The following is a 288,358-nucleotide window of genomic DNA, read 5'->3' as shown; positions in this document are numbered from 1 at the left end:
TTTGGTAGGAATAACAGCAAAAGGGATTATTATTTAAATGATAAAATATTAAAACATGCTGCTGTGCAGAGAGACCTGGGTGTGCTGGTGCATGAGTCGCAAAAAGTTGGTTTACAGGTGCAACAGGTGATTAAGAAGACGAATGGAATTTTGTCCTTCATTGCTAGAGGGATGGAGTTTAAGACTAGGGAGGTTATGCTGCAATTGTATAAGGTGATAGTGAGGCCACACCTGGAGTATTGTGTTCAGCTTTGGTTTCCTTACTTAAGAAAGGACGTACTGGCACTGGAGGGTGTGCAGAGGAGATTCACTAGGTTAATCCCAGAGCTGAAGGGGTTGGATTACGAGGAGAGGTTGAGTAGACTGGGACTGTACTCGTTGGAATTTAGAAGGATGAGGGGGGATCTTATAGAAACATATAAAATTATGAAGGGAATAGATAGGATAGATGCGGGCAGGTTGTTTCCACTGGTGGGTGAAAGCAGAACTAGGGGGCATAGCCTCAAAATAAGGGGAAGTAGATTTAGGACTGAGTTTAGGAGGAACTTCTTCACCCAAAGCGTTGTGAATCTATGGAATTCCTTGCCCAGTGAAGCAGTAGAGGCTCCTTCATTAAATGTTTTTAAGATAAAGTTAGATAGTCTTTTGAAGAATAAAGGGATTGAGCGTTATGGTGTCCGGGCCGGAAAGTAGAGCTGAGTCCACAAAAGATCAGCCATGATCTCATTGAATGGCAGAGCAGGCTCGAGGGGCCAGATGGCCTACTCCTGCTCCTAGTTCTTATGTTCTTATGTTTAAGGGGCATCTTGACAAATACATGAATAGGATGGGAATAGAGGGATACGGACCCTGGAAGTGTAGAAGATTTTAATTTAGACTGGCAGCATGGTCGGCGCAGGCTTGGAGGGCCGAAGGCCCTGTTCCTGTGCTGTACCTTTCTTTGTTATTTGTTGTTCTTTGCAACCGGCCTGCACCCGTAGGCAAAATCTGGATCTCGCCACAGCATGGCAAAAGACCAATTATCTCCACTTCAGCCCTATTTCCGTTCAATAAACGGGAGCCACCCCATATCCAACAGCCTCCCATCATTCATTGCCCTCCCCAGCAAGTGGTCACGCTGGTGCCAATTAGTACTCCTTTTGAAAAATGTGAACCTGACGGACGGGTTTCTGTGGGGAGCTGATGAGGTGAGTGGCCATTTTACCTCCCAGGCAAAGAAACCAGGGGTGCTGGGTTTGCCACCCTAGTACTCGGCAGGGGGTGGGAGACACTCCTTCGAGGTGAGACAAGGTGAGAGGGAGGCATTGGGGGGGGGAGGCAATCGGGGGGCAACCGCACATGGCACCACCATGCCAATCCCTGGATCATGTGTATCCGTTCAGGAGGAAACCGTTCTCCCTGCCCGCCTGCCCCACCAACTACCCATTGTAATGATATGTATAAAAGGAGTATAAAAGGTTAACAAGATGATGTGCATGTATCTCAACACTCAACAAAAGGCTGTGTCTCTAAGCATTCTGAGAGAAAGTTAAGGAGAAGGATAATGAGAGGTTGAGATAGAGTGTTAGTTGTATTAGAAAGACATTATAGATTACTGTAGCATAGATTATCATAGAATTTGCAGTGCAGAAGGAGGCCATTCGGCCCATCGAATCTGCACCGGCTCTTGGAAAGAGCACCCTACCCAAGGTCAACACCTCCACCCTATCCCCATAACCCAGTAACCCCACCCAACACTAAGGGCAATTTTGGACACTAAGGGCAATTTATCATGGCCAATCCACCTAACCTGCACATCTTTGGACTGTGGGAGGAAACCGGAGCACCCGGAGGAAACCCCCGCACACACGGGAAGGATGTGCAGACTCCGCACAGACAGTGACCCAAGCCGGAATTGAACCTGGGACCCTGGAGCTGTGAAGAAATTGTGCTATCCACAATGCTACCGTGCTGCCCACGATTTCATACTGTTGTTTTATTAGAACATAGAACATAGAACAGTACAGCACAGTACAGGCCCTTCAGCCCACGATGTTGTGCCGACCATTTATCCTAATCTAAAATCAACCTAACCTACACCCCTTCAATTTACTGCTGTCCATGTGCCTGTCTAAGAGTCGGTTAAATGTCCCTAATGACTCTGACTCCACCACCTCTGCTGGCAGTGCATTCCACACACCCACCACTCTCTGTGTAAAGAACCTACCTCTGACATCTCCCCTATACCTTCCTCCAATCATCTCAAAATTATGTCCCCTCGTGACAACCATTTCCACCCTGGGGAAAAGTCTCTGACTATCCACTCTATCCATGCCTCTCATCACCTTGTACACCTCTATCAAGTCACCTCTCTGCCTTCTTCGCTCCAGTGAGAAAAGCCCTAGCTTCCTCACCCTTTCTTCACGTGACATGCCCTCCAGTTCAGGCAGCAACCTGGTAAATCTCCTCTGTACCCTCTCCAAAGCATCCGCATCCTTCCTATAATGAGGTGACCAGAACTGGACACAATATTCCAAGTGTGGTCTAACTAGAGTTTGATAAAGCTGCAGCGAAACCTCGCGCCTCTTAAACTCAATCCCCCTGTTAATGAAAGCCAACACACCATACGCCTTCTTAACAACCCTATCAGCCTGGGTGGTAACTTTGAGGGATCTCTGTACGTGGACCCCAAGATCTCTCTGTTCCTCAACATTCCAAGAAACCTGCCTTTAACCCTGTATTCAGCATTCAAATTCGACCTTCCAAAATGAATCACTTCACATTTATCAAGGTTGAACTCCATCTGCCACTTCTCAGCCCAGATCTGCATCCTGTTAATGTCCTGTTGTAACCTGCAACAACCCTCAACACTGTCTACAAACATGCTAAACCACCCTTCCACTTCCTCATCCAAGTCATTTATAAAAACCACAAAGAGCAGAGGTCCCAGAACAGACCCTTGCAGGACACTACTGGTCACCGACCTCCAGCAGAATACTTTCCATCCACTACCACTCGCTGTCTTCTTTCGGCCAGCCAATTCTATATTCAGACAGCCAAATATCCCTGTATCCCATGCCCCCTAAGTTTCTGAATGAGCCTACCATGGGGAAACTTACCAAATGTCTTACTGAAATCCATATACACCACATCCACTGCCCGACCTTCATCAATGTTTCTTGTCACATCATCAAAAAATTCAATTAGGCTTATGAGGCATGACCTGCCCCTCACAAAGCCATGCTGACTATCTTTAATCAAACTATGTTTTTCTAAATAATCATAAATCCTATCTCTCAGAATCCTTTCCAATATTTTGCTCACCACAAATGTAAGACTGATGGGTCTGTAATTCCCAGAGATTTCCCTATTCCCTTTCTTGAACAGGGGAGCAACATTTGCCTCCCTCCATTCATCTGGTACTACTCCAGTGGAGAGTGAGGTGCAAAGATCATCACCAATGGTGCAGCAATCTCCTCCCTTGCTTCCCGTAGTAACCTTGGGTATATCCCATCAGGCCCAGGGGACTTATCTATCCTGATGCTTTTCAAAATTTCCAGCACATTCTCCTTCATAATAGCAACCTGTTTGAGTCTATTAACCTGGTTCACACTGTTCTCAAGAGCAAAAAGGTCCCTCTCTCATGAATACTGAAGCAAAGTATTAATTTAGGGCCTCCCCCATCTCTTCAGACTCTAGGCACAAGTTCCCTCCACTATCCCTGATCGTCCTCTTATTTCTCACATAAGTGAAGAACGCCTTGGGGTTTTCCCTAATCCTTCCCGCCAAGGCTTCTAGCTCTCCTCAGTCCATTTTTGAGTTCCTTCCTGGCTACCCTGTAACCCTCTAGAGCCGAGTCAGATCCTTGTTTCCTCAACATTAGGTAAGCTTCCTTCTTCCTCTTGACTAGAAGCTCTGCTTCTCTTGTCATCCAAGGCTCCTTCACCTTACCATTCCTTCCACGTCTCAGTGGGACAAAACAATTCAGCACTCACAGCAAGTGCTCCTTAAACAATCCCCACATTACTGTTGTGCATTTCACCAAGAACAATTGTTCCCACTTTATGCTCCTCAGTTCCTGTCTAATAGCAGTATAATTCCCCCTCCCCCAATTAAATACCTTCCCATACTGTGTGTTCCTAGCCCTCTCCATGACAATAGAAAAGGTCAAGGAGTTGTGGTCACTGTCACCGAAATGCTCTCCCACCGAGACATCTGACACCTGGCCTGGTTCGTTGCCGAGCACCAAGTCCAATGTGGCCTCCCCCCTAGTCAGCCTCTCTACATATGGGGCAGGAATCCTTCCTGTACACACCTGACAAAATCTGCTCCATCCAAACTATTTACACTAAGGAGGTTCCATCAATATTAGGGAAATTGAAGTCACCCATGACAACAACTCTGTTACTTCTGCACCTTTCCAAGATCTGCTGCCCAATCTGTTCCTCTATCTCTCTGCTGCTATTGGAGGTTCTATAGAAGACTCCCAATAAAGTGACTGCTCCATTCTTGTTTCTGACTTCCACCCACACTGACTCAGTAGACAAACCCTCCTCAACTACCTCCTTTTCTGCAGCTGTGGTGCACTCCCTAATTAACAGTGCTACTCCCCCTCCTTTTACCTCCCTCCCTATTCTTCTGAAAACATCTAAACCTCAGAACATCTAACAACCATTCCTGCCCCTGTGAAATCCATGTCTCTCTAATGGCCACAACATCGTAGTTCCAAGTACTGATCCATGCTCTAAGTTCACCTCACTTATTCCTGACACTCCTTGCATTGAAACAGACACACTTTAACCCATTCCACTGAGTGCAACTTTGCCCTATCAACTGTCTATCCTTCCTCACAGACTTGCTGCATACTATTTCTGCCTGTTCAACAGCTACCCTGTCCTCTGATCCATAGCTCTGGTTCCCATCCCCCTGTCAAACTAGTTTAAACCCTCCCGAAGAGCTTTAGCAAACCTCCCACCCAGGGTATTGGTGCCCCTCCAGTTTAGATGCAATCCGTCCTTCATGTACAGGTCGCACCTTCCCCAGAATATATCCCAATGATCCACATGTCTGAAGCCTTCCCTCATGCACCAGCCCTGTAGCCACGTGTTCAGCTGCACTCGCTCTCTGTTCCTTGCCTCACTTGCACGTGGCACCGGTAGCAATCCTGAGATCACTACTCTGAGTGTCCTGCTCTTTAGCTTCCAACCTAACTCCCTAAAATCACTTTTTAGATCCTCATTAGCTATTACTTAGTAGAGTGTGCGAACCATTTAAAGTAGTGCAAATAAAGTAGCTTTGTTTTAAATACATAGCTTGATGTTCTTTGTCAACACTATGACTTTTAGCTATCTTGGAGAACTATACAAGGAACATCACATGGTACCAGGGAATTACTGAAATAATTTAGCTAAAATTAGATAGAATCTAAGAAAACAAAAAAATAATACGTGCTCAGATTTCGACAGCAAGACTGCTTCCAGACCTGTTACATCAACGCACCCAGACAAGTCGAGACCTCATGGAGAAACTGCAGACTCTGAAACAGTTCTGGACTTCTGGTAATATAGATGTTAATTGGAAAATTTTCAAGCAGCAACTTCAACTTTACCTATCTGCCTCAGATGTAGACTCAGCTAGTGATTTCTGTAAAATTGCTTTATTTTTAACAATGGCTGGACCACAGGCAATTAAGTTATATAATTCCTTTCATTTCTCCACCGAAGATGATTAAAAGAAATTTAGTGTAGGGATTGAAAAATTTGACCTTCACTGCAAAGCTCAGATTAATAAAACATATGAGGGATTTGTCTTTAAAACAAGAGTGCAGAGAGATGGTGAACTGCTTCATTCCTGATTTGAGATTAAAGTCACAAACCTGCAACTTTTCAATCCTTTCAGTCTCAATGATAGGGATCAAATCATGTTTGGCATTAAAGATGAAAATTTAAGAGAATGTTTATTAAGGCAAAAAGATTTAAAATTGGAAGATGCAATTGAAATGTGTAGAGCGAATTAAATATCAAGAAATCAGTATTCCGATACACTGATTAAAGAAAAGGGCGTGAAAACGCACTTTGGGCTGACTGCGTTGGATTTGTGGCGCAGTTAAGAAATAGGCGCATTTCAAATGGCAACCGTATTGCGTATACGCATAGCCATTCTACAGGTGTGCACTTCAAAAAACTGCGTGATTTGGAAGAACACCGTTCTGCGCATGCGCGCAGCCAATATGCGCATGACAAAAGCAACCTCATGACATGTGGACATTGTGGACATGCTACAAAAACAATGCCCAGCACATGGAAAACGTTTGCTCCAAATGTGGCAAAATGAATCACTTTGCTATGCATTAAAAGGAACATTAAAAGGGACACACTTTGAAACATCAAATTCAATAAAGAAAAATATGAATGTTCAGAGTGTTCATACAAGAGCAGAAAGCTCAAGGATGGATAACCCTAATGTTAATATAGATGCTTATTGTCTTGAAGATCTTTTCTTTGTGGGTATTGTTGAGAAGTACCAGACAACTGTAAAGGACACTTCCTATCCACAGATACTGTATCCAATACAATCGATTAGCTCGGAAGCTGAATGGAGCACTCAATTACAAGTCAATGGTTCCGAGATTGTGTTCAAACTGGACATGGGAGCAGCTGCTAATTTAATCAATGCTTTTGATTTATCCCAACTATGTCATCGTCCTAAGATTCAAAAAACTGACTGCTAGTTACGTGACTACAATGGTAACATGATTACTTCTTTAGGGTCATGTTATCTTTTAGTGACAAAGACACTGAGATTTCTTTGCGATTCAAAATTGTTGAAGCTAGCTGTTCATCATTATTAGGTGTACAAGCCTGTCAAGACTTACACCTTGTGAGCCGAATCTACAGCACTGACAAAACTCTTCCAGCTGTGCAGGAAGACTTTGAGAGAATACCAACAAAGCTTCCTCATGTATTTGAAGGTATAGGTACACTTCCTTACCAATACAGAATTCAACTCAAAGCAAATGCTAAACCAGTGGTACACCCTCCAAGAAGAGTTCCTGCTCCATTACATGGCCGGCTCAAGCAAGAACTGGAACAAATGCAGCACCTTGGGATTATTTCCAAGGTCACAGAACCTACAGATTGGGTAAGCTCGATGGTGTGCATGAAGAAACCCAATGGTGACCTCAGAATTCGTATTGATCTGAAGGATCTGAACATGAACATCAGACGTGAACACTATCCAATTCCGAAACACGAGGAAATAACTAGTGAAATGGCTAATGCCAAGATATTGTCACAAACAACTGCCTTGCATCACCTCATAAGGCAGAACAGTTCCCGGGATTCTCGGACCCGGTGCCGGGTCAGAGAATCCCAGAGGGGGCGCGATTCCCGTGAGTGGGTGGGCCATGTAGTATGTGGGAGTCATTGCCTAGCATTCCAATCACACCTTGATGCCTGAACACTGCGGGAGGCAACACCACACATGCAGCAACCAACATCCGAACACCCAGGGTACGTGTCACATCACTCCAGGGTGCTGGGACTGTGTCGGCACTGTCAGCGGCTCACTGTCGAGGGAAGGGTGACTGATGATAACTCGCAGAGAGCCGAGCGCTGGTGCTCCTCAATCTATGCCATAGTCTGACTCATGCCTGTATGCTGAGTGTTTGCTCACACCCATCACCTGCATGCGGTGTGCCCGGGGGCGGAGGGGGAGATGTGTGGAGAAATGGGTCAGGGGTTCGGAGGTCGGCCCACATTGCGGAAAAAAGTGACAGAGGCGTGATACTGGGTGTTTAATGAGTTTTACAATTCCTCACTCTCCCAAAGGTGCCAAACCGCCCACCCCCCTCATCCTCTCACCCCTAACCTACCCCACCCTCTTTCCCCTGCCCCAGTGATCCTCAAAGTGCTTGGCCCTCCCTGTTCCACCGCAGCATCTAGGTGTGTCCACTGGATGCATATCAGAGATCCCGTCGCCCTCAGAGGGTGTCCTCTGGGGGCTCTGGTGCCAGAAGGCCCCAACGCACTTGTTGGCGGCACATGCACAGCGTGCCACCCTGTTCCATGTGCTGACTGTGGGACATGGCTTCACCAGAGGGGTGGAACTCGGGGGAGCTGGTAGCCACTGCCACTACCCCATGGGACGGGTCCGAGTTGGCACCCAGCGTCCCCTCGTCCTGATCGGTGCCCATTGGGCCCTGGGATTCACCTTAGGACAAAGTGGCAGCTGGTTCGAGCCCCAGCTGCCCCTGCAACATCTGGCTATGCCAGCACTGCCGGCTCCCCATAATCTGCACATTTGGGTCAATGCCCTCGGCAATGCTCCTCAGTGATTGGGCAATGCTCTGCAGTGCCTCTGCGATGCCCACTTGTGACTGGGACAAGCTCTGCAGCCCTCGACCATTCCCAGCTGAGAACGGGACATGTTCCGCAGCACCTCATCAAGGTCAGCCTGGTACTGGGTAACATCCCCCAGCGAGTCGGACATTCTGCCGAAACCCTCAGCCATGGCCATCACGACTGTGCGACACCTTGGACACTTGGACACCTTCACTCGTGGTGCCAACGTTGTGCACCAGGCTCTACACTGAGGTCATCACCATAGCAGCGTTGGCCTCGGTGCCACACATTGCCAGCGACATCCCCAGGCATGTAGCCTCTCGGCCTCCTCCAATTGGCTATGGACCTGCTGGAGTGTCGCTGACATCTCCCTTTGAATATCCTGACCACACCATAATGTCTCCATCAGCTCCGGGTAACCCTGGACCAGAGGCTCAGCATCAGGCTGGGACCCAGCTGGGCCCTGGGATCCAACAGACCTCTGACTGCTGTCTTGCCTGGGGGTTCCTGCCTCCACCTGATGTGCATCATCAGCAGTGTGGTGCTCACCAGATTGTGCCCCAGATGCCTGACCACTAACATTGCCCACTGAGGTGCGTGTATCTGCACTGGCAGAGGGTGGGGTGACAGCTGTGACACCTCGATCGTGTCTTCCTCACATCTCTCCTCCGAAGTGTTCTCCTGGGAGGCTGAAAAAGGACCACCCGGGATGGGCCCGTGCCGTCGTCTAGAGAATGGACATCTGGTCAGTGGGAGGGATGGGTCAGTCAGTAAGGCAATAACAACTCACGTTTGATATGTCCGCCATGTAGGTCCCGGTGGTTCCTCACCTCTGCATCCTCTGACAGCCTCCGTGTGGGTGACCGCCCTGTCCTTGCCACCCCCATCACCTCCAAGGCATGTTCCACGAAGGAGGTGAGGAATTCTTATGTCCGGCATGCCTCTGCCAGTCTTGGCCATCTCCCAATGATTGTGGGAGAGCTTTTCCTGCCGATGTTGTGCACCAGGTTCTCCATCATTAGCTACACGCGTGGTTCACAGTGGCAGGAGGGGTGTAGGTCGTTGACCTTTATCAGGCACTGGAGGCCAGTCCTGCAGCCGCCGCCACCTCATCCCAGACAGCACTGGCTGCCCTGTGGCTGACCCTCTGGGACCCTCGGAGGAACAGGACATCCGTCCTGGCCTCCACAGTGTTTAGGAGCCTCCCAAGTCGGTATCCCTGAATCTTGGGGCCAGTTTCCTCGGTGCCATCCTTCCGAGGTGACTGGGGTTGTCTGAGCAAGTGCAGCTTCAATGTTGCACGACCTTGATAGTGGGGGGCTGACGAGCGCGGTGCCGACGAATCGGCTGGTGATCCTTCATTTGCGGCAAGAAGCCTGTGGGGCCTCGTTAAGTGGACCAATTAACATTGAATTACGTTGCCGGCCTCGCTGGGCCGAGTGGCAGTTCCCCCTTGCTACCACACCTGGAAATCTTTCCGGAGAATCGCACTCTGCATATTTTCAAGTCTCTGGTCCTTCCTAGAAAACTCACTGAAAGCCTTTGTTTCAATGCAATTTCATGATCCAATACCTTTAACTAACCTTAGATTTACAGCTTAAAGGTTTTTAGACAGCCGGCAGGAGCTTTGTTTATTTTTCTTTCCCTTCACAGTTGAATGCATCTGAAGTACCTCTCATTGATTCTAACCACAAAGTTTAGAAACATCACTGATTAACACCTGCATGCAACTTCAAAGCAGCTGAGTGCTTTCAGTTCCTCTTTTCTAACTGCGCGAGGTTAAGAGAGGGCATTAGCTGCAGTGCTCAGGTCAAAAATTATGTCAAATTAATGTTACGCACTGACTAATGTGATGATACTCTAAATCTGCACATTTCCAGTGTTCACATCTACGGCCTATTCAAAAAGACACCTGTTTGGCCTGCAACAGAATTGTGCTGATTTCATTTGTGCAACCAAATGTACTTTCCATTGTCCTTTTTGCCACTGCTGTGTTCATATAAACACTTAAATATTTGTGGGAACAACTAACTGCTTTTATTTCTAACCATTCCAGAACGACATGGACAAGTTGTGCCGAATGGCCAGTTTTCATGCTGTAAACCTCTAATAGTCCTGACAAAGAATAAACAAAAGCAACAGACGTGTAATTGTTACTGTATGCTTACTCTGATCGGGTGATACCTAATGCCCACATAATATTAGACTGGAAAGATGGGAAGGTAAAAAAGGAAGAGGAATAGGAACCTTGGGCTGGATTCTCCGATTCTGCAGCATGTCCGCAGGATCCGTCTGGTCTTTCGACCAGAAATTCGGCGGTGCCCCCGCACCGATCCTCCACCTGGTGGGGGGATAGCAGCCATGCAGCGTAAAGCCCCTGACTTTACCTGCGGATACAACTACAGAATGGCCGGGTCCGTGGCTGTTCGCGGACCCGGCCTACAAAAACTGCCCCCCTGTAACCCTCCTCGCCACCCCCGGATCAACCCCCACCAATCCCTCCAGCCCCTGCTGAAGCCTCCCCTGCCAGTGGAACAGCTCCCCCCCCTCCCCATTCCCGACTGTGGCGGCGCTGGACGCAGTCCACAGGCACCACACGAGGTCCCCGAACATTGTGAGGAAATGCGCTCCTCGCCGTCGGGGACTTGGCCCATCAGGGGCGGAGCATCGGGAGAGGGCCTCAGGTAACATCCTGAGGCCGTCCATCTCCGGCCGATCAGCGAACGCGATTTCGGTGTCAGCGCTCGGAGAATCCCGCCCCTTTTTCTTGTCCCACAACAGCTCTATTGCCTTTGTGTGCTAATACGTACAAAATAAAACCGGTTCTAAAAAATGCAGTATAGTTGTAAGAAAGTAAGGCTGGGTCAAAATTATTTTCAGGAAAATTGAGCAAATCTACAAAATTGTATTTTTACAATTGTCAAATTTAAAAGTCAAGTGTTACTGCAATCTTGTTCGTGCATTCTTAGTTCTGAAAACAAACAGACATTCTCCAATGTTAATTTGAAAGATTAATCTCAAGCCAAGAGCTCTATATCTGGTTGTCATTTGCTGTTTGTTTGCTTCTGTGTGGCTCTATAACTCAAATAATTGCATACTCTCCAGAGTTCAGTGAAGTCCACCTGACTATGAGGACTTTCTTCTGTTCCTTCTAAGTGCTGGGTTGTACAGAGACATTGAAAAACTTTCTTTTTTAGACAATCTATCTTACCCCGGCTGTTGGAAACATCCCGAGAATATTTTTACAGTAAACTGGTCACGTCATCATATGGGCTGCGCATTGTTCCCACATAAGGTTCCACTTCGTATTTCTTTCAATGCACTCGTGTTATTCACAATGCAGCTGCTGTAGGTCATTAATAACGAAATCAGAAGCTCCCAATTGTGCGACTGCAACTTGTACTTTGCAAGGCAATTTAATTCATATTGAAAGAGCTGAGCAGTAAAATTCTGCCACCACTTGTGAAGAGATTAAAGTATTAATCGATTTCAATAAGCTGTGCAGTTTCTTGAATGATTTTACATTGAGACAGGATGTCAGAACTAAGGTTTTTGGGTTACATGTAGCCCAACAGCCCTGGCAATCCAACCCTACAAATTCATAGCCATAGTCTCATAATGGCACAGGAGGAAGCCATTTGGCCCATTGAGCACATGCCAGTTGTCTGTAGAGCAATCCAAATCAGTCCCGTTCCCCAGTTCTCTACCATTAGCTCTGCAATTTTATTTTTCTCAAGTACCCAAGCAAGTTTCTTTTGAAATCATTCATATCCACTTTCACCTTGAAAGCAATGAATTCTGGGTCATTACCACCCGCCACATGAAAGGGTTCCTCCTCACCTCCCTTCTACAGTTCTTACCCAAACTTTAAATTGGTGTCCCCTGTGGTGTGCTATCAGCTAATCCTTTTCCTTGTCCATCTTCTCCAAACTTGCCATAATCTTGCACACCTCCATAAAATCTTATCATACTTTCTCAGGGACAATTAACGACGAGACAACAAAGTGCGGCCTTACTCGTGATTCCCACATCCCTTGAAAGAATAAAGAAAAAAATCAACTTTACTATTCCAATACACTCCTGGCGGGTCTCTTAAGTTCTGCCTTCTATAAATGGGAGGTCAAGCAGACACTTGTCAGTGTATTGGCTCCAAGAAATTGCCGTTCTCCTATCAGCCACTGACCTACTCTACTCTACTTCTGTTCAACCAACAGTCTATGAATTCACCTCATCCAACCCTACACCCGCCAAAACAGCTGCTCTCCTCTAATTCTGACCTCCTGTGCATCCCCAATTTTAATTGCTCCACCATTGGTGGTTGCATCTTCAGCTACCTCGGGTCCAAGCTCTGGAATAACCTTTCTAAAACTCTCCATGTCTCTACCTCACTTTCTTCTTTTAAGACACTCCTTAAAATAAGTTTTGGTCATCAGATCAAATATCGCCTTTATGTGGCGTGGTGTCATACTTTATTTTATAATGCTCCTGTGAGGCACCTTGGGACATTTCATTATGTTAAAGGTGCTTTATTAATCTCAGTTGTTATTGTTGTATTGTTGCTAAATTGCCCCTGAGTGACCAAGGTTAGATGGGATTATGGGGATATGGTGGGAGGCGGTACTAGGTTGAATATCTTTCAGAGGGTTGGTGCAGATTCGATGGGCCGAAGGGCCTCCTTCTGCACTGTAGGAATTCTACATTGCATCTCCCTGGCTCATCTGCCAAAATATATCACCTCGATTTCTCTGTCCTAAATTCCAACTGCCATTTGTCTGCTATTATCCATGTCCTGCTGAAGTCAATTGGTATCATTCTCATTGTCTGCCACACCTCCAAGTACATACCATTGCCAATTTTTGAAATTTTACTCTGTATTCCAATATCCAAATCATTTCTGTATCAAAACAAACAGTGGTCCTGACACTATATCTCAGAGAACACCAATGTCTACTATCCTCCAATTTGAAAAATAATCTTTTATCTCTCTTGCTGTTTTCTGTCCTGAAGTCACTTTTTTTATCCAAGCTCACAGTCACCCTCCTATTCCATGAGACTCCATTTCGTTAACTAGCTTTTTTTATGGGGCACATAGTTAGGTAACACCACCTAACCTGCACATCTTTGGATACTAAGGGGTAATTTAGCATGGCCAATCCACCTAACCTGCACATCTTTGAACTGTGGGAGGAAACTAGAGCACCCAGAGGAAACTCACACAGACACGGGGAGAACTTGCAGACTCTGCACAGACAGTGACCCAAGGCCGGAATTGAACCCGGGTCTCTGACACTAAGGCAGCAGTGCTAAGCACTGTGCCACCATGTTGCTCAGCTTACATTCATGGTGCATACAAAAAAGGTCTCAGAGTTCTGCATTTGCTCGTGCTCAATATTAAGAGCTAAGGTTCACACATTTTTCTGGGTCAGGGCAGGTGGAATTCTTAGGCCAAGCAGGGAGAATGGGTTAGGGGCTCACTGAGCATTGTGATCGAGTATAGACTGATCATTGAATAGTTTCTGGGACCTGTGAAAATTTTAAAAATCTTAAAATATTGCGGGTATATTAAAATTACAGCTTACAATGTAGTCCGGTTGCATTTTCCTGATCAGGACAGACTTGCTAAAAGCACTCAAATCTTTGAACTGACCTTTAAAATGAATCACATAGCGACATTGGACCCACCCACATTTAAGGTTTATTTTCAGAGTTTCTCTGTGATTTCTCTCCTCTTCTTACTTCAGTGATTAAGCTATGCAATTGATTTATGTTAATATAGCACGAGTTAAGTATCTGTATTATCAATCCAATGTTCACCTCTGAAAAAGCAGAGAGGTGTTGGGAGATTGACTGACATGAAGAGAAGCTTATCTCCGCAGAATTTAAAGCAATGTTGGTCAAGAAGAAATGTAATAGGCTCCAACAGACGATAGACAGCTTGATTGAAGGGCAAGACTGCAAGCTCTGTTAAGTTGATATTCAGGTTTGCACATCACCTTTAATGTTAATGGTATTCGGATGCAGATTGAAAATGTTTACAGAATCACAGAACTGTTACAGCACAGAATGAGGCCATTTGGCTCAGCGTATCTGCACTGGCTCTCCAAATGAGCAATTCACTGACTATCATTCCCCCATCTTCTCCACAAACCCTGCACATTCATCCTTTTCAAATAACAAACTAATTCCCTTATGAATGCCTTTATTGAACATGCCTCCAGCACACTCTCAGTGCATTACAGACCCCAACCACACGCTGGTTGAAATGTTTTTCCTCATGCCGCCATTGCTTCATTTGTCAATTACTTTCACTCTGTGCCTTCTCATTCTCAATCGCTTCATGAGTTGAAACGGTTTCTCCCCTTCTACTCTGTCCTGGCCCCTCATGATTTTGAACATCTTGTTGAATTCGCCTCTCAGCCTTCCCTTCTCCAAGGAAGCCAGTCCCAACTTCTCCAATCCATCTTCATAATTGAAGTTCCTCATCCCTGGAATTATTCTGTTAATTGTTTTCTGCGCTCTTTCCAATGCCTTCACATCCTTCCAAAGTGTGGTGTCCAGGTCTGGACCCAATACTCCAGCTAAGGCCAAAGTAGTAGGTAGGGTGCTGCTGAGCAGGTGTCTTCGCAGATGATAAGGGAGGCAAAGGCTAGAGTGTCCGCCCCTCTCCCCATAAAGAGCTCTGGCTGCTCCGATACCCCGAAGACCACCACTAGTGGGCAAGATTCCACTCTCACCCCCACAACCTTGGACATGGCCTCGACAAAGGCTGTCCAGTGCCTGACGAGTGTGGGGCAAGACCAGAACATGTGGCCGGGCCTCATTGGCATCGTTTACATTTGTCCTCCACCTCCGGGAAGAACCCGTTCATTCGTGTTCTGGTTAAGTGTGCCTGGTGCATCACCTTTATCTGCGCTTGGCTCAGCCCTGCGCATGACGAGTTAGAATTTGGCTGTCCAGTGCTTTGATCCTGAGTCATCCCCCTATCCTTGTGTCTTGCTCTTCCTCCCACTTCTCCTGTGTAGCAAAGTGGTGTCTCAATTGGTCTCAATTGGTTCCACGTTCTCAGCACAGCCACTACCACGGGGCTTCTTGAGTATTTGGTTGGAAGAAATGGGAGTCGGACCGTGGCCAGTGCTCAGAGGGATGTCCCCGTGCAGGAACTCTCCTCCATTTTAACCCATTCTATTCCTGGCTCCTTGACCCACCCCTGTAGTCTTTCTGCCGTAGCTGCCCAGTGGTAGAATAGGAAGTTTGGAAGGGCGAGCCCCCACATGTTCCTCCTTTTTTGCAATACATTCTTTCTGATCCTTGGGTCCCCCCTTCCACCTCCCACACAAACGCCATGATTAATTTGTCCATCTTAGAGAAGAAGGCCTTGGTGATGAAGATAGGGAGGGATCTGAACAATAAGAGGAACCTAGGCAGCATGTTCATTTAGCTCATCTGCATTCTCCCCGTCAGGGAGAGCGGGAGCGAGTCCCATCTCCGCAGATACCTCTTTACCTCCTCCACTAGATTCGCCAGATTCCATTTGTGGATCCGTGTCCAGTCGTGGGCTATTTGGATCCCCAGGTATTGGAATTTGGCTTGGGCCAGCTTGAACGGCAACTTCCCAGCTCTGATTCCCCCCCCCCTGGGTTCACAGGGATGATTTCACTCTTGCTCAGGTTAAATTTGTAACCCAAGAAGGCTCCGAACTCCCTTTGGAGTTCTTTATTTCTTCCATGCTGGTTTTGGGGTTTGAGACGTTGACGAGCAGGTCACCTGCATCGAGTGAAATTCCGTGCTTCCTGTCTCCCCTGGATACCTCTCCACCCCTTCCCTGATTTGACAGCAATGACCAGTGATTCAATTGCTAGGGTAAATAACAGCCAGGACAAAAGGCATCTCTGCCTTGTGCCTCTGTGCACCTGAAAGTATTCAGAGCTGGTAGCATTCATCCGTATGCTCGCTATGGGAGACTTTACAGTCGTTTCACTCATCAGGTGAATCCCGGCCCAAACCTAAATCGTTCCAGAACCACCATGAGGTACCTCCATTCAATTCTGTTGAAGGCCTTCTCTACATCCAAGGAGATGATCACTTCTGATGTCTCCTCCCTGGATGGGATCCTATGCTTGGGTGGGAGGCAGAATACCCCTCAATAGTGAGTCATTGAACATCTTCCGCCAGTGCTGTCGCAAATGTTTTAGAGAAGTCCAGCCCCCGGTGCCTTCCCCGCGACAAGGGGTTCATACTCTCCATGACTTCCCCCAGTTCTAGTGGTACTTCCAGTCCCTGCTTCTTTCCTCCCCCATGACTGGTATGTCCAGCCCATCAAGGAACCATTTCATCTTTGAGTCCTCTTCCGGAGGTGTACAGCTCTCGGTCGTAAGTAACAAAGTCTTTGTTGTGGGCGGGACACAGATCGCAACGTAATGGCTGTCGGGAATCCTGGGTGAGGCCTTTCCCGGGATCTACCGGGCACATCACTCCCCAATTCCAGTGGGTCGCGACCAGTAGATCATGCCCTTCAATTTCAAAACTATACATTCACCGGATTTGTACCAATTTAGATCTCTGCAATTTATACAGTTTTAATCAATTTGGACTTTGGCTATCTTTAATTCTAGTTATTTTAATAGCTTGGAGCCAACTTAATTTTTTCTGTCATTGCTGAATCTTGCCAAATGTTTTTATAGTTAGCTCACCTTGGCAATGAAACTGCATAAAGATCTGTTCTCATTTTATGGGAAAGTCGACAGGAAATCTGAAACTCACTTTAGTGTTTTCAAAGCATATGTTCAGCATTTTTCATGATTTTTAAAAACAAAACGCACACACTCTTGTCATGAATCTTTCTGTTATAGTGCTATTGCGTCATTCCAAGGTTGCCGAATCTCAGCTCCTAAATTTTCGTATCATTCCAGCAGATTTTCAATGATGTCACTCATTGTGGATCAAAGGTTGTGAAGGAGGGAATTACTGGAGTGCGGAAATTTGGGAGGGGTACAGGAAAAAAAGAATGACTTGCATTTATTTGGCACCTTTCACAATCTCTGGATTTCCCAAAGTTCTTTACAGCCAATCACGTCCATGTGAAGTGTAATCACTATTGTAATCTAAGAAACACAGAGATCAATTTTCACACAGCAAGCTGCCACAAAGAGCAACGTGATAATGACCAGATAAACTGTTTTTCAGTGAGGTGGATTAAGGAACAAATATTGGATAGGACACTCGAGATAACTCCTCTAGACTCAGCTTCGGAATAGTGCCCTGGACTATTTTATACCCACATGAGAGAGTAGAGCAGGTCAACATTTCATTCACAAACCCACACTTTCAACAGCGCAACACAACACAGGTGTCAACACAGATATTTGAGTTCAAATGTCTGTGATGAGGTTTAAACGCAATCTTCTGACAGAGGTGAGAGTGCTCCCAACTGAACCATGGCTGATACTGTTGCTACCTAAACCCCAATGAAGTGGAAGAAAGGATGTCGCACAGATCAGCCACGAGCTCATGCAGGCCAGGGCTTTTTGACCCCAACTCCTCCCATCTTTCAACCCCACCTTGATTGAGGCACATCTCAAGTCAGATATGATCTGTGGGTAATCTAAAGATGCCCTGCTGCCCTGACTGTACTTCTGGTTAATTTACATGTGCGCAAAGGTCAGAAATGTGCTGCAGCAAGTATTAGGGTCCCACCAAAGTAGATGCAAAGCTGTCAGCTAATTCCATCTTTGGCTCCACCCTAACTCTCACCCCCACACCCAGGAAGAATGATGGTACTGCTGGGACAAGTGTACATTCCCAATCAGATCTCAGGTGCTGGTTGAATCATAATTTTTATATAAAGATTAAAATTGGCTTCCCTTCTTTGAAATGGTACCAATGGTAATCTTTTACTTCCAGCTGAGGGAGCAGACAAGGCCTTTGCTTAACATGTCATGAAAAACATGGTGGACTTTTACAGCCCCGTTGTGTGTGAGAGTATGTGTGGGGTTGGGGGGGGGCGGGGACAGGACAGGTAAATGCAGCAAGTTATCCAAAAGTCCTTAGACTTCGGCGGGCCCAGAAAATCCTGCAGGAGGGTCCGTAAAATTCCACCCATTAAGTGAAGGATGCCTCAGAGAGCACTTCTCAGGTGGAGAGTTATTTAACAGATGAGTTAGATGACCAATGTAGGAGCATGTAGGGGCCTTTCCTGATATTATTTTCTGTATTTCCGACATAACCTTTTATGCCAGTCATTGACTAATTACCTTTTGACCCAGACCTCTCTCTCAGGACAATTTATATGCAAATGGTTCGCGGCTGCTGTATTCTCCGGCGCCGGTTTGCGGGTGGGGTTTACGCCGCGCCGGTCAGGGGCCGTTGGCAGCGGCACCCCCGGCAATTCTCCAGGCCCTGATGGGCCAAGCAGCTGCCCGTTTTCGGCCAGTCCCGCCGGCGTGAAATGGATATGGTCCATCACGGCAGGACTTGGCTTGTCGGCCGTCTAGCGGGGTCCTTGGGGGAGGGGTGCTTGGGGGGTATCCTGCCTGGGGGGGGGGCCCACGGTGGCCTGGCCCGTGATCGGGGCCCACCGATCTGCGTGCAGGCCTGTGCCGCGGAGGCACTCTTTCCCTCCGCGCCGGCCTCTGTAGGGCTCTGCCATGGCCGGCGCGGAGAAGATCCCCTCTGCGCATGCGCCAGAACACGCCGGCGGTTCTGCGCATGCACGGGACAACGGCGGCTCTTTGGCGCCGGTTGGCGTAGCGCCAACCCCTCCGCCGCCGGCCTAGCCCCCGGAGGTGCGGAAGATTCCGCAACTTCCTGGTGGCCCAACGGTGGAGTGGTTTGCGCCGTTCTTGGCGCCGGTGTCAGGCCATCCCGCCGATTGCGGGAGAATCCCGACCATGGCTCTGAATTCTTACTCCTGCCCTTCCACTGTGGACACCACCCTTTCACCCTTGGTGCCACACATTGTCAACAACATCTCTTGAACCTGAAGGTGATTGGACTCCTCCAGTTGCAGTTGTCGGTGCTGGAGTGTTGCTGACATTCCCTCCAGTAAATTCTAGCTCTGAATTTGCATCTGGACCAGTGATGAGATGGGCTCCATGGCCCATTCTTCAAAGGGATGAGGGCACGTAGCTACGGCATGCTCCCGCCCGCCTTTTGACGCTCCCTTCGATTATGTCCTGCTTTATCCTTGGGGAAAGAAAAAGGAAATAGTGAGATGCCGGCAGGCCAGTTTTGGGGGGATTTCTAGCTGGTGGTATATGTGGGCAAGGTGCCTGGCCAAAGAGGGCAGTGCTTGTGTTGGTAATTCTTGGAGGGTGAGAGGGTCGATAAATCCCACTACAGTTTGCATAGGAATTACATTGTCAACACTGCACATATGGTCAATTTTCCTGCACATTGTAATAGCTAACAAAACACTTGGTAGGTAAGCGCTAAATCAGTTAATTTAAAATAGGATCGAGGCCTTCTGGGACGAGGGCCCTGGTGCACATTCCAGTGGGACTGACTGGAATTCTCATTTCTGTATCTGGAATTACTGTATGATCAATCTCTTCCTTGAGAGGAGTCTTCCTGGCTGTGTGCATAAATACAACTTACATAGATGTAACTAGAGCTCATTTTTTTGGTGGTATAAAGCAAGCTTGCCAATATAAACGGAGCACAGATGTGTTTCGTGAACATGAGCTTTTCCTTGGAAATGCCTGCACCTGTGTAAACAAAAAATGGATTTCCAAGCAGTACAACTCCAGCTGCAATGACAGGCACACAGAGCGTGGAGGAGAGAAATTCTTGAAGCTAAGCTGTTAGGAGTCACTGCGCTTCTCTTTTAAACTCTGGAAGATGATGAAAATAAATCAGAAAACATAGTCTGAGGCATTCACTGGGCTCGCTGATATGGGCGCATGCAGTTTTAAAATTAATCAGCCTCGACTAAAGCAGTACATTTGTGAACATTTTATTGACACATTTTCATCTGCATGTCTCGTCACAGGTGTCAGTGCCATTTAGCTCCAGTGCCCTGGAGGCTTCATTGCATAGAATCTTATTAGACTTCAATTAAAGTACACATATCTGCCAGAGAGATAGGAGAGCATTTATTTCTTGATGACTATTAAGTTATGCCACAGGCCCCTCATCAACAGAATCTTTTTCTCAGTTGGTTATTAAGATTCTCTGAACACTTTGCGAAATATTAAGAAAAATATTAAGAAAACATATAATGTTGTTTGTTTCAATGCCATCTTTATTTCCTTCAAATAATACTTTGATGGCAACATATCTGAACACACGTCTTCTATACCCGTAAAATGTATTAAACCTGCTGTATTATGAATCAATATGCCAACTGTATCCTCGACTGTAATTATAACAGCTTGAAGGTATGTGGCAAGTCCCTGAAGATTATCCTACACATGCAAACAATAATAATGAACTATCTGTGGCTCTTTGGTGCGTAAAGCCTGTTCTCAATTTTAATAAAAAATTCATGTCTCTGTTTCTACTATCTTTTTCTCTCTACGGTTTTCAAATCACTCTACTTTCACTCGTCTTGTCATCATACTACCTGAGAGAGAAATGCTTCCGTGCAGTAAAATGGTGTAATGGAGTTATGACTTTAGAAGGGAATGTCAGAATCAGTGCTTGGCATCCCACAGGAATCGACAGTACTGAAAACTGCCTGCCATGGAGATACACAGACTATTCTATTGTTACATGTTGTGCTGGCTGCTGTTTTACAAACAAAATAGATACTTATGTAATAATGGACAATCTCATTCATGCGTCTAAAGAATAAGGATGTCAACATTAGATTTTATACTCTAATCAGTTTTTAATATATTTTCCTGATACAAGGAGAGTCGATCATTACCATTTGAATACATTTTCTGCTACGCTTTGATCCTCTACTTTTGTTTTTCTTTTGCACATTTGCAGCTCTGAGAAAGCCCCAGGCGCAACAGTGGCTCAGAACTCAAAGTTAATGGTACAATGTGAAAGTGATGTGTTGAAACCCATCACCTGCTGAAGCATCTCATGAGGCTACTGTCAATCCCCTAAATTGAGTTGGAGCACAAAGTACTCAAAAGATCAGAAGGCTTTGCATTTAGATATGCACATACATTATCATGCCAAAGGCAGGATAGGCAGGTGAGTGAAGGATGTGACGCAGGATTGGATCCATTGCTCTTTTAATAGACCTTGGCTTTAGCAAGTGTTCAATCATAATTTTTAACATTGATATGCATCTATACTTCGGGACACTTAATTTTTGCATATGCTTAGCTTTAGACCACTCTTGATATAAGTGGACAATCCTTGCAGGTCAACAATGGGAAAATCACAAAGTCAGGGAATGTCTTAATCGTTATCTTTATTAGTGTCATAAATAGGCTTACATTAACACTGCAATGAAGTTACTATGAAAATCCCCGAGCCACCACACTAAGACGCCTGTTCGGGTGCACGGAGGGAGAATTCAAAATGTCCAATTCACCGAACAAGCACGTCTTTCGGGACTTGTGGGAGGAAACCGGAGCACCCGGAGAAAACCCACGTAGACCCAGGGAGAACGTGTAGGGTGTTGGACACTATTTGGTAATATTAAGTAATTGAAACATATGTATTTAGTAGCCTCAAGAACCACGCACATAAAAAAGGTTTTAAGCTAAGAGCTGTCTTCATGTTTGCTTGTGCACACAGGGCTATCCAACACAAGACTAGATGCAGGACATGTGTTCTCTTACATCATTGTGAGGGCGATATTGTGCTCAGTCCCATGTTAAACACAAAAGCGCCAGTTCCTTATACCACACCTCCGCCCGAGTCTTTATCCAATGTATTTCAAATTATTCTAGTTTATCTCATGTATTTACAGCATTACCCTATCTCCCCACTTCAAGTCTCTGGGTTCACAGGTTCAGGTAGTCTTCCATATCTCATTTGCATTACTGTCAGAGAAATGATTGCTCTGTTGCAGGTAAACTCTGTTGATTCAGAGGTAGTTCTGTCACCTGGGTATTTTTTCATCATCTTTTTCTACTGCTTGGTACTGATCATAGAATCACAGAATTATTCTGCCACATGCAGAAGGAAGCCAATTGTCCCACCATGTCTGCACCGGCTCTCCAAACGAGCATAGTTGCTTAGTGCCATTTCTTTGCCTTTCCCCGCAGCTCTGCATATTGTTTCTATTCAAGCAATCATCTAATGCTCTCTTAAATGCCTTGATTGAACCTGCCTCCACCACACTTCCAGGCAGTGCATCCCAGATCCGAAACAGCTGTTGTGTGAAAATGTCTTTTCCACACATCACATTTTTTTCTTTTGCGAATCACTTTAGATCTATGCACTCTCATTCTCCAAGCAGGAACAGTTGCTCCCTATCTACTCTGTCCAGCCCCATCATGATTTTGAATATCTCTATCAAATCTTTTCTTAGCCATCTTCCCGCCAAGGAGAACAGTCCCAACCTCTCCAGTCTATCCTCACAATTGAAGCTTCTAATCCCTGGAGCCATTCTTATAAACCTCTTCTGCACTCTCTCCATTGCGTTCACATGCTTCCTATTATGAACTGTACACAGTATTCGAGCTGAGGTCTAACTAGTGACTTGCATAAGTTCAGCATAACCTCCTTTGAACTGGTCTTTGTCAATTTGGCAATTGTAGCGATAGATAGTTGTTGCTTCGGACCGTCTCTTGTGGGTTGTCCTCATTTTTGTGCCATTTTTTCCTCTTCTTCTTTTGTCGTATGGATCATTGTGATGTCCTCTGTGAAGGAAGGTGACCTTTCCTGTTATGAGGATGTGATCTTTAGTAAGCTCACCTTTGCATTTGGCGATGTGGTATGCTGTCAGCAATGAACCATGGAGTCATTAGAGCATAGAACATACAGTGCAGAAGGAGGCCATTTGGTTCATCAAGTCTGCACCGACCCACTTAAGCACTTACTTCCACCCTATCCCCGTAACCCAATAACCCCACCCAACACAAAGGGAATCGAACCTGGGACCCTGGAGCTGTGAAGCAATTGTGCTATCCACAATGCTACCGTGCTGCCCCAAACTTCTTGGGTTAAAATAAGCACTGAATGATTTTAGGACTTAGTGCAGAGCAATGAATGTCGTCCGCCCTCGGGCTTATCAAGTAAAGCAGTGTGTTAACTTAGTGAGCTTCCATCATTTTATGCATACCTGAACAAATCATGTATCTCAGCAATCATTTGCTCCAAAGTCTCCAATTATACAATTGATCTGGGTTTTGGATAAGTCCAAATTGATCTGGAAGAGTGGATTTCTGATCCTTGGTTAAAAAGTGTTGTTTGAGCTTTAAGAAGTTGCTGAAATTCAAGATGGCGCTGGCGCCATTGTTTGTTTGATGACAAAAGGTGTACCTGTGCTTGCCAGTTTTGGCAGGCCCCTGCTGCAATGCACTCTGCCATTAAAATGTTTTAAACAATGGCTGCTTGGATCGACTAACTTCAGGGGCGGAATTCTCCGCAATCGACGTGATGTCCGCTGACCGGCGCCAAAAACGGCGCGAATCAGTCCGGCATCGCGCCGCCCCAAAGGTGCGGAATTCTCCACATCTTGAGGGGCCGAGCCCTTACCTTGAGGGGCTAGGCCCGCGCCGGACTGATTTCCTCCCCGCCAGCTGGCGGGAAAGGCCTTTGGTTCCCCGCCAGCCGGCGCGGAAATGACTTTGCCGGGCGGCGCATGCGCGGAAGCGTCAGCGGCCGCTCACGGCATCCCCGCGCATGCGCAGTGGAGGGGGTCTCTTAGTGAAGACCATGGCGAAGGCGGAAGGAAAAGTGTGCCCCCACGGCACAGGCCCGCCCGCGGATCGTTGGGCCCCGATTGCGGGCCAGGCCACCGTGGGGGCACTCCCCCGGGGCCAGATCGCCCCGCACCCCCCCAGGACCCTGGAGCCCGCCCGCGCCACCGTGTCCCGCCATCCCAAAGGTGGTTCAATCCACGCCGGCTGGCGTGGGTTGACAGCGGCGGGACTTCGGCCTTCGCGGACCGGAGAATCGCCGGGGGATTATTTCCACCCCCGCCGAATATTCGGTGGCGGAGAATTTGCGACACGGCAGGGGCGGGATTCACTCCGGCCCCGGCGATTCTCCGACCCGGTGGGGGGTCGGAGAATCGCGCCCCAGATTCTCCATTTCTGTGTTATGCTTTAGAGTCACAGAAGTGTCGAATCCTGGCCTTTGCTGGTTTTCAAAGCTGAGTTTTAGTCCAAATTTTATTCCAAATATAATCAGCTATGACCTGCCTCTGATTCTCACAGATCCATTAGCTGCAAACCATTCATAGCTTTCTAGTAGTGGTCTGTGATTGACAGCTCCTGCAAACCATCTGCAGCTTTGATTCATTCATCTCCCTTCATGGTTCAGTGGCCTAAGTGGTGAAACCCCAATGTTTACAAACATTGACCACATCAAAGCTAGGTAAGCACAGTGCAGTCACATGCTTGAGCGATTGGAATGCACTTAATGCTTGGAATGTTTGTAAACATTGGAGTTTCACCACTTCCCTGAACCTTGACATAAGAACATAAGAACATAAGAACTAGGAGCAGGAGTAGGCCATCTGGCCCCTCGAGCCTGCTCCGCCATTCAATGAGATTATGGCTGATCTTTTGTGGACTCAGCTCCACTTTCCGGCCCGAACACCATAACCCTTAATCCCTTTATTCTTCAAAAAACTATCTATCTTTATCTTAAAAACATTTAATGAAGGAGCCTCTACTGCTTCACTGGGTAAGGAATTCCATAGAGTCACAACCCTTTGGGTGAAAAGTTCCTCCTAAACTCAGTCCTAAATCTACTTCCCCTTATTTTGAGGCTATGCCCCCTAGTTCTGCTTTCACCCGCATCTATCCTATCTATTCCCTTCATAATTTTGTATGTTTCTATAAGATCTGTTGGCCAACTCCCGATTTAAAATGGCAAACGGCAAAGGCTGAAGGGAAATTCAGCCAACACAGGCAGAAACCAGCAGGTGCAGGTTTACTGTGTATTTAACTCTGCAAAGCCCAGACAGTATTGATACCAGCGACCATCAGCATAATAATGTAGCAGCCATCTACATACTAATGAGCAGTCCCCGGGTACAATAGCAACATTTGGGACACACAAAACTAAGCCAGACTCCCCGGCGCCAGCAGGAGCCAACACAAAAGAGGTTAACGAACACCTCAAGACCGTCCATCGATCAGGGAACCGCTCCAGTATTGGAGAAATCGAACCAAGCGATTGGAACGAAGCCCAATCACCTAGAATCAGGTACAGGGTCCGCCCCGAAAGGCGGGAAGCCCCTGGGGACTATAAAGTTAAGCCCCCAAGTCCAACTCGCTCTCTTCTTCCTGCCCGGGTCACCCAGCAACGCAAACCAACCTTGACCGTGACCGGTGCAGTGACCGCCGAAAGATAGTAAGTCTTAATTCAACGCTCGCTACGAGATAGGCGCTCCTAGCTACCAATCCGTACCAACTTCGAATCCCGCAGACTCAGAACCCGAATGAAAGGCCATTTGTTCCCCTGACCTGGTGGGCCAGTCCGAAGATAAGTATAGGCCTGTTAGTTGTAGAAGTAGCTTGGACATAGAATTTGTGCATGAGTAGCGATTACTGTGTATAATAAATGTGCTTTGATTTGAATCTTACTAATCGGTGTATTGAGTTATTGATCATTACTTGGACTTGAACCTTGTGGCGGTATCATAAAGATACCTGGCGACTCGAGAGCAAAGGTAATAAAACAGAGCAATTGAACCAACTGGAAAGTTAGCAACAGATCCCCCCTCATCCTTCTAAATTCCAACGAGTACAGTCCCAGTCTACTCAACCTCTCCTCGTAATCCAGCCCCTTCAGCTCTGGGATTAACCTAGTGAATCTCCTCTGCACACCATCCAGTGCCAGTACGTCCTTCCTCAAGTAAGGAGACGAAAACTGAACACACTACTCCAGGTGTGGCCTCACTAACACCTTATATAATTGCAGCATAACCGCCCTAGTCTTGACAGATAGTTTGTAGAAGCTGTCAATCACAAGTGACTACTGCAAAGCTATGAATTGCTTGTGGCTAAGGGATCTGTGGGAACCAGAGGCAGGTCACAGCTGTTCTCAAGGAGTGGATATCTGGAGCATCAAGATAAGTGTTACATCTGTAATTCCTCTCACTGCCCCTGTCTGATTGCTCTCTAGCTGAGTGTTGGGGGGGTGGGGGGGAGGTCTGGGTGGGGAGATATCCCTTTGGGCAGGGGGCCCTTGTGGAGGGATCCCTCTATTACAGGCATCCCTGGGGGGGGGGGGGGGGTCCCCCTATTACATGGGTCACCGGGGGGGTTCCCCTATTACAGGGCTCCCTGGGGGTCTCCATATTACAGGGGGTCCTGGAGGGGGGGTGCTTGGGGGAAGGAGGTCTGGTAGAGTGGGGTGAGCAGGCAGTGCATTGTGGGAAAGGGTGGCTCTTGTTTGGGCTCAGATGGTCTCCACCAGCATGGCCCTGGCATAGTGGACCTTGTGGCGGGCCAAGGGGGTAACTCCTTGGCGGATGGGGGGGTTACCCCCTTGGCCCACTGTGAGGTCCAACATGCCAGGGCCACGCTGCTAGAGACCACAAGTGATCCGCGCCCATGTGATTCCCGGCGCCGGGAACCTGAAACCCAGGGACAGCCGGAGCGTAGGGCGCGGGCCCGCTAAATGGATGCAAATGTGTCAGTAAGACCAATTTGCATTCATTTACATGCTCCCGCTGGCACGTAGGTTGGATCATCGTTGTCGGGTTGGCGCACGCCGTAGATCCCGATTTTGCTCCGACATCCGATTCTCCGTCTCCTCGGGGAACTCAAACTGGATGTCTGCGGACGGCGAATTGCGCCCCAAGGTTGCTTAGAGCTCATCCAGCTTTAAATGGAAGCAATATGACTCTTTTATTCACTTTCAGCATATTGGCAATAAAATCAATTGATTTCTCTGTAAGTGTTGGACAAAAACAAACATCTGTAAAAACTCAGTGCCAATGGCCATCTCTATTACAATGAAAAGAAATAAAAGTCTCAATTTACTTGGCAGTGTGTTTGCATGCTTAGTATCCCTCAGAGATATTGTAGTTTGCGCGAGTCCTCTTCCAGTAGTATCAGAACAGCCTTTACATAGAGGAGTCTCTGATTCATATTTGTAATTTGAACAAGCTAAGTACGGTCCCTCAGGTGGCTGTCTTTATTTAATAATAAAAATAATTATAATGTGACCACATTTAAGTCATTTGAATGGCTTTTAGACATTCACTGCTGAGATCAAGTTCATGTTTTTAATAGTACATATGAATAAGTTCAGTTAAACATATTACTTGCTAATAGTTTAAAATTCTTGCAGAGAATAAAATCATTAAGTGATTTGAAAGCTGCAATATATTTCTTGACAGCACAATATCTCATTCTGAATTATAAGTGCCTTGGAATTAGATGACCATTTTAAATTTTATCAATTTATTCCAATTGCTTGTTAATATGACCCTAGTGTTTGGGATGCAATTGAATGTAATTTGATTTTGTCTTCTGAATTTGCTGACATTAATGCCTGCCTCATTAATCACGGTATTCTCATTGAGCTTTCATAGCCTGCACTAAGTTCATTTCTACCAAAATGAAGTCTGTCAAGAAAAACAATGTGCACTTCACAAATGGTACATCTGGTTCCAGCTGGAAATCCCAGCCCTGGTTTGAAGAGCAAAGTGAAAACTGTTCATTACATTTATAATTGTCCCATAAGGTCAATTGTGTCAGAACCAACATAAAGCAACAAAATCGCCCTAACATGATACATGTGCTTGTAGGCACAAGTGGTTGCAGTTCTGTATCTGCACTGGAAAGTGGCATTCAAACTTTTTTTCTGTTACAAAACATCATCTGGAAACTTCTGGGCCTTTGTAGTGGAAAATCGGAGCCTGGAGTCAGAATACTAATATTTCAGGTTGTCCTTATCGAATGTAGCACTCTGCCAAGGGTTAGAGTGTTATTGCCAAGCATAGAAATACAATTGGCCAGCCAAATGAGCATATGGTTACACAGTGTCTCTATTTCTCATTCCATTCATGTCCGTTCACCATTTTAATGCCACTGGTTTTGATGGTGTATAAGGCTACCCCTCAGATTCTGACAGAACTTCAACAGTAAATACAAATTGGGGTCTTTGAGGTCCAAGGGATGCCAATGACATTCTGAAATGCTCCTGAGCAATGTATCCACTAGAGCTCCCTCACAAAATTTGCATTGTCAGGAAGCCAATAGGTCCCAATAAGATAAACTCAAAAATCTGCCTCAGTGAGTCCAGCAAGAGGAGTAATGCTTCTTCAGGTCCCACAAGGAAATTCCTGCTGCCTCATTCTCCTCTCCCACTCCCCAGCCATCTCCAATCCTAGACATAACCTCCTCCAGATGTTGGCAGTTAGTCTCTGCGCCACAGAAGTTTTATTCCCCCTCTGTCACTTTCTGAAGCAGAATGGCGGCATTCAGATCAACACCTAGGGCGCGATTCTCTGGAAATATTTCCAAGTATGGTAGCGAGCGGGAATTGCGGCGAGCTTCCCAACGCTCGGCCCAGTGAGGCCGGTCATGGAATTTAACGTTAATTGGTTCACTTAACGAGGCCTCACGGGCTTCTCGCCACAAATGAAGGCTCACTAGCTGATTCGCCGGGACTGCGCTCACCAGCCTTCCGCTAACAAGGCAGCACTTAAGCTGCACTTGCTCAGCCAACCCCAACAGATCGCAACAATGATGCCGAGGAAACCGGCCCCAAGATTCGGGGACACAAATCTGGGGAGGGTGGAGGCCAGCAAGGATGTTCTGTTACCCGGAGGGACCTAGAGGGTGGGCCATAAGGCAGCAAGTGCTGCCTGAGATGAGGTGGCGGCAGCTGTGAGCTCAGGGAGTGTGACCAGGACAACTCGCCTCCGGGCAGCAGGAGTGAGTAGACACTAACGCCTCCCACCCAGCCCCCTCCCACCCCCCAACCCCGCCCCCAAGGGAGCATCCATCTCCCCAACTCCCCAGGCGACACCCAACCCTCCCTCTTCCCCCCTCCCCTAACAACTGCCCCCCCAACCCTCCCTCCACATCTCCCTCCCACCACTGTGAATTACGGGTGTGGCTAATGATGACCTCTGTATGTCTCCTCAGGAAATGCTCTCCCACAATCGTCGGGAGAGGGCCCAGACTGGAAGAGGGGTGTCAGACTCATCTCCCTCGAGGAGCGTGCCCTGGAGGTGACTGGGGTGCCGAAGGCAGGGCAGTCACCCACATGGAGGCTGACGGATGACACAGAGGTGAGGAACCACTGGGCTCCACCTGGGGGACCTGTCAAATGTGAGTTTGTATTGCCTTACTGACTGACCCATCCCTCCCACTGACCACATGCCCGTTCTCCCACAGGTCCTCCAGCCGACGGCGCCGGCCCAACCCGGGCAACTTCCTTTCCTGCCTCCCACAAGACCACCTTGGAGGACAGCTCCGAGGATGCAACCATTATCGTCACGGCACAACCGTCATCCCCACCTCCACCAGCGCAGATACACGCACCTAAGTGGGACATGTTTCGGGGGCACAATCTGGTGAGCACCACACTGGTGATGATGCACATCATGTGGAGCCAGGAAACCCCAAGCGAGACAGCAGTCGGAGGGCTGCTGGATCCAAGGACCGAGCTGGGTCCCAGCCTGATGCTGAGCCTGTAGTACAGAGGTAGATGGACCCGATGGAGATGATAGGGAGTGGCTGGCACTTTCAGTGGTAGATGGCAGTGGCACTACAGCAGATCCATAGCCGCTTGGAGGAGTCCCAGAGGCTACGGGCACAGGAGATGTCACCGGCAATGTGTGGCACCGATGCCAACACTGCCAGGGTGGCAACCACAGTGAAGAGGCTGGTTCGTGATGTCGGCACCACTAGTGAATGTGTCAAAGGTATCGCGCAGTTGGTAACGGCCATGGCTGAGGGTCTCGGCAGATTGTCCAACTCGCTGGGGGATGTCACCCAGTACCTGGTTGACCTTGATGAGGTTACACGGGACATGTCTCGCTCTCAGATGGGCATGGCCGAGCTGCTGAAGAGCTTGTCCCAATCTCAGGTGGGCATTGCCGAGGCACTACAGAGCATGTCCTAGTCACTGAGGAGCATCGGCGAGGGCACTACACAATGGTGCGGACCAGGGGGAACTGCCAGGGATGATGTAGGGGCAGCCGGGGCTCAAACCAGCTGCCCCTCCATCCTAAGGTGAACCCCTGGGCCCTAAGACACCGACTGGGAGGAGAGGGCGCTGACTTCCAACACGGACCCATCCCATGGAGTGGCGACGATGGCCGCCAGCTCCCCCGAATTCCACCCCTTCCGATAAGTCCGCGTCTTGAATCAGCACATGGGACAGGGTAGCACGGCTGTGCATGTGCTGGCGACAAGCGAGCCGAGGTCCTCTGGCCTCAGAGCCCCAGAGAACGCCCGCCAGGGGCATCGAAGGTCACAGGACGAGTTAAGCAGCTGGCTGCCCCCATCTCTGACGTGCATCCTGGGGACACACGTAAACATAGTGGCAGAGCTAGGCTGGCAAAGCACATCGAGGATCACTGAGTGCACAAGGGGATGGGGGAACGCGGTGTGGTGGTGGTGGGGGGGGGGGGGCGCGCGGGGTAGTGTCATGGGAATATCCCTTTATGAAATGTGTATATTATCACATGGCTTGAGTGATGTCATTGTGTGGGTGGAGCTGGGCTGTGGTTCTGGGTTTTAGTTTCGTTTTTGAGCTGGAAGCTGTTGTGTGGTTCTGATTTTACTTTTGGTTTAGACTTTTGGCTGCTGTATTCAGACTACAAGGATCTTGAAGTCTTTCTCTCTCTCTGCATGTAAAAGGTGTCCAGATCACTTGATACTTTAAAAGTGATAACTTTTTTCTGGAAAGAACTCAAACCTACTGTTTTGGGTAAAAGGGGTTTTGTCTGTTTATGGATGTTGTTACTTGAGTGAAACAGTAAAGGGAAGTTATTAAGGGTTAAATTTAGAGTACTGTAGCTGTGTGGGGTATTTATGTTTGTAGTTGATAAAAATGTTTATTGTGGGTGTTTATAAAATGTTAACTGAGTTCGTAGAATAAACTTTGTTTTGTTTAAAAGTGTTTAAGATATCTGTTGAATAACACCTGAAAAGTAGGCCTTTGTGCTCCTCATAACCAAAATCTATAAACAGTTGTAGGTCAGGTGAACTCCATGATATACTCTGGTGTTTTCTAAACCCTGGCCCATAACAGTAGGTAGGGGGTGAGGGTGTGTGTGGAGGGTACGGGTTGGGACTGTGGGTGGGTGGCACCATCGGAAGAGTGGGGACTTGTATAAAACATTAAACACCATTGTGCACAACCAGTATGACGCCTCTGTCACTTTCCTATGCAATGCAGGCTGACCTCCGAACCCTTGGCCCATCTCTCCAGGCATCGACCCCCCCTCCCTGGGCAAACCACGTGAAGGTGATGGGTGAGAGCGAGCAATCAGCAGACACGCAGGAGTCAGACTATGGCATAAATTGAGGAGTTCCAGCGCTCAGCTCTCTGCAGGTTATCATCACCCCCCTGCCTTCAACAGTGACCTGATGACGGGACTGATACAGTTCCAGCACACTGGAGTGATGTGACACATACCCTGGAAGGATGGGAAAGTCTGGAGGGGGGTGGGGACGGGGTAATAGCGATGACGGACCAGGCCACATTCAATGTGGGGTGAGTATTAGGGCCTCCCTGGTCCTCCGGTCTTGCCGTATCATTGCCGCTGCTGCCTGTCCTGCAGTCTCAAGCTAGACCTCCAGTCCCTGCTGGTCCAGCGCCTCCTCATCAACCTCGTCCTCCTCCTCAGAGGTGTTCCACATCACCAACCTCGCTGCTGTGCGAGGTAGTGGAGGGCACAGGAGATTACCATAAAACGGGTGACCCTCTGGAGGGTGTGCTTCAGGGCACCAACGGAGCGGTTGAGGCATCGGAGCCACACCTTGAGCAGACCGATGCACCTCTCAATGACAGTCCGGGTGGCTCAATGGGCCTCATTGTACCGGGTCTCCACGTCGGTCTTCACCCTCCGTACTGGCATCATTAGCCAGGTCCTCAGCGGATATCCCTTATCCCCAAGAGACAGCCACCCATCCTGGGATGGTCCTTGAAGAGGGCGGGGATGGCTGTCCCAGGATGTAGCTGTCGTGTACACTCCCTAGGAAGCGTGCACACACGTGCTTTATCTTCATGAGGTGGTCGCACACGAGCTGTATGTTGAGGGAGTGCAACCCCTTTCTGTTAATGTAAGGCACTCCCAGATGGCCCGGTGAGCGAATGGCAACATACGTGGCATCTATGACCCGCTGGACCTGGGGCATCCCGGCGATGGTGGAGAAACTTGCTGCCCGGGCATCTGACTGGCTTGGTCCATGGCAAAGACTATGTAGATACCACACAGGGCCCCATTCCAGCCCTGGAATGATCCCGAGCTTAAATGTGCAAGGCTGCAGTGACCTTGACGGCCACTGAGAGCGGGTGTCCTCCTCCTCCATGTGCTGCCAAGTCAGGGAGGACATGGCACAGGTGTCGCACCATCTCCTTGTAGAGGCAGAGCCTCCTGCGGCACGCTCTGTCCGTCATCTGTTCGAATGACCATCGATGCCTGTACTCACTGGGCCATTGCGGGACTCCCCCTCTGGGTCCCTCCGTGGCCTGATGGGCAGTCGGATCCTCAGGTTGTGAGGTGGGGTCTCGCACATGGTACACCGCCTCGGGCATCTGCTGACGCTGCTGCTGCCGCCATCTCCGGCGTTTATCGCATCACCTAGCAGCACCATTAGGGCAACTTCTGCGTCCAATATACCTGCCATAGCATTCAATATCTGTAAGGAATTGGGAGAGCATGTCAAACTGACAGTGGTGGCTCCCATCCAGGAACCCTCCATTCCCCCATTGATCCCCCCCCCCAACCTGGAACACCCTGCCCACGCCCGCCCGGCCACAGCAGGTCAACCTCACCAGATGCCAAACCGTGTACCCCTGGTCACCTGGACCAGGCGCTGGTCCCCTCACCATGGCACTCATCCACCTTCCAGCCATGGACATGTCCCCGGAGCCATGTCCCATCCCCTGGGTGTTCGGATGGTGGCTGCTTTGTATGTGGTGTTGCCTCAGGCACAGTGTCCAGGCATCGCGGTCAATTGGGATGCTCGGTAATGACTCCCATATGCGATATAGCCCACCCACCCACCCATGAGAATCCACTTGGGTTGTGTGAAGTGCTCACTTTACCATGATTGCCAATTCCCTATCAGCAATAGCCTTCAGCTTCACTTGCAGAGGCCTCGGCAGTTGGTGGGGCTTATGGGTGGTCATTGGGGAAAATGGGCAGGGTCACAGTCCACCCCTGGAATGGGTACACGCAATCCAGGGATTGCCATGGCTGTGCCGTGAGTGGTTGCCACACTGTTGCCCGCCAGTGCCTCTCCCCCCACCCTCCCATGGCAGCCTGCCCCTGCGGCGGGTCCCCCATCCCCAGCCAAGGGTCCTTCACCCCCCACACCAAGCATAGGGAAGCAAGCCCCAAGTCCCTGGGCTCTTTGCCTATGAGAAAAGATGGCTACTCACATCCTCGGCTCCCAACAGAAGTCCTTCTGCCAGGTTCCCGTTTTTCAAAAGCAGTACTTATCGGCGCCAGCGTGAACACTTTCTGGGGAGGCCGCTAAATGAAAGGAGGCCTTTGGATATGGGGTGGATCGCTTTAATTGTATGGAAATAGGGCTTAAGTGATGATAATTGGTTTCTCACCTCGCGACGGCGGGATCCCGATTTTGCCGACTGGAGTGGGGTGATTGCATCGCAAACTATTCGGCATTTGCCGCGGTTCTCGTTTGTGGCATTGTTTCGCTTGAGCGAAAGCGTAATGAGGCCAGAAGATCGCGCCCTTGGTGTTCGTGCATTCAAAAATGTGCATTCTTTGATCAGAACTTGGTGTAGCACAGACAGAGAACACAAAAACTGAAAATATAAAAACAAGCACAAAGCCAATGATTCAAAATGAAACATTTGGAGGGCCCACCAGTGTGAGAAGGAGGAACATTGACCCGTAACTTCCTCAAGAGTGGCAATCTCCAGCAAATTGCCACTCTTGATGGACTTACCCACATTGCAATTGCAAAGTGCCTATCTCGTCAACCTTCCTCACTGAGGCTGGGTTAGGCCGGAGCAGAGAGGTGCACCCCCTGGCTGCATCAACATGGAGTAACTAAGATGCAGAGAGGAAAGACATGACCCTTTTTACAGCACCAGCTAGCGTAAAGGAGGTGTTCAAAGGGACAATTTAAAGGGAGAAGGTAAATTTCAAAGGTAAGTGATTCAGGCAACAGGGGTAGACCGGGTAGTGGGAAGGGAGGAGGCGTGGGGGGAGCATCGAACCCGAGAGAGGGGGTTGGCGGGTTGAACTGGAGAAGACTGGGGATGGGGGGTCAGTCTGCGAGGGCAGGGCTGGACTGGGACTGGGAATGTTGGGGGGGGGGTTCGGACTGGGAAGAGGTGTTTAAGGTGGGAGGGGGGAGTGGAGGATTGGAGGGGAGGGTGGGGGGGTGGGGGGGTCTGGAAGAGGATAGGTCAGACCAGGAAGGCAGGGGGCTTGGTTGGGTTTGATCAGATCGGGAGGGTGTGTCAGACCGGGGGAGGAGGAGCTTGGGTGGTGGCAGGGTGGAGTCAGACCCGGACAGGGTTTGGGATCGGGCAGGGAAGCGGGGGAACAGTTGGGCTGAAGCGCGGGGTGGGGGGGGGGGGGGGGGGGTTAGCGCCCTGCCGGGTCATTGTGGGGGATCCACAGGGGAGTTTTGTGTGTGCTGGGTGTCCCAGGTTTGGGCGTTTAAATAGCTACTCTAGAATGGGAACTGATTCTTTTCCTTCTAACTCTTTCAGAGTAACAATTAGTGTAAAACCATCCAAAGTTATTGATTTTAACTGTCGGATGGTTCCCATCCCAGGCCAACTGTCCAGAGGAATTCAGTGCTTCTGGACAATTTCTGGGTAAGCCCCTACGTGGAACCATTCTGGAGGGACTCCCCAGCGCATCAATGGGGTTCCCCCCAAATACAACACTCGGGAACCAGGAAGTTATGAGCCATTACATATAAAATATTGACCTATCTTTTGCTTTCAGATCATCAGCGATTTGCTGCACAATTCCAACATTTTCTGATTTTATTGAGTGGGAGGTGGTTGGGGGAGGGGGCGGCGGCGGGGAGGTGGCCGATGGTTACAGATGAGCATGAGTGAACTGGCGTTGACTGAGGCTACAATTATTTTCACTCTCCCTCTGGGAAAGCCATTTCTGGTCCATTTTTTGCCTTTTCTCAAATGGCATGTTAAAGTTTTAGATTTTACGTCCAGCAAAATGCCAGGTAGGGAGGACTTGTTGATGTTTTTAGTCAGTGTAGTGGAAATCTGAAATTCTGTCTCACAAAAGGCAATGCTTTCTGGGTCAATTGGAGGTTTCAAAACTGAGGTCAATAGCTTTTTAAGAGTATCGGCGGGATCGCGGTGGGGTTGCTGGGGAGGTGACGTCAAAGGACATGGAACGAATGCAGGCAAATTTAGTATAGGCCCAGGTAGTTCATGATCCATTTGAATGGTAGGGCAGGCTTGAGGGGCTGAATGGCCTGCTCCTGTTCCAATGTTTCTATGCCCCTACGGGATTCCTATCACTCCAAAGAGCTGTGTATTATTATGCCAAAGATTTTTATTATTCCATAGAGTTACTTTACATTGCAGCATTAATGTTGAAAAACATGTCTCTTATTGTGTAGTTGGATGTTGTTCCTTGATTATAGATATGATTCCCTGCAAAAGATCTGCTGAAAGTAATATTTTCTGTTGTACTTTGTCATCACTGCTAAAGTAAATCAGTGAAACTCCAGGATAGCGGATGTTGCTATTAGTGATGCATCAACCCATCACAAGTAATTTACAGTTTGTTTATACGTTAAAAACTGACTAAACAGCTCTACATGCATTTTACAGCAAGCCGGTAGCATATTACATCAATATATTATAACCAGATTACATCTATTAGTTACCGCTGTGCACCATGTATGCTGTGTATTAAAAATAAATCTGCAGAAAATCTATGGGAAATTGAAAATCATTTTAAACTTCAATAAGCTTAAATCAGAAGCAACTTACCCTTTATAATCCACGTACTGCCCCAAGGCACCAGTCTAACAGGATGTGATTACAAAAACTGAATACTATGAACTACTGTACATATATTCATCATTTCTAAATTGTGCATTTCCATTTTGTATTATCTCAATCCATATACGTTTAAGTATGTTGTATATTGTACATTATTTCTGATAAAAGCAATTTAGAAGTAAAAGTCTTTCAAATTTTGAGAAAGGAACTTCTCAAATTGATATAATCCACTAACATTTCAACTTGCGAGTTTCAAAAATTGACTCTTACTACAGATGATTCCTGGTAAAACCCCTGCTTCAGGTAATCATAATTTCACATGCAGTCCTTGAAGTAAAAAAAGTGAATTCTGTAGTTTCATGAAACACTCCGACAGTAACTCTGAATACTTCAGTGACTAAGATGTCATGTTCTTCCTTCTTTCCTTGTCAAAACTACTGACCAGCAGATAAAACAGTTCCTGCCCTACACATATTTACACATTTTTCAGAATGTTTCAGAACCCTACTTGTGTTTATGAAGTCTTTGTAATAGATATGGCCATATTTTCTGTCCTGTTCTCTTTCAATTATTTATTTATTTTTCTATTCGAAACAGAAAATCCAGATCGAGAACCATGCAAACTGGGATTAAAAATACAGTAGGTAAAATGACCAGATGCAAAACTAGGCGATCAAAATTCTTACTGTTGATAACTTTAGCAAAAAGAAACAGTGTGAGTAGTTGTTATGAATCAGAGAATACTTCCCTGCTGGCAATGTGTAGTGACATCAGCAGAATGTTTGTGCGGGTTTTGGAGTTCTCCATCTTAGATTGTATGAGCAACACCACTTCATAAACCTCTCATCGTGTTTGAAAGAATCCAGAGTGTGGGAATCTCCATACCTTTACTATTTGCGGCTCACAAAAGAATATAACAACAGAGAAAACTGACAATGAAGTCAAAGAAAGATTATTGAAGAATAAATTTGTCGACAAGAAATAGTGGAGACGGCGTCGGGAGCAATAGAAGATTCTCGAAACCAGACTCTCGCACACACACTCATCGGGCAAAGTGCGCCTGCCAATTCTGAAGGTTCAAAAAAAATGTCAACTACAATTGTGAGTGGAGAAGAACAATATTTGGGAAGCTTTCTTGTCATTGAAATGAGTAGAGTCTGGGCTACAAGGACCGCACATGTGGCGAAACCAAATGGGCCGTGGGTAACAGGAATTCAGGAGTCTTCATATTCTGTACAGGCTACTACTCTGGGAAAAGTGGAACCACAGTTCGGCTAGGGTCAAACCTCTAGTTGTTTGTGGTTAAGGGGATTGTTTGTGCAATACATTCAAAAGAATTGGAAGGGAGATGATTGAAGTTGATTGAAGTATAGGCCCTAGGAGCCGGAATCCAAAGTGACAGGGAAAATGGGTGCCATGGATGCATTTGATGAAGACTGTGAGATTTGGAACTCATACCAGGAAAGATTCCAATTACACCTCTGATGCACGATCAATGACCACTAAAGAGAGGTTGTAGTCCAACTGAAGGCTTTAATAAGCTAGATGTTTCCCCCAGCAGCTCAGGTACAGAATGAAGGCAGCTGGGGCAGCAGGGGTTCTTATACCCTGCCTAGCAGGGTGGGGCTATCATACATTCTAACCAATAGAAAGCATACAGTTTCCACCAATGGTGCTTTAGCCTATCAGGTACCGTAATACCTATAATACCACAACCTCATAACAAATCAAACACTGGAGGACCTAAAGGTCAGAACATTTCTCAGCTCAGTACGGTCTAAAGCGTTCATGCTGCTACAAAATTTAGTTCACGCAGCAAAACCGGGAGGAAAGATCTGCATCAAACTAATGAAAATTTGAAAGGAGAATTTCTCTCTCGACCGTTTTTTATTGCAGAAAGGTTTTGGTTCTACCACCAAATTCAGTAAGAAGGTGGAAGTATTTTATAATTCGCAGCAACTTTAAGAAGATTAGCAAAATATTATGAGATTGTTGCAACACTTGATGACACTCTTCATAATAGACTGGTTTGTGGAAACTATTCAGAGGAAGCTGCTTACTGTATGTGATTTAACTCTAAAAGCTACTGTGGAAGTTGCCACATTTGTGGAGCTAGCAACACAAGAAACTTCATAAATAGGAGTTGGAGCAAAGATCCACAAAATGGATATCACAAGGAACAAGGATGCAAAGGTGCAGCCATGTCACCGATGTGCACAGCCTGGACACTCAGCAGGGGAATGCTGGAGTAGAACAAATACATGTTGGACATGTTGGGCTCAGAAAACATCTGCAACACAAAAAATGTGCAAGAAAAAAACACAACTGAACAGACTAGCTGTGACTATAAATTAATAAACGAAGTTCAAGATCCCTCATAACAACCATAACCGAGCTACTGCAGGAGCTAAAGTTAGGTATTTTGTCAGTGCGGGTGATCAGCAAGGTTTTTGGGCATATACAAAACTCAAGAGGTCCTGAAAATAAAATGGAAGTGGATACGGGTGCAGCTATATCATTAATACCTGAGACAATTTATTATCAAAAGCTGAAGCATCTGCCTTTAAAATCGACAAATCTGATCCTAAGGATGTACACTGTAGAGGTCGTACCATTAAAAGGATATATTATGGTGAAAGTAGAAGACCTGCATTATGGCCCTGCACTCAACACTGGAACACCTAGATAACAAAGACACCTATGTCAGACTCCTTTTTATTGACTACAGCTCAGCCTTCAACACTATTACTCCAACGAAACTCATCTACAAACTCCGTGGCCTTGGTTCCTCCCTTTGTGACTGGATCCTGAACTTCCTAACCCACAGACCACAATCAGTAAGGATAGGCAACAACACTTCCTCCACAATCATCCTCAACACAAGTGCCCAACAAGGCTGTGTCCTCAGCCCCCTACTATACTCCTTATACACTTATGACTGTGTGGCTAAATTCCCCTCCAACTCGATTTTCAAATTTGCTGATGACACCACCGTAGTGGGTCGGATTTCAAACAATGACGAGACAGAGTGCAGGAATGAGATAGAGAATCTGGTGAACTGGTGCGACGATAATAATCTCTCCTTCAATGTCAGTAAAATGAAGGAGATTGTCATCGAGTTCAGGAAGCGTAGAGGAGAACATGCTGCTGTCTACATCAATGGGAACAAAGCAGAAAGGGTAGAGAGCTTCAAGTTTTTAGGTGTCCAGATTACCAACAATCTGTCCTGGTCCCCCCATGCCGACACTATAGTTATGAAAGTCCACCAACGACTCTATTTTCCCAGAAGACTAAGACAATTTGACATGTCAGCTACGACTCTCACCAACGTTTACAGATGCACCATAGAAAGCATTCTTTCTGGTCGTATCACAGCTTGGTATGGTTCCTGCTCTGCCCAAGACCGCAGGAAACTACAAAATGTTGTGAATGTAACCCACACGCAAACCAGCCTCCCGTCCATTGACTCTGTCTACAATTCCCGCTGCCTCGGAAAGGCAGCCAGCATAATTAAGGGCCCACGCATCCTTGACATACTCTCTTCCACCTTCTTCTGTCAGGAAAAAGATACAACATTTTGAGGTCAGGTACCAACCAACTCAAGAACAGCTTCTTCCCTAGTGCCATCAGACTTTTGAATGGACCTACCTCGTATTAAGTTGATATTTTCTCTACACCCTAGCTATGACTGTAACATTGCATTCTGCAGTCTCTCCTTCCTTCCCAATGTATGGTATGTGTTGTCTGTATAGCATGCTAGAAACAATACTTTTCACTGTATACTAATAATGTGACAATAATAAATCAAATCAAATCCTCATCCTCAATGATGGAGGAGCCCAGCACATATGTGCAAAAGACAAGGCTGAGGCATTCGCAACAACCTTCAGCCAGAAGTGCAGAGTGGATGACCCCGTGAATGTAGCCCAGTCCATCACGCAAACCAGCCTCCCATCCATCGACTCTGTCTACAATTCCCGCTGCCTCGGAAAGGCAACCAGCATAATTAAGGACCCCATGTACCCCGGATATACTCTCTTCCACCTTCTTCCGTCAGAAAATAGATACAAAAGTTTGAGGTCATGGACCAACCGACTCAAGAACAGCTTCTTCCCTGCTGCCATCAGACTTTTGAATGGACCTACCTTGTATTAAGTTGGCCTTTTCTCTACACCCTAACTATGACTGTAACATTATATTCTGTAGTCTCTCCTTCCTTCCCTATGTATGGTATGCGTTGTCTGTATAGCATGCAAGAAACAATCATTTTCACTGTATACTAATATAGGTGACAATAATAAATCAAATCAAATCAAATGGACAGATGGTGAAGTTGCCTCTTCACGTTATCCATGGAACCTTTCCTGGTTTATTTGGCAGAGCGTGGTCGGCAAAGATTAGACTCAATTGGGAAACTGTTAGTAGATTCAAAGAACAACTTGCAACAACTTCTGGTGAAGTAGATAGTGAAGATTCACTAGGCTTTATGACTGGAATTGAGGTGTACTTAAAAATCAAGCCAAACAGTACACCAAAATGTCTCAAAGCTCGAGTCATACCATATGCCATCAAGCCAAAACTTGAATAAGAACTAGGGTAACTAGTCCAAACAGGAGTCATTGAACAAGTTTCTACAAGTGATTGGGCAACACCCATAGTTCCTGTATTGAAATGTGATGGCTCAGTGAGAATATGTGGAGATTTTAAAATAACTATTAACCAGGTATTATACACAGATCATCATCCACTGCCATTGTTTGAAGACTTGTTTGCTGGACTTTCTGGAGGGCAGAAATTCAGTAAAATCTATCTTTCAGGAGAGGAACGACAGATAGCATTTGCTTCACAAGCACTTACTCATGCAGAAATGAATTATGCTCAGCTAGAAAAAGAGACTTTGAGCATCATTTTTGGGGTAAAAAGGTTCCACCACTACCTTTATAGACATAATTATAACCTTTTGATGCATCATCGATTCTTGACGATAATCCTTAGGCCATATAAAGCTATGATGTGGAGATGCCGGCATTGGGCTGGGGTGAGCACATTAAGAAGTCTTACAACACCAGGTTTGTTTCGAATCACTAGCTTTCGGAGCACAGCTCCTTCCTCAGGTGAATGAAGAGGTGGGTTCCAGAAACTTATATATAGACAAAGTTTGGACCTGGTAAAGGCTTAATTACCTGCAAGAGGCTCGCATTCAAAGTATCGTCTTACATGTTTGACTTTGTCTATATATATGTTTCTGGAAACCACCTCTTCATTCACCCGAGGAAGGAGCTATACGCCGAAAGCTAGTGATTTGAAAGAAACCCTGTTGGACTTTAACCTGGTGTTGTAAGACTTCTTACCATATAAAGCTATACCTAGACTGGGACTGTACTCATTGGAATTTAGAAGGATGAGGGGGGATCTTATAGAAACATCTAAGATTATGAAGGGGATAGATAGGATAGATGCGGGCAGGTTGTTTCCACTGGCGGGTGAAAGCAGAACTAGGGGGCATAGCCTCAAAATAAGGGGAAGTAGATTTAGGACTGAGTTTAGGAGGAACTTCTTCACCCAAAGGGTTGTGAATCTATGGAATTCCTTGCCCAGTGAAGCAGTAGAGGCTCCTTCATTAAATGTTTTAAAGATAAAGATAGATAGTTTTTTGAAGAATAAAGGGATTAAGGGTTATGGTGTTCGGGCCGGAAAGTGGAGCTGAGTCCACAAAAGATCAGCCATGATCTCATTGAATGGTGGAGCAGGCTCGAGGGGCCAGATGGCCTACTCCTGCTCCTAGTTCTTATGTTCTTATGTTCTTTGGCATCTAGTAGATTACAAAGATGGCCTTTGATATTGTCAGCACACACATACAACATCCAATGTTGTATGTCAGAGCAACATACAAATGATGATGCTTTGTCAAGATTGTCGTTTCAAGTCAAGCATGAATCTGAAGTGCATTTTGTCAATATTTCTTGCTCGTGGATAATGTACCTGTGACTTCACCTCATGTTCATAGATACATAAAAACTGGTCCAGTGATGGGGAAGGTAATGGACTTGGTCCAAAGAGGAATATTGTCAGACATTCATAGGAAAAATTCAGACCTCAAGTCTTACATCAGACGAAGACCTGAGTTGACAGTGTAAAATGGAGTTTTATAATGGGGAATTCATATGATTATTCCTCTGTGCTTGTGTAGTAGTGTCCTTGACCAACTACGTGAGGGACATCCTGGTGTGGTGAGAATGAAGGAACTGGCATGCAGTTATTCTTGACGGTTAGGATTAGAAGCTCAAATTGAAGAGAGAGTAGGGTAATGTCAATCCTGTGCAAAACTAAGGGACACACACCATTACAACCATTCCATCTGTGGGAATGGCCGACACAGCCAGAACAGAGAATACACAATGAGTATGCTGGTCCAGTGGAAGGTCACATGTTCTATGTTCTTGGTGATTGTGGGTGCACGCTCTAAATGGCCAGAAGTTGCGATCATGAATTCAACGATGACTAACCATAACATTGATAACTAGACAAAACATTTGCAAGATTTGGAATACCGGAGCAGATTGTCAGTGATAATGGTATTCAACTTCTACGGAATTAGAAGACTACTTGAAGGGAAATGGTATGCACTGTATCAAGTCAGCTCCGTATTATCTTGCAACAAATGGATTGGTCAAACATTTTGTTCAATCTTTGAAACATTCCATCGAAGTGTCGAAAAACCAGGGTCATTGGCAAGGACAGTGAACAAATTTGTAATATCTTACCAGAACACTGCACACACAACAACAGAGTTCACCAGCAATGCTGTTGTTCAAAAGGAATGTGTGAACACAGTTTGATTTGTTACCTCCACCTGATACTTTGGAGATTGTCAAATGAGAACAACAAGCACAAATTGCTAGGAGGGAGCAAAACTTTAAAAACCAAGGGCTGGATTCTCCGATTTGAAAACTAAGTGCTGACGTCGGCATGGGAACAGTGGCATTTTGTGCCTGAAGAAATGGCGCAAAAGCTGCACCAATCCTCCATCTGGTGGGGGGTTAGCAGGCACACACGCTGGAGAATTGCAGGGTCCATGGCGCCATCAATGAGAAATAGGTACCAGCTCTGATCCGAGAAAAGACAGGTCCAATATCATATAACATACAGACAAACAATGAAAGAGTTTGGCGATGTCATGCTGGTCAGCTACTGTGGTAGTATGTATTGGGGGTCATGTGGGACTGGAAGCCCTAATGTCATTGGCTGACAGATCCCGGGTCCTGGTTGGCCGTTGACCTCTAGCTCCGCCCTGAAGGCGGAGTATAAGAAGCTGGAGTCTTCCCCCGCAGGCCAGTTTACTATCGAGCTGCGGGGGAACAGACACGCTTAATAAAGCCTCATCGACTTCACTCTATTCGTCTCACGGAGTCTTTGTGCGCTACAATTTATTAAGCGTGCCTAAAAAGGACTATGGTGCTCAGGATCATTCCGGAATGCCTGAGGATCAGCCCCCACGCAGTGAACGCGGCAGCAGCCTTCAAGCACTGGCAGACTTGCTTCGAGGCCTACCTCACAACGACCACCGGCCGGGTCACAGAAGACCAAAAACTGCAGGTCCTGCACTCGAGGGTGAGCACGGAGATTTTCTCCCTCATCGAAGACGTGGAGGATTTCCAGACGGCGTTCGCAGCACTGAAAAGTCTCTATGTCCACCCAGTTAACCAAATCTACGCTCGCTACCAGCTCGCGACGAGAAGGCAAGCTCCCGGAGAATCGATGGACGAATTCTACGCCGCGCTGCTGATTTTGGGACGAGCCTGCAGCTGCCCGTCGGTGAACGCAAACAAACACACGGACATGTTAATGCACGATGCTTTTGTGGCAGGTATGCAATCCTCCCAAATCCGCCAAAGACTTCTAGAAAAAGAGTCGCTAGGACTCTCAGAGGCACGGGCCCTAGCAGCCTCCCTAGACGTGGCCGTGCGTAATACCCGCGCCTACGGCCCCGACCGCGCGGCAGCCCATTGGGCCCCATACGTACCCGTCCCGGCAAACCCCCTACCCCCACCCCCAGACACCCCACAGGCTTGCGCGGTCCAAATGCCGAGTCGCACCGGGGGCGCCCGCTGTTATTTCTGCGGCCAGGCGAAACACCCCCGACAGCGCTGCCCGGCCCGCGCAGCTATCTGCAAAAGCTGCGGGAAAAAGGGCCATTATGCGGTTATGTGCTGGTCCCGCGAGGTCGCCGCTGTCCCGGGAGAACAGGGAGCCTTGCAAGCCGTTTACGCGCCCCAACCCCCCCAGCACGCCATGTACGACCCGCAGGCGCAGCCGCTCTGGGTCCCGACCACCGCGGTCCCGGGAGAACAGGGAGCCCTGCACGCCGCTTACGCTCCCCAACCCCCCTCCCCGCAGCCCATGTATGACCCGCCGCCGGCGCTACCGCTTTGGGTCCCGGCCAACACTCTCCACGGAGAGGAGGGAGTTTTGCGCGTCCCTAACGCCCCCCTAACCCCCACCCCGCGCCCCACGCCTGACCCACCGGCGCCACCTACTTGGGCCCCGACCACCGCTGTCCCCGGTGAGGGAGCTCCGCGCGGTCCTAGCGTTCGCGGTCCTAGCGCTCCCCAGCCCCCCCAGCGCACCATGTGCGACCCGCAGACGCCGCCATTTTGGGTCCCGGCTACCACGAGGGGAGGAGGGGCGCCGCCATCTTGGACCGCCCCAGACCTGTACGACGTGTGGGGGCGGCCATTTTGTCCACCCCGCCGCCATCTTGTGACCCCCCAGCCACGTGCGATGTATGGGGGCAGCCATTTTGTCCATCCCCGATGCCATCTTGGATGCAACAACGGACCCCACTCCACTACTACAACACGTCTCACTTTAATTACGCTCGATCAAGCTCAGCCCCGGACACTCCAGACGACGACGACAACGGTGCTAATAAACGGCCACGAGACGCCATGCCTAGTTGACTCCGGGAGCACGGAGAGCTTTATACACCCCGACACGGTAAGACGCTGTTCCCTGACCACCTATCCCAGCGCACAAAAGATTTCCCTAGCTGCAGGATCCCACTCCGTACAGATCCAGGGATTCTGCATAGTTACCCTAACGGTGCAGGGGAGGGAGTTCAAAAACTACAAACTAAACGTCCTTCCCCAACTCTGTGCCCCCACCTTGCTGGGATTAGATTTCCAATGCAATCTACAGAGCCTTACGTTCAAATATGGCGGCCCAATACCCCCATTCACTATCTGCGGCCTCGCAACCCTCAAGGTGCAACCCCCGTCCTTGTTTGCGAACCTCACCCCGGATTGCAAACCCGTCGCCACTAGGAGCAAACGGTTCAGCGCCCAGGACCGGACCTTCATTCGTCCGAAGTCCAGCGGCTACTAAAGGAGGGCATAATCCAGGCCAGCAATAGTCCCTGGAGAGGGCAGGTGGTAGTAGTGAAGACAGGGGAGAAACAAAGGATGGTCATTGACTATAGCCAGACCATCAACAGGTACACACAACTAGACGCGTACCCTCTCCCCCGCATATCCGACATGGTCAACCGGATTGCCCAATATAAAGTCTTCTCCACCGTGGACCTCAAGTCCGCCTACCATCAGCTCCCCATCCGCCCAAGTGACCGCAAGTACACAGCCTTCGAGGTAGACGGGCGATTATACCATTTCCTACGGGTCCCTTTTGGCGTCACAAACGGGGTCTCGGTCTTCCAACGGGAGATGGACCGAATGGTTGATCAACATGGGTTGCGGGCCACGTTCCCGTATCTCGACAATGTAACCATCTGCGGCCACGATCAACAGGACCACGACGCCAACCTCCAAAAATTCCTCCAGACCGCCAAAGTCTTGAACCTCACGTACAACGAGGACAAGTGCGTTTTTAGCACCGATCGGCTAGCCATTCTGGGCTACGTAGTGCGCAATGGGATAATAGGCCCCGACCCCGAACGTATGCGCGCACTCATGGAATTTCCCCTCCGGCACTGCCCAAAAGCCCTGAAACGCTGCCTGGGGTTCTTTTCATACTACGCCCAGTGGGTCCCCCAGTACGCAGACAAGGCCCGCCCCCTAATACAGACCACGACCTTCCCTCTGTCGACAGAGGCTTGCCAGGCCTTCAGCCGCATCAAAGCGGATATCGCAAAGGCCACGATGCGCGCCATCGACGAGTCCCTCCCCTTCCAGGTCGAGAGCGACGCCTCCGACGTAGCTCTAGCGGCCACCCTTAACCAAGCGGGCAGACCCGTGGCCTTTTTCTACCGGACCCTCCACGCCTCAGAAATCCGCAACTCTTCAGTAGAAAAGGAAGCCCAAGCCATAGTGGAAGCTGTGCGACATTGGAGGCATTACCTGGCTGGCAGGAGATTCACTCTCCTCACGGACCAACGGTCGGTAGCCTTCATGTTCGATAATGCACAGCGGGGCAAAATCAAAAACGACAAGATCTTAAGGTGGAGGATCGAGCTCTCCACCTTCAACTATGAGATTTTGTATCGTCCCGGAAAGCTGAACGAGCCGTCCGATGCCCTATCCCGCGGCACATGTGCCAACGCACAAATTAACCACCTCCAAACCCTCCACGAGGACCTCTGCCACCCGGTGGTCACTCGGTTTTATCACTTCATCAAGTCCCGCAATCTCCCATACTCTTGAGAGGAGGTCCGTACAGTCACAAGGGACTGCCACATCTGCGCGGAATGCAAGCCGCATTTTTTCAGGCCGGATGGAGCGCACCTGATTAAGGCTTCCCGCCCCTTTGAACGCCTCAGTCTCAATTTCAAAGGGCCCCTCCCCTCCACCGACCGCAACGCATATTTTCTTAATGTGGTGGACGAATTCTCCCGCTTCCCTTTTGCCATTCCCTGTTCTGACATGACCGCGGCCACAGTCATTAAAGCCCTGAACAGCATCTTCACACTGTTCGGTTACCCCGCATACGTCCACAGCGACAGGGGGTCCTCTTTCATGAGTGACGAGCTGCGCCAGTTCCTGCTCAGCAAGGGCATAGCCTCAAGCAGGACGACCAGCTACAACCCCCGGGGGAACGGGTAAGTAGAGAGGGAGAACGGCACGGTCTGGAAGGCCGTCCTTCTGGCCCTACGGTCCAGGGACCTCCCAGTTTCACGGTGGCAGGAGGTCCTCCCGGACGCTCTCCACTCCATCCGGTCGTTATTATGTACGAGCACTAATCAGACGCCTCATGAGCGTCTCCTTGTTTTCCCTAGGAGGTCCTCCTCTGGAACGTCGCTGCCGACCTGGCTGGCGGCCCCAGGACCCATCCTGCTCCGAAAGCATGTGCGGGCACATAAGGCGGACCCGTTGGTCGAAAGGGTTCACCTCCTCCACGCGAACCCCCAGTACGCCTACGAGGAGTACCCCGACGGCCGACAGGACACGGTCTCCCTGCGGGATCTGGCGCCCGCCGGCAACATGCACACCCCCCCCGACACCATCAACCCAATCCCCCCCTTCCTGCCACCACCGCACCCCGCGACCGCCCCCTTCCCAGGAGGATCGGTTCCCCTCCCCTCAGCACCGACCAAGAATAAAGCCCAAGCGGAAACCATAAGGCTCCTGGAGGCGACAACGCCGGTACAAGCACCACCACCACCGGGGCCGAGGCGATCGACACGGACGACCAGACCACCCGACCGACTCGTGGCGTCGATCTAAAACTAAATATGGACTTTTCACAAGAACATTTTGCTTTTCTTCCCCATCCCTCTGTAAATAGTTGCAACAGGACAAAATTGTACAATACTGTATTGCCTTGTGAATGTTTTTTTCCTCCCAGGACCAGCCCTGTAAACCCTTACCACCATACGAAGCATCACCCCGCCGGGTTCATTTTTGACAAGGGGTGAATGTGGTAGTATGTATTGGGGGTCATGTGGGACTGGAAGCCCTAATGTCATTGGCTGACAGATCCCGGGTCCTGGTTGGCGATTGACCTCTAGCTCCGCCCTGAAGGCGGAGTATAAGAAGCCGGAGTCTTCCCCCGCAGGCCAGTTTACTATCGAGCTGCGGGGGAACAGACACGCTTAATAAAGCCTCATCGACTTCACTCTATTCGTCTCACGGAGTCTTTGTGCGCTACAGCTACCAACTTCACAAAGTGAAATTCCTGAGACGTCTCCAATATTCTAATGAAATGAAATGAAAATCACTTATTGTCACAAGTAGGCTTCAATGAAGTTACTGTGAAAAGCCCCTAGTCGCCACATTCCGGCGCCTGTTCGGGGAGGCTGGTACGGGAATTGAACCGTGCTGCTGGCCTGCCTTGGTCTGCTTTAAAAGCCAGCGATTTAGCCCAGTGAGCTAAACCAGCCAAATACCATAACTTTGTAAATTCTAGACAGCAATACTTTGGGGCAGAGACCAAACACAGAGACAAGTTCAGACTCCGTTTAGGACTTTCCAATATCTATAATGACAGACACAGGAGTAATTTCCCAGGAAGTACCACCTACTAAAGGAAATGTGGACACTTCCAAGGTCTCAAGTAGCCATGTTCCAGAACACCAAATTCTACCCAAATGGAATAGACGTCCACCTGAGAGACTGTCTTATTGAATTATATATATGTTAAAGATAATGCATAAGTGGATCTGTTGTACAAATGTTGATCATTGTCATTGACTTAATGAAGTAAAATGGGAGATGTATCAGAGAATACATCCCTGCTAGTAAAGCGTCATGTGATGGAATGTGTTTGCAGTTCTCCCTCTTACATTGGATGAGCAACACCTCTTAATAAAACCTCATCTTTGAAAGAATCTAGAGCATGAACACCTCTGTACCTTTTCTTTTTGTGGCTAATAAAGGGTATAACAGTAATTTTTAAAAAACATTATTCATCCATTCATTCATGGGTTGTGGGCATCACCAGAAATTGCCCTTTTGAGCTACCTTTTTGAATCAATAAGGTCTGTGTGCTGCTGATACTCTGACATGGTATGAAATGACATATCTTTTTTCTCCTGGTGCTGATATTTTGCTAAGGTTATTGGTTGAAGGGGCTTTAGCCCCAATGTCATTTGTTCTCAATTCCATGACAATTTAATTTTGTGACAATTACTTTTGATTTATATTAATTTCTACTTAAAAGTTATACACTCGTCCTTACAGCCAGTTGGAACAGAAGATTTTGATTTCAGTTTGGTCTGGATTTCAAAGAGGAAAGGCCAAAGGTCTGTTTTGCAACATTGCACAGCTTGTGCTATCATTTTAAGGAGTAGGCCCTGCTGTCGGTTCATTATGATAATAGTTATGTGTTCCTTGCATGAATTAGGTATCCTGTAGAGAATGTATTTGCTTCAGGGTGGGTTATCCAGCGGAGCATCAAATCTAAAGAGCTGCAACTCTGCCTTAAAGGGGAACTACCTGTTTTTCTTTTTCTAATTTAAAATGTAGATACCAATTAACAACACTGCAAAGTTAGAGAAGGCTGAAAGAAGTGGAAATGACCAAGGCAGAAAGAAGATCTCTCCCTTAAGTGAAAGTGATCTAGAAGTGATGCTGAACTGTCATATTTTCTGTTGCCATGAACAGAAAAAGAATTAGAGATGCCACACTTTTGTTTGTAAAAAGCAAATGGCAGAGTTTATTATGAGGTGTTGCTTCTACAGGGTAAGATGGTGGACTCCCCTAAAGCCCACTGATGTCACTGCATATCATGTGACATTCCACCAGCCAACAGTTGCTTGAATACACAACACCCCTCCCCCTTAACTCCTATAGTGCCAACGACTTGTCTTTTAAATGCTTAAGCAACAGATCCAACACAATATTCATTACATTACATCATCATATTATTTATACATATATACGTCAGTAAGACGGTCTCTTTGGTAGACATCTGTATCCTTTAGGTAATATCCGAAGTTCATGAATTTGGCTCTTTGAGATCAGGGAGATGTCTTTCAGTTCATTTGTTGGTGGTACTTCTTGTGAAACTAACTCCGTATCTGTCTCTGTTGGTACTGATGATTCTGTAGTGACAGATTGTCCTGTCATATCACTGTTCACACACTCCAATGTGATTTTAATTTTTTTTTATTGTTTTATAAATTTAGAGTAGCTAATTCATTTTTTTTTCCAATTTAAGGGGCAACTTAGCATGGTCAATCCACCTATCCTGCACATCTTTTGAGTTGTGGGGGCAAAACCCGCGCAAACACGGGGTGAATGTGCAAACTCCACATGGACAGTGACCCAGAGCCGGGATCGAACCTGGGATCTCGGCACCGTGAGGCAGCAGGGCTGACCACTGCGCCATTGTGCTGCCCCAATGTGAATATTTCTGATGAAGACTCTGTACATTAACTTTGCGAAGCTAATAACTGGTCAGCTTGCCGACAGAAAACCCGTTCATTGTCTGTTTGGAGATATTGGATCAGTCTTGGCTAGAATGATGGCTGATGGTGTCCATTTTTCACTAATGGTATCAGGTCAGCGCCCGGACATTGCCATCGACGCCCTCATCTATCACCCATTGCGACTGGGCCAAAGCCCTGAAGCGCTGCTGCAATGTCCAGGCAGCCCTGGTACATAGCTGCCTGTGGCAGGGCAGCCCTGTCCTGTGCCTCAATCACCACCCACACAGAGTGCCTCAGGCCTTGGACATCCTGACCCATGGCTGATAACTTTGCCCCCAAAGCCTCCACTGCAGAAGTCACCCGTGCGGAGTTGGTCTGGGTAGCAGGCAGGTGGCTGGTCTCCTCCAACTGGACCTGCAGGCACTGGATGGTTCCTGACAGCCCCTCATGCAGTCCCTGGCTCTGTGACTGCATCTCCATTGTCGATGGGGCTGCCATTTCCAGAAGCCCAAGACCCATTTGAACGGCAGCTAGTCCCTGGGGCCGTGCTACCTTACGACTCTCTGTCCCCTCGGGGGTTCCTACGACACCTGATGTACCGCTGCACATGTATGGTGTGCACCAGACAGTGCCCCAGGAGTCTCTTTACCAACATGCCCAACCGAGGTGAGTGTCTCTGGGATGGTGAAGGGTGTTGGAGACAGCTGTGACGAAAAGTTGGTGTCGTCCCCGGACTGGTTTTCTGGGGTGTCACGGGCTGACAATTGGGGCTCCTTTCACTATCCGTTGCTGCCTCATCTTTGGTATCTGCTTGGGTTTGGGGTTGGGGTGGGAGACACCAGAAGGGCCCACCTCGTTGCCAGATGATCCTGTAAGACACAAGACATGACGTATGATTGAATCGCCTTGGATTGGTGGGTGTGCGAGGGAGGTGGGTGTTGTGGGGGTAGTGCGGAAGAGATGGGGTGCTGTGGGGGAGGTGGGGTGGTGGCGTAGAGATAGTGTGGAGGTAGTGAAGCAGCGGTGAGAAGGTGGTGAGAGGGTGATGTGGGGATGGTGATGGGGTGGTGTGGGGGATGTGGGGTGGGAGCCGTGCCACATATGCCATGCCTCCCACCACCCCCTCATCCCCACATCCACCCCCGGCCGTTCCTGCTGCCACTCTTCTCACCGCACCCCTGGCCCTGTTGGTGCCCGGCATTGTGGGTCCTCTAGCCCAGGTGCCAGTCCCTGCTGCCAGGGGTACCGGTGACTGGTCCTATTCATGCCAACAGCAGAACCGGCAGCCTCTGCATGTTGTACCTCCTCTCTCTCCCTCGCCAGCCACGGTGCCTGTTTCCTGATTTTTGAAAGAACAAGTAACACTCACCATCGGGAAATCCTCCCGTGGAGGCAGAGCATTGTGGTGACCCCGGAGAATACCGGGCCAGGCCCGCTGATGATACAATAATAATAATCTATATTAGTGTTACAAGTAGGCTTACATTAACACTGCAATGAAGTGACTGTGAAAATACGCAAACGGCGTTTACTGTACATGCAGAGTAGAACACATTGACGTCGCTATCGAGGCACCAGAGCATTGAAAATTGGTGTGCACCCAGCACCCACCACAAATTTCACTTCTAGACCGATTCTCCGCCCAATCGCCTTTCCCAATTACATCATCGGTCCATGGTGAATCCCGTCTCATTTGTGTTGCTGCTGCATAGTAACAGTATGAAACAGCTAGTTTCACCCATTAGTACATTTTTTGAAAAAGCTTTTGAGGTAGATTGAGTACTTTTCAGGTCCAAGGGTGGTGGCTCTAGGCCCATTTGTGTCTATGAATTATACACAGTGTGCAAAATCTGTTCGGGTAGCCATCATCCCACAGGGTAGCTTTGATGATCTTATTTCACTGTAAAACTTGCTCGGTGAGCAAATGGCCTCTTTTTTCAGTATTTACTGCCTGTAATGTCTGCTTCAAATGATTGGGAAACTATGGGCACAATCTACCCACGCTTTGCGCCCGAAAGGCAGCGTGGCCAGTAGATGCCTGGAGATCCCTCTTCATTGACCTACCTGCTCACCACACCTCGCGAGATCCAACATGATCCCGTGAGACGTCACAATCTGAATCCCGCCCATCACAATCTGGCAAATCTGCGTATTACAGCAAGACAGCTAGTCTCATTCAAATATGCACTCACCGAATTTCCTGAGGCCCTAGGATCTAATTCCTTTTTCTCGGAGACCTTGGCGAGCGCCATTCAGTGCTGGTTCCCATAAACAGGGACCAAATGGAATGGCACTTGGGGGGTTCCCCCTCCCCAGGGGATTGGAGGCCCTCAGGTGGTTACACTCTGAGCAGGATGGCACCATGGCACTGCTGGTGCCACATGGGCACCTTGGCACTGCCAGCCTTGCCGTGCCAGGAATCAGGCCAGGAGGTGCCCTGTTTGTGTGAGTGTGGTGTGGGGGCGCTTGAGGACCCCCATTATAGTTGAGTTGGGCCTTTGGGGGGGGGGAGGTTGAGAGCAGGAGCGCCATTTTAAAATTGCGTCCCAATCTTTTCCTGCACTGAGGTGTTCTGGCAAGCGGAGTTCCTCAGTGTAGGAAACGGGACTAAATGCTGCCTCGGCAGGGCGTTCCCCGCTGAGGCCTCGAATTGCAACAAAATCCCGATAGATAGCGTGGTGTTTCTCAGCGCTGCGAGCGCTGCTATTTGTCTGTTGCAATTTGGTTAGATCATGACAGTTACATGACAGTAGCGGGTATCATTTATGCTGGCCATTCAATTAAATGTTTGAAATGTAAAGTAACTTCATAGACTGAAGATGGGCGCTTTTTTGGGGGTGATGTGGACATCACTGGCAAAGCCGGCATTGATTGGCCATCTATAGTTTCCCTTGAGAAGGTGGTGATCCGTCAGTTTTTAGAACTGTTGCACTCCATATGTTATAGGTACACCCACAGTGCTGTGCAGAAGGGAGTTCCAGGATTTTGATCCAGTGATGTGACTGTGGTGACTATGGGTGCACAGAAAGATGTCACAATGCTGTAGGTAAAGTAAATGTTAGCTAATGATGGAGGAAATACAAATAAGATATCAAGATTTATTTTCTACAGGCTGGAGATAAACTGCAGGTACAAAAGGTATTAAAGTTGGACAATTCTTCTTCTTCGAATTATAAAATGATACCAGCCTGAGCTTTTCTCTTCCGACCTCATAGCAGAAAATGTTTCTTTTTCTTTTGCATTTTCACTGTGTTTTTTCATTTTACACCTTTTATAAAGACTGGCGATTACTGCCAAGCCTCTATCATTTAATCTAATTTACTGTTCATGTGTGAGCTTGAATGGTGAATTCTGTCCGGGCTGTTCAGGAATGGGTGACAAGAACAAAACTATTCTCACCCAATGGTCAGAAACATGTTGGGTTGGGAACAGAAAAGGGAAAATGGACAATTTTCTCTCTTCTGGCAAGCATAATGTAATTAGTATAACCTGCTATTTTCACCTGCTAAAAGTTTGCTAACACCTCACTTTGTGAATAAAATGTTTTTGCATAAATCTTTAGCAAGTACAACCTTTTTCCCTCTCCATTTTTGTCATGTGCTTCTATTTTCTAGAATATTACCAACTTTCCTTTATAGTATTTTTTTAAAGGCCTGTAACTTCCTCTGTACTCCCTATTGTTCCTCACAACAGTGGGCACTGAGTTTGCATGCTCCGTGATCTTGTTAGCTGCTTGAGAAATGTTATAGAATAATTATGGCAGATGCAATTGGCTATTTTAATTTTATTATGGCTGTTAAAATTCCACGGTTTAAAATTGTCTGCTTTCACCAAAGATAAAGTACATTTATTTCATATTTGGAAATTTGAGGGCAGCACGTAGCACAGTGGTTAGAATTGCTGCCTCACAGCACCAAGGTCCCAGGTTCGATCTCGGCTCTGAGTCACTGTCCGTGTGGAGTTCGCACATTCTCCCCGTTTTTGCGTGGGTTTTGCCCCCACAACCCAAAGGTGTGCATGGTAGGTGGATTGGCCACGCTAAATTGCCCCTTAATTGGAAAAAATGAATTGGATACTCTAAATTTAAAAAAAATAATATTTGGAATTTTGGTCTCCTTACTGCAATAGTCAAATTCCTTGAAAATTTACTACATTCTCGTGTATTGTGTGGTCTGGACTAAACACAACTACAGAATGTGCGAAATGTAGCCCAGGTGTTATGCATGTTTCATATCACTTGCTGCTGTACAATTGTCCATAAACACTGCAGTATAAAATTTTATAAGGAGTTGTAAGATGGCAATAATGAACCAATTTATATATGTTGCTACAATAAACAGATTTAACAGTTACATAGAAACTGATTATGTCAAGTAATTATTTAGTTATTCATTCAAGCTCATTTTCTTCCTTCCCTCCTCAACTTTCAGCTGGTTACAGACCCATGTCTATTTGTCTTTCACTTCTATCCCATGCAAGTGTCCATTATTCATGTATGAACTTTGACAGCAAGCATTAGAGGCTGTTCAATTACAGAAGACTTCAGAGCCAAATCCGATTCTGTCATCACCTGATGTTCACACATGCAATTGCAGCAGGGGTCATCGAATAGTGCACAGGAGCAGCAAGCGTGCTCGATTATCCTCTTCCTCACCTCCAGTACAGAGGCTAATTATGGTGCCTTTACTGCTGCTTCAGCTGCAATTAGCAAACTCAGCACAGTTTAGCAATCAGCCTGCAAAATTCCTGATCTATACGGTTTAGCTATTCAATGTACACAATCATTGAGTCTCTGGAGAAACCAACTATATATTCAAGCAATAAATAAATGCAGGACCCGTGCTAGTGTCGTTTCGAGAGTTTCCTACTTAACGATATTATATAGAGAGCGGAAAATAAGTAACCAGTTCTCAGCGAAGCCACACTATTACCACGCATTCAATGGAATGGAAAGCATGCCCATAAATATCATCATTGGCACACTCTCAAGAATAGATTAAAATGTTTAATGGATCTACATGTATTTGGGACAATTCAATTATGCATAGCTTTCATAAGTAAATTGAAGTGAAAAAATTGAATGTTGTACAATGAATATTTGAAATGGCACAGTGTAAAGGAAATACTGAAATATTAGAAAGATAACCTTTTATAAAGCATCTGGACAGATGCAGTCCCTGACTAATGACAAAAAGAAAAGTTATTTTTCAAATAATTTCCTCTTTAAAAGAAAATCAATTTAAAACTTCCCTTTATGGGTAGTTTTTGAAAATCTGTACCACATCTATCAGAAGTGCCTCACAATGAATTACTTTAATATGTAATTACTGTTGTTATGTAAGGTAAATGATAGAAAGATACTAAGAAACTGGTACTAAAAGGATGTAGTAAACTGGGAAAAGAACTGATAGTAGCATTAGCATGCATCTGTAGCAACATCCCTAGTTTCCTGCATTGACTCTCTGACAATATTTCACCTCCTGATCTTCAGTAATGCCCAGAAAGTAATTGTTAATAGAACTAATACCGATTGGTGCCATTTTCTATTGGCTGCTATACTATTAATTCGACAGTCACAGCCACTAGCTCAACACGGATTGTGCAATTATCTTGAGGCTAGTAGAGAGTTGTGATCAGCCTATGGAGAATCATCATGTGTCAATGGGCTGCATTGAGACCAGGCTGAAAGGATGCTTCATTTGCAGCTCGCTAGAGGGATGAGGTAGCTACAGAGAACTCAGATGCGGACCTTAACACCGGAGAGCAGTGAAAATGCATCCACATTGAGATGTTGGGAGCATTGACAAGCCTGTCAGGTTGCATACTGACACTAACAAGGAGGATGCAGGAGTCTGACTCCAACTTGGCAGAATTTCCCCTCTCTTCATCTTTGGGGATGATTTTCAGCCTGTGTTCGCGGTCAGGGAGAACGGCGACACGGGCGGAAAATCCGTAGAGAATCGGAAAGGGCAATTCTCCCGGAAAGATTGGGTTTCCTGATTTTCCCCACCCCTCGTTGGCGACGTCACGAGGTTCACAACCAAAAAGAGAGGGAACCTAATTTAAATGGATTATAATTTAAATACATTTTAATATCATCAATGGGCCTCCTTGCCACATATCCAGGTAGTGTCCTGGTACTTCTCCCTTGCATACGTTGGCACTGCCAACCTGGAAGTACCAAGTTGGAAGTGCCACCTTGGCAGTGCCAACCTATGCTCGGAGGAAGTGCCAGGGGTGGAATGTCGTGGGAGCCCCGTGAGGTGGGGGGATTCATTTATGTGTTGGGGGCGAGAGCAGTCAGTGAGAGGGGAACCTGTAGGCACAGGGGTGGCGAGAACTGAAGGTGGGGGGGAGTGCCAGTGAGATTTCCATGGTGGTGGGGGGAGCCCCTGATGATTGTCAGGAGGAAGCAGACCTCGATGATTGACAGGGGGTGGGCAGGGAAGCCCTCAATACTTCCATGATGGGCAGGGAGGATGGGAGTTACACTTCACTTGCGATTGGGGTGCCCTTAAAAAATGTTGCTCCGGTCTCTGTGGAGCCAGGTGCCCCATCAGGCTCCGCCCTACCAGAGTGATGGTGTGAACTCCGCCAACTCAATTTTGTTTCTTTAAAGGGGCTTAAAGAACCTGGAGTGAATACTGGTCTCTTCCAATCGAATGCTACACAGCAGTTTTCAGTCTGAGTCAAGAACTTTGAAAACATATGGTAAGATTCCTCCGTTCAACTCAATCTCCCAGTTGTACTGCAGACCCAGAGGCAATGCCACTGCTGCACCCATAGCTGTTGCTAACTTTATGTGCACAGGTCTCCCACTCCCCTGCCATTCTTACGAAGAAAGGGGCTTTTCACAGTAACTTCATTTGAAGCCTACTTGTGACAATAAGCGATTTTCATTTTAAGTTGGATCATGAGGGGGGAGATTGAGGTCTCGGAGAGAGATTATGGAGAGAGGTCAAGCGGTCACCAGGGAAGGCGCCCCTAGTCACCAGTGGCTTCCCACTCAAGATCAAAATTTATGCAATTCTGGGTTCACCCTCCCGATCTATCATCCATCTGCCAGCCTAAAAATTAAGGCTAGAAAGGAAAAGGCCCTTAAGTGGCCTCCCTAAGATCCCAGAGGGAATCCCCATCCATTCAATTTTATGCTTCCCCACCTCAGAACCCACCAGGGGAGCGTAAATTTCTGACCATGGTTACAGGAGGAAAGGGTTCCTCTATCAGCCCAAACTTTCTATGGTTATACGCCTGATCCTTCTTGTCTTCCTGATTACAGTTAAGGGATAGGTTGAGTTCAAAGGAAATCTAATTTGCTTTTCAAGATTGAGGAGAATGTAAATTTGCCCTGAACAAGAGTTTGTGTACCTCCTGAAACTCTCAGCCTGGGATGCATGTATTTTAGAGCCACTTCTGAGTCAATTGTGGTCTCCAAAGCTTCAGCACCCATTTTCTGCTGCAAGTTGGCCCTGCTGCCTTTTGCCACTGTTGAATTATTTTCAACTGATGGGATAGGGAGCGAATGGGATAGACCAGCAAATAATTTGTCTGTGGCAGAATGATCAAGGTGCATACACTGCAGGCTGCAGATTTATGGTGGTAGTGGTGGAGCTGTGAGAGGTGGTGGGGAGAGGGAGGAAAGAAGGAGGTCAACAAAGGAAAATATCAACAGGATCCACTGTAGATTTTCTTCCAACTACTCCCAAGAATATGTCACAAATCAGTGGATAATGGAAAGAAAACTTACCTCTTCAATTTTATCAGTCTGACCTGGATTCAATTGATTCCAAAAGGCAATGCTCTGTCTATGCAACTGTGCTTCTCAATCTTTTCATATACAGTTTTATTGTACTCTTCCTGTTCCAACAAAAGACTACTCCAAGCAGAAGCTATCTCTGGACATCCTTCCAATTGCTCCACTTACCCACAGCACAATCCTTGAATAATTTTGTAGATAGGTTGTAAAGATGACATTAACACATTGCAATGTGCTAAAAATAAGTTTGATTTATGACCCACACCTTGATCCAGCTTCTTAAGAAAGAACGTTCCTCCGCTTTTCACAGCTTTAGGATGTCACAAAGTCTTCCACAGCCAATGAAGTGTAGACCCTGGCCTAATACTCAAAACCATGGCAGCCATTTTCTTCAATTTGTTAGATATTACTAATAAAGATATTCAAAAACATTCTTCATATAACTATTATTAATATTAATATTATTTCAAATAACTTTGTCAATGTTAATTTGTAAATTATATATTTTAGAAACTCAATTTTTGTCTTGCAATTGGAACCTAAATGTTCATAATAAAATACAACACATTCCATCTTAATTTAATAACTGAAGATCTGTGCGCTTTTTTATGAAGTTGGCTAATCTACAGAGATTTAGCCAATATTATTTTATGGCGATCCTCTGTCAGGGAACAAAATTATTTTAGTTTTCTATCAATAACTCAATAGATTTTCATGAACCTTGTATTTGTTGCAATCTTGCTTTTCTTCACGGTGTTTGTTCCCTTCTGGAATTTTCTGTTACAAAATAACAGTTATTTGTTATTCCTTTGATTTTATTATTATCTGCCAGTAGAATTTTGATTACTGCGAGTAAATGACAATTGTTTTTTTCAAATGTTGTAATAAAATATTAATCAGATTGTATCTTAAACAGTGCACATTTATTCTCCCTCTGCTTCATTAGGTAAGAGCTACATTTAACTCATATAATTTGCATCAGAATTAACAAATCAAAATGCCCTGATACAAACATTATATTGTATATGCTGACACTTGCTTGAAAAGATTGATCAACAAATGCTAGTTTATTTCCATTGTGCATTCATCGTTTCTACCCTGGGAATTGAATCAAACACCCTGGAAAGTAAAAGAGAGACCCTTACACAGAAGCTAAAATTTGAAAAGCCTAACATATATTAAAACTCATGAGATCAGTTTAAACCCCCACATCAGAATTTCCAGTGGAGCTTTTTAATGTGTTTTGAGTTTTTTCTTTTTACTTTGAGTAGAAAATTGCATCATTGTTCACGCTAGACTGAGGAGGTAACTCAGTGATTGTGGTTCAAGGTAGTGCTATGAATTTAGTTATTTTTCTGCTCTGTTCTGTATGAATAAAGATGTTTTTACGCCACCCAGAGCCAAGCCTGTTCTGCCAATTAATTGCTCTTCAACCATTCCTAAGATTTTCTATATTGCTTAATTCTGTGTCGGTAATCTGTCAAAACACAGCTTTGTGTACTGCTGTGTATTGTCTTTGAGCTCCAGGAGCATTCTAGCAATAATACATATTTCTCAAGATATCCAGGCACTTTGGACAAAATTAAACCTCAAAATTTACCATTTCCAATAATCATTATACACTAGTCATTTTCACGATTTCAAATGACTTCAAGCACAACAGTGGATTTAAATGTTCTTGGTACAGATTGTCCACAATGACCTTTGGTAGTTCACAATGGTTTTACCCAAGTGAGGTACTCTCCGAATCTTATTGAATTTTAAGTATTTAAAAAAAACTTTATGACACTTAAATAATTTACTATTTTGAGCATGCATTGTGACACTTTGTGTTATAATCTTGTAGTTTGAAAGTGCATTTTTAAAACGACCCAATGAAGCATGTAAACAATTAGTACCTGACACACAACATTATAATGGAACAATATTGAGTTTCTATCCTCTTGATAATAAACCAACTGGAATTCATGTCTGGAGCTGTCGATTGATTCTTTTTTTATTTATATTGTTCTCATGCTTGTCAAATGCCATTCATTAGGATTAATGATCACCAATTCTATTTTTATAAATGTGTCTTACATTTATGTATAAAGAAACACAACTTTAAATGTCCAAATGAGTTTTTAATCTGGGACAACGTTGTTGATCATAAACATTACAACTAACAGGTCCCTCATGTTTCTTTTGCTTTGTGAGTGCAATGTAGTGTAATTGCAGAACTGTAAATATTAAACAACAAGTAGAATTAGCATATCTTATTTAACATCAAAAAGCTTCAAGCTGCTTGAGAACAAAACTCACACTTATGCGAAAGGAGAGAGTGACCAAAAGAATGGTGAAAGAGATGGCTTTTAAAGGCATGTTTTAAAAGAAGTGAGAAGTAGAGGGATGGAGGTATTAATGGAGGGAATTCCAGAATGGGACTCAGGTGGCTGAAAGCAGGGCTGTCAATGTGGGATAAAGAGGAAGGAATGAACAAGAGGTTGAAATTAGAGGAAGAAAGAGTTTCGGAGGTAGGATTGCAAACCTTGGAGCAGTTACAAAAATTGGCTAAACATGGGCGGAATATTGGTGAGACTTGAAGACAAAAAGATAACGGGACGAATGTTCTGTTTGAGAGACTAAATGCTGACACCAGTACTGAATTGCGAGTGTTCTACATGGACGAAAGCAGTACCAGTCCCGGAGCAATTCTGTCCCGTCAATGGGCTAGCACTGGCGCCCCGTAGAACTCGTGCAGTTCTAATGCATGCCATCCCTCATCCCAGCCAAGATGATGGCACTAGTTGCGTTGGAGCACACCCATCCTGTTGATAGGACGGCTCGGGCCAGAGAGTACCTAGTGGGGTGGCCTGGGGGGTTTGGGGGGGGGGGGGGGGGGCACGCATATGATCCATGGTGCTAAGTTCCCAGTGGGCAGTCAGCAGCCGGATGTGGCAATGCTGGTCTGTGCCTGGCCGCCCTGACCCCACGGCCCACCTCCTGGCTGCCCCCGCTATCGCTCCCGGCCGACGGCACAACTGTCAGCACACTATAGGGATGTTGGACACTGTTTGTACCTCCTTCCACACCCTCAACAGCCACAGCTCCTGTTTCCCGATTTGAAAAACCACAAGTATTGTGGAGGTGGCAAGGTAGCACAGTGGTTAACACTGTTGGTTCACAGATCCAGAGTCCCAGGTTCAATTCTCGGCTTGGGTCACTGTCTGTGTGGAGTCTGCACGTACTCCCCATGTCCGTGTGGGTTTCCTCCGGGTGCTCCGGTTTCCTCCCAGAGTCCAAAGATGTGCAGGTAGGTGGATTGGCCATGCTAAATTGTTCCTAGTGTCCAAAAGGTTTAGGTGGGGTTACGGTGGTAGGGTGAGGGTGTGGGCTTGAATGGGACGCTCTTTCCGGGGGCCGGTGCAGACTCGATTTGCCGGGTGGCCTCCTTCTGCACTGTGGATTCTATGATTTCAAGTGAACCTTGCTGTTGGTAATGCCTCCTGGTGGAGGCGGCGCATCGTGGAAGGCTCAGGATATGCCAGGTCAAGCCCATTAATAATATACCAACGGCCTTTACTGTACAATTTGCATTCCCATGCCAGCGTATGGCATAGAACGCATTAACAACCCTGCTAAAGGACCGGAGCATGGCATTCTGTTTGACACACGGCGCCAAACATGATTTGAAATTAAATGAAATGAAAATCGCTTATTGTCACAAGTCGGTTTCAAATGAAGTTACTGTGAAAAGCCCCTAGTTGCCACATTCTGCCGTCTGTTCGGGGAGGCTGATACGGGAATTACGGCTGACGACGAATTCTCCGTCCAATCGTATTTCCCGTTTCCGGCGTCGGCCGACAGAGAATCGCGCCAAGCAATTTTCAATTTGAGACTGTGGGTGGTGAATTATGAACAACAAAGATAATGGGAAGAATTTTCCCATTTTTTGGCAGAGTGGTGCAGCAGCGGGAAAACAGTGTGGAAGCTGCGATTGCCAACGGCAGTTTTCTCCACCGTATCATTTGGGTCAAAGCCTAAAAAAAGTGAGGGGCCGGGTAGAACACCTGGCTAGGGCAGTGATAGTCAACGGTACCCCTGGCAGCAGGGATGGGCACCAGGGCCAGGGGCCCACGGGGTGCCAGGCAATGACGGGGCCAAGAGTGCGAGGATGTGGGGGGGGGGCGGGGAGATGCGGGGGCGGATCCTGCAGTGCCAACCGGGGCCACCATGTAGTCCGATGGACCTGGCCGGGCATGGGGTTATGCACCATGCTAACATGTCAGCCTTTCACCTCCTGAAAACAATGGAAATTGGAATACATCCAGCAATGGTGGCCTTCCTGCTCGTCACCGCAGCACTGGGGGTGTGGTGAATGTATTACTGCTACCATTCACCATTGTATTACATTACATTACACTGTATTATGTTGATGCCCTTGTGGGCTCCGCCTGTGGCCCAACATTGTATTACATTACATTACATTGTATTAAGTTGGTGCCCTTGTGGGCTCTGCCTATGGCTCCATCCCCTCGGGGGAGGTATATAGATCTGCAGCCAGTAGGCGGCACTCAGTACAGAGCAGTCGCAGGCAGGCACAGTTCTAGCTAATTAAAACCACTGTTCACGTCAACTCTCTGTCTCGTGTGAATTGATTGTCGCATCAATTTAATCAGCCACTGTATCGCTATGGAAGCAGCCCTCAAACCTGATCGACTGGAACTCGACCCTCAGGCAGCAGAAGCCAAAGGAATTTTTTCGCACTGGCTCTGCTGTTTTGAGGCCTACCTCGCCGCTTCCTCCTCGCCCACCGTCACCAAGGAACAGAAACTGAGTCTCCTCCACGCACGGGTGAGTCACAGAATCTCCATGCAGATCGAGGAAGTGACCATGTACGCAGACGCGGTTGCGATCCTGAAAAGGCAGTACGTGAGGCCGGTGAACGAAGTGTTCGTGTGACATCTCCTCACCACTCGTCGTCAACGCCCCGAGGAATCTCTGGAGGAATACCTACGCGACCTGAAGGTACTCACCCACAACTGCAATTATAAGGACATCACGGCCTCGCAGAGTATGGAACTCGCCATCCGGGACACCTATGTGGCTGGAGGCCGGTCCAACTATGTCAGACAGCGCTTGCTCGAAAAGGGCGCCCTCGACCTAGAAGAGACGGTAAAACTATCCACCTCCTTAGAAGTAGCGTTTCAGAGCCTCAATGCTTTCCCCTCCGACCATGCGATCCCCTCGTGGACACCCGACCAGAGGGTGCCCCAGACGTCGCCAACGGGGTCTCGGTCTTCCAAAGAACAATGGACCGAATGGTGGACCAGTACGGGCTGCGGGCCACATTTCCGTACTTGGACAATGTCACCATCTGTGGCCATGATCAGCAGGACCATGACGCCAACCTTCAGAAGTTTCTCCAAACCACCCAAGCCCTCAATCTCACCTACAACAAGGAGAAATGCGTTTTCCGCACAACCCGACTAGCCATCCTTGGCTATGTCGTGGAAAACGGAGTCCTAGGGCCTGACCCCGCCCGCATGCACCCCCTCCTGAAACTCCCCCACCCCACTGCCCCAAGGCCCTGAAAAGATGCCTCGGGTTCTTTTCGTATTATGCCCAGTGGGTCCCCAACTGAGGACAAAGCCCGCCCACTTAGCAAAGCCACCATCTTTCCCCTGACGACTGAGGCCCGCCTGGCCTTCAGCTGCATCAAGGCAGAATTTACCAAAGCCGCGATGCACGCGGTGGACGAGTCCATCCCCTTCCAGGTGGAGAGCAACGCGTCAGAAGTCGCCCTCGCCGCTACCCTTAACGAGGCAGGCAGGCCCGTAGCCGTTTTTTCCCGTACCCTCAACGCCTCCGAGATTCGACACTCCTCAGTCAAAAAAGAAGCTCAAGCCGTTGTGGAAGCTGTGCGGCATTGGAGGCACTACCTGGCTGGTAGGAGGTTCACCCTCGTCACCGACCAACCGTCGGTAGCCTTCATGTTCAACAATACACAGCGGGGCAAGATCAAGAATGATAAAATCTTGAGGTGCAGGATCGAACTCTCCACCTATAATTACGATATTTCATATCGTCCAGGGAAGCTCAACGAGCCCCCAGATACCCTGTCCCGCGGCACATACGCCAGCGCGCAAGATGACTGACTCCGGGCCATCCACAATGACCTCTGTCACCCGGGGGTCACCCGGCTTCTCCACTTCATCAAGGCCCGCAACCTGCCCTACTCCACCGAGGAGGTCAGGGCCATGACCAGGGACTGCCAAGTCTGCGCGGAGTGTAAGCCACACTTCTATCGACCAGATAAGGCCCATCTGGTGAAGGCATCCCGGCCCTTTGAGCACCTCAGGGTCGATTTCAAAGGGCCCCTCCCCTCCACTGACCGCAACGCATATTTTCTTAACGTCGTTAACGAGTACTCCTGTTTCCCCTTTGCAATCCCATGCCCCGACATGACCGCGACCACTGTCATTAAGGCCTTGCATAGTATCTTCACCCTGTTCGGTTTCCCCACTTACGTCCACAGTGGCCGGGGCTCCTCGTTTATGCATCAGTACCTGCTCGGTAAGGGCATCGTCTCGAGCAGGACTAACAGTTAAAACCGCCGGGGAAACGGACAGGTGGAGAGGGAGAAAACAACAGTATGGAAGGGCGTCCTCCTGGCCCTACGGTCTAGGAATCTCCTAGTTTCCCGCTGGCAGGAGGTCTTCCCCGACGCACTCCACTCCATTAGGTCACTCCTGTGCACAGCCACGAACGAGAACCCTCATGACCGTCTATTCGTCTTCCCCAGAAAATCCACCTCCGGGGTCTCACTTCCGTCCTGGCTGTCGACACCGGGGCCTGTCCTCCTCCGAAAGCACTTGAGGAGCTATAAGTCCGACCGCCTGGTCGAGAGGGTCCAGCTCCTTCACGCCAACCCCCAGTATGCCTACGTGGCGCACCGCGATGGCCGACAAGATACAGTCTCCCTCCAGGACCTGGCACCTGCCGGTTCCTCTGCGTCCATCACCTACCCCTCCCCCCCTACCCTACACCGAACACCGCCCCCGCCCCTACATGGCCTACACTCCCCCTCCCCCCATCGCCGATCTACAGGGATGAAGCTCCAGGAGACACGCTCCCGGAGTCAACACCCGTGCCCGCAGCGACGAGTTCAACACTCGTGCCCGCAGCAACGAGTTCAACACTCGTGCCCGCAGCGACGAGTTCAACACCTGTGCCCGCAGTGAAACCAGAGCTCAGGCGATCGCAGCGAATGATCAAGGCGCCGGACAGACTCAACCTGTGAGCCCACTTCACCCTCGCTGGACTTCAATTTTTAACAGAGGGTGAATGTGGTGAATGTATTACTGCTCCCATTGTATTACATTACATTACATTGTAATATGTTGATGCCCTTGTGGGCTCCGCCTGTGGCCCACAATTGTATTACAATACATTACATTGTATTATGTTGGTGCCCTTGTGGGCTCCGCCCCCTCAGGGGCGGTATGTAGATGTGCAGCCTGTCGGCGGCACTCAGTACAGAGCAGTCGCAGGTAGGCACAGTTCTAGCTGATTAAAACCACTGTTCACTTCAACTCTCCGTCTCGTGTGAATTGATGGTCGCATCAGGGGGATGTTCTGCAACTGTACGAGCTGGAGCTGCTCAGGAGGATGAGGAAGCTGCAGCAGCGGAGCGTTCAGCAGGGGAATGTGCCCCAGAGGAACAGGAGGCAGTCATCCAGGATGGAGAGCCAACCGCTCAACAGGCCGAGGAGGAGGAGGTGCCAAGGAGGCGCTGCATGAGGCCTCGTGTGTACCGGCACCGCCTGTCATTCGAGGACCTGCTGGACTGAGCAGGGAGACAGTGCGACATATCTGCTGGATGATGGAACAGCTGGCACCGCAGGGGAATGGGGGAGGCCCTGCCCTCTCAACATTGCTACTCGCCTGAGGTGTGGTAATCCTCAGGTTAAACCACCACCAGTCACCTCTCCCCCTCAAAGGGAAAACAGCCTATGGTCATCTGGGACTATGGCTACTTTATTTTACTGTGGTGAGGGGATTTAATTGGGAGGGGGAATTTAGTGCTATAGTGAAGGGCTATTGGAGGGAGTTAGTGCTGTGGTGGGGGCTGTTTGCAGGGTTTTAATGCTGGAACGGGGCTGGCTGAGATGGTTTCATATTCAGGGGAAGAATAATACGCTCCCAAATCAGGAACGTTCCCCACGTCGGGAGACGCATTTTCAGGCATGGTGATGTTGCATGCTGTTACTGACGTTATCATGCCAGTTTTGCACAATACATCAGGCGGGTGAGCTTGAAAGTCAGAACCCCACCCACGACGTGTGAATGTCAAGTAAGAAGGTTTTTAAAGTCACTAACAACCCAAATAATTGCTACAATACAGTGTGAACACAATAATATGCCTTTGAAGGCAGATTCATGCCCTTTGTGGTTCCCATTTTTTTAAGGGGAAGTTAGTAAGTACAGGTTTATGGGCAGTACGGTGGCACAGTGGTTAGCACTGCTGTCTCACAGCTCCAGGGTCCTGGGTTCAATTACGACCTTGGGTGACTGTCTGTCTGGAGTTTGTACATTCTCCCTGTGTCTGCGTGGGTTTCTTCCGGGTGGTCTGGTTTCCTCCCACAATCCAAAGATGTGCAGGTTAGGTGGATTGGCCATGCTAAATTGCCCTTTAGTATCCAAAAGGTTAGGCAGGGTTACTGGGTTACAGTGATAGGGTGGAGGCGTGGGTTTAGGTGGGGTGCTTTTTCCAAGGGCCAGTGCAGATTCGATGGGCCGAACGGCCTCCTTTTGCACGTTAATTCTATGATTCTATATGATTCTATCCTAGGTTTAAAAGCCATAGTTTAAAAGCCACAGTCGAGCTCTGAGTCTTAGCTTAGCAGTTAGTGGATCTGTAATTGCTGGCAGAGCTTATTTAAATGAGCAGAGTATCCATTTTTAAATCTTATGAGAGAAAGACTTTGGGCTGGATTCTCTGCGGCTAAGTCCGGAGGATCCGTGGCGTTTTACGTGGGAAAAATTGGCACAGCCCCAGAAACGATCCTCCGACCAATGAGGGGGCTAGCAGCCGCGGCACGCAACATGCACGGCTTTCCCGATATAAACACCTGGAGAATTGCCGGGTCCGTGGCCGCGCATGCGCACGGTGACGTCCTGCAGCGGTCGTGCCGTACAACATGGCGCCGGCCGTGCGCGGACCCGTCCCGCCAGATAGTGCCCCCCTCGCCACCCCCCACCAGTCCCCCCAGCCAACAACACGACTCCCGCCCGAATGTTGGCGCCGTTGAATGCAGTCCGCAGCCACCACGACGGGTTCCCGACCGCTGAGACCACATGTTCCCTCCGTGATCAGGAACACGGCCCATCGGGGGTGCAGCATCGGGGGAGGGGGCGCTGAGGCGCGAGCTCGGTGATGCCGTTTTGGAGTGGGCGGAGCATCTGAAAACAGGCAGCACCCCCGATTTCATCCAAAAAGGGATTCTCCGTCCAATCACCGATTCCAAAATCAGCTGCAGAATACTCTCCCAAGTACTATATTTTGTATTTGATCATCCCCCAGACCCATAAAGTATCCGAAAGAGATGGACAATGTGGTCCTGGTGAGAAACACAACTTTGATAGAGAAGGAGATGGAGACTACGAGGAAGAACAGTAGAACAGGAGGTTCAGGGTGTGCTGTTTAAAGGTGCCAGAGCTGGGCCACAGCCTGGGGGTCATGAGGGCATCAGACATCCTCAGCGGAGGTGCAGAAGGTCTTCTGCAGCCCCTCGAGTCTATAGGCAGTATCTGAGCTATCTGCAGATGTCAGATTCGCAATACCATAGAAGGCTCAGCTTTTCAACAGCCACAGTCACATCACTCTGTGACATGCTCACAGGGGAGATCTCGTATGTGGGGGCCAACAATTGCCTGTAGCTCAGAAGGTCACTGTCATACTTAGCACCTTCACGACAGGCTCCTTTCAGGCAGCCTGTGGACACCTATAACATTGCACACCACTGCATGAAGGTATTCAATGATGGTATGTTTCAAAGTGCAGGGAATCCTTCACACTGGACATCCAGTCAACTCAATCGAGCCAGAAGGTTTTGTGGTGATTTCTGGTTTCCCCCCGGGTACAGGGAACCATTGATTGTGCGCAATTCACCATAAAGGTTCCTGCTGGACAGCCCAGCGCCATTACCAACAGGAAGGGCCTCCACTCACTGAACATCCAGCTGGCCTGTGATCTTCATCGTTAGATCATGCAGATACCCGGCAGCAGCCACGACTCCTTCATTTTTCAAAACTCACAGGTGCTAGGCCTAATCAGCAGCCCTGAATGGCTGGCTTATAGGTGACGAAGGGTATATATTGAAGAGATGGCTAATGAGGTTGGATTGTGGCCCCAGAACTGAGGCAGAGAAGAGATACGATGAGTCAAATATTTGGCAAATAGAGTACAATGTGGGAAAATGTGAGATTATCCACTTTGATAGGTTGAATAGATAGGCAAAATATTATTTAAATGGATACTAAAGAAAGACTCACTGCAGAGGTATGTGGGTGTCTTGCACTAAACAGCTGGCTTGTAATGCAGAATAATGCAAGCCGCGCGGGTTCAATTCCCGTACCGGCCTCTCTGAACAGGCGGCGGAATGTGGCGACTAGGGGCTTTTCATAGTAACTTTATTGAAGCCTACTTGTGACAATAAGCGATTATTATTAAATGTTAGCATTCAGGTACAACAAGTAATTAGAAAGGGAAATGGAATGTTGGCTTTAGTGCATGAAGGTGGAATATAAAAGTAGGGAAGTCTTGCTACAACTGTACAGGACATTGGTGAAACCACACTTAGAGTACTGTGTAGTTTGCTCTCCTTATTTAGGGAGTACTTACACTTGCAGCAGTTCAGAGAAGATTCACTAGGTTTATCCAATGATGGATTATGAGGAATAGTTGAGCAGAGTGGGCCATAGTCATTGGAGTTTACAAGAATGAGAGGTGATCTTATTGAAACATATCACATTCTGAGGGGGTTTGGCAGGGTGGATGTCAAGAGGATTGACAACATTTAAATGAGTGTCCATCATCCACCACCAAACTCTGGTGACCCCTGCGGACCCAATCACCTGGAGTCCAGGAATAAGTTAGTCCCTAATTGACATCAGAAGCCCTGTTGCCAGGGCTCCCAGCTGTATGGGAGACAATTGATTGCTGGACTTTCCATGGCAGGGTGGAAATTTGCCCTCCAGAGCTGCCGGTCAATCACAGAGGTCAGCAGCTTTCTATTACCAGCAGTGGTAATGGCTACCACCAGTAATACACACAAGCCTTCACCAGTGTCATGTGAGAGTACCTTTAAGAAATGGGTGTTTATAAATCGGTGTATATAAATATCGGTAGTGAGAGTACATTTAAGAAATGGGTGTTTACTCCTGCAGTGATGTCAGAGAGTGGGTGGAGCTGGGCTGTCTGTCAGCTTTTTACTTTCATTTTTGAGCAGGCTGCAGGGTGTGTTTTAGTTTCGTTTTCAGTGTTGGAGCTGAAGCCAGACCAACAGGGGGACTGCTGTTCTCTCTGCCATCAAAAGACGATCTCTTGATCATTTGGTGAATTCAGAATTATAAAAGTTTTCAGTAGTGACTTTAACCTGATGTGCTTCTGATAAAGGTTTTGTTTTTAAGTCGTATGGATGTTAAAAAGGAAAGCTTAAAGGTTTACTTAATGTTGTAGTCTTTGGGGGTTATATTTGAATTAATGGTTGCTAAGATGTTCACTGCATGTTTTAAAAAGGTTAACTTGAGTTCATAGAATAAACATTGTTTTGCTTTAAAAAATAATTTTCCATTTCAGCTGCACCACACCAGTAGAGTGGGCCGTGTGCTCCCCATGACACAATCTAGTAAAAGTTGTGGGTCGGGTGAACTCCATGATGCACTTTGGAGTTCTCTAAACCCTGGCCCATAACTCCAGCGATCATCTTTGGACCCCCCTGGAGAAAGTGACAATGGGAAGGGTCTCAGGGGGAGTGTACGCTGGCTGCTAGAGGGAAGAGGAAAGGGCAGGTGCATTGCTTTCAACAGCCCCTGCCCTGCTTTCCTGAAACCGGATCCATTGATAAGGCAGAGTGCCTTTGATCAAGGGACTCCCCCCCCCCCCCCCCAGACTGCAAGCAAACCCTCTTGGTGTGTCGCCCTATCTGCTGCCGGTTCAGTCCCAGAAGGGTGGTACTTGGCATTCATGCTGGAAGGCAGCGGGGCTCCCCCCTCCCCCGAACTTACCTTTGGGACATTAAATTCTACCTGAAGTTTCCCCTCGAGACGGAACTTAGAAATAGAAGGTATGATTTCAGAATAGTCATCTATTTAAGATGGAGATAAGGAGGAATTTCTTCTCTGGGGGTTTGAAACTTTGAAATTGTCAACCTGAGCGAAGCGCTGTATTAAAAGCGGAGATAGATTTTTGAACAATAGGTGAGTGCCGGGTTATGGCGAATGGTGGAACATGCTAGAGGGGCCAAATAGCCTACTCCTACTTCTTATGTTCATGTCACTGAACCTACACCATAATCACGCTGGGGAGTTATCATTGGCTGGAGACTTAACAGGAATAATCATATAAATATGGAGGATGCACTGCAGAAATGTGTCATGCCTCGTCAATATGTGTCCTCTACCACCTAGAACAGCACTGGATGCCACCACCTATAAAATCTCCAAATCACGCACCATCCTGACTTGAAATATCTTCCCATTCCTTCCCAGTCACCAAGTCAAAATCCTGGAAACCCCTCCCTCACAGCACTAAAGCTGTGTACACCAGATGGGCTGAAGTGATTCCATTCTCAAGAGCAAATAAGGAATAGGTAACAAAATGCCAGCAGGGCTCACACCCCAAAAATAAATGAAGGATAAAGCATAGCTAAGAAGGTAATGGTACAACACGATTCGGGAATATGAGCAGTGGTTTTGAACTGTCTTTGAACGTGATGGTGAAAGTGTTTAAAGCGAGTTGCACAGAGAGCGGAGGCTGGTTGCGGGTGGACTTTGAAGAAGATGAAGCAATTGCCGTGCGCTCTCCCTTTGCGGAGCAGGATCGTTGCTGAGAGCGGAAGTGGGAGCGCGAGGCGGATCTGGGCCAAGGTTCTGGAGCGCGAGGCGAATCTGGGCCAAGGTTCGGTAGCGCGAGGCGGATCTGGGCCAAGGTTTGGTAGCGCGAGGCGGATCTGGGCCAAGGTTCCGAAGCGCGAGGCGGATCTGGGCCAAGGTTCCGGAGCGCGAGGCGGATCTGGAGGACGGAGCGGGCGCCCTGTCCAGCGGGTACTGTCTGCCTTCAGCTTCTTTATTCAGCAGCCAGCCCCTGTCAGCAGAAAGAATGAACACTTGTTCCTCACGGCCCACCATCCACCCCTCTCCCCGAAAGCAATGTTATCCTGAGGGGCGGGGAGTGGGTCAGTGAAACACCGAGCACTGTCCCTACCCCCTCCATGCTGTTTGCGGCTCATTGGACGGTGTGACCATCTTGATTGGTTGGTTCTAACGTCAATTTTGGCTGGTTGACTCGGAAGCAGCGTTGGCAATTTTTTTATGTTGTCTTTATGAGTGGAGCTCACCAAGTGTATTTATTACATTGGCACTGAGGTATTTAATTATTGTGTTTTCGACGGTGAGGGGGTGCAGTGTTAAAACGTGCAATGATTATTTCGCAAATCATTTGGTTTCAAATTGTGTCGGTACATTACATACTTCTAGTTCGAGCTACTGTATTCACAAAATCAGAACAGCGCAGAAGGAGGTCATTCGGTCCATCGGGTCTGCACCGACCCTCAGAGCACCCTACGTAGCTGGAAGTGCAACTTTGCTCGAAGTGCAACCACAAGTGAGGACATTCTATGTTTGACAGAAATTCAAATGTGAGCAGCGCTTCGAGTACCTTGTGGATAACCAGGAAGGGACTGGATAAGAATCCGGACCTTCAGATTTGAATTGATTTACAAACATGCTCTTCTCCTGGATTGTCAGCAACAGTGGTCAGGAGATCAGTAGCCCATCCGATGAGACTATAGAACAACAGACATGTCAACCTTATATCAAAAATCAAGACATTTGGTATAAATATCATGAGTTGCTATTTTTTTTTAAAGATAAACTGATATGGATTGAGAATTGGTTTGTAAACCTATTCATGCTTTATTAAATCTTTTAAAGACCACACCTTGCAAAAACTATATTACTGCATCTGAAATGCTTTACAAAAACGTTTAAAATATCTGACTTGTTATTCCCACACATTTAAAAAATAGACCCACCCTCCAACTGTCGTCACCATTGGCATTAATCTAACACCTATTGTAGCTTAATGCATTGATAATTCAAAATTCATTTATCTGTAAGGCAGTAACTATTATCACCACCAAATTTGAGTTAATCGAAATATGGTATTGGCAGTTGAGTTAAAACAAACTTATGAATAATATTTGGCAGGTGAAAACCATCTGGCCCATCCAGTATGCCCCACACAATTGTAATAAGTTGTTTATCACTATGTAGTTGTTCTCCAGTAGTAAAGTGTAAAGATTTTAAATTGTGTCAATTATCTGTTTTCATCATTTTGTACTTTTACAATATCTTGAAATAATTTAATGTAACATGATTGTGGAGAATAATAGGCACTTAGTGAACAGTAGAACGGCGTTGTTTTAAAACTAATAGGCAACAGTTTGTTGCTGTGGACCCCTTATGTGGGTTCACACATAAAAGCGCTTTACAGTGAAGTGTACAAAGCTGGGTGCTAAGCAGTAGGACAAGTTTCAAAATAGAGTAGACTGGGAAATGAAAGGCACAATAGAAGAAAATTGTTTCAGGGAAACTTCCCTTAAAAGCAAAGAGGTTGGCGAGGACTGGATAAAAAGGGCAAGACTAGTAACAAAATGAGAGGCCAGAATGGGTTGTGATGAATGGTCATCTACCTTCCCGAATGTAAATGCACATGACAGCAGCACTGTTTTGACTGGCTACATGCAATGTATAAATTATTTTTCCTACCTGACTCCTGGCTCAGATTATTGCTAAGCCTGTCTTTAAAATTTCAAGTCTCTGCCTCTTCACAGCAGTTCCGCTACCGACACCATAACTTCATTGGAAGAGGGTGGTGAATCTGTGGAACTCTTTGCTGCAGAAGGCTGTGGAGTCCAAGTCACTGAGTGTCTTTAAGACAGATAGTAGATTCTTGATTAATAAGGGGATTAAGGGTTATAGGAGAAGGCAAGAGAATGGGGATGGAGAAACATATCAGCCATGATTGGAAGGTGGAGCAGAGTCGATGGGCCGAATGACCTAATTCTGCTCCTATGTCTCATGGCCTTATGGAAGTGTGGCAAGCTGGCAGCAGGATGACTGACGGGGGCCAGTGAATGTAATGCTCATTGGCTGAAAGTAAAGGTAATGAGCCTTTATCCCTGGTCACCACAGCAGAGCCTTGGAGATCAGGCACTGATTCCTAGAGACCTGGGCAATCCAGCATGGTTGGCTACCTAGCAGGTGTTGTTGCCATGAAGAGGTACAGCAAATTGAAATGAATCTAAAATGAAAGCAAAATACTGCAGATCTGAAATAAAAACAAAAAATTCTGGAAATATTCAGCAGGCCTGGCAGCATCTGTGGAGAAGGAAACAGAGTTAATGGTTCGAGTTCATATCACTCTTCTTTAGAGCTAAAGTAGTTGAAACAAATTTTCAGAAAATACTTGAAAGAATCATGCAAACCCAGGGGATAGATTTACTATCCGAAGGTCAGGTTTATACTGTTCTTTTTTTAATTATAAATGTAAAAAGTAGAAGTTAATAATTTAAAAAAACAGACAGGAAATTGATGTGGGTGTAAGATTTTTCTATATTTTCTTCCCCTAGTCACCTTTTGTGGATAAACAGCAATACAATTAAAGCTGTCAGAAGTCATTACTCAACTTAGCTCTACCACTTCGACTTCACAAGAAACCAGAAAGGTAATGCCTGATTCTGACAGCTTCTAATGCTGCCTTTGTAATTTGATTGGTTCTGCTGGGCACACGTGCCACCCTTCAATTGCCTTTGTTCTGATTCTACTGTGAGGGACGGAGGACTGGAGTAATAAAGGTTGCCCATGTGCACAAACACGAAGCACCAGTAACCAAGTGAAGAGGCAATTCAGGTTGAGGGCAGGAGAGTGAGTGAGTGTGCTTAAAAGCAGCTTGAGTCTGAGCTTGAGCACTTGAGCGCAGTGGTGCATCACGGCGCTGAGGACCCGAGTTCGATCCCGGCCCCGGGTCACTGTGTGGAGTATGAAAATTCTCCTCATGTCTGCGTGGGTCTCACCCCAGAACCCAAAAATGTGCAGGGTAGGTGGATTGGCCACGCTGACTTGCCCCTTCATTGGTATTTTAAAAAAAAAAGCAACTTGAGTCTTAAGTGTAGAAAGGTTTGATATTGCATCAGAATACCGAAAGAAGTGCTGTTAGATGAATTGGACATCCTGAATTCTCCCTCCGTGCACCCGAACAGGTGCCGGAGTGTGGCGACTAGGGGATTTTCACAGTAACTTCATTGCAATGTTAATGTAAGTCTACTTGGGACAATAATATATACGATAAGGGAATAGTGTAGATGGGCTTTAGAGTGGTTTCACAGGTCGGCGCAACATCGAGGGCCGAAGGGCCTGTACTGCGCTGTAATGTTCTATGTTCTAATAATAAAGATTATTATTAGACTAAGCCTGGCTGTGGGAGAGCAAGTACCAAAAGAGAGCCCTGTATGCAACAAAGTTCCACAGCAGAGAACAAAGAGACAGAGAGAGAAAGGCCTGCAGTGAAAATAAGGAAGCTGACGTGAATAGCTTTTTCCATAACAGTTCGAAGGTGCAGAGAAAAATGTAATGGCTCACAGTGTCTTTCATGCCTTGTGTAATGAAATCTGTGTAATTGAAAGTTGCAAGTACAAAAGACGATCAGCCCTGGCCTAGAATCAAAGTTATAAGGTACAGAGTTACTGAGCTATGTATAACTTTGTAAAGTCTAAGGATATATGATGTGCTCTGAAAGAAAACTGCTGAATGCTCTACCTTAATTAAATTTAATGTTCAACTGGGTAATCAAGGCAAGCTTACAGGCAACCTTTAATATTGTTATATTTTTTTTATTTGTTCATGGGATGTGGGTGTTGCCCATCCCTAATTGTCCTTGAGTGGGAAGTTAAGAATCAGCCACGTTGCTGTGGGTCTGGAGTCACATGTAGGCCAGACCACGTAAGGCCGGCAGATTTCCTTCCCTGAAGAACATTAGAGAACCAGATGGGTTTTTACGACAATGGGTTCATAGTCGACATTAGACTTTTAATTCCAGATTTTATTGAACTCAAATTTCACCATCTGCAGTGGCGGGATTTCCCCAGAGCGTTACTCTGGGTCTCTGGGTCTCTGGTTAACTAGTCCATTGACAATACCATTATGCCACCGCCTCCCCTTAGGATGGCATGCTTCTCAACCCAGAGGTATGTAGAAATATTAATTGCCGCAATAATGTTTAAATATGAGTGTGTTCTTTACAGCACAACATTTTCCCTCTGCTTTGCAGCATTTAAATCCAAATGTGTGCAAAACCATTAGGGTGGATTGGTCTTGACGAATGTGATATAAAATAGTTACTTTAGAGATATTAGTTACTGTAATGTAGAGATAGGCCAGTCTCATTCTGGTGAGTTCACAGACAAAGGATTTCAGACCGCATGGCAAAGCAAGGAGGAGGTGTGTCCACCAAAGGAGGAGAAAAGGATGCTGGGTAATAGGGGCCAGAGGAAGGGATTGGAAGTGAGCCAATCAGAATGTCTGACTAGGTCAGGAGGGGTATAGGATGACCTATGGGAATCGTGTATGTGAAACATGATACCATTTGAATTGATTTGCAGAGATCCCTTTGTCTCTTTGTTCATTCGCTTTCCGGGGTGTAGGAGACTGGATGTGTCTTATGCCTCTGAAATGAATCAGGCTTGCAAACCAAATAAAATAACTAATGCTGTACCTGCAAATCCATCTCGACTTTTATTGAGGCCAGACTGACGGGTAAATAAATTTGTATTTTGTCAGTCTATGAGAAATACATATTCAGCTAGTTGAAGCTTAGGAACATTGAGGGTTGACCTCGCCATACCATTTCAAATGACTAAATTCTTCATCAGATATATTTTTCAAACAGTTGTTCAACACTTAATTTGTTCAACAAAATATTCAATGGCCCATCTGTGAATGTGAATTAGTTAACTTAATAGTAATTGTTGGATCAGAATCATGAATTGGCTTGGCACATAATGACTTGCGAGATTCAAAACAGAAATATAACTAGGTGCAACCTACCATGTGATCCATGATTGCAAACAATAGCCTTATCACACTCCTGTACAATGAATCTTTATCTGTTCCAGGACCTGCTTCCCAGCAACATCACTTGTGGGATTATCTTACATTTGTTAGTTATCAGGTTCTGCGAAATTTCAATCAACACAACAAATGACTAAATTAGCTTGTGATGAGGCCCATGTTGCCACCCATGTTGTCATTTAGGGGTTCATCGGACTGGTAAAAATGCCCCCAGGGGGTCGCCCACTTTGCGGTGGTCTGCTGTGCCCTCCACAACCTGGCACAGCAGCGGGACGATGTGCTACAGGTGGAGGAGGAGGAACCTGTGGCCTTATCTGAGGAGGAGGATGAGGAGCCGCACCAGGAGGGGCTGCAGGACGAGCTGTGGAGGACCCACGGGAGCAGCCGTAGGAAGGAGAGGAAGGAGGATAGGCAGTGGCGAGGGCCCGGCCTGCCCGGAGGGCTGGGGAGGCCCTCACCCACGCCCGCTTCTCATAGGACAAGGCTTTGTCTGTCAGCTCTCCGCCTCCCCCATTCCCCAACTACCCTTTTCCGCCCTCCCAGGGTTGGTGTAACATCACTCCAGGGTGATGGGCCGGTGTCGGCACTGTGACCGGGTCACTATGCAAGGCAGGAGAGTGATGATCACCGCTGTGAGGAAAGCCCTGGTGCTCCTCAGTTTCTGCGAAAGTCTGACTCCTGTCTTTCTGCTGACAGTGGGCTCACACCCATCACCTGCACGGGGTCTGCATCGGTGAGGAGCGGGGGAGCATGGGGTAGCTGGGGGTGGGGGTACTGGCAGGCCCACTGAGAAGAATAATGTGTCATTGCATTCGCATGTATCAGGCGTAACATGTTTTAATACTGTTTTAATAGTTAACATTCAAAACCTCCATTGTCCCTAGCTACAGATGGTGCCCCACCCCACATACCGCTGTGATCCTCAATCCCCTTCATCTTCTTTGTTCTGCTGCTACGTCTCGATGTATCCCTAGGATGCACATCAGAGATGGAGGCAGCCTGCTGCTTCTTATGCCATGGTCTTTGATACCCTTGGCGTGTGCCCTCTCTGGGACCTGGAGCCGGAGGGCCTCAGCCGACTTAGTGCGGTCACTGGCAATGCCATGCCACCCTGTTCTACCCGCTGACTTGAGACGTGCCGATGTCAGGAGGTGGTGGATTCGGGTGAAGTGGAGACCTCCGTCATCTCCCTGGTGGCAGGCACTGAGTCAGCCTCCGGTGCTCCCGCCTTCCGGATGGTGCCCATCGAGTACTGAGGGCCTCCATGGGATGGAGGGGCAGCTGGAATGAGCATCATGCTGCTCTCCGGGTCCTGGCACCTCCATTTATCTGCAGCATGGTGTTGGTGCCCTCGGCGATGCTCCTCAGTGACTGGAACATGCTCCGTAGAGCCTCTGCAATGTCCACCTGCGTCTGGGATACATCGCTCAGTGACTGGGACATGATGGCGAGGCCCTAAGCCATGGCCATCACAGGCCGATCCATGCCTTGGACACCACCACTCATGATGCTGACCTCGTGCTGCAGGCTTTCCACTGCGGTCGCCGCCCTAGCAGCGTTGGCCTTGGTGCCACTCATTGTCGGCACCAGTTCCTGCGTCTGTAGCCTTTGAACCTCCTCCAATTAACTATGCACTCGCCGGAGTGTCACTGTCACCGACATCCCCTCCTGAATCTCACGGCCCTGTCGCAGCATCTGCATCAGTTCCGGGATAACCTTGTCCAGAGCTCAGAATCTGACTAGGACAGCTGACTCACTTGCATGTTCCTGCCTCCACCTGATGTGCATCAGAAACTGTCTGGTGCTCACCTGTGCTGAGAAGCCTGTCCACTAATGTCACCCACTAAGGCGTGTGTCTCTGCGCTGTTGAGAGGGTGGGGATCACAGCTGTGAAGCCTCTGCTATGTACTCTTGGCTGGCGGGGAGGGCCCTCCGAGATGTTCTCTTGCATGGCGGGGCGTGGGAACAGCCTCGGCCTTGGATGCCCAACCCCATAAGGTGGAGTTCCTGCGAGAGAATGGACATGAGAGGGAAGGATCATTCTGACTGACATGAACAACTCACTTGAGAGAGGTCATCTGGGTGAAGGGGCAGTGGATCCTCACCTCTGTGGTGCAGGCTAATCTTACTGTCTGTGACCGCTCTCTCCTCAGCCAACCCTGTGATTTCCAGGACGTGTTCTTCATAGGGAGTGAGGAATCTGATATCGACTACCCCGCCGGCCTTTAGTGCCCTTTCCGGCCTGTTTGAGCCAACTTTGCTGCAGTGACATAGAGGGGGCATTGTGAGCCGCACGCTTGATGCATGGGGCGGGGGGTGGGATGGGTGGGGTGGAAGGGGGGGGGGGGGTGGAGGAGAGTCAATGGCTGTTGGCAGGTGTGGGCACTACTCCTGAGCGTGGGAGGTTGTGCTGGTAGGTGCCAGGGTGTGCTGGGCCCCCTCGGGGTGTCCCATCATGCCTCCACAGTGTTCAGCAATGTGGCCAGATCAGCATCCCCGAGGTCTGCATGGTGCCATGATCCTGTGTTGCCTGGGAGTGAGTTCTGAGGGAGCCTTTATGAGCAGTTCCTCCTTGTTAGCGGGGAGCTGCCGGGTGCGGTTCTTGCGAACCAGGTAGCGGGACAGGCAGTTCTGCTGTGAAGCTCATGGGGGATCATTTCCGGCATTAGTGCCGTTAAATTCGGGGCACGGTCTTGCCGGTTCGGCCGTCGGGAAACACCCGGGAAGTCGTGCCCGATGTGACACTAGAACTTTTCCCGGTAAATCATGCCAAACATTTATTGATCATGCCAAGCATTCCTTAAGAATGATGTGGAGATGCCGGCGTTGGACTGGGGGTGAGCACAGTACGAAGTCTTACAACACCTTCAGGTTCACCTGAGGAAGGAGCAGCGCTCCGAAAGCTAGTGACATCGAAACAAACCTGTTGGACTTTAACCTGGTGTTGTAAGATTCCTTAAGAAGGTGGTGGTGGACTCCCTTCTAGAATTTGTTTATGTGGTGAAGGATCTCATGATCCTTCCACAGTGCTGTTCGTTAACTAGGGAGCTTTTATATTTTAATCTGTCAACAATAAAGGAACAGAGAGATATAGAACAGGACGGCACAGTAGTTAGCACTGCTGTTTCACAGCACCATGGTCCCAGGTTCAATTCTGGCCTTGGGTGACTGTGTGTGGGGAGTTTGAACTTTCTCCCCGTGTCTGGTTGGGTTTCCTCTGGGTGCTCCGGTTCCCTCCCACAGTCCAAAGATGTGCAGGTTAGATGGATTGGCCATGCTAAATTTCCCCTTAGTGTCCAAAAGATTAGGTGGAGTGACTGGGATGGGGTGGAGGTGTGGGCAAAGGTAGGGTATTCTTTCAGAGGGTCGGTGCAGACTCGATGGGCCGAATGGCCTCCTAGGGGCTGGTTTAGCACACTGGGCTAAATCGCTGGCTTTTAAAGCAGACCAAGGCAGGCCAGCAGCATGGTTCAATTCCCGTACCAGCCTCCCCGAACAGGCGCCGTAATGTGGCGACTAGGGGCTTTTCACAGTACCTTCATTTGAAGCCTACTTGTGACAATAAGCGATTTTCATTTCATTTTTCATTCTGCACTGTAGGGATTCTATGATACTATGATCATGTTGAGATGTGTTACTTGCATCATCAGAGGCTTACTCTGGTGCAATTGTGAACACTTTTAAATCTCATGGAATGGTCAATGTGTGTTTTAATCTGCTGCTGCTACCCCTAAGGATAGAACATGGCTGCAAATAGCTATTCTTCTAACAGCTTTGTGAGAGTCACATAAATGTGAGAATTCTTCCTCTGTGGCAGGTAGAAAACGTGTGTAGCACTGAGTGGAAAAGTCCCATTGTGAACAAGGGCGGAAAGAATTCATTAAGAAGATGAAAATGCTGGCGGGAACTATGGAAAGATAGGAGAATGCCAGCAAGATCAGTGGGAGCCAGTGCAAATAAATGGTAGGGACAGAGGATTGCTTGTGTGAATTGAGGGGTCGGGGAGGGGGGCGACAGAGGCGGACTTTCAATAAAACATACAGGGCTGCAGGGCAGGGCTCCGGCCAATGGGGCCACATGCGGAAAGGTGACCGTTGTGGTGGGAACACCAATCAGAGCCCTGGTAGCACCAAATTTGCTGATAGGTTCATTCCTAGCAGCAGGCGATACAGAACAACATTGGGCTCTGATCGGTGGACTGCCTTTTGGAACAGGAACACCGGAGAGAGAACCGAGAAGTGAGCAGAACATTGGTTGGGATGTGCAAAGAAGGCCAGGCGAGCGCTGCCGCTGTGTCTTGAGGAATCGGGGGCCAGCGGCCACACGCCTTGACTGGAGCTAGAGGCCAGCCAGGCAGAACAGAGAGTGACAGGGCTGGGTTGGGCAGCGACCGAACCAGGCAGTGAGGGGAGAGAGCAGAGGCCACGGTAGATAGCCTGCAGCCAGCAAGGAGCACATGCGGTCATCGAGGCTCGAGACCCAGCCACCAGAGCGAGAGCCAAGAGGTGAACAGAGCAACAATTGGAAGGTGCGAAGAAGGCCAGGCAAGCACCGGCATCTTATCTCGGGGAATCGGGAAGCAGCGGCCAGCAGGAGCGAGGAAACTCGATCAGAGCCAGGGGTCAGCCAGGCAGGGCTGAGAGTGAGAGGGCTCGGCACCCACCAACATTTTCTTGATGTGGAGATGCCGGCGTTGGACTGGGGTGAGCACGGTAAGAAGTCTTACAACATCAGGTTAAAGTCCAACCTGTTGGACTTTAACCTGGTGTTGTAAGACTTCTTACTGTTCTTTCTTCTTTTTGCATGTTGAAGTTACTCCTTTTTCTGGTGTGAGTCATTTCTCTCTCTGACCGATTGCAATGTCCTTTACAGTACCCAGCTTGCCTTGACCATCCATTGTCATCACAGCCTTCCCAAAACTTATTGCCAGCAGCCAGTTATTCTGGTAGGATTTTGGTTATGAACTCTGGTTCATCCTTACACCAATTCTTTTCACAATTTCTGAAGACAATCCCCCTACCGACTGATAAGCTTTGTTTAATTCATCACTGCTTTTGAGTAGTCTAGACAATCGGCTGTTTTTGCTTCAGAAGGATTCACTCAACTGAATATTCTGAAGACTTATTTGTGAATCATTGAAATCCAGACAGCTCATCATCAGCCAATATAAAGAGACACAATGAATCTGGCAGTCAAAATCACAGGGAGTGGAAGGCGGGGCAGGAGGGTGAAGCTAAGCAAAATGACAGTTTGGAACTTTATTTTAAAAGGTTTGAAGTATTGAGCAGTGCCCAAACTGCTCCTTCATCCTCAACGACAACACCCTCAAAATGTTTTGATGATTTGTCTGCTGACGTCTACTTGCCAATTTCCAGAGACAACACATCTGAAAAACCTGAATAAGATGTGACTCTGAAATGAGAATGGAACTACAAGATACTGCTCAAGCTCATTGTTCTTCTGCTGCTGAAGTGAGGGAAGAAACCAACTTTGAAGACATTGCCTCACAGCCAAAATCTGACCCACTGGGTATGATTGAACATTATGTAATAAATAGATCAGAGAACATAGGTAACATGGAAAATTTGAGAAAAGAGTGGGGTTCAAGACTGAAAGTAGGTTAGAAGTCTTCATGAGACTTTGGGCAGCACGGTAGCATAGTGGTTAGCACAGTTGCTTCACAGCTCCAGGGTCCCAGGTACGATTCCCGGCTGGGTCACTGTCTGTGCGGAGTCTGCACGTTCTCCCCGTGTCTGCGTGGGTTTCCTCCGGGTGCTCCGGTTTCCTCCCACAGTCCAAAGATGTGCGGGTTAGGTGGATTGGCCATGCTAAATTGCCCTTAGTGTCCAAAAAAATAAAATGTTAAGTGGGGGTTACTGGGTTACGGGGACAGGGTAGATACGTGGGTTTCTGCAGGGTGCTCTTTGTAAGGGCCGGTACAGACTTGATGGGTTGAATGGCCTTCTATCTCATACATGAAGACTCATGAAGACTTCTAACCTACTTTCAGTCTTGAACCCCACTCTTTTCTCAAATTTTCCATGTTACCTATGTTCTCTGATCTATTTATTACAAATGAGTCTCATTTTCTGAGGGTGAAGATAAATGGCATGACGGAAAGGGGAAATTGTTTGATTTTTTTTTTCCGGAAACCTCGAAGGCACTCTACTGCTATGTTTGCAAGTAAGCCCCTGACCCCAGTAAAGGGAAACATCAATTTGTCGATGGGTACTCGAACTGGAGAAAGAGATATTGCCGATTATGAAACTTCCAAAAGTTATATTAAGGCTATGTGTGCATTTGTTCAAATATGTAAATTCTCTGGAAGAATTGATTCTGCGTTATCAGCTGAGTTTGAAAAGGAGCGTTCTTACTGGAGGAAAGTGCTGAGTTGCGTTGCTGCCACAGTCAAACTGCTATCTTCCTTGGGACTCCCTCGAAGAGGACATGATGAGTCATCAGTGTCACCTCGAAGAGGTAATTTATTAGCATTTGAAAAGTTATCAATATTGTGGCTCAGGGAAGACCAACCTTTTAACACACAGAACCTACGATGACTTCATCGTTATAATGACAGAGCGGCTCAGAAACCAATTCTCTTATGAAATCAAAGATGCCAAATAGTATTTCATAATAGTTGATTCAAACAAGATGTGCGTCATGTTAACCAATTAACATTAATTTTAAGATGTATGACCAGGAATGGTAAAGTTGAAGAGCGATAGCTCCGTTTTGTCCAGCTACAGGCCCACACATCTGAATACCAGGAGACAACATTTTTGGAAATAATTTTGAATTTAGGCTTGGTTATCAAAAATAGTTGTGGCAGATCCGCAAATGTGGCCGGAAAATATTCAGGTCCACGAGCAAGACTGAAAAATGCAAGCTCCTGTGCATTATTCATCCCATGTTCTAGTCACTCTTTGAATTTAATCTGCAACACAGCAGTTGAATCATGTGAGGCATTCGTACATTTTTTTACTCTGTTCAAATCTTGTATGCCTTCTTTTCGGTTTCCGTGCATCGGTGGACTATGCTGCGGTCACACTTGGAACAGACACTTGGAAAACATTTGAAAGTCAAGAGAGTTTGTGACACCAGATGGTTTGCTCTGCTGATGCTGTTCTGGCTCTGAGACTGAACTTTGTCGATATAAAAGAATGCTTATCAGACATAGCCGCATCAAATTCGGAGAAGCCACGTGTGAAAGCTGAAGCAAAATCCTTGAAAAGTATGAAATTGCAATTTTTATTGTTTTGTGGAACCGTTTACTTCAAAGAATTAATGCTGTCAGCAAATCGCTGCAAACAATTGATACAACATTATTGAATGCTGCACAATTGTTAGCCTCAGTGAGAAGTTTTGTTATGGAAGTTTGAAATGACTGTACCTCAGTGGAAACAGAGGCACTAACATTAACAAAGGATACAGGTCCCTCTGATGATGAGAAATGTACAAGACACAGGAAGTTACTTTTTGATGTAACTAGAGACAATGAACTCACTTTAAAATGGAAATAGAAGTTCATTGTTGAGATTGTCAATGATATTCATTATACAATAATGGTGTAGTTGCAGAGTAAAAATCAATCTCTGAAGAAGATTGAAAACAGCGCGAGTGGAGAGTGAGCCGGGACATTGAAAACAGCGCGAGTGGAGAGAGAGCGGGAGATTTAAAAAGCGCGTGAGGAGAGAGAGCCGGGACATTGAAAACAGCGCGAGTGGAGAGAAAGCCGGGAGATTGAAAACAGCGCGTGTGGAGAGAGAGCCGGAGATTTAAAAAGCGCGGGAGGAGAGAAAGCCGGGACATTGAAAACAGCGCGAGTGGAGAGAAAGCCAGGACATTGAAAACAGCGCGAGTGGAGAGAGAGCCGGAGATTTAAAAAGCGCGGGAGGAGAGAAAGCCGGGACATTGAAAACAGCGCGAGTGGAGAGTGAGCCGGGACATTGAAAACAGCGCGAGAGGAGAAAGGGCCGGGACAGTGAAAACAGCGCGAGAGGAGAGAAAGCCGGGACATTGAAAACAGCGCGAGTGGAGAGTGAGCCGGGACATTGAAAACAGCGCGAGAGGAGAGAAAGCCGGGACATTGAAAACAGCGCGAGAGGAGAGAAAGCCGGGACATTGAAAACAGCGCGAGTGGAGAGTGAGCCGGGACATTGAAAACAGCGCGAGAGGAGAGAAAGCCGGGACATTGAAAACAGCGCGAGAGGAGAGAAAGCCGGGACATTGAAAACAGTGCGAGTGGAGAGAGAGCGGGCGATTTAAAAAGCGTGAGAGGAGAGAAAGCCAGGACATTGAAAACAGCGCGAGAGGAGAGAGAGCCGGGACAGTGAAAACAGCGCGAGAGGAGAGAGAGCCGGGACAGTGAAAACAGCGCGAGAGGAGAGAGAGCCGGGAGATTGAAAACAGCGCGGGAGGAGAGAGAGCCGGGACATTGAAAACAGCGCGAGAGGAGAGAAAGCCGGGACATTGAAAACAGCGCGAGTGGAGAGAGAGCGGGACATTGAAAACAGCGCGAGAGGAGAGAAAGCCGGGACATTGAAAACAGCGCGAGTGGAGAGTGAGCCGGGACATTGAAAACAGCGCGAGAGGAGAGAAAGCCGGGACATTGAAAACAGCGCGGGAGGAGAGAGAGCTGGGACATTGAAAACAGCGTGAGTGGAGAGAGAGCGGGAGATTTAAAAAGCGCGAGAGGAGAGAAAGCCAGGACATTGAAAACAGCGCGAGAGGAGAGAGAGCTGGGACATTGAAAACAGCGCGAGAGGAGAGAAAGCCGGGACATTGAAAACAGCGCGAGTGGAGAGAGAGCGGGAGATTTAAAAAGCGCGGGAGGAGAGAGAGCCGGGACATTGAAAACAGCGCGAGAGGAGAGAAAGCCGGGAGATTGAAAACAGCGCGAGTGGAGAGAAAGCCGGGACATTGAAAACAGCGCGAGAGGAGAGAAAGCCGGGAGATGTAAAAAGCGCGGGAGGAGAGAGAGCCGGGAGATTTAAAAAGCGCGGGAGATTTAAAAAGCACGGGAGGAAAGAGAGCCGGGACATTGAAAACACTGCGAGAGAAGAGGTAGCCGGGAGATTTAAAAAGCGCGGGAGATTTAAAAAGCGCAGGAGCTGCGAGTCACAGCAGAGATTTTAAAAGATCGCGGCCTAGTTTCGGAGCCGTTCGGAGGAGGAGGAGCAGTCTCTGTCAGGGAGAGAACCTGAGAACATCTAAGACACTCAGAAGGTAAGAAGGTAAGTAAGTGATTTTTACTCATTTTTACTTTTATACCTTTTTCAAATTGTGTGTGTCGGGGGGTGGGGGGGGGAAACTGAAGTGACATCACAGAAAAGCTGTGACCTGAGTGGCTGGTTGGGAATCTACACTAAATTAAAAAAATTAAGCATTGGTAACTAATTAAACATAATTACTGAATTATAATTTAGAGGGGTATCTAAGCCAGAGATCGGAGAGTACTATATTTAGCTTTCGCATTTATATTAGAAATCTAGTGCTAGGAAACAGATAGTTAACAGTAATTTAAAAAAAATAAAAAAAATATATAAATTTTTAAAAAAGACTTTTAATTTTAATTAATTGACGCAATGTCAGTTAGAGGGGTGCAGTGCTCTGACTGTGAGATGTGGCAGGTCCGGGAGCCTTCCAGCGTCCCGGAAGGCTTCATCTGCAGAAAGTGCACCCAACTGGTGCTCCTCACAGACCGCATGGTTCGGTTGGAGCAGCAATTGGATGCACTTAGGCGTCATAGATCGCAGTTATATAAATGTGGTCACACCCAAGGTGCAGGCAGAGAAATGGGTGACCACCAGAAAGGGCAGGCAGTCAGTGCAGGAATCCCCTGTGGTTGTCCCCCTCTCGAACAGGTATACCCCTTTGGATACTGTCGGGGGGGCTAGCCTATCAGGGGAAAACAACAGCAGCAGCCAGAGCAGTGGCACCACGGCTGGCTCTGATGTTCAGAAGGGAGGGTCAAAGCGCAGAAGGGCAATAGTAATAGGGGACTCTATAGTCAGGGGCACAGAGAGGCGCTTCTGTGGACGTGAAAGAGACTCCAGGATGGTATGTTGCCTCCCTGGTGCCAGGGTCCAGGATGTCTCCGAACGGGTAGAGGGCATCCTGAAGGGGGAGGGCAAACGGGCAGAGGACATTGTACATATTGGTACTAACGACATAGGCAGGAAGGGGCATGAGGTCCTGCAGCAGGAGTTCAGGGAGCTAGGCAGAAAGTTAAAAGACAGGACCTCTAGGGTTGAAATCTCGGGATTACTCCCTGTGCCACGTGCCAGTGAGGCTAGAAATAGGAAGATAGAGCAGCTAAACACGTGGCTAAACAGCTGGTGTAGGAGGGAGGGTTTCCGTTATCTGGACCATCCAGGGCAGGTGTGACCTATATAAGAAGGATGGGTTGCATCTAAACTGGAGAGGCATAAATATCCTGGCCGCGAGGTTTGCTAGTGTCACACGGGAGGGTTTAAACTAGTATGGCAGGGGGGTGGGCACGGGAGCAATAGGTCAGAAGGTGAGAGCATTGAGGGAGAACTAGGGAATTGGGACAGTGGGGCTCTGAGGCAGAGCAGACAGGGAGAAGTTGCTGAACACAGCGGATCTGGTGGCCTGAAGTGCATATGTTTTAATGCAAGAAGTATTACGGGTAAGGCAGATGAACTTAGAGCTTGGATTAGTACTTGGAACTATGATGGTGTTGCCATTATAGAGACCTGGTTGTGGGAAGGGCAGGATTGGCAGCTAAACGTTCCAGGATTTAGATGTTTCAGGCGGGATAGAGGGGGATGTAAAAGGGGTGGCGGAGTTGCGCTACTGGTTAGGGAGAATATCACAGCTGTACTGCGGGAGGACACCTCAGAGGGCAGTGAGGCTATATTGGTAGAGATCAGGAATAAGAAGGGTGCAGTCACAATGTTGGGGGTTTACTACAGGCCTCTCAACAGCCAGCGGGAGATAGAGGAGCAGATAGGTAGACAGATTTTGGAAAAGAGTAAAAACAACAGGGTTGTGGTGATGGGAGACTTCAACTTCCCCAATATTGACTGGGACTCACTTAGTGCCAGGGGCTTAGACGGGGCGGAGTTTGTAAGGAGCATCCAGGAGGGCTTCTTAAAACAATATGTAGACAGTCCAACTAGGGAAGGGGCGGTACTGGACCTGGTATTGGGGAATGAGCCCGGCCAGGTGGTAGATGTTTCAGTGGGGGAGCATTTCGGGAACAGTGACCACAATTCAGTAAGTTTTAAAGTGCTGGTGGACAAGGATAAGAGTGGTCCTAGGATGAATGTGCTAAATTGGGGGAAGGTTAATTATAACAATATTAGGCGGGAACTGAAGAACATAGATTGGGGGCGGATGTTTGAGGGCAAATCAACATCTGATATGTGGGAGGCTTTCAAGTGTCAGTTGAAAGGAATTCAGGACCGGCATGTTCCTGTGAGGAAGAAGGATAAATACGGCAATTTTCGGGAACCTTGGATAACGAGAGATATTGTAGGCCTCGTCAAAAAGAAAAAGGAGGCATTTGTCAGGGCTAAAAGGCTGGGAACAGACGAAGCCTGTGTGGAATATAAGGAAAGTAGGAAGGAACTTAAGCAAGGAGTCAGGAGGGCTAGAAGGGGTCACAAAAAGTAATTGGCAAATAGGGTTAAGGAAAATCCCAAGGCTTTTTACACGTACATAAAAAGCAAGAGGGTAGCCAGGGAAAGGGTTTGCCCACTGAAGGATAGGCAAGGGAATCTATGTGTGGAGCCAGAGGAAATGGGCGAGGTACTAAATGAATACTTTGCATCAGTATTCACCAACGAGAAGAAATTGGTAGATGTTGAGTCTGGAGAAGGGTGTGTAGATAGCCTGGGTCACATTGAGATCCAAAAAGACGAGGTGTTGGGTGTCTTAAAAAATATTAAGGTAGATAAGTCCCCAGGGCCTGATGGGATCTACCCCAGAATACTGAATGAGGCTGGAGAGGAAATTGCTGAGGCCTTGACAGAAATCTTTGGATCCTCACTGTCTTCAGGTGATGTCCCGGAGGATTGGAGAATAGCCAATGTTGTTCCTCTTTTTAAGAAGGGTAGCAAGGATAATCCAGGGAACTACAGGCCGGTGAGCCTTACTTCAGTGGTAGGGAAATTACTGGAGAGAATTCTTCGAGACAGGATCTACTCCCATTTGGAAGCAAATGGACGTATTAGTGAGAGGCAGCATGGTTTTGTGAAGGGGAGGTCGTGTCTCACTAACTTGATAGAGTTTTTCGAGGAGGTCACTAAGATGATTGATGCAGGTAGGGCAGTGGATGTTGTCTATATGGACTTCAGTAAGGCCTTTGACAAGGTCCCTCATGGTAGACTGGTACAAAAGGTGAAGTCACACGGGATCAGGGGTGAGCTGGCAAGGTGGATACAGAACTGGCTAGGTCATAGAAGGCAGAGAGTAGCAATGGAAGGATGCTTTCCTAATTGGAGGGCTGTGACCAGTGGTGTTGCACAGGGATCAGTGCTGGGACCTTTGCTGTTTGTAGTATATATAAATGATTTGGAGGAAAATGTAACTGGTCTGATTAGTAAGTTTGCAGACGACACAAAGGTTGGTGGAATTGCGGATAGCGATGAGGACTGTCAGAGGATACAGCAGGATTTAGATTGTTTGGAGACTTGGGCGGAGAGATGGCAGATGGAGTTTAATCCGGACAAATGTGAGGTAATGCATTTTGGAAGGTCTAATGCAGGTAGGGAATATACAGTGAATGGTAGAACCCTCAAGAGTATTGAAAGTCAAAGAGGAGTACAGGTCCACAGGTCACTGAAAGGGGCAACACAGGTGGAGAAGGTAGTCAAGAAGGCATATGGCATGCTTGTCTTCATTGGCCAGGGCATTGAGTATAAGAATTGGCAAGTCATGTTGCAGCTGTATAGAACCTTAGTTAGGCCATACTTGGAGTATAGTGTCCAATTCTGGTCGCTACACTACCAGAAGGATGTGGAGGCTTTAGAGAGGGTGCAGAAGAGATTTACCAGAATGTTGCCTGGTATGGAGGGCATTAGCTATGAGGAGCGGTTGAATAAACTCGGTTTGTTCTCACTGGAACGACGGAGATTGAGCGGCGACCTGATAGAGGTCTACAAAATTATGAGGGGCATAGACAGAGTGGATAGTCAGAGGCTTTTCCCCGGGTTGGAGGGGTCAATTACTAGGGGGCATAGGTTTAAGGTGAGAGGGGCAATGTTTAGAGTAGATGTACGAGGCAAGTTTTTTACGCAGAGGGTAGTGGGTGCCTGGAACTCGCTACCGGAGGAGGTGGTGGAAGCAGGGACGATAGTGACATTTAAGGGGCATCTTGACAAATACATGAATAGGATAGGAATAAAGGGACACGGACCCAGGAAGTGTACAAGATTGTAGTTTAGTCGGGCAGCATGGTCGGCAGGGGTTGGAGGGCAGAAGGGCCTGTTCCTGTGCTGTACATTTCTTTGTTTTAAGACTGTTGAATTATTTTGTGTGCTTTTTGACAAAAGTTTGGATGAGAATGCTAAGAACCACTACAATAAGAGGTTAATTGAATTCTACCTGGAGGACATAGACACAAATCCTTTTGAAGATGAAGTGAAACAATTTATTCATTTCATCGATAATGATGAGCTCTGTGCTTTGAGATCACTAGCTGACTTGTACAGATCTGTACGTGATGGTTTGCAGGCACCCCTCCCAAATCTGGAAACCATTCTGAAGATCTTTTTAACAATACCTGTCACAAATGCATCTGGTGAATATTCTTTCTCTGTATTGAAAATAGTGAAATATTATCTGTGAAGTAGAGGAGTCAGGGACATTTGACCAGTTCAGCAATATTGACAATTGAAAATGCATCCTTACAAGATTTTACCTACAATGATGTGATTGAAGATTTTGTGAAGAAAAAGTGCAGGAGACAAGCCATCTAAGTTGCCATCGATTGCAAACACAAGATGAAGCAAGAAAATCTAAATATTCTGCCTCTCCACCCTGTTCCCCAGTCTAAATTCTGTTCTTCAAGAGAGAACACATGCTGGTCTGATATAATGGCTGGTGGTTACATGCAGACAGTTATAACTAGTGAGTAACCATCATCCCCCATCGCTCTTTACTGACCTTCTGAAAGTCTCTTACTCTTCCGGACAATTAAAGAATGGAATCCTGCCAGACAGTTGCCAGCAAAACTACTGATATTAGACTTGGACTGGACATTCCACTTCATTGCAGTATTTTCTTCTGCATTGGACTTTTTCTGGTTCATTCTGTCCAGCCCTGGCCTGTGCTGTGCTGCAGTCATTTCATTGGCTGATTTCTCCATCCCATTGCTCATCAGCCAGTTTCTGTTTGCTCGCCTCAAGATCATAACATTGACCATCTTTGCTGTCATGCTGACAGCAGGTAGGCTTGGATTTCAATGTATCAATTAGCACAGGTTTAATGTTACTATAAGGTAAAGAGCACTAAAGCAGTCTGTCAAGCAGTAATTTTTGGATTTTTGTGCCTTGCATTGAGGGTGGGTGGGTCAGGAGGGCATCAACATAATTCTGGGTGGGGCTCAACGTCATTGGAGCAAGGCGCGATGCCACTGGGGACTGCCTGCCACGACACCAGGGAGAGGGACGTGACGTGGGACCCCGGTAAAGAGGGAAAACCTGAGATCCCCAAAAATGTAAGTTCCCCTTTGGGAGGGAAATGATCTGCGGACTGGAATGAAGAGTCCTTGTGGCCGAGTGACAGTCATGTGTATCATTTTAAAACTGAGTGCCAGAATGTATTCATAATAATCCAAAATATGATTTAATAAAAATAATAATCGTTATTGTCACAGGCCTACTTGTTAACAGTGTTAACTTCATTCACACTGCAATGAAGTTACTGTGAAAATCCCCTCGTCGCCACACTCCGGCGCCTGTTTGGGTACACAGAGGGAGAATTCAGAATGTCCAATTCGCCTAACAGCACGTCTTTCGGATTTGTGGGACTTGGGACTTCGGAGAACACGGAAGAAACCCACGCAGACACAGACTCCATACAGACAATGACCCAAGTCTGGAATCGAACCTGGGACCCGGGCACTGTGAAGCAATAGTGCTAACCACTGTGCTACCGTGCTACCCTTTGAAGGAAATAAGAGGAAATATTCCACAACATCTGGCACAACCTATAAGAGTTGTAATTTTTGTATACCTACTGCGATGTAATTTATGATAAGCCCCTCTCCCATTGCAGTTTTTCAGAGTAACTACATGTTGTAGCTACATATTCTGGAACTTCCTAAACTCTTCAGTTTTTATTCTAAGGATGCGCTGGCTTTTTGTTCAATTGTTGCGCCTTTGCTAGGTTTCTGGATTGACACGTATGTATCCTGTTTCTGGCAGCTGTTACTTGCTCGCATTACTGATTCTCACTGGTTTTTGTGTTTTAAGTGAAAATTCCTGGTTTAGCAATAAATTGATCCAGGAAGAATTGCAAACTGTAACCTGAACTAGTTAGATACGTGCCAATTCAGATAACTAGAAAACACTGGCCAACATTGAGGGGTAAATCAAGGACTTGTGAAGGGATTGGCAAAACTGAATATTTAAGAAGTTCTTAGGGAAGTAATAGTTTATTTGGTATGCTGATTATGGGTAATCCCACATTTCACTTATTTTGATCCATAATTATCAGTTGTGAAATGGAGAAGCCTTTAAGCAGAACGCCCAGTTTCATATCAGTTTCCCAAGGGTGCATTTTCCTAATTCCTTGGGTACGTATACATAATGCAGGCAAGAGTGAGGAGAATAGGATTTGGAAATAAGTGTATATAATTCTTTATGTAGCTCTACAGACTAGTAGGATTAGCAAATGGTGCCACATTTCTCATGCAGTGATTTGGCCATGCGTTTATATGGCACATTTGAATGATACTGTTTGTACCATTCAAAAGATTAGCTGAAAGGAGATCTCAGCTCCTTTCTGGCATTGGTGGAGGAAGTATGAGGAAAAGGTAAATGGTTGGAATCAACCTGTGATCCAAGTTTGCACACTCTGCTGACTGGTCATTCAGTGTGGTTTAAAATCTTTGTTTTGGTACAAGGGAGCTCTCATCCAGTAATATTCTTGATGTGGCAGGAAACTTGAAGAGTATTTATCTGTGAATAACCAGGAGAATTGTGACTGGTTCCAGCAATCTAATTTTACCTGCCACCTTTTCAGTCATCTTATTATCCGGATCTGCTGCTGCATGTTAAGTTCAGGAACAGCATAGACATTGGGGTCTGGAACAGTTCTCAGTTTGCTCTTTGATGACTGATAAGGAGGTGTATAAAAATATATTAACAGGTTGAAGATCAACACTAAAATCACAGACTAATCTGTGAAACTATTTTGCACTTAGCTTGAGCTCTGGTTCGTTTTTCAAATTACAAGGATTAGAGCAGCACAGGCATTCACAGGATTAGCAGCTGCACAGTGGTGTTATAAAGTATTTAATATTGAATGAAATGGGATAGATTAAGCCAATGGAAATTAAAGGGGTAAATCTTGCTTCAGTAGTATGTACCTCAACTCTGGTTTGACCTTTAAAAGAATATGGGTATCTTTGGGTCCAGCTGCTGATGTGCCCCTCGGACACGAGCAAGGTGTCTAGGAAATTTAGGGCTAGAATTATCTCCTGTGGTATCGGTGGTGGCGGAATGCTCTTGGGTAGGGGCAGGCAACTTAACGCATCCGTATTAACAATTTGCGTCCTAGGCCAGTGCTGAAAAGCACAGTTGTAAGATGCCAACAGCAGAGCCCAAAGCTGCAACCTGCTGAGTCTATAAGAGGTATGGGCTTACCTTCCCTTCACTGGCCCACTAATGGCATGTGGTCAGTCACTATGTTGACCTGTCAATCGAACACATACTGGTGGCATTTCTTCACACCGAAAATAACCACTAAGCCCTCCTTCTAAATCTGGGCATAGTTTTGTTCTGCTTCAGAAAGGGTCCTTGGGGGGCAGCACAGTGGCACAGTGGTTAGCATTGCTGCCTACGGCGCTGAGGACCCGGATTTGAATCCCAGCCCTGGGTCACTGTTGTCATAATATGCACCCATGCACATCATGAGGTAAAAGTAGGCAATGACAGACACCCAGGTGAGCCAATCAACATACAGAACAGAACACGACCAATCACCAGACAGAACACCAGAGGGGGGCTTCCAACTATAAAACACACGAGGAACCAGCACTCTGCCTCTTTCCACTGGTGACAACTGAAGTGACAGTCAGGGTGTATAAATCATTTAACACCTTCTACACTTGGATCAGAGCTAGCCTGGTCTAGATAGTTAATGTTAGTTTACTTAGAGTAGTAGAGAGTCAACCCACAGGCAGCTGTATGCTTCGTTACTGAAGTTCAATAAATCTTATTGAACCAATGCCTACGTTTGGTGTATGCTTGATCATTTAACTGCATCGTGTTGCAGACCGTGTTACCCCAGGGTGAATAACACAACATGATACCAGGAGTGGCTACTGCTTCTAAGTAATTTACCTTCGAACATTCACTGACGACCAGCAACTGCCTTCCAGCGGCATGGAAAAGATCCAGGCACCTCCACTGCTCCGGATCTCCGGGAACCTTGGCGCCGACTGGCGGGTCTTCAAGCAGAAATTCAGTCTAACCTTGAGGCCTTGGGCCTCGAAAGTGCGTCCGATGCCCGAAAAATCGCGCTGCTACTGTCGACTGCGGGGGACCAGGCCATCCAAATCTTCAATTCGCTCACTTTTGCTGACGATGAGGATAAGACCAAGTTCCAGACTGTCTTAGCCAAGTCACTGTGAGGTCGAGACGAACAAAAGCTTTGAGAATTATGTCTTCCAGCAGCGCCTTCAAGGTAAAGATGAGCCTTTCCAGTCTTTTCTCACTCATTTTCGCATTCTAGTGCAATCCTGCAACTACGGAGACACCGCTGACTCCCTCATCAGGGATCAGATCGTGTTTGGCGTCCACTCCGACGCCCTGCAGGAGCAGCTCCTAAAAATAAAAAATATGACCATGCCAGTGTCCATCGAGATGTGCAAAGTCCACAAACAGGCGAAAAGTCGCTATTCCCGCCTTAAGTCGGCAGAGCAGTCCTAACTTGACTACCACGAGGCTGAGAGTGTACAGGCCATCGCCCGAATGCGGCGCCTGAGCATTGATGAAGGCAGCCATTTCGCGCGCTTTTCCAGGGGTCCCACTCATGCGCACCACGGTCGGGAGAACAAAGCGGCCGAAAACTACACTGCGCAGGTGCGAGCGGTGGCTGACCGCACTGCACATGTGTGACGACGCACCGAGCGTCACAACGTCGACGTGATGACATGCCCCAACTGCGGCACCACCCATTTAAAGTAGCGATGCCCTGCAAGAGGCAGGCGATGTCTCAACTGCAAGAAGCTTGCCCATTATGCATCTTTGTGCAGGTCTGCACCTCCGATAGGGGGCCAGCGATCCCAGTTCCAACGCAGAGGCTTTCGAAGTGTGCAGCAAGGGCTGCTGGATTTGGAACCTGATCCCATCACGGATCCAGAGGACGACTGCCTGGAGTCCCCATATCGAGTGGGCATCATCACCATGCATGACAAGGCCTCCTCGCATTCAGCAACACACACCCATCCTCAATGTGGATTATGCGGATGAGTGGCGTGGCACAGTACAAGTCAATGATTGTAGCATCCGGTTCAAGCTGGACACCGGTGCTTCAGCCATTCTGGTACCTGACCTGGATCACCTTGCTGCAAAAGGTGCAGCAGATCAGAACCCGGCAAAAGCTGACATATGAGGCTCATGCTACTGATCTGCCCGTGCTCTCTCCGAAGGACGCTGTTCGCGTCAAGTTGCCTTGTGGAGGCTGGTCAGCTCCAGCTGTTGTTGTTCGACAGGCTGCTCCCAGGTCGTTTGTGGTTCGCATGGCTGATGGATCTATTGAAAGGCGCAACAGAAGGGCACTACGCAAACTTGCCTGCCCATCACCGGATGTCACGTTCCCAGATGTCGTTCTGCCTTATCCGGACACCTCGCTCCACGAGGCCACCAATCTGGCTGCATGCCAACCTGTCAAGACACTATCATCCCCGCCTCCACCTCTCAGGCGCTCCACAAGAATCCGATGACAGCCCCAACGACTGGGCTTATAAATAGTTCCTTTGTATATATACTGTTATGTTTCTGCACGCTAGACACCTTACATGTTCATATCCATTCACTCACCAATTGCTGTATACAGTTACTTTTGTAAATATGTCGTACATGCTCTAAGCAGCCGACAACTTTTAAAAAAAGGGGGGATGTCATAATATGCACCCATGCACATCATGAGGTAAAAGCAGGCATAGACAGACACCCAGGTGAGCCAATCAACATACAGAACAGAACACGACCAATCACCAGACAGAACACCAGAGGGGGTCTTCCAACTATAAAACACACGAGGCATCAGCACTCTGCCTCTTTCCACTGGTGACAACTGTAGTGACAGTCAGGGTGTACAAATCATTCAACACCTTCTACACGTGGATCAGAGCTAGCCTGGTCTAGATAGTTAATGTTAGTTTACTTAGAGTAGTAGAGAGTCAACCCACAGGCAGCTGTGTGCTTCGTTACTGAAGTTCAATAAATCTTATTGAACCAACGCCTACGTTTGGTGTATGCTTGATCATTTAACTGCATCGTGTTGCAGTCCGTGTTACCCCAGGGTGAACAACACGACAACTGTCTGTGTGGAGTTTGCACATTTTCCCTGTGTCTGCGTGGGTTTCACTCCCACAACCCAAAGATGTGCAGGATAGGTGAATTGGCCACGCTAAATTGCCCCTTAATTGGAAAAATTAATTGGCAACTCTAAATTTACAAAAGGTTGATAGGATGTTCCGAACCATCTCCCATTTTGTGGGATTAAATGGCCCCTGTACCAGAACTCACATGTCAGCACAATTGGTTTCCCCCCCCCAATCAAATGCACCAAGTGGTTTGACGATGGTAATGCTTGTTTCACAACTCAGAAGGCTTCCTCATGCTGCTCCCTTCCTTGCCATGTTGGATCTTCCTTAATAACTGGTGTAATGGTGCCAATGTTGTGGCTAGATTCGGAATTAATCTCCATAGTAATTGACCATACTAAGGAAGGACTTGAGCTTGTTGATATCTTTGGGTGCAGGGACGTCTCGTATGGCCTTGATCTTTTCTTCTACTGGGTACACAGTGGTTAGCACTGCTTGATCACAACACCAGGGACTTGGGTTCAATTCCGGCTTTGGATGACTGTGGAGTTTTCACGTAACCCCTGTGTCTGCGTGGGTTTCCTCCAGGCACTCCAGTTTTTTCCCACAGTCCAAAGATATGCAGGTTAAGTGGGGTAATGGGGTTATGGGGTAGGGTGGGAGTGTGGGCTCTTTCAGAGGGTCGATGCAGACTCGATGGGCTGATTGGCGGTCTCCTGCACTGTAAGAATTCTATGGTTCTGTGTTGTATCAATGTAAAATTCTGTGTACGTCGCTTCTGAGGCCGTTTAAGGCAGATCCCTGCATCAGGAAACCTCTTTAATACTTCCTCTAAACTAGCCATGTGTTATTCTGGTGAAGTGCCGGTGGCTAGCACGTCATCAAGGTAAACCAGCACCTTGGGAATCTCCGAGCGGAGATTTTCCATACTGCACTGGAAGATAGCGCAGGCTGAAGCAATTCCTAACAGCGGTCTGGTATATTGGAAGAGGCCTTTGTGGGTTTTGATGATAGCAAACTTCTGAGACTCCTCATCCAACTCTCGTTGCAGGTAAGTGTAACTGATGTCCAATTTTGAATAGGTGAGCCAGTTTGGCATAGAGGTCTTCAATTCGGAGAATCAGATACTGATAGACCTGGGAAACTTGATTTATGGTCAGCTTCTCGTCCCCACAAATCCTGATCAACCGATTCGGTTTAAGGTTTAGTCGCCCACTCTGAAAGCTGAACCAGTTTGATTATACCCAGCTCTCCCAAACTCTTTAGCTCTGCTTTGACCTTCTGATGCAATGTGTATGGCCCTGAACAAAGAACAAAAGAACAAAGAAATGTACAGCACAGGAACAGGCCCTTCGGCCCTCCAAGCCCGTGCCGACCATGCTGCCCGACTAAACTACAATCTTCTACACTTCCTGGGTCCGTATCCCTCTATTCCCATCCTACTTATGTATTTGTCAAGATGCCCCTTAAATGTCACTATCGTCCCTGCTTCCACCACCTCCTCCGGTAGCGAGTTCCAGGCACCCACTACCCTCTGCGTAAAAAACTTGCCTCGTACATCTACTCTAAACCTGCCCCTCTCACCTTAAACCTATGCCCCCTGGTAATTGACCCCTCTACCCTGGGGAAAAGCCTCTGACTATCCACTCTGTCTATGCCCCTCATAATTTTGTATACCTCTATCAGGTCTCCCCTCAACCTCCTTCGTTCCAGTGAGAACAAACCGAGTTTATTCAACCGCTCCTCATAGCTAATGCCCTCCATACCAGGCAACATTCTGGTAAATCTCTTCTGCACCCTCTCTAAAGCCTCCACATACTTCTGGTAGTGTGGCGACCAGAATTGAACACTATACTCCAAGTGTGGCATAACTAAGGTTCTATACAGCTGCAACATGACTTGCCAATTCTTATACTCAATGCCCCGGCCAATGAAGGCAAGCATGCCGTATGCCTTCTTGACTACCTTCTCCACCTGTGTTGCCCCTTTCAATGACCTGTGTACCTGTACTCCTAGATCTCTTTGACTTTCAATACTCTTGAGGGTTCTACCATTCACTGTATATTCCCTGCCTGCATTAGACCTTCCAAAATGCATTACCTCACATTTGTCCGGATTAAACTCCATCTGCCATCTCTCCGCCCAAGTCTCTAAACAATCTAAATCCTGCTGTATCCTCTGACAGTCCTCATCGCTATCCGCAATTCCACCAACCTTTGTGTCGTCTGCAAACTTACTAATCAGACCAGTTACATTTTCCTCCAAATCATTTATATATACTACAAAGAGCAAAGGTCCCAGCACTGATCCCTGTGGAACACCACTGGTCACAGCCCTTCAATGAGAAAAGCATCCTTCCATTGCTACTCTCTGCCTTCTATGGCCTAGCCAGTTCTGTATCCACCTTGCCAGCTCACCCCTGATCCCGTGTGACTTCACCTTTTGTATTAGTCTACCATGAGGGACCTTGTCAAAGGCCTTACTGAAGTCCATATAGACAACATCCACTGCCCTACCGGCATCAATCATCTTAGTGACCTCCTCGAAAAATATCAAGTTAGTGAGACACGACCTCCCCTTCACAAAACCGTGCTGCCTCTCACTAATACGTCCATTTGCTTCCAAATGGGAGTAGATCCTGTCTCGAAGAATTCTCTCCAGTATTTTCCCTACCACTGAAGTAAGGCTCACCGGCCTGTAGTTCCCGGGATTATCCTTGCTACCCTTCTTAAACAGAGGAACAACATTGGCTATTCTCTTGTCCTCCGGGACACCCCCTGAAGACAGCGAGGATCCAAAGATTTCTGTCAAGGCCTCACCAATTTCCTCTCCAGCCTCCTTCAGTATTCTGGGGTAGATTCCATCAGGCCCTGGGGACTTATCTACCTTAATATTTTTTAAGACACCCAACACCTCGTCTTTTTGGATCTCAATGTGACCCAGGCTATCTACACACCCTTCTCCAGACTCAACATCTACCAATTTCTTCTCTTTGGTGAATACTGATGCAAAGTATTCATTTAGTACCTCGCCCATTTCCTCTGGCTCCACACATAGATTCCCTTGCCTATCCTTCAGTGGGCCAACCCTTTCCCTGGCTACCCTCTTGCTTTTTATGTACGTGTAAAAAGCCTTGGGATTTTCCTTAACCCTATTTGCCAATGACTTTTTGTGACCCCTTCTAGCCCTCCTGACTCCTTGTTTAAGTTCCTTCCTACTTTTCTTATATTCCACGCAGGCTTCGTCTGTTCCCAGCCTTTTAGCCCTGACAAATGCCTCCTTTTTCTTTTTGACGAGGCCTACAATATCTCTCGTCATCCATGGTTCCCGAAAATTGACGTATTTATCCTTCTTCCTCACAGGAACATGCCGGTCCTGAATTCCTTTCAACTGCCACTTGAAAGCCTCCCACATGTCAGATGTTGATTTGCCCTCAAACATCCGCCCCCAATCTATGTTCTTCAGTTCCCGCCTAATATTGTTATAATTAGCCTTCCCCCAATTTAGCACATTCATCCTCGGACCACTCTTATCCTTGTCCACCAGTACTTTAAAACTTACTGAATTGTGGTCACTGTTACCGAAATGCTCCCCTACTGAAACATCTACCACCTGGCCGGGCTCATTCCCCAATACCAGGTCCAGTACCTCCCCTTCCCTAGTTGGACTGTCTACGTATTGTTTTAAGAAGCCCTCCTGGATGCTCCTTACAAACTCCGCCCCGTCTAAGCCCCTGGCACTAAGTGAGTCCCAGTCAATATTGGGGAAGTTGAAGTCTCCCATCACCACAACCTTGTTGTTTTTACTCTTTTCCAAAATCTGTCTACCTATCTGCTCCTCTATCTCCCGCTGGCTGTTGGGAGGCCTGTAGTAAACCCCCAACATTGTGACTGCACCCTTCTTATTCCTGATCTCAACCCATATAGCCTCACTGCCCTCTGAGGTGTCCTCTCGCAGTACAGCTGTGATATTCTCCCTAACCAGTAGCGCAACTCCGCCTCCCCTTTTACATCCCCCTCTATCCCGCCTGAAACATCTAAATCCTGGAACGTTTAGCTGCCAATCCTGCCCTTCCCACTGGTTGGACTCTGAAGAATCTGGGTGTCGAATCCAGATTAACTTGTATTTTGGTTTTATACCCTTAATCTGGCCCAGTTCCTTGTGGAAGACATCTTCATACCTCCTTAAGAAATCTTGGAAGACGCCGTCAGATATTTTTATGATTCCCAGCCAGATGAGCCTAACCTTCTGTAACCAGTCTCTTCCCAACAGACTGGATCTATGTCCTTCCATGACAACCAAGGGCAGATTCTCAGCCACTGGATTCTTGGCCGTTCCAAAATCTTCAAAACCTCCATGTCAAAAGCTTGGCTGTCGTACTCTTCAAGCTTAAAGGGTGTGTTCCTGCACGCAGATAAAGGAAGGTCTGCTCAGGTACTACGGTCACCGATACCTCAGTGTCGACTTAAATTTTAAGGGATCTAAAATTTATCCTTAAGACAATTTCAGTCGGAGCTGTCTCATAGTCAGGGGCACAGATAGGAGATTTTGTGGGAGCGTGAGAGACTCACGTTTGGTATGTTGCCTCCCAGGTGCAAGGGTACATGATATCTCGGATCGTGTTTTCCGGGTCCTTAGGGGGGAGGGGGAGCAGCCCCAAGTCGTGGTCCACATTGGCACTAACGACGTAGGTAGGAAAGGGGACAAGGATGTCAGGCAGGCTTTCAGGGAGCTAGGATGGAAGCTCAGAACTAGAACAAACAGAGTTGTTATCTCTGGGTTGTTGCCCGTGCCACGTGATAGTGAGATGAGGAATAGGGAGAGAGAGCATTTAAACACGTGGCTACAGGGATGGTGCAGGCGGGAGGGATTCAGATTTCTGGATAACTGGGGCTCTTTCTGGGGAAGGTGGGACCTCTACAGACAGGATGGTCTACATCTGAACCTGAGGGGCACAAATATCCTGGGGGGGAGATTTGTTAGTGCTCTTTGGGGGGGTTTAAACTAATGCAGCAGGGGCATGGGAACCTGGATTGTAGTTTTAGGGTAAGGGAGAATGAGAGTATAGAGGTCAGGAGCACAGATTTGACGTCGCAGGAGGGGGCCAGTGTTCAGGTAGGTGGTTTGAAGTGTGTCTACTTCAATGCCAGGAGTATACGAAACAAGGTAGGGGAACTGGCAGCATGGGTTGGTACCTGGGACTTCGATGTTGTGGCCATTTCGGAGACATGGATAGAGCAGGGACAGGAATGGATGTTGCAGGTTCCGGGGTTTAGGTGTTATAGTAAGAGAAGGAGGCAAAAGAGGGGGAGGTGTGGCGCTGCTAGTCAAGAGCAGTATTACCGTGGCGGAGAGGATGCTAGATGGGGACTCTTCTTCCGAGGTAGTATGGGATGAAGTTAGAAACACGAAAGGAGAGGTCACCCTGTTGGGAGTATTTTATAGGCCTCCTAATAGTTCTAGGGATGTAGAGGAAAGGATGGCGAAGGTGATTCTGGATAAGAGCGAAAGTAACAGGGTAGTTATTATGGGAGACTTTAACTTTCCAAATATTGACTGAAAAATATATAGTTCGAGTACAATAGATGGGTCGTTTTTTGTACAGTGTGTGCAGGAGGGTTTCCTGAAACAATATGTTGACAGGCCAACAAGAGGCGAGGCCACGTTGGATTTGGTTTTGGGTAATGAACCAGGCCAGGTGTTGGATTTGGAGGTAGGAGAGCACTTTGGGGACAGTGACCACAATTCGGTGACGTTTACGTTAATGATGGAAAGGGATAAGTATACACCGCAGGGCAAGAGTTATAGCTGGGGGAAGGGCAATTATGATGCCATGAGACGTGACTTGGGGGGGATAAGGTGGAGAAGTAGGCTGCACGTGTTGGGCACACTAGATAAGTGGGGCTTGTTCAAGGATCAGCTACTGCGTGTTCTTGATAAGTATGTACCGGTCAGGCAGGGAGGAAGGCGTCAAGCGAGGGAACCGTGGTTTACCAAGGAAGTGGAATCTCTTGTTAAGAGGAAGAAGGAGGCCTATGTTAAGATGAGATGTGAAGTTTCAGTTGGGGCGATGGATAGTTACAAGGTAGCGAGGAAGGATCTAAAGAGAGAGCTAAGACGAGCAAGGAGGGGACATGAGAAGTATTTGGCAGGAAGGATCAAGGAAAACCCAAAAGCTTTCTATAGGTATGTCAGGAATAAGCGAATGACTAGGGAAAGAGTAGGACCAGTCAAGGACAGGGATGGGAAATTGTGTGTGGAGTCTGAAGAGATAGGCGAGACACTAAATGAATATTTTTCGTCAGTATTCACTCAGGAAAAAGAGAATGTTGTGGAGGAGAATGCTGAGCCCCAGGCTAATAGAATAGATGGCATTGAGGTACGTAGGGAAGAGGTGTTGGCAATTCTGGACAGGCTTAAAATAGATAAGTCCCTGGGACATGATGGGATTTATCCTAGGATTCTCTGGGAGGCCAGGGAAGAGATTGCTGGACCTTTGGCTTTGATTTTTATGTCATCATTGGCTACAGGAATAGTGCCAGAGGACTGGAGGACAGCAAATGTGGTCCCTTTGTTCAAAAAGGGGAGCAGAGACAACCCCGGCAACTATAGACCGGTGAGCCTCACGTCTGTAGTGGGTAAAGTCTTGGAGGGGATTATAAGAGACAAGATTTATAATCATCTAGATAGGAATAATATGATCAGGGATAGTCAGCATGGCTTTGTGAAGGGTAGGTCATGCCTCACAAACCTTATTGAGTTCTTTGAGAAGGTGACTGAACAGGTAGATGAGGGTAGAGCAGTTGATGTGGTGTATATGGATTTCAGCAAAGCGTTTGATAAGGTTCCCCACGGTAGGCTATTGCAGAAAATACGGAGGCTGGGGATTGAGGGTGATTTAGAGATGTGGATCAGAAATTGGCTAGCTGAAAGAAGACAGAGGGTGGTGGTTGATGGGAAATGTTCAGAGTGGAGTACAGTCACAAGTGGAGTACCACAAGGATCTGTTCTGGGGCCGTTGCTGTTTGTCATTTTTATCAATGACCTAGAGGAAGGCGCAGAAGGGTGGGTGAGTAAATTTGCAGACGATATTAAAGTCGGTGGTGTTGTCGATAGTGTGGAAGGATGTAGCAGGTTACAGAGGGATATAGATAAGCTGCAGAGCTAGGCTGAGAGGTGGCAAATGGAGTTTAATGTAGAGAAGTGTGAGGTGATTCACTTTGGAAGGAATAACAGGAATGCAGAATATTTGGCCAATGGTAAAGTTCTTGAAAGTGTGGATGAGCAGAGGGATCTAGGTGTCCATGTACATAGATCCCTGAAAGTTGCCACCCAGGTTGATAGGGTTGTGAAGAAGGCCTATGGAGTGTTGGCCTTTATTGGTAGAGGGATTGAGTTCCGGAGTCAGGAGGTCATGTTGCAGCTGTACAGAACTCTGGTACGGCCGCATTTCGAGTATTGCATACAGTTCTGGTCACCGCATTATAGGAAGGACGTGGAGGCTTTGGAGCAGGTGCAGAGGAGATTTACCAGGATGTTGCCTGGTATGGAGGGAAAATCTTATGAGGAAAGGCTGATGGACTTGAGGTTGTTTTCGTTGGAGAGAAGAAGTTTAAGAGGAGACTTAATAGAGGCGTACAAAATGATCAGGGGGTTGGATAGGGTGGACAGTGAGAGCCTTCTCCCGCGGATGGAAATGGCTGGCACGAGGGGACATAACTTTAACTGAGGGGTAATAGATATAGGACAGAGGTAGGTTCTTTACGCAAAGAGTGGTGAGGCCGTGGAATGCCCTACCTGCTACAGTAGTGAACTTGCCAACATTGAGGGCATTTAAAAGTTTATTGGATAAACATATGGATGATAATGGCATAGTGTAGGTTAGATGGCTTTTGTTTCGGTGCAACATCGTGGGCCGAAGGGCCTGTACTGCGCTGTATTGTTCTATGTTCTATGTTCTATTCAATTGAACTGCATTAAACAGTTGCATTGCATGCTCTTCTTCAGAGTTCTTCTCTACTGTGCTTAGTGGGGCTGTGGACTGCTGTTGCTGTGTTATTTTTGCAATGGCGTGCTTTGCCTCATGCGGCATCGTGCTTGAATGTGCCCCCTTGCATTGGAAGAGAAGCACATGAACCTCTGAACATGGCGAGTCTCCTGGGGATGATCCCCCCCCCCCACACCTCTGCAATCAGCCCAATGCACAATAGCAGTCCACCTTGGATTTGGTTTGACGCTCCAATTCTTTCCCAATCTTTGAGTTACGGTCCTGTCCTGAGAACTGTGTCTGGCTCTGAGCTGTGCTTGTTGATCCCGTCGCAGAACTGACGGCCACACTACCCCGTACTTGGTTAACTTTCCTTTCAGGTTTGAAGCTCAGTGGCGCCTTTCTCGGCACTACATCACCTGAGCTATCTGGGTCACTTTTTCCAACGTAATTGTGGTCTCCTCCAGAAGCAACCTTTGGATATTCTGGTTATGGATCCCACAAGCCAGCCGGTCGCGCAACATGTCACTAAGCGCGGTTGCAAACTCAGTGCTCAGCAAGCTGGCGAAGCCTAGCTATGAAGGCTGAGGCAGACTCTTCATGGTCCCTCACTGCAGAGCTAAACTTATAACATTGGAGGATAATCGAGTGCCTTGTAATGTTCTTGAACCAATTTCACTATCTGGTGTAAGGCCTTTGGGTCGGGTGCCTCTGGGGATGTGAGGTTCCTAATCAAATTAGGAATCTCACATCCCAACAAACTGTCAGGAGTATCACCTGCTTGTCCTCGGCTATGATCCGTTCACATTAAGTAAGAAACTAAACCGTTCGATCTACGAACTCCATGATTCAGCTTCTTGGTCAAATGTGTCTAGTTTCCCAATGATAGGCATTTCCATCATGGTTTAAATAATTCTGTCTTTTGCTGGAGTTTCTCTACTTTCTCAACTGTTTCTTCCTTCTCCCCTCGATTCACGACTACTGTCGGCTGTGATCGAAAATCTTTACCTGGTTGCCAGTTTAGTGGCTCAAGACATATACACTGATAGCTTCCAGTAGTAAACAAAGAGGTTTACTGATGAAAGGCAAAGGCAGTTAGATGCCAGGCGCAGAACACTACCCAACAGGTCTTTACACTTCTGCTCCCTGATCCACACAGTCCAGGGTCCCCCGCAAATTCCCCATTGGCCGGGGTTCGCACACTCCCGCGCAATTGGCTCCAAACTGATCACGAGGCCCGTGGAACCCGCTCCCTTAAAGGGGCCACGCTACCACAAGTTTAGCGTATCAGGTATCCCCTTTTTGCAGCAGATCCCGTCCATTGTGAGAAAGTTGTAATTTTTTACTGCTGCTGTTTGACAAAACAGAATCAACATTTCAGAAAAGTTGTTGGATAAGCTTGCTGCTCCCTTATTAAGGTGGTTGATAATGCAACGACTGAATTAATTTTATTCGTAAGCATATTGATAGAATTACATTGAGTCAATTGCACCATTCTATGATTCTGTGTTTGCCTGATCTAAGAACTCTTTATTACAAAATACTAAATACAGAATCATAAGTTTACTTCTGAAGTGTGAAGAACTCAGAACTTAAAAAATAATTGAATAATACTTGGATTGTATTTGCCTTTGCACGTTGATGCCAGCAAGTACTTTTAATCCTCAAATATTCATAATGTGCCTTTTATTGGACTGTTACTTGCCATTGCTGGTACCACAACAGATCTGATGATCAGTACTAATCAAACTGTTTCTTATTGGATACCTGGTATTTGATTTGATTTAAAAAACATAATGACGTGCATTTATATATCTTTCGCAACCACCAAACGTCTCAAAGCATTCTTCAGCCAATGACTTATGAAGTGTGGTCACTAATGTAATATAGGAATTGCAGCAGCCAATTTGGACGCAGCCAGCTCCAAGAACAACAAGTGACAATGACGAGATGATCTGTTTTTATGATACTGATTCAGGGATAAATATTGCCAAGACATCAGAGATAATTTCCCTGCTCTTCCTCAAAATGGGATTTTTTTGCATCCTCCCGGGAGGCAGATGGGGCACTTTTGACCATGCAGCAACTTCCTCAGTCCTGCACTGGGGCTTCAGCCTTGATTTTTGTGCTTAAGTCCTGGACGAAACCAGAACATTGTGACCCGGAGGTGATCGCGCTACCAACTGAGTCACAGCTGAGACATCAGCATTTGGTAACTGAAGTTCTTGTGTTTGATATTGCTGTTAAATGCTGTCAGCTTGTATTAAAGCTTTGGAAAGTAGATAATTTACAAAACAATTTGTAACCTTTGTAAGATGTTTAACAGTGTGCAGGAATGCAAATTCACCACTCAGCTGGGCTGTTAGGAGTACTATATGATATGGAGAATTCAGCCTTTGTAGGAAAAGATTACGTTTATAATTGACAATTACAGAGTGGCATCACAATTACTGACCAAAAGATGTACTTCTCTTGGCATAAATTAGAAGTGACCAGATGCATCATAATGGTCTTGTATGTTCTTGTGTTTTTTATAAAATAGACTAGTGTCCCTTTAATTAAGTCCATATCCCAGAATATTCTGCCTTCACAACTGATGAGGATGGTAAGGAGGTTGGAGACATCAGAATGAGATTCAAATAAAGATAATGGAAAAGGGTGGAAGCATCTAAATTATGTGAATCAGTCATGACTCTTAGCTGATAGGCAATTTAAGTTCTGAAATTAACATGATTTTTATTATCTAGATTACTGCCCACTTGCATGTATGTACAACATTTTCTACTGTAAATTACATTTTCCACAAGCACAAGTTGTGACTCAGTCCCAATTCTATGTTAATGTTTTCTGTAATTTATTCATGTTCCAGTAATATTCAGCCATTATAAATTAGCAGAAAGATATCATTTAGTGAGACCTCAGATGGTTCAGAAGTTTGAACTCCTGAACTTTCTCTGCAATGATTTGGGATTACCGTTCTAATATTCGTACTTGGCAGATGTGCAAGGTGCCTTAGGTTCAGAAGGGGCATTTGTAGGGTCGGAGGTTTGACCACATGATATCTCCAAATGTTATTGCATTTACCTAAAAATAAGCTGGGCCCCTGTTTTGTGTATGTTTACTCATGGTTTAACCCGAGCAGCTGTTTTGCAAGTAATTCTGAGAAATAGAAGGCCACCCTTGAGCGAACAAAGAAGGGAAACCGGGTGTACTGAAGAGAAATACGAAATGTGGGTTGGAGTTTCAGAGATGAGAGCACCAAAATTGGTGAGAATGCCACCGTCAGGGAACAATGCGCTGCCTCCCCCTCCGAGAAACACGTGGCTGGGACAATCTTTGTTCGACTAATAGGATGTTTTAAATTAGCTACCACCATTTCTCAATCAACCAGAAGAAAAATAAGATAGGATTTTTGTGCCATGTTCGGGCGTGCACCAAAACACACCACCCCCACCTCCAGTCATTCCAGAGGCATCATAGGCTCCATATCACCTCTTTTTCACGGAAAACAGACCTGTACATACCATTGCAGGATCCAGTCAATCATTTTATAACTCCATGAAAAATATGCAAACAAATCATGGCGACAATAGTTCTAAGGGGACATTCCTCAACACCAGGGAGGATCTGTAAGGTCATTACCATCAGGAGACATACTCCTCAGAAAAGAATAGAAAACAATATGAGAATGGGAGCCAAATGTCCCTCCCGCATTTTGAGATCACCCATGAAGACCTAAACTTTTTAACCACCTCCTGGCAGTTGCGCCCCTCTTATCCATCATAATTGAAGTAAGGATACTAAACAACCAACATTGCCATAATAAACAAACGGTATAAGAAGAAGAGACCGATAACTAATACACAGACTAGCTAACATGCCACTTACCTCTCAGCTAGAAGGGGTATGCGTATTTCCCATTCACATAAATGGAAGTCCCTGAGATTCTTGAGGATAAAACATTTAGATAGTGCTCAATTATTAACACCTCCCAGCAAACATGATATATAGCAACATAAGATCAGACAAGAGGCATTAAACAGGGAGAAAATCTGGATATTTCAACGAGCTGCAGTCTGTTACTCCAAATCATTGTCTTTTATGGACTTCACAAAAGCCAAGGCATTATTCGGATTATCGAATGTCAATACAGAATTGTAGGATATCACCCTCAGTGTCGCAGTATAAAACTGGGCATAATTCACTCCAGCTGCCTTGGGCTATTTTTTAACTTAATCGAAGTCTCTGCATTTCTGTTGCATTGCCACCGAGAAATCCCAGAAAAATGAGACCCTTGCCTCTTCATGGAGCCAAGCCCTGCCATGCCACGTAACCTCCAGAGCTTCCTGGAGATCATGAAGTGATGAAAATGAATAATTACAGGCTGGAGACATTGATTGTCCCTTGGCCTCAAAGACAGGATATGATATGCCCTTTCTAACTTGATAGGCCCAGCCTTCACATCCAGCTTAAGGAAACATAGTAGCCATTTCTCAAAAGCTTAATATAGATCTTTCCCTCCACTCCTTCTGGCAAACCAATGAGCCAGGCATTCTTCCTCTGGTCTCGAAAAGATTGACTATAATACAATACTCCTCCACCCCACCTATATCTTCACAAATATTCATAAATTTGTAAGGCTAACACAAGCTACAGAATATATCTTATACTTTATTGTTCTTTATAAGAACACAGTCTCTGTAAGCCAAAAGACCAACTTTGGTCGGACACGCCCCAGTCTTAAACCAAGAGGCAGATACAACCCAATACAATTTCTTGGATTTCTGATCAAATTCTCCCAGATGATTATCACAATGTGAGCCAACTGGTCTCAATGGAACTCTTGCTTCCACACTAGTGTTTCCAAACATCACTCTCAAAGACACATCTTGGAATCTTCTCCCAAGCAATGCTTTCTTTCAGGTGCCTTCACCACAGATCCACTTCCAGGTTTTCAGTCACTCCTTTCAGTATTCACCTGCCTTGGATTTCCCGTGCATTCAAACTTGCACATCATCTCTCAGGTACCCAGCCATGCCAACAGAACACCCCCCAGCTTCACATCAACCTTAGCATTACTTCAGATATCTGGCTTCTCGCCAGCCAACTTCACCAGGTTTGCACCTTTCAGCCCTGTCTTTAACTGGGAGCCACTCTCCCTTCCCTTTTCTTTAAGTTCAGTAAACAGTATCCTGTTCAATTTCCAGTTTCCTTTTGTCTCTCTGACCTTAGTCTTCCTGGGACTTTTCTTTCACTCCCTGATTTCTAGAACAATCTAGATAAAAGCAAATTACTGCGTATGCAGGAATCTGAAACAAAACATAAAATACTGGACAATCTCAGCAGGTCTGACAGCATCCGCTTTGACAAAGAGTCATTCAGACTCGAAACGTTAGCTCCCTTTTCTCTCCACAGATGAAGACAGACCTGTTGAGGTTGTCCAGTATTTTCTGTTTTTGTTTGAGAACTATCTGTTCTTTAGCTTTCTTGCCCTTACTCCATTGGCATGCTTCTCTTCCGGCAGTTTCTGTGAAAGCTGCTGCTTCTCAGCTACCTAGTTCCAATTGCTACTGGGTCCAGTTTAAAACTAAACTCAAAAAAGTTTCTAACCTAAAGTGCCCCCTGGTTGCAAAGCAACAGCCTGTCTTTCTTTAATATTTGTTTGTTTTCACGTCACGTCATATGCCCTTTGATTACAATGCAGGCCCAGTTTAAAATTAAACCAAAACTACCATACGTGCAAATACCTTTGTTTAACCTGAACTCACTGGAGTTTTAACCCTTTCCTCCACAAAAATAAAAATTAGCTTTACTTAAATCTATACTTACTTCTAATATTCAACAATACAAATATAGATTACATAAAACTACCTCTGATTCTTGACAGAAAACTGGGTATTGAACGTATTCAGGGCTCAGTAGGGAGTCGACAATGAGGGGGTGGCAGACAGGAAAGTGGAGTTACAAACACATTCAGATCAGCTGTGATCCTATTGAATGGTACAGGTTCAGTGGGTTGAATGGCCTACTCCTGCTCCTAATTGTTTTGTTCTTGTGCGAGTTTAAGAGAGGGGATTGGACCTCCTAAATGGCATACTAGCCGTGTTGCCTGTTGATTGACATCATGATCTGTCTGCTCAGGATACTTCCAGTGGGCACTAGCCACGCACGTGTGAATACCTTCACCTGGCACGTTTCATGTTTAAAAATGTATGTGCATGCAGCATTTTGGATCCATTATGGCAACCGTATCTTCCAAAAAAAGGGTGTTACCAAGAACAAATCTCTAACTTTAAGTTCTTAAGAATTGCTTCACAGGACTCAAAACAATGACTGATTTTTTTACCCCCTCCCACTACTCTCCAAACCCACAGATATTGCAATGTTTCTGTTGTTGGCCAGGCTAAGGTGACTCATCTCAGCCCAAACCGTATTTTGAACCAGGAATATTTCTGTCTTTATACACAATGCATTTACCCACCCAACTATTGCTGAACATCTAATAATTTTGTGGATATGTAACTGCATTTTTAACATTTTAATTTGAGCAGTAAATTTCATATCTGGGATCAAAATAAGTGGAATGTCATTTGCATTGCTATTTCCAAAACGTTTTCCGCTTAAATTCCCTACATAGTGAAGCTAATTGAGAGAATGGTTGATAAAATACTTTGTTAATGTTTGAACCACTGCAATTTAATTTGGTCAAGGTTATATTAATGTTCAAATAACTTTTGCATACCCACAAGTAATATAGCAAGAAATCTTAATTTTTTTGAGACTGCAGTGGGTTGCTTTCCTCGAGTGTTTTTAGCAATCATGTAAGAATATCAATGTAGTTTGGCCTTCTGAGGTATAAACTAGTCTTTATGCAAGTGCAGTGGGTGATGAGTTACAATCCCAAAGGAATGTGTTTTTGATAACAACCTTCATTTCAAACATACCAATATAGATCTATTATTCCCTTTCCACATCTACAGCAACACATTTTAAATTACACTTGATACTTTATGCAAATGGCTATCTGATTAGACACTGGCAGCGTGTGCTGATGTCTCCCAGGATTTCTGTAGAGTTTTGTTTACTAACCATCAAAGCAGTGCGAGAGAACGAAGATTACTGTGCAGCTTTGAAGGAGGATAGCTCGCTTACCATATTTTTCATTTTATAATTAGAAGTGTACAGTAGACCAGAATGCAGGATTTTCAGTGTACTTTGACTTTAAGTACAGTAAAATATTAGGTATCATTTTTTAATGTACTGTAGCAGATTGCTTAAAAAACTTCCCAATTATACAGTAAGGGAAATGGAGCTTAAAGCTGTGTTAGTGATCTGATATAAATTAATTCTGTCAAGCAGTGATGAGATTACATTTTGAGTAGTGTGACCAGCATTGGCCATAAAAGATGCCATCTGTGTGTTGCAGTTGGGACTTCCTGGAGGCCTTTGACAAAGTATATCAAAAGTGATCTCTTTATAAATTTAGATTAATAAAACTAAGGGTGAAGTTAAGATTTGGTAAATGAAAATTTTGTAATTGGCTGTAGGAAAGAAAGCATAAAGTTTAGAGAAGCTAGATACGGGGGTGGGAGGAGGTATTTATTGATTGACCCAGTGTATATAATGTAAATTGAGTAGGATGATGTCATGAATGAAAAAACAAGGAGGATAGTCAACTAAGGAGAGAGAAAACACTGGGATGATTCCCACTGACGCAGAAGTCCAAGGAGATATTTAACTGATGTTTTTAATGCTATGTAATTTTTGTTGTGTTGTAATGGGAATATTTCCTCTGGGAGCATAAAAGAATGAGGGGAGAAATGAAGAAAAATGCCTTTTGAGAATAGGTTACTTGAACTTGGAATACTTTGTCACAGGGAGTAACTGAGGCAGACAATAGTATCTTTTAAGAGAAAATTGGATAAATGTTTGAAGCAGAGGAAGATGCCATGTTAGGAGAGAGTAGGTGAAAAGAATTAGAGTAATGCTCAAAGATACATATCCAGACATTTATTCTTTTTGGAACTTGACAAGAGCTGGGGGCATTATCTGCCTGTTTCATTCTTCATGGTAATGCCTTGCTAACACATGAGCAACTTTTTCTTATGCAGCATAAATTGTTGCTCCTTTTGAAATGTGGTATTCTTGGGACAGCACTGATGAGTGCAAGATGAAAAGCTTCCATAGCATATCTATTTTTTTCAGCAATACCCATGTTCTGTACCATCAAAATAATTTGTTCTGGGTGGCTTCAGCAAAGGGATGATGGGCCGAATGGCCTCTGTCCTGGTTTATGGCACTATGGGTGCTCCTGGTACATGATCTGAAATCTCTTTTATTCCTGGTATAGAAGTATGAACTGATAATTAATTTTCAGTACAAGGTTGCTATATTTGGAGAAGAAGTCAAGTTGAGGGACGGGGGACCTCAGACTTAGTTGTCAGTTAAGATTTGTAAAGAAAGCTTCATAGCGTATGTACTTAGGATAACGATATGACATTCAACATGGACATATATAATCTACTGCATATATTTGAAATAAAAATAGAAAAAAATTGAGTAGAATAGACTTTCTTAGAGTTGCAAGAAATTTAAGATGATTTTATCATTCACGAAACCTAAACAGTGGGTCGTGGCAACAAGCAAGATAAGCTGGTTACTGGATGATGCTACCAGATTAGTTCCGCTGATTGTGGTAAAGTCGGTGGCACCTGGAATATTCTGTACATTCTTCTCTCCCAGAAGATTGAACAATGATGTGTGTGGCGGTAGGGATGTGGACACTGGTAGTCCGACAAGCTTGATGGACCAGTTTGGCTTTTATTTCCATGATTGTGTATGTTTGTATTCTGATTGTCTCAACCCAGAGGAAGGGCCAAGCAGAATGTAGAAGTGTTGTGGAGAAGCAAAAGAAAGAACCCTAATCTCTGCCGTTGGGTTGCTGAGGTATGAGGAACAACTGGGTAAAGTAGAATTCTTCTGTCCCCATAAAAGATTCATGAGCAGGAACCTTGTTGAGTATATCAATTATTTAACTGGGTAGAAATTAGACCCAGAATAACACATTCAGATATACCAGAAACCAGTAGGGCAAATAGGGCATATAGTCCTGTTGTGAAAGGTGAGGTTAAAATCGCTATAAAATGAAGAAAGGAAATCGAATTCACTGAAGTAACAGACTTATGCTAAGCCAATGGGAAAAATGATCCAATTATTTTAAATAATGAAAGTAGTCATTGGGGTGAACGAGATACAGTTATATAATACATAGAATATCTACAGTGTAGATGGAGGCCATTCAGCCCATCAAGTCTGCACCGACTCTCTGAAGGAACACTCTACCCAGGCCCACACTCTCGCCCCATCCCTGTAACCCCATCTAACCTTTGGACAATAACCATGGCCATCAACGTAACCTGCACATCTTTGGACTGTAGGAGGAAACCGGAGCACCCGGAGGAAACCCACACAGACACGGGGAGAAAGTGCAAACTCCACACAGTCACCCAAGGTTGGAATTGAACCTGGGTCTCTGACGCTGTGGGGAAGCAGTGCCAACCACTGCCACCATGCCATTATCTATTTTGAATTAGGATACAGGATAATAAATTAAGACTATCTTAAAATAATTAGCACTTAAGGACTGATACATACCTATAGTTAATTGTGGTGGAGTACACCTTTGCTGGTGAGTGCAACCTTTGGCTGACACACTGGCCAAGTTGCCTTGCTGCTAAGTCAATAAGTTAGAAATATTTGTATGCCTTCAGAGTGAAACTTCCTTTTACATAAGTTACAAAACTAAATATAAGTAGAAGAATGATGGGAGAGATTAGGAGAACATACTTTAAGGATTTGTAGGACATAAAAGGTCCTATCCAGAAAGAATCTACAGTAACCTTTTTTTCAAAAGGAATGGATAGGTATTGAAAAAAGGCACGAAAAGGCAGGGAAATGGGACTAAGGATAGCTCTGTCAGAGTGCTAGTACAGTGGCGATGGGCCAAATAGTCTCTCTCTGTAAAGCAATATAAATATATAAATTGTGGACTCAGTGTAAAATAATACGACTATTAATTACCCAAATTGGTTTAAAAGTAACATCCAGGGGTATGATGATGAAGTTTGAAAGTAAGTTAACATGATTCATCAAATTGTAAAGGCAAACAAACTTGGTACCAATGCTAGGGGAAGGTGAAAATAATTTGACAGGACCCTGTACATGGATTTAAATAAATAGGCCTATTTAGGTTGAATGATCTTTTTCTTGTTCTTGTCTCTTTGTGTTCCTTAATCTGAGGGAAATGGGGCGAAATTCTCCCCCAACGGTGGGATGCCCGCCGACTGGCGCCAAAGCCGGCGCCAATCAGACGGGCATCGCGCCGGCAAAAAGGTGCGGAAGTCTCCGCATCTTTGGCGGCCTAGCCCCAACATTGAGGGGCTAGGCCGACGCCGGAGGGATTTCCGCCCCGCCAGGTGGCGGAAATGGCGTTTGTTTCCCCGCCAGCTGGCGCGGAAATGCGGCGCATGCGCGGGAGCGTCAGCGGCCGCTGTCAGTTTCCCAGCGCATGCGCGGGAGCGTCAGCGGCCGCTGTCAGTTTCCCGCGCATGCGCAGTGGGGAGAGTCTCTTCCGTCTCCGCCATGGTGGAGGCCGTAGCGGAGGCGGAAGGGAAAGAGTGCCCCCACGGCACAGGCCCGCCCGCGGATCGGTGGGCTCCGATCGCGGGCCAGGCCACCGTGGGGGCACCCCCCGGGGTCAGATCGCCCCGCGCCCCCCCCCCCCCAGGACCCCGGAGCCCGCCCACGCCGCCTGGTCCCGCCGGTAAATACCAGGTTTGATTTACGTCGGCGGGACAGGCAATTCCTGGGCGGGACTTCGGCCCATTTGGGCCGGAGAATCCAGTGGGGGGTCCCGCCAACCGGCGCGGCCGGATTCCCGCCCCCGCCCAATCTCCGGGAGCGGAGACTTAGGCGGGGGCGGGGGCGGGGGCGGGATTCACGGCGGCCAACGGCCATTCTCCGACCCGGCGGGGGGTCGGAGAATGACGCCCAGGATCTGTGAGTTATTGGGAAATTACACATTTTTATTTTGTAGGATCCAGGGTTCATTTAAATGAACAAGATACAGGCCTTTATTGCTAAGCTAATGACACTGCCTGCTCTGACACTGCTCTGGTGCTTAGGAATGCTACAATTTTTATGCATGATATTTACTTGTCATTAAATTCAAAGTACTGAAATATTGCGCCGCTTTGCAGGGTAGTAAATTCACTCAACACACCTCTGACCATGTGAAAGTTTGAACTGTTGCTCAGGGTGTTGTGCCATCTCGCCTAAATGGAAAAGAAGAGCTTGTGACGTGTGAAAATTGTTCTTAAAATAAAAACAATGCTGTGTTTTTTTAATACGGTATTTTGTGTTAATGTATATATGGAGAATCAGGCTGATCTTAATACATTTGGAATGTATTTGGTAGATAGTCATGGGAAATTAAACATTTTATTTTGTGACTTGGTCTTAACCTGGAGCAGAGTGACAGATGTTTGGCTGACCCACATCACCCATTCACATTTAATGTTAGATGTTTGCCTGTTACTGGCAGGCTGACAGAACAGCATGTAGGCATGATTGGGTAATGACTACTGTAAAGGATTAATTATGTGAGTTGGCCTCAAGTGCTTTGTTTAGGTACAGCCCCAATGGAACATATGCAATCTCTTCATTTTCTTTGCCTATATGTAGTCATTACTAAATCTTTCGATGTGGCTCTCTGCTAGCTTTGAAATAACCAGGGTGTTGGAATGAAAATAAGAATTTTCTGAACAAGTTTTAAAAAAAAATTACAGTGATTGGAATAATTTTGTGTACATTATCATTTTGACAAATTGTACTTTAATTATAAACCTGTTCCTTTTGTTTATCCTCCTGTGAAACAACTTAAAATATGGAACAGGCTTTTGCACTTTGTACCTCAAAATAAACAATCCTCCTGTGAGATGGATCAATCTCTGATATAGCATACTGATATAGTTGCTGGTTGGGCAGAGGACCAAACTGCCACAAATACTGCACTTCATCACTGTGATAGTCATTATAAAGTTAGATTTCACGTACAACTAATCCACAAAACAATGCAAGCACGAATAAGCAAGTCTAAGTCCTGAACATATCCTAATTAAACCTGTCTATGGAATAACTTTTTATCTGTGTGGCATCATGGAATCCCTACAGTGTCGAAGGAGGCCATTCGACCCATCACGTCTGCACTGACTCTCTGAAAGAGCATTCTACCTCGGCCCATGCTCCGTCCTATGCGCATAACCCTACTAACCTTTTGGACTCGAAGGGGCAATTTAGCGTGGCCAATGCCTATAAACTGCACATCGTTGGACTGTGGGAGCAAACCGGAGCGCCCGGAGGAAACCCACGCAGACACGGGGAGAGTGTGTAAACTCCGCACACACAGTCGACCAAGGCTGGAATTGAACCCGGGTCCCTGGTGCTGTGAGGCAGCAGTGCTAACCACTGTGCCACCATACCGCCCCCGGTAGGTGGGATTAGAGTGGCAGACCTGATGGGCTGAATGGCCTCTTTCTCTGCTGTAAGTTCTCTATGGTTCTAAATTCAGACTTGCTAACAGAGGATGGAATTTTACACCACCCTATATCCTGCCAGCTTCCATCCCGGGGAGTAGGTTGGCAGGGGTGAGGGGTATAAAACTGACAGCCATGGTGACATTGGTGTGCCGATCATCTACCCATCTCTGCAGGTATTTTACTAGTAGCAGCATAAATGTGATATTCTAAGTGTAAAACCCCTGAAGAGTCATACGGACCTGAAAAGTTAACTCCACATGAAAAGCATCTCCACAGATGCTGCCAAACCGGCTGAGTTTATCCAACATTTTCTGTTTTTATTGCATAGTTCCAGCATCTGCAGTACTTTGCTTTACGTTATTCTAAGTTTGTTCTTTCTAAATAGGTGTATGTTTTCACTACTTACAGGGAGCTGATGAACACTTCCCCCTTTATTAGGCTGTGCCTGGTATCTGCAAGCACAGACATCTCAAAATTAAGCTTGTTCCTTTTATTGGATTGAAGATTTGCAGAGACTCGGAGCCCATTACATCAGACTCCTGATAAATCAACCAGCAAACTTTCCCATCTGGTCTTCTGTTTTATTGTGATTCAAATTCAACATTTTGTCAATCTATTCGTAAAGGATTTTTTCATTGTGGATTGCACTTCTTTACTTAGCTCTGCAGTGTCTACTTGCCAGATACATGCCTGAGCGACATACTGGGTTTCACTGTCTGAGGAAATGTGCGTAGGATAAACACGGACTGAAAATCAAGATCGAAATCGAGCTCAACGACGATTGTTCTTTCATTTATGCAAGTTTCAGATCCAGAAAAACAATCTATAGGCTCATGCCAAACAACTTAAACTTTTACTTGCATACCATAGAATCATAGAATTTACAGTGCAGAAGGAGGCCATTCGGCCCATCGAGTCTGCACCGGCTCTTGGAAAGAGCACCCTACCCAAGGTCAACACCGCCACCCTATCCCCATAACCCAGTAACCCCACCCAACACCAAGGGCAATTTTGGACACTAAGGGCAATTTATCATGGCCAATCCACCTAACCTGCACATCTTTGGACTGTGGGAGGAAACCGGAGCACCCGGAAGAAACCCACGCACACACGGGGAGGATGTGCAGACTCCGCACAGACAGTGACCCAAGCTGGAATCGAACCTGGGACCCTGGAGCTGTGAAGCAATTGTGCTATCCACAAGGCGACCGTGCTGCCGTGCTGTAATGAACATTAGTGTTTGGGATCGTGTCCTGACTCTAAAGGCCAGTGGATTATCAATTTTATGGCGATGGTCTAGGCAGGTCATGAAAATGGTGGCACAATGGTTAGCACTGCTGCCTCACAACGCCAGGGACTTGGATTCCTCAGGTAACCGTTTGTGTAGAGCTTGTACATTCTTCTTGTTCCCATGTGGGTTACCTCCGGGTGCTCCGGTTTGCTCCCACAGTCCAAATATGTGCAGGTTAGGTGGATAGGTATTTGCTAAATTGCCCTTAGGGTGGAGCTGCAGGAATAGGGTGGGAAATTGGGCCTAGGTAGGGTGGTCTATCGAAGGGCTGGTGCAGACTTGATGGGCTGAATGGCCCCCTTTTGCACTGTAGGGATTCTATGATTCTATGACAAGTTGACTACATTTGCTTATAATCCTTTCTGAAAGTTTTGGACGATAAGGACACATTGGAAAGATACTTGGAAACAAAGATTTAATCAATCTAGGATCAAATAACAGACTTCTGGGAAGAAATGGCACTTATCAGTATCATACGTCAAGATGGTCAACACTTTGAGCTATAATACTCTGAAGTTGCAAAAGAAAAAGGGGAGGAAAAACTGTCACCCAAATTGTAAGAGCACACTTTAATTTGCGCTAAATGTTGATGCATCTGCCTTTTACATATTGAGCCATATATATATTCATCAGAGCAGATACGATATGCCAGAGTTTTTCAAACTGAAGGTTGCGACCTGCGGAGGGGTCGTGGGAGGGTCGCGTGCAATCAGCCGAGGCGTTCCGATTCCGGGAGGAACGCCCAACAGCTGCTTGTAAAAATGCCAGCTGCGACCGACTTTCGAGATTGCCGCCCATCCTGCACATATGTGCCCCCTCAGCCGGATCTGGCAGAGCGCAGACCCAGAGTCAGCGCGCTGTCCCAGCGCCGTTTTTTTTAAGCAAACGACGAATCTCCCCACCGGAAGCGGCAGTAGAGAGCTGGTCACGCTGACGCCATGTGTTCTGGGCGCAAAATCACGAGCAGAGATTCCTCCATTGTGTAGCTGCCGGCACTGAAGAATTGCAAATGGATCATTTTGTAATAAGGAAGAGAGAGCCAGAGACACAAACAAGCCAGGATCTCGCAACTAAATCTGCTGGAGAGAGCTGGACAGGAGCGTCCACAGCAGAACATAGCTGTGCTGGTGTGAGCTCCAGGGCCTCTGATGAACAGCCCCTTAAGAAGAAGCTGAAATCAGGAACAACCAGTAAAACGATGATTATTTTTGAGGTGTGGCTTTATTAATTGTGCCACTGCAAATCAGGATGCCAAGCCCATGTGTGTTATATGCAGAAAAGTGCTGGCAAATTAAAGTTTAAAACCCTCAAAACTTCAAAGGCATTTGAAGACGCAACATGACAAGCTCAAGGACAAACTTAATGTTTTTCAAAGGATGCAGCGAGAACTTAAATCGCCAGCTAAAGTCGTCAGCAGAAATGTTACGTTGAATAACAAAGTACAATTAGCCTCTTATATGGTACTTACCGTGTAGCAAAAGATAAATGCCGCACACTGTAGCAGAGAGATTAATCCTTCCTGCAAAAATAGACATAATTCGTACAGTCCCAATGACCACAACATGGTACAATTTATGTTAGTTATGGACAAAGAAATGGACCAGTTGTAAAGAAAGGTTATGGATTGGGGAGAGTAGATTTTGGTAAATCTACCTGAGGAAGGAGCAGCGCTCCGAAAGCTAGTGACATCGAAACAAACCTGTTGGACTTTAACCTGGTGTTGTAAGACTTCGTACTTGGTAAAATAAGGCAGGATCTGGCCAAGGTAGACTGGAAGGAGTTACTTGTGGGGTAATCTACAGAAGAGCAAGGGGGCATTCAAAAAGGAAATGAATGCCCAACGGTTCACTCTAGGGTAATAGGAAGGAGTAACAATCCCAGAAAAGGATTCCAGTAGATTTTTCAAGCATGATTTCCCTTTCGTACATCCATGCTGACTTTTTCTGATTATACCACTGCTATCCAAATGTTGTGCTTTGAAATTCTTGATAATGAACTCTAGCAACTTCCCTACTACAGACATTAGGCTCACTGGTCTATAGTTCCCTGTTTTCTCTCTGCCTCCCTTTTTGAATAGCGGGTTTACATTAGCTATCCTCAATCTCTTGGAACCTTTCCAGAGTCCAAAGAATCTTGGAAAATGACTACCAATGGATCTACTGTTTTTAGGCCACTTCCTTAAGTATTCTGGGATGAAGATTATCAGGACCTGGAGGTTTGTCCACCTTCATTCCCATTCATTTCCCCAAAATTATTTATTTACTCATACTGATTTCCTTCAGCTCCTCACTGAAACTTGTGTTTCTCAGAACTTCCAGTACATTATTCATGTCTTCCTTTCTGAAGACATAACCAATGTATGAATTTAGTTCCTCAGCCATTTCTTTGTTCCCTGTTATAAATTCCTCAGTTTCTTACTGTAAGGGGCCTATATTTGTTTCTGTCAATCTTTTTCTCTTTACATACCTGTAGAAACTTTTACAGTCAGTTTTTATGTTCCCGTTAGCTTACTTTCATATTGTATTTTCCCTTTAATCAGTCCCTTGGTTCACCCTCACTGAATGTTAAACTAGTCCCAGTCCTTCAGGTCTATTGCTTTTTCTTGCTGATTTATATGCCTCTTCTTTGAATCTATTGCTATCTCTAATTTCCCTTGTAAACCATGGTTTGGCCATCGTTACCTTTCTACTCTTGTGCCAACTAGGAATAAACAACTTTTGGAGTTCACCTATTCGTTCTCTGAAGGCCTGCCATTGTCTGTCCACTGTCCTTGCAGTAATGTTCTCAGTCCATCATAGCCAGCTCATGCCTCATACCATCATAGTTACCTTTATTAAGTTCAGGACCCTGGTCTCAGAATCAATTACCTCACTATCCACCTCAAAGAATTCTGTCATATTGTGGTCACTCATCCCCAAGGGTTCTCTCACAACCAGAATGCCAACTAACCCTTTGCCATTGCACAACACCCAGCCCAAAATGTCCGTGTCATAATATACACCAGTATATCATGGTGCAGACACACACCGATGGACACACAGTGGGACCAATCAACATACACAAAACTGCAGCCAATCACCAGTGAGAGCACACACACTATAAAGACAGGGGACAGAGTTCCCGTTCATTCGAGTAGCAGCTAGCTAGGAGCACAGAGCTCACAACCTGCAACACAGACATTCACCATGTGCTGAGTGCATCAACTGGTTAGGACAAGGCAAAGGTCTTTAGTTAAAGCTGGTATCGTATTTACCCACAGTTCAAGTATGTTTAAATAGTTAACTTTTTAATAAAATTGTGTTGCACTACTTCAAGTGTTGGTGACCTGTATGTGATCCAGAACACCCAGCACATCAGTCCTGTTCCTTGTTGGTTCGTCAATGTATTGGTCCAGAAAATCCACTCCAGAATTCCTCCTCTATTATACTGTGACTAATCTGGCTCACCCAATCTCTACGCAGATTAAAGTCATTCGTAATCACAGATGCAACTTTTTGGGATTGCGGCAAGTTATCCTGCTTTTCAGTGGTGCAGAGGCAAAAATAATTGTTCAACGTGTCTATCATTTCCCCATTATTAGTGACAATACCTCCATTTTCAGCTTTTAGCCACCCACTTTCCCTTTACATAAATATAAAATTTCTTATTGATTCTCATATCCCTTGCAAGTTTCCTTTCATAATCTCTTTACAGTAGCTCTTATAAGCTGCTTTGTGACGCTTTGTTGGTCTTTGTATCTATCCCATTCGTCCGGATCTGTGTTATGTTTTGCATTTTTGTGAGCCTTTTTTTATGCTGCCCGAACCTCTTTAGTTGTGCATAGCTGTTTTGTTTTTTTTGTGAAATGGAGCCTTTTCCTCTCAGGGGTATATACTCTCTCTGTATTTCATTAAATATTTCTTTAAACATTCCCTACTGGTCTCCAGTCGTTAGACCCACTAACAGAGCTTCCCAGTTTACCGTGGGCAGTCTCTGTCTCATCCCGTTAAAGTCACCCTTACCCAAGTCTAAAATTATAGTCACTGAATCGTGCTTTTCACTTTCAAGGGCTACCCTGAGTTCAGTCATGTGATCACTATTTGATAAATGTTCGCACGCAGTTAGGCTACTAATTAAATTTAGCTCATTACTAAATCTAATATTGCCTGCCCCCTTGTTATACTTAGAACACATTGCTGCAGGAAACTATCCTGGACACATTAGAGAAATTAACTATCTGTCTGACAGGTGCTTGGCTGTTTCTCCCAATCCCAGTGGAAGTTAAAATCCCCCATTAATACTACTTTGCCTTTGCTACACACTTGCCTAATTTCTGCATTTATATAATCTAACACCTCAAAACTGCCACCAGGGGATACACAACACCCACTGCAACTTCAGATCCTCTTTTGTTCTCATTTCAACCCATATGGTCTCCACTGGATGCTTTCCCCTCATTATATCCTTCCTCATCATTGAGGTGACAGTATTTCTAATCAGTAAGGCCACGTCACCCCCTCTGCCATCTTCCATATCCCTCTTATAAACTTTATAACCAGCTATATTTAATTCCCAGTCCTGACCATCCCGCAGCTATGTCTCCCTAATAACTACTACATCATAATCTTCAATTTGCATTTGCACCTGCAGCTCATCTAGTTTATTCCTTACAAACCGTCCATTCGTTCATAGAATTCGTAACTGGGCTATACCCCATGACCTGTCCCTCAGCACTGATGCTTTATTGCTTGTTTATTATTTTTCTCTTTTGGTTTAACCAGTGTAATTCTTGTAATTTTGTCATTAGCTGCAGTTCCTGAAGTTGGGTTCCTGACTATTTCTTTACTCTCTGCCCTTGTTTTGGGAACTTTATTGGCTTTCCCTAAGGGCTCTCCCTCCCAATTTGCTAGTCCTTGTGACCACACTATTTATCCTTTCCACTAGGAATCTGGGGCGTCATTCTCCGACCCCCGCTGGGTCGGAGAATGGCCGTTGGCCGCCGTGAATCCCGCCCCCACCTCCGCCGAAGTCTCCGGTACCGGAGATTGGGCGGGGGCGGGAATCGGGCCGCGCCGGTTGGCAGGACCCCCCGCTCAATTCTCCAATTCTCCGGCCCGGATGGGCCGAAGTCCCGCCCAGAAATTGCCTGACCTGCCGGCGTAAATCAAAGCTGGTATTTACCGGCGGGTCCAGGCGGCGGGGGCGGGCTCCGGGGTCCTGGGGGGGGGGGCGTGGGGCGATCTGATCCCGGGGGGTGCCCCCACGGTGGTCTGGCCAGCGATCGGGGCCCACCGATCCGCGGGCGGGCCTGTGCCGTGGGGGCACTCTTTCCCTTCCGCCTCCGCCACGGTCTCCACCATGGCGGAGGCGGAAGAGACTCTCCCTACTGCGCATGCGCGGGAAACTGTCGGCGGCCGCTGACGCTCCCGCGCATGCGCCGCATTTCCGCGCCAGCTGGCGGGGCACCAAACGCCATTTCCGCCAGCTGGCGGGACAACAAACGCCATTTCCGCCAGCTGGCGGGGCGGAAATCCCTCCGGCGCCGGCCTAGCCCCTCAATGTTGGGGCTCAGCCCCCAAAGATGCGGAGCATTCCGCACCTTTGGGGCGGCGCGTTGCCCGTCTGATTGGCGCCGTTTTTGGCGCCAGTCGGCGGACATCGCGCAGTTGGGGGAGAATTTCGCCCCTGATCCCAGATCGCTTCAGGTGGAGACTGTCGCAATGTTCCAGATCTCTCCTTTTCCAATATGGATGTCAGTGCCCCATGAAATGGATCCCTTTTTTCCCGCACGCAACCTGGAACTTCCAGTGTGCCCAAATGGCACTGCCAGGGATGCCCAGCTGGTATGTGGTGGGGTGCGGGCTCAAGGTGAGTTGGAGCTTTGGGGGTGTCCAGGTTTTGCATCAGGGGAGGGGAGGTTCGAGAGATGAGGGCGCCATTTAAAATTTCCCACACCATGGGCGAGATTCTCCGACCCCCCGCCAGGTCGGAGAATCGCCGGGGGCTGGCGTGAATCCCGCCCCCGCCGGTTGCCGAAGTCTCCGGCACCGGATATTCTGCGGGGGCAGGAACCGCCGCGCCGGTTGGCGGGCCCCCCCGCGCGATTCTCCGGCCCGGATGGGCTGAAGTCCCGCCGCTAAAATGCCTGTCATAGATTTCATAGAATTTACAGTGCAGAAGGAGGCCATTCGGCCCATCGAGTCTGCACCGGCTCTTGGAAAGAGCACCCTACCCAAGGTCAACCGTTGTCCCGCAGGCGTAAATTAAACCACCTACCTTACCGGCGGGACAAGGCGGCGCGGGCGAGCTCCGGGGTCCTGGGGGGGGCACGGGGCGATCTGGCCCCGGGGGTGCCCCCACGGTGGCCTGGCCCGTGATCGGGGCCCACCGATCCGCGGGCGGGCCTGTGCCGCGGGGGCACTCTTTCCCTTCCGCCTCCGCCACGGTCTCCACCATGGCGGAGGCAGAAGAGACTCCCTCCACTGCGCATGCGTGGGAAGCTGTCAGTGGCTGCTGACGCTCCCGCGCATGCGCCGCCCGGAGATGTCATTTCCGCGCCAGCTGGTGGGGCACCAAAGGCCTTTTCCGCCAGCTGGCGGGGCGGAAATTCGTCCGGCGCCGACCTAGCCCCTCAATGTTGGGGCTCGGCCCCCAAAGATGCGCGATGCCTGTCTGATTTGCGCCGTTTTGGGCGCCAGTCGGCGGACATCGTGCCGTTTCCGGAGAATTTCGCCCCATGTGTTTACTTCCCTAATTCTCCATCCTCGCGAGCAGCAGGAGCGGGGCAGGCTAGCAACACAGAATCCCAGCCTATGTTACTGAAAAATTAATGTTTAGTCATGTATTTTTTTCACTAATGTTGTGGGTTAGTAATGTTGTATCACTTATAGGGTGCAATCTAACCAAAATAAAACCGAGACCATTCTGGGCAAGATTAGCAGGGTCGTTCCTGGCGCTAACGACCCTGCTATCTAACAGCACTCTGTTTTCATGCCCCGAAGGGGAACGCTCCCCGAGGCCGCAATTCGCATCATTTCCTGAGCTACAACAAGTGGAGCTTCTCAGTGCAGGAAGAGATCGGGACGCCATTTTTAAATAGCACCCTCATCTCTCAAACCTCCCCTCCCCTGATGCAAACCCTGGACCACCCCAAAGCTCCAACTTACCTTGAGCCCGCACCCCACCACATACCAGCTGGGCATCCCTGGCAGTGCCATCTGGGCACCCTGGAAGTTCCGGGTTGGCACCTGGGTGGCAATGACAGGGTGCCAAGGTGGCACTGACAGGGTGCCATGATGGCACTGCCAGGGGTCAGGCTGGCAGTGCCAAGGTGTTCAGGTGGCACCAACAGTGCCAGTGTGCCACCGTGCCTGGAGGCCAACCATCTGGGGCGTCCAATGACCTGGGAGACCCCCTCAGATACTGTTCTGCCTGGTCCCCATTTGTGGGCACAGTATGAAGTCTTACAACCCCAGGTTAAAGTCCAACAGGTTTGTTTCAATCACTAGCTTTTGGAGTGCAGCTCCTTCATCAGGTTTGTGGGGACCAGTATTGAACAGTGGGTCTCCTTGGTGACGCAATCAATGCCGGGCGGCCGATCAATCCGGCCGATCAGTCTGGCGCAGCACGGCTGAGTGGGTTCTTAAACTCACTTAGCTGTGTGAGACTGGGTCCCACTCATTGGGAGTGGGACCCAGATTGTGACGCTAGATCTTGTGAGACTAACAGTCATTGGGAATCCTGGAAAGTGACGAGTCTCTACCAGTGACCCGGGATTTACCGGCTGGGTTCCGTCCCGATTCCCAACGAGGGAGGAAGGGAAGGAGAGGAGCTGCAAATGGGAGGTTTTGGGACGGAAGTGACGAGTCTCTACCAGTGAAAGAGAGTATCGGCTGGGGGTGGTAAGAGAGGTTGCTTTAAAATGGTGGCAATCGCTCCCCGTGTTTGCGTTGGTTTCGCCCCCACAACCAAAGGATGTGCAGGCTAGGTGGATTGGCCACGCTATATTGCCCCTTAATTGGAAAATATAAATTGGGTACTCTAAATTCATTTAATGATGCCAATCGGTCACACATGCTCCATCAGCCCCGGTGAGAAATGATGCTAAAGCGAATGTTCGCAGACCGGCCCTATTTTTCCATGATGGTAAAGTGAAAAAACGTAGAATTAGGCAACTTAAAATGGGAACTTACTGTATATATTTATACCACACCTTTAACATCGTAAAATATCCCAAGAGCATGAGTGAATAAAGCTTGATAGAGCCACATGAGATAGTACAGCAGATCACCAAAATCCTGGCTAAAGAGTTTTTAAAGAATGTCTGCAAAGAGGAAAGAGAAAGGGGCAAAGAGGAGAGAGAGAGGGGCGAAGAGGAGAGAGAGAGGGGCGAAGAGGCGAGAGGAGCGAAGAGGTTTAGGGAGGGAATTCCAGACCTGGGGCCGAGGCAACTGTAGGCACAACTGCCAATGGTGGAGTAATTAAAATTAGAGCTAGGCAAGAGCACAGATTTGGAGCGGTGCTGAGAGCTTGATGAGGTGACAGAGTTAGGGAGGATTTTGAAAGCAAGATAGAGAATCTTTAAATCAATAGTGCCAGAAGACAAGCCAGATTTGGTCACCGCGTGAATCGGACCTGGTGTGGGCAACACAGATTTAGGTGAGCTTATGTTTGTGGAGGCTGTAAAATAGGCGCCAGGAGAGTATTCAGATAGTCATCACCAGTTTTAATAAAAGCAAGGATGAGAGTTTCAGCAGCGGATGAGTTGAGGCAGAGGTGGAGATGGACAATGTTGGGGAAGTGGAAGCAGGCATTTTTTGTGAGGTCACCAATACATGGTCAGAAGCTCATCAAATACGACACCAAGGTTGCCAACAAAATCTACCCCACAGACTAGTCAAGAAACAGCCTGACTTTGTCATACTAAGATTCGGCCTTAGCCAGAGAGAAGGATGGAAAATCAGTGACTCGGGAATGGAGTTTGTATTGGGAACTATGGACAATAGCTCCTGTTTGACCTTCTATAAACTTGAACTCGTCTCTGCTTCCCGCCCTTACCATAATTTGTACCAAATCCGTTTACCGATCATTCTGTGCTCACTGACCTGGATTGACAATCCATCTGGCAATGCCTTCATTTTAAAATTATCATGTTTTCAAATCTCTCCATAGCCTCGCCATCTCTGTGAACCACCAATATTGGAGAAACCTTTTACTAACTCAATACTGAATGTCAGACAAACAATGTGACAAATTAGAGCTGGTGTAGGTGAGGAAGATCTGAACCTCGGGTAATGAAACAATCCATTCCCTCATGCACCAAGACCAGGACAACAAACAAGCTTTAACTGAGAAGTAGCAAGTAGCTTTTGTGCCTTACATGTGTGATACCATAGCCATCTCCAGCAAGGTAGAATGTAACTATCTCCCCTTGACAATTAGTGGCTATAATTGAATCAGCTACCATGACCACTGACTAGATATTTTGACTGGTGCATCCATACAACTACTGTGACTATGAGAGTAGATCAGAGGTTCCAAATTCTGTGGCGAGGAACCTACTCCCAACTCCTCAAAGCCTCACTACCTCCAACAAGGCACAGATCAGTTGTGTGATGGAATACTCTTCACTTACTTGGATGAGTGCAGATCAAGCAACACTCAGGAAGCTCAGCATCATCCAGGATAAAGCAGCCCGCTGGATTAGAAACCAACCACTCCTTGTACCATGCAGTCCTTCCACCACCAGCAGATTATGGCTGCAGTGTCTACCATTCACAAGAGGCATTGTAACAACTCTCCAATTATTCTTCAACTGCACTTCTCAAATTAGCGATCTCTATCTTGAAGGACGAGTTCAGCAGGTGCTTAGGAGTACCACGATTTACAGTTACCTCCATGTTACTGGGTCAATATCCTGGACTTCCTTATCTAACATCATTATGGGAGCACCTTAACATCGACTGCAGCCACCTAAGGACAATTATGGATGGGTAGTAAATGGTGGCCTTGATAGCAGCACCCACATCCCATAGATCAATCAAAAATGTTTATAAAGAAGAATTGGGTCCCACCTGGATTATTGCAAAATACGGAGATGACCATCTTCAGGTTCCCTTGCAAAATGTTTATAATTCGTCAATTCACTCAATAGAGTTGTGAGTCAACAGATTAATTATTTATATTCATGATTCAAACATTTGAAGTATATTTTTGAAAATATCTCCTGATCACAATCTTCTTAATTTGTAGATATTCTGTTGCAACATTGAAAATGGGAAGGAAAGATGCCAGTGCCTCTAAAATCCCAATCGACCACTACCGGAAACAAATAGGTATTATTTTTAATCCTTTGAATGTTATATTTTATTGCAGATTGTGAAATAATTATGTAAGTTATAACTACTAATTTTATAAAAACAACATTTTCTGTAAGAAAAGGCAAGGCATTTTTTTCATATTTATTTGAAATATTATTTTGTAACATTTAAAAACTTTAGATCAGGCTTCATTTGGACTAGCTGCCTTACAGTTTATGTTTACACTTTGCGGGAGGTGTGGCATTGAGCTAGTGTCACTGGACCAAAGGCCAGTGTCTGGGCATATGGGACGGGATTCTGCAGCCCCCCAGCCGCATATTTCATGGTGGCGCACTGTTCGCTGTCAACGGGATTCGCTGCTCCTGCTGCTTGTCAATGGAATTTCCCATTGACGCCACCCCACGGCGCCGGGAAACCCGCAGGAGCGGGGGGGGGGGGTGCTGCCGGTTAGAAAAGAGAATTTCGGCCATGGTTTCAGATCCCACCATGGCAGCTGGCTGAATTTAGATTCAATTAACTAATGAAAAGGGAATTAAAAATGAGACCCAGTAATTCTGACCATGAAATTGTCGTAAAAACTCATCTGGATCACTATTGTCCTTTAGGGAAGGAAACCTGCTGTCCTGACCTGCTCTCGCCTAGATGTGACTCCAGACCCACAGGAATGTGGTTGAGTTTTAAGTACCCTCTGAAATCGCCCAGTGAGCTACTTGGATGTACTAAACCACAAAAAAGGAATGAAACCAGACAGACCGCTCAGCATCAGGCTAGACACCAGAAATAACAATGGCTCAACTGCCCTCTTGACCTTGCAAAGTCCTCCTTCCTAAGATATAGGGGCTTGTGCCAAAATCTACCTCACAGACTAGTCAAGCAACAGCCTGACATAGTCATACTAAATGAAACATATCTTACAGATAATGTCCTGGACATCACCATCCCTGGATATATCCTGTTCCATCACAGGATAGACGTATAGGCACAATACAGAGTTGCAAGGGAGTTGTCCTGGGGTCCTTAACATTAGTTCCGGACTCCCATGATGTCTCATGCCATCAGGTTGAACGTGGGCAAGGAAATGTCCAGCTGATTACCACCTTTAGTGCTTCATCCAAGTGGTGTTCAACATGGAGAAGTACAGATGCATTGATTCACCAGCTGAGGGGGTGCAACAGGACCCAGACAATACTCAGGCTTGGGCTGACAAGTGGCAAGTAATAATTGCACCACAAGTGCCAGGCAATGACCATTTCCATCAAGAGAAAATCTAACCCTTAACATTTTCAGTGGTATTACTGAATTCATCGCTATCAACATCCTGAGGGTTACCATTGATCAGAAACTTCGCTGGATCATTTGTATAAACACTGTGGCAGCAAGAGCAGGTTAGAGGTTGAGAATTCTGTGGACAGCAACTCACCTCTGGCTCCCCAATGATTGTTCAGTGTCTGCAAAGGCAAAATCAGGAATAAGATACAATGCACTACACTTGCTTAGATGACTGCAGCTCCAATAACACTCAAGAAGATCAACAATATCCAGGACACAGCATCCTGCTTGATTCGCACCCCAGTGTACAATGGCATTATTGTGTACCACATACAAGATGCGCTGTGGCAACTCACCTTTGATAGCATTTTCCAAACGCGTGACCGCTACCACCCAAAAGGGCATGGGAACACTACCACTTGAAAGTTTGCTTCCGAGCCACATGTCATTCTGGCTTGCAGCAATTTTGTTGTTCCTTCAATGTGTTGAAATCCTGGAATTCCCTTCCTAACAGCATTGGGGGTGTACTTGCACCACATCGACTGTAGCAGTTCAAGATGGTGGCTCACCACCACATCCTTGAGGACAATTGGGAATGGGCAACAAATGCTGACCTAGCCAATGGCGCCCACATCCTGTGAAAGGATTTTTAAAATTACTGGCGATCTGGGCACAAATTCTGCCCAAAATTGCATTCTTTTTGAGAAGCGCCTTTTTTCCCATCAAGTTTTACTCAAACTAATTTGCATGTCAACAAACATAAAATCTGCCATATACCAGTATAGTCAGACAGAAGTTTACAACATATTTTTCAAGCAAAGGTTTTATGAGAACATTTACCTTTGATATATTCAAAAATGGTAACTTGATGCAGTTGAATTAAAACAGCTGAAAATTGATTTATCTCAAAAAACATATCAATCAGTGACTAGTCCATCACTTGTGAGTAACTCATTCTAATTAACTAAAAATAACCAAAGCTATACAGATCCATTTGCTAGTTCGTCCTCGAGCTTTTATGTGGACCACTGCCTGATGGTCTTGTGGCCAACATTTTCCATGAGAGAGAGGTAGTATGACGTGATCCAACTGCCTGCAGCATTGTGCAGCAACATGGCCAGACGTAATTTTTGCAACAACGAGGGCAAATAGAACCTCAGCACATAGTGTTATTTGGTATTTGCGTTCCAAAGGTCCATGCAAAGCTTGATACCATCGTGCATAAAGTAGACCATCGGGATGAGGACAGAATTGGCTATATTTTTCCCCTTTTTATCTAGAGATTTGAGGGCAATCTGTGGTCTCTCTATTGAAACCATAAGCTTCATAGGATGAGCTTCAGAACTTTGGCTTTCACAGGACCTTCAATTGCCTTAATAATAGCTTGTGCCCTCCAACCAATGGCCTTCAAAAATGGCCCCGAAGTGGGACCATACGGGCCTGTCTGCCCGCGGTTCCGCTTTTGCAGCTGTTTTAAAAATCAGTCCAACGTTTGAGGTCAGTGACTCTTCATTGGAACTGATGATGCTTAGAGATGTAACAATTTTTAAGCAAGGCACAAACTCGCAAGGGCCAATCGGTTAAAGAACAAAAAGATATGTGACAGGGTAGAAGGCAGGAGAGATTAATGACAAAATGGATAATAGTGAGAAGCAAAAAGAGACGGTATGGAACATACAGAAAAACAAAAAAGGTGTCAAGAAGAGGTCTAAATGGGGAACGTACGACTGCCACCAACAGCTGCCATCTAACAAAAGGTGCAGAGATTGCGATTGGCAATTGTTGAATTTGGTGTTGAGTTCAGAAGAGTGCAAAGTGAACATTCTGTGGAGGCTGAGAATGAGACCACATGCTTCTGTCACCAAGTTTTGTGCCCATCCCCATTGCGTTGCAGAAAAGGCAGCACTTTATTCTAAAAGCTTGGCTTTACTAACTGGCGGCATTGCCATCTGGTGTGAAGTTATACCATGATTACTGGCAGTGGATACAATTGTGCAGATCACCATGCTGTTGTTTCTCTATGAAGGCAACGGTTCTCAATTAATAACTATCTTCCTTGGTAAGTAGGATCTCTTTGCCACCTATGTCCAATGCCACATTAAGCCCTCTCACTCGTAACATTGACTTGCTGTCTGTTTTTCCTCGTAACATTGACTTGCTGTCTGTTTTTCTGATGAGTCTGGGGTTCTTCCAACTTGGTTTAAATCTCTAAGCAGATGGAGTCGACGTAGCTAGATTAGCAGTGCAAAACTCATAATTCTTTTTACTGGTAAGCTATGAGCTTTCATCTGGTTCAATTCCAGCATTATCCTTGGGATTTCTAAAACTTGGCTGTTGATTACCTGTATTTAAGGGTATCTGAGCTCGGATAGGTCGGAAATGACCCTACAGTGAGAGAATGTGCACTTCACATCTGGCGAACAGAAACTTCAGTCACATAAACTTCTCAATAGTTTAACTTGGATACACTTGAGCACAGCTTGGTTTCCCAGCATTTCGTCCTTTCTGACATTCCAACTAGTGCCCTTTCTCAATTTCAGCTTGTTCATAATACAGCTGCCCAAATTCTACCAATTTTGCCCATCTCTCCCTCACTGATTTATATTGCCTCCGTGTCTCCCAACAGAATTGAGTTTAAATCCTTGTCCTCATTCTCTGCTTCACAGATTGTGAATGCAAAAGCTTATGGAGGATCAAACCTGCACCATGCGTGTTTGCAGTGCAATGTCTCATGTCTCCACTTAACATCTGTTCACTTTGTTGATAATGATTATGTTTATTTGGATTGGATTGGATTTGCTTATTGTCACGTGTACCGAGGTACAGTGAAAAGTATTCTTCTGCGAGCAGCTCAACAGATCATTAAGTGCATGGGAAGAAAAGGGAAGAAAAGAAAATACATAATAGGGCGACACAAGGTGTACAATGTAACTACATAAGCACTGGCATTGGATGAAGCATACAGGGTGTAGTGTTAATGAGGTCAGTCCATAAGGGTCATTTAGAGTCTGGTAACAGTGGGGAAGAAGCTGTTTTTGAGACTGTTCGTGCAAACATTTTTATATTTGTGTGTGCTCATGTGCAAACAAAAGATTGTTTCAGTACATCCTCTGCTATGCTGCCATACCAAGGGGAATATACTGGCATGGATTGAGAACTGGTTAACAGACAGGAAACAGAGACTAGGAATAAATGGGCCATTCAAAGGTTGGCAGTCTGACTAGTTGAGCACCGCAAGAATCAGTGCTTGGACCCAAAGGGTGTCATTCATGAGTCACTGAAAGCTAACATGCAGGTACAGCAAACAATTCAGAAGGCAATAGGCATATTGGCCTTTATTACAAGAAGATTTGAGTGTCGGATAGAAATGCTTTACATAGATACAAAGAAGATAGGAGCAGGAGGAGGCCTTTTGGCCCTTCAAGCCTGCTCCGCCATTCATCACGATCATGGCTGATCATCCAACTCAATAGCCTAATCCTGCTTTCTCCCCATAGCCTTTGATCCCAGTCTCCCCAAGTGCTATATCCATCCGCCTCTGGAATGTATTCAAAGTTTTAGCATCAACTACTTCCTGTGGTAACGAATTCCACAGGCTCACCACTCTTTGTGTGAAGAAGTGTCTCCTTATCTCTGTCCGAAATGGTTTACCCTGAATCCTCAGGCTGTGACCCCTGTTTCTGGACACACCCATCATTGGTAACATCCTCCCTGTATCAATCCTGTCGCGTCCAGTTAGAATTTTATAAGTCTCTATGAGATCCCCCCTCATTCTTCTGAACTCCAGCGAGAACAATCCCAACCTAGTCAATCTCTCCTCATATGACAGTCCCGCTATCCCTGGAATCAGTCTGGTAAATCTTCGCTGCACTCCTTCGAGAGCAAGAACATCCTTCCTCAGAGAAGGAGACCAAAACAGCACACAATACTCCCAAGTGTGGCCTCACCCAGGCACTGTACAATTGCACAGCAGTGTATCCCTGCTTCTATACTCAACCTCTTGCAATGAAGGCCAACATACCATTAGCCTTCTTTACCGCCTGCTGCACCTGCATGCTTACCTTCAGCGAATGGTGCACAAGGACACCTTGGTTCCGCTGCACACTCCCCTTTTCCAATTTACAACCATTCAGGCAGTAATCTGCCTTCCTGTTTTTGCTTACAAAATGAATAACCTCACACTTATCCAAATTGTACTGCATCTGCCATTGGTTTTCCCACTCGCCCATCCTGTCCAGATCTTGCTGTAGGATCCCTGCATCCTTGTCACAATTCACCCTCCCTTTGCAAATAATTATATTGCAAAATTAGACAAAGCCGAAGTGAAACCTCACCTGGAATATTGTCTGCAGTTTTGCTCCCCTTATCGATTGAATCCATAGAATCCCTACAATGCAGATTCGGCCCATCGAGTCTGCACCGATCTTCCGAAAGAGCACTCTACCTAGGCCCACTCTCCCTTCACATCCCAGTAACTCTGCACATTGATCATGGCCAATCCACCTAGCCTGCACATCTTTGGACTGTGGGAGGAAACCCATGCAGACACGGGGGAATGTACAAATTCCACACATACAGTCACCCAAGGCCAGAATCTAACCTGGCACCCTGGTGCTATGAGGAACAGTGCTAACCACTGTGCCACCATTCCACCCTCCTAAGGAAAGATATACTTGTCATAGAGGAAGTGCAACAAATATTCAGTAAATTAATTCCATGGAAGGAGAGATTGTCCAATGAGGATTGATTAAATAGCCTTTATTCTTTGGCGTTTAAAAGATTAAGAGGTGATCTCATTCAAACCTACAACATTTTTACAGGGCTCGATAGGGTAGATGTTGGAATGATATTTTTCCTGGCTGGGGATCCTAGAACCAGAGGACACAGCCTTAGAATAAGGAGTAGGTCGTTTAGTACTGAGATAAGGAGGAATTTCTTCGCTCGGAGAGTGATGAATATTTGGAATTCTCTGCACTAGTGGGGCTATGCAGGCTAAGTTGTTGAGAGTATGCTCAAGACTGAGAGTGATAGATTTCTACATATTAAAAACATCAAGGGGTGCAAAGTGCAGGAAAATGGTATTGAAGTAGAAGATCGGCCATAATCTAGTTAAATGATGAAGTGGGTTTGAAGGGCTGATGTACTTCAGGTGTAAAATGCGAATTACACAATAACCATAACTTTTTTTTTTGATAATTCTGTTTTGTGAATGCTTCCCATTTTTGCTTCTCGGCTGCATGACAATAGTTTACTTTTACTGCTGCATGTGACAGAACTGATTTACTGAAACAAAATTAACCAGAAATAGTTCTTATAAAAATCTACAAAATAATGAATATACTGTTAATATGCCTGACATCTTCCTATTATATTAATTGATAGTTTATCACAGTAACTAGAGCTATGCTCCAGATCAGTTGTAGAACATGAATAACACAATTAAATGATTGTATTTACTTGTTGAGTCTGATAAATACAGGCCAATCAGTCGAACATTAATGTTGGGAAAACTACGAGAGACCATTGCCAAGAAAAAAATTAATTCTCACTGGGAGAAGAATGGGTTACCAAGAAACAGCCAGCACGGATTTATTCAGGACAAATTGTGCCTGACTAACCTAATTGAGTTCTTTGATGAAGTAACAGAGAAAGTCGAAAGGGATAATGCAGTACAAGTTGCATTTATTAAAGTTCAGAAGGTACATGATAAAGTACCACATAACAGACTTGGGTATAGAGAGTACAATTTAGAATTACATTGCAATTTATTGTATGATACAAGACTTGGCAACATAGTAAATAGTGAGAAAAGAGGTAGAAACCTCAGACGTAGACTGGTGAAATGGACATGCACATGGAGCGATCAGAATTCCATGTTGCTGTCTCTCTGTGGAATATGAAATGCACTGGCATCCAAATGCACTCAAAATGTAATACCAACAAAGATTCAAAGTGACCTCCTTGAGCTCCTTCAACCCACAAGTGAGCCTATTAATTCCATGGTTTTAAAGTACTGAAATGCATTACTTTACATGTAACTACATCAGTGCCATTTGACAATTTACACATCTAACTTACAATGTTAAGGGCCCCTGAATTAGTCATCCCACAGAATTTGGTTTCTCAAAATGCCAAAATCCTCAGAATCCTTTCCTACAGATCATTGATAAAGCAAATAGCCAATGACCAATTCTTAGGAAAATTCCATGTGCTCAATTTATAATCACATTGCTATTTAGATCACTTCATTTTTTAAATTTAGCTACAATTTTCTCTTGAGTTTACTGGCTTTCCTTCTTTTCAACATGGAATTATGTGCAATTGCACTTTAATGTCGAAGCGGGTCATGCATGTTTCCTTCAGGGTGTCAGCGTATTCTTTTGAGAAGTCTAAATCTGGAGGATTATGATCTCCCTTCACCAAAAGAATTGTGCATCAAATTCAAAGTAAAGTGATCGTACAAATGCATCCTTTGCTAACTTCAAAATTATTCCCTCAACTACTAAGTCAGCTGACTAACCGTTCTCTGATTTTCCATGTTTGAAGAATGATGCAACATTTTGTTGTCTTTCCTTGTTTCCAGTCAGCCATGTTAAATTCCTTCTCACTTTCTATAAGATAGGTTTATCAGTCAGATATTTTAGAGAGATCTGTTTTATTACTATTTCTTCCATCCATTCTCCATTTAAAAAAAGATTTGACGTTTCATTGCGACATTTCTACCTTTCCCATTTCCACCTCTGGGGCTGGATTCTCCGCACCCTGACGCCAAAATCGTGTTCGGCGACAGGACAGAGAATCCGTTATCCCGCACGAAATCGGGACCGGTGCCGATTTCGCTATTCTCCGCCCCCTGAAACTCAGTGCGCCGCGCCAAGTATCCACTGCCTCAGGCCATTGCCCGAGGCCTGCCCCACTATTCTCTGTCCCCGACCGGCCGAATTCCCGACGGCGTGGTTCTAACATGGCCCTGCCGTCCGGGAACCTCGCGTTGTGACTACGGACTCAGTCCGGGGCTGCCACAGTCGGGGGAGGGCCGATCGGAGGGTGGGGGGGGGGGGGGGGCTGCTTCATTTGGGACTGGGGGCTATGTGTGCGGGCGGTCCAGGGCAGACGAGCGGTTGATGCGGGACACTATTTCGGCGGTCCAGGTCCGCAGGCTGAGTTACTGTAACAAAATTAACCAGAAATAGTTCTTATAAAAATATACAAAATAATGAATATACTGTTAATATGCCTGACATCTTCCCATTATATTAATTGATAGTTTATCACAGTAACTAGAGCTATGCTCCAGATCAGTTGTAGAACATGAATAACACAATTAAATGATTGTATTTACTTGTTGAGACTGATAAATACAGGCCAATCAGTCGAACATTAATGTTGGGAAAACTACGAGAGACCATTGCCAAGAAGGGGCAATCTGGCCACCTTAGCAGTGCCAGGGTGGCAGTGCCAAGGTGCCAGCTGGGCAGGGGGAAGACCATTGCATGTGCGGTCTCTGACCTGGACGTGCGGTGGTGGGGGGGGGGTGTGTATGGGCAGTTAGAGCTGCGAGCTCTACGATGGCTGCCTGCTAGCCCCCTGCAAGACGGTGCATCTGTGGCCTTTTGACGCCAGTTTTCCTGCCGTAAAAGACCACAGTTTTCACAATGGCATGGGGACATAGTCCCAATAACGGAGAATCCAGCACCTGGGGCGAAATTCTCCGTTATCGGCGCGATGTCCGCCGACCGGCGCCAAAAACAGCGCAAATCCCACCTGCATCACGCCGCCCCAAACGTCGCTAAGTCTCCGGCCCGGAATGGGCTAGCAGCGACGTGATGCTATCCGCGCTGGCTCACGTGGTTCAAGCCGTGACGGCTCAAAAGACGCGCTGCTCCCCCCACCCGACCAGAAGACCCGACCGGATGGCCGCCTGCCGCTCAGCCCCGAGGTTCCAGTCCCGCGACATTGACGCGCTCCTGAACGCAGTGGAGCAGAGGAGGGAGGCCCTGTATCCCGGACATGGCCGCAGAGTCGCCCCACGCCACAGCCGGCGTCTGTGGAGGGAGGTGGCAGAGGCCGTCAGCGCTGTGGCCCTGACACCACGGACAGGCACCCAGTGGAACAAGAAGGTGAACGACCTCGTCAGAGCAGCCAGGGTGAGCCCCCCCTGCCCGATATCCATATCCCCCATATCCCCCCTCCCCATATTCCCCATATCCCCCTCCTCATATCCCCCCTCCCCATATCCCCCCTCCCCCATATCCCCCTCCCCATATCCCCCTCCCCATATCCCCCTCCCCATATCCCCCCTCCCCCATATCCCCCCTCCCCCATATCCCCCTCCCCATATCCCCCCTCCCCATATCCCCCTCCCCATATCCCACCTCGCCCAAATCCCCCATATCCCCCCTCCCATATCCCCCCGCTTTCTCATATCCCCCTCCCCATATCCCCCTCCCCATATCCCCCCTCCCCCATATCCCCCCTCCCCCATAACCCCCCTCCCCATAACCCCCCTCCCCATATCCTCCCTCCCCATATCCCCCTTCCCATATCCCCCTCCCCATATCACCCTTCCCCCATATCCCCCCTCCCCATAACCCCCTCCCCATATCCTCCCTCCCCCATATCCCCCCTCTCCCATATCCCCCCTCTCCCATATCCCCACTCCCCTATATCCCCCTCCCCATATCCCCCTCCCCCATATCCCCCCTCCCCATATCCCCCACCCCATATCCCCCCTCCCCCATATCCCCCTCCCCATATCCCCCTCCCCATATCCCCCTCCCCATAACCCCCCTCCCCCATATCCTCCCTTCCCCATATCCCCCCTCCCCATATCCCCCCTCCCCATATCACACTTACCCCATATCCCCCCTCCCCATAACCCCCCTCCCCATATCCTCCCTCCCCCATATCCCCCCTCTCCCATATCCCCCATATCCCCATATCCCCCTCCCCATATCCCCCTCCCCCATATCCCCCATATCCCCCCTCCCAATATCCCCCCCCATATCCCCCAAAGCCCCCCTCCCCATATCCCCCATATCCGCCTTATCCCATTTCCCCAAGTGAATCCAGCCCTAACCTTAACCTCTGCAATCCACACGCATTCATATACCTGTCTAACATTGTTGCCTTTTACCCCTGCCACCACCCCCCACAGGAGAAGCGCGAACACAACACCACGGAGCATGTGAGGACTGGAGGAGGCCCCGCTGATGAGAGGCCACTGACCGAACATGAGGGAAGGGCCCTGGAACTGGCTTGCGGACCTGAGGACCGGGTGGTTGCTGATGCAGAGGTCGAGGGCCCACCAGCAAGTGAGCCACCGACAGCCCGTCCCCATATCCCCCCTCCCCCATATCCCCCCTCCCCCATATCCCCCCTCCCCCATATCACCTGATCACTGCCTGCGTGTCTAACCATGCATGCTTCATTGTGTATCGCAGGAGCAAATGTCGAGGCACCCATCCCCGCAGATGCAGACCGCCCGCATGATGCCCCTCGGAGACCACGGGAGACGGAGAGACCCGGACCCTCTGGCATGCGACGCCTGCAAGATGCCCCTCGGAGACCACGGGAGACGGAGAGACCTGGAGCAACAGGGAGACGGTGCCCCCGTCTCATGCGGGTGCGGCGACGCAGGCGTGTGCCACCCAGCGACGAGAGGGGCAGCCGCAGGCCCCTGTCACAGCCGAGCCACGAAACCACAACCCAGGACACCCCTACCCAGGACACCCCTACCCAGGAAACTGAAATACAGGACAGTGACACAGATTGGATGGGCGGAGACGAACCGCCACCCCAAAGTGCCATGGACTCAGAGTCGGACGATGCGCACGACACAATGCCACTGCTGTCACCAACACCCGCCACCATCGCAGAGACGCTCACCTCGGTTGGGCACTTTAGTGATGAGGCGTCTGGTACACTCACTGGTGCGCACAACACAGCCGTCCCGGTACAGTAGGTGGAGGTAGGAGCAGCAGAGGGGCCGGGCGGTCGGAGAGCAGCACGGCGCAAGCGAACATCTGCCGCCCAGATGGACCCCGGGTTCCTGGAGTTACCACACCCACCCATAGGTCCGATGCAACCTCCGAACCTGAGACTTGCGAAGAGGGTAACGGCCAGCTTGCGGCGGCTGCAGTCGCAGGTGGAGGAGTCCACCCGTGTCCTGGAGCTGGCAGTGGTGCCGGTCATGCGTGCCACCCAGGCCGACACCGCACGGGTGGCGTCCGCGGTGGAGGCAATGGGTGCGACGGTGTCAGACATGGGGAGCGGTTTGCGAGGCCTGGGGCTTTCCGTGCAGTCGGCGTCTGTGGCCCAGGACATGGCTGCCTTCTCACAGGAGGCCATGAGCCAGCGGCAGATGGCAGAGGGGCTCAACTCCGTGGCACAGTCTCTGAAGGCCATGGCCCAGTCTCAGCAGGCCATGGTCCAGTCTCAGCAGTCCATAGCCCAATCTCTGCAGTCCATAGCCCAATCTCTGCAGGCCATGGCCCAGTCTCAGCAGGCCGTGGCCCAGTCTCAGCAGGCCATCGCTGAGGGCATCAGCGCCATTGCCCATGTGCGAGCCGGCGTCGCACAGTCACAGACAGGGATTGCCAACCCCCTGAGCTCCATGGCTGCAAACCTGCAGACCCCTGTCGATAACAGCACAGGCCTCCAGGACTGGCAGCGCCAGATGTCGGGGGTGCGTTGGATGGCCAGTCCGTTCGCATCCCCCACCCATTTAGAGGCCTGGAGGCCATCGGGCACCCCGAGGGAGGAGGAGGTGCTGGGGCCTGTTCCGGGTCCCATTGTAGGGGAGGTCCCGGAACACCTCAACACCTCACGCTCCCCCCCCTTCCGTCCCAGGTGCATCGGGTGGGCAACGGGCAGGACAGGCTGGCAGCTCGCCATCCCAGTCGCCCGGGCCGCAGCTTGGCCCATCTAGGCCAGGACGCCCCAGGAAACGGCCGCCAAAGGGATCCCGTGTCAGAGGGCAGGAATCACAGGAGTCCACCTCCAATTCTGCTGTACCGTCTGGGGAACCACCTAGGCGTAGTCAAAGGGCCCGTAAGGCCAAACAATTAGACACTGAGTAAGTTGGCACGGGTGCAGGGCACAGATGAGTTTTAGGGGCTAGGGCATGTGCATGAACTCCTTTCGTTATTAAAGTCAATGTTACACCTACAGAAGCTGCCTTTGTGCTCTGTCCAAAGCATGCGGGGGTGTCATGTACGTTGAGCGCAAGTGTGTGTGTGAGGGGTGGTCTTACCTCAGCCCCAGGTGAGTCTGCCCCCTTCCCCCTGGGCCGCCATCAACATCCCCCGGGCAGAGGACGGGACCGTGCGCTGCAGTGTCACAGCCGCATGCAGGGATGGTCCGGGTGGATGATGGTACTGTGGCCATGGGTCAGACGTAGTCCAACGATGTGGAGCCAGGAGCTCATCGCAGGGCGGGTTGTCATCATCCTCCATGGCCTGCAATAGACATGTGTCCACCGGCAACTGTGTGAGCCCGGCCGTTGTGCCGCAGGTGGATCGGCAATGGGGGGGGTGGTGTGCATGCGGGTGGGGTGGTTGGGGAGGGGGGTGAGGGTGTTGGATGGGTGGCTGGGTGGGGGGTGTGGGTGGTCGGGTGTTGCCATGGTGTGCGGTCTGTGGCCATACTACCCAATTCCCACGCCCATCTAGTCAGTGAGGCGGGCGTCTATCAGCCTGTCCCGTGCCCGCTGGCCCAGCCGGTAACGGTGGACAGCCACCCGCCCGTGTCTAGCCCGTCTGCCCTGACCATTGCCCCTCATCTGGGGAGGACTGCGTCTCTTCCTGCTGCTCCTCCACTCCGCCGTCCTCTGACTGAGGCACATCGCCCTTCTGCTGGGCTATATTGTGCAGGACGCAGCACACCACAATGATGCGGCGGACCGTATCTGACCGATACTGGAGGGCGCCCCCAGAGAGGTCCAGGCACCTGAAACGCATCTTCAGCACGCCAAAGCACCTCTCTATCACTCCCCTTGTCGCTACATGGGCATCATTGTAGCGGTTATCCGCCTCATTGCGTGGCCTCCATATAGGCGTCATCAGCCACGATCGCAATGGGTAGCCCCTGTCGCCCAGCAACCAGCCCCTCAGCCGGGGATGGCGTCCCTCGTACATGCCGGGGATGGATGACCGCGACAACACGGATGAGTCGTGTACACTGCCCGGGCAATGGGCGCAGACATGCAGGATCATCATGCGGTGGTCGCAGACCACCTGTATGTTCATCGAATAGGTCCCCTTCCTATTGGTGAACACAGCCCTGTTATCTGCAGGTGGCCGCACGGCGATGTGCATCCCATCAATCGCGCCCTGGACCATGGGGAACCCGGCCACGGCAGAGAAGCCCACGGCCCGGGCATCTTGGCTTGCCCGGTCCACGGAGAAGCGGATGTAGCGGTGCGCAATGGCATATAGGGCGTCTGTCACTGCCCAGATGCACCGGTGCACCGATGTCTGCGATATGCCGGACAGATCCCCACTCGGTGCCTGGAATGACCCCGTTGCATAAAAGTTCAGAGCCACCGTAACCTTGACGGACACGGGGAGAGGGTGTTCCCCGCCAGTGCCACGCGGTGACAGGTGCGCCAGCAGGTGGCAGATGTGTGCCACAGTTTCCCGGCTCATCCGGAGTCTCCTCCTGCATTCCCCGTCCGTGAGGTCCTGGTATGACAGCCAGGGCCGGTACACACGGGGCGTCCTCGGGTGCCTCCGTTGCCGTGGGGCCGCGACGTCCTCCTCCCCCTCCTCGTCCTGTCGGTCAGGTGTCCCTCCAGCCTGGTCGGCTGCCGCCTGCCCCTCTGCGGCAGCCTGCTCTCTGGCACGCTCCTCATCCTCCTCCTCATCCAGGGCAACATGGACATTCGCGGCTACCGCCACGGCGGCCAACATCGCTGGCTGACCGGAAAACATGATGGCCTGTGCGGGGTGAGGGGAACGATGACATGTCATCATTGCCCATACCCCCTCCTCCCCCCCCAGCCAGGTGGCATGGACCGCATGGGTCTGACTGTTGGAGGCTGGTACCTGGCCAGGTGGACCAACTGACTTGCCCTCGCACCCCCCCCCCCCCCCCCCCCCCCCGGCACGGACCCCCCCCCTCCCCGGCACGGGCCCCCCCATCCCCCTCCCCGGCAGTCATCCTCCCGTCCCCGGCACTCACCCCCCCCTCCTGGCACTCCCCCGGAGCCCAGCCCACTCTAACCACCACCACCCCCCCCCCCCCCTCCCCGCCGCACACACACACACACAACCCTACACACACCTCTCCCCCACACATACAGACTGCGGCCATGCCATCGCCTCTCCAGCGACCAGCCCCCCAGGCCGTCACCCATTTCCACACTGGTCGGCGTCAACCATGAGCACTGGTTGACGCCAATTAATAGGTGGTTTGATTTACGCCGACGTGACCCGTGATCACGTCTGCGGGACTTCGGCCCATCCAGACGGGAGAATATCGGCAGCCCCGAAGTCCATTGCCTTGCGCCCACCCGTGCCATTCTCCGAGGTGTGCGGCGCGATTGACGCCCCGCCGACTTTTCTCCCTTCGGAGAATTCGGCGGGGGCGGGATTCACGACGGCCCACGGCAATTCTCTGACCCGGTCGGGGGTTGGAGAATCTCGCCCCTGATCTCCAGTACTCTACGGGTGCGATTCTCCCCAAAATTTCTAAGTTAATTTGTGGTGTGCTTCTCAGGGCCAGCGAAATCCCCACCACTTTCCAATGACACGCAAGTCAATTTTCTGGGCCCTGGGGAGTTTCTTACCAGGTTAGCCCACACTTAGATTTATTTTTTTTAGCACTGGAGAGCTGAACTGAGATTGGGCCGTCATTTTGAAAGGGTGCCCTGATCTCTAAATGAACTTGTGGGTCCTCCACACCCCCACCCATGGGAAATGTCACCCCTCCCCCCACACACACATGGATACTACCGCACCCCCCCCCAAGTGAGAACACCCCGCTATGGGGTACCCGGTGGTCCGCCCTCTTCAGACCCCCCACCCCAGACCCCATTACAGCACCCCCTTCCTTCCAGGACCCCCACCCATCACCCACCCAACTGCCTGGTGGCCCCTGCTTACCTGCTCTACACTCTCACACCCTTCAAAGCCCCCTCCACCCTCTTCATGGGCATTGCCCACCTCATCCCCTGGCCCTTGGCAGTACCACCCTGGCACTCAGGCACCCTCGCACTGGCACCCAGGCAATGCTCCTGCTAACTTGGCAATGTCATCTGGCCACCTTAGCAGTGCCAGGGTGGCAGTGCCAAGGTGCCAGCTGGGCAGTGGCAAGGTCCCCACATTCCAGGGGGAAGGCCAGGGATCAATTAAATCTATTCCCGCTGTTGAAAAACTTTATATCTCCACTCCACCAAACTGCACACATTTAAAAGATATTCATGTACCTCTATTCCATAAATCTTAGTTTCCCATCTCATCTAACCCTTTCTACACAGAAGGGAAATAAATTTTAAGGTGAAGTATTTTCTGTCTGTTTAGCTTTTCGCACTTCAATACTTCCATTAGAACATGAATCTCTCCAGTGAAAGTATACAAAGCAAAATGATGCAACAGCAGATATACACAGCTGATGTTAGCCAGCCACAATTCTCCTCAGCTATTGTGTACCAGACAGAAGGGAATATGGCTCCACAGCTCCTCCTCCAAAGAAAACAAATTTCAATTTAGCTCCTGCAAAGCAACATTAATTACATTCACTTACCTCTGCAATTTAATAATTGTTCTTTGTTTACAAAATGGGCACATGTACAAACATAAACATAAAAGCATGATTGGATATTAAATCCTATTCTCTCCCCCCCCCCCCCCGCCACCCACCCACCTCCTCCCAATCCCTCTAATTTTCTCCTCCAGCCCTGCGGGTGGTGACTTGTGACATTATACGGTTCCATTAGGACCGGCAGTTTTCTGGTGATCATCCAAGTCGGCATTCTTCATACTTGAGTGCCGACAGTGAGTGCCATCGGCAGCATTGCAGCAGAGCCTGATCCTGTCCCCTCGTTCAACGTCCAAACACACACACAATCCAGCAGGTGTCACAGAGTAGCAGTCAGGAACTAGTAGGCTGGCTGCTTTTCTCTCAGCTGTGGGACACTGGAACCAATTATAACCACCGCCATCACTACCACGATTGGATTAAATAATTTGCTCTTAGATCATTTAATGTAGGCTGCATGAATAAAACTGATAAATTAGATGTTAAGAAGGCTAGTTTGTGCAATGAATTTAAAAATTGGAATCTGATTACCTGGCTCTCACATTATGATTTATAATACTGTTTTGCCTTTATTAATTTTATATAGGTGCGTTTTCTTAGTAAGCAATAAAACCAGATTAGCCAAATATATAATGTCAAACAACACGCAGTTTGTGATACAGTACTATGGATAAACAACTGGATTTTAATTTGAAAAAGCGGTTATTCAACATAAATCTACCATTAATTATGTCATTAACATGAATTAATTTATAGTCAGTGTACAGTTTGTTTACTAATTTATATTCATTCAAATAGAAATCAATTAAAATACCTGAAGAGCCTTCCTCTTTTGTTTCACTTGAAAAGCTGTTGCTCACACAGAATTTTATTACAGAAAGTTGCAATGACTTGAGAGCTTAAACTGCAAAAGCAGACACCTGAATAGCATTTATGTTTCATCATAGATGCAGATGTGGTGTGTTTCTCCTTAAGATTTTGTATTTGCTGTGCTTCTGTCCAAAGCAAACAAAGATTATGACCTTGTCGTTTTCCACTTGAGTCATTGCATTGTGCAGAAGTACTGAGTTTAATCTCTTGGAAAGATGTACAGTACCGCAGAAATAAATGTACACCCGAGATGCTAAGTGAGTTTCATTGTTTTTATTTGAATACAGTTCATGTACAATGGCCGCAAATTAGGCATTAATTGAACAGAAATTTTATTTGAATATTCGGGAAATATAGCAAACTCAATTTTCTTAAAAAGTGATTCAAACTGCCATTAACCCTTGCCCTCTTGACTTTTCATTGAGGATTAAGGGCATCATTCATTAAGGGCAGCACGGTAGCACAAGTGGCTAGCACTGTGGCTTCACAGCGGCAGGGTCCCAGGTTTGATACCCCGCTGGGTCACTGTCTGTGCGGAGTCTGCACGTTCTCCCCGTGTCTGCGTGGGTTTCCTCCGGGTGCTCCGGTTTCCTCCCACAGTCCAAAGACGTACAGGTAAGGTGGATTGGCCATGCTAAATTGCCTTTAGCGTCCAAAAAGGTTAGGAGGGGTTATTGGGTTACGGGGATAGGGTGGAAGTGAGGACTTAAGTGGGTCGGTGCAAACCCGATGGGCCGAATGGTCTCCTTCTGCACTGTATGTTCTATGATTAGATTTTCTCCAAATGTGAGGAAACATTTTAATAAACTGTTGCAGTGAGAATTTAGTGAAAGAATGTTGGGATTCTCCACTCCCACGCCAAAGTGGCCGCGCCGTCGTGAACGCCGTCGAGGTTCACGACGGTGCGGAACGGCCCCAGTCCCGACCGATTCAGGCCCTGACAATGGGCCAGGATCAGGGCCGCGTCATCTACACGCGCCAGGCCTTGTCGCCCGCGTAAAAGCGGCGCCGCATAGATGACGCGGCTAGCGCCGCATAACGGGCGCCATCCGCGCATGCGTGGTTGCCGTCCTCTCTAAGTCCGCCCCGCAAGAAGATGGGGGACGGATCTTGCAGGGCTGCGGAAGGAAGGAGGTCCTCCTTCAGAGAGGACGGCCCGACGATCGGTGGACACCGATCGCGGGCCACCCCGCATTTCAGGTAAAGCCCAGTGCAGGATCCCCCCTCGCCCCCCCGCAGGCCGCACCCCCCAGCGTTCACACACCGCCCACGACTGCAGCGACCAGGCATGGACGGCGTCGGGGGGAACCCGCCGTTTTGGCCTGGCCACTCGGCCCAACCGGGCCTCAGAATAGCGGGGGTGCCGGAGAATCGCCATTTTCGGTGTCTCCGGCGATTCTCCGGCCTGTGGCCCGCGAAACTCGACCGGGCCGTTCCCGCCGCTTGGGAGAATCGCGCGGGAGGGCGTCGGACCGGCGTCCCCGGAAATTTTGGCGGCCCAGGCGATTCCCCCAACCGGCGTGGGAGTGGAGAATCGCGCCCGTTGTCTCAGCTTTACACACAGAAGATAAATTCTCGTAAAAGTCCCACAATCCTGAATGTGTGCCATGTTTATCACTATGATTTCTAGATTCTAACGGCATCAAGGAGTTTGGGGGGAGTGCGGGGCTCTGGCGTTGAGATAGAGAATCAGCCATGATTATGTTGTATGGCAGAGCAGGCTTGAAGGGCTGAATGCTCCTATTTTCTATGTTTCTAATTATTGGGGCTCTTATTTTAAGAAGAGTCCAATAAGGGTCGGTAGTCCGGTTGATTGGAGCTTACAAAATACGATTTTATTGCTAATTATTCACTTGAATACACTCGATAATACATTAAGAATGAATCAAAATTTTAGAAATGAAATATCAAATGATACATAAAAAGGTCGAACTCATAGCAAAAAACGTAAAAGCATAAAGAAATCATTTTAAACACAAACAGATAGATGATTCAAGAATTCAGGAATTCAGGAACAATACCTCAACCACGTTTTTTTTATGCCCGTAGTATCACCTTATCACTATCACCATATCTTTTACACTGACATGTTTTTAAACCACCCTCGTAGTGTTTGACCTTGGTTTTGCAATTTTAAACATACTGTTATTCTCGATTTCTTGCATTTGTGGGTTTTCTTTCTTGACCTTTGAGTTGGTATTTGTTTTACTGTCTTTTGTTGTTTGAGCCGTTGCCTTTTAAGAATTAAGGTTATCCTTAATTCTCAGGATTCTACCAGCCTGTACCAAATCCAGAATCATAATTATATTAGTTAATCATTTGGAGCCATCGGGTGTATTTTGTCAATCACATTTTTTCTTCATTCTGGACAGTCTTCTCCATAGCCCTCTTGTTTTTCTAGATTCTGTTGGCCGAGTAGTTTGGGCTCTGTCCTATAGCAACAGCAAATGTTTATTATATCATTCAGTTTCAGGAAGAGTGAGTAAAACTATCCAACTTGTAATATTGAAAGAAAGCTGTTCATTCAGCAGTGGTACTGTTAATCTCTACTTCTCTCCTACATGCAGTTTCTTTACACACCATTAAAAATAGTGAATGTAGTTAATAAATTTGTATAGGAACTTCAAAATTAAAAGCAACAGTAAAAGAATTAGAAGTATCCATTAGGAGAATGATTGATTGATGATATCTGGAAAGAGACATATGTCGAAGCTTTTAATCTTGCCGTCGTCAGGACATTCGCAAAAATACTAAATGTATTGGGAACAATAATTAAAACTGTCAGTGGATTCGCTACTACCACTTGTCGCAAGTCTACCTTCATTGGTCAAAATGTGGGATTCCTACAGTTCCATATACCTTATTGCCAATGTCATAAATAGGGCCCACGGCATTTTTTCACCATGGAAACTGGATGCTTTTATAATGCACATCAAAGTCTTCCTGCGAGACAATGGCTACCTTAGTCAGATCATTGCTCACTGTATATTGCACAAACTCATGAATGGGCCCCAGGTCACCACCATCAGTCCTAAAGTCACCCGGAAGGATAAGGGGCGGGATGCTCCAATAATGGGGCTATGTCCCCACTGCAGCGTCAAAACGCGGGTGAATCACTCTGGACTTTACTGAAGAAAGTCCAGAGTGATTCTCCTACCTGAAGGAGGCTAGCAGGGCCCCGGAGTAGTCCTTGCAGCTCCCGCTGCCGATACAGGGCCCTGCACTTCTGGTCGGATCCATGCATGCGCACGTCGGCGGCCTGCGCCAGCCGGCCCGTGCGACATGGCGGACTCACACTGTGGACCGGCCCCGAAAATATAGGCCCCCCCGAGATCACGCGTGCCCGTGGATAGGTCGCCCTCGTTTTGACGCTGCAGTGGGGACATAGCCCCATTATTGGAGCATCCCGCCCCTTATCCTTCCGGGTGACTTTAGGACTGATGGTGGTGACCTGGGGCCCATTCATGAGTTTGTGCAGTATACAGTGAGCAATGATCAGACTAAGGTAGCCATTATCTCGTAGGATGGCTTTGATGGACTGAGTCCGCAGCCGCTACGCCGAGTTCCCGATGGGTGGGACTATGAGAGACCCACGCCTTCGGGAACTCAGCCAGTTACACTTGGAGAATTGCCGCGGCAACCTCAGTCAATGGCCCCATACCTGAGCCGTGTAGACCCGTGCGCGCACGATTTGCAGCGATTCTCCAGGGATCGGGAATGGCGTCACGCCGTATTTCAGCGTCAACGGCCATTCTCCGCTCCTGTGCCTATCGCGATTTCGGCGCGGAGGCTCAGAGAATCCCGCCCATGGTATTTCCAAAAATTGAGCACCAGGTGAAGCTGTTTTACTCTGCTACTATGCAGTAGGGCGGCGGCCTTGTGGCGCTGTGGGTCACGTCCCTGCCTCTGAGCCAGAAGCTCCGGGTTTGAATCCTACCCCATGACTTGATGGCCAAGGAAGGTGCATTCATAACAAGTCAAAAAGGTTGAGGGCCAACCTACATATCCTTTCAAGAACACCAATGGCTGGAGGTAAGAGTGGGAGAGACGTTTGGTCAACCACACTTGATGTGGAATAGCTGACCCCTCAAGCTATAAGCCCCTGGCGACAGACTATAAGACCATAAGACACGTGAGCAGAATTAGGCCACTCGGCCGATCAAGTGTGCTCCGCCATTAAATCATGGCTGATATTTTCTCATCCCCATTCTCCTGATTTCTACCCATAACCCCTAATCCCCTTATTAATCAAGAGCCTATCTATCTCTGTTTTAAAGACACTCAGTGATTAGACCTCCACATCCTTCTGCGACAAAGAGTTCCACAGATTCACCACCTTCTGGCTGAAGAAATTCCTCCTCATCTCTGTTTTAAAGGATTGTCCCTTTAGTCTGAGATGGTGTCCTCTGGTTCTAGTTTTTCCTATACGTGGAAACATCCTCTCCACATCCACTCTATCCAGGCCTCGCAGTGTCTTGTAAGTTTCAATAAGATCCCCTCTCATCTTTCTAAACTCCCAACGAGTAGACCCAGAATCCTCAAACGTTCCTCATACGACAAGTTCTTCATTTCAGGGATCATTCTTGTGAACCTCCTCTGGACCCTTTCCAAGGCCAGCACATCCTTCTTTAGATACGGAGCCCAAAACTGCTCACAATACTCCAAATGGGGTCTGACCTGAACCTTATACAGCCTCAGAAGTACATCCCTGGTCTTGTATTCTAGCCCTCTTGACATGAATGCTAACATTGCATTTGCCTTCTTAACTGAACCTGCACATTAACCTTAAGGGAATCGTGAACACGGACTCCCAAGTCCCTTTATGCTTCTGATTTCCTAAGCATTTCCCCATTTAGAAAATAGTCTATGCCTAAACTCCTCCTTCCTTTCATTTGCCACTTTATTGCCCACTCTCCTAGATTGTCCAAGTCCTTCTGCAGCCCCCTTGCTTCCTCAATACTACCTGGCACTCTCCAGATCTTTGTATCATCTGTAAACTTTGCAACAGTGCCTTCAGTGCCTTCTTACTCATTAATGTATATTGTGAAAAGTTGTTGCCCCATTAGCGACAATTCCAGGAATTACTTGCTATGGCAACAGAAGAAAGTCTGCCTTAGTGCACCAGTAGGTGCAGAAAGAGAATTGGAATTGTACTACGCAGTAGCAACACAAGGGATATTCACCACTAACAGGATGCTCCCGTCAAGGCAAAAAGACATTCTGCCTGTCTCACGAATGAGTATTGTAACATATGAATTACAGTGCCGGTGTGATCCTTGGATGTACGGCCTACATACCTAAAGACTGGTGGATCATACCAAACAGCCTGTTCCTTCGGATTCCGCAACAGGCAAGCTACTGACCATACCCAACCAGTCCGTGCTTGTAAAGCTCAAAACACAGTGTCCTACATTAAATATGATTCTACGTTGGACAACATTTGCTAAACAATCTTAAATGCTAAGAATTACTCTTGACAACCAATTTAGGATTATGAGTAGGGATTGCAGCATGGTTCACATGCTAGAAACTACATCTATTCATGCACAAAGCTCTGTTCTTTGCAGGCAGAAAGAACATGTACACACTTTGCGCTATTTCAGCTGAACGAAAAATAGTTGGCACATTCTCTGGTTCATTCCCACAGGGCAATGGCTTGCCCAATCAGAGTCAACCTGCTGGTTGAATTCAGACAAAGCTTAGCAGTTATCAGTTAACTGGTGCATTTTCCATGGCAATACCTCCAAGAGTCAAGTTGCCAACCAATCAGTACTCTCTTCATATGGCACGGTAGCACAGTGGTTAGCACTGTTGCTTCACCGCGCCAGGATCCCAGGTTTGATTCCCGGCTTGGGTCACTGTGCGGAGTCTGCACGTTCTCCCTGTGTCTGCGTGGCTTTTCTCCGGATGCTCCCGTTTCCTCCCACAAGTCCCGAAAGACATGCTTGTTAGGTGAATTGGACATTCTGAATTCTCCCTCTGTGTACCCAAACAGGCGCCAGAGTGTGGCGACTAAGGGCTTTTCACAGTAACCTCATTGCAGTGTTAATGTAAGCCTACTTGTGACAATAAAGATTATTTTTATTATTATTATGAAGTACAAATTGTTGTTCCCTTTACATTTGGTATTCTTGCGAATGTCCTAATGAATGCAAAACATATTCATGTGTCAAGTTCTGTATTACCAAACAACTATTTGAATGATTGTTCATCGATGGATATAAAAAACTCTGTGTGAACTTATTTTAATTCTTGATAATTAATTTAGAATATTGTTAATATTCAGGTACCATGGGCATAGAATTTATGGATAAATGTTCTGTTACTTCTTGCTAAACTTAAAGTTGCATTGACAGTTTTGTGGTGTTCGATGCCAGTCTGTACTTCAGTGTCTTGTTTGCCTTGTAATATATTGCAAATTATGAACTGTCTTGTGTGCAGTACAACATTACCTATTGTAGGAGTGTATTGTCCCTTGGATCCCAAGCTCCAATTGGCTTCAATACCTCTTTTTGTCTTTGCCAAAGTACTAAAATTTACAACTTTTCCCAGTATATTGTTGCAATGAAATCCCTGCTGAACAAAACAGAGAAAAACAGCCAATTTTTCCAATTCAAAAATGTGAGTTAAATACTGTAATTTGTTCACATAATTTAGAATTTAGTTAGAATACTCCTGAATTCATAAATTCCTCAATGAGTTACTCACCTCCAGTTATCTATTCTATTCCATGATGACAATACAGAATACCATAAATTATTTTTGTTTTCTTTTCATTGAAGTGCATTTTTTGTTCAAATTTTTGCGATTAGTCATAAAAATCACTTCAATTATTATCTTGAGAAGCAACCTTGTGTACCTTGTGTTGCCCTATTATGTATTTTATTTTCTTTCCTTTTCTTTTCATGTTAATTGATCTGATGAGCTGCTCGCAGAAACATGCTTTTCATTGTACCTTGGTACACGTGACAATAAACAAAATACAAATCCAACCTGGTATTAATATTGATAGGAAAAGTTACTAGAATTCATCAGAGTGATGAACGAAAGTCAGGATAGATTTGTGAAGTGTGGGTCATGTCTGATTAATCGAGTTGAATTTTGTGAGGAGGTCACCAGCATACTGGATACAGGAGTGTCTATGGATAGTGTCTATACGGGCTCCTACAAGGCATTTGATAAGTTTGCAGATAAGCAAAAATGAGAGCATACATAATTGGAGGTAACCTTGTGAAGTGAATCAGTAATTAGTTGGGAAACTGAAATTAAGGATAAAGGGTTTGTTCCCTGATTAATGAGGTGTGACAACTAAGGTTCTCCAGAAATCTGTACTTTGGTCTCAGTTTTTCAGTATAATTATTAAAAATTTGATTGAAGAAATCCAAGTTTACAAATGACAGTAAGGAGGCATTGTAAGTTAAGAGAGATCGGAGCATAATGACGTATAATGATTAAATGAGTGGGAAAAGCTATGGCAGATAAAATTCAGTGTCGAGAAATGTGAGGTCACCTATTTTGGATTCAAGAGGAACTAATCAGAATGTTTTCTGAATGATGAGTAACTAGAAATTGTAGTGGAGTAAATAAATGCAAGTATTAATGCACACAGATTACTGAAAAAGTAATCTAAAAGGCTAATAAAACTTTTGCCTTTATGTCAAAGGGATTGGAATTCAAAAATAGACAATTCAAAATGGGGCAGGCCTTAAGTAGATTTATGTGTTCAGTTTGGGCACTGAATTTTGTCAATGAACCTCAGGAGAGAAATATTGGCTGGAATTTTCTGGCCGTTCTAGACGGTGGGATCTTTCAGTCCCGCTGACGGTAAACCCCTGTAATAAGTCCACGGAGGCAGAAGTCCCGTCACCAGAATTCCTTTTATTTACAAACCCAACAGCTGAACAACCATGACCATTCAGTCTGCTGTCTACACCGGGAGTGCAGAGGATCTGACACTCCCTGTTATATACACAGAAAGGGGTTCCCTGATTGGGCCACTCATCAGGGAACTCAAATTCCAATTGGCTAATCTCAAAGGCCTGACCTAAGTCATTACAACCCGGCTATGGGTTTCCCGGCAGCGGGGGTGCACAGCATGGAAAACAGTCCAGATGAGAGATAAGGTTTACCGTCATCTTGTTGTTGCCGTATACAGAGCCATCAGGTTTCACCACGGTACGACTGGGACTGCGCAGTCGGAGAACTGTCCAGGGCGTATAGTGCCCAAGCGTTCCAAATGATCAGTTCTGTATCCGCTTTAGGCCTCAGTGTGCACGGGACTGGCTGAGCACAAAAATAGCATGGCTGCGCCAATGGATCAACACTAATCCTGGCCATCACCCCTTTTATGGTGCCCAGGCCCTCCTGAAAAACATTGGGGAATTTTACCAAGACCCGTTCTGGTCCATGTGGCAGACATGCTGCCAATCCAAGTGGAGGTGCTGCAACTAGTCGCAGCCCAGCAAATTCGGTCCACCTCCGCGTACCACGACCACTGGTAGATTTGCCGATTGCTCCCCATATATGTCGCCAGTCAGGCGTCGGTGTCCCGTTGAGCCAAAGTCTGGATGCCCGCCCTGATTTTGTTGAACGTTCGGCGACTGACCACAGAGACAGCTGCTCCGGTATCCAGCTCCATCTGGATTGAATGCCCGTTTACCAGAAGTGTGACGTGGATTGGTGCCACCCGTGGTGCTGATACGCGGTGTCAGCTGCTTGAACGAGCTGTCTTCTTCGTCCAAATAGTATGCCTGGTCACGAGGGGGGTGGTCGCGTCTGGCGGAATGGCGGGGGGGGGTTGGGCCCTCTCGGGGCCGTCTATCGCCTCAGTCTCGGCAGCCTGGCGCTGGCCTGTATCTGTTGTCCATGTCTTCTTGGTCGAGGAGGCAGCTCTACGGTTCTCTGGCCTCTGCGACAGCGGCCTGCGGTAATAGCCCCAATGTCAGGGCCCATTTCTTCGGGCTGTAAAAGGACTGTGTGGCGCTCGTTCGGACGGCCTAAGTTCAGGACTGCCATGCCTTGGAGCTCCTGGACTCCCTGTTCAGCGCTTTTACAGGAGATGGCAATCTCAACTGTAAATCCCAAGCTGTAAATCTAAGTGAGTTTCCGCTTGGAGCGCCCAATGTGTTGCTGTGATGCGGATTCCACAGATCAAACGGTCTCACAGAGCTTCATTCAACGTCATTCTGAACTCGCAGGACTCAGTGAGCTTCCGTAGGTGGGCTAAAAAGTCGGGAGTAGATGCACCCTCAGCCTGGGCGGCAGTGTGAAATCGGAACCAGTGAATGATTGATTGTCAGAAGCTTAGGGTTAAAATGTTCCTCCACTTGGATAGATAGATAGATAGAATTTACTGTGCAGAAGGAGGCCATTCGGCCCATCGAGTCTGCACCGGCCCTTACAAAGAGCACCCGACTGAAACCCACGTATCTACCCTCTCCCAGTAACCCCCACTTAACATTTTTTTTTTTGGACACTAAGGTCAATTTAGCATGGCCAATCCACCTAATCCGCACATCTTTGGACTGTGGGAGGAAACCGGAGCACCCGGAGGAAACCCACACAGACACGGGGAGAACATGCAGACTCCGCACAGACAGTGACCCAACCGGGAATCGAACCTGGGACCCTGGTGCTGTGAAGCAACTGTGCTAACCACTATGCTACCGTGCTGCCCAAAGTCTCATGAAGACTTCTAACCTACTTTCAATCTTGAACCCCACTCTTCTCAAATTTTCCATGTTACCTATATTCTCTGATCTATTTATTACAAAATGTTCAATCATACCCAGTGGGACAGATTTTGGCCGTAAGGCAATGTCTTTAAAGTTGGTTTCTTCCCTCACTTCAGCAGCAGAAGAACAATGAGCTTGAGCAGTATCTTGTAGTTCCATTCTCATTTCAGAGTCACATCTTATTCAGGTTTTTCAGATGTGTTGTCTCTGGAAATTGGCAAGTAGAAGTCAGCAGACAAATCATCAAAACATTTTGTGGGTGTTGTCGTTGAGGATGAAGGAGCAGTTTGGGCACTGCTCAGTACTTCAAACCTTTTAAAATAAAGTTCCAAACTGTCATTTTGCTTAGCTTCACCCTCCTTCCCCGCCTTCCACGCCCTGTGATTTTGACTGCCAGATTCATTGTGCTGGGCGGCGAACAACCTGGTATCAGGTGCATCCGGGTAGGCCGGACTTTTGATGATACTATAGGTGGGCCTACCATGAGCCGTGAGTAAAATTACCGTTTGTCGTTCATCGGACAGATATAAGGAGACATTTCTTCACACAAAGAGTGGTGAGCCTGTGGAATTCATACCACAGGAAGTAGTTGATGCTAAAACTTTGAATATATTCAAGAGGCGGCTAGATATAGCACTTGAGGAGAATGGGATCAAAGGCTATGGGGAGAAAGCAGGATTAGGCTATTGAGTTAGATGATCAGCCATGATGGTGATGAATGGCAGAGCAGGCTCAAAGGAACAAAAGGCCTCCTCCTGCTCCTATCTTCTATGTATCTATGTATTCTCAATTATAGCGTTGTTTCGAAAGAAGTATTGCTTTCGTTCGATGTACTGTCCCCAATCATCAGTACCTCCATTATACGGCTCTAATTTTTCGATGAGGTATCTCTGCCAGCTGAAAAGAGGCCTCCTGAGGCCTATTCAAAATGGTCCAAGTACGCAGCACATGACGCCGACAACAACTCCATCTCATCCTCGTCACCAGTGTAGAATCCGCTCAGGGTGAACACACATGGAACAAAGGGTTAGATGCAAAATACAGGTTTATTGAAACGTACACTATCTCTCTCCACTCCCTGAAGAGTCTCCCATCCCAACCTGCACACAGTTCGGAGTTTTTATATTATATGGGCTCTCCTTGTTAAAGGGAATTTACCGGGGAATTTCTTACTCTGTGGAGGTCACGGGGAACTGGATAGTCCATACCCTGTGACCTCCACAGGGGTTGTAACAGGAGGGAGGCTGGACTACCAAAAGGCTGCATGACATTTAGTGAAACAAGGAGTCTAAGGGTCAGCACATGTATTATTGGAAGAGGATGCACGCAAACTGCACATTATAGGTGGGTGCCTGTTAGTGTGACACTTTCGGGATGTTTCAGACGAACACTAAACAGGTCAGGACTGCAGTGCCTTGTGAAGGTTACCATTGTCCCTAGTCCTCTTTGGAAACGAGAACTATATCAAAGCTCCCGTTTAAGTTCAGGGGCTAGCAGACCAGAGTCAGATGCAGATGTTCTTGCTTTGAAAGGAGTCACAGATGATGGGCACTCCAGGGGCTATGTGGACCTCACCGGCTGAATTCAGAGAAAGGGGACAGTGCCTAAGTGCAGCGGCCATGCAGCAGGAGCAGTAATTGGACACATGGTGTACCACAGCTGCAGGGAGTGGCAAAGTCTCTGGGCGGGATTCTCCACTCACGCGCCGAAGTGCCCACGCCGTCGTGAACGCCATTGAGGTTCACGACGGTGCGACTCGGCCCCTGTCCCGACCGATTCAGGGCCCGATAATGGGCTAGGAGCGGGGCCGCGTCATTTACACGCGCCAGGCCTTGTCGCCACGTAAAGGCGGCGCCGCACAACTGGCGTCACCCGCGCATGCGTGGTTGCCGTCCTCTCCGAGTCCACCCTGCAAGAAGATGTCAGACAGATCTTGCGGGGCTGCGGAAGAAAGGAGGTCCTCCTTCAGAGAGGATGGCCCGACGATCGGTGGGCACCGATCGCGGGCCAGACACCATTTGAGGCCCCCCCCCCCCCGGTGTGGGATCCCCCCCGGCATGCCGCCCCCCCCCCCCCCCGCCCAGCATTCTCGCGCTGTTCCCGCCGGCAGCGACCAGGTGTGGACGGCGTCGGGGGGAACCCGTCGTTTTGGCCTGGCCGCTCGGCCCATCCGGGCCTGAGAAAAGCAGGGGTGCCGGAGAGTCGCCATTTTGGGTGTCTCAGGCGATTCTCCGGCGTGCGCCGCGCGGAACCCGACGGGGCCGTTCTCGCCGCTTGGGAGAATCGCGGAAGGGCGTTGGACCGGCGTCGCAGGAAAATTCGGCGACCCAGGCGATTCTCCCAACCGGCGCGGGAGTGGAGAATCCCGCCCAGGGTGTTTCAAAAGAAAGATGCACGACTAGAGAGACTCGCGGTTGGCGTGTTGCCTCCCAGGTGCCAGGTTGCGTGATGTCTCGGATCGTGTTTTCGGGACCCTTAAGGGGGAGGGGGAGCAGCCCCAAGTCGTGGTCCACATAGGTACCAACGACATAGGTAGGAAAAGGGATAGGGGTGTAAGGCAGGAATTCAGGGAGCTAGGGTGGAAACTTAGATCTAGGACAAACAGAGTTATTACCTCTGGGTTGTTACCCGTGCCACGTGATAGCGAGACGAGGAATAGGGAAAGAGAGGAGTTGAACGCTTGGCTACAGGGATGGTGCAGGAGGGAGGGTTTCAGATTTCTGGATAATTGGGGCTCATTCTGGGATCGGTGGGACCTCTACAAACGGGATGGTCTACACCTGGACCAGAGGGGTACCAATATCCTGGGGGGGAAATTTGCTAATGCTCTTCGGGAGGGTTTAAACTAGTTCAGCAGGGGCTTGGGAACCTGAATTGTAGCTCCAGTATACAGGAGGTTGAGAGTAGTGAGGTCATGAGTAAGGTTTTAAAGTTGCAGGAGTGTACCGGCAGGCAGGAAGGTGGTTTAAAGTGTGTCTTCTTCAATGCCAGGAGAATCCGGAATAAGGTGGGTGAACTTGCGGCATGGGTTGGTACCTGGGACTTCGATGTTGTGGCCATTTCGGAGACATGGATAGAGCAGGGACAGGAATGGTTGTTGCAGGTGCCGGGGTTTAGATATTTCAGTAAGCTCAGGGAAGGTGGTAAAAGAGGGGGAGGGGTGGCATTGCTAGTCAAGGACAGTGTTACGGTGGCAGAAAGGACGTTTGATGAGGACTCGTCGATTGAGGTAGTATGGGCTGAAGTTAGAAACAGGAAAGGATAGGTCACCCTGTTAGGGGTTTTCTATAGGCCTCCAAAAAGTTCCAGAGATGTAGAGGAAAGGATTACAACAGGATTACAACAGGGTAGTTGTTATGGGGGACTTTAACTTTCCAAATATTGACTGGAAACGCTATAGTTCGAGTACTTTAGATGGGTCATTTTTTGTCCAATGTGTGCAGGAGGGTTTCCTGACACAGTATGTAGATAGGCCAACGAGAGGCGAGGCCGTATTGGATTTGGTACTGGGTAATGAACCAAGACAGGTGTTAGATTTGGAGGTAGGTGAGCACTTTGGTGATAGTGACCACAATTCGATTACGTTTACTTTAGTGATGGAAAGGGATAGGTATATACCGCAGAACAAGAGTTATATCTGGGGGAAAGGCAATTATGATGCGATGAGGCAAGACTTAGGATGCATCAGATGGAGAGGAAAACTGCAGGGGATGGGCACAATGGAAATGTGGAGCTTGTTCAAAGAACCGTCCTTGATAAGGATGTACCTGTCAGGCAGGGAGGAAGTGGTCGAGCAAGGGAACCGTGGTTTACTAAGGCAGTCGAAACACTTGTCAAGAGGAAGAAGGAAGCTTATGTAAAGATGGGACATAAAGGTTCAGTAAGGGCGCTCGAGAGTTAGCTAGGAAGGACCTAAAGAGAGAGCTAAGAAGAGCCAGGAGGGGACATGAGAAGTCTTTGGCAGGTAGGATCAAGGGTAAACCCTAACCCTAAAGCTTTCTATAGATACGTCAGGAATAGAAGAATGACTATGGTAAGAGTAGGGCCAGTCAAGGACAGTAGTGGGAAGTTGTGCTTGGAGTCTGAGGAGATAGGAGAGGTGCTAAATGAATATTTTTTGTCAGTATTCACACAGGAAAAAGACAATGTTGTCGAGGAGAATACTGAGATTCAGGCTAGTAGACTAGAAGGGGTTGAGGTTCATAAGGAGGAGGTGTTAACAATTCTGGAAAGGGTGAAAATAGATAGTCCCCTGGGCCGGATGGCATTTATCCTAGAATTCTCTGGGAAGCTAGGGAGGAGATTGCTGAGCCTTTGGCTTTGATCTTTCTGTCATCTTTGTCAACAGGAATAGTGCCAGAAGACTGGAGGATAGCAAATGTTGTCCCCTTGTTCAAGAAGGGGAGTAGAGACAACCCCGGTAACTATAGACCAGTGAGCCTTACTTCTGTTGTGGGCAAAATCTTGGAAAGGTTTATAAGAGATAGGGTGTATAATCATCTGGAAAGGAATAATTTGATTAATCATAGTCAACACGGTTTCGTGAAGGGTAGGTCGTGCCTCACAAACCTTATTGAGTTCTTTGAGAAGGTGACCAAACAGGTGGATGAGGGTAAAGCAGTTGATGTGGTGTATATGGATTTCAGTAAAGCGTTTGATAAGGTTCCCCACGGTAGGCTACTGCAGAAAATACGGAAACATGGGATTCAGGGAGATTTAGCAGTTTGGATCAGAAATTGGCTAGATGGAAGAAGACAAAGGGTGGTGGTTGATGGGAAGTGTTCAGACTGGAATCCAGTTACTAGTGGTGTACCACAAGGATATGTTTTGGGGCCACTGCTGTTTGTCATTTTTATAAATGACCTGGAGGAGGGCGTAGAAGGATGGGTGAGTAAATTTGCAGATGACACTAAAGTCGGTGGAGTTGTGGACAGTGCGGAAGGATGTTACAAGTTACAGAGGGACATAGATAAGCTGCAGCGCTGGGCTGAGAGGTGGCAAATGGAGTTTAATGCAGAAACGTGTGAGGTGATTCATTTTGGAAGGAATAACAGGAAGACAGAGTACTGGGCTAATGGTAAGATTCTTGGCAGTGTGGATGAGCAGAGAGATTTCGGTGACCATGTACATAGATCGCTGAAAGTTGCCACTCCGGTTGAGAGGGTTATTAAGAAGGCGTACGGTGTGTTAGCTTTTATTGGTAGAAGGATTGAGTTTCGGAGCCATGAGGTCATGTTGCAGCTGTACAAAACTCTGGTGCGGCCGCATTTGGAGTATTGCGTGCAATTCTGGTCGCCGCATTATAGGAAGGATGTGGAAGCATTGGAAATGGTGCGGAGGAGATTTACCATAATGTTGCCTGGTATGGAGGGAAGATCTTATGAGGAAAGACTGAGGGACTTGAGGCTGTTTTCGTTAGAGAGAAGAAGGTTAAGAGGTGACTTAATTGAGGCATACAAGATGATCAGAGGATTGGATAGGGTGGACAGTGAGAGCCTTTTTCCTCGGATGGTGATGTCTAGCACGAGGGGACATAGCTTTAAATTGAGGGGAGATAGATATAGGACAGATGTCAGAGGTAGGTTCTTTACTCAGAGAGTAGTATGGGCGTGGAATGCCCTGCCTGCAACAGTAGTGGACTCGCCAACACTAAGGGTATTCAAATGGTCATTGGATAGACATATGGACAATAAGGGAATAGTGTAGATGGGCTTTAGAGTGGTTTCACAGGTCGGCGCAACATCGAGGGCCGAAGGGCCTGTACTGCGCTGTAATGTTCTTTGTTCTAGGTGTGCAGGGCGGTCCTACAGTCAATGTCCCTGGGTGTGGCGGCTGGTATACTGGACTGCAGAGGGTGTGGTGGTGGTCATCTGTAGATAGAGAACACAATATGGGGGTGGTATGTAAAACCCTCGTGGGTGTGGGGGGAGCCTGTAAGTGATAGTGCATGCAGCCTGCAAATGGGATGGGTACAGGTCCATGTGAGGCTTGGATGATGAACTCGGTGGGGGAGCGGGGGGGGGGGAGAGAGAAGGCAGGGAGTGTGCCAATGTTCATCAACACAACAACAGGATTCAGTATTAGTGGGGGAATTGGAAATGACAAGTGGCATCTCTCGTGCACATTGTGGGGCTGCAGGTAAATTGAAGGTACGCAGACAATGAGGGAGGGTTGAAATCCGTCCTGCAATACAAGTGCAACACCACCATTATCTCGACACTCGGGCACAATGATGTCTTCCAGAATCGGAAGCAAGATCTGTTTTGTCTGGGAGAGTTATGATGAAATTTGGGAGAACCGCTGAGCTGGCCTCTGGAACGCATGCTTACCTGTTGGTGCCGCTACAGTGGACAAGGTCCAGGTCAATTACATAGCACGCAGTGCCCATTTCCCAGGAAGCACGAGCAAGCCAGATTTCTAATTTTGAGCTTTGAATATTGGCGGCAGAGTAGCACAGTGGTTAGCACAGTTGCTTCACAGCTCCAGGGTCCCAGCTTCGATTCCCGGCTAGGGTCACGGAGTGCGGAGTCTGCACATTCTCCCCGTGTGTGCGTGGGTTTCCTCCGGGTGCTCCGGTTTCCTCCCACAGTCCAAAGATGTGCAGGTCAGATGGATTGGCCATACTAAATTGCCCTTCGTGTCCAAAAAGGTTAAGTGGGGGTTACTGGATTTCGGGGATAGGGTGGAGGTGTGGGCTTAGGTAGGGTGCTCTTTCCAAGGGCCGGTGCAGACATGATGGGCCGAATAGCCTCGTTCCGCACTAAATACTATGATTCTATGAACAGCCGTACATCAGGGGCGAAATTCTCCTACCCGCCCCGCCACATTTCTGCGCCGACCGGCCGGCGGGAGTCTCCGTAACACCGGCCGGTCAATGGGGTTTCCCATTGTGGGGCACCCCCACGCCGTCGGGAAACCCCCGAGCGCCGGCAGAACGGAGACTCCCGCCGGCGGAGAATGACGCCCCAGATTTTGAAAAGCTGCATCGTGGAAGACAGCAATGCAGCCTTGGGTAGTGAATGCTACAGTGAAGGGGCATGACAACATCAACTCTGCCATTCCATCAATGAAGGGGAGTCAGGAGTTAACAATTAATGCCATTCATCAGGGGCCAGAGGGATTCCATTCATTCACCATGAGCAACCGAGAGCTCATAGTTATGTCAAGTCACATTGGTTCAATGAGGTAATTCACAAGTTCTTACCGCGCACAGGACTCCAGACGTCACACCTGTGGAATGGAATGTTGCTAACCTCTATGTGTCTGCTAGAGTCCCGGGGTGAGGTAGCATGAGGAACAATGCCAAAGCTCAGTGCCCAACCTCTCCCATCGCTCTCTCGTTTGCACCTTTGTATTCAGCAACCTTTCCTCATTCTGGTCTTCAAAACCTCTTTTCAGAGAGGGGTGAAAAGTGAGAATAGATCTGGTGGTCCAATGAGCTTTTCTAGGACTCATTTGAGGTAGGCGGTGAAGGAGGGAAAGACGTCTGTGTGTGGAGGTCCAGCGGGAGGCACTGCATGTGGGACAAAGCCAGGGGAGCATGAACATGATCAGGAGGCTGAGGAGCAAAGACCCATTCTGTGGAGATGACTGGTAACATCAGGGTCTATCGTCAATTCCTCTCAAGTAAATGAGAGGCTGTGCAAGGCAAGGCTGCAAATATCCAGAGACCTGGTCCACCACATATGCAACAGGCTCCAAGAAGATCTGACACCATGTGGGTTTGCAATTTTCCCTCTGCCACTGGCCCTGAAGCTGATTGCTCCACTCAATTCCTTTGTCTCTGGCTCCTTCCAGAGAGCTACTGGGGACCTGTGCAACATTTCATAACCAGCAACACATCACTGTATTCATGAGGTGACCAGTGCCCTCTACTAGAGGGTCGATCATTATGTGAACTCCCGGCAAGGATAGCCACGCTCAAAGATTCACACCTATTCCCAGCTATTTCTGGGTTCGTGAGGGTGCAGGGAATAATAGACGCAATTATGCGGCCATACATGCTCCCTGGCAGCAGCCCCTGAGGTTCATCAATCACAAGGGCTTCTATTCCATCAACATGCAGTTGGTGTGCGACCATTGAAAGTACATCCTGCACATTTGTGTATGGTTCCCTAGGAGTTGTCATGAAATTTAAATATAGTGCTAAGACCTTCGAACCCATCAGCTGAGGGCGGGCTGACGAACCAGCTGCCGGCCCACCAACAGAGTTGGAGAGGAACTTGCCTGCATTTAATTAATGAGGTACCAAGCACAGAATCTGGTGCAGGATCCGAGTATTTTGGGCTGCGGGACAGGAGCCGCATGCCACCACACTTAGGGCACGATTCTTCAAGGAGTTGACGAGTTTCCCATTGCTATTCAATGACACATAATCACTTTTTTGGGCCCTGGGGAGATTCTCACCGGTTTAGCCTACACTCTGAGCGTGATTCTACGGCCTCGTTACGCTTTCGCTGAGGCAAAATATGGCTGGTGAATAGTGGGAGAGGCCAAAATGGAGAACCGTGCCAGGCGCACAGGCCTGCTGCCATAGGCGAACTAGGGATCTCGCCGTAATGTGGCGAGAAACCAATTATCACTAATTAAGCCCTATTTCCATCCAATTAACGAGAGCCACCCATATCCAATGGCCTCCCGTGATTCAGCGGCCTCCCCAACAAGTGGTCACGCTGGCGCCGATTAGTACTCCTTTTGAAAAATGTGAACCTGGCAGAAGGGCTTCTGCGGGGAGCAGAGAAGCTGAACAGCCATCTTTGCTGAGCCCAGGGCGCTGGGCTTTCTGCCCCAATGCTCGGCGGGGTTGGGGGACCCTCGGCTGGGGATGGGGGACCTCCGCATGTGGTGAGGCATCATAGGAGGGTGGGGGAGAAGGGGCTGGGGATCACGGCGCTGTGTACCCATTCCGGGAGCAAACCTTGTCCATGACCGTCCGCCCCATTGACCACACATAACCCCCGTCGTCTGTCGAGGCCTTGAGCTGAGGGCTGAAGGCTATTGCATTTGGTGAATTGGAACTTGTGGTTAAGTGAGCACTTCACACAACCCAAGTGGATCCTGTGGGTGGGTGGGCCATGTAGCATGTGGGAGTCATTGCCTAGCATCCCGATCACACCTTGATGCCTGGACAATGTGCTTGAACATTACGGGAGGCAACATCATGCACACAACAGCCAACATCCGAACACCCAGGGGATGGGACACAGCTCCGGGGACATGTCCATGGACAGAGGGTGGATGAGTGCCACTGGAAGGGGGAGATGCCTGGAGAGATGGGCCAAGGGTTCAGAGGTCAGCCTGCATTGAGGAAAAAAGTGACAGAGGCATCATACTGGTTGTGCACAAGGGTGTTCATTGTGTGTGACAATTCCCCACTCTCTCGATGGTGCAACCCCCTCCCCCAGTGCTCTCAGTGATCCTCGATGTGTTGGGCCCTCCTAGCTCTACTGCTACGTCTAGGTGGATTGGATTGGACTGGATTTGATTGGAATTGTTTATTGTCATGTGTACCGAGGTACAGTGAAAAGTATTTTTCTGCGAACAGCTCAACAGATCATTAAGTGCATGGGAAGAAAAGGGAAGAAAAGAAAATACATAATAGGGCTGATGCACGATCAATTGCACAAAGACTAAAGTTGGGTACAACTGTGGCTTTATTACAGTCAGATGTGTGGCCTCCTGCTGCAGCTGGCGAAATGGCAGGGCACTGGAGGTCATGCATATTTATACAGTTCTCTGTGTGCGGTGCCAGCCGGCAGATGCTACCGGCGAACCTGTAGTGCAGGTCCTACCTTACATCTCCTATTACAGTGGTTCACCACATTCACCCCCTGTTAAAAATGAGTCCTGCGGGGGTGACGTGAAACTATATACAATTAGTGCAATTATGTACAGTGGTAGGGAAAGAAAAGTCAATGTTGACGGTCTGGAGTCCATCAAAGGTTCAGCTGGTCCGGTTTCTGGTGCTTCGTTGGGAGCGGCGTAACGGTGGCAGCGAAGTCGGTGGTGGAGGTGGCACCGATGGCGGTGCTGATGCTGGCCAGTCATCGGGGAACTCTGAGAGCGTGCAGAAGCCCTCTTTGTCCTCTTGTGCGGAAAAGGGGAGGGGGGGGGTTGCAGGGTGCATTGGTGGGGGTGCGTGTTGGGGTGGAACCTGACGGTGCCAGGTCCCTGAGTGAGTCGGGGAACTCAACGTAGGCATATTGAGGGTTGGCGTGGAGCAGGTGAACCCTGTCCACCAAGGGATCCGCCTTGTGGAGTCGGACGTGCCTACGGAGAAGGATCAGTCCTGGAGCAGCGAGCCAAGTCGGGAGCGACACCCCGGATGTGGACTTCCTGGGGAAGGTAAAAACACGTTCATGGGGTGTGTTATTAGTGGCGGTGCACAATAGTGACCGGATGGAGTGTAGAGCGTCAGGGAGGACCTCCTGCCAGCGAGAGGCTGGGAGGTTCCTGGACCGAAGGGCCAGCTGGACGGTCCTCCAAACTGTCCCATTCTCCCGTTCTACTTGCCCGTTACCCCGCGGGTTGTAGCTGGTCGTCCTGCTGGAGGCTATACCCCTGCTGAGCAGGAACGGACGCAGCTCATCGCTCATGAATGAGGATCTCCTGTCACTGGATGTAGGTGGGGAAACCGAACAGAGCGAAGATGGTGCTGAGGGCCTTGATGACGGTGGCAGACGTCATATCGGGGCATGGGATGGCGAAGGGGAATCTGGAGTACTCATCGACCACACAGAATGTACGTGTTACGGTCGGTGGAGGGGAGGGGCCCTTTGAAATCCACGCTGAGGCGTTCAAAGGGGCGGGAAGCCTTCACCAGGCGCGCACGGTCTGGCCGGTAGAAGTGCGGCTTGCACTCCGCACAGACCTGGCAGTCCCTGGTGACTGTCCTTACTTCCTCGACGGAGTAGGGCAGATTGCGAGCTTTGACCAGATGGTACAATCGAGTGACCCCTGTGTGACAAAGGCTGTCGTGTAGGGCCTGGAGTTGGTCCACTTGTGCGCTGGCACATGTACCTCGGGAGAGGGCGTCTGGGGGCTCGTTGAGTTTACCGTGGCGATACAAGATCTCGTAATTATAAGTGGAGAGCTCGATTCTCCACCGCAAGATTTTATCATTTTTGATCTTGCCCCGCTGTGTGTTATTGAACATGAAGGCTACCGACCGTTGGTCCATAAGGAGAGTGAATCTCTGACCGGCCAGGTAATGCCTCCAATGCCGCACAGCTTCAACGATAACTTGGGCCTCCTTTTCGACGGATGAGTGTCGAATTTCAGAGGCATGAAGGGTGAGGGAAAAGAATGCCACGGGTCTGCCTGCCTGGTTTAGAGTGGCGGCAAGGGCGACGTCTGAAGCGTCGCTTTCTACTTGGAATGGCAGTGACTCGTCCACTGCGCGCATCCCGGCCTTGGTGATGTCTGCCCTGATGCGGGCAAAAGCGTGCTGTGCCTCGGCCGCGAGGGGGAATTGGGTGGACTGGATGAGTGGGCGGGCCTTGTCCGCATAGTTTGGGACCCACTGAGCATAGCAGGAAAAGAACCCCAGGCAGCGTTTGAGGGCCTTGGGGCATTGGGGGAGGAAAAGTTCCATGAGGGGACGCATGCGGTCGGGGTCGGGCCCGAGAAGTCTGTTTTGGACTATATAGCCGAGGATGGCTAACCGGGTCGTGCTGAACACACACTTCTCTTTGTTGTAGGTCAGGTTGAGAAGAGTGGCAGTGCGGAGGAATTTATCGAGGTTGGCATCGTGGTCCTGCTAGTCATGGCCACAGATGGTGACATTATCTAAGTACGGAAAGGTGGCCTGCAAACCGTACTGGTCGACCATTCGGTCCATCTCTCTTTGGAAGACCGAGACCCCATTTGTGACACCGAAAGGGACCCTAAGGAAGTGGTAGAGGCGACCGTCCGCCTCGAAGGCCGTGTATGGCCGGTCCGACTTCCGGATGGGGAGCTGGTGGTAGGCGGATTTCAGGTCAATTGTTGAGAAGACCTGGTACTGCGCAATCTGATTGACCATATCAGATAGCGTGGGAGGGGGTACGCGTCGAGCTGCGTGTACCGATTGATGGTCTGGCTGTAGTCCACGACCATCCTGTGTTTCTCCCCAGTTTTAACCACTACCACTTGGGCTCTCCGGGGCTGTTGCTGGCCTCGATAATACCCTCCTTAAGCAGCCACTGGACTTCGGACCTGATGAAGGTCTTGTCCTGGGTGCTGTACCGTCTGCTCCTAGTGGCAACGGGCTTGCAATCCGCAGTTAGATTGGCAAAAAGGGAGGGGGGATCGACCTTGAGAGTCGCGTGGCCGCAACCGGAAAGGGGGGTAAGGCCCCGCCGAATTTGAGGGTGAGGCTCTGGAGGTTGCACTGGAAATCCAGGCCCAACAGGATTGCAGCGCAGAGATTAGGAAGGACATAGAGGCGGAAGTTACTAAATTCTATGCCCTGGACCGTGAGGGTGACTGTACAAAAGCCTTGGATTGGGACGGAGTGGGATCCGGATGCTAGGGAGATCCTTTGATTGGCAGGGTGGACCACGAGGGAGCAGCGCCTTACCGTATCTGGGTGAACAAAGCTTTCGGTGCTCCCGGAGTCCAGCAGACACGAGGTCGTGTGGCCGTTGATTTTAACCGTCGTCGACGCGGTGGTCAGGTTGTGCGGGCGAGATTGGTCCAGCGTCATCGAAGCGAGCTGCGGGTAGCCATCGGATGCTTCGGGTGGCGAGCCTGTGCGGTTCCGATGTCGGGATGTCCGGGGACCCTGTGGGGAACAAGATGGCGGCGCCCATGGTGCGCACATTGCGGGGTCAGGACAAGATGGCGGCGCCCATGGTGCGCACATTGCGGTGTCGGGACAAGATGGCGGCACCCATTGGTCGCACATGGACCCGGGAGGAGAAGATGGCGGCTCCCATTGTGCGTCTGGCGTGGGGGAGGGGCGATAGCGGGCGCGATCGCAGCGACTGCGCGGGCCTGGCAGACAGCCGCGAAGTGGCCCTTTTTACTGCAGGCTTTACAAACTGCAGTGCGGGTTGGGCAGTGTTGGCCGGGGTGCTTCTGCTGACCGCAGAAGTAGCAGCGGGGACCCCCGGGGTGCGCGGATCGGCGTGCGGCGCAGGCGTATTGGGAAGGCAGGGCCCCGGCTGAGGAGGTCGTCGGCGGGGTCCAGGAGGGGTAGGAAGGGGTAGAAGGGTGGGCAGCGCGGCGGGAGAGGTATGATTGTACGTTACAGGATGCGACCGTCATGGAGAGCGCCAAAGTTTTCATCTCCGCCAGTTCGAGCGTGGCCCCTTCCAGCAATCGTTCTCGGATGCGGTCCGACGCATTAGGAGATTCGCGTGTTCGGTGGCCGTGACGGCCTGACAGTCACAGTCCTGGATGACTGGAATTGGGGCCCGCCAGAAGTCTTCGATGGACTCACCAGGTAGTTGCGAGCGGGTGGCAAGTACATGCCTGGCGAAGAGCGTGTTCGCCTTCTGCGCGTAGTGTTCTTTGAGGCATTCCATTGCTTTTGTGTAATTCGTGGCATCTTGGATCAATGGGAACACGCTGGAGCTCAGTCTGGAGTACAGGACGTTTATCTTCTGAGCCTCCGTTGGTGCAGGGTCCACCGCATTGATGTAAGCCTCGAAACATGCTAGCCAGTGAGTAAAGTCTTTCCTGGCGTCGGGTGAGTGTGGATCCAGCTGCAGGCGATCGGGCTTAATTCGGATATCCATTCTGTGGAAAATCTGACTGTAATAAATTGATGCACGATCAATTGCACAAAGACTAAAGTTGTGTACAACTGGGGCTTTATTACAGTCAGATGCGTGGCCTCCTGCTGCAGCTGGCGAAATGGCAGGGCACTGGAGGTCATGCATATTTATACAGTTCTCCGTGGGCGGAGCCAGCCGGCAGGAGCTACCGGCGAACCTGTAGTGCAGGTCCTACCTTACATCTCCTATTACAGTAGCTCACCACAAGGGCAACACAAGGTATACAATGTAACTACATAAACACCGACATCGGATGAAGCATACAGGGTGTAGTGTTAATGAGGTCAGTCCATAAGAGGGTCATTTAGGAGTCTGGTGACAGTGGGGAAGAAGCTGTTTTTGAGTCTGCTCGTGTGTGTTCTCAGACTTCTGTATCTCCTGCCCGATGGAAGAAGTTGGAAGAGTGAGTAAGCCGGGTGGGAGGGGTGTTTGATTATGCTGCCCGCTTTCCCCAGGCAGCGGGAGGTGTAGATGGAGTCAATGGATGGGAGGCAGGTTCGTGTGATGGACTGGGCGGTGTTCACGTCTCTCTGAAGTTTCTTGCAGTCCTGGGCCGAGCATTTGCCATACCAGGCTGTGATGCAGCCCGATAGGATGCTTTCTATGGTGCATCTGTAAAAGCTGGTAAGGGTTAATGTGGACATGCCAAATTTCCTTAGTTTCCTGAGGAAGTATAGGCGCTGTTGTGCTTTCTTTGTCCTCCAATCAGCTATGGAGCTTCTTCGACGTGGGTGGACCAGGACAGATTTTTGGTGGTGTGTCCCCAGGATGCACATTAGTGGTGGAGGCAGCCTTCGATGTCCATGGGGCCGGAGCGCCCCGGCTCACTTGTCAGCGGCACATGCACAGCTGTGCTGCCCTGTCCTGTGTGCTCATCGGCCTCATCATTTTTGTGGAGGTCGGGGAACCTGGTGGCCATCATTACCGCTCCATGGGATGGGTCTGGGTTGGCACCCGGCGCCCCCTCCTCCTGGTCGGTATCTATAGTGCCCTGGGGTTCATCTTGGGACGGAGGGGTAGTTGGATCGAGCCCCGGCTGCCCCTGCATCATCTGGCTTTGTCAGCCCTGGCAGCTCCCCGATGCCTGTACCATCGTGTCGATGCCCTCGGCGATGCTCCTCAGTGACTGGGACATGCTCTGCAGTGCCTCGGTAATGCCCACCTGCGACTGGGACAAGCTCCGCAGCACCTTGGCCATGCCCATCTGAGACTGGGACATGTTCCGCAGCACCTCATCAAGGTCAGCCTGGTATTGGGACAGGTAGTCAGACAATCTGCTGAGACCCTCAGCCATTTTCGTCACCGACTACGTCACGCTTTGGACACCTTCACTAACAGTGCCGACATCATGCACCAGACTGCGGTCGCCACCCTAACAGTGTTGGCCTCGGTGCCAGCGACATTTCCTGCGCCCTTAGCCTCTGGGACTCCTCCAATCAGCTATGGAGCTAGAATGTCACTGACATCTCACTCTGAATGTCCCAGCCATTCCCTAACTTCACCATCAGCTCCGGGATAGCCTGTTCCACAGACTCAGCATCAGGCTGGGACCCAGCTGGGTCCCGGGTCCAAGAGATCTCCGACTGCTGTCTGGCCTGATGGTTCCTGCCTTCACCTGATGTACATCAGCAGCTGTGTGGTGCTCACCAGATTGAGCCCCAGAAGCCTGTCCGCTAACATTTCCCACCGAGGTGCATGTATCTGCGCTGGTGGAGGGTGGGGCTGACAGCTGTGACGCCTCGATTGTGTCTTCCTTGGAGCTCCGCTCCGAGGTGGTGTCGTGGGAGGCTGGAGAGGGGGCCACCTGGAATGGGCTGGTGCCGTCGGCTGAAGGACCTGCGGGAGAATGGACATGTGTTCAGTGGGAGGGATGGGTCTGTCAGTTCACCAGTCTCCGCGTGGGTGACCAGTCTTTCCCGGCCACCCCCCGTTACCTCCAGGGTCCGGCTCCTCGAAGGTCGTGAGGACTCTTAAGTCCGCCTCCGCCGGTCTGGGCCCTCTCCCGACGATTATGGGAGAGCTTTTCCTGAGGAGACACAGAGAGGGCATCATTAGCCACACGCATGGTGGGGGGTGTGAAGGAAGACTGGGGGGCTTGAAGGGTGAGGGGGAGTGGAGAAAGGTTTGGGGTTGCATCGGGAGTTTGGGAATGGATGCTCGCCTGGGGACGAAAAGATCTCGTCCCAGGCAGCACTGGGTGCCTTTGGGCTGATGCTCCGGGACCCTCAGGGGAACAGGACATCCCTCCTGGCCTCCACTGCTTCAAGGAGCCTCCCCAGATCTGCATCCCTGAATCTTGGGGCTAGTTTCTTGGGCGCCATTGTTGCGAGTTGCCTGGGGTTGGCTGACTTTGTTATCAGGGGACTGGTGAGCGCGGTGCCGGCGAATCAGCTGCCGAGCCTTCATTTGCGGCGAGAAGCCCGTGGGGCCTCATTAAGTGGACCAATTAATGTTTAATAGAGTTGCCGGCCGAGCACCGCGAAGCTGGCGACAGTTCTCACTCGCTACAACACTTCAAAATCATTCTGGAGAATCTGAATTTTCATTAGCACTGGGGAGTTGAACTCAGGGATAGGGCCGCCATTTTGAAAGGGTGCCCAATCTCTAAGTGAGCTTGTGGGTCCCCCACATCCCCCACCCATGGGCATTGTCACCCCTTCCACACATATGGATACTACCCAACACCCCACAATTGAGGACACCCTGCTATGGGGTCCCTGGGGCCCCCCTCTCTTTAGTACCCCCCCCAAGCCCCCTTACAGTACCCCCTCCCTTCCATGACTCCCACCTGTCAATCCCACAACCTCCCTGAGGTCTCTATTTAACTGCCCTGCACCCCCCCCACCCTTCAAAACCCCCTCCACCCTCCTTTCATGGGCATGGCCTCTCTGGCCCTGACCCTTGGCAGTGCCACCCTGAACCTGGGCATCCTTGCACCGGCACCCAGGCAGTGCCCCAGCCAGCTTGGCAGTGCCAGCTGGGCAGTGACAAGATACCCAGTTTCAGAGGGAGGGCCAGAGGGCCACCCTGCACTTACTCTGATCACCCAGGGGTCTCCGATAGCATGTGAGACCCCTGGGTGCCGTTCCGCCTGGCCCACGTTTGTGTGGACCAGTGCTGAATGGCACCCAGCTGCAGCCTGCCTGGGGAGGCCGGAGAATCGAGGTAGGCCAGTGTATCCCGGGTGAGTAGATTTCGGACTTACTTCCGGATTTGGTCACGCTCCTTTTGTGTGGAGTTCCGACTTCAACATCTTGCGAGACTTGGGTGAATCCTGCATGGCGCAGAGGTGGCTGGGAGGCCTGCTGGAGGGCTCTCCTGACATTCTCCAGCCGCGCTGTGGTCTCGCTTGAGCACAACATGGCCAGAGATTCGCGGCCATTATCTCAAAATGAGAGAATTCCACCAAGAGAAATTATTTATTTTGGTGAATCCAGAATAAGAGTACATAATATAAAGATTTAGGTAATTAAATCAAGAAGTGAAGAGTAATCGGAATCTGGAACAGACTACCCAAAGGCTGTGGATGCCAGGTCAGTTTTAATTCTCAAGATAACACTTAGATAAGGGTATCAAGTGATCTGGAACAACGTGGGAAATGGAGTTGATGCACAGGTCCACCTTGATGTAGTGGAGTGGCTGAATGCCTTACTCCTGTTGCACTGAACAGATATTGATGAAACAGGTATAACAGTTGGCACTCAGATACTAGACAGTAATTCAATTCAGTGGTTGAGATGAGAGCATGTAAAGTGAACTGCAAGATTAAATTAGTGCATAAACTCACCAACAGCTATGTATTATTCACTATATTATGTATAATTCAACACCTGCCTTAAAATAACAATCCATTATTTTTTGTTACCATTCTCCCATGTGTACACTGACTATTAGAAGGAGAGTGATGTAGAAAAAAGAATAATCAAGATGTCCATAACATGGGGCTCGTGATATGTGGTATTCTCAAAGTCAATGGCTTAGTACAGAAATTATACAACACATGCACAGTTTATATCAATGATTTGCACTTGCTTGATGATACCATCACTGAGCCATTGGTAGAATGTATTTTTGTCACAACCTGTCAGAACTAGAGTAACTTGCAGTAGCTGATTTCATGTGGCTTTGCACACGGGAATCAAAATAAATGTGATTTTCAAGTGAAGAGAAACAAAGAACAAAGAAAATTACGATGTGGAGATGCCGGCGTTGGACTGGGGTGAGCTGAGGAAGGAGCAGTGCTCCGAAAGCTAAGGTTTGAAACAAAGCAAAGAAAATTACAGCACAGGAACAGGCCCTTTGGCCCTCCAAGCCTGCACCGACCATGCTGCCCATCTGAATTAAAATCCCCAAGCCTTCCAGGGACCATATCCCTCTACTCCTGTCCTATCATGTATTTGTCAAGATGCTCCTTAAAAGTCACTATCGTACCTGCTTCCACTACCTCCCCCGGCAGCGAGTTCCAGGCTCCCACCACCCTCTGTGTAAAATAACTTGCCTTGTATATCTCCCTTAAACCTTGCCCCTCACACCTTAAACCTATGCCCCCGAGTAATTGACTTTTCCACCCTGGGAAAAAGCTTCTGACTACCCACTCTCTCAGGGCATCCACTGCCTGTCAGGGACAGATGGACCAGCATCTACAGATGTAGTTTATATCCCATTCAAGATCATAAATTCTATCCTTATTTTTACACAATATTTGGATTTGATATTATTCATTGTTAAATAGTGAAATTCAGAGCACGTTGGGAAGTGGGTTGGAGCAAAGGAGTTTTCTCCAGTACAGGTTTACGCATGAGCGGGGATTGTTACAACATCACTGCTGTACTACTGGTTTATTAAGTGCTAAAAACTTGTGCTGCAGAATTAACTGTGTCTCTAAGAAAGCTATTCCAGTGCATCTACAACAATGGTATCAACCTAACATAATGGAAAATGGCCCCGGTATATCCTGTCCTCAAAACGCTGGACAAATCCCATCCAGCCAATTACCACTGTCAGTCTATTCTCACCTGATGAAGGAGCTGCGCTCCGAAAGCTAGTGATTCAAAACAAACCTGTTGCACTTTAACCTGGTGTTGTAAGACTTCTAACTGTGCCCACCCCAGTCCAACGCCGGCATCTCCACATCAAATCTATTCTCAGCCATGAGCAAAGTGATGAAAACTGTAATTTACAGTGCTATCAAGTGGCACTTCCTCACCAATAACCTGCTCACCAATTCTCAGTTTGGGCTTTGTCGGGACCTCTCAGTTTCAGACATCATTCAGACACCATTACAGCATTAACCCAAATATGGACAAAAGAGCTGAATTCCAGAGGTGAGGTGAAAGTAATTGATATTAAAGCAGCATTTGACCAACAGTAACATCAAGAAGCTCAAGCAAAATTAAGGTAAATGGGAATTGGGGAAAAAACTCACCAGGTGGAGTCATTCCTAACACAATGGAAAATGGTTGTGGTTGGTGGAGGCCAATCAACTCAGCCCCAGGATATCGCTGCAGGAGTCCGCAGGATAGTGTCCTGGACCCAACCACTTACTGATGCTTCATCAATGATCTCCCCTCCATCATAAAGTCAGAGGTAGGGATGTCTACTGGTAATTGCACAGTATTCAGTTCATCTGCACCTCATAAGATAACGACCATATGGCTGTTCAGGAAGGTGGCTCACCACTGCCTTCCCGAAGGCAGTTAGGGATGGGAAATAAATGCCAACCTTGCCAGTGATGCCCACATCCCATGAATAACTAATAAAAATGGAAAAATCTGCATTTTGCATGTAGAAGGTACATGAAAAGTTTATTTTTTGGGAGAGAACTTCAAACGTGTTATGCTGGATTTTCAAAGCAGGTTCTGGACCCAGTATTCAGGTGAATTCTGAGTACTAACCTCGTGCCTCAAGTGCAAAAAATGCAAATGGAATAACTGACCAGCTGGTGACCTCAGTCCCCAATTAAAGGTGCAAATTCCTCTTGGAGGCAGGAGATGCCTGCCAGGTGCTTCACCCATCCAGACAAGTGAACCATATTCCATCGCACTCCATGACTTATGCCTTATAGATATGGTGGAGTCAGGAGGTGACTCGCTCAATGCAGAATACCTGTTTGCTTTCTCTTGTAGCCTCTTTGGAGTTGACATTTATTCAAATACATGGGGCCAACTAGCACTGGTACAAGTGCTGCTCCTAACCTTCTCCTCCATGGCCGCTTTCTGCTATGTTCAAACTCGTGGCCATTTGTTGAGCTACCAGCTCTAATAGGCAAGGCAACAGCATCCCTCAGCTGCAGCTGATAAGACATTGAAACAATCCATACCTTTGTGTATCGAGATTTGGACAGCTTGGGCTAATAAATGGCAACTGACATGCCATTTTAATTACCAGACCATGTGCTTTTCCAACAGGAAAAGAACTAAACACCTTCTCTTTACATTCAATGGCATTACCTTCATAGACTCCTCTGCCAGCAACATCCTGGAGTTCACTGATGACCAGAAACTTAACTGAACAAGCTTAACTTTAAAGAAACTTACTTGTGCCCCACGGTGAAACTGACACTACTTGTGCACACTACACATGGGTGCTCAATGAACGGACAGGCCGTTTCACAAGCTACTTCGGAGGTTAAGAGGCTATTAATTGTCAGTAACTGTGTTTCCTGTCTGTCCACCTCCCCATCCCACCCACTGGCCCTTTGAAGATTGTAAACTGTCCCACAGGCATTGGGATCCCAAGATAACCTCAATTTTTAAATCCTGCCTGCATCAGGCCACAACCTCTTGGTCCTTTGAAAATCCAACCCGTTGTATAAATAAATCGTAGAATCAGTTTGAGTCTCATTCAACAAAACAAAATCAGAAAACCTGGTTTGGAGCCGAATATACCCAATTCTTGGTCTTTGATATTCCTGTGATTGTTAGTTGGATAACGAGGACCACTATGAACTCAGCACACTGAGCTCCAGGCATGCTTTTTCAGTGTTTTCAATCTGTGACATCCTCTTGTGCAGCATTTCATGTGTTCTGTTGCAACACTGCTTATTTTCATTGCCTTTTACTCTTTTCCCTCTGCTGTAGGCATTGAGTCATAACTGGTCAGTCACCAAGTAGCGATTTTGCACTTGAGCCTTGATGGCGAATGTTGACTTGTTGTTCAATAACAGGGAGCATTAAAGCTGTGTCTGATCCTTGTCTGTCACCTTACAAGTGTGCTTTCAACTGGATGGCAGTCAGACATGTGGGGATGGATTCTCCATTTTTGGGACTATGTCGCCACACTGTCATGAAAACTGTGGTCTGTGGTCTTTTACGGCTGGAAAACTGGCGTCAAAAGGCCACAGATTCACCGTCTTACAGGGGGCTAGCAGGCAGCTGTTGTAGAGCTCGCAGCTGTAGCTGCCGATACGGCCCCCCGCACTTCCGGGTGAGAGGCCGCACATGCACACGGTGGTGGCCTCCAGCATCCATGCCGTGGTCCATGGCAGACTCAGCCCGCGGACATGAACCGCCGAAATTGTGCCCCACATCGGCCGCTCGCCCGCCCCGGACCACCAGCACACATAACCCCCAGTCCCGAATGAAGCCCCCCCTGCCCTCCGATCAGGCCCGGACTGAGTCCGCAGCCGCCACGCGAGGTTCGCGAACGGCAGGACCATGTTAGAACCACGCTGTTGGGAATTCGGCCGGTCGGGAACGGAGAATTGCGGGGTGGGCCTCAGAAATGGCGTGAGGCGGTGGATACTCGGCGCTACGCCGATTTCCGGGGAGGTGGAGAATTGCGAGACCGGCGCCGGTCCCAATTTTGTGTGCCGATTCTCTGTCCCGTCGCCGAACGCGATTTCAGCGTCGGGGTGTGGAGAATCCAGACGCTGAACCCTATCGATTATGTCCCCACCCCTGACCCCCCCCAACACACACACACACTCCTTCCAATGTATGCTAACTCTAGTTGTACCCATCACTGTTGCCACACTAAAGTTGAACTAAAACTGACTCTTTTCCTGGTGTGGTTCAACCAAATTCATGTTCACTGGACAAACTCGCTGAGCCATCTGAGGCACAGGAGATTCAATTTCTAAAACGTCCTTGCAAAGATCAAACGATTGTTCATGCTCCGTGATTATTTTGTGCCGTATTATATGATCTATTCTGGAATATATTTGCAAGATTAAAGCTTTGAATTTTTTTCCCTATTCAAAAGCAATTAAGTATTTGCAGTTAAAAATTAAAACAAAAGTAGAACTAAACACAGCTGAGAGTCCATTTGCAGGTGAAAGGATAGATACTCCTTTGATGCTGTACCAGCTGTGTGTTTGTTGAAAGAACAGTTTACTGAGCGTCTGTGCAACTGTCCACTGATAGTATAATGTAGTCATAAGCAGCTTATGTAGTATTCCGAAATAGCGCTGCATTAATTTTTCAAGCATAAAATGCATATGAGGCATAGTACTGCTGCAGGATGATAATGAAACTAGAATTTTAAAATCTGCAGGGAATAAAGCTCTGTGCCACTGAGATATAAGTGTTCATCAAATAATTTAGAGGCATTCACATGTTAATGAACCTGGTCAGCAATATAAATGAACATTTGAATTTCTAGTTTTGGTGTTTACCTTTAGCAATTTCTGTCTGTGTCATATTTTAATTTTTAGTAGCTTCAAGTTTGTATCATTAAAAAAATGGAGCAAACTCAGGTGAAGATGGAAATCTTGAGCATCATTCGCTTACAGTATCTGGGGAGAATGAATATTTAGAGTGCTATAGATAAGAGAGCAAAGGAATGGGAACTTGAATCATGTTTTGCTGAACTGGGTACTTGACCTTTATTCTGCTGAAATAACTATCACTCTACTGGATTAAAAAGTTTATGTTAAGAATGCATCAGAAATCAATTGCCATTTGGATATTTCTTTGAAATTGGTGTTTCTTCAACACTAGCGAACGTTTTTGAAGAGGACCAATCAAGTCAGGAACCAAGGACATAGGTAGGAAAGGGATTGATGTCTTGCAGTCAAGTGTTTCAGGATCCAGGAAGGTCATTACAAATCAAACCTCCGAGCTCTTAATCTCTGGATTACTCCCAGTCCTCGAGCTGGTGATATTAGGAGTAGTCGGATAAAACAGGTAAACATATAGCCAAAGACATGAGGGAGAAATTCATGGGAGCTGTGGGACCAGTTCTGGGACTGGAGCCTGTTCAAGAAGGAGCTGTGGCACCTCGTCAGAGCTGGGACCAATGTACTCAGAGGGAGGTTAACTACAGCTGCGGGGGAGAGTTTAAACCAATTTAACAGGACAACAAGCACCAGGGTGAATCATCGGAAAGGAAAAACAAGGTGCAGAGAGAACCAGCAGACACGAATAGCGCTAGAGGAAAGAATAGTTCAGAAATAGATGGGACATCAGACAATGGGCCAATGTGAAGCAGCCGAAAATGGGTTTGGAGTCCATGAGCTGGATTTCCGCACCCCGACAGATTAGGCAGAGCTTAAATATAGCCCTGCCAGCCGATGTGCCGATTTCCCAGCTCCAACCTACCTCCAGGCCATTTTTTTCTAAAACCTCAAATTCACCGTGTGCATCACCGTATTAAATCTGCTAATTGTTAAATGTCATCTTTTCTGCATTTATTGTTTAAGAAGGATCATTTTAAAGTTGTTTCCTTTTTAGAATAAAAGACAAACATTGAATTTGAAAACTTATCAAGTAAACAAACTCGGGCTAATTGCATACACCTGTGTTTGTTTAAAATCCTCCTAATGTAAACATCCTAATTCATCATAGCTGGCTAGTCACCAAAGCAATTTGTGATTTAAAGAGGGAGAAGATGGCCACCAGTAATGGGCTTTGTAGTTCAGGCACTTGGTGGGCAAAGCAATAGAGAAAAATGATCAAATGAGTAGCAAACTACTCAAATTGCACAGTAAGTAAAATTATTTGGTGACATTTCAGGGATCAGAGGCAAATTTAAATCATTTTGTCCTTTGCCCTCTCATCTTCAATGCTATAAAACACTATGGACTCATTGCCATACCTTAATTCCCTCAGACTACCATGCTTTCCTTATCTTGAATGCTTTCAGGTTCCCGAACGTCCTTCTCTGACCCGACTGCTGGCACATTCCCGACCTTCCACTTCCCAAGACATCCCTGTTCAATGGTCCTTGTTCCTACACCCTCTGAAATATCTTCCAGATTCTGAATACCTCCCACCAAGCCACATTTATCCTTGTTACCCCACTTGCTGCTATCACAACCTAACACTGCCTTTTGCCATAATTTATGCATATACCTAAACTCAGTCACTACTATCTCCCCAATCCAGTCCTATAAATGCATGCTCTAAAATGCCTTGCTCTTCCATATCTCAGTACCTTTATCATTGTCTTGTGCTGGCTTCTCCCATAAGGCAGTTTCCTTCCCCCCGCAAAAAAAAACCATCTGAACCCCTACTCTAGTACACAAACCATTTGATTATATTGCCAGTGGTCCCTTATCCCAGAAGTCCCTAAGATTTCAGATTTTCAGGGGAGGCAGTGGCATAGTGGTATTGTCACTGGACTAGTAATCCAGAGACCCAGGGCTCTGGGGACCTGGGTTTGAATCCCACCAGGGCAGATGGTGGAATTTGAATTCAATACAAATCTGGAATTAAAAGTCTAATGACGACCATGAAACCATTGTCGATTGTCGTTAAAAAAAAACATCTCGTTCACTAATGTCTTTTAAGGAAGGAAATTTGTCATCCTTACCTGGTCTGGCCTACATGTGACTCCAGACCCACAGCAATGTGGTTGACTCTTAAATGCCCTCAGGGATGGGCAATAAATGCTGAACGAATAAAGAAAAAAAAATTCTCAAAATCTCTCCCAATATCCTCATACCAGGATTCTTCATTTAGTAATCCCACACACTTATTTGCTGCAGTACAGCACCAGGACACCACTGTGGGTGTTCCTAGGCCCAACCATCTTCAGCTGCTTCATCAATTACATCCTTCCATCAAAAGTCAGAAGTGGAGATGTCCGTTGAATTCAGCCATGATCATAATGAATAGCGGAGCAGGCTCGAAGGGCCGATTGATCTCTTCCTACTGCTATTTTCTATGTTTCTATAATTGCACAAAGTGCACCATTCACCACTGCTCTGATACTGAAACATTCTACGTCCAAATACGGCAAACAAGTTTGGGCTGATGAGTGACAAGTAAAATTCGTGCCACACAAGTACCAGGTTATGACCATCTCCAACAAGAGAGAATCTAACCATTGCATCTGGCATTATCATTACTGAATCCCCACTATCAATATCCTGGAAGTTACCATTGACTTGAAACTAACCATATAAATACACGAGCAGGTCAGAAGCTAGGAATTCTGTGGAGAGTAACTCACCTCCCTCCCAAACAGCACTCTGGGTCCATCTACACCACATGGACTGCAGTGATTCACGAAGGCAGCTCACCACCACCCCCTCAAGGGTAGTCAGGGATGGGCAATGAATGCTAGCCAAGCCATCGAAGCCCATATCCCTTGAATAAAAAAAACCTAGAACATCTCTTCCCCCATGCTGCTGGAACTCTGGAACACCCCACATAATACTTTTAGACCCTGGAGTATCCTTTAAAAAATGGCTATATTTTGAGTCTCCACCTACTTAACATGAGATTCCATTGGACTTTCCCTCGGGCTCCTTGATTACAGGTCACCTTAAGGGCTGATGAATATCATTGGTAAAAGAACCAATTGCCTTACATGTCTGTTTTCAAGGGCGAAATTCTCCGTTATCGGCGGAAAGTCCGCCGATCGGCGCAAAAAACGGCGCAAATCCGACTTGCGTCACGTCGGAAAAATGGGTCGATAGTCTCCGGCCCGAAATGGGCTAGCAGCGACGTAACGGGATCCGCGCTTGCGCAGTGGTTCACGCCGTGCAGCGTCATACGCGCTGCACGGCGTGACGGCTCATAAGGCCGCGCTGCTCCCCCCCACCCGACCGCAACACCCGACTGGATGGCTGGCCGTCGCTCAGCCCCGAGGTTCGAGTCACGCGATGTGGAGGCGCTCCTGGACGCGGTGGAGCAGAGGAGGGACGCCCTGTATCCCGGGCACGGCCGCAGAGTTGCCCCACGCCACAGCCGGCGTCTGTGGAGGGAAGTGGCAGAGGCCGTCACCGCTGTGGCCCTGACACCACGGACAGGCACCCAGTGCTACAAGAAGGTGAACAACCTCGTCAGAGCAGGCAGGGTGAGCCTCCCCCATATCCCCCCCTCCCCATATCCCCCCTCCCCCATATCCCCCTCCCCCATATCCCCCTCCCCCATATCCCCCCTCCCCCATATCCCCCCTCCCCCATATCCCCCCTCCCCCATATCCCCCCCTCCCCCATATCCCCCATATGCCCCCTCCCCATATCCCCCCTCCCCCATATCCCCCCTCCCCCATATCCCCCTCCCCCATATCCCCCCTCCCCCATATCCCCCCCTCCCCCATATCCCCAAGTGAATCCAGCCCTAACCTTAACCTCTGCAATGCACGCGCAACCGATGGCGTGCATTCATATACCTGCCTAACACTGTTGCCTTTTACCCCTGACCCCCCCCCACAGGAGAAGCGCGCACACAACAATAGGGAGCATGAGAGGACTGGAGGAGGGCCCGCTGATGAGAGGCCACTGACCGTACACGAGGAAAGGGCCCTGGAACTGGCTGGCGGACCTGAGGACCGGGAGGTTGCTGATGCAGAGGTCGGGGGCGTACTAGCGAGTGAGCCACCGACAGCCCGTCCCCATATCCCCCCTCCCCTATATCCCTCTCCCCGTATCACCTGATCACTGCCTGATGTCTAACCATGCATGCTTCATTGTGTATCGCAGGACCAAACGTCCAGGCACCCATCCCCGCAGATGCAGACCGCCCGCAGGATGCCCCTCGGAGACCACAGGAGACGGAGAGACCCGCACCCTCCAGCATGTGACGCCCGCAGGATGCCCCTCAGAGATCACAGGAGACGGAGAGACCCGCACCCTCCAGCATGCGACGCCCGCAGGATGCCCCTCAGAGACCACAGGAGACGGAGAGACCCGCACCCTCCAGCATGCGACGCCCGCAGGATGCCCCTCGGAGACCACGGGAGACGGAGAGACCCGGACCCTCCAGCATGCGACGCCCGCAGGATGCCCCTCGGAGACCACGGGAGACGGAGAGACCCGGACCCTCCAGCATGCGACGCCCGCAGGATGCCCCTCGGAGACCACGGAAGACGGAGAGACCCGGACCCTCCAGCATGCGACGCCCGCAGGATGCCCCTCGCACACCACGGGAGACGGAGAGACCCGGACCCTCCAGCATGCGACGCCCGCAGGATGCCCCTCGGAGACCACGGGAGACGGAGAGACCCGGACCCTCCAGCATGCGACGCCCGCAGGATGCCCCTCGCACACCACGGGAGACGGAGAGACCTGGAGCAACAGGGAGACGACACCCCCGTCACGTGCGGGAGCGACCACCCAGCGACGAGGGGGGCAGCCACAGGCCCCCGTCACATCCGAACCAGGACACCACTACCCAGGACACCACTACCCAGGACACCACTATCCAGGACACCACTATCCAGGACACCACTACCCAGGACACCCCTACCCGGGACAGCACTACCCAGGAAGACGAAATACCGGACAGTGACTCAGAGTGGATGGGTGGAGACGAACCCCCACCCCAAAATGCCATGGACTCAGAGTGGGACGAAGAGCACGATACAGGTGGAGGAGTCCACCCGCGTCCAGGAGCTGGGAGTGGTGCCGGTCATGCGTGCCACCCAGGCCGACACCGCACGGGTGACGTCCGCGGTGGAGGCAATGGGTGCGACGGTGTCAGACATGGGGAACGGTTTGCGAGGCCTGGGGCCTTCCGTGCAGGCGGCGTCTGTGGCCCAGGAAATGGCTGCCCTCTCACAGGAGGCCATGAGCCAGTGCCAGCGCCAGATGGCAGAGGCGCTCAACGCCATAGCCCAGTCTCTGCAGGCCATGGCCCAGTCTCAGCAGGCCATGGCCCAGTCTCTGCAGGCCATCGCTGAGGGCATCGGCGCCAGTGGCCATGTGCGAGCCGGCGTCGCACTGTCACAGACAGGGTTTGCCAACCCCCTGGGCTCCATGGCTGCAAACCTGCAGACCCCTGTCGATACCAGCACGGGCCTCCAGGACTGGCAGCGCCAGATGTCGGGGGGGCGTCGGATGGCCAGTCCGTTCGCATCCCCCACCCATGTAGAGGCCTGGGGGCCATCGGGCACCCCGAGGGAGGAGGAGGTGGTGTGGTCCGTCCCGGCTCCCTCTGTAGGGGAGGTCCCGGTACACCGCGACACCTCGGACTCCCCCCCTTCCGTCCCAGGTGCATCGGGCAGGACAGGCTGGCAGCTCGCCATCCCAGTCGCCCGGGCCGCAGCCTGGCCCATCTAGGCCAGGACGCCCCAGGAAACGGCCGCCAAAGGGATCCAGTGTCAGAGGGCAGGAATCACAGGAGTCCACCTCCAGTTCTGCTATACCGCCTGGGAAACCACGTAGACGTAGTCAAAGGGCCCGTAAGGCCAAACAATTAGACACTGAGTAAGTTGGCACGGGTGCAGGGCACAGATGAGTTTTAGGGGCTAGGGCACGTGCATGAACTCCTTTGGTTATTAAAGTCAATGTTACACCTACCGAAGCTGCCTTTGTGCTCTGTCCAAAGTGTGCGGGCGTGTCATGTACGTTGAGCGCAAGTGTGTGTGTGAGGGGTGGTCTTACCTCAGCCCCAGGTGAGTCTGCCCCCTTCCCCCTGGGCCACCATCAACATCCCCCGGGCAGAGGACGGGACCGTGCGCTGCAGTGTCACAGCCGCATGCAGGGATGGTCCGGGTGGATGGTGGTACTGTGGCCATGGGTCAGACATAGTCCAACGATGTAGAGCCAGGAGCTCATCGCAGGGCGGGTTGTCATCATCCTCCATGGCCTGCGATAGACACGCGTCCACCCGCAACTGTGTGAGCCCGGCCCGTTGTGCCGCAGGTGGATCGGCAATGGGGGGGGGGGGGTGGTGTGCATGCGGGTGGGGTGGGTGGGGTTGGGGAGGGGGGTGAGGGTGCTGGGTGTGTGGATGGGTGGGGGGTGTGGGTGGTCGGCTGTTGCCATGGTGTGCGGTCTGTGGCCATACTACCCGATTATCACGCCCATCTAGTCAGTGAAGCGGGCGTCTATCAGTCTGTCCCGTGCCCGCTGGGCCAGCCGGTAACGGTGGACAGCCACCCGCCTGTGTCTACCCCGTCTGCCCTGACCATTGCCCCCATACCCCTCATCTGGGGAGGACTGGGCCTCTTCCTGCTGCTCCTCCACTCCGCCCTCCTCTGCCTGCGGCACATCGCCCCTCTGCTGGGCTATGTTGTGCAGGACGCAGCACACCACAATGATGCGCCGACCCTATCTGACCGATACTGGAGGGCGCCCCCAGAGAGGTCCAGGCACCTGAAACGCATCTTCAGCACACCAAAGCACCTCTCGATCACTCCCCTTGTCGCTACATGGGCATCATTGTAGCGGTTCTCCGCCTCATTGCGTGGCCTCCGTATAAGCGTCATCAGCCACGATCGCAATGGGTAGCCCCTGTCGCCCAGCAACCAGCCCCTCAGCCGGAGATGGTGTCCCTCGTACATGCCGGGGATGGATGACCGCGACAACACGAATGAGTCGTGTACACTGCCTGGGTGACGGGCACAGACGTGCAGGATCATCATGCGGTGGTCGCAGACCACCTGTACGTTCATCGAATAGGTCCCCTTCCTATTAGTGAACACGGCCCTGTTATCTGCAGGTGGCCGCACGGCGACGTGCATCCCATCGATCGCGCCCTGGACCATGGGGAACCCGGCCACAGCAGAGAAGCCCACGGCCCAGGCATCTTGGCTGGCCCGGTCCACGGGGAAGCGGATGTAGCGGTGCGCCATGGCATATAGGGCATCTGTCACTGCCCGGATGCACCGGTGCACCGAAGTCTGCGATATGCCGGACAGGTCCCCACTCTGCCTGGAATGACCCTGTTGCATAAAAGTTCAGGGCCACCGTAACCTTGACGGACACGGGGAGAGGGTGTCCCCGCCAGTGCCACGCGGTGACAGGTGTGCCAGCAGGTGGCAGAGGTGTGCCACGGTTTCCCGGCTCATCCGGAGTCTCCTCCTGCATTCCCGGTCCGTGAGGTCCTGGTATGACTGCCGGGGCCGGTACACATGGGGCGCCCTCGGCTGCCTCCGTTGCCGTGGGGCCGCGACGTCCTCCTCCCCCTCCTCGTCCTGTCGGTCAGGTGTCCCTCCAGCCTGGGCAGCTGCCGCCTGCCCCTCTGCGGCAGCCTGCGCCGCCTCTCTGGCACGCTCCTCCTCCTCCTCCTCATCCAGGGCAACAGAGACATGAGCGGCTGCCACCACGGCGGCCAACATTGCTGGATGATCTGAAAACATGACGGCCTGGTGGGGGGGGAGGGGAACGACGACATGTCATCATTGCCCATATCCCCTCCTCCCCCCAGCCAGGTGGCATGGACCGCATGGGTCCAACTGTTGGAGGCTGGCACCTGGCCAGGTGGACCAACTCACTTGCCCTCCCATCCCCCTCCTCGGCATGGACCCCCCCCCCCCAACCTCCACCCCAGCACGGACCCCCCCCCCCCCAACCTCCACCCCGGCACGGACCCCCAACCTCCACCCCGGCACGGACCCCCCGCCCCCCAACCTCCACCCCGGCACGGACCCCCCGCCCCCCAACCTCCATCCCGGCACGCACCCCCCCCACCCCCCCAAACCTCCACCCCAGCACGGACCCCTCCACCCCGGCTCGGCACGGACCCCCCCAACCTCCACCCCAGCACGGACCCCCAACCTCCACCCCGGCACGGACCCCCCCCCCCAACCTCCACCCCAGCACGGACCCCCCCCCCAACCTCCACCCCGGCACGGACCCCCCCCCCCAACGTCCACCCCAGCACGGACCCCCCCCCAACCTCCACCCCAGCACGGACCCCCCCGCCCCAACCTCCACCCCGGCACGGACCCCCCCCCCAACCTCCACCCCAGCACGGACCCCCCCCCCAACCTCCACCCCGGCACGCACCCCCCCCCCCAACCTCCACCCCAGCACGGACCCCCCCCCAACCTCCACCCCGGCACGGACCCCCCCCAACCTCCACCCCGGCACGGACCCCCCCCCCAACCTCCACCCCGGCACGGCACGGACCCACCTCCACCCCGGCACGGACCCCCCCCCCAACCTCCACCCCGGCACGGCACGGACCCCCCCAACCTCCACCCCAGCACGGACCGCCCCCCCCCCAACCTCCACCCCGGCACGGACCCCCCCCCCCCCCCAACCTCCACCCCAGCACGGACCCCCCCCAACCTCCACCCCGGCACGGACCCACCCCCCCAACCTCCATCCCAGCACGGACCCCCCCCAACCTCCACCCCGGCACGGACCCCCCCCCAACCTCCACCCCGGCACGGACCCCTCCCCAACCTCCTCCCCGGCACGGCACGGACCCCCCCCCCAATCTCCACCCCGGCACGGACCCCCCCCCCAACCTCCACCCTGGCACGGACCCCCCCCCCAACCTCCACCCCAGCACGGACCCCCCCCAACCTCCACCCCGGCACGGACCCCCCCCCAACCTCCACCCCGGCACGGCACAGACCCCCCCCCCCAACCTCCACCCAGCACGGACCCCCCATCCACCTTCCCGGCACGGACCCCCTCCCGGCACTCCCCGGAGCCCAGCCTACTCTAACCACCCCCACCCCCCGCCGCACACACACACACAAGCCGAGACACACCTCTCCTCACGCATTCAGACTGCGGCCACGCCATTGCCTGCCCAGAGCCAACCCCCCAGGCCGTCACTCACCTCCACGCTGGTCGGCGTGAACCTGGAGCACAGGGTCACGCCGATGAAAAGGAGGTTTGATTCACGTCGACGTGAACGGTCATCACGTCGACGGGACTTCGGCCCATCCGGAAGGGAGAATATCGGCAGGCCGAAAATCGGCTGTCTTGCGCAGACCCGTGCCATTCTCCGCGGCAGCGGCGACATTAACGCCCCGCCGACTTTTCTCCCTTCGGAGACTTCGGCAACCGGCGGGGGCGGGATTCACGGCGGCCAACGGCCATTATCCGACCCGCTGGGGGGTCGGAGAATGACGCCCCAGATCTCAGATTCACTGTGAATATTCCTGTGCATGATCTTCTAGCAAGATATTGAAATTTTGATGATAATAATAGTAATCTTTATTATTCTCACAAGTAAGCTTACATTAACACTGCAATGAAGTTACTGTGAAAATCCCTTGTCGCCACACCCCGGTGCCTGTTTGGGTGTACTGAGAGAATGCATGATTTCTCTAAGTATAACACTCACTGTTTCATTTATAATCTATTTTTAGCATTTTCTACTTCTCTGTCCTATTGTTTTTCTCCACCCAGAATTCAATAATTTATAAAATTATGCTAAATAATTTGTAAAGTTAATCATTTTTTTTGAAGTTGAGAGTAACACAAATTTATTCCACCAAGCAAATTTCTTGTAGCTGATTGAATAACATGCATTATTCATTGGAATTCACTCGTAAATTGGAATTTGTCAGAACACAATGTTCACAAATCAAGGGCGAGGGTCGGAGAATCGCCGGGGGCTGGCGTGAATCCCGCCCCCGCTGGTTGCCGAATTTTCCGGCACCGGATATTCGGCGGGGGCCGGTTGGCGGGCCCCCCGCGATTCTCCAGCCCGGATGGGCTGAAGTCCCGCGGCTAAAATGCCTGTCCCGCCGGCGTAGATTAAACCACCTACCTTACCGGCGGGACAAGGCGGCGCGGGCGGAAAGCCGTAATGTTGGGCAGACCGCTCGGTCCATCCGGGCCAGAGAATCGCCGCTCGCCCGTTACAAACGGCGAGTGGCGATTCTCCCAGTGGCCAGCCGTGACTTTTGCCGCACCGGTTTGGGGGGGAGAATTGCGTGCGCGGCGCCCCGGCGATTCTCCCACCCAGCGTGGGAGGGGGAGAATTCCGCCCAATGTTTTTCATAAGATGTGGCACCAAAACTGTACTCAGTATGCTCAACAATGGCAGACACAGTTCATGGTAACCTCCTGCTCTTTGCCCCATTTAGAAAACGCTAATTTGAATTTTAATCTACCTTTGGCTTTCTCTACCTTCATTTCTATGATAAAGAAATTGTGTATTTTAATTCTAGACTTAATGGCATTTTACAGAACAATAAGAGGCCAGTCAGCTTATTCTGCCTATGCTAGCTCTCGGAGAGAGTTAGTCCCATCCCCCTCCCCTTCCTCATACTCTTTACATTTATTTCTATTTAAAATAGTTTTTCATTTCCCTTTCAAAAATAATTTTGGATTTTGCGTTTTACTCCTGTCTCTGGTATGGCATTCCATCAAAACGAGTGAGTGCATCACTCTGTAGGTAATCACTAAACCCCATTTGGCTGCCAGTTGAAGGGGAACTGCACACTGACCTCAACCTAATTTCCTAATGTCTATTGTGACTCTGTTGTATTTATATAACGTTATATCTAATTCTGGGCTGCCAAATTATGCCTAATACTCTACCACTTAGAAAGACCAAGGCAGCGGATGGATAAGGAACACTACCACCTGCAAGTTCCACTCCAAACCACTCATCATCCTGACTTGGAACTGTATCCAGGCACATCCATGAAATAAATAAAGAAAAACATGGACAGGATTTAGGATTAGCAAGATCTGAGCAAAAAGAAAATCCTCTTCCCTTACCATAGGACAAGTGAGTGCTACAGTTACTAGCAGTCATGGAAAGGAGGCAACTTAAAAAAGGTGTTGGTGACTTTCCCCTGTTTCTTGGCTACCTGGCTATTCGTCTGCTTGTTCGTTGGCCACAAACAGGTCCCGGAACAATTGCGCGAATGGCTCCCACGTTCTGTGGAAGCCGTCGTCTGACCCTCGGATTGCGAATTTGATCTTCTCCATTTGGAGAGATTCCGAGAGGTCGGACAGCCAGTCTGCAGCTTTGGGTGGTGCTGCTGATCGCCAGCCGAACTGGATTCTACGACGGGCGATCAGGGAGGCAAAGGCAAGGGCGTCCGCCCTCCTTCCCAGGAAGAGATCTGGCTGGTCCGAAATCCCGAAGACCGCCACTTTCGGGCATGGCTCCCTCATCCCCACCACTTTGGACATTGCCTCGAAGAAGGCTGTCCAGTTCCCTGTAAGTCTGGGGCAAGACCAGAACATGTGGGCGTGGTTGGCCGGGCCTCCTTGGCACCGTTCACATCTATCCTCCACCTCCGGGAAGAACCTACTCATACGGGTTCTTGTTAAGTGGACTCTATGTACCACTTTTAGCTGCGTCAGGCTGAGCCTTGCACACGTGGAGCTGGAGTTGACCCTATGCAGTGCTTCGCTCCAGGGTCCCCCCCCCCCCTATCTCAATCCCCAGGTCCTCTTCCCATTTCTTTCTTGTTGCGTCCAGTACGGTGTCGGCCCTTTCTATTAGTCGGTCATACATGTCACTATAGTTTCCTTTATCTAGTATGCTTGCGTCCAGTAGTTCTTCCAGTAGTGGCGGTTGTGGGTACGTCCTTGTCTCCTTTCGTAGGAAGTTTTTGAGCTGTAGATACTTTAGCTCGTTCCCCCTGGCTAGCTGAGATAGACCGGGGACGGGGGGGACAGCTAAACCTAATAGGAAAGAAAGGCGAATCACAGGAGAGGGGGGGGGGGGGGGGGGGGGGGGGCAGGGGGGGGATGAAGAGACAGGGAACAAGAGAGGAGAACCAGGGAGGTGGGGGGGAGGCAGGGAAATGAGAGCCGGAAGGAAGGCACGGAATACAATAACGAACATGGCATCTCCAGGAGCAGGGAGCGAGGAGAATAAAGATGAAAGACGGGAGGAACTGCAGAAGCGGAGGTGAGCGCAGGACGGCAGTGAGATCCGTCCGGGAGAAGCAACAACACCAACACCAAACCCATTTGAGTATTGCCCACTGTAATTGTTTCTCCGGCACCCAAATGAATATTTACCTCCCCAGTCTCCAACCCCCGCCCACCCCTCCCTCCCCCCCACCAACAGTCGCCCACTTACGTGTTGTAAATAATTTTGCCAGGTGTACAGAGTTGCTGCTGTTGACCTGGTGCACAATACCCTACAAGTTATTCTATTTTATTTCTTATTGTATTTTTAAAAATTATTTACCATTTTCTTTTCTTTGGTATGTTTGGGTGTGCCCTTCTCTTCTATATATGTGTACACATATATATATATAAATATATATATATGGCGCTTATCCTGTGTACTTAACGGTAAATATACGTTGTTCAAAAACCCAATAAAAAACATTTATATTAAAAAAAAATGTATTCAAAAAAATGGTTTTGATTCCTTGCAAACTCCATTGGGAAACCATTGGGGTCAGGGCAGAGGAATCTGGGGCGAAATTCTCCCCCAACGGCGCGATGTCCGCCGACTGGCGCCCAAAACGGCGCCAATCAGATGGGCATCGCGCCGCCCCAAAGGTGCGGAATGCTCCGCATCTTTGGGGGCCGAGCCCCGACATTGAGGGGCTAGGCCGGCGCCGGAGGGATTTCCGCCCCGCCAGCTGGCGGAAACGGCGTTTGTTGCCCCGCCAGCTGGCGCGGAAATGACATTCGGGGCGGCGCATGCGCGGGAGTGTCAGCGGCCGCTGACAGTTTCCCGCGCATGCGCAGTGGGGAGAGTCTCTTCCGCCTCCACCATGGTGGAGGCCGTTGCGGAGGCGGAAGGGAAAGAGTGTCTCCACGGCACAGGCCCGCCCGCGGATCGGTGGGCCCCGATCGCGGGCCAGGCCACCGTGGGGGCACCCCCCGGGGCCAGATCGCCCCGCGCCCACCCCCCCAGGACCCCGGAGCCCGCCCACGCCGCCTGGTCCCGCTGGTAAATACCAGGTTTGATTTACGCCGGCGGGACAGGCAATTTCTCGGCGGGACTTCGGCCCATCCGGGCCGGAGAATTGAGCCGGGGGGCCCGCCAACCGGCGCGGCCCGATTCCCGCCCCCGCCCAATCTCCGGTACCAGAGACTTCGGCAACCGGCGGGGGCGGGATTCACGGTGGCCAACGGCCATTCTCCGACCCGCTGGGGGGTCAGAGAATGACGCCCCTGGTTCAAGAATGAAAAGTTTGGATATTTCTTCCACTACTTCATCTTAGATGTGGCACAAAGAACATCATTTTCATAATTTTCACATCGATTATAGTGTGTGAGAAGTGTAACATATCTTCAAATCGTATTTCATGACATCAAATTTGAGAAGTGATATTGGTATTTTAGAGCTGTGGAGGTCTTCTAATTCCATGAACATATTTTTATTTGTCCATGGATGTGAGCATCACAGGCAAGGCTGGTATTTATTGCCCATCCCTAATTATTTTGCAAAATTGGTGGTGCGCCACCTTTCTTGAACCTCTGGCGGTACATCCACAGTGGTGTTAGGAAGAGAGTTCTAGGATTTGACACAGCAACTGTGAGGAAGGGCAATAGAGCGGATGGCATGTGACTAAGAAAGGAGCTTGCAGGTGCTGGTATTTACATGAACCTGCTGCCCTTGGTGGTAACGATTGAGGGTTTGGAAAGATGCCTTTGTGAGTTGCTGCAGTGCTTCCTGTTGATGGTACGCACAGATGCCACTGCACCAGTGATGGAGGGAATGAGCATTTACGATGTTGGAAGGGATGCCAATTAGGTAGGCTGCTTTGGCCTGGATGGTGTTGAGCTTTTGGATATTGTTAGCGCTGCACTCATCCAGGCAATTGGAGAGCATTACATCACACTCCTGACTTGTAGATGATGGATAGGCTTTGGGAAGTCAATTTGAAATAAAATAAACATTTTTTTTAGATCCGAGTATGCAAATATTATAGAGGCATCATTTATAAGTTTAATACAGAAGTATTTAAGTTTTTAATGTGAAATTTCCTGCAGTGATCTGGGTTTAATTTGACAAATTCTCATTATGAGTAGTGTTTAAAAATACTTACAAAGTCATTTTCATATGGAAATGGTGCATTTCACTAACAATTGTTTTATTACCCTTAGGAAAACAAGATTATAAGAAAACCAAATCAGTTTTAAAAGCAACAAGATTGAAAGCAGAAGCCAAGAAGACAGCACCAGGAATAAGGGTGTGTGCAGTTGTTTGATAACCTTCATTACATTTCAGTGGCTGTCAGCTATCTTTTCCCTAAAGAGAGATGCACTGCATATTGATAATTTCTTTGAGATATTGTTTGTGACATTTCAGAATCTGCGTGGAATGTTAGGAACTAAATATTTATGCAGTACTGCACTTAAAACTAGAAATTATCATAAGTCTTCGATGGTCTGTAATGTAAAAGCAAAACTAAGCAGAAGGCTATCTGATTGTATTCTGTGGGAATCAAATTCAAAATACTCTATAAAACTAACTCCAGGTAAAGTAAAATACACCTTCTGCATCTTTTTACGGGATGTGGGCATCGCTCGTTAGGCCAGCATTTAGTGCCCATCCCTAGTTGCCTTCAGAAGGTGGTGATGACCTGCCTTCTTGAACCGCTGCAGTCCCTTATGTATAGATACACCCACAGTGCTGTTAGAGAGGGATTGCCAGTATTTTGACCCACCGACAGTGAAGGAACAGTGATATATTTCCAAGTCGGGGTTGTGAATGACTTGGAGGGGAACCTTCCCAGGTATCTGCTGCTCTTGTCCGTCCAGATGGTAGTATTGTGGGTTTGGAAGGTGCTGCCTAAGGAACCTTGGCGAGTTACTGCAGTACATCTTGTAGATGGTACACACAGCTGCCACTGTTCGTCGGTGGTGGAGGGATTGAATGTTTGTGGAACAGGTAGCAATCAAGAGGGCTACTTTGTCCTGGATGGTGTCGAGCTTCTTGAGTGTTGTTGGAGCTGCACTCATCCAGGCAAGTGCAGATTATTCCATTGCACTTCTCACTTATGCCTTGCAGATGGTGGACAGGCTTTGAGGGGGGGGTCAGGAGGTGAGTTACTCACCGTAGGATTCCTAGCCTTTGACTTGCCCTAGTAGCCACAGTATTAATATGGCTAGTCCAGTTCAGTTTTTGATCAATGGTAACCCCCAGGATGTTGATTGTGGGGGATTCAGCGATGGAAATACCATTGAATGTCATGGGACGATGGTTAGATCCTCTCTTGTAGGAGATTGTCATTGCTGGGACTACTATGTTGCAATTGTAATTGCCACTTGTCAGCCCAAACCTGGATATTGTCCAGGTCTTGCTGCATTTGGACATGAACAGCTTCATTTTCTGAGGAGTTGCGAATGGTGCTGAGCAGTGTGCAGTCATCTGAGAACATCCCTACTTCTCTTATGATGGAAGGGAGGTCATTGATGAAGCAGCTGAAGATGGTTGGGCCTCGGACACCACCCTGAGGAACTCCTGCAGTAATGTCCTGGAGCTGAGATGATTGACCTCCTACCACCACAACAATCTTCCTTTGTGCCAGGTATGACTCCAGCCAGCGGAGAGTTTACCCCCTGATTCTCATTGACTCCAGTTTAGCCTCCTCTTCCAGTGAGTTGTTTAATTGTCCACCACCATTCACGGCTGGATGTGTCAGGACTGCAGAGCTTAGATCTGATGTGTTTGTGTGGAATCACTTAGCTCTGTCTATTACCTGCTGCTAATGTTGTTTGGCACACAAGTAGTCTGTGTTGTAGCTTCACCGGTTGACACCTCACTTTTCGGTACGCCTGGTGTTGCTTCTGGCATGCTCTCCTGCACTCTTCATTGAACCAGGGTTGATCCCTTGACTTGGTGGTGATGGTAGAGTGGGGGATATGCCAGGTCATGAAGTTGCAAATTGTGGTTGAATACAATTATGCTGCTGCTGCTGGCTCACAGCGCCTCATGGATGCCCAGTCTTGAGTTACTAGATCTGGTTGAATTCTATCCCATTTAGCACAGTGGTAGTGCCACACAACACGATGGAGGGTATCCTCAATGTGAAGACAGGATTCTGCCTCCACAAGGACTCTGCGGTAGTCACTTCTACCGATGCTGTCATGGACAGATGGATCTGCAGCAGGCAGGTTGGTGAGAATGAGGTCAAGTTTTTTTTTTTTACCTCTTGTTGGTTCCCTCACAACCTGCTGCAGTCCCAATCTAGCAACGATGCCCTTTAAGACCTGGCGTACTCAATCTGTGGTGGTATTACTGAGCCACTCTTGGTGATGGACTTTGAAGTCCCCCACCCAGAGTATATTCTGCGCCCTTGCCACTCCCAGTGCTTTCTCCAAGTGATGTTCAACTTGGAGGAGTACTGATTCATCAGCTGATGGTGGACGGTACGTGGTAATCAGCAGGAGCTTTCCTTTCCCATGTTTAATCTGAAGCCATGAGACTTCGAGGGGTCCAGAGTCGGTGTTGAGGACTCCCAGGGAAACCCCCTCCTGACTGTGTACCTCTGTGCCGCCACCGCTGCTGGGTCTGTCTTGCCGGTGAGAGAGGACGAACCCTGCTGATAGTGGTGTCTGGGACATTGTCTGTAAGGTATGATTCTGTGAGTTTGACTATGCCAGGCTGGTGCTTGTCTCGTCTGTGAGATAGACTTTAAAAAGTTTATCTGATGAAAAAGCTATTCAAGTTGTGTCTTGCAGTTAAATGCACAGTACGTAATGCTATTACTTTGATTTCTTCATTCACTGTTCCTACTTTCCTCTGAAATTAATACCATGAAAAACCCCACTATTTTCAAAGCATAGCTTTTATCCCCTGGTTCGAGTTTTAATATGGTACCATCATGGCTAGATAAATGAATAATTGAATTAAGTATAATTTTGATAAAAGCATGATGCTTTTATATTTGGACGCTGTTATATATTGGAACTATGAAGGAACAGCAACATAAAACCAAATTAGGATGGTGACTTGGAGGAGAGCATGCAGGTACTGGTACCTTCTGCCCTTGTTCTAATCAATAATAATAATCTTTATTAGTGTCACAAGTAGGCTTACATTAACACTGCAATGAAGTTCCTGAGAAAATCCCCTCGTCGCCACACTCCAACACCTGCTCGGGTGCACTGAGTGAGAATTCAGAATGTCCAATTCACCATACAAGCACGTCTTTCGGGACTTTTGGGAGGAAACCGGAGCACCCGGAGGAAACCCATGTGCACAAGGGGAGAATGTGCAGACTTCATAAGAGGCTGGTCTGGAAGGTGCTATGGAAGAAACCTGGAGAGTTGCAGTAGTGTATCTTTTAGATAGTGCGTGGGGTGGTGGGAATAGTTACTTTTTAATGCGGTGGATGGGTGAAGGAATCAAATGGGCTGCCTTGTCCTAGATGGTGTCGAGCTTCTTGAGAGGTGTCGCACCTGCAGCCATCCAGGCAAGTGAAAAGCATTCCATCGCACTTCTGGCTTTTGCCTTGTAAATTTTGGAATACCTTTGGGGAGTCGGGAGGTGAGTTTTTCACCAAGAAATGCCCAGCCTCTCACCTGCTTCTGTAGTCACAGGGCACGATTCACCCAAAAAATGACAAAGAGCGGGATTCTCTGGCAAGTGGAAATCCCCACCCGAGGTCAATGGACGCTTCTGTGGACGTGAAAGAGACTCCAGGATGGTATGTTGCCTCCCTGGTGCCAGGGTCCAGGATGTCTCCGAACGGGTAGAGGGAATCCTGAAGGGGGAGGGCAAACAGGTAGAGGTCGTTGTACATATTGGTACTAACGACATAGGCAGGAAGAGGCATGAGGTCCTGCAGCAGGAGTTCAGGGAGCTAGGCAGAAAGTTAAAAGACAGGACCTCGAGGGTTGTAATCTCGGGATTACTCCCTGTGCCACGTGCCAGTGAGGCTAGAAATAGGAAGATAGAGCAGACAAACACGTGGCTAAACAGCTGGTGTAGGAGGGAGGGTTTCGGTTATCTGGACCACTGGGAGCTCTTCCGGGGCAGGTGTGACCTGTATAAGATGGACGGGTTGCATCTAAACCGGAGAGGCATAAATATCCTGGCCGCGAGATTTGCTAGTGTCACACGGGAGGGTTTAAACTAGTATGGCAGGGGGGTGGGCACGGGAGCAATAGGTCAGAAGGTGAGAGCGTTGAGGGAGAACTAGGGAATATGGACAGTGTGGCTCTGAGGCAGAGCAGACGGGGAGAAGTTGCTGAACACAGCGGGTCTGGTGGCCTGAAGTGCATATGTTTTAATGCAAGGAGCATTACGGGTAAGGCAGATGAACTTAGAGCTTGGATTAGTACTTGGAACTATGATGTTGTTGCCATTACAGAGACCTGGTTGAGGGAAGGGCAGGATTGGCAGCTAAACGTTCCAGGATTTAGATGTTTCAGGCGGGATAGAGGGGGATGTAAAAGGGGAGGCGGAGTTGCGCTACTTGTTCAGGAGAGTATCACAGCTATACAGCGAGAGGACACCTCAGAGGGCAGTGAGGCTATATGGGTAGAGATCAGGAATAAGAAGGGTGCAGTCACAATGTTGGGGGTATACTACAGGCCTCCCAACAGCCAGCGGGAGATAGAGGAGCAGATAGGTAGACAGATTTTGGAAAAGAGTAAAAACAACAGGGTTGTGGTGATGGGAGACTTCAACTTCCCCAATATTGACTGGGACTCACTTAGTGCCAGGGGCTTAGACGGGGCAGAGTTTGTAAGGAGCATCCAGGAGGGCTTCTTAAAACAATATGTAAACAGTCCAACTAGGGAAGGGGCGGTACTGGACCTGGTATTGGGGAATGAGCCCGGCCAGGTGGTAGATGTTTCAGTAGGGGAGCATTTCGGTAACAGTGACCACAATTCAGTAAGTTTTAAAGTACTGGTGGACAAGGATAAGAGTGGTCCGAGGATGAATGTGCTAAATTGGGGGAAGGCTAATTATAACAATATTAGGCGGGACCTGAAGAACATAGATTGGGGGCGGATGTTTGAGGGCAAATCAACATCTGACATGTGGGAGGCTTTCAAGTGTCAGTTGAAAGGAATACAGGACAGGCATGTTCCTGTGAGGAAGAAAGATAAATACGGCAATTTTCGGGAACCTTGGATGACGAATGATATTGTAGGCCTCGTCAAAAAGAAAAAGGAGGCATTTGTCAGGGCTAAAAGGCTGGGAACAGACGAAGCCTGTGTGGCATATAAGGAAAGTAGGAAGGAACTTAAGCAAGGAGTCAGGAGGGCTAGAAGGGGTCATGAAAAGTCATTGGCAAATAGGGTTAAGGAAAATCCCAAGGCTTTTTACACTTACATAAAAAGCAAGAGGGTAGCCAGGGAAAGGGTTGGCCCACTGAAGGATAGGCAAGGGAATCTATGTGTGGAGCCAGAGGAAATGGGCGAGGTACTAAATGAATACTTTGCATCAGTATTCACCAAAGAGAAGGAATTGGTAGATGTTGAGTCTGGAGAAGGGGGTGTAGATAGCCTGGGTCACATTGTGATCCAAAAAGACGAGGTGTTGGGTGTCTTAAAAAATATTAAGGTAGATAAGTCCCCAGGGCCGGATGGGATCTACCCCAGAATACTGAAGGAGGCTGGAGAGGAAATTGCTGAGGCCTTGACAGAAATCTTTGGATCCTCGCTGTCTTCAGGGGATGTCCCGGAGGACTGGAGAATAGCCAATGTTGTTCCTCTGTTTAAGAAGGGTGGCAGGGATAATCCCGGGAACTACAGGCCGGTGAGCCTTACTTCAGTGGTAGGGAAATTACTGGAGAGAATTCTTCGAGACAGGATCTACTCCCATTTGGAAGCAAATGGACGTATTAGTGAGAGGCAGCACGGTTTTGTGAAGGGGAGGTCGTGTCTCACTAACTTGATCGAGTTTTTCGAGGAGGTCACTAAGATGATTGATGCAGGTAGGGCAGTAGATGTTGTCTATATGGACTTCAGTAAGGCCTTTGACAAGGTCCCTCATGGTAGACTAGTACAAAAGGTGAAGTCACACGGGATCAGGGGTGAACTGGCAAGGTGGATACAGAACTGGCTAGGCCATAGAAGGCAGAGGGTAGCAATGGAGGGATGCTTTTCTAATTGGAGGGCTGTGACCAGTGGTGTTCCACAGGGATCAGTGCTGGGACCTTTGCTCTTTGTAGTATATATAAATGATTTGGAGGAAAATGTAACTGGTCTGATTAGTAAGTTTGCAGACGACACAAAGGTTGGTGGAATTGCGGATAGCGATGAGGACTGTCTGAGGATACAGCAGGATTTAGATTGTCTGGAGACTTGGGCGGAGAGATGGCAGATGGAGTTTAACCTGGACAAATGTGAGGTAATGCATTTTGGAAGGGCTAATACAGGTAGGGAATATACAGTGAATGGTAGAACCCTCAGGAGTATTGAAAGTCAAAGAGATCTAGGAGTACAGGTCCACAGATCACTGAAAGGGGCTACACAGGTGGAGAAGGTAGTCAAGAAGGCATACGGCATGCTTGCCTTCATTGGCCGGGGCATTGAGTATAAGAATTGGCAAGTCATGTTGCAGCTGTATAGAACCTTAGTTAGGCCACACTTGGAGTATAGTGTTCAATTCTGGTCGCCACACTACCAGAAGGATGTGGAGGCTTTAGAGAGGGTGCAGAAGAGATTTACCAGAATGTTGCCTGGTATGGAGGGCATAAGCTATGAGGAGCGATTGAATAAACTCGGTTTGTTCTCACTGGAACGAAGGAGGTTGAGGGGCGACCTGATAGAGGTATACAAAATTATGAGGGGCATAGACAGAGTGGATAGTCAGAGGCTTTTCCCCAGGGTAGAGGGGTCAATTACTAGGGGGCATAGGTTTAAGGTGAGAGGGGCAAAGTTTAGAGTAGATGTACGAGGCAAGTTTTTTACGCAGAGGGTAGTGGGTGCCTGGAACTCACTACCGGAGGAGGTAGTGGAGGCAGGGACGATAGGGACATTTAAGGGGCATCTTGACAAATATATGAATAGGATGGGAATAGAAGGATACGGACCCAGGAAGTGTAGAAGATTGTAGTTTAGTCGGGCAGTATGGTCGGCACGGGCTTGGAGGGCCGAAGGGCCTGTTCCTGTGCTGTACATTTCTTTGTTCTTTGTTCTTTGTTTACATGGTCCTCTTCCCTCCCTTGGCAATCTTGCGGTGCGCGGGATGGAAGAATCCAGGCCTAAGTATCATTTTGGGTGAGTTTGGCGGGATGATTCGTGCTGGCCTTTTTTGGTGAGGTCCAGACCAGTATTCACCCACACTTAAATCATTTGTTTAGAGCTTGGAGAGTTTCTCATTGGTAAATCCCACAATTGGGAACTAAACCCGACAGCAACACTGGCTCCTGAGAGATCAGGGTGCCATTTTGAAAGGGTGCCCCAATCTCAAATTGAGGTTGAGGGTCCCGACACCCCTCACCCATGGGCAATGTGACCCCCTGCAGACATGGGCAACACCCTCGACCCCAAGGGGAAACCTCTCCCTCCATTACTAAAAGCTAATGTGAGTAACCCCTCCCACCACCCAGGCATGAGGATGACCCTGCCCATACCCATCTATCCTTTTGGTCATCAGGGCATTATTCACCCCTCTCTCTCTCTCCCCCCCCCCCCCCCCCTCCCCCCACACACACACACGAGTGAGCATACCCTGCTATGGGGTTGGAGAGGCACCCCACCCCACCTTTAGGGTACCCCCCTTTCAGTCTCCTCCCACCCCCACCCCCACTCCCCCACCCTTTCATGGGAATGGCCCTCCTTAGGCCCTGACCCTAGGCAGCGCTAACCTAGCACCTGAGCACTTTCCTGTTCCCAACCACCCGGGGAGCTCCAGTGACCGCTGAGCCCCCAGCATGATCATCATGCCTGGTCCCTGTTTGTGAAAACCAATATTAATCTGCAACTGAGTGAGGCCTCGCTGGTGCAGCCAGGAGAATACGGCCTTACATGGACCTAAAGGCTCATTTAAATATGATAGTGCCGAGCATAGTGAGTCAGCTGTTCTGTCCATATGTCAACCAAGTCTGTGATGGAGGTCTGGAATCAAGTGGTCCTGATGGAACTCAAACTAAGCATTGAGAAGCAGTTTATTGATGAGTAAAGGTTGCTTGATAGCATTGTCAATAATGCCTTCCATCACTTTGAGGGTAGACTGATGGGCTGCTAATTGGCTGGATTGGATTTGTCCGACTTAGATGCTTTTGTTGGTTTCAAATCTGCTGTGGTGGGATTTGAGCCCAGGTCCTTGGATTTCTAGCCCAGTGACAATACCACTGTGCCACCACCTCTTCTCTGGCATTCGTTGTTCTGATGTGTAACTTTTGGCTATCTCTCAACCTGAATTTCTGTGTCATGTGTGCATTTCTACAGATTTCATTCCAAATACTGGAGAGCAACAAAAAACGTTCGGGACCCTTGGTCTCCACCTCCAGCCGACTGCTTTCTTAGCTGTTAAATCATTTGGAGTCCAGCTGTTAGTTCACTATTACATTACTACACAACATATGGTGCAAGTTAAGCATAATAAATTATTTTAATGGTGATATAGGGAGAAATAAATGTTTTTTGACGCTGGACTTCGTAACTCTTTCAGACTCACAGTCTTGAGGTCTAGTGTCACTTAGTTTTTTGCAAAGATCTGTGTTTTATGTTTAAAGTACATGAAACATAAAGTAATTGAATTTCATTTTGTTTTACCTATTCTGTTGTCCAGCAGTCACATTTAAAAATCTTGATGTAAATGTGCAAATTTTGTCAGCCTCCATATATTAGGCACGATTCTCCGGCAGCGTTGCACTCAAGCTAGTGCACAACGCGGTCGGAGAATCCTGGGAGAGCCCTCCAGCGAGCACCCTGAGCTTTGACAAAGGGTCATCTGGACTCGAAACATCAGGGGCGTCATTCTCCGCCGGCGGGAGTCTCCGTTCTGCTGGCGCCCGGGGGTTTCCCGACGGCGTGGGGCTGCCCCACAATGGGAAACCCCATTGACCGGCCGGCGTTACGGAGACTCCCGCCGGCCGGTCAGCGCAGAAATGGGGCGGGTAAGAGAATTTCGCCCCAGGGGCGACATTCTCCGACCCCCGCCGGGTCGGAGAATCGTCAAGGGCTGGCGTGAATCCCGCCCCCGCTGGTTGCCGAAGTCTCCGGCACCGGATATTCGGCGGGGGCGGGAATCGCGCCGCGCCAGTTGGCGGGCCCCCCCGCTCGATTCTCCGGCCCGGATGGGCCGAAGTCCCGCCGATAAATTGCCTGTCCCGCCGGCGTAAATTAAATCACCTACCTTACCGGCGGGACAAGGCGGCGTGGGCGGGCTCCGGGGTCCTGGGGGGGGCGCGGGGCGATCTGACCCGGGGGGTGCCCCCACGGTGGCCTGGCCCGCGATCGGGGCCCACCGATCCGCGGGCGGGCCTGTGCCATGGGGGCACTCTTTCCCCTCCGCCTCCGCCACGGTCTCCACCATGGCAGAGGTGGAAGAGACTCCCTCCACTGCGCATGCGTGGGAAACTGTCAGCGGCCGCTGATGCTCCCGCGCATGCGCCGCCCGGAGATGTCATTTCCTCGCCAGCTGGCGGGGCAACAAAGGCCGTTTCCGCCAGCTGGCGGGGCGGAAATTCCTCCGGCGTCGGACTTGCCACTCAATGTTGGGGCTCGGCCCCCAAAGATGCGGAGCATTCCGCACCTTTGGGGGGGCGCGATGCCCGTCTGATTGGCGCCGTTTTGGGCGCCAGTCGGCGGACATCGCGCCGTTTCCGGAGAATTTCGCCCCAGCTCTTTTTTCTCCCTACAGATGCTGCCAGACCTGCTGATATTTTCCAGCATTTTCTCTTTGGTTTCAGCCCCCTGACAGGCTCCGCACCTCACAGAATTCACCGAAGCCCCGCGAGACGTTGGAGTCAGAACTCTGCCCCAAATTGGCGTGACCAAATACTGAACCCGGAAGTACCTACTCATCCGGGATCCATCGGCCTCCCCAGGGAGGCTGCCGCCAGGCGCAGATCAGTGCTGGTCCACACAAATGTGGACCAGGCGGAATGGCATCAGGGGTTACCCGGGCCTTCGGAAACCCCTGGGTGGTCAGAGTGCAGAGTGGCTCCCTGGTCCTCTGGAATGTGGGCACCTTGCCACTGCCCAGCTGGCACCTTGGCACTGCCACCCTGGTGCCAGACTGCCAGGGTGACACTGTAAATGATCAAAGGAAAAAAAGGATGGTACAAGGTGGATCAGCTGAAATATGTAAATCAGTGACAGTTGTAATTTAATGCAGACAACTGTAAGATGATGACAGAAAAATGGGAAACCGTATTTCATGAGTGATGTTGAAGTAGTCACTAAGATTTTTAATAGACCCGCCACTTATCATGTCGAATCACTACCAGATAGAAATTAGGAAAGAAAATACAACGCAACACACATACAACAGTGAGATCCCAGAAAAAAACGGGACAATTTTCCTTATCTTATGAAGCCAGCCCTTGGCAAAAACTGACATTTCGCCACCAATGTGCCTGCTCGGCCTTCAACTGACTGAGGAAACGTGAAGTTGAGGACCAGGATCTCAAACGCAAAACTAAGGTCATGGTTTACCAGACAGCAGTGATCTCCATGCTTCGATATGCTTCAAATGTTGGGGAGGTACCACCAGCGGTACCTTGGCAAGATCCTCCAAGTCCACAGGCAAGGAAGGTGGTCCAAAGCCGAGCCTTGAGGCGCTGATCTCTCAAGGCTGGCTCTTCTGGCAGGATACATTGTTCATATGCCTGAGACCAGATTCCCTAAGCGATTTCTCTACATGGAACTTGGTTCTGGTAGGAGACAGCCAGGAGGACAACAGACACGTTTCAGAGACATTTTCAAGGCATCCCTGAAGAGATCAGACATTCCCTTCGACTCATGGGAGACCTTGGCTTGTGACCTACCAAAGTGGTCAAGGTTCATTCAGGAAGGCACTGAATACATCGAAAGACTTCACCAGGAGTGAAGTCGAGGTGTCAGAGAGAGGACACAAACCTCCCAACAACTCATCTACCCAACCCTCCATGCACAACCTGCCCTGCATGTGATAGTGTGCACAGACTGCATTGGAGTTAGCAACCATCTCAGAACCCTGCAAACCAGAATGAAAGCATGACATCCTTGATCCAAAAGAATACCGAAGAAGACATTACTCCAGTCATTCCAGGAACAGCACTGCAGTGGTCAAAAGAGGCACTGCAGCTAGCTGCCTGGAACAAAGTGGCAGGTGTCAAGTGGGGCGGCTGGGAAGGGTAGAGAAGGCCTACAGGTTTGGGTGGGGTGACTGGGCTTTGGGGGAGAGTGGGGGGTGGGGGGGGGGGGCACGTGAAGGATAGATCAAGAGCCTTAACTGCGGCAAGGACAGGTTTCCCCTCCCAAGACCCTGCCCAAACCAGCAAAATTGCAAACAGGTTGAAGCGGACGAGATCCTGGAGGGAATCCCTTGCATGTAACATTACGTCCTTCCCTCAGGACCCACCGGGCGGGGTGGAGTTTTGCATAAGGAGGGGAAAAAAACTCTTTAAAAAATGAATATTGCTGAATAACAAAGCAAACATGTTATCTACCAAAATAATTAACTCATACATCTCAAATAACATGAGCAATAGAGTAGGTCAAAGATTAAAACTGACTGTAAATCTGATGTTGGTAGGGCTCCAATTTGTTTTAACCGGTTGCATGGTTGAAGGTCTTTAACCTTTTCTATTCAGTGCTGTAAAAACAATTACACATTTCTCCACTACACTGAGCAATCTTAAAACAAAAAGCACCATCACTGCAGCTACTGATTCTACCAGGTGCAATTTATTGTGCACTGATGATCCAAGCATTTTTTTAAAGAATGTAGTATCACATTATTTTGTCAAGACAAGGTTATTACAAACCTGAAATGATGTATTATACGGCACATAGCTGAAGCAAAGTAGTTGCCTCTTTGCAGGGAAATTTCTAACAATTTACCCTCTCAGGATGAGGTATGCTACGAGCCTTACCTTCCTTTGTCATGGGCTAACTTACAGATCTTCTTTTACTCTGTCATTAGCGAGCAAGTTATTTCCTGGTTGTTGTTTTCACATTGCAACTTTCAGCAATTTGTCAAGGTGCAATCAATATTCTGATTGTGATTTGCTTGTGTTTGTTTTAAAAATTCCATACGCAGTAACTGGTTGCTAGGCCACCCTATAGCCTGGGCTTTAACAATGATAACTGACTGCTGAATGGTCTTTGCCGTTGTTGTAGACCATAGCCAACAGCGGAAATGTTTCTGCATTTCTTAGGATTCTGCTAAAAGGTAGAAAACAGCATCTAAACATCTTAGGGAAACAATTCATCAGCCCTGCTGCAAGAGCAGGCTCTGGCCACAGGTGGTCTTCTTGATGCCCAGCAGCACCAATCCTTTCTTGTGAAAAATATCTAGTCTATGATACCAGTCCCTCAATATATTCAGGTTGCTCTCTTCCACTTTGGTTATGTACAATCATTTCAAAACCTTTGGTGCTGCCTGGCCTAATGTTATTTACCCATTGATTTTGATTGGTTACATTTTTCCGCAGCCCAAAGGGATGTTCAGCCATGAACATTGCTTTGTACCAGTAACACTATCTCAACCTATTATAAAAAATATTCAATTACAGCAATTACTTATTTTGGGGAATTCTCTGTTATTCCTGATTAAATCTGTTTCAATCCCGTATATTTTTAAAACACCAGATGATTATTAGTTAGCGATGTGGCCTAAATGTGAGTTTATAAACTAGGAATTGCGAGGCATATGTCTTTTGGCCCCAGTTGTCATGTTCCATGAAGTGAGTGTGGCTGCCCTCAAAATCAGAGTGACATGTGATGGAGTGTAGCACCAAGGAACCCTTGTAAAACTGAGATTAGTGAGGGAATGGGAATCAAAGGGAAACCCTCTGCAGTCATAACTAATTCAAAAGTAATAGGTTATGATTATAAGAGGCTGATCATTGCAGCCTTAGGATATCAACAGAGTAGTTCCTCAGGAAACACGTCTTAAAGGCTTTCCTTTTTCGGCCAGGAGTCAGCTTTGTACAAATCTTTTTATTTTCAGCATTTTCAAGATGACGGCAGTTGAAGAGAGGCCTCGATGTGAAGAGGGAGATGAAGCCTCCAGAATAGCTTTGGTTGCTCTGTAATGGCCTGGTTCAGAGCGGTTATATCGCTCGCGGGTGTCCAGTTCATTGGTCATCCTCCACCCTGCTGACTTCTGCAGATTGGTTCCTCGGTTGGCAGTGGACCTGTGACCACATGGCCTGGGAGATGAGCACCACTGCACTGGAGAAGTTACATAGGTAGAAACATATATAGAAAATAGAAGCAGGAGAAGGCCATTTGGCCCTTAGAGCCTGCTCCGCCATTCATTATGATCATGGCTGTTCATTAAGTTCAATACTCTGATCCCACCTTTCCTTCATATTCCTTGTTCCCTTTAGCCCCAAGAGCTAATTCCTCTTGAAATTACAGAATGTTTTGGGCTGAACTACTTTCTGTGGTAATGAATTCCACAGATTCACCACCCTTTGGGTGAAAAGATTTCTCCTCACCTCAGTCTTAAAAGATTTACCCCTTATCCTCAAACTATGACCCGTAGTTCTGTACTCCCCCACCATTGGGTGCATTCTTTCTGAATTTACCCCGTCTAATCCTGTTAGACTTTTATAAGTTTCTTTGAGATCATCCCCTCTCACTCATCTAAACTCCAATGAACTGGAGTATTTTGAGGCTCTAATACCTCTGTACAAGGCCAGGCTGGGTCAGCAAAAGTGGGCAGTCTCCTCGTCCAGGACAGAGGAATAGCAGGATTTCAACGTTAGCCAAGTGTCTTCCAACCAACTGTCTCTACCTGGGATTGGAGAGCTGCCCACAATTCCACATTTTGCCTCATCGCCATTCCCAATATACCACCAATGCCTGATGCAGGAGACATTTTGGAAGGCATTGGCACATTTGTGTCCATTGGATATGTTAGGGAATGAGCATGAAGACCTAAGATTCTTTCTCTCTTTTTCCCCCTCTTCTATTTTTTGGCTGTGATATTGGCACTGAACTGTTGTGATATTGCTGATGTAATTCTCTCTTTTTAATTTTGTTTATGCATTTTCTATTCTTCTATTCTATTTTATAAGCAATTGCATCGCTGCAAATTTCTCTCAGACCAGTAAAAGTGGATTGATTGATTAGATTTAGATTTATTGTCACGTGTACCGACGTACAGTGAAAAGTATTGTTCTGCATATAGTCAAGGCAGATTGTTCCACACATGAAAAGTATAGGACATACATGATTGATTAACCTCTCTGAAAAATAGATGACAATATTGATGAAGATCATACCAGCAGAATTTGGACAACGTTCGCTGATGAGTAAAAGGTGACACTTGTGCTGGATAAATTGCAGGCAATAATTATCTCCAAAAGCCCAAACTCTCCCTTAACCTTCAAAGGCTCACATGATTAAGACCTTGGGGATCACCATTGATCAGGAACATATCAGCATTGTAACTACAAGAGCACAGCAAAAGACTAAATAACTTATGAAGAACGGCTCACCTGGGGCGAAATTCTCCGGTAACGGCGCGATGTCCGCCGACCGGCGCCAAAAGCGGCGCAAATCAGTCGGGCATCGCGCCGCCCCAAGGGTGCGGAATCCTCCGCATCTTGGGAGGCCGAGCCCCAACCTTGAGGGGCTAGGCCTGCGCCGGACTAATTTCCGCCCCGCCAGCTGGCGGAAAAGGCCTTTGGTGCCCCGCCAGCTGGCGCGGAAATGACATCTCCAGGCGGCGCATGCGTGGGAGCGTTAGCGGCCGCTCACGGCATCCCCGCGCATGCGCTGTGGAGGGAGTCTCTTCCGCCTCCGCCATGGTGGAGACCATGGCGAAGGCGGAAGGAAAAGAGTGCCCCCACGGCACAGGCGCGCCCGCGGATCGGTGGGCCCCGATCGCAGGCCAGGCCACCGTGGGGGCACCCCCCCTGGGCCAGATCACCCCGCGCCCCCCCCCCCCCAGGATCCTATCAGCGGGACGTGGGCCCATCCGGGCAGGAGAATCGCGGGGGGGGGGGGGGCCCGCCAACCGGCGCGATTCCCGCCCCGCCGAATCTCCGGTGCCGGAGAATTCGGCAACTGGCGGGGGCGGGATTCACGCCAGCCCCCAGCGATTCTCCGACCCAGCGGGGGATCGAAGAATCTCGCCCCTGATTCCTCAAAGCCTCCGTCATTTACAACGTCCAGGTCATGAGTGTGGTGGAATACTCATTACTGACATGTATAATTGCAAGTGTAGAAACACTCGAGAAACTCCACATCATCTAAGACCATTCACTTGATGGTGGACGTGCTATTAAGCACCATATTTTTCATCAGTGATGCACTGCAGCAGCAACTCACCAACCTCACTTCAACAGCACCTTTCCTTCCTCCGAGTTTTAATCACCAAAAATGAGAAGAACAACAATGTATGGGAATTCAGTTATTTTGAAGTCCCACACCATTCTGACTCGGTCATTTATTTCCGAGGTCAATATCCTATAATTCCTTGCCCTTCATGTCTGGAAAGACCATCACCACAAAGATAGTAGAGATTCAACTCCAGTTGTCCACCCCAACTTCTCAGGACAGCTAAGCTTGAGCAATATAAATGCAGCCTTGCTAACACCTTCTACATCCACAGAACTTTGCCGGACTTGCAGCAGAAATTCCACTTGTGCCTGTAGCAGCAGTTCTCTGGAGGTCATGGCAGCAGGACAGGAGACACTCTTGGCAGATTCCTGGCTTTTGTCTCAGACAGGAAATTAGGAGTACAGTAATTGGAGAAATCAGTGATTTCAGCCAAGAATGAAGGTGCAACCTCCTCCTTTCTGAGCTTGTGCATTTATACAGTTCTTTCCATGTCCACCGGACACCCCAAAGCGCTGGACAGCCATTTAGGCACTTTGAAGTGGAGGCAATGTTGTAACGTACAAAGCGAGATAATCTGTTTTTTTTGTGTGATGTTGATTGAATCAAGATAAATAGAGGCCAGGGCACTGGGGATAACTCCCCTCTCTTCTTCAAAACAGTGCCATGAGATGTTTTATATCCACCCGAGAGGGAAGTGTCATGTGAGAGTACCTTTAAGAAATGGGTGTTTAAGAAATGTACCTTTAAGAAGTGGGTGTTTATCAGTGATGTCAAAGTGTGGGTGGAGCTCGACTGCCTGACAGCTTTTTACTTTCGTTTTAGGCTGTTTGTTGCAGGGTGTGTTTTAGTTTTGTTTTCAGAGCTGGATAGATGCAGTCACAGCCAGAAGATGTATGAATCTCCCTCTGTAACCTAAAGACTGTAAATCAATCCTGGTGATTTAGAACTAATAATAGTAGTGACTTTAATTTGATGTGCTTCTGGTAAAAAGTGTTTTAAATCTTATGGATGTTAAAAGGAAAGCTTAAAGGATTACTTAGTGTTGTATTCTTTGGGGGTTGTATTTGAATTAATGGTTGCTAAAATGTTCACTGCATGTTTTAAAACGGTTACCTTGTGTTCATAGAATAAACATTGTTTTGCTTAAAAATATGCTTTTCCATTTCTGCTGTACCACACCTGTAGAGTGGGCTGTGTGCTCCCCATACCACAATCTATTAAAAGTTGTGGGTCAGGTGAACTCCATGATACACTTTGGGGTTCTCTAAACCCTGGTCCATAACAGAAGACAGCACCTTACCGTCTCATGTGAAACAACTCTGATAGTGCAGCATTCCCTCAGCACTGCACTGGAATGCCAGCCTAGATTTGTTTGTGCTCAATCCTGCAGTGGGACTCTTAACACACAATTTCATCACTTCGAGGCAAGCATGCTACCAGCTGAGGCATGACTGACATTATGTAGTTAGTGCAACTTATTTTCTTAATTTATTCCTGGCTGTGGGCATCACCAACAAGGAACTTGTTGATTGTCCATCCTCGGTTGCCCTTGAGATGGTTGTGGAGAGCCTCTGCCTTCAGCTACTGCGATCTGTGTGGTGAAGGTGCTCACATGACTTTGTTAGGTAGGGAGTTGCAGACCTTTGGCTTGGACGCAAGGAAGGAGTGCAAAATATCTCAAATGGGATGGCCTGTGACTTGGAGGGGAACGTAGGGATGATGGTGTTCGCTTCACCTAACCTTCTAGGTGTTGGAAGTTTTGGGTTTGTGAGGTGCTGCTAAAGAAACCTTGGCTGCTGCTTCTGTACAACATGTTGCCAGTCCACGTTATAGCCATGGCCTGTAATGGTGGTGGAATGGAGTCATTACACTAACTGATTTGGCACTAGATCTGGTAATTTGGATTATAAAAGATCCCATTCAGGAAGCTTCTGTTGGAAAAATTAAGCTGCTTCTTTGGATCTTCCAGTAGTCCTTTTGAGCTTAGGAATTTGCACGCTTTCCATTCTTTCGTCTGCTTTTATCAGGATTTGACAAGAAATGGTGAACAGTTCCTGTTCATCATCAAATTGATTTACCATTATCGGATCTGTACGTTTTTAGAGGCCAAGGGGTAGATTATCAACTTGTCACTGAGGCATGGAACTGGCGTAGATCAGCTGCCCGTAACAAAGACGGCCTGTGAAATTGGGCAGTTCCTGTGAAATTGGACAGTTCTCCAACGAGCAGCTGTTTCACAACCTGGATGGCAAGTTGAATATCTAGCCCTCTGAATCTGGTTCCACGAGGCACATTTGACAACTGCCCCTTTTTTCTTTGAGGTGACACTTTAATCCAGGCCTCGAGTTGTTACCTCAACAAAGAATCCAATAAACTAGATCCTTGGCGGAGGTAAATATCGCAGCAGGAAACTCTTCAAATAAAGGAACCACATGACCACGGGGGAAAGATTGTCACTTCAGTCAGCATTCCAAATTTCATATAGTGTCAGGGCAGCTCCTGGCAGAAATATTACAGGTCAAAGAGTTCCTCCAGACCATCTCGCTATAAATGCTTTTTGGTCCATGTATTTGCCCACAATTTACTGTGTTTGGCTGCAGATTTAATATTCTCTTCTGGGGCTGTTGAGCCAGCCGGTTGTATTTGAGGTGAATAGATTATTTCACCAAAGATAAAAAGGTTAGCAGAATCCTAAGACTCCCTAAGAGATGGTGGTTTAATTTTGGTTTTATAAAAATGTTCTTTAAGTTGATAAAAGCAGCAACCCAGCAGTAAAAAACAGTTTTTATAGGGTAATATTTGTACAAAAATGTATTACCATCCATACTAAAGTTTTTATCATCCTGCCATCAAAAAATGTCAACAGTTGGTATTAAAGTTTACACTAGGCAATAATAATCTGAGAAAGCCTCCCCAGAAGCAAAGGCAAAAATGTTGGATATGACCGTATTAATGCAGCTAGGAATAGCAGTGGTTATTTCAAACAGGTCTACTGTCCACTGGCCTCACCAGATGGAGCTTTTGCAGTTCTGTGTGTCACTTGTTTATTACATCCTGTTAAGATTAGTTGCTGTGTGGCCAGATGGGTCTGTGAGCACAGCTGTGGATACAGGAAAATAAATGGAAGCTCTCTTGTGCAGCCTTAGCCTCTTGAGATGTACGAATGTTGCGATTAGAACAAAAAAAGCCTCTTAAACTGTCTGCAGATGTTTTTCTTATGGATAAACTGTCGATAAAAGGGCATAAGCATTCGAATAGTTAAAAAATTATACGGCGCTTACGTGAATTAATTTAGCCAGTATATTTTGGGCAATTCTGCAAGACAAAAAATGCATCAGATCTTGTGATTATTTTCTGCCCTCTACCCTCTTCTATAACCTCACTTCCATTACTTGCACGATAAAATGGTCCCGATCACACTTTTTTTTGACAGCCATCTGTGCCAGTTCAAAATCCCCCAGGATAAGATTTATTTTGCCATTTGTTATTTTACAACTAGACCCTCGCTCCTTTCCAAGTTGAGTATTCCATTGTCCTGCAGCGTTCCATCGAGTAATACAACCGACAACAGGCACACGAGATGGCACACTTGTTCAAATATTAGTCATCACAGATGTGATTCAAACTCATTAGCCACAAAACTGGACACCTTTGCGTCCCTGATGTTGGCACTACCTGAAGGCTGTGAATGGCACGAGCCTTGCTTTCAGCCGTTTACGGTGAAACCCAGCTGTCGACCTGTGCAAGAAAGTGTCAATCCTGGGCTTGTGGCTTGTACACTGGAACGTGCCAAGAGATCCTGCCATGATGTCAATCAGCCATTCCAGCTGACCTCATGGCAGTTTTAGAAATATAGGACGTGATTTAACGGGAAAAGTTCAAAGTGACATATCGTGTGTGACTTCCTGGGTGCTTCCCGACGACCAAGCCATCTAGACCGCGACTCGTATTTAACGGCACTCACTGCCAAAAATGATCCCCCACAAGCTTCACAACGGAATAGGTTGTCCGCCAGCTGATTAACCGGAGTCATACCCGGCAGCTCCCCGCTAACAAGGGGGAGCTGATCATAAGCACTCCCTTAGAATTAACTCCCAGGCAGCACACGACCATGGCACCACGTAGACATGCTCCACGCTTCAGGGACACCGACCTCTTGAGGCTGCTGGACGCTGTGGAGGCGAGAAGAGAAACCCTGGGCGGGATTCTCTGAGCCCGGGGCCGGGTCGGAGAACGCCGGGCCGGGCACGATTAACACGACAACGCCGGTCCGCCGATTCTCCGGTGAACGGAGAATTGGCGTCGGTGCGGTGATTCTACGAGTCTATGCGCCACCCCCCGGCAATTCTCCGCGCGGGATGGGCCGAGTGGCCGCTGAGAGAGCCCGAATCCCGCTGGCGTCGTTCATATGTAGTCTTACCCGGCGGGACCTCGGCGTCCATCCTGCGGGGGCCGACCCCGGGGGGGTGGCCTTCACCGTGGCCTGGCCCGCGATCGGGGTTACCGATCGCCGGGCTGGCTTCTCCTGGTGGGGGCCTCTTTTACTCCACGCCGGCCCCTGTAGCTCTACGCCATGTTGCGTCAGGGCCGGCGGCGAAGGAACCTAGCGCGCATGCGCGAGTTCGCGCCGGTCACAGCATGCATGTGCAAATTTGCACCGGCCGCAGTGCACATGCGCAACCCCGCGGCGCCCATTTGACGCTGGTATCGGCAGCTGGAGCTGCGTGAGTCGCTCCAGTGCCATGCTGGCCCCCAGGGCTCAGGGTCGCTGCTCCTGGGGGCCTGTTGATGCCATCGTAAAACGTGACTGCGTTTACGACGCCGTCAACACTTAGCCTCAGGATCAGAGAATCCTGCCCCCTGTTCCCCAAGAGGGTTGGAGGACCAGCAACTGGTTGCCAAGGCTGCCTGGGAGTCAGTGATAGCGGCCGTAGGTTTGGGCAGCGGGACCAGGAGGACGGCTACATTGTTGGAAGAAGGCCAACGACCTCCACCAGGCCGCAAGGGTAAAGTTAACACTGGCCCCCTGGCGTCTGTCCGGCCTGCCACCCCCCCTGACCTCCGGGAATCCCCACTCCCCCAACAGATTGGCAGTGGGTTCCTCGCAACCATGCCTTTCCCTCTCCCTCCACAGCATATCACTCTGCTGGTGCCCCAGCACATCCTGGCACCCACCAGCACAACCCCTCCGTGCCCAGAAGCGGTGCCCACACATACCACCTGCCATAGACTCTCCCCACCCTCAATGCATCAAGCATGCAGCTCACAATGCCCACTCTGTGTCCCCACAGGAGAAGTTGGCCCACAACTGGTGGGAAAGGGCTCAGATGGGTGGCGGGGTTCGGGCATCGGAGTCCTCACCCCCTATGAGGAACAGGCCCTGGAGATCGCAGGGTTGGCCGAGGAGAGAGCGGTCATCAACAGCGAGGCTGGCATGATTCGCAGAGGTGAGGATCTATTGCCCCTTCTAGATACATAGAAGATAGGAGCAGGAGGAGGCCTTTTGGCCCTTCGAACCTGCTACACCATTTATCACGATCATGGCTGATCATCCAACTCAATAGCCTAATCCTGCTTTCTCCCTATAACCTTTGATCCCATTTGCCCCAAGTGCTATATCTAGCCACCTCTTGAATGTATTCAATGTTTTAGCATCAACTACTTCCTGTGGAAATGAATTCCACAGGCTCACCACTCTTTGGGTGAAGAAATGTCTCCTCATCTTTGTCCAAAATGGTTTACTCTGAATCCTCAGACTGTGACCGCTGGTTCTGGACACCCACCATCGGGAACATCTTCCCTGCATCTACCCTGTCTAGTCCTGTTAGAATTTAATCAGTCTCTATGAGATCACCTCATTCTTCTGAACACCAGTGATAACAATGCTAACCTAGTCAATCTCTCCTTATATGACAGTCCCACCATCCCTGGCGACCCTAGTCCTCCAACCCCCTTAGGGGTTCTGCCAGATAACCTGTCTCGAGTGAGTTGTCAGACAAAATGATCTTTCCCTCTCACTGATCACATGTAAATTCTCTCGCAGGATCTCCACCTGATGGGGCCGGGGCCACCTGAGATCGACCTGCCCCCAACTGAACACCTCGGAGGACAGCTCCGAGGAGACCACTATCGAGGCATCACAGCTGTCATCCCCACCCTCCACCATGGCAGAGGCACACACCTCGGAGGGTGACTTTAGTGGACAAGCTACTCGGACACAATCTGGTGAGCACATCAGGTGGAGGCAGAAACATCCAGCAAGTCAGCAGTCAGAGGTCTGCTGGATTCCAGGACTCAGCTGGGTCCCAGTCAGATGCCGAGCCTCTGGGCAAGGTTATTCCAGAGCTCTCCTGTTCCAGGCTCTCCAGAGGTGGACCGTCAAGGGCATCAAAGACCACAGGGCGCGAGAAGCAGCAGGCTGCCTCCTCTTCTGAAGAGGGGATACTCCTCAACGTAGCGTTAGAGCACAGAAGTTGAAGACGATTGAGGATCTCTGGAGGACGGTGGGGAGGGGGAGGATGTGGGTGCACCACCATCTGTACCGAGGGACAATGGGGATTTGAATATTCATAATTAAAGCATGTTACACCTGATACATGCGAAGCCTCTGTCACGTTATTCTTCACAGCGAGCCTGACTGCAACCCCGCCCTCAGCGTGAGCTGCCCAACACTCTCCCCAACCCCAGCCCCCCGCCCCCGGCCAGTGATCCTACAGCAAGAACCCTCAATGAGGACCATGTGCAGTTAATGGGTATGAGCGCGCTGTCAGCAAAAAGACAGGAGTTAGACTTTGGCAGAAACTGAATAGCACCAGAGCTAACCTCAGAGTGAGTTATCATCACGGTCCCGACACAGGCCCATCACCCTGGGGTGATTACACAGGCCTGGGGTGGGGGGGCGGGGGGTTGTGGGAGGTATGGGCATTGTGGGGATCGAGGAAAGGGGGAAATGGGAGGGTGGGGGAGGAAGCAGGGAAATGGGGTGGGAGGAAGGGGAATGGAGTTGGAGTGGTCAATGGGGGAAGGGATGTTTGGGGGGTGTTGGGGCGGAGGAAAGGGGGAGCAGATGGACAAAGCCTCATCCTGTGAGAAGCGTGTGAGGATGAGGATCTCCCTGCCCCTTCGGTCATGCCGGACCCTCGCCACCACCTGTCCTCCATCCTTCTGCAGCTCCCGTAGTTCCTCCCAGGCACGTACTCCAGCCCCTCCTTATCCGGCCCCTTCTCAGACGAGGCCGCATGTCCCTCGTCCTCCAGCACATTGCTCCGCTGCTGTGCCAGGTTGTGGGGGGGACAGCAGACCACCACAAAGCTGGAGATCCTCTGGGGTGTGTACTGCAGTGCACCACCAGAGTGGCCCAAGCATCAGAACTGCATTTTCAGCAGTCCGATGCAGCACGCAATGACAGCATAGGTGGCAGCGTGGGCCTCGTTATATCTGGTCTCCACCTCAGTCTCCGGCCTCTGCACTGATGTCATCAGCCAGGACCTCAGTGGGTACCCCATATCACCCACAAGCCAACCCTTCATCTTAGGGTGGTCCTCGAAGATGCCAGAGATTTTGGTGTCCCAGGAAAAAGCTGTCATGCACACTCCCTGGGAAGCATGCATACCCAGGGTAGATTTGGATTGTTTATTTATATAGCTCTGCAAGGATCCTAGGAGAAGAAGAGACTGGCAGATGCTTTCAGAGGAGGGAATTGCTAAGATCATCTTTGGAAGAGCAGAGGACTGAGCATGCCCAAACTGCTTTCTCCTCACGAAGAGATAGACATGGCAGTGTTCCCAGTTTCCGAGGCACTGAATACATACTGTCTGCTTTAAATCAACTCTACAATAGCACTTTGTATTACAAGTGTTACATGAGCCATGCACCTTTGATCAATAATTAAACTGTTTAGCTCAGTTAATAACATTTGTTATTGCTGGGTGTAAAGAAGATTGTGAGTTTGAGTCCTCTGGTCAGACACCCCAGGGAAGTGCTTCAAAGCAGTACTATATTGACAGTGATGCTTCAGGTGAAAGAGGGACATAAGATTTAGGAGCAGGGTGGGCCATTTAACTTCTAGCCTACGCCGTCCATTTGATAAGATCATGGCTGATCTGATTGTGGCCTCAATTCTACTTTTTTGTCTCCCACTTATACCCTTTTACTCCCTTCTCAATTAAGAATCTATCCAACACAGCCTTAAAAACATTCAATACCCTGCCTCCACTGATTGATATCATATTTGCCTGTTCAGGCAAATTTCAAGGTCCCATGGCATTATTTGATACAGAGCTGGTAATTCTTCCCAAAGTCAATACAGCAAAAAAAATTGCTTAACTAGCTAAATATCTCTGCTGTTTTGGGGATATGATTGATAGGCTGTGTTTGCTGACATAACAACAGTCACTGCATTCTAAAGAAAACTTAATTGCGTGAAACATTTTGATATATATGTATACTATACAAATATTGTAATGCTTCTTGTGTTGATCAGAAAAGTGTTATTTTATGATGTAACAAACATCATTGAGCAGCCACACCACCTTCACAAGGTTGGTGTTGGAAAGTTTGAAGCTTTCTCAGTTCGGGATTGTTGGAGGTTCCAAATAGGTGCCCTGCTACAGCTTGCTGGTTCTGGGAGGACGGGATGCAGCAGATTGATATCCCCTCATGCTAGGCCAGCTAGCAGAAAAGGTTATGCTGGAGGGAACCGACAAAGCCTGGAAAGCTGTCCTCATGCAAGTCAGGTTGTGGGTTGAGGAAGAACTTTCAAAAATAAAAATTGAAGATTCTCTTGCTCATCTTTTAAGTGACCAGCAATGGTTCCTTTAAGGACCGCTGGTTAGGTCACTCAATACTTGCTGAAAGTGAGTAGAGTACTTTACACACTTGTACCTAGCAAGAATTGCTGCTGAGGTCCAAGGCCAGCAATTTTCATGTTTAAACAGCATGTCACCAAACAAAACTGAGTGGAATATGTGTTCATTTACAGGTCCGTCTGTAAATTGCATCATGTGAAACTTGTGCATCAATGGTCCCCCCTTCTCTAGTTGTACTTCACTTTACATCACCTGTCCAAATCCAGCTCCGAATAAAGACACAAAAACCAACAATGTTGCTGCAGATGCCGGATTAATCAGGAGCAAACATATTTGCTTACACTTAGACAGGACCCACTGATTCTTCTGCAAAAAAAATTCCATCCTTAGTAACCCAATAGTTAAGTTCAGTTTTCAGCACAATTTCATGTTAATGTATTGTTAGAATGTGGCTGCGCTGATGAGACCAACCTTTATTATCCATCCCTGATTGCTCTGAACAAGTGATAGTGGGCTCACCACTTAATCAATGTTCTTTGGAATGGTTTCATGTGCAGCACGGTAGCATAGTGGTTAGCACTGTGGCTTCACAGCGCCAGGGTCCCAGGTTCGATTCCCTGCTGGGTCACTGTCTGTGCAGAGTCTGTATGTTCTCCCTGTGTCTGTGCGGGTTTCCTCCGAGTGCTCCGATTTCCTCCCACATTCCAAAGACGTGCAGGTTAGGTGGATTGGCCATGCTAAATTGCCCTTAGTGTCCAAAAAGGTTAGGAGGGTTCATTGGGTTCAGGGGATAGGGTTGAAGTGAGGGCTTAAGTGGGTCGGTGCAGACTCGATGGACCGAATGGCCTCCTTCAGCACTGCATGTTCTATGTTCTATGCAACTGATTGTTTGCTGTCCCAGTAAAGAGGTTGTTAAGAGTCAATCACATTGGTGTAGGCCAGGCCTGGTAAAGATGGCAGATTTAGGCCGGAATTCTTCGGTCGTCAGAACTCATTTTTCCGGCTGGCAGTGCACCCCGCCAGCGGGTTTCACTGCGGCGTGGGATGGTTTCAATGGGAAATCCCACTGACAAGTGCCAGGAGGATAGACTCGCCAGCGACTGATGTGCAACTAAGAAACACACGTCTGGGGGATCGGAGAATGCCGTCCTTAGTTCTGTGAAGAACATCAATGAACTCATTTTTAAAAAATATTTAATTTTTAAATTTAGAGTACCCAATTCATTTTTTTTTCCATTTAAGGGGCAATTTAGCATGGCCAATCCACCTACCCTGCACATCTTTTGGGTTGAGGAGGCGAAACCCACGCAAACACGGGGAGAATGTGCAAACTCCACACGGACAGTGACCCAGAACCGGGATCGAACCTGGGACCTCAGCGCCGTGAGGCAGCAGGGCTAACCCAATGCGCCACCGTGCTGCCCTAACTAATTATTTTTTAATGATAATTGGACAGCTTGATTATTAATATTAACTGTCTTTTTAAAAACTGAATTTGTGTTCCCAACTGCATGGTGGGAGTTTATTTTGCATTCTCTGTGTTAGTTAGTCCAAAACCCTGGATTGCTAACCAGAACACAATCACCACACGACTATATTTTTTACTCCTTATTTCCTTAGTTATGTGCTGATAAATAATTTGCTGCATATTATAAAAAGTGAAACTATTCATATTGTTACTGTTATTATTAGTCCAGCATTAGTTAAATATCAAATTGCTTAAAATTTATCAATTGTACTAGAATTTACCTGAAAGGTAACAAAGCTCTATCGTTCAAACAATGTACAGGGGTGATTTAGCTCAGTGGGCTAGACAGTTGGTCTGTGATGCAGAACAAGGCAGCAGCGAGGGTTCAATTCCCATACCAGCTTACCTTCCCAATAACTTCATACTTGTGACAATAAACGGTTATTATTATTACAGCAGATGCATATTTAGAAAAAAAAATATTTGCAGCAGGATTTATTATCAAATTATTTATGTTCAGATTTTCATGTTTTAAGTGCCCATCCACATAAAAGTCAGCATGATATTTCGGGATTTATTCAAATAGTTCCGATTTAGCAGCTAATAATTGCCATAATTCCTAAGTAATTCAAATTCATTATTTCTATTAGGGAAACGTTTAAACTAAAACAGTGAGAACAGTGCACCACTGCTACCGTTTTATTGTAGCAGTGAGTATGCCAGGGTCCCAAGTTCGATTCCCAGCTTCGGTCACTGTCTGTGCGGATTATTCTAAAGATTATTATTATGCAGCTATTATCCCATTTGGTGTAACCCAGATATTATCCTCGGAAGTGAACAGCTTGCTTGTTTTTTAGTTACTTTTCCTTATTAGTGAAAAGTGATTTGTTTCAGAATAAGATTATTACTGTGTAGGGTTTAGAAAGAATGTTGAACATTAAAGTGGATGTTGCCTAAAACCTTATCACATTGGCATTGAATCAGCAAAATAAATCGTGTAGGACAAAGTATCAGCATACTGATGAAAATGTGCCCACAAATTCCAGACTTATTAGGCCAATGCTTAAAGCTCCCTGTTCCGAGCACACTCAGAAAATCATCCATCTTATCTTCACATTCTATATATATTTTTCTTCACATATAGTAGAAATATAGGTTTCATAAATGACGTTTTTTATATATGCAAATCTGCAAAATCATTTGAACAATTGTTTTCAGAATGACCAATTTTTTCAATGGCTGTATATTTCAGTAAGCAGACTGGCACAGGTGCATACAGAGAGCTATGGAATATTAGCAGTTTAGTTCTTACAATCTGAAAGTAAAATATATTTCTGTTTGTTTCTCAAAAATAATTACTTGTTTTAAACTACTTTAATTAAGAAAATCTTAGAGAACTGTAACTATTACATATTTTCTTAGCAACGTTAATGAATACTTATCTTTCTTTTGTAGGACGTGGCACTCATCATTGCAGCTATTGCGATTTTACTTGTGGCTATTTATGGTTTCTTCTATCTGAAACTCACCACAGAAGTCGACCTTGATCTAGACTTGGATGAAAATTAGGAAATGTAAACAAATTCCCCTCTTGTGGACCATTCATAAACACTCAGCTGGGATTTGTAAATGTGTTTTGCACCATAAAGGAGACTGATGTCACTTTTTAGCTTCTAATTACTGAGAATTCCTTTCTAAACATGAAGAATTTTGCATCAATTTTATATCAGTAGGTTTACGAGCCCGTACTGTGCTCACAATTTTGTATTTTAAAGTAAGGTGTATTTGATTGGCACTCATTATTTGGAAATTCTACTTATTAATGGCCATTGAGTAGCTGTACCAGAGGTGCCCCAGATTCAATCTGTCACGTCTGCTAACTTATGTTTCACAACTGGGATGCCTTTTTACAATTCGTCTCACCATTTCTCAGTTAAAACCAAATGAATGGCAGTGTTACCTCTTCTCACTGTTGAAAGTACATATATGGATATTAGGTAAGGATACGATTGGACTTGGTTATGACATGCCACATGCTCACATAGCTTGCCAATGGTTACTGTCTCAGCACGCCAAAGTGCTCCCCCCTCCTCCGGTTCGCTAATAACATTGGTCTTGGACTCTGATGGCTCACCTCATACGTATTTGACACTATGGGCGGCACGGTAGCACAGTAGTTAGAACTGTTGTTTCATAGCACCAGGGTCCCAGGTTCGATTCCCGCTTGGGTCACTGTCTGTACGGAGTCTGCATGTTCTCCCCGTGTCTGTGTGCGTTTCCTCTCGGTGCTCCGGTTTCCTCCCACAACACCTGAAAGACAGACTTGTTAGGCGAATTGGACATTCTGAATTCTCCCTCTGTGTACCTGAACAGGCGCTGGAATGTAGTGTTAATTAAGCCTACTTGTGACAATAAAGAGTGTTATTATTATTAGGTGTGTTGATTGCCATGAGGCAAAACCTCTGTCCCCATCTGGGCAGAAAACCCTGCCTCTCAGAGCTTGCATCCAGTGAAATGATAACTCTCTGGTACTAGCAGTGTTGTGACTACATCCCAGTCCCTGACGCTGAGGAGCTGAAGCCAATCCTTTCAGTGGCAGCAGAATGAGGCCCTTAATTGGGCAATCATTGGCCACTTAAGAGCGTCAATTGGCCTACAGGCAGGCAAGAGAGCAGCCCGTTATTCCCACACCCCTCACCTCCCTCCCCCATCAGTCCTAAAATTGCAGCACTGGCAGGGAGGGGAAGGGGCAGGTAGACAGTGGGCATGGCATCCACACTATTTCAGGGGCATCCCTGTCTCAACATCTGGCACCAGGGGGCTTTATAATCCAGCCAATCACTGTTAAGCACTTGAACAAAGTATTGTAAACCCTTTAGCCCCTTACATCAGAAAAGAGTCAGTGCTTGCATGAGAGGACTGATTAAAATTAGAAGAAAACTAAGTGTAAATTTGATTAAATCCACAATGCCATTGAGCCACTTTGTAAATATGACATTGTATTAAAAGCAACATTATCCAATCCATTTTGTAACGGTTTAGAATCAATCCATGTACAATGGCAGCTTCAGCTTGTTTGATGTGGGGGTGGGCGCGTGAGAACTATAACAACTAACAATATTAATATTGTGCTAGGCACTCAGCAGATTTTTTTTGGTTTGTAATGGGGAAGCAAATAATCATTCTGGGAATTCTTTTAAATTAATAGACAGGAAGGTTTAATGGTAAAGTAACTGGCAAAGTTATATATGACACAAACTAATTTGAATATCAGCACTAAGATCAGTTGAAATTGTACATAGAAACAGAAGTGCTTATTGAAAGAATAGCAGTACAGCAGATTAATTGGTTGCAACTTGTAACTTACATGAATCATTACTGTTTACATTCAAAATAATATTTTCTACATTTTTAGCTTGATGGCCAAAACATTTTTAAATAGATGTATTTTTAAGTTTCTTGCCCAAACTTAATATCTTGACAAGTGATGAGGAGAATTTGGCAACTTATTGTCACGTGTATTGTATGTGCAACAGCTTTCTTGTATTTGTTAGTAATGTATATGTGTATGGTCTGTTAAGGAGATTAAAAAGCATTATAAAGCTAAATATGTTTTGCCTAGCGTGCTTGTTTGTCATGTATTTAATATGGTGCATTACACAATTATCCTTCAGGTACAAAACAATAGTAAGCAATAAGATGGCAACCTCCAAAGAGCAAATTGAAAATTACCTATTTGTTACTAATTTCTTATTTTTCCTTGCATAATTATTTTTAACTCTATTTTGGTGTTCTAGAATAAATATAGCTGGTTGTTCATATTGCACATGGGTGGGGAATTGGTTTGGAAATAGGAGACAGGATGGGGATAATAGGTATGTACTCAATTGGCAGGATATGACCAGTGGTATTCTTCAGGGCTCTGCAGTGTGTCCTTCACTTTTCAGCATATTTATCAGCAATGTAGATGAAGGAATAGATAGCTATACATCTAAGCAGCACAGTGGTTAGCACTATGGCTTTACAGCACCAAGGTCCCAGGTTCAATTCCCGCCTTGGCTCACTCTGTGTGGAATCTGCTCGTTCTCCCTGTGTCTGTGGGTTTTCTCCAGGTGCTCCGGTTTCTTCCCACATGTCCCGAAAGACGTGCTATTAGGTAATTTGGACATTCTGAATTCTCCCTCTGTGTACCTGAACAGGCGCTGGAATGTGGCGACTAGGGGCTTTTGACAGTAATTTCATTGCAATGTTAATGTAAGCCTACATTAACATTGCAATGAAAATTATTAATTAATGACACTAAGTAAGTGGCGTAGTAAATAGTGGAGCATAAGATTGCAAAGAGACATTGATAGATTAAATGAGAAGGCAAAATTTAGTGTGGGGCCATCACTGGACCTAAAAGTTGTACATTAGGGTACTTTCTAAATCTAGAGACTGTGGAGGAACAAAGAGATTCCTCCATAAGGGGAGCAAGAATCCATTTATGTAACTCAAAAAATAAATAATCTTTATTAGTGTCACAAGTAGGCTTACATTAACACTGCAATAAAGTTACTGTGAAAATCCCCTAGATGCCACACTCCGGCGCCTGTTTGGGTACATTGAGGGAGAATTCAGAATGTCCAATTCACTGACAAGCACGTCTTTTTAAACTAAGGGAAAGGTAGAAATATGATTTAAAAGGCTGGACTGCAAAATAAGGCAGTGAAAGTTACACCACAGTTGTATAAAATTCTGATTAGACTTCATCTGGAGCTCAGGTCATCATAGCTCAAGAAAGATGTATTGAACTTGGAGGAGTGCAGCATTGATTAATCAGAATAATATCGGGGCTAAAAACTTTTACATTTTGGTGGCAGGTGCATTGAATAGGCTTGTATTCCCTTCACTATAGATAATTATGCAGGTGATTAATCATTAAATGCCAGGATGGATACCTTCACACAAAAGGAGGCACGGTCGCACAGTGGTTAGCATAGTTGCTTCACAGCTCTAGGGTCCCAGGTTCGATTCCCGACTTGGGTCACTGTCTGTGCAGAGTCTGCACATGCTCCCCGTGTCTGCGTGGGTTTCTTCCGGGTGCTCCGGTTTCCTCCCACAGTCCAAAGATGTGCAGGTTAGGTGGATTGGTATTGATAAATTGCCCTTAGGTTTGGTGGGGTTACTGGGTTACAGGGATAAGGTGGAGGTGTAGGCTTGAGTGGGGTGCTCTTTCCAAGAGCCGGTGCAGACGCAATGGGCCGAATGGCCTCCTTCTGCACTGTAAATTCTATGATAAATACTAGAAATCAGGAACTTACCACAATTAGTGGATAATTAACAAGTCTTACCCACCCAATCAAGGTGGGAGGGACAGCAACCCAGGAGGTTCCCTGTGAGAGCCCACAGCACTGAGTGGCCAGCTCCCACTGGAAGAGATGCCCATTGCTGAGGCTGGTAGGCACAAGCACACCTCAAAATAAGACCATAAGACATAGGAGCAGAATTAGGCCACTCGACCCATCGAGTCTGCTCCGCCATTCAATCATGGCTGATATTCTCTCATCCCCATTCTCCTGCCTTCTCCCCATAACCACTGATCCCCTTATTAATCAAGAACCTATCTATCGCTGTCTTAAAGACACTCAGTGAATTGGCCTCCACAGCTTTCTGCGGCAAAGAGTTCCACAGATTCACCACCCTCTGGCTGAAGAAATGCCTCCTCATCTCTGTTTTAAAGGATCGTCCCTTTAGTCTGAGATGGTGTCCTCTGGTTCTAGTTTTTCCTACAAGTGGAAACATCCTCTCCACATCCACCCTATCCAGGCCTCGAAGTATCTTGTAAGTTTCAATAAGATCCCCCCTCATCCTTCTAAACTCGAACGAGTACAGACCCAGAGTCCTCAAACGTTCCTCATACGACAAGTTTTTCAATCCAGGGATCATTCTTGTGAACGTCCTCTGGACCCTTTCCAAGACCAGCACACCCTTCCTTAGATACGGGGCCCAAAACTGCTCACAATACTCCAAATGGGGTGTGGCCAGAGCCTTATACAGCCTCAGAAGTACATCCCTGGTTTTGTATTCTAGCCCTCTGGATATGAATGCTAACATTGCATTTGCCTTCTTAATTGCCGACTGAACCTGCACATTAACCTTAAAAGAATCATGAACAAGGACTCCCAAGTCCTTTTGTGCTTCTGCTTTCCGAAGCATTTCCCCATTTAGAAAATAGTCTGTGCCTAAATTCCTCCTTCCAAAGTGCATAACCTCACACTTTTCTACATTGTATTTCATCTGCCACTTCATTGCCCACTCTCCTAGCTTGTCCAAGTCCTTCTGCAGCCTCCTTACTTCCTCAATACTACCTGACTCTCTACAGACCTTTGGATCATCTGCAAACTTAGCAACAGTGCCTTCAGTACCTTCTTCCAGATCATTAATGTATCATTCTGTCCCAGAACAGACCCGTGAGGCACACCACTAGTCACCAGCTGCCATTCTGAAAAAGACCCCTTTTTCCAGACTCTCTGCCTTCTGCCAATCAGCCAATCCTCTATCCATGCCATGATCATACCCTGAACACCATTAGCTCTCAACTTATTTAACAGTCTCCTATGCGGCACCTTGTCAAAGGCCTGGAAATCTAAATAAATTACATCCACTGGTTCTCCTTTGTCTAACATCCTTGTTACCTCTTCAAAGAACTCTAACAGATTGTCAGACACAACCTCCTTTGACAAAGCAGTGCTGACTCAGTCCTATTTTACCATGCACTTCCAAGTACTTTGTGACCTCATCTTTAATAACAGACTCTAAAATCTTACGAATGACCAAAGTCAGGCTAACCGGCCTATAATTTCCATCTTCTGCCTCCTTCCCTTTTTAAACAGTGGTGTTACATTAGCCACCTTCCAGTCCTCTGGGACCCTTCCTGCCTCCAGTGATTCCTGAAAGATCATCACTAATGCCTCCACAATTTCCTCAGCTATCTCTTAGGACCCTGGGGTGTAGTCCATCCGGTCCAGGTGACTTAGCCACCTTCAGACCTTTCAGTTTCCCCAGAACCTTCTCCTTAGTAATGGTCACTGCACTCACTTCTGTCCCCTAGTTCTCCTGAAGCTCTGGCATCCCACTGGTGTCTTCCAGCGTGAAGACTGATGCATAGTTACTATTCAGTTCGTCTGCCATTTCTTTGTTTCCTATTATTCTCCAGCCACATTTTCGAGGGTCCAATGTCTATTTTTGCCTCTTTCTTACCTTTTATATATTGAAAAAAATTGCTTCCTATCTTCCTTTATATTACTAGCTAGCTTGCACTCAAACTTCATCTTCTCCCAATTTATTGCGTTTTAGTTGTCCTCTGCCCCCTTTTAAAGGCTTCCCAATCCTCTGGTTTCCCATTAATGCTCGCCAATTTGTATGCTTTTTCTTTAGCCTTTATGCTGTCCTTGACATCCCTCGTCAGCCATGGATGCCTTGTCCTCCCCTTAGCATGTTTCCTCCTCCTTGGGATGAATTTCTGTTGTGTCTCCCTAATAACCCCCAAAGGCCCCTGCCATTGCTGTTCCACTGTCTTCCCTGCGAGGCTCCTTTTCCAATCAACTCTGGCCAGCTCATCTCTCATGTCTTTGTAATTACCCTTATTTAATTGTAATACTGTTACATCTGATTGCAGCTTCTCCCTCTCAAACTGCAGGGTAAATTCTATCATATTGTGGTCACTGCTCCCTAAGGGTTCCTTCACCTTAAGTTCCCTAATCAAGTCTGCCTCATTACACATTCCCAAATCCAGAATTCCCTGGTAGGCTCTGTCACAAGCTGCTCCAAAAAAACATCTCTTAGACATTCCACAAATTCCATTTCTTGGGATCCACTACCAACCTGGTTTTTCTAGTCTACCTGCATATTAAAGTTCCCTATGATTATTGTAATATTGCCTTTTTTACATGCCTTTTCTATCTCCTGATTTATTTTCTGCCCCACATCCTGACTACTGCTAGGGGGCCTGCACATAATTCCCATCAGGGTCTTTTTACCTTTGCAATTCCTCAACTCTACCGACAGAGATTCTATGCCTTCTGATCCTATATCACTCCTTGCTATCGATTTAACTTCATTCCTTACTAACAATGCAACCCCTCCACCCCCCCCCCCCCCCCCCTTTGCCCATCTGTCTGTCCTTTCGATAGGACATATATACTTGGATATGTAGATCCCAACCCTCAACAGGACTGGAACCGATGTCCTAGGGCAGAGTTTCTGTGATGCCCACAACATCGAACCAGCCAATTTCAATGTGCGCAACAAGCTCATTTACCTTGTTCCGTATTCTGCGCGCATTTAGGTACAACACCCTCAATCCTGCATTGGCCACCTCCCTTTTCACACTCTCCTCAGTCACTGTACCCTGTACTGTGGCCCTTTTTGATTTTTGCCTTACACTTTCCCCCTTATTGCTTTTTCTTTCTGGCCCCATTTTACTTCCCTCCGACTTCCTGCATCGGTTCACATCCCACTGCCACATTAGTTCAAACCCTTTCCAACAGCACTAGCAAACACCCCCCCTAGGACATTGGTTCCGATCCTGCCCAGGTGCAGACCGTCCGGTTTGTACTGGTCCCACCTCCCGCAGAACCGGTTCCAATGCCCCAGGAATTTGAATCCCTCCCTCTTGCACCATCTCTCGAGCCACTCATTCATCCTATCTATCCTGACATTCCTACTCTGACTAGCTTGTGGCACTGGTAACAATCCTGAGATTACTACCTTTGAAGTCCTACTTTTTAGTTTAACTCCTAACTCCCTCAATTCAGCTTGTAGGACCTCATCCCGTTTTTTACCTGTATCGTTGGTGCCTATTTGCACCACGACAACTGGCTGTTCACCCCCTCCCCACCGCCAGAATGTCCTGCAGCCGCTCCGAGACACCCTTGACCCTTGCACCAGGGAGGCAACATACCATCTTCTCGGAGTCTCAATTACGTCCACAGACCCGCCTGTCTATTCCCCTTACGATTGAGTCCCCTATCACTATATCCCTGCCATTCTTCTTCCTGCCCTCCTGCGCAGCAGAGCCAGCCACGGTGCCATGAACCTGGCTGCTGCTGCCTTCCTCTGTTGAGTCAACTCCCTCAATAGCATCCAAAGCGGTATACCTGATTTGCAGGGAGATGACCGCAGGGGACACCTGCACTGCTTTCCTACTCTTGCTCTGTCTCTTGGTCACCCATTTTCTACCTCCCCCAGTAATTTTCATCTGCGGTGCGACCAACCCGCTAAACGTGCTATCCACGATGTCCTCAGCAATGCGGATGCTCCAAAGTGAGTCCATCCGCAGCTCCAGAGCTGTTAAGCGGTCTAACAGGAGCTGCAGCTGGACACACTTCTTGCACGTGAAGGAACCAGGGTCAGTGGACGTGTCCCTGAGCTCCCACATCGCATACGAGAAGAATGACACGGGTCTGGGATCTCCTGCCATGTCTTAAACCTTAAGTTAACTTATACAACTATAATTCCAAACACGAACGAAAATAAATAAATAAATAGACAAATGAAAAGAAAAACTACTTAACAGTCACTTACTGGCTGTGTCTTCTCTAGTTCAGTGGGAGAACTCACTGGGAATGAGATACAAGTTGCTCTTTTTAAATTGGCCTGAGTTGACTCCATGTCATAAGATTCAAAGCCAAGTGCTGGCAAATGGGATTAGGTAGCTAGGTCAGGTGTTTTTCATGTGTCGATGCAGACTCGAAGGCCTCTTCTGCACTGTATTTTCCTGTGATTCTGAGATGTCCTGGTATAATTAATCTATTAATTTCCCAAATCTTTTACCAGACAGTCATGGTGGCACAGTGGTTAGCATTGCTGCCTCACAGCGCCAGGTACCAGGGTTCAATTCCGGCCTTGGGTGACTGCCTATGTGGAGTTTGCACATCCTCCAGGGGCTAGATTCTCTGGTCACCGACGCCAAAATCGTGTTCGGCGAACAGCCGGAGAATCAAAGTTTATGACAGAATCAGGGGAGGCGATGCTCCACCCCCTCCAAAGCGACGTACTCAGAGAGTACGCCGCACCACGTATCGGCGGCCTCAGGACATTGCCTGAGGCCTGCTCCCCCCACGACTGGCCGAGTTCCCGACAGAGTGGGTCTCTCATGGTCTCATCTGTCAGGAATTCAGCGTGGCGGCTGCGGACTCAATCCAGTGGCACCACAGTCAAGGGAGGGCCAATCCGCGGGCAGGTGGAGACATTGTTCGGGGCTCGGGGCACTGTGGGGGGGGCAGTCCGGGGCACGCGAGCCGGCTGAAGGGCGGGCATTATTTCGCAGCCAGGTCCGAAGGCTGCATCCGCCATGTAGCGAACACGGACCTGGCAATTCTTCGGCCGTATTGGCAGTTAGAGCCGGGTGCTCTACACTGCCGTCAAAGACCAAAGAACAAAGAACAAAGAAATGTACAGCACAGGAACAGGCCCTTCGGCCCTCCAAGCCCGTGCCGACCATGCTGCCCGACTAAACTACAATCTTCTACACTTCCTGGGTCCGTATCCTTCTATTCCCATCCTATTCATATATTTGTCAAGATGCCCCTTAAATGTCCCTATCATCCCTGCTTCCACTACCTCCTCCGGTAGCGAGTTCCAGGCACCCACTACCCTCTGCGTAAAAAACTTGCCTCGTACATCTACTCTAAACCTTGCCCCTCTCACCTTAAACCTATGCCCCCTAGTAATTGACCCCTCTACCCTGGGGAAAAGCCTCTGACTATCCACTCTGTCTATGCCCCTCATAATTTTGTATACCTCTATCAGGTCTCCCCTCAACCTCCTTCGTTCCAGTGAGAACAAACCGAGTTTATTCAATCGCTCCTCATAGCTAATGCCCTCCATACCAGGCAACATTCTGGTAAATCTCTTCTGCACCCTCTCTAAAGCCTCCACATCCTTCTGGTAGTGTGGCGACCAGAATTGAACACTATACTCCAAGTGTGGCCTAACTAAGGTTCTATCCAGCTGCAACATGACTTGCCAATTCTTATACTCAATGCCCCGGCCAATGAAGGCAAGCATGCCGTATGCCTTCTTGACTACCTTCTCCACCTGTGTTGCCCCTTTCAATGACCTGTGGACCTGTACTCCTAGATCTCTTTGACTTTCAATACTCTTGAGGGTTCTACCATTCACTGTATATTCCCTACCTGCATTAGACCTTCCAAAATGCATTACCTCACATTTGTAAATGTCCTGCTGGCCCCCAGCAAAACGGGGAATCGGTGGTCGTTTTGGGCGTTATTTCTGGCGTAAAATGCCACTCTTCCCATGCCGGCGTGGTGACATAGCTCCAGAATCGGAGAATCCAGCCCCACGTGTCTGCCTGGGTTTCCTCATACAGTCCAAAGATGTGCAGGTTGGGTGGATTGGCCATGCTATTTAGTCTCAAAAGATTATGTGGGGTTACGGGGATAGGGTGTGCGAATGGGCCTAAGTGGGGTGCTGTCGGGAGTGTTGGTGCAGGCTCAATGGGTCGAATGGCATCCTGCACTGTAGGGATTCTATGATCCCTATTGTTTGACTATCTAAACGTTTTTGTTAACTCTGCTTCAAAAATAGTTTATGGCAAAAAGTTTTAGTTTGTAACCAGCCTCTTGTCATGCACATAATGAGATACAAACAGGCAGAGAACAGGACATAACCAATCAGCAGGCAGAACACTTGGGGGTGGTTTCCAACTATAAAAGGCACGAGGCACTCACACTCCGCCTCTTTACACTGGGGACATCTACAGAGTGAGTCAGGGTGTATATATCACATAACACCAACAGCACGTGGCGAAGAGCTAGTCTGGTTCAGTCAGACAGAGTAATCACACTTAGGTTAGCAGAGAGTCAAACTCACAGAGAACTGAGCTAACTGTGTGACAGGTTCAATAAATCAAATTGAACAAACTTCAAGGTCGAGTATATTTCAGTTATAGCTGCATCCAGTTGCAGCCCGTGTTATCTCAGTATGCTTAACACAACACCTCTGTTTATATGAAATTCTTCCACCCTGCTGTTTCTAAAACAAAATCACAAGACGTTTAAGAAGAGTATTTTAGCAAGCAGGCGATGAGGTGGCCAACAGTCCGTGGAGTTGTAAGATGGAGAGAGAGAGCTTGCAGTAGATTCAACATCGGAAATTGAAGGGTGCTGGAGGAGGTTTCCAAAGCAGAGAGAAGTTTTGGAAAGATTTTTAAACAAGAGCAATGATTTTGAAATTGGTAATGATGGAGCGGAAATGAAGATTGCATAGGACAGGCTTGATATGGTCTTAGCCGAATAGGATTTTGAACACTGAAGCCTTGCATTTTGGGCTTAGTCTGAATGAGCATCTGGAAATGGAGTTTGGATAAATAAACATAGCGTGAAGTACTGGGGAAAGCCAAAAAAATTGGTTTCAGTTTCATTAATCTTGAGCTGCAGTCATCAATGCCTTGACACCAAACAGAGGAGCAACACTGGGGAAACTATATATCAGCAGCATACGTATAGAAACTGACCCTCATAATTTAATTTAATGTCAGCAAGTTGTTGAACAGGAGGGGAACTGAGGATGAAGCTCTAGGACTCGCTAAAGGTGATCATACTGCTGCAGAAGGAGATGTTATTACAGGAGATATGGAAGCAACTTTGAAGGAAGTCGAATCAGAAGCAGTGCCTTGGAGGTGTACATTGAAGAATGCAATGGAGGAGGATGGTGTGATCAACCATAGTAAAGGCAATGGAGGGGTCTGTGGTGTTCTTTGTGTTGCTAATTTTAGGATGGTTGGTGTAGTGCTCACAAAGACCACAAATAGCTTTTAAATTGAACAAAGCGATAGATTTATTAACACTACTTAATTGGATTTGACAATTACTCCTATATAATACACAATTGATAATAAACATAATCTACATTTACTACTAATCTCTACACTAGATAACTATGATCTGCTTTACTCACACTCATTCAGTCTGCACTTTAGCTTTCTCCTCAACCTCTCACCCACAAGGCTTAGCATCGATGCCTTATATAGTTGTACATCTAGCTCCCTCTAATGTTTGATTTAAGCATTACATTGACCCTCACAGTTCCTTACATTTATGATAATGTCACAGGGTCAAGGAGGTATAATGTATTGTGGTCAAACTCACACAGGCCACCGTTGATGATTTTGACCAGCGTCAAAAGGCCATTATTACATGGCAGCAGTGACCACACTTGAAAAGTGCTCATTGGCTGTAATGTGCCTTGGGATGTTCGAAAGACATGAAAGGTGATACATAAATACAAGTCTTTCTGTTACTTGAGCTGATCTAGCCAAATCTGGTGATGGCCTACTAGGTCATTTTATATCGAGGGAAACATATGGAACGCAGATACAAGGATGAAGCAGTAAATGTACTAGGGACAAGGACGAGCGACCATGTGGGCTGAGGGGGTGGCACAATGCACAGTGTATATATAAATGATTTGGAGGAAAATGTAACTGGTCTGATTAGTAAGTTTGCAGACGACACAAAGGTTGGTGGAATTGCGGATAGCGATGAGGACTGTCGGAGGATACAGCAGGATTTAGATTGTCTGGAGACTTGGGCGGAGAGATGGCAGATGGAGTTTAATCCAGACAAATGTGAGGTAATGCATTTTGGAAGGTCTAATGCTGGTAGGGAATATACAGTGAATGGTAGAACCCTCAAGAGTATTGAAAGTCAAAGAGATCTAGGAGTACAGGTCCACAGGTCATTGAAAGGGGCAACACAGGTGGAGAAGGTAGTCAAGAAGGCACACGGCATGCTTGCCTTCATTGGCCGGGGCATTGAGTATAAGAATTGGCAAGTCATGTTGCAGCTGTATAGAACCTTAGTTAGGCCACACTTGGAGTACAGTGTTCAATTCTGGTCGCCACACTACCAGAAGGATGTGGAGGCTTTAGAGAGGGTGCAGAAGAGATTTACCAGAATGTTGCCTGGTATGGAGGGCATTAGCTATGAGGAGCGATTGAATAAACTCGGTTTGTTCTCACTGGAACGAAGAAGGTTGAGGGGAGACCTGATAGAGGTATACAAAATTATGAGGGGCATAGACAGAGTGGATAGTCAGAGGCTTTTCCCCAGGGTAGAGGGGTCAATTACTAGGGGGCATAGGTTTAAGGTGAGAGGGGCAAGGTTTAGAGTAGATGTACGAGGCAAGTTTTTTACGCAGAGGGTAGTGGGTGCCTGGAACTCGCTACCGGAGGAGGTAGTGGAAGAAGGGACGATAGGGACATTTAAGGGGCATCTTGACAAATATATGAATAGGATGGGAATAGAAGGATACGGACCCAGGAAGTGTAGAAGATTGTAGTTTAGTCGGGCAGCATGGTCGGCACGGGCTTGGAGGGACGAAGGGCCTGTTCCTATGCTGTACATTTCTTTGTTCTTTGTTCTTTGTTAGCACTTCCGTCTCACAGCGCCAGGGACCCAGATTCAGAGCCAGAATCTACAAGATGGCACGGTAGCACAGTGGTTAGCACTGTTGCTTCACAGCACCAGGGTTCCAGGTCTGCGCATTCCCACCGTGTCTGCGTGGGTTTCCTCCGGGTGCTCAGGTTTCCTCCTGCAAGTCCCAAAAGACGTGCTGTCAGGTGAATTGGACATTCTGAATTCTCTCTCTGTGGACCCGAACAGGCACCATAGTGTGGCGACTAGGGGATTTTCACAGTAACTTCATTGCAGTTACTTGTGATACTAATGAAGATTCTTCTTCTTATTATTATTATTATGGGGTGTCAGCTACTTTCCAGCACCTATAAGAACAACTTGAGGAGACCGCAGGAGTTGTGGCCAAAAATGCATGACACCCAGGCCAAAACTGAAGGGTGGCATCTGCAGTGGAAAGCCTGGAGCAAGAAGTCAGATCCATTTGTGAAGAAGCCCAGGGTATGGGCACACTGTGCTGTCCTTGGTTGAGGTGCAGGACCAAAGGGCCCAGCCACAGGCAGATATGTCCTGGGTGCAGATGGACATTGCTGCAGCACTCCAGAGCTTGGCCCATTCACAAAGGGTCATGGCTGAGGGCATCATGAGCAATGACCTGGCGCTGAGTGACCTTAGCCAGTCACAGAGCGACATGTCACTGTCACAGAGGGACATGACCGAGGCAAAGAGAGACAAGGCTCACTCACTGAGGGACATGTCCCAGTCAGCGAGCTCTATGGCTGAGGGCGTCAAGCAGCCCGAGGGAAGAGGAAGTGATGGGGCCTATCCTGGCACCTCCCCGGCACACTTTACCCCTTCCGAATATCCCCTCACTTGACACTGGTGCATCTGCTGAACAGTGGGCAGAACAGGGGGACACATCGTCACCTGTGACACCCGAAAGTCGGCCGGGCCCATCCAGGCTCAGGACCTCCAGAGGATGCGAGCCAAGGGCTTCACAGGGCAAAGGGCAGGAGAAGAAGCAGGATGCCTCCACGCCTGATGTGCAGTCTGGGGCGGTAGAGCATAAAAGAAAAGCAAGACAGAAGACACACGTTGCCATAGGTGTATTATATAGGCGGATGGGACGGAGACGCAATTTATAAATAGGCATCATTAAACACTTTTGCATCATCAGTCCGATCTGCATTTAACCTCTGTCCCATTGATGGGAAGGATGGGCGAGGGCTGGATGTTGGGCTTTGGGCGGTGAGGGGAGGTGAGGGCTTCTCAGGGTGCCCTGGACCATGAATGTCCCACATGCATAAAACCTCACCTAAAAGTGATAGGCCATGGGAGCCGCAGTGTGAGGCTGCCTAGTGTGACAACATCCCCAGTGAATGAACCCAAACTGTTCACCATCTCCCACCAACCCATCCCCTCCTTCAAGATCTTGGGGCCAATTTGAAGGAGCTCCTATTGCACAACCAGGGATCATCCAGGTGGACAGTGTCATGTTATCTAAAAGATTGGAGTCAGACTTTGTCACATAATGAGGAGCACCAGAGCTCATCTCAAAGAGAGTCATCATCATCCTCCCTCCCACAAAGAGGACCCGGTGAGATTGCAAACCAAGCCTAGCACCCTGTTGTGATCCTCGGAGGGCGGAGGGTGGCGGGCGAACTGTGATCACGAGAAGGTGAGGTGAAATGCGAAGGGCAAGGTAGAGTGAAAGTCTAAGGGGAAGGTAGAGTGGAAGACTAAGGGGAAGTTGGAGTGAAAGACTAAGGGGAAGGTGGAGTGAAAGACTATGGGGAATGTGGAGTGAAAGACTATGGGGAAGGTGGGGTGAAAGACTAAGGGGAAGGTAGAGTGAAAGACTATGGGGAATGTGGAGTGAAAGACTATGGGGAAGGTGGGGTGAAAGACTAAGGGGAAGGTAGAGTGAAAGTCTAAGGGGAAGGTAGAGTAAAAGAATATGGGGAAGCTGGGGTGAAAGACTATGGGGAATGTGGGGTGAAAGACTATGGGGAAGGTGGGGTGAAAGACTATGGGGAAGGTGGAGTGAAAGACTAAGGGGAAGGTGGATTGAAAGACTAAGGGAAAGGTGGAGTGAAATGCGAAGGGGAAGGTAGAGTGAAAGTCTAAGAGAAGGTAGAGTGAAAGACTAAGGGGAAGGTAGAGTGAAAGACTAAGGGGAAGGTGGAGTGAAAGACTATGGGGAAGGTAGAGTGAAAGACTATGGGGAAGGTGGGGTGAAAGACTATGGGGAAGGTGGAGTGAAAGACTATGGGGAAGGTGGGGTGAAAGACTATGGGGAAGGTGGAGTGAAAGACTAAGGGGAAGGTGGAGTGAAAGACAATGGGGAAGGTGGATTGAAAGACAATGGGGAAGTTGGGGTGAAAGACTATGGGGAAAGTAGAGTGAAAGACTATGGGGAAGGTGGGGTGAAAGACTAAGGGAAAGGTGGAGTGAAAGACTATGGGGAAGGTAGAGTGAAAGACTATGGGGAAGGTGGAGTGAAAGACTATGGGGAAGGTGGGGTGAAATACTATGGGGAAGGTAGAGTGAAAGACTATGGGGAAGGTGGAGTGAAAGACTAAGGGGAAGGTGGAGTGAAAGACTATGGGGAAGGTGGGGTGAAAGACTATGGGGAAGGTAGAGTGAAAGACTAAGGGGAAGGTGGAGTGAAAGACTATGGGGAAGGTGGAGTGAAAGACTAAGGGGAAGGTGGAGTGAAAGAGTATGGGGAAGGTGGAGTGAAAGACTAAGGGGAAGGTGGAGTGAAAGACTATGGGGAAGGTGGGGTGAAAGACTATGGGGAAGGTGGGGTGAAAGACTATGGGGAAGGTGGAGTGAAAGACTATGGGGAAAGTGGGGTGAAAGACTATGGGGAAGGTGGAGTGAAAGACTATGGGGAAGGTGGGGTGAAAGACTATGGGGAAGGTGGAGTGAAAGACTATGGGGAAGGTGGAGTGAAAGACTAAGGGGAAGGTGGAGTGAAAGACTATGGGGAAGGTGGGGTGAAAGACTATGGGGAAAGTGGGATGAAAGACTATGGGGAAGGTGGGGTGAAAGACTATGGGGAAGGTGGAGTGAAAGACTATGGGGAAGGTGGGGTGAAAGACTATGGGGAATGTGGAGTGAAAGACTATGGGGAAGGTGGGGTGAAAGACTATGGGGAAGGTGGAGTGAAAGACTATGGGGAAGGTGGGGTGAAAGACTATGGGGAAGGTGGAGTGAAAGACTATGGGGAAGGTGGGGTGAAAGACTATGGGGAATGTGGGGTGAAAGACTATGGGGAAGGTGGGGTGAAAGACTATGGGGAAGGTGGAGTGAAAGACTATGGGGAAGGTGGGGTGAAAGACTATGGGGAAGGTGGGGTGAAAGACTATGGGGAAGGTGGGGTGAAAGACTATGGGGAATGTGGGGTGAAAGACTATGGGGAAGGTGGGGTGAAAGACTATGGGGAAGGTAGAGTGAAAGACTATGGGGAAGGTGGGGTGAAAGACTATGGGGAAGGTAGAGTGAAAGACTATGGGGAAGGTGGGGTGTAAGACTATGGGGAAGGTGGGGTGAAAGACTATGGGGAAGGTGGGGTGAAAGACTATGGGGAAGGTAGAGTGAAAGTCTAAGGGGAAGGTGGAGTGAAAGACTATGGGGAAGGTGGAGTGAAAGACTATGGGGAAGGTGGGGTGAAAGACTATGGGGAAGGTGGGGTGAAAGACTATGGGGAAGGTGGGGTGAAAGACTATGGGGAATGTGGGGTGAAAGACTATGGGGAAGGTGGGGTGAAAGACTATGGGGAAGGTAGAGTGAAAGACTATGGGGAAGGTGGGGTGAAAGACTATGGGGAAGGTAGAGTGAAAGACTATGGGGAAGGTGGGGTGTAAGACTATGGGGAAGGTGGGGTGAAAGACTATGGGGAAGGTGGGGTGAAAGACTATGGGGAAGGTAGAGTGAAAGTCTAAGGGGAAGGTGGAGTGAAAGACTATGGGGAAGGTGGAGTGAAAGACTATGGGGAAGGTGGGTTGAAAGACTATGGGGAAGGTGGGGTGAAAGACTATGGGGAAGGTAGAGTGAAAGACTATGGGGAAGGTAGAGTGAATGACTATGGGGCAGGTGGAGTGAAAGACTATGGGGAAGGTGGGTTGAAAGACTATGGGGAAGGTAGAGTGAAAGACTATGGGGAAGGTAGAGTGAATGACTATGGGGCAGGTGGAGTGAAAGACTATGGGGAAGGTGGGTTGAAAGACTATGGGGAAGGTGGGGTGAAAGACTATGGGGAAGGTAGAGTGAAAGACTATGGGGAAGGTGGAGTGAAAGACTATGGGGAAGGTAGAGTGAATGACTATGGGGCAGGTGGAGTGAAAGACTATGGGGAAGGTGGGTTGAAAGACTATGGGGAAGGTGGGGTGAAAGACTATGGGGAAGGTAGAGTGAATGACTATGGGGCAGGTGGGGTGAAAGACTATGGGGAAGGTAGAGTGAAAGACTATGGGGAAGGTAGAGTGAATGACTATGGGGCAGGTGGAGTGAAAGACTATGGGGAAGGTGGGGTGAAAGACTATGGGGAAGGTAGAGTGAAAGACTATGGGGAAGGTAGAGTGAAAGACTATGGGGAAGGTGGGGTGAAAGACTATGGGGAAGGTAGAGTGAAAGACTATGGGGAAGGTAGAGTGAATGACTATGGGGCAGGTGGAGTGAAAGACTATGGGGAAGGTGGGTTGAAAGACTATGGGGAAGGTGGGGTGAAAGACTATGGGGAAGGTAGAGTGAATGACTATGGGGAAGGTGGGGTGAAAGACTATGGGGAAGGTGGGGTGAAAGACTATGGGGAAGGTAGAGTGAAAGACTATGGGGCAGGTGGAGTGAAAGACTAAGGGGAAGGTAGAGTGAAAGACTATGGGGAAGGTAGAGTGAAAGACTATGGGGAAGGTGGGGTGAAAGACTATGGGGAAGGTAGAGTGAAAGACTATGGGGAAAGTGGGGTGAAAGACTATGGGGAATGTGGGGTGAAAGACTATGGGGAAGGTGGGGTGAAAGACTATGGGGAATGTGGGGTGAAAGACTATGGGGAAGGTGGGGTGAAAGACTATGGGGAAGGTGGGGTGAAAGACTATGGGGAAGGTGGGGTGAAAGACTATGGGGAAGGTTGAGTGAAAGACTATGGGGAAGGTGGAGTGAAAGACTATGGGGAAGGTGGGGTGAAAGACTATGGGGAAGGTTGAGTGAAAGACTATGGGGAAGGTGGAGTGAAAGACTATGGGGAAGGTAGAGTGAAAGACTATGGGGAAGGTAGAGTGAAAGACTATGGGGAAGGTGGGGTGAAAGACTATGGGGAATGTGGGGTGAAAGACTATGGGGAAGGTAGAGTGAAAGACTATGGGGAAGGTAGAGTGAAAGACTATGGGGAAGGTAGAGTGAAAGACTATGGGGAAGGTAGAGTGAAAGACTATGGGGAAGGTAGAGTGAAAGACTATGGGGAAGGTAGAGTGAAAGACTATGGGGAAGGTGGAGTGAAAGACTATGGGGAAGGTTGAGTGAAAGACTATGGGGAAGGTGGAGTGAAAGACTATGGGGAATGTGGGGTGAAAGACTATGGGGAAGGTAGAGTGAAAGACTATGGGGAAGGTGGAGTGAAAGACTATGGGGAAGGTGGAGTGAAAGACTATGGGGAAGGTGGAGTGAAAGACTATGGGGAAGGTGGGTTGAAAGACTATGGGGAAGGTGGGGTGAAAGACTATGGGGAAGGTAGAGTGAAAGACTATGGGGAAAGTGGGGTGAAAGACTATGGGGAATGTGGGGTGAAAGACTATGGGGAATGTGGGGTGAAAGACTATGGGGAAGGTGGGGTGAAAGACTATGGGGAAGGTGGAGTGAAAGACTATGGGGAAGGTGGGGTGAAAGACTATGGGGAAGGTGGAGTGAAAGACTATGGGGAAGGTAGAGTGAAAGACGATGGGGAAGGTAGAGTGAAAGACTATGGGGAAGGTGGAGTGAAAGACTATGGGGAAGGTTGAGTGAAAGACTATGGGGAAGGTGGGGTGAAAGACTATGGGGAAGGTAGAGTGAAAGACTATGGGGAAGGTAGAGTGAATGACTATGGGGCAGGTGGAGTGAAAGACTAAGGGGAAGGTGCGTTGAAAGACTATGGGGAAGGTAGAGTGAAAGACTATGGGGAAGGTAGAGTGAAAGACTATGGGGAAGGTGGGGTGAAAGACTATGGGGAAGGTAGAGTGAAAGACTATGGGGAAAGTGGGGTGAAAGACTATGGGGAATGTGGGGTGAAAGACTATGGGGAATGTGGGGTGAAAGACTATGGGGAAGGTGGGGTGAAAGACTATGGGGAAGGTGGAGTGAAAGACTATGGGGAAGGTGGGGTGAAAGACTATGGGGAAGGTGGAGTGAAAGACTATGGGGAAGGTAGAGTGAAAGACGATGGGGAAGGTAGAGTGAAAGACTATGGGGAAGGTGGAGTGAAAGACTATGGGGAAGGTTGAGTGAAAGACTATGGGGAAGGTGGGGTGAAAGACTATGGGGAAGGTAGAGTGAAAGACTATGGGGAAGGTGGAGTGAAAGACTATGGGGAAGGTGGAGTGAAAGACTATGGGGAAGGTAGAGTGAAAGACGATGGGGAAGGTAGAGTGAAAGACTATGGGGAAGGTGGAGTGAAAGACTATGGGGAAGGTGGAGTGAAAGACTATGGGGAAGGTTGAGTGAAAGACTATGGGGAAGGTGGAGTGAAAGACTATGGGGAATGTGGGGTGAAAGACTATGGGGAAGGTAGAGTGAAAGACTATGGGGAAGGTAGAGTGAAAGACTATGGGGAAGGTAGAGTGAAAGACTATGGGGAAGGTTGAGTGAAAGACTATGGGGAAGGTGGAGTGAAAGACTATGGGGAAGGTTGAGTGAAAGACTATGGGGAAGGTGGAGTGAAAGACTATGGGGAAGGTAGAGTGAAAGACTATGGGGAAGGTAGAGTGAAAGACTATGGGGAAGGTGGAGTGAAAGACTATGTGGAAGGTTGAGTGAAAGACTATGGGGAAGGTGGAGTGAAAGACTATGGGGAAGGTGGGGTGAAAGACTATGGGGAAGGTGGAGTGAAAGACTATGGGGAAGGTTGAGTGAAAGACTATGGGGAAGGTTGAGTGAAAGACTATGGGGAAGGTGGGGTGAAAGACTATGGGGAAGGTTGAGTGAAAGACTATGGGGAAGGTAGAGTGAAAGACTATGGGGAATGTGGGGTGAAAGACTATGGGGAAGGTGAAGTGAAAGACTATGGGGAAGGTGGGGTGAAAGACTATGGGGAAGGTAGAGTGAAAGACTATGGGGAATGTGGGGTGAAAGACTATGGGGAAGGTGAAGTGAAAGACTATGGGGAAGGTGGGGTGAAAGACTATGGGGAAGGTGGAGTGAAAGACTATGGGGAAGGTAGAGTGAAAGACTATGGGGAAGGTGGGGTGAAAGACTATGGGGAAGGTGGGGTGAAAGACTATGGGGAAGGTGGAGTGAAAGACTATGGGGAAGGTGGAGTGAAAGACTAAGGGGAAGGTGGGATGAAAGACTATGGGGAATGTGGAGTGAAAGACTATGGGGAATGTGGGGTGAAAGACTATGGGGAAGGTGGAGTGAAAGACTAAGGGGAAGGTGGGGTGAAAGACTATGGGGAAGGTGGAGTGAAAGACTAAGGGGAAGGTGGGGTGAAAGACTATGGGGAAGGTGGAGTGAAAGACTATGGGGAAGGTGGGGTGAAAGACTATGGGGAAGGTGGAGTGAAAGACTAAGGGGAAGGTGGGGTGAAAGACTATGGGGAAGGTTGAGTGAAAGACTAAGGGGAAGGTGGGGTGAAAGACTATGGGGAAGGTGGAGTGAAAGACTATGGGGAAGGTGGGGTGAAAGACTATGGGGAAGGTAGAGTGAAAGACTATGGGGAAGGTAGAGTGAAAGACTATGGGGAATGTGGGGTGAAAGACTATGGGGAAGGTGGGGTGAAAGACTATGGGGAAGGTAGAGTGAAAGACTATGGGGAAGGTGGGGTGAAAGACTATGGGGAAGGTGGGGTGAAAGACTATGGGGAATGTGGGGTGAAAGACTGTGAGGAAGGTGGGGTGAAAGACTATGGGGAAGGTGGGGTGAAAGACTATGGGGAAGGTGGAGTGAAAGACTAAGAGGAATGTGGGGTGAAAGACTATGGGGAAGGTGGGGTGAAAGACTAAGAGGAATGTGGGGTGAAAGACTATGGGGAAGGTGGAGTGAAAGACTATGGGGAAGGTGGAGTGAAAGACTATGGGGAAGGTGGAGTGAAAGACTAAGGGGAAGGTAGAGTGAAAGACTATGGGGAAGGTGGAGTGAAAGACTATCGGGAAAGTGGGATGAAAGACTATGGGGAAGGTGGAGTGAAAGACTAATGGGAAGGTGGAGTGAAAGACTAATGGGAAGGTGGAGTGAAAGACTATCGGGAAAGTGGGATGAAAGACTATGGGGAAGGTGGGGTGAAAGACTATGGGGAAGGTGGGGTGAAAGACTATGGGGAAGGTGGAGTGAAAGACTATGGAGAAGGTGGAGTGAAAGACTATGGGGAAAGTGGGATGAAAGACGATGGGGAAAGTGGGATGAAAGACTATGGGGAAGGTGGGGTGAAAGACTATGGGGAAGGTGGAGTGAAAGACTAATGGGAAGGTGGAGTGAAAGACTATCGGGAAAGTGGGATGAAAGACTATGGGGAAGGTGGGGTGAAAGACTATGGGGAAGGTGGAGTGAAAGACTAAGGGGAAGGTAGAGTGAAAGACTATGGAGAAGGTGGAGTGAAAGACTATGGGGAAAGTGGGATGAAAGACGATGGGGAAAGTGGGATGAAAGACTATGGGGAAGGTGGGGTGAAAGACTATGGGGAAGGTGGAGTGAAAGACTATGGGGAAGGTGGGGTGAAAGACCATGGGGAAAGTGGGGTGAAAGACTATGGGGAAGGTAGAGTGAAAGACTATGGGGAAGGTGGGGTGAAAGACTATGGGGAAGGTAGAGTGAAAGACTATGGGGAAGGTAGAGTGAAAAACTATGGGGAAGGTAGAGTGAAAGACTATGGGGAAGGTAGAGTGAAAGACTATGGGGCAGGTGGAGTGAAAGACTAAGGGGAAGGTGGGTTGAAAGACTATGGGGAAGGTAGAGTGAAGGACTATGGGGAATGTGGGGTGAAAGACTATGGGGAAGGTGGGGTGAAAGACTATGGGGAAGGTGGGGTGAAAGACTGTGGGGAAGGTGGGGTGAAAGACTATGGGGAAGGTGGGGTGAAAGACTATGGGGAAGGTGGGGTGAAAGACTATGGGGAATGTGGGGTGAAAGACTATGGGGAAGGTGGGGTGAAAGACTATGGGGAAGGTGGGGTGAAAGACTATGGGGAAGGTAGAGTGAAAGACTATGGGGAAGGTGGGGTGAAAGACTATGGGGAAGGTGGGGTGAAAGACTATGGGGAAGGTGGGGTGAAAGACTATGGGGAAGGTAGAGTGAAAGACTATGGGGAAGGTGGGGTGAAAGACTATGGGGAAGGTGGGGTGAAAGACTATGGGGAAGGTAGAGTGAAAGACTATGGGGAAGGTGGGGTGAATGACTATGTGGAAGGTGGGGTGAAAGACTATGGGGAATGTGGGGTGAAAGACTATGGGGAAGGTAGAGTGAAAGACTATGGGGAAGGTGGGGTGAATGACTATGTGGAAGGTGGGGTGAAAGACTAAGGGGCAGGTGGGGTGAAAGACTATGGGGAAGGTGGGGTGAAAGACTAAGGGGAAGGTGGGGTGAAAGACTATGGGGAAGGTGGAGTGAAAGAATATGGGGAAGGTAGAGTGAAAGACTAAGGGGCAGGTGGGGTGAAAGACTATGTGGAAGGTGGGGTGAAAGACTATGGGGAAGGTGGGGTGAAAGACTATGGGGAAGGTGGGGTGAAAGACTATGGGGAAGGTGGGGTGAAAGACTATGGGGAAGGTGGAGTGAAAGAATATGGGGAAGGTAGAGTGAAAGACTAAGGGGCAGGTGGGGTGAAAGACTATGTGGAAGGTGGGGTGAAAGACTATGGGGAAGGTGGGGTGAAAGACTATGGGGAAGGTGGGGTGAAAGACTATGGGGAAGGTGGGGTGAAAGACTATGGGGAAGGTGGAGTGAAAGAATATGGGGAAGGTAGAGTGAAAGACTAAGGGGAAGGTGGAGTGAAAGACTATGGGGAAGGTGGGGTGAAAGACTATGGGGAAGGTGGAGTGAAAGACTAAGGGGAAGGTGGAGTGAAAGACTATGGGGAATGTGGGGTGAAAGACTATGGGGTAGGTGGAGTGAAAGACTAAGGGGAAGGTGGAGTGAAAGACTATGGGGTAGGTGGGGTGAAAGACTAAGGGGAAGGTGGAGTGAAAGACTATGGGGAAGGTGGGGTGAAAGATAATGGGGAAGGTGGAGTGAAAGACTATGGGGAAGGTGGGGTGAAACACTATGGGGAAGGTGGAGTGAAAGACTAAGAGGAAGGTGGAGTGAAAGACTATGGAGAATGTGGGGTGAAAGACTAAGGGGAAGGTAGAGTGAAAGACTATGGGGAAGGTGGATTGAAAGACTAAGGGGAAGGTGGAGTGAAAGAGTATGGGGAAGGTAGAGTGAAAGACTATGGGGAAGGTGGGGTGAAAGACTATGGGGAAGGTGGAGTGAAAGACTAAGGGGAAGGTGGAGTGAAAGACTATGGGGAAAGTGGGATGAAAGACTATGGGGAAAGTGGGATGAAAGACTATGGGGAAGGTGGAGTGAAAGACTATGGGGAAAGTGGGGTGAAAGACTATGGGGAAGGTGGAGTGAAAGACTATGGGGAAGGTAGAGTGAAAGACGATGGGGCAGGTGGAGTGAAAGACTAAGGGGAAGGTGGGGTGAAAGACTATGGGGAAGGTGGAGTGAAAGACTATGGGGAAAGTGGGGTGAAAGACTATGGGGAAGGTGGGGTGAATGACTATGGGGAAGGTGGAGTGAAAGACTATGGGGAAGGTAGAGTGAAAGACTATGGGGAAGGTGGGGTGAAAGACTATGGGGAAGGTAGAGTGAAAGACTATGGGGAAGGTGGGGTGAATGACTATGGGGAAGGTGGGGTGAAAGACTATGGGGAAGGTAGAGTGAAAGACTATGGGGAAGGTGGAGTGAAAGACTAAGGGGAAGGTGGGTTGAAAGACTATGGGGAAAGTGGGGTGAAAGACTATGGGGAAGGTAGAGTGAAAGACTAAGGGGAAGGTAGAGTGAAAGACTATGGGGAAGGTAGAGTGAAAGACGATGGGGCAGGTGGAGTGAAAGACTATGGGGAAGGTGGAGTGAAAGACTATGGGGAAGGTGGAGTGAAAGACTATGGGGAAGGTGGAGTGAAAGACTATGGGGAAGGTAGAGTGAAAGACGATGGGGCAGGTGGAGTGAATGACTATGGGGAAGGTGGGGTGAAAGACTATGGGGAAGGTGGAGTGAAAGACTATGGGGAAGGTAGAGTGAAAGACGATGGGGCAGGTGGAGTGAAAGACTAAGGGGAAGGTGGGGTGAAAGACTATGGGGAAGGTGGAGTGAAAGACTATGGGGAAAGTGGGGTGAAAGACTATGGGGAAGGTAGAGTGAAAAACTATGGGGAAGGTAGAGTGAAAGACTATGGGGAAGGTGGAGTGAAAGACTATGGGGAAGGTAGAGTGAAAGACTATGGGGAAGGTAGAGTGAAAGACTATGGGGAAGGTGGGTTGAAAGACTATGGGGAAGGTAGAGTGAAAGACTATGGGGAATGTGGGGTGAAAGACTATGGGGAATGTGGGGTGAAAGACTATGGGGAATGTGGGGTGAAAGACTATGGGGAAGGTGGGGTGAAAGACTATGGGGAAGGTGGAGTGAAAGACTATGGGGAAAGTGGGGTGAAAGACTATGGGGAAGGTAGAGTGAAAGACGATGGGGCAGGTGGAGTGAAAGACTATGGGGAAGGTAGAGTGAAAGACGATGGGGCAGGTGGAGTGAAAGACTAAGGGGAAGGTGGGGTGAAAGACTATGGGGAAGGTGGGGTGAAAGACTATGGGGAAGGTGGAGTGAAAGACTATGGGGAAAGTGGGGTGAAAGACTATGGGGAAGGTAGAGTGAAAAACTATGGGGAAGGTAGAGTGAAAGACTATGGGGAAGGTGGAGTGAAAGACTATGGGGAAGGTAGAGTGAAAGACTATGGGGAAGGTAGAGTGAAAGACTATGGGGAAGGTGGGTTGAAAGACTATGGGGAAGGTAGAGTGAAAGACTATGGGGAATGTGGGGTGAAAGACTATGGGGAAGGTGGGGTGAAAGACTATGGGGAAGGTGGAGTGAAAGACTATGGGGAAGGTGGAGTGAAAGAATAAGGGGAAGGTGGGTTGAAAGACTATGGGGAAGGTAGAGTGAAGGACTATGGGGAAGATAGAGTGAAAGACTATGGGGATGGTGGGGTGAAAGACTATGGGGAAGGTAGAGTGAAAGACTATGGGGAAGGTGGAGTGAAAGACTATGGGGAAGGTAGAGTGAAAGACGATGGGGCAGGTGGAGTGAAAGACTATGGGGAAGGTGGAGTGAAAGAATAAGGGGAAGGTGGGTTGAAAGACTATGGGGAAGGTAGAGTGAAGGACTATGGGGAAGGTGGAGTGAAAGACTATGGGGAAGGTAGAGTGAAAGACGATGGGGCAGGTGGAGTGAAAGACTATGGGGAAGGTGGGTTGAAAGACTATGGGGAAGGTAGAGTGAAGGACTATGGGGAAGATAGAGTGAAAGACTATGGGGAAGGTGGGGTGAAAGACTATGGGGAATGTGGGGTGAAAGACTATGGGGAAGGTGGGGTGAAAGACTATGGGGAAGGTGGGGTCAAAGACTATGGGGAAGGTGGGGTGAAAGACTATGGGGAAGGTGGGGTGAAAGACTGTGGGGAAGGTGGGGTGAAAGACTATGGGGAAGGTGGAGTGAAAGACTATGGGGAACGTGGAGTGAAAGACTAAGAGGAATGTGGGGTGAAAGACTATGGAGAATGTGGGGTGAAAGACTATGGGGAAGGTGGAGTGAAAGACTATGGGGAAGGTGGAGTGAAAGACTAAGGGGAAGGTGGGGTGAAAGAATATGGGGAAGGTGGAGTGAAAGACTATCGGGAAAGTGGGATGAAAGACTATGGGGAAGGTGGGGTGAAAGACTATGGGGAAGGTGGAGTGAAAGACTATGGGGAAGGTGGGGTGAAAGACTATGGGGAAGGTAGAGTGAAAGACTATGGGGAAGGTGGGGTGAAAGACTATGGGGAAGGTAGAGTGAAAGACTATGGGGAAGGTGGGGTGAAAGACTATGGGGAAGGTAGAGTGAAAGACTATGGGGAAGGTAGAGTGAAAAACTATGGGGAAGGTGGGGTGAAAGACTATGGGGAAGGTGGGGTGAAAGACTATGGGGAAGGTGGGGTGAAAGACTATGGGGAAGGTAGAGTGAAAGACTATGGGGAAGGTAGAGTGAAAAACTATGGGGAAGGTGGGGTGAAAGACTATGGGGAAGGTGGAGTGAAAGACTATGGGGAAGGTGGAGTGAAAGACTGAGGGGAAAGTGGGGTGAAAGACTATGGGGAAAGTGGGGTGAAAGACTATGGGGAAGGTAGAGTGAAAGACTATGGGGAAGGTGGGTTGAAAGACTAAGGGGAAGGTGGGGTGAAAGACTATGGGGAAGGTGGGGTGAAAGACTAAGGGGAAGGTAGAGTGAAAGACTATGGGGCAGGTGGAGTGAAAGACTATGGGGAAGGTGGAGTGAAAGACTATGGGGAAGGTGGGGTGAAAGACTATGGGGAAGGTGGAGTGAAAGACTAAGGGGAAGGTAGAGTGAAAGACTATGGGGAAGGTAGAGTGAAAGACTATGGGGAAGGTGGGTTGAAAGACTATGGGGAAGGTGGGTTGAAAGACTATGGGGAAGGTGGGGTGAAAGACTATGGGGAAGGTTGAGTGAAAGACTATGGGGAAGGTGGGGTGAAAGACTATGGGGAATGTGGGGTGAAAGACTATGGGGAATGTGGGGTGAAAGACTATGGGGAAGGTGGGGTGAAAGACTATGGGGAAGGTTGAGTGAAAGACTATGGGGAAGGTAGAGTGAAAGACTATGGGGAAGGTGGAGTGAAAGACTATGGGGAAGGTGGGGTGAAAGACTATGGGGAAGGTAGAGTGAAAGACTATGGGGAAAGTGGGGTGAAAGACTAAGGGGAAGGTGGAGTGAAAGACTATGGGGAAGGTGGGGTGAAAGACTATGGGGAAGGTTGAGTGAAAGACTATGGGGAAGGTGGGGTGAAAGACTATGGGGAAGGTGGGGTGAAAGACTATGGGGAAGGTAGAGTGAAAGACTATGGGGAAAGTGGGGTGAAAGACTATGGGGAAGGTGGGGTGAAAGACTATGGGGAAGGTGGGGTGAAAGACTATGGGGAAGGTAGAGTGAAAGACTATGGGGAAAGTGGGGTGAAAGACTATGGGGAAGGTAGAGTGAAAGACTATGGGGAAGGTGGAGTGAAAGACTATGGGGAAGGTGGGGTGAAAGACTATGGGGAAGGTTGAGTGAAAGACTATGGGGAAGGTGGGGTGAAAGACTATGGGGAAGGTGGAGTGAAAGACTATGGGGAAGGTGGGGTGAAAGACTATGGGGAATGTGGGGTGAAAGACTATGGGGAAGGTGGGGTGAAAGACTATGGGGAAGGTGGGGTGAAAGACTATGGGGAAGGTGGGGTGAAAGACTATGGGGAAGGTGGGGTGAAAGACTATGGGGAATGTGGAGTGAAAGACTATGGGGAAGGTGGAGTGAAAGACTATGGGGAAGGTGGGGTGAAAGACTATGGGGAAAGTGGGGTGAAAGACTAAGAGGAATGTGGGGTGAAAGACTATGGGGAAGGTGGGGTGAAAGACTATGGGGAAGGTGGGGTGAAAGACTATGGAGAATGTGGGGTGAAAGACTATGGGGAAGGTGGAGTGAAAGACTATGGGGAAGGTGGAGTGAAAGACTAAGGGGAAGGTAGAGTGAAAGACGATGGGGAAGGTGGAGTGAAAGACTAAGGGGAAGGTAGAGTGAAAGACGATGGGGAAGGTGGGGTGAAAGACTAAGGGGAAGGTGGGGTGAAAGACGATGGGGAAGGTGGAGTGAAAGACTATCGGGAAAGTGGGATGAAAGACGATGGGGAAAGTGGGATGAAAGACTATGGGGAAGGTGGGGTGAAAGACTATGGGGAAGGTGGAGTGAAAGACTATGTGGAAGGTGGGGTGAAAGACTATGGGGAAGGTGGAGTGAAAGACTATGGGGAAGGTAGAGTGAAAGACTATGGGGAAGGTGGAGTGAAAGACTATGTGGAAGGTGGGGTGAAAGACTATGTGGAAGGTGGAGTGAAAGACTATGGGGAAGGTGGAGTGAAAGACTATGGGGAAAGTGGGGTGAAAGACTATGGGGAAGGTAGAGTGAAAGACTATGGGGAAGGTGGAGTGAAAGACTATGTGGAAGGTGGGGTGAAAGACTATGGGGAAGGTGGAGTGAAAGACTATGGGGAAGGTAGAGTGAAAGACTATGGGGAAGGTGGAGTGAAAGACTATGTGGAAGGTGGGGTGAAAGACTATGTGGAAGGTGGAGTGAAAGACTATGGGGAAGGTGGAGTGAAAGACTATGGGGAAAGTGGGGTGAAAGACTATGGGGAAGGTAGAGTGAAAGACTATGGGGAAGGTGGGGTGAAAGACTATGGGGAAGGTAGAGTGAAAGACTATGGGGAAGGTGGGGTGAAAGACTATGGGGAAGGTGGGGTGAAAGACTATGGGGAAGGTAGAGTGAAAGACTATGGGGAAGGTAGAGTGAAAAACTATGGGGAAGGTAGAGTGAAAGACTATGGGGAAGGTAGAGTGAAAGACTATGGGGAAGGTGGGGTGAAAGACTATGGGGAAGGTGGGGTGAAAGACTATGGGGAAGGTAGAGTGAAAGACTATGGGGAAGGTAGAGTGAAAAACTATGGGGAAGGTAGAGTGAAAGACTATGGGGAAGGTAGAGTGAAAGACTATGGGGAAGGTAGAGTGAAGGACTATGGGGAAGGTGGGGTGAAAGACTATGGGGAAGGTGGAGTGAAAGACTATGGAGAATGTGGGGTGAAAGACTATGGGGAAGGTGGGGTGAAAGACTATGGGGAAGGTGGAGTGAAAGACTATGGAGAATGTGGGGTGAAAGACTATGGGGAATGTGGGGTGAAAGACTATGTTGAAGGTGGAGTTAAAGACTAAGGGGAAGGTGGAGTGAAAGACTATGGGGAAGGTGGGGTGAAAGACTATGTTGAAGGTGGAGTTAAAGACTAAGGGGAAGGTGGAGTGAAAGACTATGGGGAAGGTGGGGTGAAAGACTATGTTGAAGGTGGAGTTAAAGACTAAGGGGAAGGTGGAGTGAAAGACTATGGGGAAGGTGGTGTGAAAGACTATGGGGAAGGTGGAGTGAAAGAATATGGGGACGGTAGAGTGAAAGACTAAGGGGCAGGTGGGGTGAAAGACTATGGGGAAGGTGGGGTGAAAGACTATGGGGAATGTGGGGTGAAAGACTATGGGGTAGGTGGGGTGAAAGACTAAGGGGAAGGTGGGGTGAAAGACTATGGGGAAGGTGGAGTGAAAGAATATGGGGACGGTAGAGTGAAAGACTAAGGGGCAGGTGGGGTGAAAGACTATGGGGAAGGTGGGGTGAAAGACTATGGGGAAGGTGGGGTGAAAGACTATGGGGAATGTGGGGTGAAAGACTATGGGGTAGGTGGGGTGAAAGACTAAGGGGAAGGTGGGGTGAAAGACTATGGGGAAGGTGGAGTGAAAGACTAAGAGGAAGGTGGAGTGAAAGACTAAGGGGAAGGTGGAGTGAAAGAGTATGGGGAAGGTAGAGTGAAAGACTAAGGGGAAGGTGGAGTGAAAGAGTATGGGGAAGGTAGAGTGAAAGACTATGGGGAAGGTGGAGTGAAAGACTAAGGGGATGGTGGAGTGAAAGACTATGGAGAAGGTGGAGTGAAAGACTAAGGGGAAGGTGGGGTGAAAGAATATGGGGAAGGTGGGTTGAAAGACTAAGGGGAAGGTGGAGTGAAAGACTATGGGGAAGGTGGAGTGAAAGACTATGGGGAATGTGGGGTGAAAGACTATGGGGTAGGTGGGGTGAAAGACTATGGGGATGGTGGAGTGAAAGACTATGGAGAAGGTGGAGTGAAAGACTAAGGGGAAGGTGGGGTGAAAGACTATGGGGAAGGTGGATTGAAAGACTATGGGGAAGGTGGAGTGAAAGACTAAGGGGAAGGTGGAGTGAAAGAGTATGGGGAAGGTAGAGTGAAAGACTATGGGGAAGGTGGAGTGAAAGACTAAGGGGAAGGTGGAGTGAAAGACTATGGGGAAGGTGGAGTGAAAGAATATGGGGAAGGTGGGTTGAAAGACTAAGGGGAAGGTGGAGTGAAAGACTATGGGGAAGGTGGAGTGAAAGACTATCGGGAAAGTGGGATGAAAGACTATGGGGAAGGTGGAGTGAAAGACTAAGGGGAAGGTGGAGTGAAAGACTATGGGGAAAATGGGATGAAAGACTATGGGGAATGTGGGGTGAAAGACTATGGGGAAGGTGGAGTGAAAGACTAAGGGGAAGGTGGAGTGAAAGACTATGGGGAAAGTGGGATGAAAGACTATGGGGAAAGTGGGATGAAAGACTATGGGGCAGGTGGAGTGAAAGACTATGGGGAAAGTGGGGTGAAAGACTATGGGGAAGGTGGGGTGAAAGACTATGGGGAAAGTGGGGTGAAAGACTATGGGGAAGGTAGAGTGAAAGACTATGGGGAAGGTGGAGTGAAAGACTAAGGGGAAGGTGGGGTGAAAGACTATGGGGAAGGTAGAGTGAAAGACTATGGGGAAGGTGGGGTGAAAGACTATGGGGAATGTGGGGTGAAAGACTATGGGGAAGGTGGGGTGAAAGACTATGGGGAAGGTGGGGTGAAAGACTATGGGGAAGGTGGGGTGAAAGACTATGGGGAAGGTGGGGTGAAAGACTATGGGGAAGGTAGAGTGAAAGACTATGGGGAAGGTGGGGTGAATGACTATGGGGAAGGTGGGGTGAAAGACTATGGGGAAGGTGGGGTGAAAGACTATGGGGAAGGTGGGGTGAAAGACTATGGGGAAGGTGGAGTGAAAGACTATGGGGAAGGTGGGGTGAAAGACTATGGGGAAGGTGGAGTGAAAGACTATGGGGAAGGTGGGGTGAAAGACTATGGGGAAGGTGGGGTGAAAGACTATGGGGAAGGTGGAGTGAAAGACTATGGGGAAGGTGGGGTGAAAGACTATGGGGAAGGTGGGGTGAAAGACTATGGGGAAGTTGGAGTGAAAGACGATGGGGAAGGTGGAGTGAAAGACTATCGGGAAAGTGGGATGAAAGACTATGGGGAAGGTGGGGTGAAAGACTATGGGGAAGGTGGAGTGAAAGACTAAGGGGAAGGTGGAGTGAAAGACTATGGGGAAGGTGGGGTGAAAGACTATGGGGAAGGTAGAGTGAAAGACTATGGGGAAGGTGGGGTGAAAGACTATGGGGAAGGTGGGGTGAAAGACTAAGGGGAAGGTGGAGTGAAAGACTATGGGGAATGTGGGGTGAAAGACTATGGGGAATGTGGGGTGAAAGACTATGGGGAAGGTGGGGTGAAAGACTATGGGGAATGTGGGGTGAAAGACTATGGGGAATGTGGGGTGAAAGACTATGGGGAAGGTGGGGTGAAAGACTATGGGGAATGTGGGGTGAAAGACTATGGGGAAGGTGGAGTGAAAGACTAAGGGGAAGGTGGAGTGAAAGACTGAGGGGAAAGTGGGGTGAAAGACTATGGGGAATGTGGGGTGAAAGACTATGGGGAAGGTGGAGTGAAAGACTGAGGGGAAAGTGGGGTGAAAGACTATGGGGAAGGTGGGGTGAAAGACTATGGGGAAGGTGGAGTTAAAGACTAAGGGGAAGGTGGAGTGAAAGACTATGGGGAAGGTGGAGTGAAAGACTATGGGGAAGGTGGAGTGAAAGAATATGGGGACGGTAGAGTGAAAGACTATGGGGAAGGTGGAGTGAAAGACTATGGGGAAGGTGGAGTGAAAGAATATGGGGACGGTAGAGTGAAAGACTAAGGGGCAGGTGGGGTGAAAGACTAGGGGGAAGGTGGGGTGAAAGACTATGGGGAAGGTGGGGTGAAAGACTATGGGGAATGTGGGGTGAAAGACTATGGGGTAGGTGGGGTGAAAGACTAAGGGGAAGGTGGGGTGAAAGACTATGGGGTAGGTGGGGTGAAAGACTATGGGGAATGTGGGGTGAAAGACTATGGGGAAGGTGGATTGAAAGACTAAGGGGAAGGTGGGGTGAAAGACTATGGGGAAGGTGGAGTGAAAGACTATGGGGAAGGTGGGGTGAAAGACTATGGGGATGGTGGGGTGAAAGACTATGGGGAAGGTGGGGTGAAAGACTATGGGGAAGGTGGAGTGAAAGAATATGGGGAAGGTGGATTGAAAGACTAAGGGGAAGGTGGAGTGAAAGAGTATGGGGAAGGTAGAGTGAAAGACTATGGGGAAGGTGGGGTGAAAGACTATGGGGAAGGTGGAGTGAAAGACTATGGGGAAGGTGGAGTGAAAGACTATGGGGAATGTGGAGTGAAAGAATATGGGGAATGTGGGGTGAAAGACTATGGGGAAGGTGGATTGAAAGACTAAGGGGAAGGTGGAGTGAAAGACTATGGGGAAGGTGGAGTGAAAGAATATGGGGAAGGTGGGGTGAAAGACTATGGGGAAGGTAGAGTGAAAGACTATGGGGAAGGTGGAGTGAAAGACTATGGGGAAGGTGGAGTGAAAGAATATGGGGAAGGTGGGGTGAAAGACTATGGGGAAGGTGGAGTGAAAGACTATCGGGAAAGTGGGATGAAAGACTATGGGGAAGGTGGGGTGAAAGACTATGGGGAATGTGGGGTGAAAGACTAAGGGGAAGGTGGAGTGAAAGACTATGGGGAAAGTGGGATGAAAGACTATGGGGCAGGTGGAGTGAAAGACTAAGGGGAAGGTGGGGTGAAAGACTATGGGGAAAGTGGGGTGAAAGACTATGGGGAAGGTGGAGTGAAAGACTATGGGGAAGGTAGAGTGAAAGACTATGGGGAAGGTAGAGTGAAAGACGATGGGGCAGGTGGAGTGAAAGACTAAGGGGAAGGTAGAGTGAAAGACGATGGGGCAGGTGGAGTGAAAGACTAAGGGGAAGGTGGGGTGAAAGACTATGGGGAAAGTGGAGTGAAAGACTATGGGGAAGGTGGGGTGAAAGACTATGGGGAAAGTAGGGTGAAAGACTATGGGGAAGGTAGAGTGAAAGACTATGGGGAAGGTGGGGTGAAAGACTATGGGGAAAGTGGAGTGAAAGACTATGGGGAAAGTGGGGTGAAAGACTATGGGGAATGTGGGGTGAAAGACTATGGGGAAAGTAGGGTGAAAGACTATGGGGAAGGTAGAGTGAAAGACTATGGGGAAGGTGGAGTGAAAGACTATGGGGAAGGTGGTGTGAAAGACTATGGGGAAGGTGGGGTGAAAGACTATGGGGAAGGTGGAGTGAAAGAATATGGGGACGGTAGAGTGAAAGACTAAGGGGCAGGTGGGGTGAAAGACTATGGGGAAGGTGGGGTGAAAGACTATGGGGAAGGTGGGGTGAAAGACTATGGGGAATGTGGGGTGAAAGACTATGGGGTAGGTGGGGTGAAAGACTAAGGGGAAGGTGGGGTGAAAGACTATGGGGAAGGTGGAGTGAAAGACTAAGAGGAAGGTGGGGTGAAAGACTATGGGGATGGTGGAGTGAAAGACTAAGGGGAAGGTGGGGTGAAAGACTATGGGGAAGGTGGATTGAAAGACTATGGGGAAGGTGGAGTGAAAGACTAAGGGGAAGGTGGAGTGAAAGAGTATGGGGAAGGTAGAGTGAAAGACTATGGGGAAGGTGGAGTGAAAGACTAAGGGGAAGGTGGAGTGAAAGACTATGGGGAAGGTGGAGTGAAAGAATATGGGGAAGGTGGGTTGAAAGACTAAGGGGAAGGTGGAGTGAAAGACTATGGGGAAGGTGGAGTGAAAGACTATCGGGAAAGTGGGATGAAAGACTATGGGGAAGGTGGAGTGAAAGACTATGGGGAAGGTGGAGTGAAAGACTATGGGGAAAGTGGGGTGAAAGACTATGGGGAAGGTGGGTTGAAAGACTATGGGGAAGGTGGAGTGAAAGACTATGGGGAAGGTGGAGTGAAAGACTAAGGGGAAGGTGGAGTGAAAGACTATGGGGAAAGTGGGATGAAAGACTATGGGGAAAGTGGGATGAAAGACTATGGGGCAGGTGGAGTGAAAGACTATGGGGAAAGTGGGGTGAAAGACTATGGGGAAGGTGGGGTGAAAGACTATGGGGAAAGTGGGGTGAAAGACTATGGGGAAGGTAGAGTGAAAGACTATGGGGAAGGTGGAGTGAAAGACTAAGGGGAAGGTGGGGTGAAAGACTATGGGGAAGGTAGAGTGAAAGACTATGGGGAAGGTGGGGTGAAAGACTATGGGGAAGGTGGGGTGAAAGACTATGGGGAAGGTGGAGTGAAAGACTAAGGGGAAGGTGGAGTGAAAGACTATGGGGAAGGTGGAGTGAAAGACTAAGGGGAAGTTGGAGTGAAAGACGATGGGGAAGGTGGAGTGAAAGACTATCGGGAAAGTGGGATGAAAGACTATGGGGAAGGTGGGGTGAAAGACTATGGGGAAGGTGGAGTGAAAGACTAAGGGGAAGGTGGAGTGAAAGACTATCGGGAAAGTGGGATGAAAGACTATGGGGAAGGTGGGGTGAAAGACTATGGGGAAGGTGGAGTGAAAGACTATGGGGAAGGTAGAGTGAAAGACTATGGGGAAAGTGGGATGAAAGACGATGGGGAAAGTGGGATGAAAGACTATGGGGAAGGTGGGGTGAAAGACTATGGGGAAGGTGGAGTGAAAGACTATGGGGAAAGTGGGGTGAAAGACTAAGGGGAAGGTGGAGTGAAAGACTATGGGGAAAGTGGGGTGAAAGACTATGGGGAAAGTGGGGTGAAAGACTAAGGGGAAGGTGGAGTGAAAGACTATGGGGAAAGTGGGGTGAAAGACTATGGGGAAGGTGGGGTGAAAGACTATGGGGAAAGTGGGGTGAAAGACTAAGGGGAAGGTGGAGTGAAAGACTATGGGGAAAGTGGGGTGAAAGACTATGGGGAAGGTGGGGTGAAAGACTAAGGGGAAGGTGGAGTGAAAGACTATGGGGAAGGTGGAGTGAAAGACTATGGGGAAAGTGGGATGAAAGACGATGGGGAAAGTGGGATGAAAGACTATGGGGAAGGTGGGGTGAAAGACTATGGGGAAGGTGGAGTGAAAGACTATGGGGAAAGTGGGGTGAAAGACTATGGGGAAGGTAGAGTGAAAGACTATGGGGAAGGTGGGGTGAAAGACTATGGGGAAGGTGGGGTCAAAGACTATGGGGAAGGTAGAGTGAAAGACTATGGGGAAGGTAGAGTGAAAAACTATGGGGAAGGTAGAGTGAAAGACTATGGGGAAGGTAGAGTGAAAGACTATGGGGAAGGTAGAGTGAAAGACTATGGGGAAGGTGGAGTGAAAGACTATGGGGAAGGTGGGGTGAAAGACTATGGGGAAGGTGGGGTGAAAGACTAAGGGGAAGGTGGAGTGAAAGACTATGGGGAATGTGGGGTGAAAGACTATGGGGAATGTGGGGTGAAAGACTATGGGGAAGGTGGGGTGAAAGACTATGGGGAATGTGGGGTGAAAGACTATGGGGAATGTGGGGTGAAAGACTATGGGGAAGGTAGAGTGAAAGACGATGGGGAAGGTAGAGTGAAAGACTATGGGGAAGGTGGAGTGAAAGACTATGGGGAAGGTGGAGTGAAAGACTATGGGGAAGGTTGAGTGAAAGACTATGGGGAAGGTGGAGTGAAAGACTATGGGGAATGTGGGGTGAAAGACTATGGGGAAGGTAGAGTGAAAGACTATGGGGAAGGTAGAGTGAAAGACTATGGGGAAGGTAGAGTGAAAGACTATGGGGAAGGTTGAGTGAAAGACTATGGGGAAGGTGGAGTGAAAGACTATGGGGAAGGTTGAGTGAAAGACTATGGGGAAGGTGGAGTGAAAGACTATGGGGAAGGTAGAGTGAAAGACTATGGGGAAGGTAGAGTGAAAGACTATGGGGAAGGTGGAGTGAAAGACTATGTGGAAGGTTGAGTGAAAGACTATGGGGAAGGTGGAGTGAAAGACTATGGGGAAGGTGGGGTGAAAGACTATGGGGAAGGTGGAGTGAAAGACTATGGGGAAGGTTGAGTGAAAGACTATGGGGAAGGTTGAGTGAAAGACTATGGGGAAGGTTGAGTGAAAGACTATGGGGAAGGTAGAGTGAAAGACTATGGGGAAGGTGGAGTGAAAGACTATGGGGAAGGTGGAGTGAAAGACTATGGGGAAGGTTGAGTGAAAGACTATGGGGAAGGTAGAGTGAAAGACTATGGGGAATGTGGGGTGAAAGACTATGGGGAAGGTGAAGTGAAAGACTATGGGGAAGGTGGGGTGAAAGACTATGGGGAAGGTGGAGTGAAAGACTATGGGGAAGGTGGAGTGAAAGACTATGGGGAAGGTAGAGTGAAAGACTATGGGGAAGGTGGGGTGAAAGACTGTGGGGAAGGTGGGGTGAAAGACTATGGGGAATGTGGAGTGAAAGACTATGGGGAAGGTGGGGTGAAAGACTATGGGGAAGGTGGAGTGAAAGACTATGGGGAAGGTGGAGTGAAAGACTAAGGGGAAGGTGGGATGAAAGACTATGGGGAATGTGGAGTGAAAGACTATGGGGAATGTGGGGTGAAAGACTATGGGGAAGGTGGAGTGAAAGACTAAGGGGAAGGTGGGGTGAAAGACTATGGGGAAGGTGGAGTGAAAGACTATGGGGAAGGTGGGGTGAAAGACTATGGGGAAGGTTGAGTGAAAGACTAAGGGGAAGGTGGGGTGAAAGACTATGGGGAAGGTGGAGTGAAAGACTATGGGGAAGGTGGGGTGAAAGACTATGGGGAAGGTTGAGTGAAAGACTATGGGGAAGGTAGAGTGAAAGACTATGGGGAATGTGGGGTGAAAGACTATGGGGAAGGTGGGGTGAAAGACTATGGGGAAGGTAGAGTGAAAGACTATGGGGAAGGTAGAGTGAAAGACTATGGGGAATGTGGGGTGAAAGACTATGGGGAAGGTGGGGTGAAAGACTATGGGGAAGGTAGAGTGAAAGACTATGGGGAAGGTGGGGTGAAAGACTATGGGGAAGGTGGGGTGAAAGACTATGGGGAATGTGGGGTGAAAGACTATGGGGAAGGTGGGGTGAAAGACTATGGGGAAGGTGGGGTGAAAGACTGTGGGGAAGGTGGGGTGAAAGACTGTGGGGAAGGTGGGGTGAAAGACTATGGGGCAGGTGGGGTGAAAGACTATGGGGAAGGTGGGGTGAAAGACTGTGAGGAAGGTGGGGTGAAAGACTATGGGGAAGGTGGGGTGAAAGACTATGGGGAAGGTGGAGTGAAAGACTATGGGGAAGGTGGAGTGAAAGACTAAGAGGAATGTGGGGTGAAAGACTATGGGGAAGGTGGGGTGAAAGACTAAGAGGAATGTGGGGTGAAAGACTATGGGGAAGGTGGAGTGAAAGACTATGGGGAAGGTGGAGTGAAAGACTATGGGGAAGGTGGAGTGAAAGACTAAGGGGAAGGTAGAGTGAAAGACTATGGGGAAGGTGGAGTGAAAGACTATCGGGAAAGTGGGATGAAAGACTATGGGGAAGGTGGAGTGAAAGACTAATGGGAAGGTGGAGTGAAAGACTAATGGGAAGGTGGAGTGAAAGACTATCGGGAAAGTGGGATGAAAGACTATGGGGAAGGTGGGGTGAAAGACTATGGGGAAGGTGGAGTGAAAGACTAAGGGGAAGGTGGAGTGAAAGACTATGGGGAAAGTGGGATGAAAGACGATGGGGAAAGTGGGATGAAAGACTATGGGGAAGGTGGGGTGAAAGACTATGGGGAAGGTGGAGTGAAAGACTATGGGGAAGGTGGGGTGAAAGACTATGGGGAAGGTAGAGTGAAAGACTATGGGGAAGGTGGGGTGAAAGACTATGGGGAAGGTGGGGTGAAAGACTATGGGGAAGGTGGAGTGAAAGACTATGGGGAAGGTGGAGTGAAAGACTATGGGGAAGGTGGGGTGAAAGACTATGGGGAAGGTGGAGTGAAAGACTAAGGGGAAGGTGGAGTGAAAGACTATGGAGAAGGTGGAGTGAAAGACTATGGGGAAAGTGGGATGAAAGACGATGGGGAAAGTGGGATGAAAGACTATGGGGAAGGTGGGGTGAAAGACTATGGGGAAGGTGGAGTGAAAGACTAATGGGAAGGTGGAGTGAAAGACTATCGGGAAAGTGGGATGAAAGACTATGGGGAAGGTGGGGTGAAAGACTATGGGGAAGGTGGAGTGAAAGACTAAGGGGAAGGTGGAGTGAAAGACTATGGAGAAGGTGGAGTGAAAGACTATGGGGAAAGTGGGATGAAAGACGATGGGGAAAGTGGGATGAAAGACTATGGGGAAGGTGGGGTGAAAGACTATGGGGAAGGTGGGGTGAAAGACCATGGGGAAAGTGGGGTGAAAGACTATGGGGAAGGTAGAGTGAAAGACTATGGGGAAGGTGGGGTGAAAGACTATGGGGAAGGTAGAGTGAAAGACTATGGGGAAGGTAGAGTGAAAAACTATGGGGAAGGTAGAGTGAAAGACTATGGGGAAGGTAGAGTGAAAGACTATGGGGCAGGTGGAGTGAAAGACTAAGGGGAAGGTGGGTTGAAAGACTATGGGGAAGGTAGAGTGAAGGACTATGGGGAATGTGGGGTGAAAGACTATGGGGAAGGTGGGGTGAAAGACTATGGGGAAGGTGGGGTGAATGACTATGGGGAAGGTGGAGTGAAAGACTGTGGGGAAGGTGGGGTGAAAGACTATGGGGAAGGTGGGGTGAAAGACTATGGGGAAGGTGGGGTGAAAGACTATGGGGAAGGTGGGGTGAAAGACTATGGGGAATGTGGGGTGAAAGACTATGGGGAAGGTGGGGTGAAAGACTATGGGGAAGGTGGGGTGAAAGACTATGGGGAAGGTGGGGTGAATGACTATGTGGAAGGTGGGGTGAAAGACTATGGGGAAGGTGGGGTGAAAGACTATGGGGAAGGTGGAGTGAAAGAATATGGGGAAGGTAGAGTGAAAGACTAAGGGGCAGGTGGGGTGAAAGACTATGTGGAAGGTGGGGTGAAAGACTATGGGGAAGGTGGGGTGAAAGACTATGGGGAAGGTGGGGTGAAAGACTATGGGGAAGGTGGGGTGAAAGACTATGGGGAAGGTGGAGTGAAAGAATATGGGGAAGGTAGAGTGAAAGACTAAGGGGCAGGTGGGGTGAAAGACTATGTGGAAGGTGGGGTGAAAGACTATGGGGAAGGTGGGGTGAAAGACTATGGGGAAGGTGGGGTGAAAGACTATGGGGAAGGTGGGGTGAAAGACTATGGGGAAGGTGGAGTGAAAGAATATGGGGAAGGTAGAGTGAAAGACTAAGGGGCAGGTGGGGTGAAAGACTATGTGGAAGGTGGGGTGAAAGACTATGGGGAAGGTGGGGTGAAAGACTATGGGGAATGTGGGGTGAAAGACTATGGGGTAGGTGGAGTGAAAGACTAAGGGGAAGGTGGGGTGAAAGACTATGGGGAAGGTGGAGTGAAAGACTAAGGGGAAGGTGGAGTGAAAGACTATGGGGTAGGTGGGGTGAAAGACTAAGGGGAAGGTGGAGTGAAAGACTATGGGGAAGGTGGGGTGAAAGATAATGGGGAAGGTGGAGTGAAAGACTATGGGGAAGGTGGGGTGAAACACTATGGGGAAGGTGGAGTGAAAGACTAAGAGGAAGGTGGAGTGAAAGACTATGGAGAATGTGGGGTGAAAGACTAAGGGGAAGGTAGAGTGAAAGACTATGGGGAAGGTGGATTGAAAGACTATGGGGAAGGTAGAGTGAAAGACTATGGGGAAGGTGGGGTGAAAGACTATGGGGAAGGTGGAGTGAAAGACTAAGGGGAAGGTGGAGTGAAAGACTATGGGGAAAGTGGGATGAAAGACTATGGGGAAAGTGGGATGAAAGACTATGGGGAAGGTGGAGTGAAAGACTATGGGGAAAGTGGGGTGAAAGACTATGGGGAAGGTGGAGTGAAAGACTATGGGGAAGGTAGAGTGAAAGACGATGGGGCAGGTGGAGTGAAAGACTAAGGGGAAGGTGGGGTGAAAGACTATGGGGAAGGTGGAGTGAAAGACTATGGGGAAAGTGGGGTGAAAGACTATGGGGAAGGTAGAGTGAAAGACTATGGGGAAGGTGGGGTGAAAGACTATGGGGAAGGTAGAGTGAAAGACTATGGGGAAGGTGGGGTGAATGACTATGGGGAAGGTGGGGTGAAAGACTATGGGGAAGGTAGAGTGAAAGACTATGGGGAAGGTGGAGTGAAAGACTAAGGGGAAGGTGGGTTGAAAGACTATGGGGAAAGTGGGGTGAAAGACTATGGGGAAGGTAGAGTGAAAGACTAAGGGGAAGGTAGAGTGAAAGACTATGGGGAAGGTAGAGTGAAAGACGATGGGGCAGGTGGAGTGAAAGACTATGGGGAAGGTGGAGTGAAAGACTATGGGGAAGGTGGAGTGAAAGACTATGGGGAAGGTGGAGTGAAAGACTAAGGGGAAGGTAGAGTGAAAGACTATGGGGAAGGTAGAGTGAAAGACGATGGGGCAGGTGGAGTGAAAGACTATGGGGAAGGTGGAGTGAAAGACTATGGGGAAGGTAGAGTGAAAGACGATGGGGCAGGTGGAGTGAAAGACTAAGGGGAAGGTGGGGTGAAAGACTATGGGGAAGGTGGAGTGAAAGACTATGGGGAAAGTGGGGTGAAAGACTATGGGGAAGGTAGAGTGAAAGACGATGGGGCAGGTGGAGTGAAAGACTATGGGGAAGGTAGAGTGAAAGACGATGGGGCAGGTGGAGTGAAAGACTAAGGGGAAGGTGGGGTGAAAGACTATGGGGAAGGTGGGGTGAAAGACTATGGGGAAGGTGGAGTGAAAGACTATGGGGAAAGTGGGGTGAAAGACTATGGGGAAGGTAGAGTGAAAAACTATGGGGAAGGTAGAGTGAAAGACTATGGGGAAGGTGGAGTGAAAGACTATGGGGAAAGTGGGTTGAAAGACTATGGGGAAGGTAGAGTGAAAGACTATGGGGAATGTGGGGTGAAAGACTATGGGGAATGTGGGGTGAAAGACTATGGGGAATGTGGGGTGAAAGACTATGGGGAAGGTGGGGTGAAAGACTATGGGGAAGGTGGAGTGAAAGACTATGGGGAAAGTGGGGTGAAAGACTATGGGGAAGGTAGAGTGAAAGACGATGGGGCAGGTGGAGTGAAAGACTATGGGGAAGGTAGAGTGAAAGACGATGGGGCAGGTGGAGTGAAAGACTAAGGGGAAGGTGGGGTGAAAGACTATGGGGAAGGTGGGGTGAAAGACTATGGGGAAGGTGGAGTGAAAGACTATGGGGAAAGTGGGGTGAAAGACTATGGGGAAGGTAGAGTGAAAAACTATGGGGAAGGTAGAGTGAAAGACTATGGGGAAGGTGGAGTGAAAGACTATGGGGAAGGTAGAGTGAAAGACTATGGGGAAGGTAGAGTGAAAGACTATGGGGAAGGTGGGTTGAAAGACTATGGGGAAGGTAGAGTGAAAGACTATGGGGAATGTGGGGTGAAAGACTATGGGGAATGTGGGGTGAAAGACTATGGGGAATGTGGGGTGAAAGACTATGGGGAAGGTGGGGTGAAAGACTATGGGGAAGGTTGAGTGAAAGACTATGGGGAAGGTGGGGTGAAAGACTATGGGGATGGTGGGGTGAAAGACTATGGGGAAGGTAGAGTGAAAGACTATGGGGAAGGTGGAGTGAAAGACTATGGGGAAGGTAGAGTGAAAGACGATGGGGCAGGTGGAGTGAAAGACTATGGGGAAGGTGGAGTGAAAGAATAAGGGGAAGGTGGGTTGAAAGACTATGGGGAAGGTAGAGTGAAGGACTATGGGGAAGATAGAGTGAAAGACTATGGGGAAGGTAGAGTGAAAGACTATGGGGAAGGTGGAGTGAAAGACTATGGGGAAGGTAGAGTGAAAGACGATGGGGCAGGTGGAGTGAAAGACTATGGGGAAGGTGGAGTGAAAGACTATGGGGAAGGTAGAGTGAAAGACTATGGGGAAGGTAGAGTGAAAGACTATGGGGAAGGTGGAGTGAAAGACTATGGGGAAGGTAGAGTGAAAGACGATGGGGCAGGTGGAGTGAAAGACTATGGGGAAGGTGGAGTGAAAGACTATGGGGAAGGTAGAGTGAAAGACTATGGGGAAGGTGGAGTGAAAGAATAAGGGGAAGGTGGGTTGAAAGACTATGGGGAAGGTAGAGTGAAGGACTATGGGGAAGATAGAGTGAAAGACTATGGGGAAGGTGGGGTGAAAGACTATGGGGAAGGTGGGGTCAAAGACTATGGGGAAGGTGGGGTGAAAGACTATGGGGAATGTGGGGTGAAAGACTGTGGGGAAGGTGGGGTGAAAGACTATGGGGAAGGTGGGGTCAAAGACTATGGGGAAGGTGGGGTGAAAGACTATGGGGAAGGTGGGGTGAAAGACTGTGGGGAAGGTGGGGTGAAAGACTATGGGGAATGTGGAGTGAAAGACTAAGGGGAAGGTGGAGTGAAAGACTATGGGGAAGGTGGGGTGAAAGACTATGGGGAAGGTAGAGTGAAAGACTATGGGGAAGGTGGAGTGAAAGACTAAGAGGAATGTGGGGTGAAAGACTATGGAGAATGTGGGGTGAAAGACTATGGGGAAGGTGGAGTGAAAGACTATGGGGAAGGTGGAGTGAAAGACTAAGGGGAAGGTGGGGTGAAAGAATATGGGGAAGGTGGAGTGAAAGACTATCGGGAAAGTTGAGTGAAAGACTATGGGGAAGGTGGGGTGAAAGACTATGGGGAAGGTGGAGTGAAAGACTATGGGGAAGGTGGGGTGAAAGACGATGGGGAAAGTGGGATGAAAGACTATGGGGAAGGTGGGGTGAAAGACTATGGGGAAGGTGGGGTGAAAGACTATGGGGAAGGTGGGGTGAAAGACTATGGGGAAGGTGGAGTGAAAGACTATGGGGAAGGTGGGGTGAAAGACTATGGGGAAGGTGGGGTGAAAGACTATGGGGAAGGTGGGGTGAAAGACTATGGGGAAGGTGGGGTGAAAGACTATGGGGAAGGTGGGGTGAAAGACTATGGGGAAGGTAGAGTGAAAAACTATGGGGAAGGTGGGGTGAAAGACTATGGGGAAGGTAGAGTGAAAGACTGAGGGGAAAGTGGGGTGAAAGACTATGGGGAAGGTAGAGTGAAAGACTATGGGGAAGGTGGGTTGAAAGACTAAGGGGAAGGTGGGGTGAAAGACTATGGGGAAGGTGGGGTGAAAGACTAAGGGGAAGGTAGAGTGAAAGACTATGGGGCAGGTGGAGTGAAAGACTATGGGGAAGGTAGAGTGAAAGACTATGGGGAAGGTGGGTTGAAAGACTAAGGGGAAGGTGGGGTGAAAGACTATGGGGAAGGTGGAGTGAAAGACTGAGGGGAAAGTGGGGTGAAAGACTATGGGGAAGGTAGAGTGAAAGACTATGGGGAAGGTGGGTTGAAAGACTAAGGGGAAGGTGGGGTGAAAGACTATGGGGAAGGTGGGGTGAAAGACTAAGGGGAAGGTAGAGTGAAAGACTATGGGGCAGGTGGAGTGAAAGACTATGGGGAAGGTGGAGTGAAAGACTATGGGGAAGGTGGGGTGAAAGACTATGGGGAAGGTGGAGTGAAAGACTAAGGGGAAGGTAGAGTGAAAGACTATGGGGAAGGTAGAGTGAAAGACTATGGGGAAGGTGGGTTGAAAGACTATGGGGAAGGTAGAGTGAAAGACTATGGGGAAGGTGGGGTGAAAGACTATGGGGAATGTGGGGTGAAAGACTATGGGGAATGTGGGGTGAAAGACTATGGGGAATGTGGGGTGAAAGACTATGGGGAAGGTGGGGTGAAAGACTATGGGGAAGGTGGAGTGAAAGACTATGGGGAAGGTGGGGTGAAAGACTATGGGGAAGGTAGAGTGAAAGACTATGGGGAAAGTGGGGTGAAAGACTAAGGGGAAGGTGGAGTGAAAGACTATGGGGAAGGTGGGGTGAAAGACTATGGGGAAGGTTGAGTGAAAGACTATGGGGAAGGTGGGGTGAAAGACTATGGGGAAGGTGGGGTGAAAGACTATGGGGAAGGTGGGGTGAAAGACTATGGGGAAGGTAGAGTGAAGGACTATGGGGAAGATAGAGTGAAAGACTATGGGGAAGGTGGGGTGAAAGACTATGGGGAAGGTAGAGTGAAGGACTATGGGGAAGATAGAGTGAAAGACTATGGGGAAGGTGGGGTGAAAGACTATGGGGAATGTGGGGTGAAAGACTATGGGGAAGGTGGGGTGAAAGACTGTGGGGAAGGTGGGGTGAAAGACTATGGGGAAGGTGGGGTGAAAGACTATGGAGAATGTGGGGTGAAAGACTATGGGGAAGGTGGAGTGAAAGACTATGGGGAAGGTGGAGTGAAAGACTAAGGGGAAGGTAGAGTGAAAGACGATGGGGAAGGTGGAGTGAAAGACTAAGGGGAAGGTAGAGTGAAAGACGATGGGGAAGGTGGGGTGAAAGACTAAGGGGAAGGTGGGGTGAAAGACTAAGGGGAAGGTGGAGTGAAAGACTATCGGGAAAGTGGGATGAAAGACGATGGGGAAAGTGGGATGAAAGACTATGGGGAAGGTGGGGTGAAAGACTATGGGGAAGGTGGAGTGAAAGACTATGTGGAAGGTGGGGTGAAAGACTATGGGGAAAGTGGGGTGAAAGACTATGGGGAAGGTAGAGTGAAAGACTATGGGGAAGGTGGGGTGAAAGACTATGGGGAAGGTGGGGTGAAAGACTATGGGGAAGGTAGAGTGAAAGACTATGGGGAAGGTAGAGTGAAAGACTATGGGGAAGGTGGGGTGAAAGACTATGGGGAAGGTGGGGTGAAAGACTATGGGGAAGGTAGAGTGAAAGACTATGGGGAAGGTAGAGTGAAAAACTATGGGGAAGGTAGAGTGAAAGACTATGGGGAAGGTAGAGTGAAAGACTATGGGGAAGGTGGGGTGAAAGACTATGGGGAAGGTGGGGTGAAAGACTATGGGGAAGGTAGAGTGAAAGACTATGGGGAAGGTAGAGTGAAAAACTATGGGGAAGGTAGAGTGAAAGACTATGGGGAAGGTAGAGTGAAAGACTATGGGGAAGGTAGAGTGAAGGACTATGGGGAAGGTGGGGTGAAAGACTATGGGGAAGGTGGAGTGAAAGACTATGGAGAATGTGGGGTGAAAGACTATGGGGAAGGTGGGGTGAAAGACTATGGGGAAGGTGGAGTGAAAGACTATGGAGAATGTGGGGTGAAAGACTATGGGGAATGTGGGGTGAAAGACTATGTTGAAGGTGGAGTTAAAGACTAAGGGGAAGGTGGAGTGAAAGACTATGGGGAAGGTGGTGTGAAAGACTATGGGGAAGGTGGGGTGAAAGACTATGGGGAAGGTGGAGTGAAAGAATATGGGGACGGTAGAGTGAAAGACTAAGGGGCAGGTGGGGTGAAAGACTATGGGGAAGGTGGGGTGAAAGACTATGGGGAAGGTGGGGTGAAAGACTATGGGGAATGTGGGGTGAAAGACTATGGGGAAGGTGGGGTGAAAGACTATGGGGAAGGTGGAGTGAAAGAATATGGGGACGGTAGAGTGAAAGACTAAGGGGCAGGTGGGGTGAAAGACTATGGGGAAGGTGGGGTGAAAGACTATGGGGTAGGTGGGGTGAAAGACTAAGGGGAAGGTGGGGTGAAAGACTATGGGGAAGGTGGAGTGAAAGACTAAGAGGAAGGTGGGGTGAAAGACTATGGGGATGGTGGAGTGAAAGACTATGGAGAAGGTGGAGTGAAAGACTAAGGGGAAGGTGGGGTGAAAGACTATGGGGAAGGTGGATTGAAAGACTATGGGGAAGGTGGAGTGAAAGACTAAGGGGAAGGTGGAGTGAAAGAGTATGGGGAAGGTAGAGTGAAAGACTATGGGGAAGGTGGAGTGAAAGACTAAGGGGAAGGTGGAGTGAAAGACTATGGGGAAGGTGGAGTGAAAGAATATGGGGAAGGTGGGTTGAAAGACTAAGGGGAAGGTGGAGTGAAAGACTATGGGGAAGGTGGAGTGAAAGACTATCGGGAAAGTGGGATGAAAGACTATGGGGAAGGTGGAGTGAAAGACTAAGGGGAAGGTGGAGTGAAAGACTATGGGGAAAGTGGGATGAAAGACTATGGGGAATGTGGGGTGAAAGACTATGGGGAAGGTGGAGTGAAAGACTAAGGGGAAGGTGGAGTGAAAGACTATGGGGAAAGTGGGATGAAAGACTATGGGGAAAGTGGGATGAAAGACTATGGGGCAGGTGGAGTGAAAGACTATGGGGAAAGTGGGATGAAAGACTATCGGGAAAGTGGGATGAAAGACTATGGGGAAGGTGGAGTGAAAGACTAAGGGGAAGGTGGAGTGAAAGACTATGGGGAAAGTGGGATGAAAGACTATGGGGAATGTGGGGTGAAAGACTATGGGGAAGGTGGAGTGAAAGACTAAGGGGAAGGTGGAGTGAAAGACTATGGGGAAAGTGGGATGAAAGACTATGGGGAAAGTGGGATGAAAGACTATGGGGCAGGTGGAGTGAAAGACTATGGGGAAAGTGGGATGAAAGACTATGGGGAATGTGGGGTGAAAGACTATGGGGAAGGTGGAGTGAAAGACTAAGGGGAAGGTGGAGTGAAAGACTATGGGGAAAGTGGGATGAAAGACTATGGGGAATGTGGGGTGAAAGACTATGGGGAAGGTGGAGTGAAAGACTAAGGGGAAGGTGGAGTGAAAGACTATGGGGAAAGTGGGATGAAAGACTATGGGGAAAGTGGGATGAAAGACTATGGGGCAGGTGGAGTGAAAGACTATGGGGAAGGTGGAGTGAAAGACTAAGGGGAAGGTGGGGTGAAAGACTATGGGGAAGGTAGAGTGAAAGACTATGGGGAAGGTGGGGTGAAAGACTATGGGGAATGTGGGGTGAAAGACTATGGGGAAGGTGGGGTGAAAGACTATGGGGAAGGTGGGGTGAAAGACTATGGGGAAGGTGGGGTGAAAGACTATGGGGAAGGTGGGGTGAAAGACTATGGGGAAGGTAGAGTGAAAGACTATGGGGAAGGTGGGGTGAATGACTATGGGGAAGGTGGGGTGAAAGACTATGGGGAAGGTGGAGTGAAAGACTATGGGGAAGGTGGGGTGAAAGACTATGGGGAAGGTGGGGTGAAAGACTATGGGGAAGTTGGAGTGAAAGACGATGGGGAAGGTGGAGTGAAAGACTATCGGGAAAGTGGGATGAAAGACTATGGGGAAGGTGGGGTGAAAGACTATGGGGAAGGTGGAGTGAAAGACTAAGGGGAAGGTGGAGTGAAAGACTATCGGGAAAGTGGGATGAAAGACTATGGGGAAGGTGGGGTGAAAGACTATGGGGAAGGTGGAGTGAAAGACTAAGGGGAAGGTGGAGTGAAAGACTATGGGGAAAGTGGGATGAAAGACGATGGGGAAAGTGGGATGAAAGACTATGGGGAAGGTGGGGTGAAAGACTATGGGGAAGGTGGAGTGAAAGACTATGGGGAAAGTGGGGTGAAAGACTATGGGGAAGGTAGAGTGAAAGACTATGGGGAAGGTGGGGTGAAAGACTATGGGGAAGGTAGAGTGAAAGACTATGGGGAAGGTGGGGTGAAAGACTAAGGGGAAGGTGGAGTGAAAGACTATGGGGAATGTGGGGTGAAAGACTATGGGGAATGTGGGGTGAAAGACTATGGGGAAGGTGGGGTGAAAGACTGTGGGGAAGGTGGGGTGAAAGACTATGGGGAAGGTGGGGTGAAAGACTATGGGGAATGTGGGGTGAAAGACTATGGGGAAGGTGGAGTGAAAGACTGTGGGGAAGGTGGGGTGAAAGACTATGGGGAAGGTGGGGTGAAAGACTATGGGGAATGTGGGGTGAAAGACTATGGGGAAGGTGGGGTGAAAGACTAAGGGGAAGGTGGAGTGAAAGACTATGGGGAATGTGGGGTGAAAGACTATGGGGAATGTGGGGTGAAAGACTATGGGGAAGGTGGGGTGAAAGACTATGGGGAAGGTGGGGTGAAAGACTATGGGGAATGTGGGGTGAAAGACTATGGGGAATGTGGGGTGAAAGACTATGGGGAAGGTGGAGTGAAAGAGTATGGGGAATGTGGGGTGAAAGACTATGGGGAATGTGGGGTGAAAGACTATGGGGAAGGTGGAGTGAAAGACTGAGGGGAAAGTGGGGTGAAAGACTATGGGGAAGGTGGGGTGAAAGACTATGGGGAAGGTGGAGTTAAAGACTAAGGGGAAGGTGGAGTGAAAGACTATGGGGAAGGTGGAGTGAAAGACTATGGGGAAGGTGGAGTGAAAGAATATGGGGACGGTAGAGTGAAAGACTATGGGGAAGGTGGAGTGAAAGACTATGGGGAAGGTGGAGTGAAAGAATATGGGGACGGTAGAGTGAAAGACTAAGGGGCAGGTGGGGTGAAAGACTAGGGGGAAGGTGGGGTGAAAGACTATGGGGAAGGTGGGGTGAAAGACTATGGGGAATGTGGGGTGAAAGACTATGGGGTAGGTGGGGTGAAAGACTAAGGGGAAGGTGGGGTGAAAGACTATGGGGAAGGTGGGGTGAAAGACTAAGGGGAAGGTGGAGTGAAAGACTATGGGGTAGGTGGGGTGAAAGACTATGGGGAAGGTGGAGTGAAAGACTATGGGGAAGGTGGGGTGAAAGACTATGGGGATGGTGGGGTGAAAGACTATGGGGAAGGTGGGGTGAAAGAATATGGGGAAGGTGGATTGAAAGACTAAGGGGAAGGTGGAGTGAAAGAGTATGGGGAAGGTAGAGTGAAAGACTATGGGGAAGGTGGGGTGAAAGACTATGGGGAAGGTGGAGTGAAAGAATATGGGGAAGGTGGGGTGAAAGACTATGGGGAAGGTGGGGTGAAAGACTATGGGGAATGTGGAGTGAAAGAATATGGGGAATGTGGGGTGAAAGACTATGGGGAAGGTGGATTGAAAGACTAAGGGGAAGGTGGAGTGAAAGAGTATGGGGAAGGTAGAGTGAAAGACTATGGGGAAGGTGGGGTGAAAGACTATGGGGAAGGTGGAGTGAAAGAATATGGGGAAGGTGGGGTGAAAGACTATGGGGAAGGTGGGGTGAAAGACTATGGGGAATGTGGAGTGAAAGAATATGGGGAATGTGGGGTGAAAGACTATGGGGAAGGTGGATTGAAAGACTAAGGGGAAGGTGGAGTGAAAGACTATGGGGAAGGTGGAGTGAAAGAATATGGGGAAGGTGGGGTGAAAGACTATGGGGAAGGTAGAGTGAAAGACTATGGGGAAGGTGGAGTGAAAGACTATGGGGAAGGTGGAGTGAAAGAATATGGGGAAGGTGGGGTGAAAGACTATGGGGAAGGTGGAGTGAAAGACTATCGGGAAAGTGGGATGAAAGACTATGGGGAAGGTGGGGTGAAAGACTATGGGGAATGTGGGGTGAAAGACTAAGGGGAAGGTGGAGTGAAAGACTATGGGGAAAGTGGGATGAAAGACTATGGGGCAGGTGGAGTGAAAGACTAAGGGGAAGGTGGAGTGAAAGACTAAGGGGAAGGTGGGGTGAAAGACTATGGGGAAGGTGGGGTGAAAGACTATGGGGAAGGTAGAGTGAAAAACTATGGGGAAGGTAGAGTGAAAGACTATGGGGAAGGTGGAGTGAAAGACTATGGGGAAGGTAGAGTGAAAGACTATGGGGAAGGTAGAGTGAAAGACTATGGGGAAGGTGGGTTGAAAGACTATGGGGAAGGTAGAGTGAAAGACTATGGGGAATGTGGGGTGAAAGACTATGGGGAATGTGGGGTGAAAGACTATGGGGAATGTGGGGTGAAAGACTATGGGGAAGGTGGGGTGAAAGACTATGGGGAAGGTTGAGTGAAAGACTATGGGGAAGGTGGGGTGAAAGACTATGGGGAAGGTGGAGTGAAAGACTATGGGGAAGGTGGAGTGAAAGACTATGGGGATGGTGGGGTGAAAGACTATGGGGAAGGTAGAGTGAAAGACTATGGGGAAGGTGGAGTGAAAGACTATGGGGAAGGTAGAGTGAAAGACGATGGGGCAGGTGGAGTGAAAGACTATGGGGAAGGTGGAGTGAAAGAATAAGGGGAAGGTGGGTTGAAAGACTATGGGGAAGGTAGAGTGAAGGACTATGGGGAAGATAGAGTGAAAGACTATGGGGAAGGTAGAGTGAAAGACTATGGGGAAGGTGGAGTGAAAGACTATGGGGAAGGTAGAGTGAAAGACGATGGGGCAGGTGGAGTGAAAGACTATGGGGAAGGTGGAGTGAAAGACTATGGGGAAGGTAGAGTGAAAGACTATGGGGAAGGTGGAGTGAAAGAATAAGGGGAAGGTGGGTTGAAAGACTATGGGGAAGGTAGAGTGAAGGACTATGGGGAAGATAGAGTGAAAGACTATGGGGAAGGTGGGGTGAAAGACTATGGGGAATGTGGGGTGAAAGACTGTGGGGAAGGTGGGGTGAAAGACTATGGGGAAGGTGGGGTCAAAGACTATGGGGAAGGTGGAGTGAAAGACTAAGGGGAAGGTGGGGTGAAAGAATATGGGGAAGGTGGAGTGAAAGACTATCGGGAAAGTGGGATGAAAGACTATGGGGAAGGTGGGGTGAAAGACTATGGGGAAGGTGGAGTGAAAGACTATGGGGAAGGTGGGGTGAAAGACTAAGGGGAAGGTGGGGTGAAAGACTATGGGGAAGGTGGGGTGAAAGACTGTGGGGAAGGTGGGGTGAAAGACTATGGGGAATGTGGAGTGAAAGACTAAGGGGAAGGTGGAGTGAAAGACTATGGGGAAGGTGGAGTGAAAGACTATGGGGAACGTGGAGTGAAAGACTAAGAGGAATGTGGGGTGAAAGACTATGGAGAATGTGGGGTGAAAGACTATGGGGAAGGTGGAGTGAAAGACTATGGGGAAGGTGGAGTGAAAGACTAAGGGGAAGGTGGGGTGAAAGAATATGGGGAAGGTGGAGTGAAAGACTATCGGGAAAGTGGGATGAAAGACTATGGGGAAGGTGGGGTGAAAGACTATGGGGAAGGTGGAGTGAAAGACTATGGGGAAGGTGGGGTGAAAGACGATGGGGAAAGTGGGATGAAAGACTATGGGGAAGGTGGGGTGAAAGACTATGGGGAAGGTGGGGTGAAAGACTATGGGGAAGGTGGGGTGAAAGACTATGGGGAAGGTGGGGTGAAAGACTATGGGGAAGGTAGAGTGAAAGACTATGGGGAAGGTGGGGTGAAAGACTATGGGGAAGGTGGGGTGAAAGACTATGGGGAAGGTGGGGTGAAAGACTATGGGGAAGGTGGGGTGAAAGACTATGGGGAAGGTGGGGTGAAAGACTATGGGGAAGGTAGAGTGAAAGACTATGGGGAAGGTAGAGTGAAAAACTATGGGGAAGGTGGGGTGAAAGACTATGGGGAAGGTGGGGTGAAAGACTATGGGGAAGGTGGGGTGAAAGACTATGGGGAAGGTGGGGTGAAAGACTATGGGGAAGGTGGGGTGAAAGACTATGGGGAAGGTGGGGTGAAAGACTATGGGGAAGGTGGGGTGAAAGACTATGGGGAAGGTAGAGTGAAAGACTATGGGGAAGGTAGAGTGAAAAACTATGGGGAAGGTGGGGTGAAAGACTATGGGGAAGGTGGGGTGAAAGACTATGGGGAAGGTGGGGTGAAAGACTATGGGGAAGGTGGGGTGAAAGACTATGGGGAAGGTAGAGTGAAAGACTATGGGGAAGGTGGGGTGAAATACTATGGGGAAGGTGGGGTGAAAGACTATGGGGAAGGTGGGGTGAAAGACTATGGGGAAGGTAGAGTGAAAGACTATGGGGAAGGTAGAGTGAAAAACTATGGGGAAGGTGGGGTGAAAGACTATGGGGAAGGTGGGGTGAAAGACTATGGGGAAGGTGGAGTGAAAGACTGAGGGGAAAGTGGGGTGAAAGACTATGGGGAAAGTGGGGTGAAAGACTATGGGGAAGGTAGAGTGAAAGACTATGGGGAAGGTGGGTTGAAAGACTAAGGGGAAGGTGGGGTGAAAGACTATGGGGAAGGTGGGGTGAAAGACTAAGGGGAAGGTAGAGTGAAAGACTATGGGGCAGGTGGAGTGAAAGACTATGGGGAAGGTGGAGTGAAAGACTATGGGGAAGGTGGGGTGAAAGACTATGGGGAAGGTGGAGTGAAAGACTAAGGGGAAGGTAGAGTGAAAGACTATGGGGAAGGTAGAGTGAAAGACTATGGGGAAGGTGGGTTGAAAGACTATGGGGAAGGTAGAGTGAAAGACTATGGGGAATGTGGGGTGAAAGACTATGGGGAATGTGGGGTGAAAGACTATGGGGAATGTGGGGTGAAAGACTATGGGGAAGGTGGGGTGAAAGACTATGGGGAAGGTTGAGTGAAAGACTATGGGGAAGGTGGGGTGAAAGACTATGGGGAAGGTGGAGTGAAAGACTATGGGGAAGGTGGGGTGAAAGACTATGGGGAAGGTAGAGTGAAAGACTATGGGGAAAGTGGGGTGAAAGACTAAGGGGAAGGTGGAGTGAAAGACTATGGGGAAGGTGGGGTGAAAGACTATGGGGAAGGTTGAGTGAAAGACTATGGGGAAGGTGGGGTGAAAGACTATGGGGAAGGTGGGGTGAAAGACTATGGGGAAGGTAGAGTGAAGGACTATGGGGAAGGTAGAGTGAAAGACTATGGGGAAGGTGGAGTGAAAGACTATGGGGAAGGTGGAGTGAAAGACTAAGGGGAAGGTAGAGTGAAAGACGATGGGGAAGGTGGAGTGAAAGACTAAGGGGAAGGTAGAGTGAAAGACGATGGGGAAGGTGGGGTGAAAGACTAAGGGGAAGGTGGGGTGAAAGACTAAGGGGAAGGTGGAGTGAAAGACTATCGGGAAAGTGGGATGAAAGACGATGGGGAAAGTGGGATGAAAGACTATGGGGAAGGTGGGGTGAAAGACTATGGGGAATGTGGGGTGAAAGACTATGGGGAAGGTGGAGTGAAAGACTATGTGGAAGGTGGGGTGAAAGACTATGGGGAAAGTGGGGTGAAAGACTATGGGGAAGGTAGAGTGAAAGACTATGGGGAAGGTGGGGTGAAAGACTATGGGGAAGGTAGAGTGAAAGACTATGGGGAAGGTAGAGTGAAAGACTATGGGGAAGGTGGGGTGAAAGACTATGGGGAAGGTGGGGTGAAAGACTATGGGGAAGGTAGAGTGAAAGACTATGGGGAAGGTGGGGTGAAAGACTATGGGGAAGGTGGGGTGAAAGACTATGGGGAAGGTAGAGTGAAAGACTATGGGGAAGGTAGAGTGAAAAACTATGGGGAAGGTAGAGTGAAAGACTATGGGGAAGGTAGAGTGAAAGACTATGGGGAAGGTAGAGTGAAGGACTATGGGGAAGGTGGGGTGAAAGACTATGGGGACGGTAGAGTGAAAGACTAAGGGGCAGGTGGGGTGAAAGACTATGGGGAAGGTGGGGTGAAAGACTATGGGGAAGGTGGGGTGAAAGACTATGGGGAATGTGGGGTGAAAGACTATGGGGTAGGTGGGGTGAAAGACTAAGGGGAAGGTGGGGTGAAAGACTATGGGGAAGGTGGAGTGAAAGACTAAGAGGAAGGTGGGGTGAAAGACTATGGGGATGGTGGAGTGAAAGACTATGGAGAAGGTGGAGTGAAAGACTAAGGGGAAGGTGGGGTGAAAGACTATGGGGAAGGTGGATTGAAAGACTATGGGGAAGGTGGAGTGAAAGACTAAGGGGAAGGTGGAGTGAAAGAGTATGGGGAAGGTAGAGTGAAAGACTATGGGGAAGGTGGAGTGAAAGACTAAGGGGAAGGTGGAGTGAAAGACTATGGGGAAGGTGGAGTGAAAGAATATGGGGAAGGTGGGTTGAAAGACTAAGGGGAAGGTGGAGTGAAAGACTATGGGGAAGGTGGAGTGAAAGACTATCGGGAAAGTGGGATGAAAGACTATGGGGAAGGTGGAGTGAAAGACTAAGGGGAAGGTGGAGTGAAAGACTATGGGGAAAGTGGGATGAAAGACTATGGGGAATGTGGGGTGAAAGACTATGGGGAAGGTGGAGTGAAAGACTAAGGGGAAGGTGGAGTGAAAGACTATGGGGAAAGTGGGATGAAAGACTATGGGGAAAGTGGGATGAAAGACTATGGGGCAGGTGGAGTGAAAGACTATGGGGAAAGTGGGATGAAAGACTATCGGGAAAGTGGGATGAAAGACTATGGGGAAGGTGGAGTGAAAGACTAAGGGGAAGGTGGAGTGAAAGACTATGGGGAAAGTGGGATGAAAGACTATGGGGAATGTGGGGTGAAAGACTATGGGGAAGGTGGAGTGAAAGACTAAGGGGAAGGTGGAGTGAAAGACTATGGGGAAAGTGGGATGAAAGACTATGGGGAAAGTGGGATGAAAGACTATGGGGCAGGTGGAGTGAAAGACTATGGGGAAAGTGGGATGAAAGACTATGGGGAATGTGGGGTGAAAGACTATGGGGAAGGTGGAGTGAAAGACTAAGGGGAAGGTGGAGTGAAAGACTATGGGGAAAGTGGGATGAAAGACTATGGGGAAAGTGGGATGAAAGACTATGGGGCAGGTGGAGTGAAAGACTATGGGGAAGGTGGAGTGAAAGACTAAGGGGAAGGTGGGGTGAAAGACTATGGGGAAGGTAGAGTGAAAGACTATGGGGAAGGTGGGGTGAAAGACTATGGGGAATGTGGGGTGAAAGACTATGGGGAAGGTGGGGTGAAAGACTATGGGGAAGGTGGGGTGAATGACTATGGGGAAGGTGGGGTGAAAGACTATGGGGAAGGTGGGGTGAATGACTATGGGGAAGGTGGGGTGAAAGACTATGGGGAAGGTGGAGTGAAAGACTATGGGGAAGGTGGGGTGAAAGACTATGGGGAAGGTGGGGTGAAAGACTATGGGGAAGTTGGAGTGAAAGACGATGGGGAAGGTGGAGTGAAAGACTATCGGGAAAGTGGGATGAAAGACTATGGGGAAGGTGGGGTGAAAGACTATGGGGAAGGTGGAGTGAAAGACTAAGGGGAAGGTGGAGTGAAAGACTATCGGGAAAGTGGGATGAAAGACTATGGGGAAGGTGGGGTGAAAGACTATGGGGAAGGTGGAGTGAAAGACTAAGGGGAAGGTGGAGTGAAAGACTATGGGGAAAGTGGGATGAAAGACGATGGGGAAAGTGGGATGAAAGACTATGGGGAAGGTGGGGTGAAAGACTATGGGGAAAGTGGGGTGAAAGACTATGGGGAAGGTAGAGTGAAAGACTATGGGGAAGGTGGGGTGAAAGACTATGGGGAAGGTGGGGTGAAAGACTATGGGGAAGGTGGGGTGAAAGACTAAGGGGAAGGTGGAGTGAAAGACTATGGGGAAGGTGGAGTGAAAGACTGTGGGGAAGGTGGGGTGAAAGACTATGGGGAAGGTGGGGTGAAAGACTATGGGGAATGTGGGGTGAAAGACTATGGGGAATGTGGGGTGAAAGACTATGGGGAAGGTGGGGTGAAAGACTAAGGGGAAGGTGGAGTGAAAGACTATGGGGAATGTGGGGTGAAAGACTATGGGGAATGTGGGGTGAAAGACTATGGGGAAGGTGGGGTGAAAGACTATGGGGAATGTGGGGTGAAAGACTATGGGGAATGTGGGGTGAAAGACTATGGGGAATGTGGGGTGAAAGACTATGGGGAATGTGGGGTGAAAGACTAAGGGGAAGGTGGGGTGAAAGACTATGGGGAAGGTGGGGTGAAAGACTAAGGGGAAGGTGGAGTGAAAGACTATGGGGAATGTGGGGTGAAAGACTATGGGGAATGTGGGGTGAAAGACTATGGGGAAGGTGGGGTGAAAGACTATGGGGAATGTGGGGTGAAAGACTATGGGGAATGTGGGGTGAAAGACTATGGGGAATGTGGGGTGAAAGACTATGGGGAAGGTGGGGTGAAAGACTATGGGGAAGGTGGAGTGAAAGACTATGGGGAATGTGGGGTGAAAGACTATGGGGAAGGTGGAGTGAAAGACTGTGGGGAAGGTGGGGTGAAAGACTATGGGGAAGGTGGGGTGAAAGACTATGGGGAATGTGGGGTGAAAGACTATGGGGAAGGTGGGGTGAAAGACTAAGGGGAAGGTGGAGTGAAAGACTATGGGGAATGTGGGGTGAAAGACTATGGGGAATGTGGGGTGAAAGACTATGGGGAAGGTGGGGTGAAAGACTATGGGGAATGTGGGGTGAAAGACTATGGGGAATGTGGGGTGAAAGACTATGGGGAATGTGGGGTGAAAGACTATGGGGAAGGTGGGGTGAAAGACTATGGGGAAGGTGGAGTGAAAGAGTATGGGGAATGTGGGGTGAAAGACTATGGGGAATGTGGGGTGAAAGACTATGGGGAAGGTGGAGTGAAAGACTGAGGGGAAAGTGGGGTGAAAGACTATGGGGAAGGTGGGGTGAAAGACTATGGGGAAGGTGGAGTTAAAGACTAAGGGGAAGGTGGAGTGAAAGACTATGGGGAAGGTGGAGTGAAAGACTATGGGGAAGGTGGAGTGAAAGAATATGGGGACGGTAGAGTGAAAGACTATGGGGAAGGTGGAGTGAAAGACTATGGGGAAGGTGGAGTGAAAGAATATGGGGACGGTAGAGTGAAAGACTAAGGGGCAGGTGGGGTGAAAGACTAGGGGGAAGGTGGGGTGAAAGACTATGGGGAAGGTGGGGTGAAAGACTATGGGGAATGTGGGGTGAAAGACTATGGGGTAGGTGGGGTGAAAGACTAAGGGGAAGGTGGGGTGAAAGACTATGGGGAAGGTGGGGTGAAAGACTAAGGGGAAGGTGGAGTGAAAGACTATGGGGTAGGTGGGGTGAAAGACTATGGGGAATGTGGGGTGAAAGACTATGGGGAAGGTGGATTGAAAGACTAAGGGGAAGGTGGGGTGAAAGACTATGGGGAAGGTGGAGTGAAAGACTATGGGGAAGGTGGGGTGAAAGACTATGGGGATGGTGGGGTGAAAGACTATGGGGAAGGTGGGGTGAAAGACTATGGGGAATGTGGGGTGAAAGACTATGGGGAAGGTGGAGTGAAAGACTATGGGGAAGGTGGGGTGAAAGACTATGGGGAAGGTGGAGTGAAAGAATATGGGGAAGGTGGATTGAAAGACTAAGGGGAAGGTGGAGTGAAAGAGTATGGGGAAGGTAGAGTGAAAGACTATGGGGAAGGTGGGGTGAAAGACTATGGGGAAGGTGGAGTGAAAGAATATGGGGAAGGTGGAGTGAAAGACTATGGGGAAGGTGGGGTGAAAGACTATGGGGAAGGTGGGGTGAAAGACTATGGGGAATGTGGAGTGAAAGAATATGGGGAATGTGGGGTGAAAGACTATGGGGAAGGTGGATTGAAAGACTAAGGGGAAGGTGGAGTGAAAGACTATCGGGAAAGTGGGATGAAAGACTATGGGGAAGGTGGGGTGAAAGACTATGGGGAATGTGGGGTGAAAGACTATCGGGAAAGTGGGATGAAAGACTAAGGGGAAGGTGGAGTGAAAGACTATCGGGAAAGTGGGATGAAAGACTATGGGGAAGGTGGAGTGAAAGAATATGGGGAAGGTGGGGTGAAAGACTATGGGGAAGGTGGAGTGAAAGAATATGGGGAAGGTGGGGTGAAAGACTATGGGGAAGGTGGAGTGAAAGACTATCGGGAAAGTGGGATGAAAGACTATGGGGAAGGTGGGGTGAAAGAATATGGGGAAGGTGGGGTGAAAGACTATGGGGAAGGTGGAGTGAAAGACTATCGGGAAAGTGGGATGAAAGACTATGGGGAAGGTGGGGTGAAAGACTATGGGGAATGTGGGGTGAAAGACTAAGGGGAAGGTGGAGTGAAAGACTATGGGGAAAGTGGGATGAAAGACTATGGGGCAGGTGGAGTGAAAGACTAAGGGGAAGGTGGGGTGAAAGACTATGGGGAAAGTGGGGTGAAAGACTATGGGGAAGGTGGAGTGAAAGACTATGGGGAAGGTAGAGTGAAAGACTATGGGGAAGGTAGAGTGAAAGACGATGGGGCAGGTGGAGTGAAAGACTAAGGGGAAGGTAGAGTGAAAGACGATGGGGCAGGTGGAGTGAAAGACTAAGGGGAAGGTGGGGTGAAAGACTATGGGGAAGGTGGGGTGAAAGACTATGGGGAAAGTGGAGTGAAAGACTATGGGGAAAGTGGGGTGAAAGACTATGGGGAATGTGGGGTGAAAGACTATGGGGAAAGTAGGGTGAAAGACTATGGGGAAGGTAGAGTGAAAGACTATGGGGAAGGTGGAGTGAAAGACTATGGGGAAGGTGGTGTGAAAGACTATGGGGAAGGTGGGGTGAAAGACTATGGGGAAGGTGGAGTGAAAGAATATGGGGACGGTAGAGTGAAAGACTAAGGGGCAGGTGGGGTGAAAGACTATGGGGAAGGTGGGGTGAAAGACTATGGGGAAGGTGGGGTGAAAGACTATGGGGAATGTGGGGTGAAAGACTATGGGGTAGGTGGGGTGAAAGACTAAGGGGAAGGTGGGGTGAAAGACTATGGGGAAGGTGGAGTGAAAGACTAAGAGGAAGGTGGGGTGAAAGACTATGGGGATGGTGGAGTGAAAGACTATGGAGAAGGTGGAGTGAAAGACTAAGGGGAAGGTGGGGTGAAAGACTATGGGGAAGGTGGATTGAAAGACTATGGGGAAGGTGGAGTGAAAGACTAAGGGGAAGGTGGAGTGAAAGAGTATGGGGAAGGTAGAGTGAAAGACTATGGGGAAGGTGGAGTGAAAGACTAAGGGGAAGGTGGAGTGAAAGACTATGGGGAAGGTGGAGTGAAAGAATATGGGGAAGGTGGGTTGAAAGACTAAGGGGAAGGTGGAGTGAAAGACTATGGGGAAGGTGGAGTGAAAGACTATCGGGAAAGTGGGATGAAAGACTATGGGGAAGGTGGAGTGAAAGACTATGGGGAAGGTGGAGTGAAAGACTATGGGGAAAGTGGGGTGAAAGACTATGGGGAAGGTGGGTTGAAAGACTATGGGGAAGGTGGGGTGAAAGACTATGGGGAAGGTGGAGTGAAAGACTAAGGGGAAGGTGGAGTGAAAGACTATGGGGAAAGTGGGATGAAAGACTATGGGGAAAGTGGGATGAAAGACTATGGGGCAGGTGGAGTGAAAGACTATGGGGAAAGTGGGGTGAAAGACTATGGGGAAGGTGGGGTGAAAGACTATGGGGAAAGTGGGGTGAAAGACTATGGGGAAGGTAGAGTGAAAGACTATGGGGAAGGTGGAGTGAAAGACTAAGGGGAAGGTGGGGTGAAAGACTAAGGGGAAGGTGGGGTGAAAGACTATGGGGAATGTGGGGTGAAAGACTATGGGGAAGGTGGGGTGAAAGACTATGGGGAAGGTGGGGTGAAAGACTATGGGGAAGGTGGGGTGAAAGACTATGGGGAAGGTGGGGTGAAAGACTATGGGGAAGGTAGAGTGAAAGACTATGGGGAAGGTGGGGTGAATGACTATGGGGAAAGTGGGGTGAAAGACTATGGGGAAGGTGGAGTGAAAGACTATGGGGAAGGTGGGGTGAAAGACTATGGGGAAGGTGGGGTGAAAGACTATGGGGAAGTTGGAGTGAAAGACGATGGGGAAGGTGGAGTGAAAGACTATCGGGAAAGTGGGATGAAAGACTATGGGGAAGGTGGGGTGAAAGACTATGGGGAAGGTGGAGTGAAAGACTAAGGGGAAGGTGGAGTGAAAGACTATCGGGAAAGTGGGATGAAAGACTATGGGGAAGGTGGGGTGAAAGACTATGGGGAAGGTGGAGTGAAAGACTAAGGGGAAGGTGGAGTGAAAGACTATGGGGAAAGTGGGATGAAAGACGATGGGGAAAGTGGGATGAAAGACTATGGGGAAGGTGGGGTGAAAGACTATGGGGAAGGTGGAGTGAAAGACTATGGGGAAGGTGGGGTGAAAGACTAAGGGGAAGGTGGAGTGAAAGACTATCGGGAAAGTGGGATGAAAGACGATGGGGAAAGTGGGATGAAAGACTATGGGGAAGGTGGGGTGAAAGACTATGGGGAAGGTGGAGTGAAAGACTATGTGGAAGGTGGGGTGAAAGACTATGGGGAAGGTGGAGTGAAAGACTATGGGGAAGGTAGAGTGAAAGACTATGGGGAAGGTGGAGTGAAAGACTATGTGGAAGGTGGGGTGAAAGACTATGTGGAAGGTGGAGTGAAAGACTATGGGGAAGGTGGGGTGAAAGACTATGGGGAAGGTGGGGTCAAAGACTATGGGGAAGGTAGAGTGAAAGACTATGGGGAAGGTAGAGTGAAAAACTATGGGGAAGGTAGAGTGAAAGACTATGGGGAAGGTAGAGTGAAAGACTATGGGGAAGGTGGGGTGAAAGACTATGGGGAAGGTGGGGTGAAAGACTAAGGGGAAGGTGGAGTGAAAGACTATGGGGAATGTGGGGTGAAAGACTATGGGGAATGTGGGGTGAAAGACTATGGGGAAGGTGGGGTGAAAGACTATGGGGAATGTGGGGTGAAAGACTATGGGGAATGTGGGGTGAAAGACTATGGGGAAGGTGGGGTGAAAGACTATGGGGAATGTGGGGTGAAAGACTATGGGGAAGGTGGGGTGAAAGACTATGGGGAAGGTGGAGTGAAAGACTAAGGGGAAGGTGGAGTGAAAGAGTATGGGGAATGTGGGGTGAAAGACTATGGGGAATGTGGGGTGAAAGACTATGGGGAAAGTGGGGTGAAAGACTATGGGGAAGGTGGAGTGAAAGACTGAGGGGAAAGTGGGGTGAAAGACTATGGGGAAGGTGGAGTTAAAGACTAAGGGGAAGGTGGAGTGAAAGACTATGGGGAAGGTGGAGTGAAAGACTATGGGGAAGGTGGAGTGAAAGAATATGGGGACGGTAGAGTGAAAGACTATGGGGAAGGTGGAGTGAAAGACTATGGGGAAGGTGGAGTGAAAGACTATGGGGAAGGTGGGGTGAAAGACTAAGGGGCAGGTGGGGTGAAAGACTAGGGGGAAGGTGGGGTGAAAGACTATGGGGAAGGTGGGGTGAAAGACTATGGGGAATGTGGGGTGAAAGACTATGGGGTAGGTGGGGTGAAAGACTAAGGGGAAGGTGGGGTGAAAGACTATGGGGAAGGTGGGGTGAAAGACTATGGGGAATGTGGGGTGAAAGACTATGGGGAAGGTGGATTGAAAGACTAAGGGGAAGGTGGGGTGAAAGACTATGGGGAAGGTGGAGTGAAAGACTATGGGGAAGGTGGGGTGAAAGACTATGGGGAAGGTGGAGTGAAAGAATATGGGGAAGGTGGATTGAAAGACTAAGGGGAAGGTGGAGTGAAAGAGTATGGGGAAGGTAGAGTGAAAGACTATGGGGAAGGTGGGGTGAAAGACTATGGGGAAGGTGGAGTGAAAGAATATGGGGAAGGTGGAGTGAAAGACTATGGGGAAGGTGGGGTGAAAGACTATGGGGAAGGTAGAGTGAAAGACTATGGGGAAGGTGGAGTGAAAGACTATGGGGAAGGTGGAGTGAAAGAATATGGGGAAGGTGGGGTGAAAGACTATGGGGAAGGTGGAGTGAAAGACTATGGGGAATGTGGGGTGAAAGACTAAGGGGAAGGTGGGGTGAAAGACTATGGGGAAGGTGGAGTGAAAGACTATGGGGAAAGTGGGATGAAAGACTATGGGGAAGGTGGGGTGAAAGACTAAGGGGAAGGTGGGGTGAAAGACTATGGGGAAGGTGGAGTGAAAGACTATGGGGAAAGTGGGATGAAAGACTATGGGGAAGGTGGGGTGAAAGACTATGGGGAATGTGGGGTGAAAGACTAAGGGGAAGGTGGGGTGAAAGACTATGGGGAAGGTGGAGTGAAAGACTATGGGGAAAGTGGGATGAAAGACTATGGGGCAGGTGGAGTGAAAGACTAAGGGGAAGGTGGGGTGAAAGACTATGGGGAAAGTGGGGTGAAAGACTATGGGGAAAGTGGGGTGAAAGACTATGGGGAAGGTGGAGTGAAAGACTATGGGGAAGGTAGAGTGAAAGACTATGGGGAAGGTAGAGTGAAAGACGATGGGGCAGGTGGAGTGAAAGACTAAGGGGAAGGTGGGGTGAAAGACTATGGGGAAGGTGGGGTGAAAGACTATGGGGAAAGTGGAGTGAAAGACTATGGGGAAAGTGGGGTGAAAGACTATGGGGAATGTGGGGTGAAAGACTATGGGGAAGGTAGAGTGAAAGACTAAGGGAAGGTGGGTTGAAAGACTATGGGGAAGGTGGGGTGAAAGACTATGGGGAAAGTGGAGTGAAAGACTATGGGGAAAGTGGAGTGAAAGACTATGGGGAAAGTGGAGTGAAAGACTATGGGGAAAGTGGGGTGAAAGACTATGGGGAAGGTAGAGTGAAAGACTATGGGGAAGGTGGAGTGAAAGACTATGGGGAAAGTGGAGTGAAAGACTATGGGGAAAGTGGGGTGAAAGACTATGGGGAAAGTGGGGTGAAAGACTATGGGGAAGGTAGAGTGAAAGACTATGGGGAAGGTGGAGTGAAAGACTATGGGGAAGGTAGAGTGAAAGACGATGGGGCAGGTGGAGTGAAAGACTAAGGGGAAGGTGGGTTGAAAGACTATGGGGAAAGTAGGGTGAAAGACTATGGGGAAGGTAGAGTGAAAGACTAAGGGAAGGTGGGTTGAAAGACTATGGGGAAGGTGGAGTGAAAGACTATGGGGAAGGTAGAGTGAAAGACGATGGGGCAGGTGGAGTGAACGACTAAGGGGAAGGTGGAGTGAAAGACTATGGGGAAAGTGGGGTGAAAGACTATGGGGAAGGTAGAGTGAAAGACTATGGGGAAGGTGGAGTGAAAGACTATGGGGAAGGTGGAGTGAACGACTAAGGGGAAGGTGGGTTGAAAGACTATGTGGAAGGTGGAGTGAAAGACTATGGGGAATGTGGGGTGAAAGACTATGGGGAATGTGGGGTGAAAGACTAAGGGGAAGGTGGAGTGAAAGACTATGGGGAAGGTAGAGTGAAAGACTATGGGGAAGGTGGAGTGAAAGACTATGGGGAATGTGGAGTGAAAGACTATGGGGAATGTGGAGTGAAAGACTATGGGGAATGTGGGGTGAAAGACTATGGGGAAGGTGGAGTGAAAGACTATGGGGAAGGTAGAGTGAAAGACTATGGGGAAGGTGGAGTGAACGACTAAGGGGAAGGTGGGTTGAAAGACTATGTGGAAGGTGGAGTGAAAGACTATGGGGAATGTGGGGTGAAAGACTATGGGGAATGTGGGGTGAAAGACTATGGGGAAGGTGGAGTGAAAGACTATGGGGAATGTGGAGTGAAAGACTATGGGGAATGTGGAGTGAAAGACTATGGGGAATGTGGGGTGAAAGACTATGGGGAAGGTGGAGTGAAAGACTATGGGGAATGTGGAGTGAAAGAATATGGGGAAGGTAGAGTGAAAAGCTATGGGGAAGGTGGGGTGAAAGACTATGGGGAATGTGGGGTGAAAGACTATGGGGAAGGTGGGGTGAAAGACTATGGGGAATGTGGGGTGAAAGACTATGGGGAAAGTGGGATGAAAGACTATGGGGAAGGTGGGGTGAAAGACTATGGGGAATGTGGGGTGAAAGACTATGGGGATGGTGGGGTGAAAGACTATGGGGAAGGTGGGGTGAAAGACTATGGGGAAGGTGGAGTGAAAGACTAAGGGGAAGGTGGAGTGAAAGACTATGGGGAAGGTGGGGTGAAAGACTATGGGGAAGTTGGAGTGAAAGACGATGGGGAAGGTGGAGTGAAAGACTATCGGGAAAGTGGGATGAAAGACTATGGGGAAGGTGGGGTGAAAGACTATGGGGAAGGTGGAGTGAAAGACTAAGGGGAAGGTGGAGTGAAAGACTATCGGGAAAGTGGGATGAAAGACTATGGGGAAGGTGGGGTGAAAGACTATGGGGAAGGTGGAGTGAAAGACTAAGGGGAAGGTGGAGTGAAAGACTATGGGGAAAGTGGGATGAAAGACGATGGGGAAAGTGGGATGAAAGACTATGGGGAAGGTGGGGTGAAAGACTATGGGGAAGGTGGAGTGAAAGACTATGGGGAAAGTGGGGTGAAAGACTATGGGGAAGGTAGAGTGAAAGACTATGGGGAAGGTGGGGTGAAAGACTATGGGGAAGGTAGAGTGAAAGACTATGGGGAAGGTGGGGTGAAAGACTAAGGGGAAGGTGGAGTGAAAGACTATGGGGAATGTGGGGTGAAAGACTATGGGGAATGTGGGGTGAAAGACTATGGGGAAGGTGGGGTGAAAGACTGTGGGGAAGGTGGGGTGAAAGACTATGGGGAAGGTGGGGTGAAAGACTATGGGGAATGTGGGGTGAAAGACTATGGGGAAGGTGGAGTGAAAGACTGTGGGGAAGGTGGGGTGAAAGACTATGGGGAAGGTGGGGTGAAAGACTATGGGGAATGTGGGGTGAAAGACTATGGGGAAGGTGGGGTGAAAGACTAAGGGGAAGGTGGAGTGAAAGACTATGGGGAATGTGGGGTGAAAGACTATGGGGAATGTGGGGTGAAAGACTATGGGGAAGGTGGGGTGAAAGACTATGGGGAAGGTGGGGTGAAAGACTATGGGGAATGTGGGGTGAAAGACTATGGGGAATGTGGGGTGAAAGACTATGGGGAAGGTGGAGTGAAAGAGTATGGGGAATGTGGGGTGAAAGACTATGGGGAATGTGGGGTGAAAGACTATGGGGAAGGTGGAGTGAAAGACTGAGGGGAAAGTGGGGTGAAAGACTATGGGGAAGGTGGGGTGAAAGACTATGGGGAAGGTGGAGTTAAAGACTAAGGGGAAGGTGGAGTGAAAGACTATGGGGAAGGTGGAGTGAAAGACTATGGGGAAGGTGGAGTGAAAGAATATGGGGACGGTAGAGTGAAAGACTATGGGGAAGGTGGAGTGAAAGACTATGGGGAAGGTGGAGTGAAAGAATATGGGGACGGTAGAGTGAAAGACTAAGGGGCAGGTGGGGTGAAAGACTAGGGGGAAGGTGGGGTGAAAGACTATGGGGAAGGTGGGGTGAAAGACTATGGGGAATGTGGGGTGAAAGACTATGGGGTAGGTGGGGTGAAAGACTAAGGGGAAGGTGGGGTGAAAGACTATGGGGAAGGTGGGGTGAAAGACTAAGGGGAAGGTGGAGTGAAAGACTATGGGGTAGGTGGGGTGAAAGACTATGGGGAATGTGGGGTGAAAGACTATGGGGAAGGTGGATTGAAAGACTAAGGGGAAGGTGGGGTGAAAGACTATGGGGAAGGTGGAGTGAAAGACTATGGGGAAGGTGGGGTGAAAGACTATGGGGATGGTGGGGTGAAAGACTATGGGGAAGGTGGGGTGAAAGAATATGGGGAAGGTGGATTGAAAGACTAAGGGGAAGGTGGAGTGAAAGAGTATGGGGAAGGTGGGGTGAAAGACTATGGGGAAGGTGGAGTGAAAGAATATGGGGAAGGTGGGGTGAAAGACTATGGGGAAGGTGGGGTGAAAGACTATGGGGAATGTGGAGTGAAAGAATATGGGGAATGTGGGGTGAAAGAATATGGGGAAGGTGGGGTGAAAGACTATGGGGAAGGTGGGGTGAAAGACTATGGGGAAGGTAGAGTGAAAGACTATGGGGAAGGTGGGGTGAAAGACTATGGGGAAGGTGGAGTGAAAGAATATGGGGAAGGTGGGGTGAAAGACTATGGGGAAGGTGGGGTGAAAGACTATGGGGAATGTGGAGTGAAAGAATATGGGGAATGTGGGGTGAAAGACTATGGGGAAGGTGGATTGAAAGACTAAGGGGAAGGTGGAGTGAAAGAGTATGGGGAAGGTAGAGTGAAAGACTATGGGGAAGGTGGGGTGAAAGACTATGGGGAAGGTGGAGTGAAAGAATATGGGGAAGGTGGGGTGAAAGACTATGGGGAAGGTGGGGTGAAAGACTATGGGGAATGTGGAGTGAAAGAATATGGGGAATGTGGGGTGAAAGACTATGGGGAAGGTGGATTGAAAGACTAAGGGGAAGGTGGAGTGAAAGACTATGGGGAAGGTGGAGTGAAAGAATATGGGGAAGGTGGGGTGAAAGACTATGGGGAAGGTAGAGTGAAAGACTATGGGGAAGGTGGAGTGAAAGACTATGGGGAAGGTGGAGTGAAAGAATATGGGGAAGGTGGGGTGAAAGACTATGGGGAAGGTGGAGTGAAAGACTATCGGGAAAGTGGGATGAAAGACTATGGGGAAGGTGGGGTGAAAGACTATGGGGAATGTGGGGTGAAAGACTAAGGGGAAGGTGGAGTGAAAGACTATGGGGAAAGTGGGATGAAAGACTATGGGGCAGGTGGAGTGAAAGACTAAGGGGAAGGTGGAGTGAAAGACTAAGGGGAAGGTGGGGTGAAAGACTATGGGGAAGGTGGGGTGAAAGACTATGGGGAAGGTAGAGTGAAAAACTATGGGGAAGGTAGAGTGAAAGACTATGGGGAAGGTGGAGTGAAAGACTATGGGGAAGGTAGAGTGAAAGACTATGGGGAAGGTAGAGTGAAAGACTATGGGGAAGGTGGGTTGAAAGACTATGGGGAAGGTAGAGTGAAAGACTATGGGGAATGTGGGGTGAAAGACTATGGGGAATGTGGGGTGAAAGACTATGGGGAATGTGGGGTGAAAGACTATGGGGAAGGTGGGGTGAAAGACTATGGGGAAGGTTGAGTGAAAGACTATGGGGAAGGTGGGGTGAAAGACTATGGGGAAGGTGGAGTGAAAGACTATGGGGAAGGTGGAGTGAAAGACTATGGGGATGGTGGGGTGAAAGACTATGGGGAAGGTAGAGTGAAAGACTATGGGGAAGGTGGAGTGAAAGACTATGGGGAAGGTAGAGTGAAAGACGATGGGGCAGGTGGAGTGAAAGACTATGGGGAAGGTGGAGTGAAAGAATAAGGGGAAGGTGGGTTGAAAGACTATGGGGAAGGTAGAGTGAAGGACTATGGGGAAGATAGAGTGAAAGACTATGGGGAAGGTAGAGTGAAAGACTATGGGGAAGGTGGAGTGAAAGACTATGGGGAAGGTAGAGTGAAAGACGATGGGGCAGGTGGAGTGAAAGACTATGGGGAAGGTGGAGTGAAAGACTATGGGGAAGGTAGAGTGAAAGACTATGGGGAAGGTGGAGTGAAAGAATAAGGGGAAGGTGGGTTGAAAGACTATGGGGAAGGTAGAGTGAAGGACTATGGGGAAGATAGAGTGAAAGACTATGGGGAAGGTGGGGTGAAAGACTATGGGGAATGTGGGGTGAAAGACTGTGGGGAAGGTGGGGTGAAAGACTATGGGGAAGGTGGGGTCAAAGACTATGGGGAAGGTGGAGTGAAAGACTAAGGGGAAGGTGGGGTGAAAGAATATGGGGAAGGTGGAGTGAAAGACTATCGGGAAAGTGGGATGAAAGACTATGGGGAAGGTGGGGTGAAAGACTATGGGGAAGGTGGAGTGAAAGACTATGGGGAAGGTGGGGTGAAAGACTAAGGGGAAGGTGGGGTGAAAGACTATGGGGAAGGTGGGGTGAAAGACTGTGGGGAAGGTGGGGTGAAAGACTATGGGGAATGTGGAGTGAAAGACTAAGGGGAAGGTGGAGTGAAAGACTATGGGGAAGGTGGAGTGAAAGACTATGGGGAACGTGGAGTGAAAGACTAAGAGGAATGTGGGGTGAAAGACTATGGAGAATGTGGGGTGAAAGACTATGGGGAAGGTGGAGTGAAAGACTATGGGGAAGGTGGAGTGAAAGACTAAGGGGAAGGTGGGGTGAAAGAATATGGGGAAGGTGGAGTGAAAGACTATCGGGAAAGTGGGATGAAAGACTATGGGGAAGGTGGGGTGAAAGACTATGGGGAAGGTGGAGTGAAAGACTATGGGGAAGGTGGGGTGAAAGACGATGGGGAAAGTGGGATGAAAGACTATGGGGAAGGTGGGGTGAAAGACTATGGGGAAGGTGGGGTGAAAGACTATGGGGAAGGTGGGGTGAAAGACTATGGGGAAGGTGGGGTGAAAGACTATGGGGAAGGTAGAGTGAAAGACTATGGGGAAGGTGGGGTGAAAGACTATGGGGAAGGTGGGGTGAAAGACTATGGGGAAGGTGGGGTGAAAGACTATGGGGAAGGTGGGGTGAAAGACTATGGGGAAGGTGGGGTGAAAGACTATGGGGAAGGTAGAGTGAAAGACTATGGGGAAGGTAGAGTGAAAAACTATGGGGAAGGTGGGGTGAAAGACTATGGGGAAGGTGGGGTGAAAGACTATGGGGAAGGTGGGGTGAAAGACTATGGGGAAGGTGGGGTGAAAGACTATGGGGAAGGTGGGGTGAAAGACTATGGGGAAGGTGGGGTGAAAGACTATGGGGAAGGTGGGGTGAAAGACTATGGGGAAGGTAGAGTGAAAGACTATGGGGAAGGTAGAGTGAAAAACTATGGGGAAGGTGGGGTGAAAGACTATGGGGAAGGTGGGGTGAAAGACTATGGGGAAGGTGGGGTGAAAGACTATGGGGAAGGTGGGGTGAAAGACTATGGGGAAGGTAGAGTGAAAGACTATGGGGAAGGTGGGG

At 48.5% G+C, this 288,358-nt stretch overlaps 1 protein-coding gene across 11 annotated transcripts; it reads left to right on the top strand.

The window, feature by feature from the left end:
- Positions 1–71,383: 71,383 nt before the first annotated feature.
- On the top strand, positions 71,384–221,649 carry triqk (triple QxxK/R motif containing). 11 transcript variants are annotated; one of them, XM_072468008.1, is made up of 6 exons: positions 71,390–71,554; positions 74,533–74,627; positions 128,881–128,963; positions 192,458–192,543; positions 213,810–213,991; positions 219,497–221,649. In XM_072468008.1, exons 3-5 carry the CDS (start codon positions 128,903–128,905, stop codon positions 213,957–213,959), a joined length of 297 nt encoding a protein of 98 aa, XP_072324109.1. In that variant the 5' UTR covers positions 71,390–71,554; positions 74,533–74,627; positions 128,881–128,902; the 3' UTR covers positions 213,960–213,991; positions 219,497–221,649. The 11 variants fall into 11 exon arrangements, with proteins under 11 accessions (XP_072324115.1, XP_072324109.1, XP_072324114.1 ...); XM_072468013.1 differs by having other exon boundaries at positions 71,438–71,490; XM_072468012.1 differs by lacking the exon at positions 71,390–71,554 and adding an exon at positions 71,585–71,798.
- The last annotated feature ends 66,709 nt before the right edge of the window (positions 221,650–288,358 follow it).

This window comes from Scyliorhinus torazame, chromosome 11, assembly GCF_047496885.1.
Source record: "Scyliorhinus torazame isolate Kashiwa2021f chromosome 11, sScyTor2.1, whole genome shotgun sequence".
NCBI lineage: Eukaryota > Metazoa > Chordata > Chondrichthyes > Carcharhiniformes > Scyliorhinidae > Scyliorhinus > Scyliorhinus torazame.
This window is presented reverse-complemented; position numbering and strand designations above follow the sequence as displayed.

Coding starts and splice junctions, on each gene's coding strand:
- triqk (XM_072468014.1), top strand. CDS start 128,903: ATGGGAAGGAAAGATGCCAGTGCCTCTAAAATCCCAATCGACCACTAC. Junction 128,964..192,457: donor CCACTACCGGAAACAAATAG/GTATTATTTTTA, acceptor TATTACCCTTAG/GAAAACAAGATTATAAGAAA. Junction 192,544..213,809: donor AGACAGCACCAGGAATAAGG/GTGTGTGCAGTT, acceptor ATTCTCTCGCAG/GATCTCCACCTGATGGGGCC.